This window comes from Vulpes lagopus, chromosome 7, assembly GCF_018345385.1.
Source record: "Vulpes lagopus strain Blue_001 chromosome 7, ASM1834538v1, whole genome shotgun sequence".
Taxonomy (NCBI): domain Eukaryota; kingdom Metazoa; phylum Chordata; class Mammalia; order Carnivora; family Canidae; genus Vulpes; species Vulpes lagopus.
Genome location: NC_054830.1, coordinates 65,344,631 through 65,594,295, shown reverse-complemented (window position 1 = coordinate 65,594,295; position 249,665 = coordinate 65,344,631). Strand labels below are relative to the sequence as shown.

Sequence of the window (249,665 nt, the reverse complement as noted above, 5' to 3'; positions counted from 1 at the left end):
AATTTTCACCCCTTTCAGGGATGGTATTGCCCCTTTTTGAGAATGCTGCGGATGTGGCTGCCCCCAAAGGGGGGCTCTCTTCTGAGACCCTCCCCTACCTGCCTGCATTGCTGTTCTTCTGAATCCCCCAAGGATGAGTTCAGCTGCATGTCATGGGGATCCCAACTCAACTGCCTGAGACCATAGGGGTATTTCCTTTCTTTTTTTCTTTCTTTCTTTCTTTTTACATTTGTTTTTATTGAAGTTCGATTTGCCAACATATAACACCCAGTGCTCATCCCCTCAAGTGCCTTCCTTGGTGCCTGTCACCCAGCTACCCCACCCCCCACTTCCCCTTTCGCAACCCTTTTGTTTGTTTCCCAGAGTTAGGGGTCTCTCATGGTTTGTCTCCCCCTCTAATTTTTCCTGAGTGGGAAAAATTGGGGATGTTTCCTTTCTACTGAAGAAGCCTGGAGTCAGGTGCGGGACTGAGCGGTGTCCGCGACACAGGGACGTCTCCACTCCTGGCCACAAGGTGGCTGTAGCAGCTGCAGGCAGGCCTCGAGCCTGCGTTCGCAGGGAGGGAGGAAGGGAACCGGGGCAGCCAGCAGGGAAGGGGGCCAGTGACCGGTAGCAAAGAATAGGCGCTGCCACCGCTCTCCTTTTCCCTCCGTCTGTCCCCGCTCCTTTACCTCTGGCTCTACTTGTTGCCCCAGCCCACGTGTGAAGCGCTGTGCCTCCAAATGGAAGGAAGCACTTCGCAGTAGGACTCGCTGATTGCCCTGGAACAGGTTGCTTAATATCTCTGGGCTTCAATTTCCTCATTTATGAAGCAAGGGACGTAGACCCATTGCCTTTAAAAAAAATTTTTTTTAATGTAAACTTTAACGAAGCCTAACATAAAGGCTCACTAATCATAAGTGCGTTGTGTGCACCAGCCCTCGGATCAAGAAACAATGTTATCAGTACTCCAGAAACCCCCACAAGATAGCACCATTCAGACTTCAAACACTGCAGTTGTGCCTGTTTCTGAACTTCAGACAGTTGGGAGTCATAAAGTAGATCCTCCCTCCCTCCCTCCCTCCCTCCCTTCCTTCCTCCCTCCCTTCCTCCCTTCCTTCCTTTCCTTCTTTCTAGGAGGCTCCAGGCCCCATGTGGGGCCCAACGCAGGGCTTGAACTCATGAGCCTGAGATTAAGACTTGAGCTGAGATCAACGGTTGGACACTGAACTGACGGAGCCACCCACGCGCCCCCAGTAGACACTCCTTTGTATCTGGCTTCTTTCATTCACCATTGTGCTTGTGAGGGGTGACTGGCTGGCTCCATCAGTAGAGCATGTGACTCCTGATCTCAGGATCATGAGTTTGAGCTGCCCCCTTAGGCACAGGGATTACTTTTTAAAAACTGTGTGTGTGAGATCCACTCCTCATGTTGTTCCTTCGCTGTCATTGCTGTAGAACATTCCCTTGGGTGGCTATACCGCTGTTGACAGTTACGTAAATTGTTTTTAGCTTTGGCTATGACAAATAGTGCTGCCGTGGAGATTCTCCAATCCATCTTTTGATGAATATACACATGCATTTCTGCTGTGTTCTGGGAGTGGAACCACTGGGTCATAGGATGTCTGGGTGTTTACCTCCTAGATGCCTTTTAAGGATCATTCTTAGTGATGAAACCCAAAATTATCATGTAGCACACAGCCAGGAAACAGGTTTTCCTTCCTTTCACTGCTAATAAGACTCAATGCCAGGGCTATTCCAGGACTTGTCAGCTCTGTATCTTCTCCAGCTCACCCTCTCTAATGGGTTGCCTCCACAAAAGAATACATACACACTCCTGCCCCCCAGAGCCTGCTTGGGAAGCAAGCGCAGTAGTAGGTATTCCTTGTGAAGGTGGTGAATGACATCTCTATGGCCAGACGAAGCCCAGTTACTAGGAGCTTGCAGGGCCACCCAAAGAACTTTTTTGGGCTCTGAGAAATACCCACTCCGTTGTGAGGCATTTCACGAGCACAGCTATGAAATGAATCTGTCAACAGATAGTTTAGTTCATCTGTGCTCTTCTCCCAAATTTTAAGCACCTGGTAGATGCTCCATAAAAATAACCATAAACAGTTTAGGGCAGAAGGTCCCTGTCATAGGAAATTTTGTAAGAGAAATCTGTCTTTTAGGAAACTTTTCAGCAAACAGGAAATTTCTCCAAAGTAAGCACTTAAAAACGCTATTTACAAAAAGTGGTTTGGAATGTCATCTTACGGTTAGAGAAGTGAGTGGAGCTCAGAAAGTGTTTCTCAGAGTATAGTTTATAGATCGGTATCAGCATCACCTGAGTGGGGGGGGGGGGTTGAAAGACGTCAGTTCCAGGCCCACCCCAGAATCAGAATCTCTTGGGTGGGGTCTAAAAACTTGCAATTTATCAAATTCACGGGGGGATCTGGGGCGAAACTCCATGGTCTGTGTTGCATTATTCACTGCCAGACGGTCTCTTTGCTTCTGGGGGCCATGAGCTTCGACATGGAAATATAAAGTCATCCTATCATTTACCCACAAGCCTCTCTGCTGGTCCTGGGGCAAGGTCCAATTTCATGTTTGCAAAACTCTTCAGATCCTGGCCTCAAGTGGACCTGCTGGGTTTTGCTTTTTCCTGGAACCTCGTTGGCTGAATCAAATTGTCCACACAGTTTTGCCTGTGTCGGGGATAGTGTCTTCTCAGTGGTGCTTGTGTGAGATGCCTTCTGTGGCTTTCTACATGTCACCCTGAACGCTCTTTGAAAACCTTCTTTGTCCTCATCAGCCGTCCACTTCAGAAGTGGTGGTGTTATTCTGAGGCAGGGCTTGGGATGCCATATAAAATAAAGCTACGATTGTATTGAAAACCAGGAGAGGATAAGCAGCTAACACAAACATGAATAAGGCCTAAGCACATGCTGTACCAGGGAAGAGAAAGAGAGAATGCTTTGTTGTGACTCTGCTTTGTTTCTGAGGTCTGAAGTCTGGGTGCTCGTGGAAAAGCCCTGATAGACTTGCTAGTGAGGTTTGCAGGGTTCCAGTTTGGCAAACTTAGTGAATTCCGGGGTCCAAGGCCCTGTCTCCTGAAAGGTGCCAGCCTCAGTGCCTAACATTCCGTATGGATGGTGGAAGGCCCCATCCTGTGTTCTTGGGTCTGGTGGCATCACCCCATGTCCCCAGGCACATAACACCCAGTGCATTCTTCTTCACAACTCAGCCCTAGAGATCCAAGCTTCCCTCCATACATTCCAACAAACACTACAACCTTGTGTTCAGATATAAAAACTTCACATTTCTTCCTTCCCACCGTGTTGCTCTGAAAACTTTCAGTAGAAGCATAGTCACATAGGACACTTCATGTTATTTCAGGGACAATTTCCCACCACAAGGAACACCGAAATACAACAGGAAGTGGTGAGTATGAATAGGCAGTCCTGGGCTAAATTTGAATGGTGGAAACTTTATACCAAAATGTTTTTCATAGAAGCTCACTTTCTTTAGTTTTGATGACTACTCACCGGATCATTGTGGCCAGATGCCACTGACCAACCAGGAAACTGGAAAAATAAGTGAATAAACTCTTTCATATGGCCTTTTAGGAACTCTGGTTTTCTCTGGGGGTGGTGGTGGTGGTGGGTTGTTTGTTTTTGGAAGGAGCACAGAAAAATGGTACTCTGACCCAACTAAGCAAATAGAGGAGTTTGGAATGCAGCATGTTGTCATGAAAACTCTATGATCAATGTTTGTAACAGTAGTAAAGAAAACGTCTCCACTCTCCACAGTAGTAAAGAAAACCTGATGGAGAGGAAGGGAATGTTTCTTCCACACCAGCATTCTGCTGGGAATGGTACATCCCAAATATGCTATTCTACAACTACCACCAGGGTGAGTATTATTACCTGCCCCTTCCTTCTTTCTAGGTTAGGTAACTTGCTCATGGTCACCCCCACTTGTAGTGACTAAGCAGGAATCCAAACGTGACAATCTTTTCACTCTTCCCTGGTGACCTGAGGAGAAAGCTGAGTCCAGTCCTCATAAAATAAGATCTCTATTACGTTAAGATGGCCTGGTTGTTAAAATAAATTAACACTATTCGGTAAGAAACATCTATGTTATCCATCTACCAAACACTCATTTCTAGCTCTATCCATGCTATTTATTTTGATACTAATAAGAACAGTTAGTAGAGTCTGTAGCAGTTGTAAGCAGCCCTTGAATGTAAAATTATTCATTTGACCCCACCTCTAGGACCACCGGGCATTGGCCTTCTTGTGAGGTAGACAGGTGCAGCATTTAAAATTGTTCACAGGGCAGCCCTGGTGGTACAGTGGTTTAGCGCCGCTTGCAGCCCAGGGTGTGACCCTGGAGACCCAGGATCGAGTCCCACGTCAGGCTCTCTGAATGGAGCCTGCTTCTCCCTCTGCCTGTGTCTCTGCTTCTCTCTCTCTGCATTTCTCTGAATAAATAAAATCTTAAAAAAAATAAAATTGTTCACAGTGCCCTCTGAATCCTGTCTTCACCAACCAAGGCAGACCTGTGTCCAGGAGGGAAAAGTTGATAACTTGAGGGCTGAGGCCCAGCGAATGACACCAGGAAAGATACAGGAAGGTCTTTGAAGTCTCTGAGTGATCTTTTGTGCCGGATTCTCCTGCTGAAGCATTACTTGTTTCTCAAAGGTGTGGAGAACACAGTGAATTCCAACTGCAAAGTTTGTCAGGTGAAACTGGAAACCTAAAGAGGTTGAAATCTTCAGGAAAAAGTACTATCTTCCTTCCCCATGAGCCACTTTACCTATTACTTTGCTAGAAGCCATCTGTTCTGTTTTTTTTTTTTTTTTTAAGATTTTATTATTTGAGAGAATGTGAGCGCACCAACTTGGGGGCGGGGAGCAGTAGAGGGGGAGGTAGAAGCAGGCTCCCCCTGGGCAGGGAGCCCCACATGGGGCTGGAGCCCAGGACCCTGGGGTCAGGACCTGAGCAAGGCAGATGCTTAAGGGACTGAGCCACCCAGGCGTCCCTAGAAGCCACCTGTTCCTGTGCAGACTGGTGCCTTCTACTGACCTGGTCTTGAGAAAAGAAGCTGCAGAGACAGGTAAGGTGGGGTAGGAGGTGAGCTTCGACCTCCGACCTCCGTGACTACTTTGCTAACAGCAGCTCAGCCAAAGGCCTGGAAAGGAGGCAGGAGCGCATGAAAAAGCCGGTTGGGTCAAGGTGTAAGTTTGAACCGTGCCTCACTGGAGGCAGCCCTGCCTTTCCACGCTCCCTCCTCCGAGGTGCGGCCTGGCCCGGGTGGGCTACAGGCCTGGGGGGGGCTCCCACGGCCTCCCGCGTGCCCGTCTCCGTGCCCCACGCGGGCGCTCCCGCTCCTCCGCGCCTCGGGGCCTTTGGTGCGGTTCTGCGATTACGCGGCGTAATTCCTTCCATTTCGGGCGTCTTCGAGGCCAGGAGACCCCGACTCCCGCGCCCCGCCCCCGCGGCTGCCGCGGGCGCCCCGGTCCGCGCGGGTGCAATGGGTCGGGAGGCTCCAACGTCTTTCTCCACCGCTGATTTCCGTTAAACCTTCGTCCGCGGACGGCGCGCAGCCTCCCCCCGGCGGCCTCTCGGAGGCCAGGGTGGCCCCGCGGAGCGCAGCGGCGGGCTCGGGGCGCGCTTCCTGCGGGCGGGGGCGGGGCTCCGGGCGCGCCTCCTCGGCCCCCTCCCCTGCCTCCGTCCTCCCCCTCCGTCCTCCCGCCGTCCTCCCTCCTCCTCCTCCCTCCCTCTTCCCCCTCTCCCTCCTTCCTCCTCCCTCCGTCCTCCCTCCTTCCTCCTCCCTCCGTCCTCCCTCCTCCTCCCTCTCCCTCCTCCCTCTCCCTCCTCCTTCTCCTCCCCCTCCCCCTCTTCCTCCCTCTCCCTCTCCCTCCCTCTCCCTCCTCCCTCTCCCTCCCTCTCCCTCCTCCCTCTCCCTCCCTCTCCCTCCCCCCTCTCCCTCCTCCCTCTCCCTCCCTCTCCCTCCCTCTCCCTCCTCCCTCTCCCTCCTCCCTCTCCCTCCCTCTCCCTCCCTCTCCCTCCTCCCTCTCCCTCCTCCTTCTCCTCCCCCTCCCCCTCTCCCTCCCTCTTCCTCCTCCCTCTCCCTCCTCCCTCCTCCCTCCCCCTCCCTCTTCCCTCCTCCCCCCTCCCTCCCCCCCCTCCTAAGGCAGCCGAGGCGCGGCGGGGGCGGGGCCGCGGGCGGGCTGTGGGCGGGCTGTGGGCGGGCTGTGGGCGGGCTGTGGGCGGCGTGGCGGGGCGGGCTGGGCGCCCCCGGCCGAGGTGCGAGCGAGCGGCGGCGGGCTCGGGCTCGGGCTCGGGCTCGGGCTCGGGCGCGGAGCGGGGCCTCGGGCGCGCAGCGGGGGCGCGCGGTGCGGAGCGGAGCGGGGCAGCCCAGCCCAGCCCAGCCCAGCCCAGCCCAGCCCAGCCCAGTCAGCCCAGCCCAGCCGGGCCCGCGCGGGCAGACACGAGCCGGCGGCGGCGGCTCCCGGCCGGGCGGGCGCAGGGCCTCGGACCTTGCGCGGCCGAGCGGGGCGCCGGAGCCGGGGCGCGGCGGGCGCGGGAGGAAGCGGCGGCGGCGGCGGCGGCGCGCGCCATGTCGGGCGGCCCCCCCCGGGCCCTGCCGTCCACCGGGCCGCACTCCCTGCTCGACATGCCGCACCCGCTGGCCGGCTCCAGCAGCGAGGAGGCCGTGGGCGGCGACAGCACGCCCAGCCCGGACCTGCTGACGGCTCGCAGCTTCGGCGACAAGGTGGGGCGCGCGCGGGGGCGGGGGCGGGCGGGCGGGCGGGCTCCCTCCGGACCCCGGGCCGCGCCCCGCGCCCCGCGCCCCGCGCCCCCCTGCGCCCTGCCCGGCGGCCGTGCCCGCGGCCCCGAGCCCTCGCGGAGGCGCTGGCTGCGGGCCGGGCCGGGGCGGTGGCGAGCGCCGGTGACGGCGGGGCCGGGGGGCGCGAGTGGCGGGCGCGGTCCCGAGCCCCGCCAGGTGCGGCCCCGAAGGCCGGCGGCCCGCTCACTTGTGGCTTCCCCCGCTTCCCCGGGACCGCGGGGCGGCGGGAGTCCCGGGCTTTGGGTGCCGGCAGGACTGGCAGCCGCGGCCCTCCCAGGCGCACTGCCCGCGCCCGGCCTGCGGGGAGCCCTGCTGAGGTCTGCTGTGCGCCCGGGAGTCGCCTGGCTCGGACCCCGGCGGACCCCAGCCGAGGGGACGGGCTCGCTGTGGCTCCTGTCTGGGGCCTCCGCACTGGTCAGCTTCGCCAGAGGCCCGGTTTGTGGTTGATGGAAAGAGAGCCGCCGCCCTTTGACCTTCTTTGTGCAGAAGGAGGCTCCTGATTTCCTTAGAGGAGCCTGATCCTGGTGCCGCTTGGAGAGACAACAGGACCCCCCTGCCCCTCCACCTCCGCTGCGTGGCCACCTGCCCGCTCATTGCAGACGTTAGAATTGTTCTTAACGCCTGTGATCCGGATCCCCTCCCCCTAGTGAATTCTCCCTTGGCCCAATGCTCCTTGGGATCAGAGGACCTAATTCTTACCCCCGTAGATGGGGGGGCGTGTGGTAGGAGAAAAATGAGTGTCAGTGCATGGAGCACTCAAAATAGCCATGGAGGGGAACTTGATGTACCTTCGTGAAAGAGTTTATGAAAGCCGGGAGTGAGGAGTAGAGCATTAGGAACAAAAAGATTTAAAAAGCTAATGAAACCGATGGATTGAGCAGCTTGAGGTAGGTGTGTGGGGAGGGGGGAGGAGGACGGAGAGGGCTGTTGGTGATTTTTTTCTCTCTTTATTTTATAGATGATAAACTATATACGAAGGGTGATGTTGCTTGGAAATACCCGGTGCATATTTGACATTCAATAAGCAGTTGTTGAGTGATTGAATGAATAATTGGTGGCTTTCTTACAAACGGAGACATTGTTCCTACACTACACGTTGTAGGATAGAGACCCAAGTTAAACCTTCTGATTTTCCTTCTCAGGGTGGTGAATTATCGATTTCTGTGTAACAGATTACTCCGAAATTTAGCACCTGAAAATAGTGTGTGTGGGTCAGTAGTGTCAGCTAGGAGCAGCTTAGCCAGGTGGTTCTGACCTCAGGTTTCTTTTGAGGGTAGTGGTCGAGGTGTTGACCAGGGCTGGGTCATCTGAAGGCTCCGTTGCGGGAGGATCAGCTCCCAAGCTCACTCACTGGGCTGTTGGCAGGCCTTAGATCCTCCTCATAGGGCTCCTTGACCTGGCAGCCGGTTTCCCCCCAGAACAAGTGTTCTAAGAGAGCAAGAGATCCCAGGACTCAAGCTACACTCCTGTAAAATCTGGTCTTGGAAGTGACATAATCCTGCCATATTCTCTTTGTCACACAAACCAGTGCTTGTACAAAGTGGGAAGAGGGAATAAATACCGGGAGGTGGGGATTATTGGAACCGTCTTGAATGCTGCGGCCACTGGTGGCTATTTTATTTATTTTTAAAATGTTTGTATTTATTATTATTACTGTTATAATTTTTAGTAATCGTTACCCACCCAGTGTGGGGCTTAAACTCATGGCCCTGCAATCCAGAGTCGCATGTTCTTCTGACTGAGCCAGCCAGGTGCTCCCACGGGTTTAAACAATTGCTTAATGATCCTCTCCTGGAGGATACCTGCCTCAGAAATATGGACATTTTACTAAATACTGGGAGGACAGACGCCTTGTACCACTAAGGTCTTGTTGGTGGGCGGGAAGTCAGGCCCAAGTCTCCTTCCCGCTGGCTTCTTTTACAGGGGCAGTTCTGTGAGAAAGACAATTTTGAAGCTGTTCTTATTAATTATTGAATATTTAATAAGTCTCCTTACAGCTGTAAGAAGCATCAAAATGACATCACTCCCAAGGGCCTGATTTATAGTAAGCCACTTTTCCTTAGAGGTTAAGTAACGCAATTCTTCTCCTTGACTGGAAGTAACATTTTCCTTGAATCTTGGCATGCACGTGTGTTCTAGCAACTGTGAAGAAATTTCTGTAGAGAGAAGCTAGCGTGCAACAGAGGTGAGTCAGGATCGGTGGAAGGAAGCCTTCTCTTTACCCTCTTTCTCTTGCCCAGGCAGCCTGGGGGTCACGGGAGGACAGGTAGGAAAGCTGAGTGCTCTGATCCGTCTTTGAAAAGAAACCTGTTTTCTCGCCTTTTTTGGACAATGGAGTTGTGATCCTGGATGTTGGTTCAGAATCAGTTCTGGGCTTGGAGAACGAGGGTTTGACAGGCTGCTCATGGCACAGGGTTATTATATTATGCAGAGGGGGGTTACTTTCTGTGGACCCAGGATGTCGCCAAGAACAGGTAAGCCTTGTGTCTTGGTCCGGCGGATGCTTCTGAGCGGTGTCTGTGATGCTTGCTCAAGAAGCAAATGACAAAAAAAAAAAAAAAAAAAAAAAGCAAATGACAACCAAATACGAGGGCTTTTTCATCCACCAACTTCTAAGAATCCTTCCTATCTTCCAAGGATTGCTCGGACTAATTCTTTTCGTGCCAGATGAACTCACAGACCTTCTATTACTACCTCCTTCATCTCCACCTAATGTAAATAAACCACTTGGCCTGCCTCGTTCTTACTTTCATCTGCAAACCACTCTGAGCTGCTTCTCCCCTGACTCAGCCTCCAGCTTTTATGTCTCCCCAAACTTACACACCAAGCCCACTCAAGCCCCAACTGGTTAACACCCCTTCCCACATCCTCAGCCTCTTCACTGAACTCTTCCCCCTACTTCTTGCCCTCTTAGGTTACAGCTTCTCCAAAAGTCTTGGAAATGAGGTTTCTTTTCTTCCTACACTCCACTTATATCAGGATCAAGAGATGGGGTTCAGTGTCCTTTCTCTCCACTGCCTTTTTACAAACTAAGCTCTTCTCCCTGGAAGCCCATGTCATTTTATTTGTTCATTCACGTATTTGAGGGCCTACTACAGGATAGGCACCGTTCCAGGAACTTGAGATGAGTCAACCAGTGGAAGACTCCTGCCCTCATTGGGTACGTTTTAGTGAGCACATACTATATTATATAATAAATGCTATGGAAGGGAGAAAGAGTAGGTTGGTGGGGGGAGGTTCAGGATCACCAGCTGTGGGAGGAGGATTTGGATAGGCCTTCCGAGAATTTGAGATTTAGAGGAGGTGAGGGGGGGAGTCAGTGAGCGGATGTCTGGAGGTATGTCCAGGTGGAAGGAACAGCTAAAGCAGAGGCTTGAAGCATCTGGCTGGCGTAGTATGGAATAGCCTCGAGGCCACTGTGCCTGGGGCAGAGTGAACAATAGAGAGTTGTTGACTAATAGCTGAGAGCGAAGGATCCAGATTCTGTAGGGCATCATAGGCCACCTGAGAACGGTGGCCTTTACTCTGAGTGCCACTGCAGGGTCTCCAGCAGGAGAGCACAATTTGACTTATGTGTTGAAAAGGATCACACGGGCTGTTGAATTGAGAATCCTTTATTTGGCTATTCTAGTGAATTATGGAATTTCTAGTTAAAAGGACATAAACCAAATGCAAACTGGCAAAGAAAAACAAAATCTAGTGGTTTATGCTTTGAAAAGCCCCAGGTAAGGGCACCTGAGAGGCCCAGTTGGTTGGACATCTGCCTTCAGCTCAGGTCACAATCCTCGGGGCCTGGGGCTCGAGCCCTGCGTTGGGCTCCCAGCTCCCGGGGGGGGGGGGAAGCCCATTCTCCCTCCCCCTCTGTCTGCAGCTCCCCTTGCTTGTGTTTTCTCTCTCTCAATCTCTGTCAAATAAATAAATAAAATCTTAAAAAGAAAAGCCCCAGGTAATTCGGCTTCAGGAGGGGCTGGAACTAGGTATTCAAATGATATTGGAAATCTGTCACTCTCTGTCTCTAGGCTCTGCTTTCTTCTATGTTAGTTTTATTCTCAAGCTAGCGAAGGGATATGTTCTACAAATAAGCCTCACAACTTCAGCAGAAAGAGAGCACCTCTTTCCTAATAGCTCCAGCCAAAGCCCTGGGCTGGTGTCTCATGGGCCTGAATTGGGTCAGGCACCGAAATCAAGCTTTGTTAACTCTCACTGCCCGGACCTGCACCAGGTCCTTATCTTCGGAGAGTGGAGAAAGGAAGTTTTTGCAGGTCTGTTTGTTTGAACTGTGAAATGTACGTATAAAGCATATAAAATGTTTAAAGACTAAAATATAACTACACAATTGAAAGAACAGTAAACACTCATGTTCCTACTCCCCAGGTTAAGAGAATATTACTAGTATTTCAGAAGCCCCCTGTGTGCCTGGGGAGGACAGAGGGCTCCCGCAGCCGGATCAGGATGCTGCTAATAGGAGGAGGAACGAAGGAATGTGGAGCGAGCACAAACATCCATCACAGGACTTCCATGACTTTCTGTTCCCTGTCATTTCTAAGTCCCCTGCTTCTCATTCATTAAAATCTCAAGGCCCTAACTCACTGTCTTCTCAAATTATGCCCTCCCCTTCAGGGACTCTGTTAAAACCTTCAAAACTATCAGCTTCTTGACTTTATCTCCACACACCTTGACCTCTTTTTCAATTCAGCTGCCCTCTCCCTGGCTACACCCGTACTCAGAAAGGTTCCAGCTTTGACATAATTCCGTGGGATAGCATCGTCTCTCGCCTTCCCCTCTTCCCAGTCAGGACTGACTGCACCTGTTCCCTGACCGCTTTTACTCACACCCCTCCTTCAGGCTGCACCGCTAGTCTCATCAGTTCCTCCCGCCACTTCCTTTCCTCTATTCCCTTGCTCTCCTTTTACACCCCGCCTGGATCATTCCATTGGCTCAGGTCCTTTGCCTACACTTAGGATGCAAATGCACCCAGAGAATTGCTGCCAGTGTAGGTTCATGGGTACCAACCACAGCTGGGGCCTCAGTGGTGCTGGGCGCTCCTTTCTTTACACAGAGGCTCCCAGGGTGCACCCTGGCCCATCTGAAGCTTCTCTCTGTTCTCACGCCTTCTGTCCCTCTGCTCCTCCCTCCTGTTTTGCTGATGGGAAGACGGAAGCCACCATAAAGGAACTTCTTTTTCCAGACTACGAAATGACCTCAATCCGTAACCATCATTTCTTGGTTGCCCCCAGGTACCAGAGTGGGGCTTCTGAGCCGCTCCTGGACTATGTGGCCTGCCCGTCTGGCCTCTCAGAGACCTTGCTCTGTTCATCATCCTCATTCGTGCCTGTGTCTTCACACTCCCTCTTGGCTGGCTCATTCCATCAGTACTTAAACATGCCCAGTCACCCTGGCCTTGAAAACAGACCAGGAGTCAAGAAAACCCTGCTGTGATGCCTGCTTCTTCCCCATCTCATGACCTGTTTAGTGACTCTTTACAGCCAAACTTTTTGAAAGAATGGCCTGCCCCTGTTGTCTTATTTGCTAACTCCTTACCCTACTGCTGTCTACTTTTTTTTTTTTTTTAAGATTTTATTTATTAGAGAGAGTGGGTGAGAGAGAAGAGAGTACAGCCGGGGAGGGGCCGAGGGAGAGGGAGGAGCAGATTCCCCACTGAGCAGGGAGCCCGATGTGGGACTTGATCCCAGGACCCTGGCATCGAGGCCTGAGCCGAAAGCAGACACTTAACCCACTGAGCCACCCAGGCGTCCCTGCTCTCAGATTTCTGACTTTACTCATGACTTCTTGCAAAATCCAGGAGCCACTTCACCGTCCTTGTCTATCCTGACCTTCGCCTTCCACGTAGCACTTGATGCTGTTGAGTACCCTCCTACTGGAAACACTCTCTACTTGGCATTCCAGAGCCTGGCTGGATGTTTGAACCCCAGCTCTGCCTACCCACAGTCTTTGTAAGAGCAAATTATTTAACCTCTCTGAGCCTCAGTTTCCTCATTGTTAAGGAGGGGCTAACAGAAACACCTATGTCCCAGGGCTGATGGGAGGATCTGGGGAGTTCATCCTTAGAGTCGTGTCTGCTACATAGTGGGCCTTCAATAAACGTGAGGTGGAGAGGGTGGTTCTTGCTAGGTGGTGTACTCTCCGTATTTTCTTTTGCATTCCTGCCTGGTGTTCATCAGTGTCTGCATCAGCTGTGGCCCAGTCAGGGTGAAAAACCGCTCTAGGTATCTCAGACTGAGAGGCTCTAACACAAGGGGGTTAGTTACGTAGGTGATGGGAGACATGAGAGGTCCAGCAGAAGGCAGTGAGATGAGTAGAGTGGCAACAGCAGGAAAGTGCTATCACCCCCAGGGCTAGAGGGTCAGTGGGAGGAGGTGATGTTAAAATCCAGGAGCTTCCGAAAGGAACTAGAACTGTGGTGGGGGGTGGAGGGGGTGCTCAACAAGAGTAGGGGCCACTGAGGAAGGAGGCCTAGAGAGGAAGCAGCTGCTGGGAGGGATGCTGTGTGAAGCAAGGCGGAAGGCTCTGGGCTGGGGGAGGAACACCCTGAAAGACCTTTTGGGTCTTTGGTCAGTATCTTCCATTGGCCAAAATATCTTCCGTGGTGAACACGTGCCTTTCGGAGAGCCAGGCAGTCTTTCTTGAGATTTGTTCAGGTGGATGCCAGGGTTATGATTATGAACCCTTGTTTGCTGCCATGTGGAGAGAGGCTACTGAGGCCGGAGAGGAGCATAGGGCTGGGAGGGAAGCAGGGGACGGGCCCGGAGGTCACTTGGATCCTGGATCCACCTGGGCCAGCTATGCCTGAAGCTAGCGCTGCTGCTTGCTTACAGTAGGATGTCGTGAGTTCCCTTTTATTGACACTGTCTTCAGTTGAGTTTGTCACTTGACACGAAAAAAAATTGTTAGATACATTGACCTTAAAATGTGAAATAAAAATAGAATTTTCCTTTGGGAGTATTGGGAAGGGGTGCTTAGTTCCTATTGGCCAGCCCCATTGTCGGGGTTTATGTCTGCAAGTCAGCTACGGTGCGGAGGTGGTGTTTTCTCCGGGCCTTTGAAGTTTGGGGAGCCCTTTGGGTATGGGGTGGGGAGAGCATCACGGGCTGAGGGAGTCGCCTGAGCAAAGCTCCTGAGATGGGAAAGACCTGTGGCCGCTGCAACTGGATGGAGTCGAGGGATGTGTCGGGATGGGTTTTGAGGGTCCAGAGGTGGGGGGTGGTGAGCGAGGAGGTGGGGACACAGGTCAGCAGACCCAGGACTGCATTGCATGCTGTGCTGTGGAGGTGAGCTTTTATCCTGAGGGCAGGAGGCAACCCTAGAGGGTTTTTGAGCAGAGGACTGTGTGATGGGTGCTTGGGACGGGGAGTGGCTGGCAGTGAAAGAGGGAGTAGGGAGGCGTTAATGGGGTTTTGGTGGGAGCTGTTCCTGCAAGAAGACAGATTAGAAAATGTAAAGACCACTCGTGTTGGTATAGTGGGCATGACAGGCGCCCTCCCAGAGAGGGGGTGCAGACTGGGAGGCAAGTGCGAGCAGGAAGTGTAAAGGTGATTGGGGTGCAGTTTGAGGCAGGAGTCAGGACGGAGGTTGTCTGAACCCCACCCTTGGAAGCCTACTCGGAGTTCAGGGCTAAGCGCAGATGCTGCTTCCAGGAAGCTCCTCCATATCATATAGATGCGTAACCCCTAAAAATCCAAATAAAAATGGCTGTGGAGGGGGCACGAAGGTGGCTCAGCGGTTGAGCGTCTGCCTTCGGCTCAGGGTGCGATCCCGGGGTCCCGGGGTCCCGGGATCGAGTCCCCCGTTGGGGCCCGCTTCTCCCCCTGCCTGTGTCTGTCTCTCTGTGTCTCTCAAGAATAAATAAGTAACATCTTTAAAAAAATGGCCATGGAAGATGTGGAAGTTGAGGTGGACACTGAGTCTTTCGGAAGGGGGGTGCTGTGGCACGTTGGGGGTAAGAAGGGTGGTGGCTTGGGGTAAATGCGGGTGGAGGGGAGACGCTGAGGGCAGGAGAGACGGGAGCTCTTGCTAAAGGTTCGGGGCGAAGTCAGAGGTTTTGTATCAAGACGCAGGAACGACTTGGCCAAGGGGCCCGAAGTGGCGTGGGGGCGTCGGGTTCGCTGGGGAGATGTGCCAGGGGTCGCCGGCTGGCCGTCCTCACTCGGCTGCCCCGTGGTCAGCCTCCCGGGGTGCAGGCTCGCCAGCCGCGTGTCGGGGTAGCAGAGGGCGGGCACTAACCCAAGCAGAAACCTTTAGGTTTTGAGCTCGCGCCTCCGCCAGGCTCTGCTGGACGATGGGGCCGCGAGAGAGAACGAACAGGACCCCCCTCCAGGGCTCTCGGTCCCGGGGACAGGAGCTGGCTATAGGATTGGAAGGCGCCGAAGATACCGGCTCTGCGGCCTCGGGCGAGTTGCTCAACCTCGTGGGCCTCGGTGTCCCCCCGTCCGAATGTTGGGTTGTTTTATGGGGGTGCGTGTTTGGGATAGTGTCCAGCCCGAGCAGATACGTGCAAACGCCAGGTGTCTGCACGGCCTTGGGAAGCGGACCCCGGGGGAGCGGAACCGCCAGCTGTTTGGTGGACAGGTGGCCGACTGAGCAGGGGCAGGTGCCAGAAGTGGTAGGTTCCCCAGGTGTCCCCCCCGCAACCTGCCCAGAGCTCGCACCTCGGCCCCCCACGCCTGGGGGAGGCTGGTTCCCAGGCACTGGCGGCTGCTCTCTGGGGGGCATGTGTGGGCGCTTAACCCCCAGGCATGTGGCAGTCTGCCCCGGGGGTGGGCAGGGTAGGGGAAGCAGGCAGGCCCAGGAGTGCAGACGCCGGCAGCTGAGCTGGTCAGGGTCGGGGGATGTGGGCACCGACAGGCTTGTTTGTTTGTTTTTTGTTTTTTTAAGATTTTATCTATGTATGTATGTATGTATGTATGTATGTATGTATGTATTTAGGAGAGCACAAGCAGGGAAGGGGAAGGGGCAGAGGAGGAGGGGCAAGGCAGAGGGAGAAGCCGCCGCCCCGCTGAGCAGGGAGCCCGGCCTGGGGCTCGATCCCAGGACCCTGAGATCATGATATGAGTTAAAGGCAGACACGTAACTGAACCACCTGTGCACCCCACTGACAGTCCCCACTGTGGTCATGGTGAGAGTAAGGTACAGGCTGGAAAGAGGGAGTGATGGTGCTGTGGAAAACGGTGGCTCTCCCAGAGGAGATGACGTTGGAGGTGGCGAGTGGAGACGTAGGTGTCTGAGCAGTGGCCAGAGCAAGGAGCAGTGACGGGCGCAGAAAGCCCGCAGGTGCCCAAGCGCGGCAGCGTGTGGTCGCCTGACTGGCCCCAGAGACGGCCGCTGGGTTGGGCGCTGGAGAGTGGGCAGGGGGCAGACTGCGTCTCTAATGGCAGACAGTGAGGGCCTTACCCCGGGTGATCGGGAGGCCAGTACTCTAAGCGGGGAAGGCGCAGGGCCGTGCTTGGTAGGTCACCGTGGCTGGGGTGGGTTGGGGTGAGTCAAGAGGTGGGGGGTCCAGGGAGAGGATTGTTGGAGCAGAAGCCTGGTGGGGGGAGCAGTCTCAGTGGAGTTTTAACTCACTGATTCCAGGGAGCTTATTGCTCAGTTTTGTTTGCACACCAGCCTCTAACCTACGCAAAAGGCAAACCTATTGGCAGGCTCACTCGAAGCACAGGAGTGAGCAGGAATTGGGGTCTGAATGTTCTCGAGGGCCAGTCTCCTGCTCCCAGACCAGCTTTATCCGTGAGGGAGGGAAATGGGGCGACTGATAGCTTCCATCCCTCATATTTTCTAGCCATGCCTCCTGAGAGGGAGTGAATCTCTTACATGGGGAAAATCTCCGGGAGACACAGGTCGGGTCTTATACCTTGCCTGAGACCAGAGGTGCAACCATGGCTGGGGCCGGAGCTGAAAGAGTAAGTCAGCCCCCGTTCCAGCTGTGGGTTCCAGAGCAGCTGTGAGATGTGTGTGCCAGGCAGACAGTAAAAAGATTTCTTCCAGGGGAGATTCTTGAGTCACAAGTTTTAGTGACTGGCTGAGTCATCATGGCAAGAATAAAATAAACTTTGGGAGAAACAGGTCAAAAATTAAACTATAGATTTTCTAAGACATAGATGCTTTTTATTTTTTATTTTATTGTTACTTTAAAAAATTTATTTTAGAGAGCACGCGCACACAAGCAGAAAGAGGGGCAGAGGGAGAGAGAGAGAGAGAATCTCAAGCAGACTCCCCGCTGAGCGTGGAGCAGGCGCAGGGCCTGATCTCACGACCCTGAGATCACGACCTGAGCTAAAACCAAGAGTTTGTCACTTAGCTCACTGTGCCCAGTCTGGTGCCCCAGGTATAGATACTTCTTAAAATAAAAATTGAGATATAAATCACATAGCATAAAATCCACTTTTTAAAAGTATATAGTGTGGTGGGTTTTAGTATATTCACAGGTTGCACAACTCTCTCCAGTGTCCAATTTCAGAATGTTCATCACCCCAAAGATACCTCATCCTACCCATTAGCAGACACTCCTATTCCCCTCCCTCCCAGCTCCTGGTAACCACTTTTCTATTTTCTGTCTTTGTAAATATGATGCTTTTCCTTTAGATACCTTATATAAATAGAATCATGCAGTATTTATCATTTTGTGACTGGTTCATTTCCTTAGAATAATATCCTCAAGGTTCATCCATGTTACAGCATATGACAGGATTTTCTTCTTTTTATTTAATTTATTTTTTAAGATTTTATTTATCCATTTGAGAGAAGACAGATAGTGACAGAGAGCATGAGTGGGGAAGAGGGGGAAGCAGACTCCCTGCTGAGTGAATGTACCATTTTACAGTCCTACCAAAAGTACACAAGGGTTTCAGTTTCTTCACAGTCTCACTAACACTTGATATTTTCTGTTCTTTTTTTAAAAGCTTTTTATTTTTTAAAAGCTTTTTATTTATTTTTTTTTTAGAGAGGGAGGAGGGGTGGTGGGGCAGAAAGAGAGAGAGAATCTTAAGCAGGCTCTGTGCCCAGCTCGGAGTCCAAGGCAGGGCTCAATCTCACAGCTCTATGATCATGACCTGAGCCGAAATTAAGAGTCAGACACTTAACCAACTGAGCTACCCAGGTGCCCTGATATTTTCTATTCTTTTGACAAAAGTGGCCATCCTAATGGACGTGAAGTTTGATTTGTATTTCTCTGATGATTAGTGCTGTTGAGTGCCTTTTCACTTTCTGGCCATTTGTATATCTTCTTTAGAGAAATATGTGTTCAAGTCCGTTGCTCATTTTTATATCAGATTATTTGATTTTTTTATTGTTGATTTGTAGTTCTTTTTATATTCTAGATATTAACCCCAATCAGATATATGATTTATAGATCTTCTCTCCCATTCCATAGGTTGCCTTTGTGTCTTTTGCAAAATTTTTAGAAGTTTGCTCTAGTCCTATTTGTCTGTTGTTGCCTGTGTTTTTAGTGTCCTATCCAAGAAATCATAGCTAAGTCCAATGTCATGAACATTTTCTCCTATGTTTCTTCAGGAGTTTTATAGTTTGGGGTCTTAGGTTTGGGTCTTTAATCCATTTTGATTTTTGCACATGGTCTGAGACAAGCATCCCACTTCATTCTTTTACATGTGGATTTCTAGTTTTTCCCAGCATACCATTTGTTGAAAAGACGTCCTTTCCCCGTTGAGGATATATATGTGTATATATGTATATGTGTATATATTTATATATGTATATATATACACACACACTCTTAAAGCTAATTTCTTACTAAAATCAATAAATCATATTAGTAGTTGAAGTGCTAAGATGAATATATTCTACAAATGTTTGAGTGACTTCTCTGTACTATGTGCTGCATAAGGCATGTTCCTGGTAGTCAAGATATCTAAATTCTGGAAATGACAGTAGCCTGGGACAGGTCCATAATTAGAATAGACGTGCTTATAGAAGAGCTGTTCTGTTGCAAAAATGGAAGCCCAGACCTTCTTCAGGGCTATTTAATTAGGGCAGAGGTGTGCTCTAAAGGAACTGGGCTTGTTGTCATCATGCTGGCATCAGCATTTATGCTGCAAAAATGCAATATAGCAGCCTTTCTCTGTGCTGTCCAGTCAGGCAAATCTTGTTTATTTCATGACTTGCATCAGCAATTGTGAAGGGCACTTGGACTTTTTGTTCATTTTTCTCAAAGATTTATACAAAGCTTTGGCCTATTGTGTGCCATACCTTGCAGATACCTTAGATGAACAAGATGACCTTACTTTTAGGGAGTCAAGGCTGGGAAAGGAGACAGAGGAGGTTCAAGTGAAGTATTGCAACTAAAGATGATGAAAGGAGAATGCCATGAGGGTAGTCAGAATGATTTCTTTGAGTTAAAGAAATTCTTGAGTGTAAAGCATGTTTGGAGGAGGCATTGGGTTACCTATTGCAAGTTTTGTCCTTTAAATTAATGCTCAGTGTTGGGATTTCAGTGAGAATTTGAATAATTGTTTTCTGGTCTGACAATAATGGGAAATTCTTGACTGTCTTCCAGCCCTTAGGTTTTATTATGCATATGTTAATCCAGTGAGTGTTCTTTAGCAGTGTATCCAAGATTGGCTATGTAATTTGCAGGACCCGGTGCGAAATTAAAATGCTTGTCCCCTTGTTAAAATTTTATCAAGAATCTCAAGATGATGACAGAGCATTAAGCCCAGTGGGGAACCCTTGTGAGCATAGAATCCCGTGTGAGCGCACACCCATGGAGCTGGCCCCCAGTATATCCTTTACAGGTACTGGTTGCCAGGTCCTGTTACAGTCACCTTGTAGCCATCTTGCTGTTCTAGGTCAGGACTGTTGGATTCCTTGGGTGTGTTTACTTATTTATTTATTTATTTATTATTTTTTATTTATTTTTTAATAATAAATTTATTTTTTATTGGTGTTCAATTTACCAACATACAGAATAACACCCAGTGCTCATCCCGTCAAGTGCCCCCCTCAGTGCCCATCACCCATTCACCCCCATCCCCCGCCCTCCTCCCCTTCCATCACCCCTAGTTCGTTTCCCAGAGTTAGGAGTCTTTATGTTCTGTCTCCCTTTCTGATATTTCTCACACATTTCTTCTCCCTTCCCTTATATTCCCTTTCACTATTATTTATATTCCCCAAATGAATGAGAACATACAATGTTTGTCCTCCGATTGACTTACTTCACTCAGCATAATACCTTCCAGTTCCTTGGGTGTGTTTAGGAGTCCAGGCTTCTCTCATCTGGATTGATTGTGGCACTTGCTCCTCCATCACCTGTCAACATTCTAGCATATCCTCTTTCTAGAAGTACTTAATGTAATCTCCCCTCATGACCAGCCTTTCATGTTTATGTGTGCTTGGGACTGCATTTCATTCCCCCAACCAGTTGCTTCTGTTTTCTTTCCCCTTTGTTCTGGTCTCTTCCCCGGAGAGGGTGCTCAGCATAAATGCTCCCTCAGTTATCCTTGCCTTCACTCAGAGATCATGGCAGGCTATGCTTATAATCACTGCTAGCATTTACAGGGCTCTAACTTTGCTCGGGAGCCTTGCTGGATCATCTTCCGTGCACTCCCCTATGATGTAGTTGCTGTCTTGTTCCCCTCTGATAGTGGAGGTGGGGGGTGTGTGCAGGGGAGTGGGGGGAGGGAAGTAGGCTCTGGGAGCAGTAACTTGTTCCAAGGCAGAAAGCTAGAGGAGAATGGGGCTGATGTGAACTTGGGTCTACCTGGCTTCAGAGCCCCTCTTCCTACCCACCACCACTGCTGTGGGATTGGCAGCCTGCCCCAAGCCCCCTCCCCTATTTCTGAGCACCTGCACACATTAGTCACCATAAGTAGGTTGCATTCCCTCTAGGACAGTCTGTGCACAGAAGGGGAATGAAAGCAATCTCTCCTGTGTCTCAGCTCATGGCTCTTCTCCTGGGTCACCTTCTAGCTCCTCTCAGCTTTTGTCCTCACCATCCACACCTCTCTTGTTTTTTGTTTTTTGTTTTTTTTTTAATTTTAAATTTTTATTTTTTTAATGTATTTTTTTATTGGAGTTCAATTTGCCAACATATAGCATAACACCCAGTGCTCATCCAATCAAGTGTCCCCCTCAGTGCCCGTCACCCAGTCACCCCCACCCCCTGCCCACTCCCTTTCTACCACCGCTAGTTCATTTCCCAGAGTTAGGAGTCTCTCATGTTCTGTCTCCCTTTCTGATATTTCCCACTCATTTTTTTCTCCTTTCCCCTTTATTCCCTTTCACTAATTTTTAAATTCCCCAAATGAATGAGACCATATAATGTTTGTCCTTCTCCGATTGACTTATTTCACTCAGCACCTGCCTTGTTAGGGCAGCTTCTCTCTCCCCATCACCGCCAGGCTCCCGGATGAGTGGCTTTGTGCAGGGCTTCCATCTGCCTGGCCATCTGCTCCCCTTGCCTGGGCGGCAGAGTCCGGTCCGGGTCTGCACCCACCGCTCACCCCCTGCACAGCCCAGCAGAGGCCTCAGAGGGCATCCATCCCCAGACACCCCCCCCCGCCTGCCCCACTCCGGCTTGAAGCTGTGGCTCTGCCAGAGAAGCAGCAACTTGTCAGACCAGGTCACCCCCTTAGCTCCTGGCAGACCTGAGCTTAGGACCCGAGTTCCAGACTGCAGCATTCAGTTCCCGTTTTCTGTGATTCATGATGTTAACTGGCCTCCCCTCAACAACCCCCGCCCCCCGTCTCATTCTGTCCACTGCTCCCTAGCCCAGTGCCTGGGCTGGTGCATAGCAGAGGCTTAATAAATAGGTACTGAATGAATGGATTCTGTCCTCTGTTGGTCATGCCCTGGGCTGCCCCTGCCTCTCCGATCGGCTTCTGTTTCCTTCAGGCCCTAACTGTGGGTCCGGCCAGCCACGTCCCTCGCCTTTGGCCGGTTCCTTACATCCCACCTCTGGACGGACTTCACATAGCTGCATCAAGGTTTAGGATTCCCCGACCTGCGGGGTCTCGCTTCAAATGCATCTTCCCAGGCGTTTCTCTGATCCTTGTCTTCAGCGTCCTTAAGGTCGTTCTCTGGTGAGGGTGTTTAAAATCATACCTCTCCTGGCCCTCCTTTCAAGTATCTCATTCCTCCTGCAAGCAGCATCACTGTTTCAATCTCTTCATTTCCGTGGTCCTAGTCAACATCCTAATTAAGATGTATGGTTACCTGTCCTGTGTTCCTGCTTTCACTCAGTCTGCTCTCTTCTGCCACGGTCAGCCGATGCTCACCTCCCTAAGAACACTGCCCTGTGTGTGTCATTCCCGTCGTGGGAGACCTGCAGCGGCCTCCCAAAGCTTTCGCCATGGCCGTGCAAGCCTCTGCCTTCTGTGTTCAGGTCCCTATTTGCCTCTCTGATCCTCTCCTAGGGAGTTCGGGATATCCCTGCCAAATGATTTTACTCTAGAGCTGCCTGGCATGCCATGTGAATTTTCGCTTGCCCACCTTTTCTGTGTTTGTGTTTCCAGCTGCCTCCCACTAGGGCTTTGGAACCTTGCTACTCAGTGTGTTCCCTGGACCAGTGGCATTGACATCACCTGGGAGCTCGTTGCAAATGCAGACCCTCAGGCAGAGTTCTGGGCCTACTGAATCAGAATCTGCATTTTGACATTATTCCTAAATTATTTGCATGCACATTAAAAATCGAGGAACGCTGTCTTCAAAAAAAGTTTATCAGGCTCAGCTAAGCATTCACGTCATCGGGGGACTCGTCAAATGATACTGATGCCAGGGGCCCACCTCAGGAAATTTGGATCTAATGATTCTAGGATGGCCCGGAGACTAGTGCTTAAAAAAAAAAAAAAAAAAAAAAAAGGTTTCTGTAGCTAGTTCTGACATGCAGCCAAGGTTGAAATCACTTGCCTTAGAAGAATTCTCTGACTGACCCAGTGGGATTTTGCTGTCACACGTCTGTCTCCTAGACTGTGCTGTAAGCTCCTCGAGAGCAGAGGCTCCGTCTGGTTTGCTTACTGCTATAATTTCAGGCATGAACATAGCTTAGGATGGGGTGGGTACTCAGATATTTGTTGACTCAATAAATGGACATGTGCTAAATGAGGAGTATATATGAGTATTTATGAGTATTTGTTGTGATATTGTTTCTAATAACAATAGATGAGAAAGAGCCCAAATATTCATCAATAGGGAGCTCGTTGTAAACTATGGTAATTTACAAAATGCGTGTTCAGGGGATAGGCAGCCTTATATACCCTGATATGCAACATGGCAGACTGTTTTAAGGAAAAAGTAAAAAAACGTATATACCAGCTGTGTGTAGCCTATCATTTTGTGTTTTTAAGAGTATAGGTGTAAATGTGTACACTAGCCTTGGAAGGATGCACCTTTACCCCTCAGGAGATCACTTTCTGACCCTTTCAGAATGTAATCTTCCACCCCTGGAGGTTATTTGACCAAATGAGAAAGAACCCTCCAACTCTCTTCCTAATTTAGTTAATAATAGTTGATACTGATTAAAAAGGAAACATTTGCCTAACCAGCTCCCGACTACCCCTGATTGTATTTCAAACAAACATAAAAAATGAGGCTCTCACTCATAGTTCTGTTGAGTAGATGGGTATGTTGTCCTCTGCTTGAAAACTGAGTCATAACTGTTCACAACCTGAAAGGGACAAGGCCAGGCTGTTAACTGAGAGGATAAGAGAGATAATGTTCTTCTGGTAGTTTTTTTTTTTTATTATTAAAGATTTTATTTATTTATTCATGAGAGACAGAGAGAGAGAGAGAGAGAGAGAGAGAGAGAGAGAGGCAGAGACACAGGCAGAGAGAGAAGCAGGTTCCATGCAAGGAGCCTGATGTGGGACTTGATCCCGGGACTCCAGGATCATGCCCTGGGCCAAAGGCAGGTGCCAAACTGCTGAGCCACCCAGGGATCCCCTCTTCTGGTAGTTTTTAATCTGTTGTGATCAAATACAGGTGAATATTGGCTCAGAGTGATCTTTTAACCTTTTCTCCTGGTGTCAAATTTTTTGGAACTATCTTTTTTTTTTTTTTTTTCCTGGGTTAAGGAAGTCTTCTCTTTCCTGGTCCAAGTCAACTGTTGTTTCATTGATTGTCCAGACTTTCTGGGACTCCCATTTTATGCTTCTGCCTTTGTCCTTCCTGGCAAATGGGCCGCCCTGGACAGTGCCTATCATGGTAAAAGAGGAGGGGATGCTTTTAGTCCAGTGACATTTGCTCTTTTCCTTCCCAGTTTCCATGATCACAGCCTTTATCCTGGTGAATGGTTACCCAGGCTTCCTTGTAGCTTCTTAGAGAGGGGGATGGCCAACTCTGAAACAAATGGAAATGGAGGAAATGATACTGGGAGGTGGTTCTGTTAGTGATGACACTGACCCCTCTTGGGAAGACAATGCAGTTGAGTTGACTTGATTCTTTTGGTGTAACAGATTGTCTTCGGGAGGCTTGGCATATTACTTTAGGTATCTTTGAGCAACCTAGAAAGTATCTTGTTTAGTTGATAGACTATGTATTTTTAGATAGAACAAGACGCAAATTCGAGGCTAACATGGATATCTGCAGATTTCTAAGCATGTCTCAGGTACCACGGTTTGAGCAAAATGGTCACATCTCTACTTTCAGCTGATTCTGAAGGACAAAAGTAGACACTGTTCTATGCTGTTATTGTTGTTTTGTTTTTCTTAAATAATTTTTATTCTCTAGGACTTTGCCGTGTCCAATGCTGAGTGTGAGTGGAAAGGGTCATATTTATTAAAGACGTATTAGGGTGTTCCAAGATTATAAATTATAGAAGTAATGTTTACATTTTACAACTTTTTTTTTACGATGAGGTTGACAGAAAAGTCTTGCTGTTGATTTATATACATGAATCAAGGAAACATCTATATGTCAGTTTATGATTTTGTAATAAATGGGTAAAGAGGATCTGTTAATCGTGAGAAACAGTGTTACCAGCAGCTGAGTGAATAAAATTCATTTGCTACCTCTGCTTCCAAAGCAAGGAGGTACACTACATAAAGAAATTTAGAATTTCCATTGGAGTGGTTAGAGTAATGTAGGTTCAAAGCAGCTGAGTAGAAAGAATGGAGCCTTTGGAGTCCATCAAGGGAATCCTTATAGTCGCTTACTGCTGGAAAATTATTTATCTGCCTTGAACCTCTGTTAACCCTATCAATAAATGGGAGTAATAATAGTACCAACTTTGTAAGGTTGTTCTGATAACTTAATGAGATTATGCATAGTAGGCTTCAAAAGCTATTCTCATAGCTGATTTTTATAAATGAGATGGGCAGCATGTTACTGCATGATGACTGCAAAGAATATTCTTTGCCTATAATTGTTAGATACAGTAAGGATAGGTGCATCTCGTGGTATAAAAATTCAGAAAGTAAAAGATGGAAGAGAAGAAAAATGCTGGTTTCTAAAACAGCAAGGTTGTATGATGAAGGATTTTTATAAAACGACAGAAAAAATGGAAGAGAAAATCGACCCAGTTCTTCAGAAGAGTATATTATTGTGCTAAAGAAAATCTTGAGTCCTTTCTAGGATTATTTCCTGTAAGTATGACTTCAAGGTCAAATCATATACCTTTAACAAATAACCCACAATAAACATTCAAATTTCACAATTAGGTTATATTTACATTACCATTGATCTGATTATTACCATGAACTGACTGTGGCAGACATTTTCGTTTCATCTTTTTATTTGATTTTCATTTTGTTTGACCTAAGTGAATTACTCTTGGCTCATTCAACATGAAGCACAAGAGGAATCTTTTTGATATGTGTGCTATATACCTTGAGAAGAAAGGTTTATTTCAGCTGGTAAGAAAACAGAATTCCCTCCCAAAGGAAATAGATGAGAGGAACCAGACTTAATCAGGAAGTTCATATTCCATTCACTTATTCATCAAATATTTATCTAGTGCTTGGCATCATTCTTGGTGCCTGGAGCCAAATCCTCCTCGGACAGCCTAATGCATTTCGGGGCTTTTCAGGTTCCTGTTTCTCTTCCCCTACCCCAAGATTAAAAGATTAAGGTCTAAAATAAAAATTATTGCCGTTATCTTATAGCTTATTTATATCACATAGGAAAGCTATTAATTTTTGTAATTTTATCTTGCGTCTAGCCACCTTACTGAATTCCTAACACATTTCAATTTTTTTAAAAAGATTTTATTTATTCATTTATGAGAGACAGAAGGAGAGAGGCAGAGACTTAGGCAGAGGGAGAAGCAGGCTCCCTGCAGGGAGCCGGATGTGGGACTTGATCCCGAAACTCCAGGATCATGCCCTGATCCAAAGGCAGTCGTTCAACCGCTGAGCCACCCAGGCATCCCTCAAATTATTTTTCAGTTCATTGTCTCCTTAGGAAAAAACAAGGGATTAATATATTTTTCAATTCAGTGCTTCCTTTCAAAAAAGTTTTTTTTTTTTTCATTTTATTGCATTGGTCAGGACCAACGGATATTCTTAAATAGTGAGGGCATGCTTATGTTGTTACTTGTTGAGGGGAATGTATTGACTATTTTCTTACTAGATATAGTGTTTGCTGTTGGTTTATCAAATTAAGAAAAAATTTTAAAGTAATAGCTTACTAAAAAAATCAGGAATGGAATTTGAACTTAATAATGTGCTTTCTTAGCATTTATGGAAACGATTATTTGATTTTTCTGCATTCATTAATATAATTAGTTGATTCTTAATGCTGAACCATATTTATGTTTATATTTAGGATAAATTCTACTTGGTTTGGGATTTAGTTTGCTAATGTTTTATATAGAATTTTAGATTTATTATTTTCTGTTTATTATATCCTTTTTCTCCTCCTTCTCCATTTCTTGACTTGGTTAGATTGATCAAGAGTGCTTTGTTCAATTTTATTTTCCTCCCAAGTTCTCTTTCCTGTTTCTATTTGACTAATGTTTATATTTTTGTACCATAGGCAAGATTTCATTAGTAACTGTAATTTTCTCTAGAACAAGGAAACACTTTGGGCTTGCTTTTATCTCCCCTTCTAGGTTTTATTGAAATTATCCTGAATTTGAGTTCTTGATTATAATCATTTTAAAAAAATTAACGCCTCTTCTATCTTATAAATTCTTTTCTTAATGGCACTGAACCTCACAGTAACATCAGCTTTCCATTAAACGTCTTCTTTGTTGAACAAAGCTTTATCCTGATTTATTTTTCAGTGTTCTGCATTATGTCTGCGAGTAACCAGTTAAAAAGGAAACCCTGGATGGTGTAAATTACATATAAAAACACCTAAGTGGTATACATTATTCTTTTCTGATTGGCAATTTGCCTGAGGTTTTCCCCTTTATACCTATATAGAAGTTGTTCCATTGCCTTCTTTTTACTATAAAAACATTTAAAAAGGTTAAGGCAAAAAAAAAAAAAAAAAAAGGTTAAGGCATTTTTTGGAGTGCCTCAGTGACTCAGTGGGTTAAATGGCTGCCTTCGGCTCAGGTCATGATCTCAGGGTCCTGGGATCTGTAGGGCTCCCTGCTCAGTGGGGAGTCAGCCTCTCCCTCTGCTCCTCCCCTCCCCACTCTGCTCGTGTGTGTGTGTGTGTGTGTGTGTGTGTGTGTGTGTGTGTTCACTCTCTCCCTCAAATAAGTGAATAAAATCTTTTAAAGAAAGGTAGATTAACTTTTGGGGTGTAATTTATATAAGATAACTGTCACTTAAGTGTGTGATTCACTGGATTTGGCAGTTGTATGCCCCTGTGAAGCCACTGTCACAGTCAAGATACAGAACATCATCTACACAGGTTTTGTTCTGGCCCCTTACAGGTCATCCCTTCCTCCACTCTTGGACCTAGGTGACCACTGATATGCTTTCTGTCAATATATTAGTTTTCATTTTCTAGAATTTTGTATAATTGGAAGCGAAAAATACATGCTCTTTTGTGTCTGGCTTCTTTCACTCAACATAGTGATCTTCATGGTATTGTTATATCTGTAGCTTTTTTTTTTTTTTTCATTACTGGTTAGTATTCCACTGAATGAAAATACCACAATTTGTTTCTTCCTTCAGCAGACATGTAGGTTGTTTCTAGTTTGGAGCCCTTAACAAATTAAGTTGCTACACTGGAAAAAGAAGAGCAAACTAAACTTGAAGTAAACAGAGGAAGGGAATAACAAAGATTAGAGTAGAAATCGATGGAGTGACTAGAGGATGGAAAAACAATAGGGAAAACTAAGGGAACCAAAATATTGGTTCTTTGGGAAAAAAATAAAAAACTGATAGACCTTCAGCTGGGTCGACCAAGAAAAAGAGAAGATTCAAATTACTAAAATCAGAAATGAAAGAGTAGATATTACTACTGAACTGACAAAGAAGGATTACAAAGGAATGCTGTGAATGATTCTGTGCCCATAAATTATATAACTTAGATGGAGTGGACTCAAGACACAAATAAAGTGGCTGTGAACATTCACGTACAAGTCTTTGGTTGGTGGCATGTTTTCATTTCTGTTGGATAGATACCAAATAGCGGAGTTATGGTGTTCAGGAGCTCCACATCTTTGTCAGGAGTTAGTATTGTCAGCTTTTTACTCAGACCATTTCCAGTCAATGTGTAGAGTGTCTCACTGTGGTTCTAATCTGTTTCTACATAATTACTAATAATGTTGAGCCTCTTTTCCCATGCTTAATTGGCCACTTACATATCTTTTGCGAAATATCTCCAAATTTTATGCCTATTTTTACAGGGCTGTTTTCTTTATTATGGAGATTATACACATGCACAGAGAATTATTGACATAGTCTTAAAAATCACTTTGTAGAGGTATGATTCGCATACAAAAAGCTGGACATATTGAATATATTACAACCTGTTGAGTTTAGAGTTAAATATACACCTGTGAAACCATCATCACAATCTGTGCCATAGGCCTATCCATTACCTCCAAGTTTCCTCCCACCCCCTTTTTATTACTGTTACTATTATTATTAATGATAAGAACACTTGACATAAGATCTACCCTCTTAGCAAATTTTTAAGAATACTATATAGTATTGTTAACTATAGGCAACTATGCTGTACTTTATCTTTTTTTTTTTTTTTTTTTTTTTAGATTTTATTTATGAGGGAGAGAGAGCATTTGGGCCGGGAGTAGGTAGGGGAGAGAAGCAGAGGGAGAGGGACAAGCAGACTCTGCTGAGTGCAGAGCCTGTTGGTGGGGCTCGATCTCAAGACTCTGAGATCATGACCTGAGTCAAAATCAAGAGTTGGAGGCATAACTGACTGAGCTACCCAGCCCCCCCAGATCTCTAGAATGTATTTACCCTGCATAATTGTAGATTTTCACCCTTTGACTCATACCTCCTGATAATCCCCTCTCCCATCCCCTGGCAGTCTCCATTTCACTCTTTGCTTCTATGAGATGGACTATTTATTTATTTAATTATTTATTTATTTTTTCGACCCTGCCTCTCCCCCCCCGCCCCCCGAGATGGACTATTTTAAATTTCTCATATAAGTGGGATCATGTAGTATTTGTCCTTCTGTGGTAGGCTTAATTCACTTAGACTAATGTTCTCCATGTTTATTCATGTTGTTGCACATGGCAGGATTTCCATTTTTAAAGCAAATGTATATACACACATACACACAGCATATATATTCTTACTGAGCTCTTGATATATTTCTGGATACAAGTCCTTGTTAGATAACATGTATTACATTTTCTTCCATCCTGTGGCTTGTTTTTTTTTTTTTTTTACTTTAAATTTATGTGTGTGTGAGAGAGAGAGAGCAAGAGAGAGAGATTGAGGTTGAGATTTTTCTGTGTGTGTGTAGGCAGTGTATTCAAATGGCAGAAAATTCAGAAGATACAAAATATATCTGATGATAAAGTCTTTTTTTAAAAATTTTTATTTATTTATGATAGTCACAGAGAGAGAGAGAGAGAGAGGGGCAGAGACATAGGCAGAGGGAGAAGCAGGCTCCATGCACCAGGAGCCCGACGTGGGATTCAATCCCGGGTCTCCAGGATCGCGCCCTGGGCCAAAGGCAGGCGCTAAACCACTACACCACCCAGGGATCCCTGATGATAAGTCTTTTGCGCATCATTTTCCTCCCTCTGACAGCAGGTTTCCCTCCCTAGAGGCAACTGATGTTACCAGTTTCTGGTGAACTTTCTGGAGGTCCGTATTATGCATAAATTGAAAATGCACACACCTCATTGTTTTTTTTTTATAAGATCTATCTATCTATCTATCTATCTATCTATCTATCTATCTATGATAGACATAGAGAGGCAGAGACACAGGAGGAGGGAGAAGCAGGCTCCATGCCGGGAGCCTGACGTGGGACTCGATCCAAGGACTCCAGGATCGCGCCCTGGGCCAAAGGCAGGCGCTAAACCGCTGAGCCACCCAGGGATCCCCTACCTCATCGTTTTTGAAAACTCACATGGTAGCGTACCGTACCAGTGCTTTGTACCTTGCTTTACACTTATCCATAGATTTTGGAGGTTGTTCCATTTTGGGACATAAATTTCTTTCTCCCCTTCTCGCTCCCCTTTTAATGATTGTATAGTGTTCCGTGTTTCAGTGAGTTTAGCACTTATACTCTCAGACAAGAGGTCTGTGCTGGTGATTCTTTTTTTCCTAATCTTCCACATGTTTCTAGATTTTTCTTCTTCAATTCAGAAATTTCAACAGCCTGCTGGAGTTTAGAGGTGTATTTTTCTTAGCTGTTGCCCCTCCAAGGCCTTGCAATTTTATTGCTTTGTCTGTATGCTTTTCTTTCTTCATTCCCCCTTTTAGGGGAAAGGACTCTTTGAGGCTTCACTTTTTCTGGGCTCATTCTATCACATATTTTCACTCTGATGGGAGAATTCTCTGATTGAATCTTCTGAATGATGGATTTATTTTTTTCTTTCATTCCATTCCAATATTTCTACTTGTCTATTTAACGTACATTTAATCTCGCTTCTGTTTGTGCTAGTACTGGTTTCTGAACCTGCCCTGAGAATGTGGTGTCTACGATGATGATGCTGACTGAGGGCGGGAACTGGCCTCCTGTGGACTCGAGTGTGCTGTGTGCTGAGTTTCTAGTCTGCACAGGTGGGGCCCTGTTGCTTCTACCATCTGGGAGAGGCACATGCTGTTGCTCAAACAAGGAGACTCGTACTTGATGCCACCACCAGGGTGTGTGTGTGTGTGTGTGATCATACAGGTGTGTCTGTGGGTGTATGTATAAATACGTACATATGCGTGCCCAGGCAGTGCACAGAGACTCCGTTGTTTATCCCCACTGGGACAAAGAGATGGAGTGGAGTCGGGACAGAATGGAGAAGAGATGCTTGGAATTACTCTTGTGGGCTTCCTGTCAGGGTGTGTGGCTGATATAGGACAATAGGCTGGATGGACTGTTCTTAATTGAGGAAGTGGGAACAGAGTTGCCCTACAGATGGAGAATTTCACAGCTGATCCCAAAATACGCTTCCTCATTTCTTTATTCAAGTTGCAGTTAATCATCATAACCGTCTCAGGGCCTGCTTCTGCTCTCAGTACTGTCATTTCTGGATTGGGTTTTCCTCCCCAGGCCCAATGTAGCTTGTCCCATCTCCTACCACATCCACCGTTGCCCATTGTGGCCCACTTTGGTTTTAGTTTCTCAACTCTGGCTAAATTTGATTTTTTTAATGTAGACTTGATCCTGTCTGCTGTACCTCTTCCAGAAATTTCTCAAAATTTGTTTGACCGATGGCATCCATCCCTGTTTTATGGCTTGTTACATGGGTTTATTCTCATGTTTACGTTTCTTTTGTCATTTTCATGTGATTTGAGTGACAAGGGCATCAAATACGGGGCTTGGCTCTCCACCATTGTGGACTTAGTGCTCCTCATTACTTTTCCCTGGCAGGGATCTAATAGCCTCTTTAACGAGTTTCTCTCCTTGTTTGTTCTCCATCCACAAAATTTTAATAATAGCAGCAGCTACTAGATTGTTTGCTGGGTGCCATGTATTGCGTCAGAGTGAATTTAATTGTGGTTTTGTTTTTGTTTTTGTACAAATTCAAGCCCCAGGAAAGCAGTCCTCAAAATCACCCAGTGATTTTGTGTACCAGGCAGGTATCATTCTGGTTATGCACTGCTGCTTAACAAACCACCCCAAAATGAAGTAGGTCAAAACACAAATTCATTCCTAGCTCTTGCTGTTCTGTGAGTTGCCTGTCCTCAGCTATGTGGTTCTTGCTTGAAGTCTCTCATGTGGTCATCTGAGGGTTCAACCAGGCTGGGCCCCTAAGATAACACATTTGTGGCCGGCAGTTGGCTAGAGTGGCACCTGTCTGTGGCTTGGGCTGCTCAAAGCACGGTTGATGGGTTCCTGGAGGACACGTTCCCAAGAACAGATATTCTGAGACAGGAAATGTCGCATCACTTCTGCACTGTTCTTTTGGTCAGAGAAGCAACAGAGAACCACCTTGATTCAACAGGGTGGATTGATAGACTCCAGCTCTTGATGAGGAAGCAGCCAAGTTACGTTGCAGATAAGCCTGTGGGATATGATTGCCCCAGGCCCAGTGCTGAGGTACAAAGATAGCTGATACCATAGTTCCTTACCCCTTACGGTGCAGGGGCAGAAGCAGATAGGTAAGTAGGCAGTGATAATGCAAACGATAAGTGTCATGAAAGGGCCACATACGGGGCCCCAATGACAGCATTGTGGGGGAAGCTAACCCATCCTGGGCATGTGCTGCTGGGCTGGGGATGGAGAGGTTGGTTGAGAAAGAAGGCATCTTACCAGGGGTATTTTTGGATCTGAGTCTCGAGGCACATGCGGGCATTGGCTAGATGAACAAGAAGGAGGAAGGCATCCCAGGGCGTGTCTACACCACGTCTCTGTCTGAGATGTGCACAGAATTAAAACTATTTTTTACACTTTTCAGCATGGCATTTGGCTGACTGCTGTTTGTGTCCTTTGCTTCCTTGGGTGATTTTGAGGACTGCTTTCCTGGGGCTTGAATTTCATAGTGAGCTGAAATTCACCGGCTATAAAGATTACCATCTGCCCAGGCTCACAACTGCCGGAGGAAAAGCACTTGGGTCACTGAAGACCAATGGACGTGGGTGGTGTCTCCTGCATTTTTATTCCTGGCACGGGCATCAGTGACACTTAGGGATGGCTGAAGATTAAAGGAGGAGACATCGGTTCTGTTGTCAACATTTTCTCTTCAGCTGAGGTAGTTCAGCTGGTCACAAAATCCTCTAAACAGGATTGTCATCCAGCCCATATTCTCTCGTCTTATTTACAAAGTCCTTCCTTGTTTTTTTGACTCCGAACAGAGCTTTGAAAAGACATTTTATTTTGTAGTTGGCCTAAGTAGTTTTTAGTGTAGTACAGGAGAAACAGTGTGGCTTTAGAGGATATATATGTATGTATATATGCTATTGTACACACACACACACACACACACACACACACACGTGTTTTACTGAAAGTTTATACATTATGCTCTGCTCACCACAAGCGTAGTAGCTACCATGTGTCACCACACAACACCATTACAGTACCGTTGACTATATTTCCTACACTGACCCTTCCTCCCCCTGGCTTACTCATCCCTTAACTGGAAGCCTGTACCTCCCAATCCCTTTCACTCATTTTGCCTGTCTCCCACCCCTCCCCTCTGGTAACTATCAATTTGTTCTCTGTATTTCTGGATCTGTTTCTGCTTTTTGTTTAGTTTTGCTTTTCAGATTCCACATATAAGTGAGATCAGATGGTATTTGTCTTTGCCTGACTTGTCACACTTAGCATAATAATCTCTAGGTCCACCCACGTTGTCACAAACAGCAAGATCTCATCCTTTTCTATGGCTGAGTAATATTCCTCTGTGTGTGTGTGTGTGTGTGTGTGTGTGTGTGTGTGTACCACATCTTCTTTATCCATTCATCTATGGATGGGCATTTGGGTTGCTTTTATATCTCGGCTATTGTAAATGATGTTGCAATAAACATAGGGGTGCATGTATCTTTTTGAATTAGTGTTTTCGTATTCTTTTTTTTTTTTTTATTTTTTTATTTTTTTTTTATATATTTTTTTTAATTTTTTAATTTTTATTTATTTATGATAGTCACAGAGAGAGAGAGAGAGGCAGAGACACAGGCGGAGGAAGAAGCAGGCTCCATGCACCGGGAGCCTGATGTGGGATTCGATCCCGGGTCTCCAAGATCGCGCCCTGGGCCAAAGGCAGGCGCCAAACCGCTGCGCCACCCAGGGATCCCAGTGTTTTCGTATTCTTTGAGTAAATACCCAGTCATGAAATTACTGGATCATATGGTATTTCTATTTTCAATTGTTCAAGGAACCTCCACAGTGTTTTGTACAGAGGCTGCACCAATTCACATTCCCTCCCACAATACCTAAGGGTTCCTTTTTTGCTACATCCCTGCCAGCACTTGTTACTGTCTTTTTGTTTCTAGCCATTCTGACATCTGTAAGATGATATCTCATTGTGGTTTTGATTTTCATTTTCCTGATGATGAGTGACTTTGAGCATCTTTTCATGTGTCTGTGGGCCATCTGTATGTCTTCTTTGGAAAAATGTCAATTTAGGTCTTCTGTCCATTTTTTAATCAGATTACTTGTTTTTTTTCCAGAGGTAAACATTTTTTAATCTTTGCCAATCTGATGGGAAGAATACCTTGTTTTCATTTTCATTTTGTTTGCTGTTGATATGGAACAATTGCTGTTACTGGGTATATTTACATCCTTTGTCCATTTTTGTATCAGGCTGTTTTAAAAAGTTGATTCTTAAAACCCTTAATATACTAAAGCAAACAACTTACGGTCATTTATGTTCAAAATATTTTTCCAGTTTGCTGTTATGTTTTCATTTTTACTAATTGTGTGTTTTTGGCATATAGAAAAAAAATGTGAAATCTTTTAGTCTTTTCCTTTATGGACTCTGCTTTGGTTTTGGGTTTAGAAAGCTCTTCCCAAGTACAGGATTATATGTACTCTTCATGTAAATCAGGAATCCTCAAACCAAGGCCAAGAGGTAAAATCTGACCAGCTACCTGTTTTTGTACAGTCCATGAACTAAGATTTTTTTTTTTACTTTTTATTTTGAAGTAATTATAGACTCATGGAAAATTACTAAAAATGCGTAAGGAGGTCCCAGGTGCCCTTTACCCAGTTTCCTCCAATGGTATAATATCTTAGCAATACCAGGAAATTGAAATTGATGTAACCCACAGAACTCATTCAGATTTCATCACTTTTACATGCACTCGTTTGTGTGTGGGTGCCTGTGGGCATTTAGTTCTGTGCACTTCTATCACATGTGTAGATATTTTTTTTTTTTTACTGGCGTTCAATTTGCCAACATATAGCATAACACCCAGTGCTCATCCCATCGAGTGCCCCCCTCAGTGCCCGTCACCCAGTCACCCCCCCGCCCACCTCCCTTTCTACCACCCCTTGTTCATTTCCCAGAGTTAAGAGTCTCTCCTGTTCTGTCTCCCTCTCTGATATTTCCCACTCATTTTCTCTCCTTTCCCCTTTATTCCCTTTCACTATTTTTTATATTCCCCAAATGAATGAGACCATATAATGTTTGTCCTTTTCTGATTGACTTATTTCACTCAGCATAATACCATCCAGTTCCATCCACATCGAAGCAAATGGTGGGTATTTGTCATTTCTAATGGCTGAGGAATATTCCATTGTATACATAGACCACATCTTCTTTATCCATTCATCTTTCGATGGACACCGAGGCTCCTTCCACAGTTTGGCTATTGTGGACGTTGCTGCTATAAATATCGGGGTGCAGGTGTCCTGGAGTTTCAGCACTGCCACAGTCAGGATACAGACTGGTTCATTACTAGGAGGCTCCGCCCTGCTCTCCTTTTATAGCCACGCCCACCCTCCCTCTCCCCCCCAACTCTCACCCCTGACACCAGTGGTCTTAAAAGTTGTTTTTACATTTTTTTAAAAATTAAAAAAATTTTTTTTTATTTATGATAGTCACACAGAGAGAGAGGCAGAGACACAGGCAGAGGGAGAAGCAGGCTCCATGCACCGGGAGCCCGATGTGGGATTCGATCCCAGGTCTCCAGGATTGCACCCTGGGCCAAAGGCAGGCGCCATACTGCTGCGCCACCCAGGGATCCCTGTTTTTACATTTTAAATAAAGATTTTACTTATTTATTTGAGGGGGGAGGGGCAGAAGGAGAGCAAGAAGCAGACACCTGCTGAGCAGGGAGCCCAGTGTGGGGCTTGATCCCTGGGATCATGACCTGAGCCAAAAGAAGATGCTTAACTGACTAAGCCACACAGGCACCCCTGTTTTTACATTTTTAAATGGCTGGGGGGAAAGAGAAGATTTATATATTTCATGAGACCTGAAAACTCCTGAAATTCAAATTTCCGCATCCAAATAAAATTTTACCAGGATGTAGCTCCTGCCTATGGCTGCTTCTGCACTGCAATAGCAGACTCGAGAGACAGCAACAGAGACTATGGCTTGCAAAGCTGGAAATATTTACTCTCTTGTCCTTTATAAAAAAATATTTTCTGAGGCTGATATAAATTGTCCTGTATTATTGCTTTTTTGATATTTATTCTTGATATTTATTTTTGCAGGTGGTATGAGCGAAGGACATAACTTAATTGTTTCTACATGGTTAACTAACTTCTCCACCAGCATTAATTGAACAGCCTGTGTTCTGTAGTTGCCGTGTGTTAAGCCAGATCTGTTCGGTCAGTTTCAGGAATGACGGTGAATCATCAAGCCGTTTGGGCAGGATATGTGTTCCCCGGGAGTTCTCTGGGGATGAGAAGCCCTTTCTCTCTGCATTAGCACTCAGTGTTCAAGCCAGACGTGCCCGTGCACAATGGTATCTAATCGCCCAGGTCTAGTTCTAAGTGCAGACACTATGGTAGGGTCCTGTTTTATTTTTCTGGAGCCCGTGGGGATTGCTGACAGCCAAATGGAGCTGTTTGTTAATGGGCTTTGGTCCTTTATGTTGGATCTCTCTGGAGCTGGCTGGCTCTTAAAATCCTTTGAGAGAAGTGGCTTCATTTGTTTCTCTGACACTGGTGGATCAGGAATTATATTTTTAAGAAACACTTCTGAAGGATAGCTTACCGCCCGGTGCTGGTACAGATGCAGAGATGTGTGTGGTGGTAGTGGGGGTCTCTGGTCCCGGAGGTGCCTGTTGAATGAAATCTGTGACGAGGGGGCAGGTAGTGGAGGGCTGTTAGCCTCTGCTCTGGACTCTTGCGGGGGCTGTACCTCTGCTTGTTCCTGGCTGAGTGACCTTGGGCCCACCCTCTAACCTCCCTGGGCCTGTTCTCTTAGTAGGAAAAAAGGGTTAGTAAAGCTCACCTCCCTCTCCTTCCGCCTCATCCTTGAGTTATTTTAGGGGCTAAATAAGATATAATGTCTAAAGCTTGCAGAGTGTCTGGTGGAGAGTATGAGCTTAAGACATTTCATTTCTTTACCTTCCCTCCCCTTGACTTACAGGTGTATGTGAGGATGGCTGAGAAGAGTATGGATTTTGTTTCCAAGTCCTGGAATCTTTCTTAGCCCTAAGAACTGGGTTTCTGTTTGGGGGTTGTGTTATGTTTCTGAGTCACCTCCCAGCCTAGGCTTGCAGGGGGCTCAACTGGCCATCTTTTGCTCTTTGCCTAGAGTGGGTTCAGGTGACTCAAGAAGCACCCTCTGGCCAGGTGTCTGAGCCAGGCAATGACGACAGCTTGTGGGCTATTTGTCCTTCTGGCCTCCTTAAGTGGACTGTGGTATAAGGTTCCCTGCAGTGAGAGGTGCTGGCTTGTGACAGAGGCAAACGGCCTTGGGTCTGGTATCACTGAAGGTGACCTGGGTGGGAATCCACCTAGGGAAGCAGCTCCCACATGGGTAAGAATGTCAGGTACCTGGTGACCTTGGTCGAAGTCTTTGCTGAACACAGTCGTTTGGATGGGGCCTGCCTTCTTGTCCTAAGGATGGGCTCTGTGGACTTAAGGGCAGCGCATGGGGCTGTTGAACTTGGGTTTACTTGATTTTGCTAGAATTGCAGCAATTTCTGATCTTCTGTAATTTCGCTGTGTTTGAAACATGACCCGGTGTGGCCACATTGTTTCTTCTGCCTGGGAAACACATCCCTCAGAGTGTCTCAGGCCATCTGACCTTGGTGTTAGTTGACACTCCTCCCCTGTCCTTCCCTTCCCTTTCCTTGGCATCTGCCGCCTGCTTCAGGTGCGATTCAGAAGGGAGTGTGTCTGGACAATGACTGTAGCCCCTGAACTCCTGACCTGTTAATTCTTTCCCTTCTTGTCTGCCCTGTGTGCTTTTTCTGAGGTTTTTTTTTTTTTTAAAAAAAAACATTCAGTGGCCCACTTTCCTGCTGAAGAGCTGGGCCTCAGCCTACAGCGCACACAAGTGCTTAAGCCTGTTACTTAAGAGCCCTCAGAGTCCAGACCCCCTGCCTCGCAGGCCCCATTTCCTGCGGTCTGCCCCCACCCCCCACGGCTCCCATTGTCCCCGCCCCTCCTGGCGGTGGCCCCAGCTGTGTGTCTGTGCAGCGCACCCGTGCAGTGTCGCCGGTGCAGCGCTCCAGCCAGGGCAGCTGCTCTCCCACCAAGGGGCTCCCCCTGCAGCTGCCCGGGCACACACGCTCCCACCTGCACGGGGCGTTGTCCCACTTGGCCAAGTGTGGCTGAAGTAGAGCGGTTTTCTGCGGCCGCAGAGCCCTTGGGAGAGTGGGGCTGGGGGGGGCGGCAACTGTCCCCTCCCACGCTCTCCAGGCGCTGCATCCCCTGTGCCCCTTGCCCCTGTGCCCCTTGCCCCTGTGCCCCTCGCCCCTGTCCCCCTCGCCCCTGTCCCCCTCGCCCCTGTGCCCCTCGCCCCTGTCCCCCTCGCCCCTGTGCCCCTCGCCCCTGTGCCCCTCGCTTCTGTCCCCTCGCCACTGTGCCCCTCGCTCCTGTGCCCCTCGCTGCTGTCCCCTCGCCGCTGTGCCCCTCGCCCCTGTCCCCCTCGCCCCTGTCCCCCTCGCCCCTGTGCCCCTCGCCGCTGTCCCCTTGCCTCTGTCCCCTCGCCACTGTGACCCTCGCCTCTGTCCCCATCGCCCCTGTGCCCCTCGCCCCTGTGCCCCTGGCTCCCTCACCCCTGTCCCCCTCACCCTGTGCCCCTTGCCGCTGTCCCCCTCACCCCTATGCCCCTCACCCGTGTCCCCATCGCCCCTGTCCCCCTCTCCCCTGGCCCCCTCGCCCCTGTCCCCCTTGCCCCTGTCCCCCTCGCCCCTGGCCCCATCGCCCCTGTGCCCCTCGCCCCTGTGCCCCTGGTCCCCTCACCCCTGTCCCCCTCGCCCTGTGCCCCTCGCCGCTGTCCCTTGCCCCTGGCCCCCTCACCCCTGGCCCCTGGGGCCGACCGTCCTGGTCCCTGCGCACCCCGACTCCGCATGTGAATCCCTTGCCCCCCCCCCGCCCCCAGAGGAGCCCCTGGCGCCCGCGAGGCCCCTGGGTGTTGGGCCAGATGCATGAATGAGCGGCTTTTCTTCCCGCGCCTCTAATTCGCGGTTTGGAGGAGTCGAGCACCCTGGTAATTAGGCTACTTCACTCGGCCCTGTGTTGGAAAACATCTCTCTTTTGGTCGATAGAATAAATAGAAAGTAATAATTATTTTGTCCCATTCCCTCCACCGTCTGTCTCATAGAGACAATCACTTTTTTGTTTTTGTTTTTTACCACTTGAAGATGCTTAAAACATTTAATTATGTATGTGAGAGGAATATAGTCTTTAGCTAGGTTTTGTCAAACAGCAGCTCTACCTACTTCGAAGATAGCTCTCCCTTACCCCATCGGCTTCCCCGGCCAGCAGTCTTAACAACAACAACAACAACAACAACAACAACAACAACAACAACAACATAATAATCTTCACTTTGGACAGTTGATGTTCTTCTCTAGCATCTGTGAAGGGTAAATAAAGACATCTTGAGAAATCCTTGCTGTTTATCGATCTCTTGTATGTAGGCTTCATGACAAGCCTCGGATCCTTCCCACAGGTGGGTATCCCATAGCCACTGCCACGCTGCCGCGGGGAGCCACCTCCTAGTTTATAGGCGGATAAGGTTGTAAGATTTTTTTTTTTTCATTCCTTGACTTTTTTCCCTTCCTCTGTTTCTGTCCCTCTGCTGCCTGGGTCTGGTCTGAAATCCTTCCACTTGCCTGTGTTCGCAGGGCTTATTTCTGCCTCTGCGCTCAGAATGTCCCGAGGGCCAGACTGACCAGGGTTAGAGCCCCTTTCTTGTGTGTCCCTCCTTCTTGTCTTTTTTTCTACTTTCCTTGTCTGGCTACTTAGTTGCAAAAACTCGTTTGGGCTGTTTTGCTTTAGAATGTCCTATTCCTGCTGCTTCTTTTACTGTTTGGACTATGGTCAGACTCTTGGTCGTCAGCTGCCTTTGTCTTTGCCAGTGAATCAGTTAGCCTTGAGAATAAAAAGAAATCCCCCACATCCAGTCTGAGTCACGTCTGTAGGAATGTGGGAATTAGATCTGGAGCAACCAGGTAGCCAGGCGTATCTCAAGCCTGGAAATGCATTTGCGCTTTGGGGTGGGAGCCGGGCATACTTCAGGCTTCTCACAAGGACGCTGTGGGGGAAGCTTTGTCTCAGGCTTTGGAGAGTTCCACAGAAAATTTTCTTTTTGGGGGGCAGGGAGGAGGAAAAACATTTTTTAGCTCCTTTGTGGTAAGATGCAGATTCTTGAATCAACACAACAGTGCTTAATGCGAGCAAGAGTGCTATTGGGAGAACACTGTGTATGCATCTGTACAAGGAGAAAAAAAAATATAAAAACTTTTTTTCACCAAGTATGACCTATTTGAATATAGTCACATATTTCTTCCTAATTCAACAAATTCTCATCTCCGGTTGGTTTTAGTTTTGGGTTCGAGGTTTAAGAACATTCTTCCCTTCACAGGTAGGGTGTATATGTCACAGGACCCTGTAAGAGGGCAGTTTGAACTCAGGGAGCTCATAGAAGTGGAAATGTACTTCTGTTTCCTCTTTTTAATTTAGAGAGTTTAGAACCTACAGTGTTTCACTTATTTCCCCATGGGTATTTTGGGGACTCTAAAAATGGTAGTTTCTCTCTGAAGGAAGATTCAAATCCTCACATGCACACACAAAATTTGCACATAATTTTTGGCATGAGGGGCTTCTGGATTCCTGCAAAAGAGTCCCTGCTATAGAGGAATGGTGAACTTTAATTTTTAAGGCAAGGACACTTATAGTCTTACTAAATGTGTAAGGCGTTTTTTAAAAAGATTTTATTTTAATTGTTTATTTTTTAGAGAGGGAGAGAGGGAGTGGGGCGGAGGAAGGGAGAGGGAAACGAGACTCTTAAGCAGGCTCCATGCTCAGGGTGGAGCTCCATGCCCAGTATGGGGCTTGATCTCACAACCCTTGAGGTTATGACCTGAGCCAAAATCAAGAGTTGGATGCTTAACTGATGAGGTACCCCTAAGGATTGTATTTTCTAAGTAATCTCTACACCCGATGTGGAGCTTGAACCCACAACCCCAAGATCAAGAGTTGCATGTTCCATCAACTGAGCCAGCCAGGTGCCCCAAGGTGCAAGGTTTTCTAAGCATAGCCAAGTGATGTAGGCCTTAGGCCTGGACTCCACAGTAGCCCCTTGGCACTTGCTATTGGTAGTTGAGTCCTGCCTTATTCTTTTCTCATTTGAATGATTGTTGCCCTTGAAAATATTTGGTCTGAGATGATGATTAATCAACAAGTCACTTAGTACATATTCCACTTTGTATAGTATACTGTTTCATCCAGGTCCTTGTTCTGAAAACCAGAAATGCCCCTTCTTTAAACTTGTTTTTATTGAATATGGAGGTACATTCCATATACTTAGTACTGTGTCAGATGATAGCACAAAAACATGAAATTTAGAACCTATTTTTTTTAAGATTTTATTTTTAAGTAATCTCTACATACAGTGTGGGACTTGAACCCAGAACCTTGAGAATCAAGAGTCACAATGCTCCACTGACTGAGCCAGCCGGGTGCCCCAGAACCAGGCTTTGTAAGATGAATGAATGGTACAGTTACGAGGTATTAGGTGAAGGGTGGGAAAGAACTAACATTTATTAAGGGATTCTACTAGGCACATTATGTGTTTTATTTAATCCGTATACCTTCCGTGTCCTAGATGGAAAAATGGGGGCTCAGAGAAGATTGGGTGCCCTACCCTAGGCCCAGCGAGGGGCAAAGCCAGACTTCAAGCCCAGGCACTTGGACTCTTAAGCCTGCATCTCCCTTCTTTGCTTCTTTTGTTACAGATCAGAGTGGATGGAGTGGGTTAGGGTAGGGTAGGAAGAGCATAGAGAGGAGGACCTTAGATGGAGTGTCCACACTAGGTTAACTTTCTGATCTTTATGAAACTTCACTTATCCTCTGTTGATTACCAATCATGGTGTAAGATTTTCTCAATTGGTCTGTTTTCTGCTTGTCTTCTACATCACTCACCTCCGTGGAGGAGCATGGAAGTAATGTAGCGCAGCTTTAGAATAGAGACCAAAGACCTGAGTTCCTCACATTTCTGCTCGACTTATGCATGTCACTTCTAAGCCTTCTTTCTGACACAGACCACTTGGGTGGTCTCTGAGGGGCTTTAATGCCCCAGACCCTTGTGTGATTTTCGTGTAAAAATGTCAGTGGAGGCATGCCATCACTTAGCTTTCCATTGACAGGTGGGGGGAAAAGAAAGCAGTTTTTTTTTTTTTTTTTTTTTTTAAGGTAGAGTCACATTTTCTTTGAGTATGCACTCTTTGAGGGAGGTTTAATCTGTGTTTTTGGAAAGCTGTCTGCCTGGGCTTCCGAGTCCTCCAGATGGCCTGCACACACCTGACCAGTCTTGGGGCAGAGTCTCTGTGCCATGAGTCTTAATGATCATTAGTTAGGGACGAGCTTCTGTAAGTACCTCTCCTTATAATTTCTCAGGCTGGAACGTCCATGCCAAGCTCTCCCACAGCCTTGTTTTTCCCATTGGCAGATTCAGTCGTTGTTCCCAAGTTGTCCCAGCATCCTTTACTCCCTTCCTTCACTTTGCGTGGAGCTCCATCACAACCCATATTGCATTGCATTGTAGAGGTTTTTACGCCTATATGCCCAGCGAGGTTGCCTTCCTTGAACACTGTTTTAAAGCAATTGGTAGCACTTTGGTTTGGTAGCTCTTTTGTTTCTGTTTGGTAGCTCCCAGTAGCATCTGGGCTAATGTGTATTAGGTGCTCAGTATGTGGCTGAAGCAGAGAATATCCTCCTTAAGAAGGAAGGAAAAGAGATCATGTTTAAATTCATCTGAGAACGGGAGGAAAAATCTTTGCTCCCAAGAATCACAAGAATGTCTGGTGAAGGGGCTGCTAGTCTGGAGATTCTTAGGAAAAGCCAGTAACAGACATTGGAATCTTAGCCAAAGAATGTAGACTTAGGCCCCTTCATTTTGACTTGGTTTGTGCTCTTGTGAGGTCTTCTTTTGCATCAAGCCAGTAGGTGGATTTTACTCGAAGGACAGGTTTTCCAAGAGAAAATAGGGAAATAGTTTCAGTTTCTAAACAACTTTATTAGACTACAAGTAAAACTTTGAAACAAGTGGGTTCTTAACTCATGTCAAAGAAGAGTCTACCTCATAAGAAATGGTCCAGAATCCAAAGTACGAGAAGGTAAGATGTTCAGGGAAGATACTAACCTAGAAACCACAGGCTGGTGGGTCCTGGGGACATGGAGATACTCGTGCAAGCACCCTTGGAGGCTTTGGAGAATATTTGTGATAGGGTTTCCAGGGCAGAAGTAGGAAAGAAGGAGGATTGAGCTTCCTACTAATAAGCAGGTAGAGTCCTGAACCTAGGAAATATAGTTAAGATGCATTTGAATAACTCTACCAGAAAAAAAAAAAAGATAAATTTCTCTAGCTTAAAGTTTCGTATTGTTTATATCACTGTTTCCTATCTAAATTTAAAAAAATATATAGGTATTTTAATAATTATATGTATTAGCCAGCCTTGCTGTGGTAATAACTCCAAAAAATTCAAAGGTTTGAAGCAAACATTAATTTCTAGGTCACGGTGTGTGTCAGCGGCTATGAGTCAGTCGCTATGGCTCGTGTCCACAAGTACTCCATTCTGAAGGAGCAGCCCCCGTTGGGACGTGCCAGTTTCCAGGCAGAGGAGCGAGAGAACAAGAGAGCTGGTGAAAACCTGCAGTGGTTCTAACACTGTCTGCTCCATCTGGTGTGTGTGTCACATTCGCTCATGTGCCACTGGCCAGAGCAAGTCACATGGCCAAGCCAAAAGGCAGGGGATGTGAGGGGAATGTGCCCTTCAGTGGGGAGTCACTTGGCAGTGATGAGAATGTATAATCCTCTTGAAGGAAGTTAATAACTGCAGATGACAATGCTGTCCTCCATGTAGTTTGTGTCCTTTGTCACTGAACATTATTTAGTTAAGTACTTTACATCAATTCAGATTGACCATTTTAAAATGTTTTAAATATGTTTTCTCCCTATGATGTGTATTATTACAATTTGAGATAATCTTGGGGGGGTGGGGATGGACCTCTTGCCGGGGAGTGATGTGGGTCACTGCATGGCTTCCAGTATTCTTCTTGACTCCCCAGTGCATGGAGCTCTACTGTAAGTACATCATTGCATTAGCTAGAATCTTCCGGAACAATTTGGATAAGGGGGTGATATTAGGTATCAGGATCTTGTTTCTGAGTTTGGTAGACAGGCCTTTAATGTTTCACATTGCTGCTTTAAAAAAAAAAAATTGAGATCTAATCACAAATCCTAAAATTACCATTTGAAAGGAGACAGTTGAGTGGTTTTTAGTATGTTCACAGCACTGTGCACATATCATTACTGTCCAATTCCAGAATGTTTTTGTCACTCCCCAAAAGAAGCCCCACATTCCATAAGCATTCACTCCCTGTTCTCCCTCCCCTCAAGCCCCTGGCAACCAAAAATCTGTTTTCTGTCTCTATAAATTTGCCTGTTCTGGACATTTCCTATGATTGGAGTGATACATGTGGCCTTTGATGTCTGGCTTCTTACACATAATGTTTTCAAGGTTCATGGTTGGTGTTTTCTGATATAAACTCTAAAATATTTCATTTCCCTGATGATGAGTGATGTTGAACATCTTTTCAGGTGTCTGTTGGCCATCTGGATGTCTTCTCTGGAGCTATGTCTGTTCATGTCTTCTGCCTATTTTTAAATTGGATTATTGCTGTCATTATTATTTTTGGTGTTGATTTGTATAGGTTTGTTGTATATTTTGGATATTAACACCTTATCCGATATATCATTTCCAAATATCTTCTCCCATTTGGTGGATTGTCTTTTTCTTTTCTTGATGGTGTCTTTTGCTGTGCAAAAGTTTTTTATTTTGGTGTAGTCCCAATAGTTTAATTTCACTTTTGGTTCCCTTGACAAAGGAGACATATCTAGAAAAATGGTTCTATGACTGATGTCAAAGAGAATACTGCCTGTTTTCTTCTAGGAAATTTATGGTTTGGGGTCTCAAATTAAACCACTTTGAGTTTATTTTCATGTATGGTGTAAGAAAGTGGTCCAGTTTTGTTCTTTTTGCATGTAGCTGTCCAGTTTTTCCAACACCATTTGTTGAAGAGACTTTTTCCCCATTGCATATTCTTGCCTCCTTTGTTGTAGATAAATTGACTATATAATTGTGGGTTTATTTCTGGGTTCTTTATTCTGATCCATTGATGCGTATATTTTTGTTACCAGTACCATACTGTTTTGATGACTATGGCTTTGTTATACATCTTGAAATTTGGGATTATTATACCTCCAGTTTTGTTCTTCTTTGAGAATGATTTGACTATTTGGGGTCTTTGTAGTTCCATGCAAATTTCAGGATTATTCATTCTAGTCCGAAAATACTGCTGGTATTTTGATAGGAATTGTATTAAATCTGTAGGTTGCTTTGGATAGTATGGGCATTTTGACAATATTTGTTCTCCTGATCCGTGAGCATAGAATATTTTTCCATTTGTGTCATCTTCAATTTCTTTCATCAATGTTTTATAGTTTTCAGAGTACAAATCTTTTTTGCCTCCTTGATTAAGTTTATTCCTAGGTTATTTTATTATTTTTGGTGCAATTGTAAATGGGATTGTTTCCTTAGTTTTTTCTTTCTGCTACTGCATTATCAGTGTATAGAAATGCAACTGCAAAGAAGTTTTACTTCTTAGGAACTTTATTCTTTTTTTAAGATTTAAAAAAATTAATTTATTTGAAAAAAGGAGAGGGAGAGGCAGGGGAAGAGGGAGAGATTCTCAGGCAGATGCTGTGCTGGGAGTGGAACCTGACACAGGGCTCAATCTCATGACCCTGAGATCATGACCTGAGTCAAAACCAAGAGTCGGATGCTCAACCAATTGAGCCACCCAGGCGCCCCTTAGGAACTTCACTTTTATTTCTTAATTTTACTTAGAGATTTTAATGGAATGGCTGATAATAATTCATTACCAATGAATACCAAGCATTTTGGTATTGTACATGACATGATTATATCCAACAATAATTATATAGTCAGTTAATGTAATGAATTGTTAATACATTTCCTAATATTAAATTATTCTTGATTTCCTTGAACATATTTGACTTGATCCTGGTATATTCTTCTTTTTAAAAATTCGTTTAATGTACCACTTGATGTTAATTTATTGACAGTGTTTATGCTTATATCTAATTTCCTTTTCTGTCCTAATATTTTGATATCAGATATAGTTAATACCTATACTTGGCTTAAAAGGTTTCTCCATTTTTTAAAAGTATATGTCTTAGAGTATTTGAATAAAACAGAACTTCATCCTTGAGATTCAGTGGAACTCAGCTGTACAACCATGGGGCTTAGCTTACCTTTCAGTAAAAGTTCTCTGACAACAGTTCTGTGGTTATTTATTTAGATTTTCCACCCCAACTAAATTTCACTTTGGCTGTGTATTTTCCTAGAAAGGCATTCATCTCATACAGACTTACAAGTTTAATGCATATTCATAGCATATCCTTATAATTCATAATCATGTATAGAAGTAAGATTTAAATATTTATTACCTACTCTCCTTTCCCTCCATCCCCTTCTGTATTGATCAGGTTTCCTAAGTTTTGCTTTATCTGATACATCTTTTAGAAGAAATATATTCTGGTTTGGCTTGTAATTTTTACTCTTTTCCATTTTCAGTTTATACTTTAACTTTTGTATTCCCTCTTGCAGTTTTGACATTTTCTTTTTAAAACGGAGCACAAAGTAGATGTGGCCTAAAGTGTTCTATTTCATGGAATAAATGTTTTTCAAATATATTTATCTGCTCTTGAGGACTGTGCTACTTTCTTCGTGTTTTGGTCTTCTTGAATCTGAATGAAGAGGCTAACATAGGCTAGGTATATTTTAGGTGTTCTTGTGTCTGATGACATAATGCAGGCCTGCCATTTGCCTCCGATCAGAACAAGTGAATTATTGGATCCCCTCTGTTTCTCCATGATGTTAGAATTGTCTTCTTGGATCTTAATTGAATAATCAGTTGATAGATGAGTTGAGTGATCTGTCAGTGGGAAGAAGAGTCAGAAGGAAGAAATCCAGGGTCCTGGTTAGTTGCTCAGGAAAACTTGGCCTCATTTCTCTCTGGTAGTTGGCTTTCTCTCAGCATAGCCTGGCTTCCTTCTTGTTTTGGGCTTTCTCCCCATCTCAGTAGAGCCTAGCTCCTTCAGTTTGCTGTCTTGCCTGCCTTGTGCTCAGTGGACCTTCCCAGGGTAGCTGACCAGTTGCCTTCAGGTTCCTTTGACCTACCTCTTGCTTTTGCATCTCTACCCTTCATGGCGAGAGGAGGCCATGTGGGCAGATCCCCCCTCTACTGGTGATCCTCACATGGCCTATATGTCTGTGCATGGCCTCCCTTTGCCCACAGCACCCAGCCACTCTAATGGTCCTTCTTTGCCCTTCACTCCCTCATCTTCCCAGAAGATTTCACTCTTATATTAGAGTATACATGAGGGCTTCGGGGCCTTTCCTACTTCTTTGGTAACCTTGATAACCTCAAGTGACCTCAGGGACATGGGTTAAAGGTACCTCCTAGTTCTTTCCTCACTTGTGTCCCAATTATATCCAGTAGAAAACTTTTGGAAGTTTTGGGTGTTGGCATTTGGATGGCATTCTTGCCTGATTTCCAATCTGGTCTGATTCCGGTCACTGCTTGGCTTTTTCTTTTTTTCCCCATTGCTCTTTCTTTTCCATTCTCTAGGTTGTTAAATTAGTATTTGAGAATGGAAAGAAGGAGAAAGCAAAGGTGCGTGTGCCCAGCTCATGGAGTTTATCTAGGAGTCTAGATTTGTAATGTTTAAATGAGTGTGTAACATTCCTATTACTGTAAACATGATCATTTCCTGGTTATTGAGCCCTTGGGATTTTTCCAGGGTTCACTCTGCGTTCTTTGCTCTGTTATGAAGCATCTTTGAACAGAACATTTTTGGGATTTTCCCTTTGAATGTGTTCTCTAAAGTAGGCTTAAATTCAACCTTACAACAAAGTCAGCAATCAAGAGTGTTCTGTTCAGTTTGTGTAGGGCATAGTCATTCTTCATGCATCTCCCGTGTGCTTGGCAGGAGGGAGGTAAATGGACACAAGTCAGGTACATATGTGCCTCCTCCCCTTCAGTATAAGGATGCCTTATGTCAAGCTCTTTTGGAACTAGATCATCATGTTGCCCATATTCCTCTTACTTCTTTTTTTAAAAATTTCATTTATTTATTCATGAGAGACACACACACACACACAGAGAGAGAGAGAGAGAGAGAGAGGCAGAGACACAGGCAGAGGGAGAAGCAGGCTCCATGCAGGGTGCCTGACGTGGGACCTGATCCTGGGTCTCCAGGAACATGACCTGGGCCGAACGCGATGCTAAACTGCTGAGCCACCCGGGCTGCCCCTATATTCCTCTAATAGTATCGAAAAGAGAAGTTAGGGCATTTAAGCATGACCTTTTTTTTTTCTTTTAAGTTTTTATTTTAGTCACCCAGTGCTCATCATAAGTGCCTTCCTTAATCCTCATCATCTATTTCTCCCATCCCCCCACTCCCCTCCCCTCTGCTGAGCATCAGTTTGTTCTCTATAGTTGAGAGTCTGTTTCTTGATTTGTCTTTTTTTTCCCCTAAGCATGACTTAAAAAATTAAATCCATATTGCCTCCTAATGTATATCACTTTCTTTTCATAAACCTTATGTATAATGTAATACAGAGTTTCACCAGTGACTTATGTTAATTTAATAATCTATCTCGTGGCTGGTTGACTACAATGGTAGGTCTTATAACTGAAATTCTTTGAACCAGAGGGGTTTCTGAAGCAGCTTATGTATGTGTTTCTATTCCTAAGTAAAAAGGCGTGGGGGTGGGGATAGAGAAGAAATTCACTTATAACTGAAGCCTGCATAAGTGAGAATTGATATTTTGAAACAATGAGGAGTTTTCATTTATTTATTAACTGTGTAGTTGTAATTTTCCCAAGGGGCACTGTAGCCACAGTAAAATCATTAAGGCAAGTGTATTTGAAGCACCAGACTATGACTCTTAATACAGTTTTTATCTTCAGCAGCATATATTAAGTATCTGCTGTGAACCCAGCCCCATCATAGTCTCTAGGGGGATGCAAGAATAGTTGCAGATGAGTTGATTTCACCTTTTTTTTTTTTTGAGTCTGTTAATAGTGGTGTAGCACCCACTCTATTCCAGGCACTGTTCCAATTGCTTCCATATACTAATTCAATCCCATTATACCCATTTTATAAATAAGGAAACGAGGGTGTGGAGAGATTAAGAAACTTGCTGAAGTCACACTGCTTGTAAATAGTGAAACTCGGCTTTAGAACTGCCCAGTCATTGCTAGGCTCAGTTTCCTTGTCATTCAACAGACATTTATTGAGTAACTTCTATTGGCAAGGGGTTGAGTTGGATCATTTTCTAAGACTCATTAATTTATCATCTACTTATTGAATACCTACTATGTGCCAGAGGATAGAGGAGTGAATAAGATACAGTCTCTGCTCTTGCCAATCAGTCAATACATAATACATTTTCACATAGTGACAGTCTGTGACTAAAATAAAGCCAGGGAAGGGGCTGGAAAGTGATAGAGGGGTGCAGGGATATTTTTAGATTTTGTGGGCTGAGGAGGTCTTTCTGAGTAGGAGTCATTTGAGCAGAAACCCATTTGAAGAGAGGAGCCAGCCACATGGGCATGTGAGGGATGAGGAGTGACCCAGGTGGAGTGGGCAGCAAGTACGGAAGCCCTAAGGTCTAAGTGAGCCAAGACCTGTGCATCTGGAGCAGGATGAGCTAGCAGGCAAATGTCAAAGATGAGGTCAGGGAGAATGATGAAGTCACCCTGGCCCTTATGGGTTATGGGATTTCATTGTGAACACTATTGGAGGTCTTTGAGAGTTTTGAGCAAGAGTGGCATCCTTTGATTTTTGGCCAGATAATGGAGATACAGGGCATTGTTGGGTTGGGAAAGGTCACACAAAAGGTACTCGATAAGAACCTTGAACTCCGAATTTGAAACCTGGATTGAGCTCTTAGCATTGCAATGATTAGCTTCATTTGCTCCTGACACCTGACCTTTTGGAGTCTGCCTCCTGCTCGGTAGAGACAGCATCTGTCCTGCTGACCTCACAAAGCTGCCCTGAGCTGTGATGAAGTAAGAATGTGGAAGCGTTGCGTACCCATGTGCCGTGGAAAGCCGAGCAGGCGGGGCCCAGATTTAGGAAATTATAGACATTTGCAGATCATTGGCTATTTGTGCTTACAGAACACCCTGTGAAACGCCTGATAGTAAGGGTGCGAGTGTTTCCCTGGTCACAAAGTCCAGGAGGATCTTTGGGGAGATAAGAGCTGATTGACTCTCCCCTCCCCTCCCCTGCTGCCATGAACTGACTTGAGAACAAGTTAACTTCCTCCTGTCTGGCCAGGACATCTCAGACCTCTGTGTGGGCTGTTTTTGGAGGGTTGTTGGCAGAGATCCCCAGAGCAAAGGTCAGGTGAGTTGGCTTGGAGTTATTGGGAGACCTGCAAACACATGCGTGCGCGCGCACGCACACACACACAGAGATACACACATAGACACACACAGGTGAATAAGGCACAGTCATAGTTGTCAGGGACTTGCAGTGTTTGTAGATGTTACATATATAAATCAATGATTAAAACTGTGAAAACTGCTTCCGTGGAAGTATCTTCATTTTTTTTTCTTTCATGGAAGTATCTTCAAAATATGGAGAAAAGATGGACTAATTCTGTCAAGGGGCCGATCAAGGAAGGATTCACATAGGAGGGGGCATTTGAGCAAATTCCAGTAAGATGCTTGGAGAGGTGGCTTTGCAAGCAAAGGTGAGGGGTTACGAACCAGCATGGTGGGTTCTGGAACTGATGCCATGAGAAACAGGGCTGGTAAGATCCTTCTAGGCCAGATGGTGGAAAGCTGCTGTCAGAGCCCGTGTTGGCTTATCTGCCTAAAGATTCTGAGTTCATTCTTTCTCTTGTGCAGTGTTTAGCCATCGGTTGAGCCTCTCTGAGGCCCAGTGTGCCAGTGTTGCTGAAATGTCAGTGAGGGTGGGTCCCTGCAATGCCTAGCGCGGTGTCTTGCCTGAGGTCAGTGTTTAAACAGTCACCGAAATGAGGGAGACACGATGGTTGTCACAGAGCTCCAGAGATGTCCTTTCAGCTGCGCAGCCACCGGGCTAGGACACTGCACCGCCTGTGGTGTCTGCGTGCTGACAGAGCAGGCGGGTGGGCCGGCTGCCGGCGTGTCCACACGAGGAGCTGCCGTGGGGTTTGCCTCCCAGCTGAGCCCTGGGCTGAGGAGAAGTGGGGGGGGGGGGGGGAATCTGTGCCCACGAGTATCTTCTGCAAAAACAGCATTTGTTCAGTAATTACAAAAATATTTGTAAACTTCTGCCATAGCAGAAGTGCTATGCCATTGCATGAACATGCTATGGGATTAAATTATCTGCAGTCAGTAGAAAAGACGAAGGAAGGTGCCCTGTTTATTTTCCATCATCCCGAGGTGACACGGCCCTTGACTGCAGGTCATACTCGCCTCTGCCTGGTCGCACCCCTCTTCCCAGATGTCCCGGGATGCGACTTCCCAGCTCACGGATGCGACTGCTAGGTTGACCCCTCGCTTCCTCCGCATTCTCTTCTCCGGGGGCGAAGTCAAATCCAGCCCATACACAAGAAGAGAGGATTCAGGGAAAGCATCTCCACGCTCCTGGCCTGTGATCCGATGACTCACGGGTCGAGAATGTTTCCAGGGCCTTTCCCGTGATGCCCTGTCGCTTTCTTGCCGTACCCCTGTGTTTGCCTCCTGATGAATCCCGGGTGATATTCAGATGCCTTCACATCTCCTGCAGGGCAAGGGCTTTGCCTGTTACTACGCCTAAAAAAACCAAAAAAGTTAAGACTGCATTGGATATTGCAGGATATTGTAGGAACATAATCAACTGACTTCCTCTTAAGGCCTAAAGAGGAAGGGGTCCATCATTTTAAAAGTTTCCCTTCTCTTCCTTTTCTGGCATTTGCACCCCTCCCTCACTTTTATAATTTGTATATTATGGACAGATTTACAGATACACACACCAAAAAGGGAACTGTATAATGAACCTGCAAGTACCGGCTTCAACAGTTATCAACTTTGGGGCATATCTTGTCTCGTCTATATCCCCGTCTACCCATCCTTAATTATTTTGAAGCAGATACCACACATCCTATCATTTCATCCATGAATGTTTTAGCGTATATTCCTAAGAGATGAAGACTTTGTAAAATCATAATACTTACATTATCTTGCCTAATAATGCCTTAATATCGTCAAATAACTGATCAATATTCACATTTCTCTGAATATCACAAAATCTGTTAACACTTTGTTTTAATCAAGGATCCGCTGCAGTTGTTGATAGGTTTATCAGTTAGCTTTGCATCTCTGGGCTCTCCTTCCATCTTTTTTTTTTTTTTTTCCTCGCAGGTTATTTATTGATGAAACTGGGTCTTTGGTTCTCTTTAATTTCACACAGTGTGGGTTCTGTCAGTTGCATCCTTAGAGCATGGTTGAGCATCTCCCTCACGCCTCTATTTCCTATAAATTGGTGTCGTGTCTAGAGATTTGTTCAGGATTCAGATCCAGTTTTTTTGGCAAACATATTTTCTAGGCAGCTGGTGTGAACTTCTTTCAGGAGGCACAAGTAATGTTTACTTGTCTCTTTGTGATGGTTGATTGGGTTTCTAAATATACCAAGTATTTAAGAGGGTTCAGTCTGTTAATGTTTACCTGGGCCCAGGTAGTGGTCTTAGAAAGGCCACGAGAGAGAGGGAGGGAGAGAGAGGGAGAGAGAGGGAGAGAGAGAGAGAGAGAGAGAGAGAGAGAATGCTCTTGTGGTGTCCTCATGGCATTCTTTGTCCAAGTCTGACGGTGGTGGGGGCTGTTAGGTTCTCTGTCCCTGAACTGTTTGCTTCTGGGCATTTCTCCCATGCTTGCTGCAAGAGGAGTCAGCACGAATTGGTGTAGAGCACTTGCCATAGTTTGTGTCTTTTGGTCCCAGGAGACCTGTTCACTTAAGCAGCTCTTAGTAGGGAGAAGCTCGGTTCCTTTGAATGGTACCTTTGTATTCAGCAGTGTTTCTTGGTTTGGCTACACAAGCAATTTCTGCGGATGTTTCCAGATAATATGTTTTCATCCAATTTGTAAGGTGACTCTTTTCTTCTTTCAGGATCTCATTTTGCCCAACGGTGGCACTCCAGCGGGTACTTCGAGTCCAGCTTCTTCATCTTCCCTTCTCAACAGACTCCAGCTTGATGATGACATTGACGGGGAGACCAGAGATCTCTTCGTCACAGTTGATGATCCCAAGAAGCATGTGTGTACGATGGAGACCTACATTACCTATAGGATCACCACCAAAGTAGGTCCCTTCATTGTTTTCTGTCCCCATAGAAGGGTCTTGATGAATTAGAGACCTGCCATCATGATTCCCACCTTGCTTTCTCCCAACCCTTTGTAGGACTCCTCACCTTCATCCGAAAGGCGTGTGTGGCTTTTTGAGAGAGTAAATGTATTCACAGCAAAAGGATTCTCTGTGAATTTGTTTGACTTTAAAATGAAGGAGAAATTATAACTATAGTCTTTGAAATGAAACCTTTAATCCCTCTATTTTCACTTATTTTGGGTCATGATACTGTTTGGCATGTTAATATCACCTTACTCTTGAAATTTATGAATCATTGTATCATCCCGAAGCTCTGGATGAGCTCTGGTAAGACCATGGTTATAATTTGGCATAATTGGAACAGATCATAGCGGAGGGGAGTAAGAGGAGGCTGGGAATGAAGATTTATTGCCTTTCTGCTTGCTATGTGCCACGAGGGTAGTGGGCAGGGTGCTCACAGTGACCCTCAAAGGTAGATCTTCTAGTTAAAATGTTAGTGATAAGAAAACTGAAACAGAAACTTTAAGTAACTCACTCATGGTTACAAAGTTGGTAATCACGAATCTAACTTGAATGTTTAGGACTGTTAACTTCACATTTTAATTTTCAAACCCATATTCTTTAACCTAATTCTACTTATAAAAGAATAATGTGTTATTTTTTACTTTTGAAAATTATTTTTTCAATATTTTAAATAGCACTACAGTTTTCTTATTTATTTATTTATTTATTTATTTATTTATTTATTTATGTATGTATGTATGATAGTCACAGAGAGAGAGAGAGAGAGGCAGAGACACAGGCAGAGGGAGAAGCAGGCTCCATGCACCGGGAGCCCGACGTGGGATTCGATCCCGGGTCTCCAGGATCGCGCCCTGGGCCAAAGGCAGGCGCCAAACCGCTGCGCCACCCAGGGATCCCAATAGCACTACAGTTTTAAGCAGGGTTTCTCATCTATGGCAGGATTGACTTTTTGGACTGAATAATTCTTTTATGGGGGGAGTGGTCCTATGCATTGTAGGATGTTTCCCAGCACCTTTGGTCTCTACCCATTAGATGCCAGTAGTACCTTTCCCCAACCGTCAATGGAGACAACCAAAAATGTCTCCAGAAATTGCCAAATATTTCCTGGGGGACAACATTATTCCTGGTTGAGAATCACTGATTCAGAAGAAGAGTAACAATATTTACACTCTTAGGAGAAAATACACATGATTACTTTATATATATATATTGGTGTGTGTGTGTGTGTATATATATATATATATATACACACACACATATATACACATATGTATACTTCTAACTTGTGTTACTTGATTCTGAATTTATTATAAAAAGACATGTTAAAAAAGAGGCCCAAAATGGAGTCATTTGCCTCCTACTATAGCAAGCCATGACTGAATTATACTTTCAACCTATCCTAGGAGTCATCACTTTATATTTTTGAATAGAGAAAGTGTTTTATTCAGGAAACCATCCTGTTTGTTGGCATTCCCCCCTCCATCACAGGCCACATGATAAAGAAGGATTTACATATTTTTAGAAGTTTTAATAGAGTTGAGGGCACCTTTGTGGATGGCATTAAGAGAAGCATTTATGAACATCTCTCTCGTCTACTGTGCCTTTTCTCTTTTCCATTGTAGAAGATAAATTAATTTTTTACTGTCAAAGTTTAGTGGGTTCTATACTTGTCTAAATTCTTTGAGGGAGATGGGCAGAGAATAAAATACACTCAAATTTTGTTTCTTCATCTTTTGTTGGATGACAATGCTATATTTTAAAAATTATGCAAGTATTATAAATACTTTATTGTGAATAAGGAAATGATGATGAAGATCAAATACAAATCTTCCTTAGCCCTACACACTTACTTGCCAAAAGCAACCATTGCTAAAAATTTGATATATATCCTTTCCACTCTTTTTTTTTTTTAAAGATTTTATTTATTTATTCAAAAGAGACACAGAGAAAGATGCAGAGACATAGGCAGAGGGAGAAGCAGGCTCTCTGCAGGGAGCCTAATGTGGGACTTGATCCCAGGACTCTAGGATCACGCCGTGGGCTGAAGGTAGGTGCTCAACCACTGAGCCACCTAGGCATCCCCCATTCTTTTGTGTGTGTGTGTTTACACATGCACATATAGAGTTAAAATATATATAATTCAGATTTCACTGTAATAGTTTTCTAACCCTCTTCTCTACAGTATTTTTTTTTTAACGATTTTATTTATTCATGAGAGACAGACACAGAGAGAAAGGCAGAGACATAGGCAGAGGGAGAAGCAGGCTCCTCGTAAGGAGCCTGATGCAGGACTCGATCCCAAGACCCCGGGATCATGAACTGAGCTGAAGGTAGACGCTCAACCACTGAGTCCCCCAGGTATACCCCCCCCATAGTATTTTTGAAGACCTTTCCGTGTTTGTATATTTATACAGAGAGTTTAGTTTTTCAATCTCTGCCTAAATTTTTATGCAATGATTATACACTATCTTTTCTCTATGGACATTTAAGTCCTTCTCAGATATTTCTCTGGTTTTCTTGCCCTGTCATTTCTGTACCTGGTTCACATTTGAGAACTTGTCTGTGAATATGTGCACACCTACATGCATGCACACAATCTTCCCCAATCCTCAGAGGTTCTAGGTTGATAAATGTATTCCCATGAATTATTTCCACCTCTGCCCCCTCCCACCCCCAGGGTCAACTTATTTTTTACCCTGTAGTCAGCAAAATGCAAAACCTGTTTTTCTTGAATTTATGCTCTAAACAGCAGAAGGACAAGGTGACTGCCTTGCTGGCACAGCAGTGCTTGCCTTCCTTCACATTCGGCCACCCTGCTTGGTTCCTCTGCCGTACTGTCGACCTCCTGCAGTTTTGTTTATTTATTTATTTTAAATATTTTTTTATTGAAGTTCAATTTGCCAACATAGAGTGTAACACCCAGTGCTCATCCCATCAAGTGCCCCCCTCAGTGCCCCTCACCCAGTCACCCTGTGCCCCCGCCTGCATCCCCTTCCACTACCTTTTGTTCGTTTCCCGAGTTAGGAGTCTCTCATGTTTTGTCTCCCTCTCTAAAGACCTCCCGCAGTTTTAAACCTACAGGACCTCCGTTACCCAAGTCATAAGCCACCTCGCTCTCCCGTGCTCCTTCTCTTTCCTTCCCTCCTCTTTTTCCTTGGTGTTCTTATCTCTCTGTCTTCTCTCTGGGGTTGATATCCTAGAAGTCAGAATTTTTCCACATTCCCTTTCCATATTTTCTCTTTTCTTTCTTTCTTGATTTTATTTATTCATGAGAGACAGAGCGAGAGAGAGAGAGAGAGAGAGAGAGGCAGAGACACAGGCAGAGGGAGAAGCAGGCTCCATGCAGGGAGCCTGATGTGGGACTCGATTCCGGGACCCCAGGATTACACCCTGAGCCAAAGGCGGATGCTAGACCACTCAGCCACCCAGGTGCCCCCCATTCCACATTTTCACCTGGCTGTGATGCCGCAGGATTGGTGAACCCCGTTGCGGGGTTCGTCTCATTTCTTACTCTCCATTCTATCTCAAAGCTGAGTCCTTTGCTCTTCCCTGTGTAGGTGGTGACACACCTACAGGTGTGTAGGTGGTGTAGGTGACAAGGTTTAATATCTTGGTGGTGCACGTGGAACCTTCTTGCCAAACATCGCATTAAAGCATGTCTACACACCCCCATGTAGCCCCACACCCTGTGGTGTGCAGGGCTGAGGGGAAGAGGACAAGCAGGAGCACAGGGCCTCACACACTGATCTTGCCCTGGGACCCCCACTCTTCTGTGGTTCGCTAGCAGAGTTAATGATCACAGGACGAGGTTGTACAATTACTTACTTCATTACTTTGAGCTTTGACTCTCCTCCCCTGATTCAGATTCATGATGACCAAAGCCGGACAAAGTACAGAGCTGCTTTTGCCTGAGCTAAAATGAGCCTAGGGCTGAGAGCCAGCCTAGACAAAGCACTGTCTAATCTAAGCACCCAAATCTAAGTCATGGGTGCCTTTCTTTTCTGGGGAGCCAGCCTGGCCTTCTGAGGGCAGGCGGATCCTGGGTCTTTTCTCTGCAAGCTCCTAGAAAGTGTCATCATCATAATAGCCAATTACTGAGCACTTACTGTGTGCTGTACTTTTTGGTCATAGAAACCTTTTATTTTATAGAAGTGTGCTTATCGTAGAGAAACTAGAAAACTCAAGGAAGCTGAAACAATGAAAGAACACCTATAAGCTCACCAGCCAGAAATACTCATTTCTAAATTTCTGAACTGTTTGTCTCTAGCCATTGACAAAAATGAGTATTTTGCATGCTGCCCATTCATTTCACGTGTTGGGTATCTTTCTGTGCTAGTAAATGCCAGTTAGCACACCTTATGCTATCATTTCCTTCCTTCCTTCCTTCCTTCCTTCCATCCATCCATCCATCCATCCATCCATCGATTTGAGAGGGAGTTGAGGGGAGGGTGGGGAGAGGCAAGGGGAAAGAGAGAACCTCAAACAGACACCCCACTGAGGGCAAAGCCTGACTGTTTGATCATTTCTAAGACTGTGTGTTCCGCTATCTGGAGGAGCCATCGTTTATTTTGTGCTACGTGCCCTAAATATATTGTCAGCTAATCCTCACACTCAATGAGGCAGGTACTGGCGGTATTTTTCCTTTGTGGATGAGGAAACTGAGACACAGACATATTAAGAAAGTTACTCGAAGACCTGCAACTGATAGTGGTGGAGCTCGGGCTGGAATCTAGATCCGTCTGTGCTGTGCTTCCACAGGCACGATTTTCAAGAGAGGGACAGCTCTGCCCCCCTCCCAGCACTGTGCGTGGCCTGCTGCCCTCCTCTAGGAGCCATCCTCCTCTGTCTCTCACCCATCTCCTTAGTAATCCTAAGTCTTGCACCCAACTAGCTCCTTGTTTTAGAAGCCTCCGTGGTCGACAGAGGCATCTAAATAGCACTCAGAGGTCAAGGACACAAGGATTACAAAGCCAAGTTAGATTTGGTGACAAGAGGGTTCCTGATGACTCTGGGGGCTGCGCTGCCCCTGGGCGGGAGGTGGGCCAGCAGCGGCCAGCACGCATGCCCTGGGTTTGAGTGAGCGAGAAGAGAGTGTTGGTGATTTGGCAGTGAAGTGAGAACAGGGGCTAGAGGGAGTGTGAGTTTGGGTGGACGGGGCCACTTCTTGTGTCTAAGGATGGACAGGACTTGTGTGAGTGCCAGGGGCCAGCGTGGCGAGAGAAGGGAGCATTAAGGTGAGCCAGGAGGGGAGGGTGGAAGCCGCTGAGCGGGGATGGACAGAAGCCTGAGCTGACGTGGAGGGAGCAAGTGGCCTCCGATGGGGGATCCGATGGGGGAGGTCTACTCTTTCCCTTGTTTCTAGAGGAAGAAGGGAAGTTTCCGTTTTGCTTTGTTTTGTTTTGTTTTGTGGCAGGAAGTTGAGGGTTCTTTGCTTCTAGCTGCAGTTTTCGTTAGGAAAAGTGATGATCTTCTTAAGAGTGAGCGGGAGGGAAGGCTGGGAAGTTTTCAAAACTTCTGTGGGCTTTGCATAAACCGACGTGGAGAACAAGGGAGAGAGTTGACCTTGGAAGTGTGAAAGGGCCACCTGGCAGCGTCGAGGGTCCGGTGGTAGATTTTATCGTGTCCGTTCGCGTGTCCGTTCGCGTGTCGGCCTGCTGTGATCTTTCCTCCAGGAGTGTGCTCACACCCCGGGTGTCGCAGAGCAGGAAGGGCGTGGTTGCATTTTGGCCAGAGTTGTGAATGGACAGTAGGGGAAGGGACGTTTAGGATGGTGGCAAATAAGAGAAGTGACAGGTTATGGAGTTGATGCTGAATAAGGAAGTCAAGATAGAATTGGACAGAATGCCAAGGGACTGTAGGTCCCAAGATGCTGAAACACTAGGGGTCTTGGGAAACGAAGAGTCTGAAATCCAGGAGGTGCTGGTTAGAGAGAGGGGGGTCTGAATTTATGCCAGATGACAAAGTCTGCGGGGAAGCCGGGGAGTGGAAGGAGGAGATGTCATTGGCTCAAAGGTGGGTGTTGTGTGTGCAAAACACCTGGATCTCCAGGGCACCCCCGGTTGTGTAGGGGCTTTGGAGAGGAAGCCCCTTTGGCACTAGAATCCTCTGGGAATCAGGAGAATTGATAGAGTGTCAGTAGATGACAGGTGTGAGGGGGACAGAGATGTAGATATCTTGATGGCATGAGCCTCAAGAGGGTTTTCACGGGGCCGTGGAGCAGTGGAGGTGAGGAGCAGTGTGGAATGAGGGGGTTATCAATAGCAACTGTTGGTCTTGGGGGGTGAGGGCAGAGTTTGTGAGATGTGAGAAAACAAGCGACTTTCCACCTGCTGGGACAGCAGGGAGGCTGTGGTCTCCAGGGAGAGCTAGCTTTCCAAATCTAAATAGGTGGAAGAACCAAGGAAATTTATTATGGAAGGGGTGTTCTAGAAGGCTTGGTGTAAAGCTCTGAGAAATGAAGCTCCATGGAGCATGAGGAGACCAGAAGCCTGTCTGGTCATCATTCTCAGGTGTTCTGTTAGGGTAGCAGTGTTTTGAAGCAGAAAGAGATTAGCTGGCTAATATTTGACAAGGGAAGAGGTCCCTTTGCGGGAAGGGGGACGGTCACTCAGACTTCACAGGTTTCAGTTGTGGCCTGAACAAATGGCATTTCTGATGAAGACCAAATCTCTCTAGAGTGAACTGGTTGTAAATTTTAGATTGAATGGAAATTCTTTGGAAGGGCTCCAAGCCACAGTAGTTAGGCACATCAGCTCCTGGGGAGTAAGAGTTCTTCTGTGGTTAAGGTGAGGCTCAATGCACAGGTGCCCTGCCAGGTGATTGATTGCCCTGTGGCTTTGTGCGAGGTCTTCTAAAGTATTGAATTTTCAATCGATCAATAAAATAAAATAAAAAATTAAAATTCTGTGATGTGTCTAGAGATACTCATATGGAATGATGGCAAAAATTAATATTCTTCGTTACAACTCTTGTGCTCAGTTACCTGTTTGTGAATCTGACTTTAGGTGTGTACCCATGACTATGTGACCTCATGGGACATTCTAGATTATGGATCATGGTGTGGAAGGACCCAGAACAAAACAGTGTAGTGGTTGTCTCTGAGTATGGAACTGTAGGTGTGCACTTTTCTCTTTTTGTTGTTACTAGAAAAATAGAACCAAACTCTTTTTACTTTGTTTTCCTAAGTTAGATCTTGAATTTCACAGAGGAAAAATTTGCTACAGACTCATAGTTGGGGTTTTATAGGCCTGCATATTTTTATGAGTACTATGAGTCTTACAGCTGACTGGGTTTCTCTTCAGAAATTCATAGTACTGTCTCTGGCCCAGTTGTAGCAAGTGAGCAGAATTCCATAGTGAGTGTATTTTACTAGCCTCATTCCTGGCTCTACTTTTTCTCTCTGTCCTTGTTCTTTCTTGATCTTTCTCCTACTTCTAATTAATGTCATTTAATCATATTTCGTATGTATCTCCCTGTCTTTTCTAGAACAAATTGTGGTAAAAGTAAGTAAAACAAATATTCAGTCAGAGAGTGTGAGCATCCTTCTGCTTTAGGATGATTTTTTTTTTACCTTATTGCTTTCCAAAGCATGAAACAAATTTTTATTTAATCTATATGTTCATAAAGAAGCTTTTAAAAAATAAACAATTATTTTGGTGTGACTATCAAAGAATTATATGAGAATGGTAGAGAATTTGAAAATAAGGATGAGTATAAAGAGGACAGCTGTCATTATGAGTTCTAGATTTTTTCTAACCATTTATATCCACATTTTTAACACTAATGAAATCGTAACGTATGTACAATTAATTTTGAATCTTGCTGTTTTCTCATAAAAGCATATTGAAGCGTATTTGTTATTAAAGATGTCTTATAACATGGTTACTGATAACCATAGAATAAATATGCCATAATTTAACTGTATTTATTGTTAAGCATTTAGATTGCTTTGATTCCTTTGCTATTTTAAATAGTATTGCAGTGAACATCATTATACAAATATCTTTGCTGGTTTTTTTTTTTAATTTTTATTTATTTATGATAGTCACACAGAGAGAGAGAGAGGCAGAGAGAGAAGCAGGCTCCATGCACCGGGAGCCCGACGTGGGATTTGATCCCGGGTCTCCAGGATCACGCCCTGGGCCAGAGGCAGGGCTGCGCCACCCAGGGATCCCTCTTTGCTGGTTTAAAAAGTATTTTCTAATGGCTGATCCCTAGAAGTAGAATAGCAGTAATTAAAGATAGAAACAAACAAATGATAAATAAAAGAGAGAATACAGATGAATTTTTAAAAAGTTTGCAATGAGGGATGCCTGGGTGGCTCAGCAGTTGAGCGTCTGCCTTTGGCTCGGGTTTTGATCCCAGGGTCCTGGGATAGAGTTCCGCATTGGGCTCTCCACAGGGAGCCCATTTCTCCCTCTGCTTATGTCTCTACCTCTCTTTGTGTCTCATGAATAAATAAATAAGATATTTTTTAAAAAAAATAGCAACCATAAAGGGAAAAAGTGACTGAATTTAGAAATTCTGTATTAGGGGGGAATCCCTGGGTGGCTCAGCGGTTTGGTGCCTGCCTTTGGCCCAGGGCGCAATTCTGGAGTCCCGGGATCAAGTCCCAAGTTAGGCTCCCGGCATGGAGCCTGCTTCTCCCTCTGCCTGTGTCTCTGCCTCTCTCTCTCTCTGTGTGTGTATCATAAATAAATAAATAAATATTAAAAAAAGAAATTCTGTATTAGAAAAATCCTTTGGAAATTATGATAGATAAATGGCTATGAAGAACTTCCACAAATGAAAAAGACTTAAAGACATTGAAATGACAATTTATAAGAGATCCCTCACAAAAGAAAAATCTATAGCCAACAAATATTTCAATGGATGTTCAACTCCAGTAGTCATTAAGGAAACAAAACAAAGATGACATATTATTTTTCAGTTATAAGTCCATCAAAGATAACCACTGGTGATGAGAAAAATGTGGTAAGACTATAAGTTGTTATATTTCTTGAAGCAAATTAAGTTAAATGTTAATTTAATTAAAAATACACCTGGGTGGCTCAGTCGGTTAAACATCCAACCTTTTTTTGCTTTTTTTAAAAAAAGATTTTATTTATTTGTTCATGAGAGAGAGAGAGGCAGGCAGAGACAGAGGCAGAGGGAGAAGCAGGCTCCATGCAGGGAGCCTGACGTGGGACCCGATCCCGGGACCCCAGGGTCAGGCCCTGGGCTGAAGGTGGCGCTAAACCGCTGAGCCACCCGGGCTGCCCAAGCATCCAACTTTTGATTTTAGCGAGGGTCATGATCTCAGAATCATGGGTTAGAGCCCCAACCTATTGAGTTCTATGCTGGGCATGGAGCCTTCTTGGGATTCTCTCTCTCTCTCTCCCTCGTCCCCTCCCCTACAATCCTCCTCCCAATCCACACTCATGTACATGTACTTTCTCTCTCAGGAAAAAAGAAAACCACTAATTTTAAAGATTGGGCATTTTGCAGGGCACTTAAATGGTTCAGTCAATTAAGCACCTGCCTTTGGCTCAGGTCATGATTCCAGAGTCCTGGAATCGAGCCCCCATTGGGCACCCTGCTCAGTGGAGAGGCTGCTTCTCCCTCTCCCTTTGCCCCTCCTCCCTACTTCTCTTCTTGCTTGCTCTGCTCTCTCTCAAATAAATAAATATTTGAAATTAAAAAAAAAAAAGATTGGGCATTTTATAAAATACATATACACTCTCTCCTATCCAGTAATTCTATCTTAAGGAATTTGAGCCTTAACAAGCAGATGCCTGATGACGTTTACTACAGCATTGTTTATTGACTGAAAGATTGGCAACAACTTAAGTGAGGATTTGGTTTTGTTGTGGTATATCTGTCCAGTGGAGTGCTACATATGTGTTAAAAATGATCATGTAGATTTGAACTGACAGAAGGATACTTAAGAGCTATTAGAGATTTAGAAAATGAGTGAATGAATGGATATGCCTAGAAAAAATACAGAAAGATATAAACCATAATAATGTTTTTCTCTATTTAGAGGGATTATGAACTGATCTTTATTTTTTTAATCCATTATTTTTCCTGAAGCTTTCAATTTATTTTTTTAAAGATTTTATTTATTTATCCATGAGAGACACACAGAGAGAGAGAGAGAGAGAGAGAGATTGAGAGAGGCAGAGACATAGGCAGAGGGAGAAGCAGTCTCCATGCAGGGAGCCCAATGCGGGACTCCATCCCCAGACCCGGGATCACACCCTGAACTGCTGAGCCACCTGGGCATACCCCCTGAAGCTGTGTTTTAAAAAAAGATTTTATTTATTTATTTATTTATTTATTTATTTATTTATTTGAGAGAGAGAAAGAGAGCTCACACACATGCATGCACTGGTGGGAGGGAGGGGAATAGGGAGGGGGAGAGGGAGAATCCCAAGCCGACTCTGCACTACACATGGAGCCCCATGCAGGGCTTGATCCCACGACCCTGAGAGCATGACCTTGAGATCATGACCTGAGCTGAAACCAAGAGTCAGACGCTTAACTGACTGAGCCCCCCAGGTCCCCCTTTCCTGAAGTTTTAAAATAAGTATGTCTAGCCTGAATACGTAGAAGGGAAAAAGAAAAAAGTCAATTCCGCCAAAACTAGAATTGTTTACAGCAGAAACGAAGCAGATGCTAGGACTGCTCATGCACAGGCTTCTCCTCGCCCAGCCTCTGGAGGAGTGTCAGGCTCCCTGCCCTTTGAATTTCCATCACCCTTATGCATGAAAATTCATCAGCAGTGATTTGTTCTTTGAATTTAGGCATTCTTCCCCCCACCCCCTATTCTATAATGCTAATTCTAATAGGGTCTTCTTTATTAGGAGTCTTCTAATAAACCATAAATACTTAGGTTGAGTGAATCTCCTCACCTCTTCCCACTGATTATCCTCCATCACAGGGAAAGGCTGTGCATGGGACTTTGAAAAGGAAAAGAGATGCAGAAAGAGTTAATTGAGGTTCAGTCCAAGACCAAGTCCTTTGACTTCAAAATTCTGCGTAGACTGTGTGTGAGCACAGGTTCTGGGGAGGATGAAATCGTAATTCTCAATGCCAAAGCTGTTCACAGCTTTTTCTTTGTTGGATGATTCTTGTTCATATGTTTTTAAGATTTTCTTGGTGTCTTGGATTAAAACAGACTTCTGGCCTGAAAGAGTAAATTCATAAAATGTAACTTGGACCATTTTTAAAATTTTGATCTTTCATTTCCAAGAGCTATAATTTTCATATAGTCTGTGCCCTTATAGGGAAAAAAATGGGTTAGCTGAGACACAGTTTTAGTTTGGGCAAATTAATGTGTAAAAATCTTGCTTTGCCATGAATTAATTTTTTGTTCAGTACTGGTTTTCATATCAAAGTGCTGCAATCACATTTCAGAAGACTTCAAGAAAAGCGATGGCTGATGTAAAACATTAAATGCCTGAAAAATGGCGGGGGTGGGGTGGGGGAGAAAAGGGATGAGATTTAGGTTTTTCTCCAGTACAATGACATTTTGTTATTTCCTTCTAGATTTTTTTTTTTAATCACCTAAAATACAGTCTGGTTCCAAGGTTATGCTTCTGGAGGAAAATGGAAGATGAGGCAAAACTTTTTCTGTTTTCATCCAGTCCAGCTCCTAATAATAATATAGATAATAATAGAGCAAATGCTCTATTAGGTCTTTTCATTTGTCTCTCACCTGCCTTAGGTAAAACCTGTCAGCATATGTAGCAGGAGGTGGAGACTTAATTTCTTTTAAAGGATCAGTAGCAATATCCTCCGTGGAATTATTCTGCTAAAAGAAATCCTCCAAGTTAAGCCTGGAGGAAATGAATCAAATGTTTCTAAACACATTCTGCGGGACAGTTGAGAGTTCCACTTCCTAAGGCTAGAGAAAACAAAACCAAACAAAACCTCAACATTTCCATTTTAGATCCTTGACTTTTGAGCTGGATCCTGGGGGCCTGGACTCGTCACCTTTTGGCTGGTCCTTCCGTGGAAAGTGTGTTCGTGCTCAGCTTGGTTACTCAAAGAGAGCTTTCCCCCTCCTTTCTGCCAAGATGTGCTACTGTTCCCTCACGTGTATTTTGTTCCGTTCTTCTCCTTTGCAGAGTACACGGGTGGAGTTTGACCTGCCAGAGTATTCGGTCCGTCGGAGGTACCAGGATTTTGACTGGCTGAGGAACAAGCTGGAAGAGTCCCAGCCCACTCATCTCATTCCCGTAGGTACTAAGTCCTTACAGCTTGTTTCTCTCCATCCTGCATTGTGTTTCCTGGGGGTGTTTGCTCAGCTCTAACCCCTTACGTTGGGGGCGAATTCTGCGATCGTTTTATGCCACATTTCCCCATCAGATGTAAAACATTCTCATGGGTACTGTCCAATGTATTTCACCCTTGGGGTGTGGGTTCCTGGTTTGCTGTTATCCTGCTGGTTTCTTGAGTGGCGTGGGGTAGATTTGCACTTTCATTATAACCGTTTTTATGAGATGTGGAGAGTCCTAATTCTTATTTGCTGCCTCTTAAGACTGTCTGTTTCACCCTTCTAGACACTGTTCTTGAGGTTTGGGTGGCTGCCAGCAGGTGAAGAATGACACCTTGGATTATAGCTGGCTGGGCTTTCTTTAGACATGAGTAATTTGGGGAGCAGGAATCTAGCACATGAGCCACTCAACCCCAGTTTTTCTTTTTCTTTTTTTTTTTTTTTTTAAGATTTTTATTTATTTATTCATGAGAGACACAGAGACAGAGGCAGAGACACAGGCAGGGGGAGAAGCAGGCTCCCCACAGGGAGCCCGATGTGGGACTTGATCCCAGGACCCCTGGATAATGCCCTGAGCCCAAGGCAGACGCTCAACCACTGAGCCACCCAGGTGCCCCTCAACCCATTTTTCATTTAAAAAACCAAAAGCTACCTACCTCCATTTATTGAAGCAGCATAATATTTCTCTATTGCTCCTGTGTGTTTTAAAAATAAAATTTATTTATTTATTTTATTTATTTATTTAATTTATTTTTTTAAAGATTTTATTTATTTATTGAGACAGAGAGAGAGAGAGAGAGGCAGAGACACAGGCAGAAGGAGAAGCAGGCTCCACACAGGGAGCCAGACGTGGGACTCGATCCCGGATCTCCAGGATCACACCCCGAGCTGCAGGCAGCACCAAACCACTGCGCCACCGGGGCTGCCCTAAAAATAAAATTTAAAAGACTCCTTAAACCAATGTATATATTGAGTGCTTTTCTGACTACTTTTTTTCCCCCTGGTGGAAATAATAAACATTTAAGACCCCAGATGTTTCTTTGAGCTGTGGGGGCATTGGTGCAGTTTGGATCATAAACCATTTTTGAAGGGCTTTATCTTTCAGTAAAAACCTTGGTTGAATAACTTCTTAGCACTGCCAGTCTTCATGTTAAGAATACATCTTCCAGTGCTTTTCTTCCTTAGAAGAAGCTGAATATGCTGTGGCAGAAATGATGGGACTTGCCTGGGACTACATTCTTTCCTGGGGGAAGAAATTCATCTTTAAACAGTTGGAACTATTTAGAATCCCAGTTTGGTGAAATTGGCAGCTAATGAATTATTATTTTTTTAAATAGACTTTTTACTTGAGAACAGTTTTAGATTTCTAGAGTTACTGTGAAGATAGTGCAGTGAATTCTCATCTACCCCACACTTGGTTTTGCCTAACATTTTACATGGGTGTGGCCCACTTGTCACACTTAATGATTATTATTGACTGAAAGTCCCTTACTCAGATTTCCTCAGTTTTGCCTAAGGTCCTTTTTCTGTTCCAGAGTCCCATCCTGGACACCACCACCCATGTCTCCTTAGGCTCTTCTTGATTGCGATTCCTTGTTTTCGATGACTGTTGGCTGTTCTGAGGAGTACTCGTTGAGGCATTTTATAGAATGTCCCTCAGTTGAGATTTTTTTTTTTTTTTTTTAGTTCTGACGTTTTTCTTCATGATTAAACTGGGGTAATATCTTTTGGGAGGAAAGGTGCCATTCTCATCACATCATATGAAAGACATTCCTATCAACAATATTTATCACTGTTGATGTTAACCTTGATCACCTGATTTGACATAGTGCTGGTGGGGTTTTTCCACTATACAATTACTCTTTTTTCTCTCCTGTTCCATGTTGTACTGCTCCGAAGGAAGTTCTTTATGCTTTTAGCCCACACTGTGCATAAAGGGGAGCTATGCTCCACTTGCTGGCAGCTAGCATATTTGAAGTTTGGTTAGACAGCGACACCTGCTGGTTGTACTCACGCATGGACACTGAGGCGAGACCCGAATGAGGCTGGATGTCTTCAGAACATTGGGGAATGACCCAGAACATCTCTAAGTATGGTTTCCTCTGGTCAGGGTAGAACCAGTGAGTAGAAAGGTGCTCTACAGGCAAGTGGAGACGTAACTTTATTCAAATTCTTGCTACATGTCTGGGGTGGAGAGAGACAATATAGGAGAGCATCTCTAACTCAAGCATGAAAGTCATACTGGAAACAAACTCTTTTTTCCCTTTCAGAAGTTATTCTATGGCAACTTGGCTGGGCAGTGTCTCTCTGCTATTAAGCATTGACTTTGTGTTAGTCTTTTTATTAGGACTGATGAATATTGTCAGGGAGGTCAGGGGTTATAGGATGGACAAGGGACCCCTGCCTGGGAAGTTTATTGTCAGATGGAGACCTAGTAGACGTGTAACATAATTATTGTTTACATTTTCATTTCTTTATTTAAAAAACAGCTTTATTAAAGATATAATTCGTTCACCATACCATTTACCTATTTAAGATATACAAGTCAAGGGCTTTTTAGTAATTTAGTATCAATATTTAGTATATTAGTATATATGATTCAGTATGTATATTTAGTATATAAATATTTTATTTAGTAGATAGAGTTGTGCAGCCATCAGCACAATCAATCTTAGAATCTTTTCTCATCCCCAAAAGGAAGCTCCCACTCCCTGCTTGTCGCTTCCAAACCTTCTATCTTTTCCAGCCCCTGGCAACCACTAACCTTTCTGTCTTTATAAAATTTGCCTATTTGGTCTTTTGTGTCTGGATTTTTTTCGCTTGGCATAATGTTTTCAGGGTTAATCCGTGTTGTAGCATGTGTCAGCACTTTCATTTCTTTTTCTTGTCAAGTAATATTACATCGTATGGGTGTACCACCTTTAGGTGTATCTGCTCACATTTAATGGACGGTTGAGTTGTTTTCACCTATTGGCTGTTACGAGCAATGTGACTGTAAACATCCATGTGCAAATTTTTGTGTGGTCCTATGTTCTCATTTTTCTTGGGTTATACTATACCTAGGAGCATCACTGACAAATCATATATATATTTATGATATATTTATGATATATAATCATTTATATATATTTATAATCATATATATATGATTTATGTGTATGAATACACACACACTCTGTATATTTAACCTTGTGAGAAAGTGCCAGGCTGTTTTCCAAAGTGGCTGCATCATTTTACATTCTCATTAGCAGTGCGTGAGGATTCCAGTCTCTCCACGTCCTCATCAACACTGTTATTATCCGCCTCTTTGATTATAACTATCCTTGTGGGTGTGGAGTGGGTATCTCATCGTGGTTGCGATTTGCATTTCCCTGACAGCTAATGATATTGAACTTTTTTTTTTATGTGCTTGTTGGCCATCTGTCATCTTCCTTGGAGAAATATCTCTTCATATCCTTTCCCCTGGGTTGCCTTTTTGTTATTAGTTCCTTATATAATCTAAACGCAAATCCCTTGTTAGAGATCCGACTTGCAAAAAATGCGCTCCTGGTTAATGAGTTGTCTCTCTTGATGGCAGCTCTTGGAAGTACAAAGGTTTTCAGTTTTGATGAAGTCCATACGTTGTTTTTTCTTTCACTGCTTGTTCTTAAAGATGTCTTATCTAAGAAATCATCACCTGTCAAGATTTACACCTGTGTTTTCTTCTGAAAAAAAAATTTTTTTAAAAGATTTTATTTTCAAATAATTTCTGCACCCGATGTGAGGCTTAAACTCACAACCTCAAGATCAAGAGTTGCTTGCTTCACTTACTGAGCCAGCTAGGTGCCCCTCTTCTAAAATTCTTGTACGGTTTTAGCCCACACATTCTGGTCTTTCATCCATTTTGAGTTCATATTTGTACAGTGAATTTTCCTTTCCTTAACCCGTGAGGCTGAATACCTTCCCCTGACCTTATTGGACATTGGCATTTCTTTTATGACTTACCTCTTCATTTTCTCTTGTTTTTGTTTTTTTGTTTGTAAAACTCCGTATCTGTAAAAGAAGTTGACTTCTATCTTTTATATTTATTGATTTATTTAAGATTTTATTTATTTATTCATGAGAGACACAGAGAGGCAGAAACACAGGCAGAGGGATAAGCAGGTTCTCTGTGGGGAGACTGATGTGGGACTCCATCCCAGGACCGTGGGATCACCACCTAAGCCGAAGGCAGATGTTCAACCACTGAGCCACCCAGGCGTCTCTATCTTTCATATTTAAATCTAGCATTTGTTTTGATGTGAGATGGGAGGACCATACTTTTTTCAGGTGGTAAACTGTTGATGTTCCAGAACCACTTAAAAGTCATCAATCATCTTAATCATCATTTGTGCATCAGACTGAAAAAATCATGCATTAGACTTGAGTATTTGTGGACTACTTCCGAACCTTTGGCTCATCACTCTTTCTGGTCTGGTGCCCTCCTTCACTATTTGAATTACTGTAACTTTACAGAACATTTTAACATCTGGTCACACAGGTCCCCTTCTCTGTCTCCACCTGTCAATATGCTCTGTTTTCACAGCATCTCTAGCTGTTGGCACGTTTCATTTTTCAAAATGAACTTTAGAGTCTTCTGAATTTGTTGGGAAGTTTGGAAGAATGAGTTCCTATTTTGTTTTGTTTTGTTTGTTCGTTGCCAACTTAAGTCAGGTGTGGTTAAAAATGTGTGAGCATTCCTGAGCTTTCAGATTCTGCTGCTTGTGTTAGGAACGTGGAGATTAAGTGCCCCGTTGACCTGGGCTGCTTTGCAACCCTGTGAAGTTGTAGGTGAACAGCCAGCCAGCCTGTGGTTCCGGGAAGGGACCAAGGTTCTCTCATTTTCCGCTCCCCATTGGCTGTCCTGGGGCCTGTTTCCAGTCCCTGTGGCTCTGAACTTGGCCGCTTCTGGGGCTGTATTCGGGAAATCAGCCCTTTACTTCCTAGGCCAACCTTTCCTTTGCCTGGATAGAATCACCAGATGGTCAATATGGCTTGGCTTTACTCTCAGTTCAGTCTTTTCTGCTTTGTGTCTTTAACAGATTTTGGCCTGTTAATAGTACTTTGATATTCCCTGATGCTCAGCATATATATTTTTCTTTTTATATTGCTCTATTACTCTGTAATTTGAAAAGCAGAACTACTCGTATATTCTTAAAATGCCATCTTACAACGAGAAGTGTGCTGGATGTGTTTATTTGTCATCTCATAGTGACAACTCACTTTATCATCTAATAGTTGGAGCCACAAGAAAGTCTTCATTATGACATTGTTCTTGTTTTTTATTTTTTTGCCCAGAGGTCAGTTTTAACATGACTTCTTTTACTGGGGTATGCCTACTTACAAAATATATATGTTTCATGATTTGATGGGCACAGATAGATTTTGGAGATAAAGTAAATACATTTGTTAAACTCTTGTAGTATTTGATTACACTTGGAAAATTACAGTTTGCTTCAATTTTTGTGAAGGAAGCTTTGTTGGAAGGATGCATTTGTATTGTTATATACCCAGTTTGTTTTGGATAGTGGTAAACTCATAGGAATTAATAAAGTCGTAATGCAACAGCTGTTTTTACTAATATAAAATAATCAGTAAAAAAATCTAACTTCACTTTCTAGTTGGTTCCTCTTTTTTTTTTTTTGTACTGTTAAAAAAAGCTTATCTCATGGGTAAGTTAATAAGTGGTTGAACATTGGTTGAACTTTCAAAGTACTTTGAATTAAACTGGGCTTGATGGTGGTTTTATGGAGAGAGGGTTTTTTTTTTTTTAGATTTATTTATTTATTTATGATAGACACACACACACACAAAGAGAGAGAGAGAGGTAGAGACACAGGAGGAGGGAGAAGCAGGCTCCATGCCAGGAGCCCAATGCGGGACTCGATCCCAGGACTCCAGGATCGCGCCCTGGGCCAAAGGCAGGCACTAAACCGCTGAGCCACCCAGGGATCCCCCAGAGAGAGGGTTTTTAATCTTAATGCTCTTTAGTTATTTTTCTGTAGGAGCAACATTTTCTGTTTGTTTGATAAGGAGAGGAAAAATAGTTTTCTGTCATGTAGTGGGTGTGTTGCTGGATATTTGTTTAATTGTAATTTGTGGTTAATATTTGTTGAAGCAATTTAAATACGGACAAGAGGAAGTTGGATCATTCCAAGATTGAGCAATTGGAATCTTTGTGCAGATTTTGCACTCCGGAATAATAGCTTTCTATGACAACCTACAAGAAGTATGCTTTTGTTCCACAGATTATAAGATATTTTCTTAGAAACAATTGTGAAATGGAATACATATGAAAGTGCTTTACCAAAGTATCAAGTGCTATACAAAAGTAAATGTTTTATAAGGTTAAACCTTAAAATATTTCATGGGTTATTGTAATGCTATGCAAATAGGATTTTTGTAGGTTCCAACATATACATGCATGTATGGTTTTTAAAAAACGTTTTCATCATGGAAAATGTCAAATATACTAAAGTAGAGTGATTCAGTGCAATGAACCCTCATGTACTCACCTCCCAGTTTCAACACTTATCCCCAGTGGCCTGTCTTATTTCATCTCTATCCTTATCATTCCCTCACCCCCGTTCCAGGTGAATGTTTTTTGTTTGTTTGTTTTTTAGAAAGTGATTTAAACAACACACTTTTACCTTATAGTTCAGGAGGTCAAAAGTCCAGAATTGGTGTCAGTGGATTAATATCAAGGTGGCAGGGCTGCATTCCTTATAGAAGCTGCAGGGAGAAGTTGGTTCCTTGACTTTTACAGCTTCTAGAGGATGCCCATATCCCTTGGCTCATGGCCCCTTTGCCATCTTCAAAGCCAGCAACACAGCGTCTCCTCTCGTCTCTGGCATTTGCTTCCATCACCACAGTTTTTTTTTTTTTAATTGAGGTAAAATTTGTATAACATAAAATTCACCATTTTAAGAAGTGTACAGCTCAGTGGCTTTTAGTGGATTTACAGTGTTTTACAATCACCACAACTATGTAATTCCAGAATATTTTCATTCTCCACAGAAGAATCACATACCCATTAAGCAGTCACTTCTCATTCCCCTTTTCCCCAACCCAACTATTATAAATAATGCTACTTGAGCATTGATTGTACAAGTTTTTGTTTGAACACTTGCTTTCAATTATTTGGGCTGCATCCCAAGGAATGAAATCCTGGATCACATTCTAATTTTACATTTAATTTTTTGAGGAGCCGCCAAGCTGTTTTCCACAGAGGCCGCACCATTTTACATTCTCGGCAGCCGTGTATAAGGGTTCCAATTTCTCCAAATACTTGCTTCCTTTTTTTTTTTTTTTTTTCTTTTATAGCTGTCCTAGTGGTTGTGAAATGGTATTTATTCCAGAGGGTTTTTAAAAAACATTTTGGCCTAAACGATGTATGGAAATTCTAGCCTTTGGTCCACTCCCCTGTTGCCTTCTGTTCCCAGTGTTTACAAGGTAATAAAAATGGCACGTATGTGACATCCACCATGTGCTTGGAGCTGTGTTGATCTCTTCACTTGCAGTAGCTCAGTTACAGTCCAAAGAGGCACTTGATTTTATCAGCAACCCAGATTCCTCTGCATAAAGAAACCAGAAGGCAATTATAAAGGTGACGCTGGCAGTAGGTGTGTCCCCTTTAAGGCTTGGAATAGGAAGAAACAAATTTCTGAAGCCATGTACATTTGGGAATAATAATGCTTAGAAGGAAATTCTGTTTGCAGAAAGATTCACTCCAGGGTTCCTTTAAATAGCAAGCTTCCCTGATTCATTAAACGTAAAGTTCAATGTACTAAACCTGAAGAATGCATAACTATTGCAGGAGATTATCTGTTATGTTAAATGAGGCATACCTAGTCACTTATTTGCTCATTAGGCTTTCCTCCCAAGTCCTATTCAGCATAAGCAAACCAGAGCATGCTCACCAGGACTTGTGAAATAAGAACAAGAAAATATCCACTGGATCTGGTCATTAGGAAGTCATCGATCATCCTTAAAAGAGTGGTCTGTACTGGGCATGGATAAGGCGGAGAAATGCAGCACTGAAGGCAGAACTGAAGACAACTTTATTTTGGGGTGGAGGAAGGTTGGGGGTTGAGAAGTCAGTGGAAGGAATGGAAGTTAAGATCAATGATTCTTTCAAAAAGATTGAATGAGCCCCAGAGGAGAGTGGAGAAGATGTAAGATCAAGGGACAGTTGGGTTTATTATTTTAGGGTAGAAAGAGAACCAACCGTATTTTTGCAGACTCAGGAAGAGAGAGCCAGGTGAGGAAGAAATATTGAAGTTACAGAGAAGAGAAGGTATAATTGATGGCAAAACATGCATCACAGTAAACTCAGGGGTCAAAGACACCTGGATAGTCAGCTTTCTGGTATGTTGGGGAGGTATGTTGTCCACTGGAGCCTGAGAAGGGGAAGGGAGATGGATTTCTGTGGAGGGAGCAAAATGGTTAGGAAATACTAATGTGATGCCCTAACACCTGGTTCCTACTTCAGAGAGATGGTAATCTGCTTGGCATGAAAGGTGGGGGTTTGAGTGTAGGGTTATAGAAGAATGGCTGCCTAAGGGAACGGGAGAAGAACTGATCGGAATAAAGAAGTTATCCCAAAGAACAACCATACCCTATTAAGATAGATTCCCTGGTTCTTTTGACTGGGCTGGAACATTGGCCTGGATGGCCCTATGCATCTGACCCAGTCCTGCATTTCCAATATTCCACCTAGACATAAGCTCCATCGGGCATCTAAGTTGGACGTTTTATCTCCGTGTGCCTCTATAATTTTATTCCTGACTCTGCTCCCCTCTCTTTCTGCATTTCCAAGCCCTTCCACCATGCCCTCTAGAATTCCTGATCTGGTGAAAACAAAACAAAAACCCATCAGCTCTTCGCCTCTTCTCTGCACACTACCACCATTTCAACATTTAACCAAACGTGGCTTTCCCTGAAGCTGCTGCCCCTCCTACAACAAAGAACCCCCCAGACTTTTGTTGGTTCTTACTCTGTGGCAGGAATCGTGTGAAGCACATTCAGCCTAGTAGCTAATTTAATCCTCGTAACAACCCTATGGGGCTGGCACTATTGTTACCTATTTTTTTTACTCATGAAGAAACTGTGGCACCAGGAGATTTTAGAACTTGACCAAAGTAGACAGCTTGGCAGAAGTGGAAGATAAACCCTGGAGGCATGGAGCCATGGTCTCTATTCTGGAGATGGAAAATATACCGACTTTCCAAAGCTCTTCCAAGTGCTTCATTCCAGGGCTGTTGATATTGCCACTTTCCAAGCCTTTGAAAGGGCTCAAAGTTGGGATTGCTTCTTGATTTCCCCACTCGAGACACCTTAGGATTCCACTTCTTGGGGTTGGCGAAGTCCTTGTGTCTGTTTTTTTGTGTGCATGCATGCTCTTGAGGGTTTAAAATTTAAAGGAATTAAACCTCATTATTACCCGAGTATGGGGCCAAAGGAAGTTGTAGACTTAAATGTTTATTCCGGTTTTTTCACATCATCACCACTACTTGTTCTTTTCTTTGTTTTCCTTTTTTTTTTTTTTTCCTTCCTCCCTTATTATGACCATCCTCTTGGGCACGAAGTGGTATCTCATGTGGTTTTGGTTTGTATTTCCTTTCACATGCTTGTTGGCCACTTGTAGATCTTCTTTAGAAAAATATCTACCAGTCATTTGCCCAATTTTTAATGTAAATGTTCTTTTAATATTTCATAACTCAAACATTTCAAATTATGCTCTATAGCAGATACTCTCTCTGTGTGTGGTGGTAGTTACAAGGAAGGCCTTTTAATCAAGCATTTAATCAAGCTACTGCAGAAATAGATCAAAGCTCAAAGATCCCTTAGCAGCCAGGTAGTTTTAAATTGCCCACAATATTGGCTTGAAGCAAATATTACAGAGAAATTTGTTTGAGTAAGAGGAGCAAAGGAAATTACATTTTTAAAGAACTTTTGAGTGTAAACCTACACAAAAGGTTGGCTTGGTAAAGGTTTTTTGTTTTTTTTGTTTTTTTTAGATACATGGATTTGCCTAATGTATTTTTGTCTACATTCATCAGGTCCTTTTACTCCTGGAATCAGGGGTAGAATATGAATAAATAAATTTTTGTTGGTCGATGTTGTCTGCCTTCTATCCTTAGACTGTCTTTCTGGTCCTGACTTCCTCGATATACCACCTACGCATTAAGAATGTACAGATAGCTATACTGTTGGATATACTATTGGATTGACCATCATTTTATGCAGGGGTCATGCTGTTGTTCCAGTTTTAGTATATGTGCTGCCAAAGGGATCAGTGTTGGATTTACTAGATAAATATTGATTGATTATTTTCTGTATCCAGGGGCTAGTCTCTAGCATTTTATTTCTTGCATTATAAAACTAAGAAACATATAGACAGATTTAAATGGAGTAAATCCATCTATATGTTTCAGAAAGGCATATACTGATGACTATGTAAAGACCCAACCGAGCAAGGAGTATGTTCTTGGGCACATGAGTCATAGCAATTATTTGCTAACCTGTGGTTTTTCTTTCCACTATCTTATCAATTACTCTGAATATTTTTTCTTCCTGTCTTCATAGCCGCTTCCTGAGAAGTTTGTGGTGAAAGGTGTTGTGGATCGGTTTTCAGAAGAGTTTGTGGAGACCAGAAGAAAAGCTTTGGATAAATTCCTAAAAAGAATTACAGATCATCCTGTGCTCTCTTTCAATGAACACTTTAATGTTTTCCTTACTGCTAAGGTAAGAACAGAATTTTTCTTCTCCCTCCCCCAAATTAGCATTCTTTGGGCTGGCTCGCTCTTTTCTTTTTCTTTTCTTTTCTTTTCTTTTCTTTTCTTTTCTTTTCTTTTCTTTTCTTTTCTTTTCTTCTTTTCTTTTCTTTCTTTTCTTTTCTTTTTTTTCCCTTTCCTTTCCTTTCCTTTCCTTTTTTTCTTTTCTTTTTTTCTCTTCTTTTCTTTCTTTTTTTTTTTTAAGATTTTTTATTTTTTATTTATTCATGAGAGACACACAGAGAGAGAGAGAGAGGCAGAGACACAGGCAGAGGGAGAAGCAGGCTCTATGCAGGGAACCCAATGTGGGACTTGATCCTGGGACTCCAGGATCACACCCTGGGCTGAAAGTGGCACTAAACTGCTGAGCCACCCAGGCTGTCCCTCTTTCTTTCATTTTTTAAAAAATATCTATTTATTCATGAGAGAAACAGAAAGAGAGGCAGAGACATAGGAAGAGGGAGAAGCAGGCTCTATGCAGGGAGCCCAATGTGGGACTCTATCCTAGGACCCCAGGATCACACCCTGAGCGGAAAGCAGACACTCAACCACTGAGCCACCCAGGCGTCCCCTTTGGGCTCTTTCTTAAAAGCTGCTTTGGGGCAGCTTGGGTGGCTCAGCAGTTTAGCACTGCCTTCAGCCCAGGGTGTGATCCTGGAAACCTGGGATCGAGTTCCACATTGGGCTCCCTGTATGGAGCCTGCTTCTCCCTCTGCCTGTGTCTCTGCCCACCCCCCCCCCCCCACCCCGTGTGTCCCTCATGAAGAAATAAATAAAATCTTTTAAAAAAAAAAAGCTGCTTTGATCTCTCACGAACTACCTTCATGAATGGCCTGATATAGTGGATGTCATCAAATTGCTCTATTTTTTTGGTGTCCATTTGCATCAGCATGATTTCCATGTTAGAATTCAGGAGAAACACCCCTTGCAGCTATGTACCTTGCAACTAATGTACCTATGTACATTACACCAAGTTCTTTTACTTCCTGGAACTGGGAGTAGAATGTGAAGACATAGCATATTATTACTAGGTGAGGCCATTTTGACCTACAATGGGCCCAGAGCAGAGGAACATCTGGTGAGTGTTTGGTAAGGATGCTCTTCGCAAGAGCCCTGTGAGGGATTACTCATAACCTCATTTTACAGATGAGGAAACTGAAGTTCAAGGAGTTGGTATGTATTCAAGTGGCATCACTAAGATTTGAGGTTGGGTCTCTCTGGCTCTGGAGGCCACACGTCCCCCTCTGTATCAGACTGCCTGACCATGACTAGTTCAGCGTTACTTGCCCACAGCCACATTCCTATTGGGTGGGCATTTTCCAAGCATTTGCTAGGGAAATATTTGGCCCCACTTGCCAGATTCTGTGTGCTCACACCTAGGCTGGTCATTCACTGGCTTCTGCGTGCACTTCCCTTTTGGCAGAACTGGCAGGAAGTCTGAGGCACTCTCTCCTAAATGCAGAAATGGGATCTCAGACTCTCATGCCAGTTCCTTGTAGCCATGTCTGTTTACCTTTGTGAATCACTTTCCATACTCAGGCCACAGGTGGTTGGTTCTATGTTGGCAAGGGTGGTAAGGCTCAGGGACTTCCCAGTTTTCTTTTTCAAAATGGCATAATTGAAAAATATTTCAGATAACATCAATTGACGTTAAAGATTTTAGAAAGGTGCCATTCTCTACACAATGGAAATCTCATGGCAAAGTCCTTTAGTATTTTTTTTTTTTAACCACCATTGGCATGTTTTTTAGCCCCTTTGAGGACATTCCCATTCATCTTCTTTTTTTCCTGGTGGCCCGTCCCCCCACACATCAGATTCCTATTCTGTTTCAAAATAAGTATTTGCTGGGGAACAGATCCTCAGATACAGTTCTTAAGCAGAGTGAAATCTGTCCGATTCTCCAGCTGTGCAACTCACTGCCTCACACACTTTTCTGGTTGTTGTCCTGGCGTGGCTCTATCTGGGTATTCCTCACTGAGCAGAGAGACACAGGGAGAGAACATGTGAGCCCTTGGTCATAAAGAATCTATGGAGATTGGCCACAGCAACTTCTTGCAAGATACATCTATGAAGGCAAGGGAAACAAAAGGAATCTATGGAGACATTAAAAAGGAAAAGTGTGTGCATGGGGGTGGATATTTATATGTGGGCCAGATAAATGATTTAAAAAAAAAAAAGTCCTTCAGTGTCTTAACCACAATCCAACTTCACGTGAGTGAGTGCTGGGGTGTTGACTCTAAAACAGAATAAATTCTAGCCCTACTTCACTCTTCCTTGCGGAGCTAAATGTGCTAAATGACCCTGTCTTTTTCTTTTTCTTTAGATTATGGCAAAATACACAGAAAATTTACCATCTTAACCATTTTAAGACATACATTTCAGTAGCATCAAGTATATTCACAACTAATCTCCCGAACTTTTTCATTTCGTGTGCTGTGTGATACCACAAGAACTCCCTATCTCCCCCCACCTTATTCCCCCTCTTTTAACACACCTTGAGTAATTTGGTTTTGTTCTTAAGTGAGCCCTTTATGTGTTCTATCACACTGAAGGCAGAAGCATTCCTCTTTCTCGTGATAGTCTGATCTTATCACCAACCAGGAGTGTCTTTAAGAAGAAGCCAGTAATGCTGGGAGAGGTGGGGGGACGCTTAGTATCACCTGTGTTCAGATCAATATTTTTTAGCTTTGGCACAATGCAGTGCAGCAGTCAGATAGGCACTACTAAATAACCTCATTCGGTACATTGACTTGGTTAACTGGGGGTTGTCTTCTGAGCCTCTACTTGAAATAGATTCCCTGCAATCCAACGAGCCCATTTGGATCTAGCCCTACTCCAAAAAATGTCTGTGGAAGCAATGCCAAGAATGGCAAGGTTCCGGTTACCATCCTGTGAAAGCCAGGTGTCTGCTGGGATGTTTTTTATCTAGGGTATATGAGGCTAGAAGGGAATATGGAATCTTCAGAACATTCTCTCAGGTAGTCTGATTTTGAAAGGAAGTAGAGAAACAGAGGAGCAGAGCTGGAGGAAATTGCTCCTCTTCTGGAGGTGGGCGAGCATTACACACTGAAGGATTAGAAGTTGAAGATACAGACAGGAGAGGGAATGGTTAATGGGGCTAGGGCCTTGCTTGGAAGCGAGGTGTAGCCAGGAAAGAGTGGAACCAAGAGCCAAAGTGAAGGGACGTGTGGGTGGCTCAGGGGTTGAGCATCTGCCTTCAGCTCAGGTTGTGATCCTGGGGTCCTGGGATCGAGCCCTGCATCGTGGCTCCCCACGTGGAGCCTGCTTCTCTCTCTGCCTGTGTCTCTGCCTCTCTCTCTCTCTCTCTGTTTCTCTCTCTCTCTCTTTCATGAGTAAATAAAATCTTTTTTTTTAAAAAAAAGAGAGAGCCAAAGTGAAGGCCTTGGATGCAGAAACAAGAAGGAAGTGAAATCAGGAACAGTCTACACTTCAGACGCTGTGGAGAACGGAGCCAGTGATTATGGTTGTCAAATGGGAGGGGGCTGTCGACTTCCATGTTAGGTATGGGTCCTGTTCTCTGCTCCATCCCTAAATCAGACAAGGTGACCAGGAGGCAGTGGCCTTGTGCCGTGTACCCTTATGTCTCTGTAGACATGCACTACTAGGACCAGGAGTTAGTATTCTGTTTGTATTGAGGGTGGATAGAAGGAGCAGACACTCGATCTTCTGTAGAACCACTTTTGAAGGCACCATTCAAGTAGGTGACATAAGACAACCTGAAGATACTGTAGATTCCTCTTAGAGTTTAATGACAAGAAGTTTATTTGACTGGCAGACTAATGTGCATTTTAAATTTAGGTACAATGGATTCTGTAGCTCAAAATATTTCCCATGTATGCCCTGACCAAGAAATTCAGGATGAAGTGTTTTGTTGTTTACCACATCTATCGTTGGCTTGGGTTTTCTTGCACTGCTGTCACTGTTTCCTGCTTCCCACCCTCTTCTCCCTCCTTTCTTTATATGGCTTTGGTTGGGATATAAATAAATGAATGGAATGAATTTCAACTCTAGAATTTTGCTCCTAAAGATAACTTAGGGTATTTTGTATGAGAGAAAGGGACTTTTTTTTTTTTCTTTTTCTCAGAGACATCAAGAAATCATGTTAGAAATAGTGTTGGGTTTGAAGGAGAGGGTGCTCAGGTGAGTGAACTTGATTAGAAAGTAGGAGTCCAGCTCTGGTGAAAGGGGTCTGGGCCATAAACACACAGGTGGGTGTGTTTGGTGTTTCTGATGGCAAGGGGAGGGGACTGTTGTGTAGGTGGTCAGTCCTCTAACTCAGCACCTTGTTTTTGGAGTCTTCTACTTGAAAGAGGAAACCACCCAAAGGAGTTGGCTTACCGAGTCCTGGCTGTGGGAGCGAGTGACCCCTTGAGTTTGCTTGTTCATGTGTCACCCTTTAGGACCTGAACGCCTACAAGAAGCAAGGGATGGCGCTGCTGACCAGAGTGGGCGAGTCTGTCAAGCATGTCACCGGAGGCTACAAGCTGAGGAGTCGACCTCTTGAGTTTGCAGCCATAGGCGACTACTTAGATACGTTTGCACTCAAGCTGGGAACCATTGATCGAATAGCCCAGCGGATCATCAAAGAAGAAATAGGTGAGCCCTTTGTCGAGATCTTGATCTTGCCCAGGGACCAGTGTGCAGAAATGACATTCGTGTGTGCTCAGGAGAACCAAACTGCAGAAATACGGGCGTGACAGAATGAAACCATACTTAAAACACTAATAAATAAATACAAGGAGGGGAGGAGGTCATTGTGACCAGAGTATAATTTTGTGCTCCTTCTTTTGCCCTGCTCCTCGGCCCTTCTGTTTGCTTCCCCCAGGCAAACAGCCACTTCTCAGCCCCGATGCTTTGCCACTTCTCTCTCTCTCTCTCAACGTTAGCTTTAAAAATGAAGACACTGATTCAACTTCCTTTCATTCATAGGAATGATAATTTAAAAAAGCAAATTTTGGTAAAATGGCAACATTTTATTGTAATAGCAAGAATCCTGGTGACAAATGGTGGGCTAGATTTTCTTTCAAAGGGAAATAAATCAACACTTGCCCTTGTTCCCTGTGCTTTCATTCTCCTCTACCCACTGATGGTATTATATGGGGCCTGCAGGTGCTAGAGATAGCTTTCAGTACCATCCACATCTAAGGAACATGTGGAATAAATTCAGATGACACCAAGGTGCTGGGGGTGACCTCTGAATGGGAGTGATTCTGCCCACGTAAGACCATATCCATATCAAAATATTTCCTAAAATTCTGTGATTTTTCTTTTGCAACTGAATTTTTTCTTTCCCTTAAAAAGATCCCCCTAAACTTATGTGAAACTCTACCTCCCGCTGCTGCTAAAATACTGCCTTTTTTCCCCATTTGTTTTTACTTAAGTTCGATTTGCCAACATATAGTATAACACGCAGTGCTCATCCCATCAAGTGCCCTCCTCAGTGCCCGTCACCCAGCTACCCCATCCCCCCACCCACCTCCCCTTCCACAACCCTTTGTTTGTTCCCCAGAGTTAGGAGTCTCTCATGGTTTGTCTCCCTCTCTAATTTTTCTCACTCAGTTCCCCTCCTTTCCCTTATAGTCCCTTCTACTATTTCTTACATTCCCTGTATGAGTGAAACTGTATGATGATTGTCCTTCTCCGACTGACTTATTTCACTCAGCATAATACCCTCCAGTTCCATCCACGTCGAAGCAAATGGTGGGTATTCGTCCTTTCTGATCTAAAATACTGCTTCACTGTATGAGCAGGCGAGGGGTTATTTCTGAAGATATTTGGTGGATGTAGCTCCGCCCACTTCCCCCAGAGGCATGGCGGTCCCGTCATCCAGAAGCATGGCATCCCCATTATGGGGTGAAGTCTGGTGACGTTATGATGTCAGCTATAAAATGAGTTTTTAGAGATTTTTTAAAAATCATACACAATGTTGTGTTTAAAGGAGAGCATGCCTTGGTGGGTGAATGGCCAAGGAAACACATCTTACTGCAGAGAGCTCTTGGCTACAGTTATTACTGAGTCTGTAATACCAGTGGTGGTCTTAATTATCCACCAAGTCTTAACTAGTGTGTCTTCTCCCTTTAGAGTACCTCGTGGAGCTGAGAGAGTATGGGCCTGTGTACTCCACGTGGAGCGCGTTGGAGGGGGAGCTCTCGGAGCCCCTGGAGGGCGTGTCCGCTTGCATTGGCAACTGCTCAACAGCCTTGGAGGAGCTAACAGATGACATGACAGAAGACTTCCTACCTGTGCTCAGGGAATATATTTTATACTCCGACTCTATGAAGGTGAGCTGGCTCACTTCATACGCTTGAGTACGTTCCTTGTTTCAATCACTTTCAGAAAGTAACTTACTATTTCTTCCTGGGTGGGCAGGATCACATAGACAGACTGACACATAGGCATGTAAATAGAACACATGGCAAATCAGGTGTGTGAACTGAATGAAGGAAAACAGCGTAGAACAAACTCTTAATGTTCTCTGAGATTTCACGGATATGACATCTACTCAACAAGAACAACATGCTGTGGGAGAAGAACAATTGGTTAATTAGAGCTCCTGGGAGTTAAAATCCGATTTGCTGAGATGAAAATTGAAGAGTAAAATTGAAAGATGGGGTTGAGGAAATCTTGGGAAGTAAAAGAAGGAAACCAAGTAGTTGGAAAGTAGAACAAAAAAGCAAAAATACTGAGAATGTGAAAGAATGATAGGAGACAGCGAGGATTACTCTCAAAGGTTCAGCATCTGTCTGATAAGAGTTCCTAACCGAGAGAACAAAGACTGATGGCAGGAACTTACAAAAATAATACAAGAAAATCTTCCAAAGCTGATGATGTGAGTTTTCAGATTAAAAGGATATGCTGATTGCCCAAGGAATGAAGAAGAGAGATCCAACCCACAGCATAGCACTGTAAAATTTTAGAACAAACTTATAGGATTTTTGAAAGCTTTTAAAGAAAGAGGGGGAGGGAGGTGATGTGCAAATGGGATAAGAATCAGAATGACTTTGGTTTAGCAGCAACGGACGAGAAAAGACAAGAGCCGTGAGGACCAATGATTTCCAACCTCAAATTTTAAATGCAGAATAAGGATGGGGTCAGATGCTTTAATGCCCACACTATAAACTACCCTAGCCTACACTTAGACCAGTTTGAGAGCACAGCTATAGAGGCTCTTATGATGTGATACCAGCTAGAGAAAAGTCAGGCTTCCCAAGGTAGCTCCTCTTCCTGCTTCCCAAAGGAGACCTCTGGTTTATTGATCTGTTTTTGGGGGCAGATCTAGGGCACCCTTTTAAGAAAGATCTCGGTAAGAATTGACAGGAACCTCTTGAGAGAAACTCATCAGATAACTTTGGATTGTACACATGGAAAACCAGAAAAATCATAGCAATTTGAAAACATTCTACACCTTAAGAAGGGAAGTAAAAAGTAATGAATCAACTAGTTATAAAAACTTAAAAAGAAACCCTTATGGAAAACTTCAAGCATACAATAGAAGCAAAGAGAATAGTATGACAAACTTCTGTATACCCATTACCTGTGTTCCATTTTGTTTTACCGGGTATGAACCTTTTAAGGCTCTTGATACGTATTAATTTGTGGACAATGGAAAATGTTCCTGCTAGAATGAATCAGTGTCTGATGTGTACTCTATGAAGCTGATAATAAAACACTTTCAAAGACAGGACTGGGTCTGGATCTCACAGTGGGCAGGGAGATGGTATGAATTTCCTTATCTGTAAGGTGAAAATGATGGTAGTGATGGTGAAGATAAGGATAAAACTCAGGTGTGAGATCAGTAGCCTGAGGCAGTTTTGTTGGTAATTACTGGAACTGAGGCTGAAAACCATGGTTCCTGATTCCATAAATCTCTCACTCATTTTCCTCTATTACATTGTTTTTTTGTTTTGTTTTTTAATGAGACGTACACATGGCATATTTAATTCTGTGGCTGAAACAAATGTAGAAAGACATTTTGGCGTTGGTGGTGGGTGGAATGGGTGAGGATAGTCAAAAGGTACAAATGTCCAGTTATAAGTAATAAGTCATGGGATATCACGCACAGCATGGTGACTATAGGTAATACTGTATTGTATATTTGAAAGTTGATAATAGAGTAGAGCTTAAGTTCTTTTTTAAAAATTTTTATTTATATGTTTTTCAAAAATTTTTTGTATTTTTTTTTATTGGAGTTCGATTTGCCAACATATAGCATAACACCCAGTGCTCATCCTGCCAAGCGCCCCCCCTCAGTGCCTGTCACCCAGTCACTCTGTCCCCCCGCCCACCTCCCCTTCCACTACCCCTTGTTTGTTTCCCAGAGTTAGGAGTCTATCATGTTCTGTCTCCCTCACTGATATTTCCCATTCATTTTCTTTCCTTTCCCTTTTATTCCCTTCCACTATTTTTTATATTCCCCAAATGAATGAGACCATATATTGTTTGTCCTTGTCCTATTGACTTACCTCGCTCAGCATAATACCCTCCAGTTCTATCCATGTTGAAGTAAATGGTGGGTATTTGTCGTATCTAATGGCTGAGTAATATTCCATTGTACACATAGACCACATCTTCTTTATCCATAAGTTTAAAGTTCTTATCAAAGAAAAATTTATAGCCATGTGTGGTGATGGATGTTAACTAATCTTACCATGGTGATCATGTCACAATAGATACAAATATCAAATCATCGTGTTGTATACCTGAAACTAATATAATGTATGTCAGTTATATCTCAAAAACAAACACCCCAAGATTTCTAGAACTCATACAGCAATTTGGTAGCATGGCAGGATACAAAATCAATGCCCAGAAGTCAGTGGCATTTCTATACACTAACAATGAGACTGAAGAAAGAGAAATTAAGGAGTCAATCCCATTTACAATTGCCCCCAAAAGCATAAGATACCTAGGAATAAACCTAACCAAAGAGGTAAAGGATCTATACTCTAAAATCCATGCTCATGGATTGGCAGAATTAATATTGTGAAAATGTCAATGTTACCCAGGGCAATTTACAAGTTTAATGCAATCCCTATCAAAATGCCATGGACTTTCTTCAGAGAGTTAGAACAAATTATTTTAAGATTTGTGTGGAATCAGAAAAGACCCCGAATAGCCAGGGGAATTTTAAAAAAGAAAACCATATCTGGGGGCATCACAATGCCAGATTTCAGGTTGTACTACAAAGCTGTGGTCATCAAGACAGTGTGGTACTGGCACAAAAACAGACACATAGATCAGTGGAACAGAATAGAGAACCCAGAAGTGGACCCTGAACTAATATTCGATAAAGGGGGAAAGACTATCCATTGGAAGAAATCCGGTCTCTTCAATAAATGGTGCTGGGAAAATTGGACATCCACATGCAGAAGAATGAAACTGGACCACTCTCTTTCACCATACACAAAGATAAACTCAAAATGGATGAGAGATCTAAATGTGAGACAAGAGTCCATCAAAATCCTAGAGAACAGAGGCAACAACCTTTTTGAACTTGGCCACAGTAACTTCTTGCAAGATACATCCATGAAGGCAAAAGAAACAAAAGCAAAAATGAACTATTGGGACTTCATCAAGATAAGAAGCTTTTGCACAGCAAAGGATACAGTCAACAAAACTAAAAGACAACCTACAGAATGGGAGAAGATATTTGCAAATGACCTATCAGATAAAGGGCTAGTTTCCAAGATCTATAAAGAACTTATTAAACTCAACAGCAAAGAAACAAACAATCCAATCATGAAATGGGCAAAAGACATGAACAGAAATCTCACAGAGGAAGACATAGACATGGCCAACACGCACATGAGAAAATGCTCTGCATCACTTGCCATCAGGGAAATACAAATCAAAACCACAATGAGATCCCACCTCACACCAGTGAGAATGGGGAAAATTAACAAGGCAGGAAACCGCAAATGTTGGAGAGGATGTGGAGAAAAGGGAACCCTCTTACACTGTTGGTGGGAATGTGAACTGGTGCAGCCACTCTGGAAAACTGTGTGGAGGTTCCTCAAAGAGTTAAAAATAGACCTGCCCTACGACCCAGCAATTGCACTGTTGGGGATTTACCCCAAAGATGCAGATGCAATGAAACGCCAGGACACCTGCACCCCAGTGTTTCTAGCAGCAATGTCCACAATAGCCAAACTGTGTAAGGAGCCTCGGTGTCCATCGAAAGATGAATGGATAAAGAAGATGTGGTCTATGTATACAATGGAATATACTGTTTGTGGTTTATGTATACTGAATGGAATATTACTCAGCCATTAGAAATGACAAATACCCACCATTTGCTTCAACATGGATGGAACTGGAGGGTATTATGCTGAATGAAATAAGTCAATCGGAGAAGGACAAACATTATATGTTCTCATTCATTTGGGGAATATAAATAATAGTGAAAGGGAATATAAAGGAAGGGAGAAGAAATGTGTGGGAAATATCAGTGAGGGAGACAGAACATAAAGACTCCTAACTCTGGGAAACGAACTAGGGGTGGTGGAAGGGGAGGAGGGCAGGGGGTGGGGGTGAATGGGTGACGGGCACTGAGGGGAGCACTTGACGGGATGAGCACTGGGTGTTATTCTGTATGTTGGCAAATTGAACACCAATAAAAAATAAATTTATTACAAAAAAAAAATAAAAGCCTGTTTCCACCGAAAAAAACAAACAAAAAACCAAAAGGCACCCTGACTTGCTTAAAATGAGCCAGAATATTTTGCTTTACTTATAAAGATAATAGCCTCTGTTTTTGTAAACAAAAGTAAATTTCTACAATCCCTGGGTAGTCTTTGAATTTGTCTCTTAAATAGACACAACCTTCATCCAAAGTGCTCCCTTCACCTTGCCAGACAGAAAATCTGATGCATACACAGTCCTGGGATATTACAATACACATTACTTTGTTCTTGCATGTGGCAGGTATATTAGTACTTAATATATTTGTGTACTCGGAGCAGGATTTTAAATTGTCATTTAGCTCAGGTTTATCTGGCATCTTTATTAAAATATTATTAGACAGTGAGACATAAGCTTATGTGAGTAATTGAAGTTCTACATCAAAGAAACACTTGTTTGCTTGCTTTCTTCACCCCCTGTGTGAGGCATATAGAGTTTCTCATTCACTAAGCCTCAATAAACATTAATCAGGTTAATTAGGCTGGGAGAATGGGAGTGTATGAGGTGTTTTCTGGAAAGGGCATAGGAAGGAGGAAGTGTTGACTGGTGGTCTCTGAAACCCTAGCTCTGCCTCATTGGTGAGCTGAGCTAAGCCTGGTTAGAAGGAAATACCATCTACCCACTCCCATGCTTTCCAACAGGAAAATGTCTCTGCAGAGCAGTCTGGGTAAGACAGAGTGACTTGATGACAGAGCCACGACTACGTGGGTCCATGATCTCCAGCATTTTCTCCATGCAAGACTAGACTGACGTTCGACTATTTCAAATTCCTAATGTTTGCCAAGGTCTGTGTGACCAGGTCTAAAGACACCGGGAGAGGGGGATAGATGTCTTAAGTGGCTCCCCTGCCTTTGCCTTGTAGATATTGCTGCTCTCTAAGAATTCTTAGCTGAAATTTACTCCTCTGAGAGAGTCATACAGTCCCATTTCAAAAATAACTTTCTGATTTGTGGGATAAGTGTGATAGACTTTGCTCTTCAGCACGAAAACTCAACATAGAGTTGAGAGCTTGTCGAAGGCCTGGTTGTGTCACGTTCAGTATCCACTACCATATGGTCTTCAGGCCCGAGCCAGTCCTTCCAGTTTTGTTTTGGTGGGGAGGTCTTATGATGGCCCCGAGTGGACCAAAGTGAGTATACATCCTCATCATTTGGAATGAGAGGCCTGTGACATAGGAGTTTGAAGTAGTTGTGGGTCTAAGCTGAGTCCTGCATGGAGAAAATGCTGGAGATCATTGAAGCCCTCTCCCATTAGGGGCTAAGGTTGGGGTTCCTCTCGGAGTTTGAAAAGGTCTCTCGAGTGACTTCATGTCCTAGATTTAGATCATCTTGTCTATCTGTCTCATTTGCTAGATGAGGAGATAGAGCCCCATCGGCAAATCTTTTCTTTATTCCATGGCCACAGTTCTAATGAGAAGTCACCTTGTATCTGTGTCTTTACTCTTGGCCAAGAAGCAAACCAGATCATTTCCTGTTTTTTGAGGCTGAGTCTCACTCAAATTGTGTCTTGTTGAAATGCACTTGTGGCTGGATACATTCTGTTCCCTTTGAAGGTAGAAAGAAAGGACAGAAAAAGTAGGATTGTTATCAGGCACGTGGAACACATGGACAATGTTCAGTGAACAACGAGGACAGCTTGTCCTAAAAAGATGGCTGAGGTCATGTATTTCAAGGATGCCAAGGAGAGATAATGAACAGTGTGTGAGAGGGAGGGGTACCAAAGTGACCCTCAGGCCTGGGACTCAAGTTAAACACTCCGAAGACATGTGCAGGTAAGCCCTTAAATGGGATTTTACATCCTATAGACTATGTGTGGGGAAAACATAATTATTAAGATAGTGATGGGCTGGGAGAGAACTTCCTAGAGTCCTTACAAATTTTAGGCAGTGCCTTTTGAGTATTGGTATCCTTATGACCAGGACACAAGTAGGAGAAGCTTTAAGAAGGTTGGAGTAGAACCATCTTATTTCCCATACAGCCTTATTCATAGAAGGTGGTTAGCAGCTGTTTAATTGAATGTGACATTGTGGTCAATTAGAAACATTAACAGATATGTAACTACTGCATGACCTGTATCTTGTTATTTTTAAGAGATGGGTTTACCTACAAGTCAAGGAGCATGCTTATCTTGCTGAATGACTAGGGTGGATTGAGAGCCAGAAGAGGTTGGTGAGGAAAAGCCACACAGAAGAGGTGGCTTTGGCTGGAGACTCGAATAACATGTAGGAGTTGTCTGTGCAAGGATCAGAGGATTGGGCATTATAGGCAAAACGAATAGCTGGTGCAAAGGTTCTAAAGCAGAAATGCACTTTTTTTGGTTTCTTTGCAGATTAGAAAGGCAGATGTGAGAGGAATCCAACAAGCAAGGGAGCAAGTAGAAAGAGGTGAACTCAAAGAGATAGAGACCAGGACATGCATAGTAGTAGCATCTTAAAGGCCATGGTTGGTAAGAGTCTGGATTTTAGTCTTAGGAACAAAAGGGAAGGTATTCGGGTTAATGTGGGGGATTGACCGGATACAGTTTTCACTTTAAGAAGACACCTAGTGCTACAACAATGTGGAAAGTGGGTTGAAGGAAATGAGAGTGGAGTCAGGGAGACATTTAGGAAAATTGTCACAGGGAGCCATGCGGCCAGTAACTATGGTGGTAGAGCTTGGGCTACAGTGCTGGATTTGGGTAGGTTTTGGATGAAAAGCCAACCAGACTTGCTGCTGTATTAATGTGAAGTCAGAAAAGGGAGGGGATTCCTGGGCTTTTGGACTGTGGTTACGGTTCATTAGGATGGGGAGGTTCAGGGTAGAACAAGATTGGGCAGTTGGGAATCAAATTGAGTTCAAAAATGCCTAATAGTCATTAGAGATGTCATGGCAATTGATTATGAGTTTAGTTCAGAGTGGAAATAGAAATTTGGGAGTTGTTTGCATATAGGCATTTAACTCCATGGGAGGGCAGTAGACCGTCTAGTGAGATGAGATCCAGGTTACTAACTAGTCTGGGCCTGACTCTGAGGCATGACAGTATTTAGTGGCCTAGTACCTAATTAGGAGGAGGAACAAGTAGAAAAGGAGACTCAGAAGGATTGGTAATGTAGTAGGAGGAAAAAGTAGAGGAAGTCAAGAGAAATGCTTTTAGAAGGAGCATGATCCACAGTAACCATTATATTTAATAATACGGAGGTCATTGGCGATTGTGGTTAGAGATGTGAGATGTGGATGCAGACGTTTGGTTTTAAAGACATAGTTTGTCTTTGAATTGGACATACTGGGGATCCCTGGGTGGCTCAGTGGTTTAGCGCTGCCTTCTGCCCAGGGTGTGATCCTGGAGTCCTGGGATCAAGTCCCACGTTGGGCTCCCTGTGTGGGGCCTGCTTCTCCCTCTGCCTGTGTCTCTGCCTCTCTCTCTCTCTCTCTCTCTCTCTCTGTGTGTGTATGTGTCTCATGAATAAATAAATAAAACCTTTAAAAATATATCTGAATTGGAGATACTTTGAACAATGTTCTGGAATAGATAGCTTTTTCCAAATGTGAGTTTTTTCATTGTGTTTTTTTCCAGCTTGCCCACCTTTTCCAGTACGAGCCACAAGGTGGGGCTAATGAGTCTAGCAACTAGGCTTCAGGTTGGCCACTTCCACTGCCTTTGAAACCAAAACCAGACATTTTGGAAGATTTGGGCGGGGAGTTCCTTTTTCCTAGACAAAAATAATTATGTATCGAAGGCATGATTTCTTGAAAAAAAATGAAGGAAAAGGATATAGAAATGTACATGATCTCAAATGTTTTAAAAAGATGGAAAAATATATAAAAATGAACAATCAGAACAATCTCTGGATCCAGGGATCCCAAGCACAGTTGAGATTGGGGCTTAAAATCCTAAAATCAAGATGTAAAGTAAAATATTACAAAATGTTGACTCTTAGTCTTCTTCCTGTGCTTGGCTTTTAGCGTTCTATCTTCCCTGCAGGGATTAGAAGAGCCTTTTCTATAAAAATCCAAACAGGCCAAGAAGAGATTTGAAGATACTGGTAATGGGGAAGGATCCACAATGAAATGACCCAGCAGAGTCCCTGTAGAGAATTGTCAACAAGCCCTCTATGTGCAGAGAGCTTTCAGTTTTATAGTGTCTCCCGCTTGGATGAGTGGGCAGAGAAGGTCCCTGAATATTTAAGAGAAGATTCTAATATGTATATGAAATAAAAAGAAAGAAAAAAATGTATATTCCCTGAAACATCATTGAAGGAACAGAAAATTTCCAGGAAAAAAACTCATTAATATCTTCAAAAAGAGATGTCACAAGCATAAAACAAGACTTTTTTTTCTTAGTATCTAGTGAACAAAGAAATGAGTATTAAAATCATGATAGAAATGGGAAAAAAATAGAAGAGTTAGGAGAAAAAGTAAAATCACATGTAAAGGGAAACAGAGAATTTGAGAGGGGAAAAAAATAGGAAAATTGGAGGACCAGGCCTCAGTATCCAATAAAATTAACAGACTGCCAGGAAGAGAAAACACAGAAATGGGAGACATCAAAGAAGTCATTCTAGGGAAAAAACTAGAAGTAAAGACATGAGGTGTTACTGGCTGTGCCTAGGAGATGAGATTTTCCCCCTCTTGTATGTTTTTATTTTCCAAATTTTTTGTAACAAGTATCTTTCAAAACTAGAGGGAAATGTGTGATTTTAATATTACCCACCTTGCCCTAGAAAATTTAACTCATAGGTGGTCCATTTGCGATAGAATGAATATGTAAAAAGAGCATGTCAAAAGGGGCAACCTAAGTTCATCCAATCAGAAGTTCTGTCACCAGGACCAGGGTTAGACTCATGTTCTCGTCTGCAGGAAAATACTGTCCTAGAGGGACACCCCAACACAAACCGCAGTGCTGTGTTGGGTATTTGATCTTTTATTCCCATTTGAGCATATTTCTTTATTACTGAACACTCATTATTCTGCACGAATCCCCCTTGGGTCTCCTCAGCCCCTGGCATCCCAGAATATGAACCATTCTGTTCTGTAGTTCTCCGCGCGTGGCTGAGCTGTTCCTGCTGCTTTTATCTGCTTCCCCAACCCTGCATCCTAATGTCACTCTTACAATGAAGTTTGAATTGCTTAAAAACCTTTGGGACTCCAGGTGGCTTTTTGGTAGCTTGCTGGCCTTTTGCACTGGAGGCTCTTTTGGTGCTACCTCTTCCTCATCCTCTAAGTTTGTGAGCCCACCATCTCACTGGCGGAAGACGTGAGCATGAGCTCTGGGAGTGGAGAGGGAATGTTGAACCTTCCAGTTGATGCTGACCGTTGTGGTATTTTCTTGGAAAAGAATCCAGTACAGAAATTGGAAGCCAAACAAACCACAGACTGAATCTGTGCTTTAACTTCCAAACACTGTTGTCATTGTAGTTCAGGGGTTATTATTAGCTTGTTATTAACAGTTTGGATGATTGGTAGTATGTTTCCATTGTTTTAACTCTTTTATTATGGAAAAATTGAGACGTCCAAAAGTAGAAGGAGGGGAAGGATAACAAACCTCCCGTACCCATTAGCCCTACCCATTAGCCGACAGCCAGCTAAGCAGTCGCGCATTCATGATCCACGGTGTTCTAACTCTGCTACCACCTGCCACCCCCTTCAGCCCCCACCCCAGATTATTTTAAAGCAAATCCCAGGCATCAGATTGCTTTGTACAAAAATGTTTAGTACTTATCTCTAAAATGCAAGTGTTCTTTTTTTAAAAAGAAGAATCACATTATTATCACACCTGAAGTTTTGCTCTTAAGATTTCCTCAAATTTCCAGTTGGCATCTCTTTCCTCAGTTGTCTCAGACGCTGTTTCTGTAGATGTTTTTCGAGATCATGATCCAAATAAAATCCATACTTTGCTCAATCTGTTCCTTAAGTATTTAAAAAAAAAATCCCTCCCCATCTCTTGTTCCTTGCCAAGAGGAACTTGTTATTTGTTAAAGAAAAGGAGTCATTTTCCCTCTCTACATTTGAAAAGCAGGGTGGTGAAGGACCAGATTACTAGGGCCATCTCAAAATCATGATGAAATGTCCTACCTTAAAAAAAAAAAAAAGCAACCACAGCATATGAGAAAAATATATCTCATGTCTAATTAAAAGGCAACTTCTCACTGAGGCCCTTCCTGGCTACTCTGTGTACAACTCCACCATTCCCCGGACCCTTGGCACCTCGTATCCTCCTGTCCTATTTTCTTTTTTTTCCCTCCACTCAGCACTACCGTATCCACTGTCTATTAATATCTTTTACTGTGCGATCTACCTCCTTTCTAGAATGTAAGCTTCATGGAGGCAAGCCGTATCCCCAGCACCTGAATCATGAATGAAGACACATAAAGGCAGGGCCGAAACTGGGTGAGGAGGGCGGGATGGGGGAAGGGGCAGAGGGACGCAAGGCAGCAAGGAAGGTATCCCCATGCAGGTCACCTTTTGATTCACATTATCCACCAGCATCAAAGACCCTGACAGAGTTCTGTGAGCAGCTCAGGTGATGACTAGCTTTTGCTTGTCTCTTAGTGACGGAGGGGCCTCTCCATGGCTGCTGTCTGGACGGACCCCTTTGTAGTCTCAAGCTCAGGCCCTGTCAACCATGGGCTGGTTTGACCAACTCTATCAAAATAGCCTGTGGTGTTTGGGGGTGCAAGGCTGGTCCTCTCAGATAATCACCAGCTGTGTGCAAAGATGCTTTTAACAAGGACGGTAGTCTCAGCTTAGCTCATTCAAACACATTTCCCAACCTGTAGCGTGGTTGGGCTCACGGTCACACTGGGAAATTACAGGCTGCCCTGGAATGCGACGAGCAATGCCCTGAGTCACCACTGTGCTGTTAGCAGCGTGGCCACAGCCAGATCCCTTCGCTCTACCTTGGTGTTCTTGTCTATAAAATGGAGATAATATCCTTTCGCTTGTGCAGGCTCATTGTGAGTCTTTTCTGCTATCCAGTGACGTGGGGGGTGTTAGTGCAAATCCTCCAGCCGTGTGCACGAGGAGGCGGCATTCTGGTCACTTGGGGTGATGGAGGGGCTGAGGAGTCAGAGGCTGACCTCCCCTCCCCTGGGCCAGAGAGGGCCCTGGCTAACTAGGGGAGGGAGTATGGCTGGATCTTGGGGGCCCCCTCACTGGCTTTAGAGGGGATGCATTTTCTCTGTGCTAGCTGTGTGGAGCTCCTGCCATCCCTCCCCTCCTAGGGATGCAGAACACAGAGAGTTCTCAAGCAGAACGAGGGACAGAAGGCCCGCACTGTACTGACTGGGTTCCGAGGCATTGCTTTGACAGCATTTCTACCTTTGGTTGGGGGTTCTTGCCACACTGACTGAGCGTGTATCACTGCAACAGCCCAGCCCACTCCTAGTCTGTGCTTTTTCCAGTAAGATATGAAGTGTCCCATGGTGGGAGTCCACAGCAGTGGTGAGGATTCCAGTCAGCCCCTCCCCGTTGGCTCCGTTGTGTCCTAGAGAAACCACATTTGTGTCTCCATGGATAGCATTGTGTGTTTGGGTAGAGATGATGATTTCATGATCTACTAGTACCAGGCTAGGAGATTTGGAATATTTTCTGGGTTCTCTGAAATCCACAAAGGACCCCTAACTTTTTTGTTTTCACTTTATCTATCTACGTGCTGTCCGATGGGGCAGCCACTAGCCATAGGTAGCTATTAAAGCTTAAATTGAAATTAGCGAACCACAGTCCTGAATCCAGCTCCTCAGTCGCACCAGCCAATTTCAAGAGTTCAAAGAGCACGTGGAGCTCATGGTCACTGCATCGAAGTGCAGATTATGGGAAGTTACCCCTGGGGCAGAGAGTTCTGTGGAACAGCAAACGTCCCTTCTCACAGCTTGATGAGCCCAGAGAGGGAACTTCAGAGCATTCAGGAAAGAGAAGAGTGGCCAACAAAAGATAGGCTATTGCAGATCTTTTCCTCATGTTCTCCACAAGGTAAAACACCTCTCAAAGGAAATACTTACTTCAGGGGAAGAGGTTCCCCGTGTTGATGCATTCCGTTAGAAGGTTTCCCCCCAAAGCGCACTCAACTCTTCAAGCACTCCTCACATTTTAGCACATTATCAGGGACCCACGGTGCCCACTGTGTAGCCAAGGAAGGCTCCTTCCTGCCCGACTCTGTACTCTGCTGGAAGGTGCTTATGGGAAAAGCATGAGACTAGAAACTTTCACAGCACTTTGTGACTTCTGAGTTAGTGGGAAAGAAAAGAAAATTCCTATTGCTCTTGATTTGCCTTCCAGGCCCCTTATACAAAAAAAAAAAAAAAAAGAGAGAGAGAGAAAAGAAGCCCTTGGATGAGACAAATGCTTTCCTATCTAGACTGTGGCTCGCATTCTTTTCCGTCCTACCTAGTAGGGTCCTTGTGGCAGAGCCAGAACCAGGCAGGGCAAGGGAGGCACTCATGTTCAGGTGCTGAGCTTGTACTTACAGGGGCCCAACAGCGATTGTCTCCTCAAATGATGGGTCCTGGGCACCTGGCTTGCTTCGGCCCTCTGTAGGCTGGCTCTGTTCCAGCTCATTTCCCACTCACCCTGGCGGCCTCACTGTGTGGTTGTAGGGATTCTGGACTTGTATGTAGATGCGGCTTTGTACTATGTCTGCACCTCTTCCCTACCTGGAACCCCTCAGGTAGGGGCTGTTATCTCTTTGCTCTTTGTATGCCTGGTCCAGACTGGGGGACACGTGAGCAGCTAATGGATCCGTGAGCAAGTCAGTCCACCAGGAATCAACTGGATTCAGTCAAGCACTGTCCTGACTTAGACTTTTCCAGGAACAGTTCAGAGAACATCCTGCATTGTCACCTGCCATGCTCCACATTTCAGCACAGCTGAGTCGTCTCGTCAGTGTGGCTGAGGATGGGCACTGTTGCCCCTACTTGTCCTTGCCCAGAGCTCCTGTCACCTTCAGGATCAGCTCTGAGAGTTGTTCCAGCCCTCTTCCACCCCTGCTTCCTGCAGAGTCCATATCACGTGCCACACCGCAGCCAGCCTGTCCTGGGAACATGTGGCTGGGCCTGGGTGTGCCATGACTTGGGGAGGAATGGGGTAAAGAAGCAACTGTCTGGGGCTTGGAGGCTCCTTTGTGAACTCCGTGTTACATGCTTCTCCTCTCTCCTCCCACAGAGCGTTCTGAAGAAGAGGGACCAAGTGCAAGCAGAGTACGAAGCCAAACTGGAAGCTGTGGCTCTGAGAAAGGAAGACCGCCCCAAGGTCAGAGAAGCCACCCCGGGAGGGATGGGCTCCTCAGGGCGGCAGCCGGGGCTGCCCTGTTGTGCTAACTGAAGTCTTGTCCCTAGATCCATACATCTGTGGTGATCAGCCCCAGCTGGACTCTTCATGCTGTTATTTTCCTCTATTTGCTGCCTTCCATATCTTATTTCTGGAAATTCCCAACATGCTCATGGGGTTGAGTTTACTGCTGTTTCCTGAGCGTTCTTTTTTTTTTTTTTTTTTTTTTTAAAGACTCTCAGCTTTGCCACTCAAGGGCGGTTTTTCTCTCTTTGTAAAATGGAATTGAGTGGGAAAGCGGGAAGAACAGTCTAGGTCAGCGTTCTCAAAAGTATGGCTTGCTAACTCATCCACAAGCTGTTGCCAGTCCATGACAAGAAAGGTGTAGAAGCAGAGAATCAGCAGTTTTATAGCAATCTGATATTTGCTGAGCAGTCGACAGGCCTGCTGTCCAGCTAGCTCCCACAGAGCACCCTGCGGACTAGTTACACATAGTAGGTCTGCGACTTTGTCGCCCTGAGGAAAACACCCAACGTTGCCACAAAGTTTGAGAAGCACTGATTGAGCTTATTTATGAGCTCTGGGTCTAGACAGAGGATCATAGTGTAAACATGCTTCTGTTGTATTGCCCACTGCCATTTGTTGCCTTTTTCTCCCCAGGCTGAAACGTGATAAAAAAAAAAAAAAAAAAAACAAGATTAACAGTGTGCTAAGCTCTTTACAATGTCTTGTGGAGTCCCTGCAACAGTTGTGTGGTTTGGGTACCATTACTGTTCCCATTTGAGGGATGAGCAAACCAAGGCCCAGGATCTGAAAGCTAGCAAATGTTACTGCCTCTGACTTTAGAACCTTGCCAGTCACCACTGTGCACCTGTGCTCCTTTTTGTCTGTAGTTGGGTGGTCTGTTTTCAAAACAAGGGGTAGGGGTAGGGAATGTTATTCAAAAGATAAATCTCAGGGGCCCAAGTTTTGGGGAAGTCGTTTGATATCGGAACCGTTCGTCTCCCTCTGCCTTGGTTCTTGCTGCTGCTGCAGCCGAGCCGAGATGCCGCTGGAAAGGAACCAGCTTTGGAAATTGGAAACCCACACCTCAGAAATGGCACGCCTTGACTCCATATGGAACTTTTTTTTTTCTTTCTTTTTATGAATTGCCTCACATGATCACCACAGCAGTCATCTGAGGCCCAGGGGGAAGGCATTGTTCTTTCCCTGTTTCACGGGTGAGGAATGAGCCACAAAGCAGCGCGATGAATTGCCTAGCTCTGCGGCTGCCTGGTGTCCCAGTGTGCGGGATGCAGCAGGTGCACAATACACGTTTTGGCCTTGCTCCCTGTGTCACCCATAGGGATCTATAAAGACTGAAGGTTGCATATATCTGATGGAAAGCCAGGAGATAAGGATGGGGACTCTTGTCATCGGCCCCATGTGTGCAGCTGGGACGTGGCCAGGATGCTAGACACCTCTCTTCCATTCCTCCGGCCACAGGCCTGCTTCTGTCCTGTGTGTCACCAGGGGGACCGTGATGGGAATGCAGCTCTGTGCACAGAGCCCTCTGCTTCTAGCTACCTGTTCCCTTGACTAGTTCCTAGCCATATTCTGGAGCATGGTGCCATTTAAAGGAGTGACATGAAATATTGTGTTCTTTTTTCTTTCTTTTTCTTTCTTTTTTTTTTTTTTTTTTTTTTTTTTTTCAGGTAGGCTCCACGCTGGGCTTGAACTCCCAACCCTAAGTTCAAGACCAGGGCTGAGATCAAGAGTCAGATGCTTAACTGACTGAGCCAGCCAGGCACCCCTCGAAATGTCACTCTAACAACTTAGCTTTCCAGTATAAACCTAGAAGTCACTTTTCCTGGCTAAGGAGGGAGAGACTGGCAGCAAGTTCTGCTGCTGCCCTAGTTTGGAAGCTCGAAGATCCCGTATCTAAAAGACTATCTGTCAGCATTCGTCTCCACTCAGCACTGAATACGAACTTTCTCGGAGGCTGCTTTGTCATTTGATACATGTTCAGCTCTGTAGGGAACCATTCCTTTGTACAGACAGGAGCCAAAGGTCGCGAATAGTGCGCCACATTGAACGCTGGCTGTGCCCTGGCCTGCCGGCTGCCCAAAGGTCCCGCTGCCTTGCGGCAGATGGAGCCAAGGACTTTCTTCTTGCTGCTGCTGTCCCTTCTGGGAGCATCCGCCATAGGGCTCATTCTCTTGACCCGCAGGAGTTCCCAGAAGGGGGGGAAGGGTTTCTTTCCAGCCAGTGAGAGTAACTAGTGGCTCTGAACGTGCTGCCTTCTCTGAGCACACGTGGGTAGGCAGCCTGGTCTTCCCTCTTTCTGGTGGGATATGAGCCATGCCAACATTAATATTGTCCCTTACTTAACAATTGTGGCAATTAACAAATTGTGGTAGTTCACAAAACAGGCCCTATCGTGATGGTGGCGTACCAGTGAGTGTGATCTCACAGCAGAAATTGTGCCACCGGTTTTGAATCTGGGGCAGCAGCTCCTTTGGTGGACAGCAGAGGGCTCCATTGGTGGCCTCCCCATTCGGATAGGCTTTGGTCCAAAGAGCACAGGATTTAGACTCCGATGGCTCTAGATTCAAATCCCCGCTCTGTCCTCCACTTGGATTGGTTTGCTCAGTAGCCCTTGTGGACTTCATACATGTGATTGTTACGAAGGTCACCACAGTGTGTGCAGGAACAGACTAGCTTCCCATAAAAAAAAAAAAAAAAAGAAAAAGAAAAAGACTAGCTTCACTCGCCTCCAGGAGGAATGTCGACTGCAAACTTTGTTTTCCTGGTTTGTTGCCCTTGTGGCTTTTTTTTTTTTTTTAAATTTTGCTTTATTAATTAATTTTTTTGGACTGCACGGTTTTGGGCATGGTTACCTTGTGTCGTAAAGTCTCCCCTGCATTCCCAGCCCTCCCAAATGCCTGTCCTCCCTAACAGCCCTTTCACAGGTAGAGAGACGTCCCTCTCAGACGTCTGAGTAGCTGAACATTTTGCTGTGTCTTGTTTTGTGTGGTTTCCCAGAGCTGCTGGTGGTGAGAGGAAGCCATGATGTCAAGAAGTGGGTCAGGGCAGATTCTTACCCCCAGGACCCTGTGGACTGTGCTATCTGTGACTAGAGCAGGAGCAAGATTGTTCACAGGTTGGTCATGGGGATGCCAAGGAGGAGAGGATTCTTGCCCAAAGACAGGCAATTTTCACAGGGGCCTGGGTATGTTAACAGCATCTGAGAGACTCAGCGAGCCTGGGGACTTAGCCTTGTTTTGAGGTTGAAATCTTGAAGTTTCTCTAAAGAGAGAGGGAAATTTGATTTTTTGTGAAGCCATGAAGTGGTACCAGCAGCTGACCACTTCTCCAAAACCCAGAAGAAAGAAATGGCCTCGTGGGTCTCCATGGCCCTCACTGCGAATTTCACACTGGAGCAGCTGTGTGAGGAGGAAGGAGAGGCTTGGCGGTGTGCAGGGATGAGGTCTAGAGCTGAGGGCAAATGTTAGTATCACAGAATTGAGAGTTTTGCTTTGTTTTTAGGGTTGAGAAAACTCAACAGACCCCGAGGTGGTTTCTTCTCTGGCAAGTGGACCTTTGGATTGTGTAGACTTGGCTTCCTCATTTGAACTTTGAGGCCAGAGAAATTATGGGCACTTGGTGGGCTGCCTTCTGATGTACTTGTTAGGACGGCAGACTTGCGTACATCTTCAACTGTAATCCTCTCTAGAAGCCAGAAGGGAGTATCAAAGCTGTTACTAGACACAAAGAGAAGCCAAGGAGAATTGCTTTAGAAACTGAACAGGAGGCTCACATACTAGCGTGAACAATAGGCGTAAACCATGGAGGGACGTGCGTGTACTACTCCATTCTGCGATGGACTCTTTTCAATGCTGATCTATTCATGTGATTCCAAAAAAGAACAAAGGAGGGACGCAAGAGAGAATGCTTTATAAAAATCTAACAGTTATCTTCAAAAGATTAAAAAAAAAAAGATAGGGGTTGGTGGATACAGAGAAGAATGCTATTGTAAGCCCTGCCCCACAAGTGGCCTCATAGTGGGTCCGGGGGCAGGTGAAGAAGCTGCTGGAAACAGGTAGGTCTTGGAGATGAGAAGGTTAACACTATGGGGAGGTGAGCAGGAGCAGAGAAGAGGGTGTACTGAGCTGTTGCTTCTCAGGGTGAGCAGAAGTAGAGAAGGGAAGTGGAGCTCGGGATCACTTGGCCAAACCTCTTAAAGACCACAAGCCTTTCAGAGCTTTCAGAACCCCTAGCATGGCGAGCGTCCTGGGCTATGCACCGAGGTGGGGAGCAAGAGCTCTAGTTCCACAGCAAGATGGGGGCAAGGAGACTTGTTCCCGTGGAGCTTGTACAGACCTGAGAGTTTTGCAAGAGCATCTGTCGTCTTCAGACGCTTCGGATGAGCGAGAAGAGACATGCCTGGTGTCTCCCCATCCTCTCCACGGAGGCTGCGATCCCAGCCTGGCTTAGAAAGCCGGAGGCACCGTCAGCCAAGGAAGGGGAGGATGGGGGACACCTGGGTGGCTCAGTGGTTGGGCGTCTGCCTTCAGTTCAGGGCGTGATCCGGGGTCCCGGGGTGGAGTCCTGCATCAGGCTCCTCACAGGGAGCCTGCTTCTCCCTCTGCTCTCTCTGTGTTTCTCAGGAGTAAATAAAAAATAAAAAGAAAGGCAGGACTCGGTCCCCTTCCTATGTGATTCCTACAACACGTCCTATAATACGGTTGTTCCCATTGTACAGATGAGGAACCAGGGCTTGGGGAATTACATCATATACTACGCACCGAAGCTAATGAGGGGCGGGCCTAGAATTGGCCCTCAGATGTGTGTGGCTCCAGAGCTGGAGGCCTCTACCCCCTCTTGGGGGCTTCCAGCAAGCCTTGGTCCCCTGAGGTAGAGGTTGCACGTGTAGGTGCACAGTAGCGGGGCTGGGAGAGGGATTATAGACCTTCTCTTGGGTCTTCACCTCTGGGCCTGGGAGTTCCTTCCAGTCCTCATGCAGGTGAGCTCAGGGCTCCTGTTGCCGGTGCACCTGCTCTCTACCCCATCTTGGGCACTCACTTCTTCCGCCTTACTGGTCGCTCTCTGAAATTTGTGTGTGTGTGTGTGTGTGTGTGTGTGTGTGTGTGTGTGTGTTTAAAGCATTCTTTCAGGGCACCGGTGACTTCCTCTTTGCCCAGTTCAGTAGTAGCCTCTTACCGATCTTAACCCCATCTCAGTGTTTTCTCAACTTTGTTTCATCTCTGACTCATGTAGAAAATGAAAATATTTGTATAGTGCACTGGGACAAACAGTCCAGGTTGCTTGAAATGAGGTGACCAGCCTGGGACTCTGGCTTCCCAGGGGGCTGGGGGATCAATACTGCTAATTTCACACAGCACCAATGAGGAAGCTCCGCCCCACCTTTACTCAGCAGCGTGTGGCCGAGAAACTGCCGTCTTGAGTTGGTTCCATCATTGGTCCTGGGACGTGTCCCGAAGCAGCCATGAAGCCTCTCTCCCCTAAGTCTTGGGATTGTGTCTGCCTTATATAATCTTTAGGGACTTTACTAACCTACTGTCATCAAGGGAGTAGATAACCTGACATCTGCAGCCTCATTCCGAGGAGGAAACTTATTAGAGATTTATATTATAGGGCCTGGAAATGCCTGGTACCTGGGAGAGCTCATTGTTTAAATGAGTGTTGAGTGAATTTGTCCCCCCCCCCTGACCCCCCAACACACAAAAAATGCTTAAGCTCATCCCACATTTCCCTTCTCCCATTGCTCCACCTACGCTTATTCTGTACTGGAAATTCTCCTGTGAGAGAAGGGAACCATTGTGAAAATGGAGCCTTGTCTCTATTTAGAAGCGTTGTCTTTTGAGGTCTTACCTGGTCATTTCTCTTCTTGTTGGTGTCTTGTGATAAGCGATAGCCAACCAGTAGCATTGCATAGTTCTGTCTCAACATCCTTCAGACACAGGGTAGCACAACTCTAACGGCACCTCAGTCGAAAAATGAAAACATGGAGATAAGCGATGCGAGATGTTCCTGGTCAGTGGACTGATTGTCACGAGAACACCACCTAGAGAGAGACAAAGTGAGGAGAACGCCAGCTGCCTTCGTCTCCATCAAGTTGGGCACCTTCAGCTGGTCTCCTCGACAGTTCATCCCAATTCCCACTTCCTCATAGTCTCCTCTCTTCTGCCCTTCCTCCCTCTCCTCCTCCTCCTCACCCCTCCATCCTTGTGCCTCTATGGCTCTGCCCACCGTGACTCACTTTCTGCTTCTCTGCTCATCTTTCTTAGTAATCCTGGCTGATCCCCTGTACTAACCCTGCACATTCTTAGGCTTCCCCATGAATTCTATCCTTCAACCACTGCCCCCAACCTCGTCTTTGATTTCCCCATATATTAAAAACTTTTGAATCATGGCAAAACACACACCACCAAAAATACCATCTGAACCATTTTTAAGTGTGCAATTCAGCAGTGTTTAGTAAATCCAGTGTTGTGTAATGGATCTCCAAAACTCTTGTCATTTTGGGGGAACTGGAACTCTCCCCATTAAATCGTCCGTTTCCCCTCCCCCTGGCCACCACTGTTGTCTCTGCTGTCTCTGTGACATTGACTACTCAGCACCTCTTGTAAGTAGAATCGTACACTCTTTGTTTTTTGCTAACTGACTTATTCCACTTAGCATGATGTCCTCAGGGTTCATCCGTGTTGTAGCAAGCGTCAGAATTTCCTTTCTCTTTAAGGCTGACTAGCGCTCCACTCCATGCACACCTACCCCTTTTGGCTTATCCATCCATCTCTAGGCAGGCACTCGGTGTCTCTACCTTTGTCTGTTGGGAATAATGCTGCGGTGAGTGTGAGTGCGCAGATACCTCTGTGAGACTCTGCTTCCAGTCCTGTGGGCATACCCCCAGAATGGAGTTGCTGGGTTGTAGGGCAATTCTTTTTTTCTTTTTCTTTTTCTTTTTCTTCTTCTTTTTTTCCCCCCCTTTTCTTTATTTTTGAGGAAGTGCCATACTGTTTTACACATGTGCGGGGGTTCCAGTTTTCTCCATCCTGGCCAACAGTTGTTATTTTGTCGTTGTTGTTAGTAGCCGTCTTAATGGATGTGAGATGGTCCTCACTGAGGTTTTGGTTTGCATTTCCCTACTGACTGGGGCCGTGGAGCACCCTTTCCTATGCCCGTTGGTCACTGGTAGATCTTCTCTGCATAAATGTCTATTTAAGTCCTTAGCTCATATTAAAATCAGGTTATTGTTGTTGCTGTTGTTGAGTTGTCTCAGCCCCTCCTGTGGAGGAGGTACACTGCCTCCTTTCCGTGGTCTGTGTACCTGCCCTTTATCCCAAGCCCTATGCTGCTCTGCTGCCACCCTTGTCACCCAGGCTATGAGCTGCTGGCTCCCTCCTGACTTCCGGTATCTTATTTCTCACGTGCAGTTGGTTGCCACATGTGTCGTTCTGTCTCTGCCAGGTTGGCCTCATTTGTCCTCTCCCTTGTGGTGGTAGAGCCACCACCCTGGTTCCAGGGCACCCAGGATGATCTCATGCCAACGTATTTTGGTGTTGACTCATCCCTGATCTCTGGCGAAACCTCGAGGTGAGGTGGTACAGGTGAAGGGTGGTGTAGGGTTTGAAAGAACGTATTTACTAATATTTATTTTTGGGAAACAGAAAAACCTTTTCATATGACATCCATTCTCAGTCGGGGGGCTATGCACAGGGCAGATTATCTTCTTATGAACAATTTTACAACACGGACACCAATCAGAGCTACAAAGTGTTTGTGGAGCATTTAATCTATGCCAGGCACCAAGTATTTTACGCACATTATCTTGTTTAACCTTCTAGGAACCTTAGAGGGTGGTTTGGTATTATCCAGAAACAGAAGCTGAGGTCTGGAGAGGCCCCACGTCACCCATGTAGGAAGTGGTAGACATGCTATTCCAACTCCGGAAGTCTGGTTCTAGAACTTTCTGCATAGTTAGAGGAAGCACAGGCTTTGCTGTTTTCTAAAAAGGGGGCACGTGTGAAGTGAAACTGAGAAAACCTGGACTCGGGAACCCAGGCTTCTCATCTCCTTACTGCCCTCCACCGTCTTGCCAGCTGGAGTTCTCTCTCTGTGCCATTTGTGGGTGCCGTGGCCTGTGAGCGATTCCTGAGGCGGGTCCAGATACAGTCTACCCACTCACTTGCATTTCCTGTCACTACCTTCTTCCTACTGTTGCCTCAGTCATTTTTCTCTTCTCTTCTCGAAGATTTATTTATCAGGGTGCTTGGGTGGCTCAGTCTGCCTTCAGCTCAGGTCACGATCCCAGCATCCTGGGATTGAGCCTACATCAGGCTCCCTGCTCCACGGGGAGTCAGCTTCTCCTTCTCCCTCTCCCTCTCCCTCCGCCTCTCCCCTGGGTTGTGCTCTCTCTTACTCATGCTCCCTCTCTCTCTCTCTCAAATAAATAATAAAAAATATTTATTTATTTATTTATTTATTTATTTATTTATTTATTTATTTGAGAGACAGAGCGCGCACACTAGCATGGGGAGGGGCAGAGGGAGAGGGGAGAGAGAAATTCAAGCAGACTCTGCGCTGAGCATGGAGCCCGAAGCCAGGCTCCATCTCCGGATCCTGAGGTCACGACCTGAGCTGAATTGGAGTCAGGTGCCCAACGACCGAGCCACCCAGGCGCCCGGCCTCAGGCCTCAGCGGCCCTTCTTCAAGGAGGCCTGACCCTCCTCCGCGCCGGGCTCGCTCTCCAGCTCCTCCGTGGCTCAGAGGCAAGTGCCGGCTGCGGTGCCCTCCCCTAGTGCCCAGGCACGCTCCTGGCCTTCCCCGCCGGCCTGGGGCATCTGGACAAGACCTGCCGACCGCCGCCAGGTACTTCCCGAACGAGGCCCAGGCCGTCGTCAGGCCCAGAGCCGTGGTGCGACTCCTGAGTTTCGCGGGTCTTCAGGACGGCCGGGAGCGCCCTGGGGGAGCTCCTCTGGGGCAGGCCCGGTCTCCCTCTCTTCCCACAGCTTCGCTTGCCCCACCCGCCACGGCTACTGGAACTTTCTCGGGCCGGGCGGAGGGGAGCGGCCGGGCAGGAGGAAGGGCCCGGCCTGGGCCTGGGGGGGGGGGGAGACCCACAGGTTTGTGGAGGAGGCTCCAGAGGGACGGCGGGGGGGGCGGTGTGCCCGTTCCTCAGTTTCCCCGAGCTGGGCAACCGTGATGGGCGACGCCGTGGAGAAAGACAAAAGTGACTTCGCTCATGGCGTGAGGAAAAAAGTCGAGTCCTTTGTCTTCCTTCTTCTAGGGGCTTCGCACTTTGTAAAGGCTTCGCTCCCGCTTTGAAGAAAAGCTCCTTCCTTCTAAATCGCCCAGGCGGCCTCCCGCTGCCTTCGCTCCGACTCCTCCCGCGCCCCCGCGTCGGCTCCCGGGCCCGCCCGTGTGAACCCGCCGCCCTGCCCCGAATGTGGCCTGCTCCCTCGGCCTTGGCCCTCCCTTTATTGGTTTCTCTGGGTCCTTTCCTTGCCCACTGGGCCTGGGTAGAAAACTGCCCTGTGGGGTAGAGATTGACCCCTGATGGCCACCCGTGGCTCGGAGAGTTTTGGGGATCACAGCCCCCGACATTCAACGCACAGGACCTCGTTTGCTGTCGCAGAGCATCTGGCAGGTGGGCCGCCTGGGCGACCCCAGGGCCCCGTGGGGCTCTTGCGTGAGGAGGGGAGCCAGCTCTGTGCTCTGGGGACCTGGGTAGCCACGAGGCTCTCCAACTGTTCCATTTCGAGAAGGCCTTCTAGACTTCTTTGAGAAAAACTTGAACCAGCCTGCTGTACATTTCTTCTTCATGTTTCAGATTCTTTTGACACACATAAATGATTTTCCTCCCATTTCCTCAGAATTCCCTAACTGAAACTCATCATTTTTGATTATCTGCTATTTTGGGGGCGGGACGGGGGGAAGCATAGACAGGTCTCTAGTTTTCCTGGGGCTCGGAGGAAGAAGTGGGCCGATAGTCTTGTGATTGCAGTTAATTGTGTGGTGAATGAGGGTAGGCGTTGTCAGACGTCACAGGTAATGGAATAGTTCCTGTGGTTACGGGGAAGCCTCTCCCTGTTTCACTTATAGGACTGCGGAGAGTAGCGGGGCAGCGCCAAATGCTGCTGGATATTTGTGAAACCTGCACACAGTTTTACGTTAAGATGTTTATAAAAAAAAAAAAAAAAAAGCAACAGCCAAAGATCTAGGACTCTGAATTGCAGCGTTTCTTCTTCCTGTTTGTAAAGAGCGGGTATTTCCCCCAAGAGTCCCTGTGGTGCTTGGTTGGGTTTGAAGATTGGGGTCAGGAGTGAGCTTTTCAGAATTCCTTCTTAGACCTGAAAACCCAAGGCTCTGCCGTCAAATACATGCCCCCCCGAGGAGGGGGTGTGTTCGTGGTGGGGAGCCCAGGGCACGGAGTCCCCAGTTGCGCGTGCCGAATACCCATGTATACATCCCCCTCCAGGTGCCCGCAGACGTTGAGAAATGTCAGGATCGGATGGAGTGTTTCAACGCGGATCTGAAAGCCGACATGGAAAGGTGGCAGAGCAATAAGAGGCAGGACTTCCGGCAGCTGCTCATGGGAATGGCTGACAAGAACATCCAATATTACGAGAAGGTAACGGGTGCACCGGCGAGACCCCAGTCCTCTCGTTAGGGGAGCACTTGGAACAGCCAGAGCCTTTTGGGAGGCCCAGCCAGACACCCAGGAGCTGAGAGCCTGGCAGCCCCACCTCCCCCTTCCTCTGTGTCTGGTCTTGGTGGACCTGCATGGGATGAGGCTCTGGGACGGGGAGCAGGGCCCATCCGGGTACACACAGGCCGTGCCCCAGGGCCTGGCGGTCAGCTGCGCCCCCAAGTCTGAAGGCCTGGAGTGCGGGCCTGGTCCAGGGAGGGGAGGCTTTGGGGGTGGTCTGAGCTGCTTCGTGGTTCTGCACGCAAGGGTTCTTCACTTTCACGGTGCCGTAGACCCCTTTAGCCGTTTCCTGAATCCTTATCAAGATACTGTTTGTAAATAATCCTCCAAAAAAGGATTACAAAGGAAAACTATTAAGAACGGTCTTTTTCACGAATCCCCTTGATGTGGACTCTGCACCCTTCTCCCTCTCTCTCTCTCTCTCTCTCTCTCTCTCACACGCACAGACACACACAGACACACACACACACACGCAGGGCTCTCATCAAGCTACAGCAAAGTCTCCTCAGTCAAAGTTTGCTCCTGGCATGTCTAAACCCAGATCATTTCTGCTAAGAAATGCTGATGTTCCATGAAAGCTTAGAATCAGCAACGAAGAATGGCCCAATCACAATTCCACAAGCACCCGTAACCCTGAAATCAGGTGGGACAAGCGTTAACTCGGTCATTCCCAGCACAATTCTGGAAACATGTCCTCACCCCAGTCTAGAAGGATCCATGTCAAGTCAGGGCTTCATTCCTCTGCTGGCTGTGCCTTAGGCGGGGTGCCGCTCTGTGCCTGTCTCTTCACCTGTAAAATGGGACAATTGTGAAGGCACGGTGAAATAACGCATACCTCAGTGCCTAGAACATACCAGTAAGTGGTACCGCCTTCCCTCATTCCCTCACCATCCCTCTGCTGCCACGTACATTTAACGGACGCCTGCCACGTCCTTGCCATGCGCCAGGGACTGGGGATATGTTGTTGCTGAATGAAACAGCAGGCCTCCTGCCTGCTTGGAACTCCTTCCCAGATGATTCAGCACAAAGTCCCCCTTCACCCCGAGCTGCTCCTGAGGAAGGCCTTGTGTGGTTCTTCTGGACTCTGTGCAGGAGATGCTTAAAGGGAAGATCATTTCACCAAGTCGGGTGCTCCTACAGGAGAGTGTCCCTCTAAGTCCACGGACTACAGCCCATTGCAAGGATCTAGAACGAAAGGGGATTAGTGTGGTATAAAGAATATCTGTTTGGGCCTTTTACTAGCTCTGCTGCTTACTAGCTGTGTGTCTTGGGCAAGTTAACCTCTCTGGGGCTCGTTTTTCTCCATCTATGAAGTCGTGCATGTGTGTGTGTGTGTGTGTGTGTGTGTGTGTGTGTGTGTGTAATAATTCTACTTCATAGAATTATAAGGGATGAGCAATAGTGAATGTAAAATACATGACGGTAGTTGGCCCGACGACACTCAATAAATAGAGTTCCCTCCCTCCCCACCCTTTAGGGAGGGCCAAGAGTGGCCCATCCAAGCAAATCTGGGGTCCGCGGGGTTTCCGTCCCCTCTGAGTCAGGTGGCTGGCCAATGCCAATATGATTTGCATCCTTAGCACATCATACCCATACCTAGAATGGTGTCTTCAACCTGCCTGAGGAGGTGGGGCTGTTGAGGGCTCGTGGCCTACTATCTTTTCAGCTTTTTGATGGGAAATAATTTCTTTCAGTGAATACATTTCCACTCACCAGCTATGAGCTCTAGGGACAGTGCACTTAGAGACCCTGCTGTCTTTCTCGTGGAGACGGGGATGATGTATTCAAAGCAGAACACCTGTTACCTCCCCCATGTCTAAGAGCAACAGATAATACGGGTAGACATTGGACATGACGTACGTGCATTACATAGATGGCAAATAAGACAGAGTAACCCGGGGATTGACAATGAGAGGGTAGATCAGAGAAGAATTAAGAGCCTGCTCCTGAAACCTGATGTTGATCCTGTGTGTGTGTGTGTATGTGTGTGTGTTGTCATTTCAGTGCCTCATGGCGTGGGAGTCGATTATTCCACTACTGCAAGAGAAACAAGAGGCCAAGTAAGTTCCTTCTTGGGACAGAGACTCTTCTACCGACACAGGGCATGGCACCCCATACCAGAACGTTCCCTGTAGTGCCAGAGAGGTGGCACCGAGAAAACAGCCACAGAAGCATCTCTCCTTGGTGTATTTCTTTCCCCTCCCACCCCTCCACCCCACCCCGTGTCTGACAGTGGTTTTCCATGAGTATTTATTCCTTGGTGGAGTCTGTATGGCTATAATCATCTCTCAGCGAAAGAAGCATACCTCCGTGGTGTGAAGGAACCTCTTCAATGGAACACTAAAGAGATTTGCAGCTGAGGAACGAGACAACTCAGCTGACATCCTGACATCTCATTACAGTTTCCTGTTTGGGGGATAACAGAGTTGCCTGTGGCGGAAGAGAGCCCAGGTCTTGCCTTTCAAGGGCGTGAATCGAAGGCAGCTCTTATTTTCCATGGACACATGGTGACTCTGGAATTGACCTCTGTGGGCATTGACTCATCTCAGCCTAGGAGGAGGCGTCAGCACCTCCGTGAAAAGTCCTTAATGTACAGTGGCCTATAGCCGTGAGTGTGGCCTGCTGCCTGCTTGTGATGAGTGGCACCTGTTTTGTGGCTTCTGGTTCGTTCAGGACCATTTCTGTCTGCGTCTGTAGGCATCTGTGCTAGAAGGAGAGCACCAGCGTCCTTGTCCTCACGCGATACCTCGGGAAGCCGAGGGGGGCAGTGCTCCCCAGACTCGTTTCTGACACTAGAATGCAGTAGATTGGAAACTGTTTTTGCGTAAAATGGAAAAAAAAAAAAGGTGCATTTTTTTCTCTGTGAAGTTCTTCAGTGTTTTGTCTTTTGCTAGTTAAACGCCGTCAGAGTAGAGATTAGGCCTCGCGTGGAGAATCTGTGTTGTCTCGGAGTCAGAGTAGCTCTCCAGGGGCTGGGTTCGGTGGGCATCATGCACCAAGCCCCATCTCCACATTTGCTCTGTGCAGCTTGCCTTTACCTCACCCCAAACTCCTAATTTAATGTCTCTTACCATGTCCACCGAATGTTTGGGCAAAACTTTCGGTGAGAGGCTGGTATGCTGTTGTGACACAGTCGAGATTTTGTAAACTCAACGCGAATGTTCTATATGAAGTGCTTTAACCCTCGGTATTCCCCGGTCAGGAAGAAAAGTCAGTAACTGGCTGGGCCTCGAAGATGACAGGTGTAACAGAGAACTTCTTTGCTTCTAGATAAGCTAAAATCTCCTCAGTCTGCAGCCAGATTCCTGGGGACTGCTGGCTGCATCCCAAGTCTTCAAACTCTGACCAAGCTTGCTCTTCAAATCAACACGAAACAGACAAAGAGGATCTATCTTGCAACTCGTTTTGTTTCCTCCTGAAATGAAGCTACCTATGTCACAATGTGTTCTTTCATCTATGGCTCATCCCTCTAAAATTATAAATCTGAGCCTCAAAGAGGCGGGAGTATTTTTGTAGCAAAGCAGCTGTGCCAAAACGCTGCTGCATACACACGTCAACCCGCAGATACCGGGCAACATGCAGCGTGTCGAAATCGCTCCATCCCACTTCCACCTGCAGAGTTGACCTTGGGCAGCCACTGCTGTGATGTCAGTGGCACGGCAGGAGGACAGCCCAGAGCCACTGGGTTCTGTTTCATCTTGTTTGAATGAGTCACAATTGAAATTTGAATTTTTTTTTTTTTTTAAATTTGGTACTTGGCCCACGCCGTCAGACCCACTCATGCCATTCTAAATTCCTGCCATGCGATTTTTCAGTTTGGTACACTTAGAAATGATCCACTGAAGCAGAAGGGTAAAGACGGCCCATCTACCCTGAGTGGTGAGTCAGTGTTTCATGCTACCTCTAAACCATCACGTTGGTGCGGGTCTGGATGTCTGGGTCCGGCCCGACAGTTTGCTGGTAGAACAGGGTTGTATATCTAATAATGGGTCGATGGCCCTCTTGATATTTCGTGGAAGGCACTAGACTGGCCTCGCAGCAAGTGCCCATCTGCAGGAACGTGCGAAGCCTTGCCTGGTGGAATGTGTGCTTTAAAAATGTTGTCCAGTGTAATGAGTGCTTGGAAAGAACCATGGAGAGAGTTACAGGAAGACCAGAACCTCATCCACTGCTAGTTGCCAAAGCCCGAGAGCGTTCCTGTGTAGAGGTTAGTTGGGAAAGAGGCAACCCTTCCAAAAAGCCATGGGGTTCCTCTTTGGGATGGTCAGAAAGGGAGTGTGTGTGGGAGGGATGCAGTCATTCTTTATGTTATTGGAGGCAGAAGACAAGCTCAGAGGGGGTTCAGGCATCTTGGGGTTTGTCTTTGCCTATTTTGGGATGTTTCTGGAGCATGGAGAGCGGAGCTGGGAGAGCCAGTGATGGTGTATCCCAAGAAGGGACCCTTGCCCCTTTAACTCTTCAGGCTGGCGGCCCAGAAAGAAGGGATGGCAGGCGGACAGTGAGGCTGGCTCCCTCAGCCCCGAGGGCCACCAGTCCTGGGCATTTGCCCCTTCACCTCGGTGGGCACAGAGGTGATCGCCCTGTGAGAAGTGACTCGGAGACTTCTGTGCCAAAGACGGCCTCGTAGGGCTTCCTCACCCTGCCCTCCTTGGCCCCACAAAGTCAGGATCGCTGCCTGCTCTCTGGGATTTATAGCCCGGGCACGTTGGCTTGAGGACACGCTTGACCTGAGGCACACCGACTCAGATGGGTTTTGAGTCCTGGGCTCGTGGCCATGGAACAGAAAGTGATCTCCTGTCAACTGTCCCTCGGGTAGGGGTAGGGGTGAAAGGTTCATTCCCCCGGATTAAAAACCCAGGCGGAGGCAGAAGAAAGAATTCCTTAGAAACCCAGCTGGTTTTAGAGATGCCGATGCTAAAGAGAGCAGTCGATAGGGACACTGCTTTTCTTCTCATGTGCTGGAACCGCCAGAAGATTCTAGGCTCCTCTGCCCAAAGCGAAGAACCACTGTCCTTCCTGAACAAGGAGGGAACACGTTATGCAGCCAGGTTTGGGGTTGGCCTTTGTCCTTTAATAAGACTTAATACTGACTCCTGGTGACCTCAGATAAGTGCAATTATGGAGGTGATGGGCTCGTGTTTCACTGTGCTGCTCGCTGAACTCCCCAGACTCCTGCCTTTAGGTGAAATAACAATAACGAACACGACTCCGGGGACCGTGGTGAATGTAAGTTTGTCTTCAGGCCGCATTTCAGCCACAGCTGGAGCGTCTCCTGCGTGTCGCTGAACTCCGTGTTCTGTGGGTCCCCATCCGCACGGGGGGGTTAAATGCCCTTGTGGGGCCACCTTCGTTTTGAACCAACAGGGCGGCCCGCTTCCGAGGGGCCCTGTCCTCTCCCGGGACGGGGTGGGAGCCGGGGACACACCTGGGGTCCCCACGCCTTGGCCTGCCAGCCGCGGCCCCAAGATCCCGGGCTTTGGTTTGACACCATCCGTTGGACCGAGAGTCATTGTTCTTTCTGCTCCATCCCGAGAGCGCAGGAGTGCGATCCGCCACCAGCCCCAGGTGTGTTTGGGTCTCGGGGAGGGTCCGAAGCCCTTTGCCCTCTGGCTGCCCCCGTTAGAAGGCTTCGGCACAGAAGGCCTGCACCCCGCCGCCCGGACGCCCACGGTGGAAACCGAGGCTTCGAACTGTTGGGCTGCAGGAGCACTTGCTTTGGCGATGCCTGTTCACGAGACGTTTTTGGGAATTTGGGTTTGCCTTCTCGCTCTCCGGAGCCTTCAAGATGCGGCAGATTGGACGTGCCCCCTTAGGTTTTCTCCGTTCAGATGGCAGGTGGCATTTACCAGTAAATTTCAGGAAGCTGCCATCTCCTGGGCCCAACTGGCACGCCGAGCCGGGCGTGTGGGACTTGTTCTCTGCTTCCTCGTGGTTTTGTGATTTAGCGAATAAACCAGAAGCCTGATTTTTCTCAGGAGTCCATCCAAGTGGGGGTTAGCTTTCTGTTGGTACGGATGGCTGGCTCCCCCACAGTGGCCCAGACGAGAGCATGCGCAGGGCTGTCTGCATTAGAGAAGGCGGAGGAGGGGGCCTTTGTCACAGGGAGCTCGACTGTTCCTCGGTCACACGTGTTTGAAATGCATTCCGGGCATGGCTGTCTAGCCCTTCCTGTGCGGCAGCAAAAATACGTTTTCCAGGTAGTTTTTACTACTCTAGGTAGCCTGTAAATAAGTGCTTTGGGAAAAAAAAAGAATTTTAACAAAACCAATAAACCAACCAATATATCCGTGTCATATAGAAACACTCTGTGTATTTAGCACTTGAAGATCCACAAACCCAGACTTTTAAAAATGCCACAAGACTTTTGAAAGCCTAACTCTGCTTTTTGAGCATTGTCAACACCTATTCATATGCCTTATTCTTCAACTAGTGTGTTTTAGATTCTGGATAGAAAGAGTTTTTAGAAATGTAATTGGTCGTTCAGCCTAATAATACTAGAGGTCTAACATCGTCAGCCTTCTTAAGGAAACAGGAAAGTGAGGTTCATAACTAGGGCTGCCTTTTGGGAGGAGAAAGCTAAGTGTTGCTATTGCCAAATGATATTTTTGATAACGTAAGGAAACACAGGGACCACTAAGCCGTTTTTGTTCGTTTATTTGTTTGTTTGTTTGTTTTAAAGTGTAAAAGATTAACTTCAGTGCCTTTCGGCACACTCTTGATTGTAGAGGATATGTGGTTATCAGCATCGACAAATCATAGAGATACAAAGAACTCCAGATTATGACAGTATTCATGGTTTACCCTGATTCTGCAGAATAGCTTTTTTTTAAAAAAGTCACCGGTGCACGGGCGGGTGGGGGGAGGCCGTCAGAGCAGCATGTTTCAGATAGAAATTCTCCATAGGTCGAAATGCCAAAAACCTGAAACCTATTGTGTTGCCTCACATCCATCAGTCCGTTCTGACAGAGCTTTTCCTATCAAAGCCAGTGAGCCTGCTTGACAGGTTGTTCGTAGTCTCAGACCAGCCCTGCAGTCCCAACGGTACTGGAAGAAGAAAAGGGAAGATGGCTTTTTCCCCAGCGTGGAAACAGGGAGGGGCAAGTAGGTTGCAAACAAAACGTGAATCGGTGTGATAAAATGACAGCTGTGTCAGCTGGGCCTTCGTGGAACCACAAACCAGCAGCTCCTAACAGCCAGCACCATTCACCTGGACACTCCTGAGATTGTGGTCCGGTCCCGTAGACGCCCTGTCCGTTGTACGTCCGTGTGCCTGACGCCTTGGTGTCTGTGCGTTGGGAATGCACTGAGAGATGATGTACCTCTGATTTCTTCCTATCAAATAAACTGCCAGCAAACTTTCTAACTTGTATTTTAACTGTTGAAAAAGAGATTCAGAACTTTTGCTTAGGTTATGTCCAAAGCATGGACTGTACTTCTTATTTTTAGAAACCATTCTTTACATCTAAAATTTTAACAGAAGAATCTTCCCCCACCCCTCAACTCTGAGGTATTGATAAAGTCCTCCGTGTAGATGTGTTCTCTTCTCTCCATGCTGCCAATAAGCCAAATTAAAAGCTGTGAAAAAAAAATTAAAATGTGCTCAAGAATGTCTGTAGACAAAAAAAGGGATTTATTTCCAGGTCAAAGTCTCTGTTTCATGAAGCTACCAAACTTTAAAAAAAAGAATGTCACTTTTTCTTTTTCTTTGTTACGGAACCCAGAGATTGTAAAAAGAAAAAAAAAGTTTTTGTTGCATTTTTGATGCTGGCACGAGGTTTTTGTCCACTTTTTTTCGTATATCTGTGTATTAAAGAATTCTGTCCATTGTTTACTATGAAATTAGTATTACATTTTGAGGTAAACAAAAGAATTTGTATTGCTTGACAAACTGTTAGCTTGTAAATTTAAAAGGTTTCTTTTCCTCAATTAACTTAAAGTAATGGACCAATAAACCTATGAAAGATGCTTTCTTTACCTCGAGTCCTGTTGTCATTTGTACCACTTTATATGACAGGAAAACGTGCGTGCCTTGTACTGTGTTTTCGTGTTTTCTCAGAGGAGGTATGAGTGTGCCTGCAGGAATCAGGGTACACTAGGAAAAAAATATCATTGAACAATTTTTATTCTTCTTCACTTCTCTGTAGATTTATCCTCAGTTTACTTTCTCCTACATCTTACCGGCTGGCACCAATTTGGGGAGATGAAGAAACCACCTAGTGTCTGTATGTAACCATCGTGATTGGCGGGCAGGCCCGCAGGGCTGGCTCAATCCCGTGACCTGAGCCGAAATCAAGAGTCACATGTTTAGGGGCACCTGGGTGGCTCAGTGGTTGAGCATCTGCCTTCAGCTCAGGTCATGATCCCAGGTCCTGGGATCGAGTCCTGCCTTGGGCTCCCCACAGCGAGCCTGCTTCTCCCTCTGCTATGTCCTATGTCTCTGCCTCTCTCTCTGTCTCTCTCACAAATAAATAAAATTTTTTTTTAAAGTCACACGTTTAATCTACTGAGCAACCCAGGCACCCCTGCCATGATGTTTTTTTAAAAATCTGCAGGGCAAGAAGAAATGTCTATGGCTTATTAATGTTAGAGTGTGTTTTGAATAGAGACCAGGATGCCCAGTTAAGCTTGCATTTAATGACCACAGTGCACCAGAGATGGACTTGAACTTACTGACAGTAGACATCGCTAATACAAGCCTACAGTTATACAAGATGAGGCAGCAAGGTGGGATAAAGAGAGATTTGGGTCAGATCTCTCAGCTTTCCCGCTTGCTGGCTCTGTGGCTTTAGGCAAGTCCCATCTCTCTGAACTTCAGTATTTTGATCTTTGAAATGAGGACATGCTTTCCCAAAAGGGTTGCCGAGAGGACTAGCAATAAAGTCTACAAGGCACTGAAGTGTCTGCCGGCACTTACTATGTGATAGCTCTTAACGAAGACCCTTCTGCTACTTGTGTAAATACAGCCAACTGAAATATCAAGTACTCCCATAACAATCCTTCCCATTCGCTTTGTCAATCAGAGATTAGAAGGGGGGATATGTTTCTTGTAATTGCTTTAAGAAGGTGACAGAGATAGCATGCTGGAGGACTGTGGTCCGACTGAAGCCCTGAGGAACAGATGGGGATAGGTCATAAAAGTCATGGCAAGAGGTGATAGGAGTGGAGGTGGATTTAATGGATTTCTGTGGTGAGAGGAAGGGGGTCAGAGATGACATGGAAGCTTCCAGCCTGGGAGCTGGGAGGTGATGCCATTCACTGACGTGTGAAAACAATCAGGAGAAAAATATAAAGGTTGGAGTAGGCTTAGGTGGTGGAGTAGGAGAAGAATTTGGTTTGGAGTTTTGTTTGAGAAAATCCGATTGGTGGAGGTGTTGGTCAGATTGTTGGCAAGAGCGTCCTGGGATCCCTGGGGGTAGATAGCTTACTTGGGGAGAGTACCAAGGACAGGGCTCTCTGGGCCTCAGGAATTAGGGAGAGGAGAGGGGAGAGGAGGAGGGGGACGGGGGAGATAGCTCTTAAGGAGGAAGAGGCCCAGAGATAACATGGGTTCCTAAGCTTGAGGGCTTGTGAAAACACCAGTTGTTCGGCCCCACCTCTAGAGTTTGACTTGGGTAGACCCGAAGATTTTTGCATCTCTAACAGGTTCCTTGGGGATGCTGTTGCTGCCGGTCCAGAAACCACACTTTGAGAGCATCAAAGGGGTTAGAACATGGTTAGAAGCATTGGGGAGCTGAGGCCAGTGTCACGACTGCTGCCCTGGTGACAGGCACGGGGTCAGAAAGGAGCCAGTGCTGGGCCTTTGAGAGCCCAGCTCAGGTTAAAACCCATGAGCTCATGGCAGGGTGAGTGTGGGCAAGAAGGGAATGTTCCTGGACGTTGCAAGGAGCAGGAATGGAGCAGCCAAGGAGAAGATTCCTGCAGGTTGGGGAGCCCATCAGGGGCAGGGGCAGCAGGCAAGGAGTCAGGAGGAAGGAGCGTACCTGCCGAGAGTCTAGGGCGGTGAGCATGGCCTTGAACTCTTCCCATCCTCGCTCCTCCGTCCACGTGGCCTGTCTCTGTGAGGGGCTGTGCCTTCTTCCGAGTTGCCTGCACCCCAAATCTGAGCATTCTTGCCCCTCTCTGCCTCACCCTCTGCCGTTCACTTGTCCCCGACTCCCACTGACCGCCAACTGCCAAGGATTTCTCTAGGTCGGTCCCTCTGCTTTTCTCTGGCCTTGTAGCTACTTATCCAACGTCAGTCCTCCGTCATCTGTCACCTGGATTGCTGCAAGAGCCTCTGCTCTTGTCTCCTTTCTGCAAGTGTCGCTTGCTCCCTCTGCGCCTTCCTCCCCCCGTCGGTTCTCAGGGATGCGAGTGCATTCCGTGCTCCTGCCCCAAATCTTCCACCAGCTATCCCCATTACTTTAGAGAAAAACTTTTCTTAAGGCTCTATTTGTATGTCGTTCCTCCTTTCCGGTCTCGTGTCTTGATCCTGTCCCTTTGATACCTGCCCCTCCCCTTATGTTAAATTCCTCTATCTTGAGATATTTTCACTTTTGGGCCTTCCAGCTTGTTATTCCTTCTGCCTGGACTGTCCCTTAACTTCTGGCCTTCGTCGCTCCTTCCAGTCTTACCCTGTGCCACTCCTTCTGAGAAGCCTTCCCTCTCCCCTAAGCCTGGATGGCATGGTCCCTTATCAGAGGATACATGGTTGCCGGCTCCACCTGCTACACAGTGCACCCTGTCATGGCAGGAGCAGTCACATTCTTGCTGTATCTCAGCACCTGGGACCTTGGGAGACCGGCCAGGAAGTTTTGTTCATCAAGGGATGGGAGATGCAGACTCTCTGAGCCTGAATCCTTGGAGCTCTAAATGCATTCTGTAGGGCAGCCTGGTGGCTCAGCGGTTTAGCACCGCCTTCAGCCCTTGGCCTGATCCTGGAGACCCGGGATCGAGTCCCAAGTCGGGCTCCCTGCATGGAGCCTGCTTCTCCCTCTGCCTGTGTCTCTGCCTCTCCCTCTCTCTCTCTCTCTCTCTCTGTCCCTCATGAATGAATGAATAAAATCTTTTTTTTAAAAATGTGTAGCTTTAAGTTTTACCCCAACATAAGAACGCCATGCCCTGCCCGTAGTGACAGAGGGAGTCTGACAGGTGAAGAATGATTCACACACATACGATAACTGTCGATTTTATTCGGAAGTGAGTCTGCTTTTCTAGATGTAAGTAAAATAGGCTATAAAAATAGGGACCTCCAAATAAAATGGCTCTTGGCATATCTCCTCTCTCCTTTCACACCACCCACTTTGAAAGTATCATTGGCTGAAAATACTCAATATTCTATTCCACTGAAGAAAGTCTTTTGATATTTGCTTCTTATAAGCAACAGTAACAAGAGCAATAAAAGTACCCTGAATCCAAGAGCCCGAGCCCCAAAATCTTCCAAAACATTGGGAGTTCTTATAAAACACCCCGTTGGGTTCCCCTTAGGCTGTTGAAAATGTGTGCTTTGGTTTGAGTTTTCATTATGGGGCTCCCAGCGCAGCACCCAGCTGACTAGTCGTGTCTTGGAGCCCTGGGGACAACTCCCGCAAGAAAGGGGGCTGCCGTCTGAAGCCCTTTGTGTGTCTGGCATGACTGTGCATGCAGCCGGCATATAACCCCTGAAAGGCCACACTTTACTGTCCCCAGAACCCAACCTCTGTCTAGCAGGGACATCCAAAAGCTGAGAAAATTCTTCTATCACCAAGAAAGTGCTGTTCCCCACCCACCAGGGAGCCCTGAGCCAGAGCAGGTCATTCCGAGGCCAACTCTGGCTGGAACTTGGGGCTTCAGGGGGCCGTGGGTGGCTCCGGTCGCCAGCACCCAGTCCCTTCCTTTGCCTTCAAAGGGGCTCCCCCGTTGCTGGTGTTCGCAGCTCCTGTAGGCCAGAACCTTCACGTCTCCCTGATGTCTCCGTATTGCAACCACGAGGCTCGTTTGTAGGCCACGATGCTGTAAGAATTTACAATACAGGATTATGAGACGGCAGTTGGGATGGGGCAAGGGGGTGCCTTTCCCTTCTCACCAGCAGCCCCCTCTGGACCACCTGCAGACTGAGACGCTCTGTCCGTTAGGCCCAGAACTCTGTTCTGAGTGGAGAGATGGCCCGAGGGAACTTCTCCCACTGCAGCCCAGGCCAGTCCTATAACATCTCAAGCCCTTTGTGTCTACATTTTCCTTTTCCCCGGAATCGCTCTCCATCTCACTTCGGCCTGATGATGACCTCCCACGTGCATTTCAAGATCAAGACTGGCTAATCCCAAGCAGAATTAGCTGCTTCATCTTCTCTTTTATCTCTTCCATACATCCTCCTCACATTGGTTTCAAATATTTGTAGATAAGGGGATGCATAGAAATTAGGAGCTCCGAGCTGAAGTCTTGGATCTGTGTGCCCTCTGTCATGTGCTTCTACCTCCAGGGTCCTTGGTTTTCTCATGCTTGAGCTCTGGGAACCTCAGTTTCTAAGCTCGTGTGCAGCTCTTCCTGGCTGATGGCCAATTTCTGGAGCTAGTGGATGGGGTCCAAGCTTAAATCCAGACCTAAGGGAAAGCTTTGTGAGAATTTACAAAAACCCTGACTTCCCATCTCCCATTAGCCCCAGGGCTCTACGGGGAGAAGCACTTACTGTACTTGAAAGAAAACTCATTGTATTACAAAGCTGGCAGGAAAGCCAGGCGAGGTGGTGATGGGCAGCCCGGCCTTCAGGGTGAGCCAACAGGCAGCTCTGGGCTGTGGAGGGCCAGCAGTGCTGGCGGTAGGTGCCACGCCTTTCTAACAGGTCGTTCATTAAATACTTTTTGAGTACTTCTTACATGCCAGGCTCTCTGCTGGACACAGAGGATACGTGCTGAGCCAAGAAGCCATGGTTCCTGCCCTCGGGGAGCCTACAGTCTGGTGGGCAGGCACATGGAAAAATAATCCCTATCAACTGTTGTGTTGTGAAGGAGAGTATAGGAAGCTCTGGGAGCACATGAGAGAAGGAAAATCCTTTTCGAGAAAATCATGTTTAAGACCATAACTAGGGGGCACCAGGGTGGCTCAGTGGTTAAGCATCTGCCTTTGGCTCAGGCCATGATCCCAGGGTCCTGGCATCAGGTCCTGCATCAGGCTCCCCTACAGGGAGCCTGCTTCTCCCTCTGCCTGTGTCTCTGCCTCTCTCTCTGTGTCTCTCGTGAATAAATAAAATCTTTAAAAAAAATAAAAAAGACCATAACTAGTTGGTTAAGAAGGAGGCCTGAGTGTGGAAAGGGGAAAAGCACAAGGGCGACTCCTGGGGTTGACAGAGTCGGGGAGGGTGGTTACAGCAGAGATGAGCAATAGGGAGGTTGGGAAGCCCAGACTACCAAGGCCCGGGTGGTCCAAGGGAAGACATTCGGGTTGTATCCTAAGAGCTATGAAAGCTCAGTACAGAGCTTTGAGCAGGAGACGACATGATCTGTTTAAGCACTTGAGGGAGATTGCTCTGGGCACCTGTGGAGGGAGGGGGATGGGAGGGGAGCAAGGGTGGACAGGAGGGGAATGGTTCAGAGGCTAATCCAGTCGGTCAAGTGCTCTGGCCTCGGGCTGGTAGCAGTAGCAATAAAAAGAAAGGTATGTGGGACGCCTGGATGGCTCAGTGGTTGAGCATTTGCCTTTGGCTCAGGTCATGATCTTGGGGTCCTGGGATCGAGTCCCGCATCAGGCTGCCCCTGGGGGGAGCCTGCTTCTCCTTCTGCCTGTGTCTCTGCCTCTCTCTCGGTGTCTCTCATGAATAAAAAAAATCTTAAAAAAAAATTTTTTTTTTAAAGTATGAAATCAAGGGCGGTTTAGCAGATAGGAACAATGAGGCCTGAGGGACTGGAGATAAGGGGAGATGGAGAAGAAGGAGAACATTGGTGACTCAGATTTCTCTCCTAAGTGACTGGTGGTGCCATTTAGTGAGGTGGGCACAGACTGGAGAGGGGGAAGGCGTAGGAGGGCACCCAATTTTGGAGACCTAGATGGTAATTTGAAGTTTTGAAAGTATATTAGGTTGCTTAGATAATGCGAAGTGAGAACCCCGAGCAGGGCCCCAGACAAATCTTCCATTTGGAGGTTTGTAGAGAAGAAGCAATGAGGTGCTGAGAAAGCACAGTGACGGCGAAGAGTGACCACTGGCGTGGGGGACAAGAAATCCTGTGGAATGAGGACTGTAGGGAGTCCACTGGATTCAGCCCTGAAGAGTGGTTAGTGGCCTCAGTGAGAAGAGCTCTGAGGTTGAGGGGGGACTTCCGACGGGGGTGGGGAGGGGAGTGAGTGGAAGGTGAGGACGCAGGCAGCAGGTGCACACCAGCCTTCGTAGAAGGGGATGTGAGGTTGAGGGGAGAGAAGGTGGTAGGCCACGTGTCAGCTCAGTAAGCATTCAGGAGAGAGCTGGGAGCTTGTGCAGTGAGCTCTCTGGGGATGGGACAGGTGGCACCCAGACACCTGGTGGCCCTTCTAAGAAGCATGGGAGTGGGTCGGACACTGCCTGCATTCACATCTTGTCTCGGCCACTTACTGGCTGGGGAAACTTTGGCAAGTTACATAATACCGTAGAGTCTTCATTTCCTTATTTGCAAAATTATAATAGGAATTATGTCAGAGGACTTTTGGGAAAGATTAAATTCATTTATATATATATATATATATATATATATACTATATTTTAAGTAGTAGCTGGCATGTGATGAGGGCTTTTTACATGTTTGTTCTTATTATTTTTAAAGAGGTGGGGAGGGAGGAGGAGAATAGAGTGGCAGGTAGGTTGTGGATGGGCAGGGCCAGTTATTCCTTCAGCTTCTCCCAGTTGCAGGTAAGAAGGGTAAGCAGGAGACGGCAGGTCCTCACAGTAACGTGAAGTTGGCCTCCCTTCCACACCAGGAAGGGCTGGGGGCACAGTCCCTTCTTGCCAACAGGCTGTTGGCAGCTCTGGCCCAGGGGCCTCTCCTCCCAGCCTCCTGCCCTCCACTGCCCCTTCCATTCCCTGCCCTGACGTGCCTTCCTGAGCTAGTATGCTGTTGGAATGTAGCTTTTCTTTCTGCGGTTGGAAAGCTCTGCTAGTTTTCCCTGTTGCTCTCACTTGATTGACGGTACAGCTTTGGGCTCTTCTAGCTGTAAGAATTTTTCTGGATCTTGTTCACGTAGTGATTTCCCGGAAGGGAAAGGTAATGGAAACACTCCCGGTATCCCAGAGTTCTCAGTCTTGGTTGTATATTCCAATCATCTGGAGCGCTCTTTAAAGTCCTGTGCCCAGGCTGCACTCCAGGTCAACTGATCCAGACTCTCTGGGGGTGGGATCCAGACCTTGGTGATTCTTAAATCTTTCTAGGTGACTGCAGCATACAGTGAACGAGGCTTTATTTGCACATGTGTCTCTTTACCACTAAATGGCTACAAGACAGAAATCATTATCAACTGCTGCAGGGCCTCATTCACATAAGCACTCAAGTCCTTACTTGATTGATTCAAGATTCTGTCCCTGCATCTGTGAAGATCACCAAGACCCGGAAGGACCTAAGTAAGACTCTGTGCATGGCACGTATGACCAAATCCAAGCGCATGTTACACCATGCACTGGGGTGAGACGTCCAGAGCGGCCCACCTCCTTCGGGTGCCCTACAGCCTCTTAACAAGTCCTCCGGGGTGCTCACATGGTCCACACGGCATGTGAGAGTGGGGGGCACCAAGCAGAGGCTGCCAGGTGTCAAGGCCTTGGAGGCCCTGGCAAGAGTACTCAGAAGCGAGGCAGGATGGTTCTCATCTAAAAGGACCAAAACAAAAGAGGTGGAAGTGGCTCCAGAGGGCTTCTCATCCCAGCCTCCAATTATAAGGAAGTGTATGACGCTCTTAGAAACAAATTGTATTGCAAAACTGCCAGGAAGTATGCCAGCTGGTGGTGGCCCTCTGTTCATTATTTATGACTTTGGGGGTTTCCGGTATTGCTAGATTATTAGCTTGGTGGGGGGGAACAGGAGGACTTTTTCTTTGTGGGAGAGCCTGCTCAGAAGGTTCTGCATAAATGCTGCAAGTCAATAATTCTTTATGCTCACAGGCTGGAGGTGGTCCAACAGGCCCTGACGTATGGCCTGGGCCCCAGCCCCAACCACAGACCCTGCTCCTGTCTTACCCAATCGGAATGATTGCCAGGAAGGAGAGGAAGGAGGAGAGAGCAAAACAGGTGCCAATGAACTTTTCCATGGTGACCTGATAGATCTTGTTGTACACCGTGGATGTCACCACCCCCGTCAGAGTCAGGGACAGCTGCAGGATGACGAACACCTTTCCTGTAGAAGGGACAGGGGTTACCAAGATGTGCTGCTGTCCCTTCCACTAGTTGAGTCTCCAGGGAGCTCTCAGGAGGCTCTGCGTCCTTCCCAGCACTCTCTGCCACCCGGTCTTGGCTCACTCCACTGGGGACTCCTGCCTCTATCCAGCTGGGTCTTCCTGTGGCCTGTGGATCATACCATCCTCCCCTGACTGTGGCTTTTCAGGGACTGACTTTCTGAGTCTTTCCCACCTTCCTCTTTTCACCCCCTCTGCCCTAGATGGACACCAGAGCATTCCCAGTATATTCAAAGCTGCTTCTGGAACTCTCTCCTGTGCCTTCTGCAAGTCCGAACCCTAGGCCACAAGCCAAGCAGCTCTAAAACGGGCCCGGCAGAGAACTTCAGAGAGATTTCTTTTACTTACCATAAGAGGAGCCCTTTATGAGTTTGGACATTGCTGACCGGATGGTTGTGATAGGGATGAGAGCGAACAGCATGACGGCTCGAGCTGGAAGGAAATCACAAAAGGACACCCCTCAGTGTGCCCAGCCCTGGCCAAGGAGGAAAGCAGACAAAAAGCAAAAGCCTCGCCAGGAACCTCCCTCTCCCCACAACCCTCATGGGCTTGCTCTGAAAGCGGTTGCTCTGTGGGCAGCCTAACGCCCTCCCTGGGACAGGCTGAGTCCCTGAGCTCTGATGGTGCCACAGATGCCACAGAGCCATCTGCACGGTGGCGGGGCACAGCTGGCATGGTGATGGAAACTGAAGGGCGTCTTCTCTGGCAGAGGTAAGTGGCATTTAGGGAAGTGGAGCTGATGTCACTGAAGTGACTCAAGCCTCTTCTCCTTGTTGCTGGGACAGAGGTGTCTTCTGTCACCATCCACGAACCCCTCCGGGAGGCAGTGCCAGGAGCCTTGGCAAACTGCATCCAGGAATGTGTGCCACACACACCCTCCCTTCCCTCAAGCCTTATTCATAATCCCAATGTGGGGTGTGTTTAAGCGTGTGTGTGTGTGTGTGTGTGTGTGTGTGTGTGGAGAGAGAGAGAGAGAGAGAGAGTAGCGACAGAGGTGGTAGGATGGGGAGGGGGTACCTTGGCCTTTGCACGTGGCCTAACTGGGAATTGGCCAAACCTAAGTTGCCACTCTGTCAGGTGTTTTCTGAGATGTGTGACCTCAGCCAAGGGACAGCCTCTGGCATCTGGCCAGTGATATATATATATATATATATTTTATGATATGTTAGCCATTAGCCACATGTGACTATTTAAATTAATTAAAATCAAATCAAATAAAGAAATTCTGTCCTTTGGGTGTACTGGCCACTTTTCAAGTGCTCAACAGCCACACCTGGCTAGTGGCTACTGTGTTGGACCGCACAGATTTAGAACCTTTCTATCATTGTAGGAGTTCTGTTGGAGCCTTGGTCTAGAGCTCTCTGCTCGTGGTTGTCCGGCCTGTGTCCTCAGATGGAAACTCCATTCTATGTCCTTGGGAGAATGTATTACATTGGTTGTGGAAGGCATTTAAGGAGGGTTTGTATGCATTTTTAGATAGTGCATGCTTGGCCCGAAATGATTTTAATTAAGGGACCTTTTCAGCTCGATTACCTTAATGCTTTATCCCTTTAAAATCGGAGAGAAGAAATCCAACCTCTTCTCCCAAGGCCAACCTGAAACCTTCCCTACTGACTGCAGGCACCACTGACCAACCCTCCCCTGACCTCCTAGAGCCATGGGCACCACTCCGAGAACATTTCAGGGGCAACACAGGTTCAATAGACAGGTTGAACACAGGTTCAATATTGTGTTCAATAGACAGTGCAACCCAGGTGAGCTCAGCCGCACATAATCCTGTCTCTCTTGTACTTCCTAGGCAGTAGGTACAATCCCCGGTGCTGAGCTGGGACACCTAGAGCACACCATGCCTGATGTCAGCCCCATGACTCTAGGGGCCAGCAGTGTCCTCGTCCTGCCTCCCCAAGGATGCCAGACTCACCAATGTAGAACATGTATGTCTCTTTCACAAAAGCCAAGAGGAGGGCTCCTGACCCAAAAGAGACCATACCGATCATGATCATGGTGGTGTCCTGGAAGCAGCGGGAGAAGACCAGGACGCCCAGGAAGCTGGTGATGAAGATGGTGTACCCTGCAGCCATGCCATAGCCCACCTGCACTTGGTTCCAACTGAGAGGCTCCCTTAGCACGAAAAGGGGCATCACGTCCACTGTGCCCACTACTGCCAGGTCATATACGATGGCACCCAGAAAGAGCAGGGCGATGATCGTTCTCCGGGGCTTGGCTTTCCCGGGAGATGGGGGGTGCAGCCCCTGCACGCTCTGCTTGTCTGAGTGGTCAGGATCCAGGGTACGATAGGTGCCAACCGTGCCGGCCACCGAGTCGCCTGCAGAGAGCGCCTGGCCGGAGCCGGCCGCCGCCTCTGGGACCTTCAGGACCAAGAGGCTGTAGAGGAGCGCGAAAGTGGCACAGCTGACGCTGCAGGCCGTGAGCACCAGGCCCTGGCCCGAGTGCCCAGCCACCTGCTTGAAGAGGTGCCCCGAGGCCATGCTCCCGCAGAAGCCCGCCAGGCCCAGGATCAGGTCGATGAGGACCAGGCGCACGGAGCGGCGGCCCTCGGACGAGCCCAGGGAGCCCAGGGCCATGACGCCGGCCCAGAAGGCCGAGAAGCCGCCGCACAGCCCGTTCAGCGCCGCCGCCCCGTACAGCACCTCCACGGGCCAGTCCAGCAGCACCTTGAGCAGCAGCCCGACGCGCGACAGCAGGAAGCCCAGCAGGGCCACGCAGATGGCGACCTTGCGGTGGCGCCGGTCGCTGAGCCAGCCCAGCGCGTAGGCCGACAGCAGCGGCGTCAGGCCCACCACCAGGTTGTAGACGATGTAGAAGTTGGAGATGGCCCGCTGCTGCTGGTCCTCCGGGGCGCCCCGCGGCGGGCCGGCGCTGTGGTTGGAGGCCGCGCCGGCCGCGAAGGACGCCTTCACCACGAGGAGCAGCCCCGCCTCGTACAGGGAGGAGGCCACCTGCGTGGCGGCCACCACGGGCTCGATCCAGGTCCTCACCTGCAGGCGAGGCGCGGCGCCCCTCCCCGGGCCGGCGGCCTCGGGGCCCATGGGGGGTGGCGGGCCGGGACTCGGTCCCGGAGCGCGAGTGTGCGCCGTGCGCCGCGGTGCGCGCGGGGACGGGGCGACCCGGGGCTCGGGGCGCGCGTGGCGGCGGCGGGCGCAGCGGGCTGGTGGCCCCCGGGCCCGGCCCCTCCTCCGGCCTTAAAGGACCTCGCCACGCCCCCGCCACGCCCCCGCCACGCCCCGCTCGCGAAGCCCCGCCCTCGCTCCGCCCTCGCCACGCCCGCCCCGCCTCGGGCCACGCCCCCGCCACGCCCCCGCCACGCCCCGCTCCGGGCCCCCGCGTCGCCACCCTCGGTCGCCGCGTCACGCTGCTCCGGCTAGCGCGGCCGCCTGACCACGGCCCGCGGGCCCCCAGCTCGTACTGGCCCGGCCACCCCCGCCCCGTCCCCCCGCAGGGAGCCCGATTCCATTATCCGTGGGGGGCAGGTCCGCGCGGGGGGCGGGGCGGTGGCGCGGGGAGGGCGCAGAGCCCAGGGTGGGGCCTGGGGTGGGCGCCGCCGTGGTTGAACAGGGAGCCAGGCGCTGCTGCGGGGAGCTGAGAGGCAGAGGCTCGGAGAGCAGTGCTAAGGGCTCCTCAGACGTCGATCCAGCAGGGGGGTCGCTGGAGGGGACCCCTAGTTGGGATTTCTTGAGGAACGTCCTGTACGGTTTTCCACGGACGCTGCCCCGTGTTGCATTCCCACCATCAGTGCACCCGGGGCTCCGATTTCTCGCACCCACACCCACACTTGTTATCTTTGCTATCTCTTTCTTTTCGACTCATCGGACAGCCATCCGGACAGGTGTCAGTGACAGTGTGGTTCTGGCCTGCATTTCTCTGATGACAGGTGACGTTGAGCATCTTTTCAGGCGTGTGGGCCACCTGTAGGTCTTTGGAGAAATAGCTCTTCACGTCTTCAGCCCATTTTCCAATCGGGCTTGTGCGTGTTTGTGGTTTTTGTCCTTAGGACTAAGTTGTAGGAGATCCTTATATATTTTGGAGATTAACCCCTTATCAGATGCAGGGTGTGCACTAGTTTCTCCTATTTTGTAAGTTGCTCTTTCACTCTGTTGTTTCCTTCGCCATGAAGAAGCTTTATAGTTTGATGCAGTCCCCACTTATTTGTTCTCAGGGTCTTGACGACAGGTCAGTGCTCCTATGTTCACTGCAGTATTAGTCACAATAGCCAAGATGTGGAAATACCCCAAATGCCCATTGATACGTGAATGGAGAAACAATGATATATATACATACGGTTGAATACTATTCAGCCTTTAAAAAGAAGGAAATCCTACAACTGGTGACAACATGGACGAACCTGGAGGACATTATGCTAAGTGAAATAAGCAAGTCATAGACAAATACTGCGTGATTCACTTATATGAAGTATCTAAAATAGTCAAGTTCATAGAATCCAAGAGTGGAATGGTGGTTGCCAGAGGCTGAGGAATCACTGATCAATGGCATAAAGTTTCAGTTAAGCAAACAAGCTCCAGAGGTCTTCTGCACAACCTTGTACGATAATAATATGTTGCATACTTAAAACTTTGTTAAAACTCTCATGTTAGGTGTTCTTACCACAATTAACAAACAAAAAATCCAAACAAAACCTCAGGAGAAGCTAGGCTCAACCCTTTCACCAAGAGTCCAGCTTTGAGCACCTGCCCTGGTGGGCCTGGAGCTAGTATGAGCCCCGGGGGGGGCCCAGCCTGCGAGGTCCAGCCTCAAACCCCAGGACCGAGGGGGAGACAGGGAGGCCCTGCAGCCCTAGATGTCCCTCCAGAAGATAAAACTGGCAGGGGGCAGATCCCACCAGAAACAAGACGGTCACCAGGTCATTTGCTTCTGAGTAAAGTCCCCAGGGCCCTTTCTGTTTCTTTGTGATTGTTCTTCCGTCTCATGGGTTCACTGTCCCGGATTGGCCTGAGCCCTCAGCTACACTGGCTGCCTGGCTTCCTCATTTAAGTACACACTTCTGCAAAGAGGACCAGGCTGATGGGTGGTGCAGGAACCAAGAAGAAAGCCTTTTTTTTTCGGGGTCGCCCCCAGGGATGGAGAGTCAAAACACACCACCTCTCTTCCTTGTCAGCTCAACCCCAACATAGCCATGGCAGCATGGATGAGCAGGACCCTGAAGCCACACAAGGGAGACTCACCTGCACCAGAAGAATTTATAAAGCCAAACAGATAATGTGTTCATGGGAGGAGGGACTAAACTCGCAGTGACTTTGTGTAGATATGTGCCCTTTAGGTGAGCTGTAATCTTCTGTCCCCCTCCCTGTCACTGCTCAGCCCCGTGGTCCAACACAGACACCTCTGCCTTCTGCAGAGAGAAAGACCCACCTGGTTTCTCCCTTTAAGATGTGCCCTGTGGAACTGGCCTGGTCGTCCCCTCCAAACTCCCCCGCTTCCTTCTTCCTCCCTCTCACCTAGGCCCACCTTGGGAGGGATTAGTTTCACTCTGCCCATGCCTGGCTCTCCCACTCCATTCTTAACCCTGTTTTTTCAGAGGCTGGAACAAGGCAGTTCAACCAGTCTGTTCTTGTGAGGTGCAGAGGCTCCAGGGTATGGGTAGGTCTGGGGGGGAAGATGGGATTCGGTGATCAGATGTGGCCATGAGAATGACAGCCTGAACTTTATGGACCATCTGGGCCATTTAATTCAGGGGGTCTGTTTATTCTTGGAGTTGCAGACACTAGAGGGGTGACTTTATCCGCCCTGGGAGTGGCTATGTGGGCTCAGTTCTTCCCATCCTCTTGTGAAACGAGAAATTTGAGGAGCCTCTCTGAGATTCCCATGAGATCTAGGACAGGTCTAGTGGGATCTGGGTCATCATGACGCTAGCCAGCTCTGGGACCCTCCGGCCTAGGACCCGAATCCTCTGGCCCAGAAATGAACTAGACCCAGGGCGCTTGGAATCTCTCCCACTGATTCTTGGGGCCTACTCTGCCTTGGATGGATTTTCCTCATGTTCCTGCCCCCGCCCCCCCACCCTCCAGCTCTGTAGGCTCTAGCCCAGTTAGTGCCTGGTCAGCCTCTTGGCCTTGGCCACCGGCAGGGGATGTCCTTGAGCAAAATCGACCCCAACCCTGCCACTTTAGTGTCTAGCTCAAGGTTGGCTTTGTTAAAGTGCAAAAGTTAAACTCGCTTGTCTTTTACATTGACAAAGTCATACTATTTGAGGAGAGGACTTTAAAAAAGAAAAAGGAGCAGCTCACATTCCTTAGTGCTTTATAGGAATGAATGTATGCAGTCCTCCCAAGAGGTCCATCAGCTAGTCTCTCACCCCATTTTATGGTTGGAGGAACTGGGCCCAGAGAGGTTAGGTGATTTGCACAAGACCACACAGCTACACAGCCAGTAAGTTGGGGGCGGGGGGGCGGGGGCGGGACAGTATTTGGCACTGATCTTTGCAAGTCTGTGGCTACGGGGAAAATGCCAGCAACAGGGAGTGTTTTTGAGGGCGCCCTCTCAACCAGCACAGGAATGTTGAGAGGCCTGGAGACGCTCTGATCACGATGTAATTATTGTTGACCAACAGTGTCTTACACAAGGGGAGAGCAACAAAGGACGGGGTGGAAGTTTCTTTACCGGGTGTATATCCCAGGCCCTTTACAATCAAGTAGGAAATACTTTTATTTTCTTAACGGATGGCTCCAAAATTCATTTGAGAGAGGAACAGTGTTTGTGGGGAAAATACCTTGGGTCAGTTAGAAGGTGAGATCCCTAGACCTGGGTTTCAGCTGTGGGGGAGGCTCCAGGGAGGGGTGGAAGCTGTGTGAGTGAGTCAAGGAGAGGAACTTGTATGACACTTGCTCTGCTCTCTCTCTCTCTCTCTCTCAGGACAGGAGAGAAGTGGGCGGGGGAGAGAAGGGGGGTGTGAGACTGGGATTGGTGGTGGGCTGGGCCAGGCCAAGACCCCATCCCCATGTCAGGGTGGGCAGAGGGACTTTAGAAGAATAGGAATGTCTAATAAGGGTTTTAAGCAGCTCGCTGTCCCCTGTGTCGTATGTGAAGCCTTCCTGAGATGGCTTCCTGCCTCCTCAGTTCTTTAGAAAAGTCTCCTTGTGAGTGTTTTGTGTGGGTGCAATTTTTTTCATGGAAATTGGTAAAGAAGCTGTGATTCGCATCTGGGGTTGACACAAAGCTGAGCAGGAGTCAGGAGTAAACCGGAGGAGGAGGAGACCACAAGAACACACCCCTCCCAGGGATCTGCTTTGATGGGCCATGGACCAGGGGAGTTAAGCCATCGACCCAGACCTTGAGGGCCAGAGAGACCCTCGCAGCCACCCTGCAGGCTGCGCTGAGGGGGGAGGTGTTATTCTCTTTGCTGTTAATAATATTTCAGGGGCTGAGTGCAGTCTTTCCCCCAAGACATTGCAAATCAGGGAATTGAGATGTCCTCAGAGACATCAGTCTGCAACGCAACAAAGGGAAGCTCTACAGACTCATCCCAGGAGGCAGAGCTAAGCCTTGCCGGTGACCATCCAAGCCCTGTCCGTGAACGGCTTCCCGGTGGCTAGGCCATCACTACCACCAAGAGGCAGCCCCAGGCCTCTTGCACGACCACAAACAATCTTCTAGTTATGATTTTACAAATATAGCTGCGTGCAGGGAGAAAAATGTGCTAATTATTTGAATAATTACTCCAAATAATTTCTTTTTAAAAAAGATTTTACTTATTTACTTGAGAGAGAGAAAGAGAGAGTGTGTGTGCATGAGCCAGGAGGACGAGCAGAGAGACAAGGTGACTCCTCACTGAGCAGGGAGCCCAATGCTGGGCTTGATCCCAGGACCCCCAGACCATGACCCGAGCCGAAGTCAAACACTTAACTGACTGAGCCACCCAGACGCCCCTCCTCCAAATCATCATTTCTTATGGTAAATTCACGCACTGGCATTCCGGCTAATCTGTCTGCCTTTCTAAGGTGGTTCCTGTGGGCCTCTATCTGGAAGTGGCTTCTTCTCCATGTGCGGAGGAAATGGAGTTTTTTATACCGCCAGGCTGAGCGCTAGGCCCTGTCTATAACCAGTGTTCCCATATAATGAGTGCCACCTCTTGGGAGACTGTCTCATTGGCCTCCCCGCCCCTCCCAGAGACGGTCTGTCATGCTGCTCAACTTTATAGATGAGAAAATGGAGAGCAGGGGTGGCGCAGAGCCAGGATTCACACCTGGGGCTGTGTGACCTCAGGGTCCATGTTATTCTCACAGTGCTCCACTCCTGACATAATTGAATAGAAGAGAGACATTTTCAAAATGCATTTCTTCGCTGGACACTTGCCGTCAAATACCGTGAGCCTATTCCCGTGGAAGACCTTTTCAAACTCACTGCTTCATTTGTTCATTCATTATCCGTGCATCCATCCATCCGTTTATTTACAAGCATTGTTTTGGGTATCAAGCCCACTAAGTAGGTACCAGGGTTGCAAAACCCTTCGCCCTCAAGGATGTTTCAGTCTGAAGTCACCAAAAGGCACTTGTACTAACACTCCAGGGTCTGTTTCACGTGTGAAGTCACCGATGCCTGCCCAGGCCTCCTCTGTCATCACAGACTCTGGCTTCCTAGGATTCCTCTCCACCCCAAGCTCTGCTACCCACCTGAACTGCCTCTTGAACAACCTGCCTGACACCGTAGAAGAAGAAAGGCATCTGCTGGTTTTGCTGGTCAGGATACCCTTGACTCTTCTTCTGGTAACACCACCCCATGGAACCACTCTCCAGGTGGACAGGAGCCTCAGCTCTGGCCAAGCACAGCACGTGCTTTGGGATCACAGCGACTGGTTCAGAGATGGACATGCGACCCAAATGGAGACCAATAAGAACGAGGCCCAGGACTCTCTCTGCCTTAAATATTTAGGGAAGAGCCGATTATTCCCTTCTGCTGGTCTTGGACTGGTGAGGGTGAAAGCGTGGTGTGGCAGCTGTTTTGCTACCACTAGAGAAGAGCTCGCCTGAGGTGGGAACCCCTGCGGAGGGGTCAGATCCTGAGGACATCACATGTGCCATGTCTGGGGCTAAACTAGCCCTTGGCTTGTTGCTTAACAAGCTTCTGCATTCCCCCTTTTAATTGCCAGTTTGATTCGGGTTTTCTGTCAAGCCCAAATGAAGGAGGTTTGCTGGAGTCAAACCCACAGCGTCTCATCTCTAGTGAGAGGAAGCTTCCCCCTTCTTCAGCCACAAACTCCCCTAGATTCTGGATCTGCTCATCCGCTGTAGCTGTGCCACCTCCAAAGTCATCTGTTCAAATGTCCCACTCTGACCACAGCCTCCTCTTCTCCCGTGTTGCTGGGTCAACTACTTCCACTTCCATGATTCTTTGATTGAGTCAGGACCCATGAGCCCCCCTACTAATGTATGTTTTCCAAACCATAGCCTTTCCTTTCTCTCCCCTTCCCCTACTACTTAACTTCAATTTCCTGGGACGTTATTTTTCAACGACACCCTTCATAATAGGCCAGGCTCTCTGGTGCTTATGTCTTTCCATTGCACACCAACCCTGGACAAACCCAGCTGATGCTCAAGTAACTGAGGATCATCAGGGAAAGTGTCACCATAGGGCGGATTTTCAACGAGACATTTACCAACTCCAAACTCAAGCCCTCAGAACCAGCCCGCCGCAGTCCTGCGTGGTGTCTCCACCCAACTCTCAGCCTTTCATTCTCCAAAATAACACGTTCAGATCTTTGCTGTTCTCTTCAAACTTTCAAGCCCTTCTACCATGTTCTCTTTTATTCCCAGCTCTGTCATGCGAGGCAATGGATTTTCTGAGGTCATCAGTGATGCCGTGTCATCCATCCTACTTGACTGTGAGCAGCCTTTGAGCATTTCGACCTCTTTCCTAAACCTTTGAGTGTAATCCCTTGTTCAGGTAACACAACACCCCCCCCCCTTTGCATATCTCTATCCCCTCTCCCTCTCACCACTCTTCTCTTTGGAGACTCTCAAACTGGAACCAGCCTTTAAAAATAGAATTCCTCAGGCCTGTGTCATGGGCTTTCCCATCAGTCTCTCCTCTAAACAATCTTGTCCACACATGTAGCTTTAGCTACCATTCATATGTAGATGACATGAAGTGGTCTCCAGTCCAAACACACCAACTACCAACTGCGTGTCTTTTCAATGTGAGACCAAACTCATAGTCTCCTCCCGGCCTCCTTACAGTTTCCCCATCACTATGATAGCACCCACCATCCATCCAGATGTATAAGCTTTAAGATGAAAGGTATCTTTGGAGTCTTTCTCCCTCTGGTCTACTTGATGCCATCCCTTACCAAAGCGTGTTGATTTAGCCTCTTAAATATGTCTGGAATCCATCCACTTCTTTCCATTTTCAGAGCAGCACCCCACTTTGAAGTATCATCTCCTGCTTTGTCCACATGATAAACTACTAGTTGGTTTATCTGTATCCATTTCTCCACTACCAAAACGAGATTTCTCTCCCACGCACCCCCCCCCAAAAAAAACCACACTTCTTCTAAAGCCAAATTCCCTCACCGTGGTCTGCCACCCTTGCAATGCGGTGGTCATTACCTGCTTTTCCCCATTCATCCTGTACCATGCTCTCTTCTCATTGCTCCCTTTCTACTCCAGCCATATTGGCTTTTTATTTCTCAAATATTCTTTGTTCCTCCTATCACAGGCCTTTGCACATGCTGTTCCTTCGATCTAGGGCCTGCTAATGTCCTGTTTTTGCCTAGTTAACATCTAGTTATCCTTTGGGTCTCAGCTCAAGTCCCACTTCCTTGGGAAAGCATTCCCAGACTCTTCTAGGTAAGTCATTCCACTCCTCCCCCGTTTGAGTCCCTTAACACCATATAACTCCTCTTCTTATCACAGTTGTGATTTTTACAGCTGTCTTGGTGATAAATTTGATTCATGTATTTGGTGCCATTGGACTGTCAAATCAGTGAGGGCTAGGTCCATCAAAGCCCTGGGTCCATCAGAGCCCAACACACTGGCACCTAGAAACATGCAATCAGTGTTCGTTAAATAGGTGAATAAATATCAGACTACGTTGATCCTTGTTGTCTGGGGAACCCATGGGTTCAGACTTTTAGAGAGAAGAATTAAATGTTGATTATTACTTTCGACTGGCCTCCTGAAGAAGCTGAGGCCCAAAGTCCTCGGTTAGTAGAAGAGTGGTCTCTAAGTTCTATGTCTCACACCTCCCATTGCACTATCTCCCTCCCACCCAGCAGCGATGCTGGGTCCGTTAAACTAAACCCTTTGGCATCTTCGAGTGTGTCTGCAGCACAGTAGCATGGGACCATGGGGGAAACTTAATATCCATTGGCATGAGACCCTTAGCCTCATCAGCACTATGCTTTGGACAGATCATCACCACTATGTAAAATCTACAAAAGTCAGCTCAGAATCCTGCTAGTTTTCCAAGCCCTGATTTTTTTAAAGCTTTGCAATGGGGCTGGAGTTACGGTCAGGAGCCACAGTCCATATTTCCACATTTCCTGTCTCTACTTTCTGGCAGCTCCACATATAATACACTAAAAACATCTTTCTGGTGAAGGAGGCTTTGGAATCATATTAATCTCAGCTGAACAGCTCCTGTTGGTTCTTCCTGGTCGGAATAGAACAACTCTTAGCATACACACATCTGTGCGTCTCAGTGTCTCAGCCAAAAGTTTACCCCACCATTCCCTCTGCTCGGGCTCGTTACCGCAGGGATTCACTAGGGTGAAGATCCCCGCCTCCCTTTTGGGTGCTGATGGATACTCAAAGTTCCCTAATTTAGGGAGTAGGTCTCTGAGCTACACTCCACACCCAAGACATGATCAGCTACCTCGAAGTGAAAATCCTCAGAATGTTAAAAAAAAAAAATTAAGAAATGAGAATAAAATTTCTGTTCCTAAGTACTCAAGCCTTGTCTCAAAAATCAGGCTGTGTAATTTAGGGAAGTTAGAAACAAGGGGGAAAAAAAGCAGCATTCCTGCTATTTTAAAACTGAAACGAGTGTATGAGTCGCCCTGACTCAGTATTTGCTTGCTTGCACTATCATTTAATCAGTCAGATTTTGCTTTGTGAAACAGAAAAAGTAGATCGTGGGGAGACATGGACCTTGGAGAGGCCTGGAAACACCGCTGTAATGAGCTGAATTGACTTAGGCACACGATCACTTTCTAATTTCAGGGAGTGAAAGTGTCAGGAAAACACAAACCCTGTGGGAAAGGCTGAAACTAGTCCAGAGGAAGAGATGAAATAGTTAAGGGCATTTCCCACATGTAGATATTGTGAAACTTGCAGAATCACAGGAGGGGCAAGAAGAAAATAATATGCATCTGTTTCCCCTTCCAGAAATCAAGTTAATGTTTTGAACATTTAGGTTGAGTCATCGTATATTGAAGTGAGAGTTTACATGACTTCCCTTTAATGAGAGAGGAGAGCAGTGCGGTTGGCTTGCATTTGGGGACTTCTCCGTTTCATAGATTTTGCCTTCCATCTGATTCTATCTCCTTAGCATTTTCCAGATGTTCCTTGATCATTCTGGTTCACTGATGGCATCTATCCTGCTTGCCTTTGACTCAGTGGAGTTATTCTTATCTTCCCTCTGCATTCAATAATATTTTGCAAGGAAGGAGAGGTAATGCATATATTCATCCACCACCTGAAGGTAAAAGCCATATTATATCTTGAAGTGTCCAGGCTCTTATAGAATAAAGATAATTTGTGGCTCATTGGACTCAATGTTTATGATTCTATCATTAAAAAACCTTAATTTAAGAAATGAAATTGAAGAATGTGCTTTGTAAGTTAATTTTTAAAACTCATTGAGATATAAGTCATCCACTGTAAAATTCATGCATTCTAATGGTACAATGTAGTGGATTTTAATATTTTCACAAGATTCTGCAACCACCGCCACTAATTCCAAAGCATTTCATCACCCAAAGAAGAAACCACATGCCCATCAGTACCCTTTCTATTTCCATTTTCCCATAGCCCCTGGCAACCAAAAATCTACTCTCTGACTCTACGCTTTTGCCTAATCCAGATATTGCATAATGATGTTCCAATGATTTATGTAACATAATTTTATATTAATATTTATTCTAATTTTAGGCATAATCTCACTGTGAGACTATGCTTGAACTTTTAAATCATTGAAAGGTTTTAAAAATAGTTTCCTATTGTGTAAATTTCAGTAAAATAATATAATAGAAGAGTCACTTACAGTCTGGCTTTTCACTAAGAAACTAGAAACTTCTCTGGAATCAGTTTCTTAAATAATTATAGTACCTTTGGTTTATGATTAGGCCCACATTTTTGTGATGATTATATCAGTAATGACATTGCTCACTAAAAAGTCCCACAAGGATAGGAATCCTGTATGTTTCGACTCTCCAACACCATCCAGTGTGTGTGTCTTGGAGCAGATATTCAATAAATGTCTGTGAAAAATGAGTAGGTCATTAGTTGAAAGAGCCAGAATTTCAAAACCTTCTCCAAAGCCATTTGATACCTCCTCAGCGATGATAAAAGATACCAATACGGAAGTGAGGTAAGATGGAGAGAAATATAAAATTAAGTCAATTTCCTCAAAGTGATCCTTTCTCTGTTTTGGAAATTTGTCTTTTTTTTTTTTAAGATTTTATTTAATTATTCAAGACAGACACAGAAATAGAGAGAGGCAGAGACACAGGTAGAGGGAGAAGCAGGCTCCATGCAGGGAGCCCGACGTGGGACTCGATCCTGGGTCTCCAGGATCATAACCCGGGCTGAAGGCGGCACCAAACCACTGGGCCATCGGGGCTGCCCAGAAAATTTGTCTTTTTTAATTCCTTGAGTATCTCTAGCCATCTTCCAATATTTCTTAAATATAACTGTTATTTTGGGTTTATATCTGATTCTCAGTATTTAAAACTATTTTTCATCTGGGCTTTAGATTAGAAATTAATCAAATAACTCTGAATTCTCTAGTTCTCTTTGTCTTTAAGCCATTTCAGGGTTTTTTTATGGTGAAAAAATTTATATTTATATTTATAGCCAACTGGACTCAGTTTAGATGATCCCAGTTTTGTTGGCAACACCCAAAGCATCATAGTCAGGAGCCAGTCGAACATATGCTTTCTTCTCTCCATCAGGCCGGATCAAGGTGTTGACCTTGGCCACATCAGTGTCATAGAGCTTCTTCACAGCCTGTTTGATCTGGTGCTTATTGGCCTTGACATCCACAATGAACACAAGTGTGTTGTTGTCTTCTATTTTCTTCGTGGCTGACTCAGTAGTCAGGGGGAACTTGATGATGGCAGAGTGATCAAGCTTGTTTCTCCTGGGGGTGCCTTCGAGGATATTTGGGCTGCCTTTGGAGACGCAGGGTCTTGGGTCGTCGGAATGTAGGTGACGTATGTATGGATCTTTTTTTTTTTGTGACTGCACGCCTTTCAGCACTGCTTTCTTAGCTTTCAAAGCCTTTGCTTTGACTTTGGCTTTGGGAGGGCCAGGGGCTTCCTTCTTCACTTCAGTGCCATCTTCGTGAAAGGGCCCATTTCAGGTTTTAATTCCCTTTTTATCAAGTTTGTTTTTCCCTTCCTAGTTCAAAGATAATTTTCCTTGCCTAGGAAGGCAAATTAGTGTGGTGGCTCAGAGCGCAGGCCCTGAAGTCAGGCTAGTCCTTGAATCCTGGCTCTGATGCTTACTGGCCATGTGCTTTTAGTCTCTCATACCTTATTTTTCTCATCCGTAAAATAGGAATAAAATTAGGACCTAACCTAAGGGTTGTCATGAGGACTAAATGAGTTAACGCATGTAATATGTTTAACGTAGCCTCAATAACTGTTAATTTCTATTATTGTCAATCTGATAGAGAAGCCAAATGTTAATTTATAATTTTCTAGCCGCCAAGTGTAGGTTTAGCTCTTTCTTGTTTGTTTTCGTACTGTAATCAGGGCTTGCTAAGTCAGTCCCATCTTTGTGTTCATAATAATCTCCAGAAGCTTTGGCTCATTCAGAAGATTTGGTCTTTACTGGCCAACAGAGACGATTATTCCAAAAGGGGCAGTGAGTATGGTGAGTTATTATTCAGGACACGTGAGGACCTGTTAGAAGAATCCTGCTTTTTAAACAGGAAGACAGGAAGACGAAGTGATAAGGGCAAGATGGCGTAGAGTGAAAAGGAGGCGGCACAGAGCATCCCTTAACCTACTTAAAGGACTGCCATGTTGTTGGGGAGTGATCCCAGAAGAAAGAGCTGGGGCCACTGGAGATGAGGTTCACTTTGATCTAAGGCAACATTCCTAATAGAGCTTTCCAAACCTACCTCAGTCCAAGCCACCAGCTTCTCTCTCCCACTCTACTACATAATCTTGTAAATTATTTCCCACATCACTGAGACCCCTCCAGAACACCAGCCACACTGCAGCCGAAGTTCTTTTTTTTTTTTTTTTAAGATTTTATTTATTTATTCATTAGAGACACAGAGAGTGAGGCAGAGACACAGGCAGAGAGAGAGGCAGGCTCCATGCAGGGAGCCCAATGTGGGCCTCGATCCCGGGTCTCTCCAGTATTACACCCTGGGCCAAAGGCAGGCGCCAAACTGCTGAGCCCCCCAAGCATCCCCGAAGTTCTTTTTATGACACACAGACATGATTAAATAATTTCCCTGCTTATTACCTTTCAATGGTTTCCAATTATTCTTGGAATTAAGACCCCAATCTGTGTCACGGCCTGGAAGGCTTACTGGGTCTGGCCCTCCAGCCTCTCCTGTGCAACCCACCCCCTCCCTCAACACTCTCCTCCACTCACAGTGGTCCACCCAAACTGGTCTTCATCTGCTTCCTCAAACTCCCCACAGGGCCTTGAACATACTTTTATCTCTGCTTATGACATTCTACTTCCATTTTATCTCATCAGTGCCTACTCTCCCTTCAGATGTTAACTCAGCCATCCATTCTCAAGGAAGCCTCCCTTGAACATCCTGTCTCGGGTTATTAGATGTTCTCGTGGCATCATGTACCTCTCACCTGCATGCAGTTCTTTCCACTGTTCCAATTTAATGGTATTTGTATAAATTTTTGATTAATGCCTTCAAGGTCTGTGAGTGCAGAGTTCATGCTTTTTTCTTTCTATCCTCACCTGAATTCTCACCATGAAGCAACTCTCCTGATGGAGAGTAGGTGCTCAGTAAATGCTTCTTGAATGAATGTGTGAACAAATGACCCAACAGCTGAAGAGCTGTTAGCAGGAATTAGACTGCCTCTACTGGAGATGTTTAAAGCTGAGGATATGCAAACTCAAATCTTTTTTTTTTTTTTTTTTTTTTAAGAATCTGAGTTTATACTCCCAGGACCCTTGAAATAGAGGTTTACTTGACTAAAAAAGTGGTAATAATCTGACCCAATTGCTGTGGTCAATCCCTGAACGGTTGTCAACATCATGCTTGAACACTGCCTGAGCGCCACCTAGTGAGCAGAGGAAAGGTCCTTTCCCCCAACCTCTGTCCCCTCACATTTATTCATTCTACTGTGTGCCTTGCTCAACTCCAGGAGGCGCCATTCATGTAGACCATCATGTCAGTGGTGCCTTGTGCAGTTCTGCAACATGATGTCCCTGGCCTTCAAGCATGGTCATTGAGGAGGGTGTGGGACCGAGGGAAGAGAGCCTTTGGAAAGGATCTGGTTGAAGAATTAGGATAGTGAGGGGGAACAAATAATAGATCAAGATTCTACAGGAAAGAGGAAGCACTGGAGACACTGGCTTCTCTGACCTGGAGAAGGCCACAGGGAAAAAGGTAGGATGGACCAGATGTAGATGAGGTATTGTGTGGGAAGAATGCATCCTAGGGGAGAACATCCTGTGTTCTGGACAGTTTTGAGTTTTTAAACTACTCAGAAACACTTTTTCAAATGAACATGTCTTGAGAAAATACTATATGAGGTAAGTTTTCTCAAACTTACCACATTTCACCAAGAATATGAGACCTGCTCTGTTTTCTGAAATCAGAGATTCTTGACTCTGCCCCCCTGTCATCTAGGAGACCAGCAAGTGCAGGCCTAGATTTTCATGGGGTTTGGGCTCAGAGGACAAGTTCCTTTCCATTTCCCTCCATGTAGGAATTCTCTCCTGATTCCCTGTTAGCACATGGTCCCTGTTTGTCCAGAACCCCAGACTTATACAGCCCTATTTTGGTATCTTTGGACCTCAACCTTTTTTTAGCTGAGGGCTCAGTTTCTCTTTAGAAGTAGGAAGGTAGGGCCCCATCTCTTACCACCTTACTACCTCTGGCAACCAAGACATCAGAGCACCCATTTTGTTTTTAAAGAAGGAATCAGACACTGGAGCCTCCAGTTTAGGAGTTGGCAAATGACCCCATTTGAGGCCCACAATCTCTTCCATATCATATTTTAGCTCAGAAGAGCAAGATGGAGCAGGAAGGTGAAGACAGTCCCATTATAAAGGATAAGAGAGGAGCAATAATTTCTGAGGATGAGGGAGAGCTAGCCAGGAAGGACACCCATATGCCACTGTCAAGGCCAGGAAAAGTGGTGTTTGTGAGTGTGTGTGTGTGTGTGTGTGTGTTGAATCTGGCATTGGAAGAGGATTACATGTGAGTCTAAGGCTAAGGACCAGGACTCTGGGGCCCTGTATTTTGGGGACTGAGAGGTAGTTGAGGCTACAAGTAGGTTCACAGTACATGTCAACAGACTAAAATCTGTCCCATTGTACGGCGGTCATTTGTACTACTCCTTCCATAGGAGTTGCCAAGAATGAGACCCATCTAAAGCTCGGAGAAAGCACATGCTGTGTGAGTACAATTTTTTCCTTCACATCTTGCACAGCGTTTGTTACAAGAGCATCATGGGGTGTTCCATCAGCACCTTCTCACCAGGCCACTCATCCAATGTCTCAAATGATCTGATTTAGAATTGACTCTCCTCAGCTGAAACCAGTTCCTGGAAGGGACTCAGCTGCCAGCTACCAGCCATCAACCCTCTTAGCATCTAAGGGGATTACTGTCTTAGTCTTGAAAGAAGGAACTGGATAGTGCATCACAGCTTCTACTACAATGAGCAAATGACAAGAAGAGACAATTCAGATAGGAAGAAGTCATTTTCACCTTCAGAATGTCAAGCATATGTCCAGCCTCATTAGCAGTGTCAAGTGCAAAATCAAACAATATAGCACTTGTAGGCTATCAGATTTGTTATTTCATAAAATAAAATCAGTCATGAATAAAGGAGTTATAACCGGCGTACTTTTAGACCCTAGAGTGGTGATGATGATGGATCTAAGATTTGGCATACTGGTGATAGAAGCCATGGGAATAAATGTGATTATTCAGAAAGAGTATATGTAAAGAACCCAGAAATCTTACCAACTCAGAGGAAAATTAATATGATATATAGTATAACATATTTAAGGAATGCTCACTACCATTCCGCCTGGAGGGGAATTTACAGAACATACTTAACGCACAGTCCTCAAGTCCACAGGAGGGCCAAAGACATTCTGGTGAAAATTCCTAACTACAGGGGAGGGCAATTTGGCTGTATCACTAGTCACTCCTGACTAGTGAGGAGAAGCTTAGAGGTGGAATAGTAGTGGCAAAGTAACTGTGAGCATAAAATACACAATGACCAACTATCAACGACAAAAAAGAAGAAAGAAAAGAAAGAAAGAAAGAAAGAAAGAAAGAAAGAAAGAAAGAAAGAAAGAAAGAAAGAAAGAAAGAAAGAAGAAAAGAAAGAAAGAAAGAAAAAGAAAGAAAGAAAGAAAGAAAGAAAGAAAGAAAGAAAGACAAAGAAAGAAAAAAGCAAGAAAGCAAGAAAGAAAAGGAAAAATATTTCTGACTTCTGGGGTTAAAATGTAACCCAGGCCGGAGAGAGAAATACAATTAAACTCCCCAAATTCCAAATGCCATGAAGGAGAATAGTAGTGAATATTGTACTTACTGGAGAAAGGCTACGCCCCCTGTAGCAGAGAACTATGCACCATCCAGAAAGCAGTTTCTGGTGTCTTATTAGGCCCTGGTAGAGATGGGGCATCTGATCAAGAGACATCAGATGATCACACAACCAGAACCACCCATCATGAACTATTTTCTTTCAGACTAGCGAACTGTAAGTTTGGGTGGGCTCAGAGCAATTGGTCACAAGATGGAAGTGGCGCATTGGGATAGGGCATAAGTAAGCCAGAGGACATGAGCAAGCTTCACGAGCAGGTGGCCCAGATCCCACCTCATCCAGTGCCTCTCTCAGCACCAGCTGCATGAGGGATTTCTTATGACAGTTGATGGAGGGGGAAAGAAAGTTGCGCTTGGTTCAAAGTGTGTTGATTTAATATCTCCATGCAAGCCAAAGGTCTGCTGCTGCACTGGTGCCTTTCCCAGGTGTGGTACTACAAGAAAGCAGTGAGGGAGTCCTCCCAGTGGAAAATCCCTGGGAGCTATCGCTGGCCATCGAAGTATTCCAGGGTAGGAATGTTGCTTCTGTTGCTTCTGTTGAAAGTCCAGCCTGTCAGCACCAGAGACCAACCCCAAGCAGCTGATAGAGCATTAACCTCCAGGGAACTAACTTGATGACAACTTGACAGCAATGTGTCCCTTACACATTAGAAGGGGCAGCTATCACCTTGACCAGGATCAATACATATTCTTTATGTGGGTTTATTTTCCCTGACGTGGGGTCTCAGGCAGCACCACTGAAACCTTATAGACCGTTTGATATTATTAGCAAGGGATCAAAGCTAAGAGTCCCACTTTACAGCAAAAGAAGCATGGTAGTTGGTGCATGGTCATGGGATCCACTAATTCTATCATATTTTTCGGCACCTAGGTGATAGAGCAGTAGAACAGCCTTAATAAGACCAGCCAAGATCTCAATTTGGAGTTAACACCCTATAAGGATGAGATACCATATCCACACCCTAAATCAACGACCATTATATGGTGCTATTCCCTGTCCCTCGAAAGCAGAATACATGGGTCTGGAAACTAAAAGATGGAAATAGAAATGACCCCATGTGCCACCACTCCAAGGGACCCTCTTGGGGGAATTTGTGTTTCCCATGCCTGTAGCTTTAGCTCTGCAGCTCAGGAAGGGACCATTTCCATCAGGGAACATAGGAAAAACTCCATTGAACTTTAAGCTATGATGCTTGGTCAGGCACTTCCAGCCCCATGTGTCAAGAGAACATCAGGCAAAAAAGGAAATTCAGGAGTAATTAGGGCTGCTACTACCCAGTGGGGCAGGGAAGAATGTGTTTGGTGCTCAAAAGATCCATGGAGGGCCTCTTGGTGTTCCCTACCCAGTGTTTTTGTTGTTGTTGTTGGGATTTTGTTGTGTTTTATTCATGAGAGACACAGACATAGGCAGAGGGAGAAGCAGGCTCCCCGGAGGGAGCTCAATGTGGGACTTGATCCCAGGATCCCAGGATCCCAGGATCCCTGGATTATAGCCCAAGCCAAAGGCAGATGCTCAACCACTGAGCTACCCACATGTCCCTCCCATACCCAGTTTTAATAGTAAATGGTCAAGGGCAGTAGCCACAGCCCAAGAAAGAAATAGTCAATTTAGGCACAGATACCTTAGGGATGGTGGTCCGGGTCACCTCGCCAGGTAAGTCATGCAGACCAGCAGGGGTGGTGAGGGGAACGTGTAATGGGAGGTGGAGATGGGGTGATGAGGGTCATTTATGCCCTCAGTTTAGCTGTGGCAGTGGAGGGGTCTGTAGTTTGTCCCGCCAGCCCTTATAAGTTTCCCAGCAAACCAAGCCAACCAGAATTATGGAGGAGCCATTCCTAGATGCATCTGAGACGTGAGGAGGTGAGCTGGGTGGATAGCGTAGAATTTACTCAGATCCCCTCTTCAGGGCCAATGCACCTACTCCCGAGCTGCTGGAAATATCAGACACTGCCGGCCCACACTGTGTGTCTCCCTGGTGATTGCACTTGGCACAATGCACTGTTCTGCCCCCAATTTCCACATCATTCCCGGGAAACACAGCTCCAGAGCTATGGTATCAGTTGCAATCCCACTGCTTCTGCCCAACCCTGCCTTCATGATTTCCTCATGGGGGTACTTCTAAGTACACTCCTCGACAGACCTTCTACTACTGTCTCAGAGTCTGTCTCCAGGGAACCCAGCACAGAGCCCAGTATAAAACAGTGTCCATTTCCATGAATGAATGGTCTGCAGGGATAATCACTGATTGGTCGATTGAACCCAGTAGTGCCCAAAATGTTCCTTATAAAATGAATTTAAGACCCTTTAATTGCCTACACAGGATTCTTTTCAGGGAGAGAACTGTCTTTTGTTTAGGAAAATGTCTTGATTGGTGGAGAATGAGACTCAGGATGATTAAATTGCTCTGTTGCAAGAAAGAATGAAACGCGTTGGGACAAGTTGGAGAAGAAAGGATGGAGAGAGATGGTAGGATGAGATGGGGGCATTTTGTGCGGTTGGTAATTTAAAGGATATTTTTGAGAATGGTGATGTGTTCAAGGTCAGTGTGAGGTGGTTTCCATCACTGAACTTGCTCCACATTTTGGAGGAAACCAAAAATATTAAAAATTGTTTGTGAACATGGGAATTCTGTGAAAATTGGAGAAGCAGCTGAACAGAGAAATACAAGGAGGCCAGAAGCCGAGTGGACTTGAGGACATACCCCCCTGGGGACTTGTAGGGAATGTTGAGGAAGCTTTGGACTTCTGCAGACTGTAGGAGGAGGTGCAAGCCGGTGTTCTCTAGAACTTCAAGGGCTAGAAGGCAGCACCCAATACATGAATGAGGAAAGGACACACTGGGAAGTTTGAAGGTGGAAGATGACTTAAACTTCTGGGACTGAAGTGAGAATTCTTGGAAAGAGTATGGGAATCGGAAGTAAAATATTGCATTGTCTGAGGAGATCTGATCAAAAGCATATCACTCAACTGGGGACCTGAGAGTTGAAAGGGCTGTGATCCTAGGTCTTGGATAATGCGATTTCTGAGGCCAGGATTGCCTCCTGGAAGAACTCAGATAGACCATCTCGAAGCTGATAGGCATCAGGAATACGATGCTCTTTGCTCCATGTCTGGGCCTTCTTACCACACGAACGGACGCTCTGTTCTCTCATATGATCCTATGGCTACTGCCTCACAGCTGTTCACTCTTGGACACATGGTGGGAGGACATGGCAGCCCTGAAATGTCTGTGGCAAGTAACCTGTCCCTGAGGTCCAAGGTGCTAAAGGAGACAGAGAGGACCTTTCCTGGCGTCCCCAAAGGAAGGAGAGCAGGGAGGAAGCCCTCAAAGTTACATCTCTGGGCTTGATCCTTCTCTGAGGTCACAAATAACATGGTCTCACCCTGACAGGGGACCTCGTTTTGTCCACGGGCAAGCAGTTTTATGCTCCCGAGATTTTTTGGAGTGGTCGTTCCTGACTGTGAAGTGTTTGCCAAGCATGGATGGAGGGTTTGCCTCTCCTGTGGCCAGATGCCCCCTGGGTGTCCACACTGGAGTAGCTTTGGAGGAAGGTACACCTCCCTTCCAGGCCAGCCTCAAAGCCTGCCTGTGGTCTGTAAAGAGTTTTCTATTCTTTTTTAAGATTTTATTTTATTTATTCATGAGAGACACACACAGAGAGGCAGAGACACAGGCAGAGGGAGAAGCAGGCTCCTCAAGGGGAGCCCGATGCAGGACTCGATCCCAGGACCCCGGGGTCATGACCTGAGCCGAAGGCAGACGCTCAACTACTGAGCCACCCAGGGGTCCCTGTAGAGTTTTCTTTTTTTTTTTTTTTTTTTTTTTTTTCCTGTAGAGTTTTCTAACGTTGCTCTTATTCCCCTCTTCAGGCAGAAAACTGCTTGGCATTTGGATTTTGAAGTAGTGTGGCAATTGAATTATATTTAAGATGTGACCAGAAAAGTCCAAGTGTACTTTGGAAGAAAACCCACAGCATTAAGAAGTCTAATTTTGTCATGCAAGTCCTGTGAACACCAAACTTTATCGTGCCGTATTTGAGAAAACACTACCCTGAGGTAAGTGGCATGGCTTCCTCTGCGGGTACTTATAAATTCCTTCATTTTTTCCCATTATTCAAAAAACCGTTTGGAACAGCTGCCTGTGCAAGAAATTTGCGGTATAAGGGAGACCACCTGCAAGACCCTCACTTTTGACACGGATGAGGAGTTTGGGGAGTTCCCAAGATGACTCGCAGGTTGGCTAACTCATAAGACTTCCAGAATCCGATGAAAGCTGCTATCCTCACAGTTATACTTTATTACAGCAGAAGGATACAGATTACAATCATCCAAGGGAAATAGGGCAGGGCCTGCACTCGTCCTCTCCCAGTGGAGCCACGGGTGGCACTAAGGTGTGACAATATGCATGGAGCATTGCCAACCAGAGCAGCTCACCTGAGCCTTGGTGTTCAGAGTTTTTATTAGAGCTTCATCGTGCAGACGTGGTCGGGAGCCTGTGTGGCCGACCTTTCGTCTCCAGCCCCTCTGGAGGTCGAGCTGATGCTGTGTGGCCCAAAACCCCCATCATAAATCGCACCGTTAGACTATCCGGTGTGGCCCAAGGCTCCTAGGACACAAAGGCACCCCTATCAGGTGGGATATTCTAAGGGCTTAGCGATCACCTCTCAGTAACTGAGGGCAAAGGTCTCCTTCAGGGATGGAAGAGGGTCCATCTGATGGATCTGAACACTTGTTCTCTGCCCTCGGGGACCCACAGAACCAGTTTCTGACTCATAGCTGAAAAAGCCAAAGTGGCCATGGGGCACAGTGGAGCGTGCACTGGCCTAGTTGCATTGGCAGGGCAAAGCCCACAGATTCTCAGAAATGGTTGCAGAAAATATAGGCCAGGATTAACGAGAACCCTGCCCAAGAGGACGGCCTTCCAGGGAAGATTCTGGGACATATTATAGGAAGATGCTGGGTGGGGACAGCTTGGGGGGTGAGGTATAGACAGGAAGAAGCAGGTCAAAGGAGCACTGGCTACAGCATGGGGTGGTATCCAGGTCAACCTCTCGGGGGAACCCGCACCAGGAAGGGTCAGCTCTAACCTCCTGCCAAGCCCGGAGAACCCAAAGCCATCTTATGTAGGATCAGCCAAGCTTCTCACTTCTCCCTCCGTGCACCCCAGCCTCACAGAGGCCAGGAGGCGCTCTTAGGGATCTGCAGGAGGAAAAGAGAGAGAAAGGCATTTGGCTGAGTCTGCAGTTGGCCAGAGCTGGGGAGAGAGGTAAGACCTGTCCTTGCAATGAACATCAGAATGTTGGCGAATATATTGAAGCGGACATTCTAATTTCAGACTTAAGACTGGCCTAACGTAACCCCTGGTGTATAAAGGTGTGTTTTATGAAGTGCTCCCTCATCGATGAGGACACCGTGTACAAACAGGAGAGGGTTAGAGACACGGTGCTGCCTCTGGCTCCTTGCACGACGTTCCGATCTTGTCTTCCTGGGCCTGCAGCCACCCCCGGCCTCTCACATGCCTTGCACATCTCGGGCCAGCGGGCTCAGCCCAATGAGCCAGGGGCGTCCTGCAAGCATTGTCTGCTTTCAGCTTCGGACACCGTCCCACGAGAATCACCCACTTTATTTGGGGACGGTGGCGGGGCGGTATGCAGAGAACGCATGTTGATTCACATTCGAGCTCCCCCTGTATGAGGCCATGTACAGATCCCCCAGAGTTTTGATCAGTCTAGATGTTGTCCACATGGTTAAAATGGCATATAATTCAGCATCTCAAACAAACAAACAAAAATAATTCAGCATCTCACCATGTATTCCTTGTGCACCATGAATAATTCTGATCAGTAGAAGTGCTCACTCTCCAACCCGGTATTTGAAACAGAACAGTGTCTCTCTTCGCATTATAACAGGCTAATGAGTATGAAAGTCTTGATTTAAAAACATGATCCGAGAATCCACAGCAAAGGCCTCGCGTTTGGTTTTTCTGCTCAAGGATTCCTTATCTTTCTTGTTTGCTCACATCTGATCAAAACCTTTAAAGATCCTGGCATTTGAGAAATAAAGGCCAGAGACGCATTAGTTTAGCTGCTGAATCCAAGTATCACACAACACTACTGTGTAACCGATAATCCTCTCAAAGCAGTTGTTTTATAATCTGTACCCCGTGTGCCCCCCCCCCCCAAACAGCGGCTGCCGGTGGAGGCTCGTTCGGTAGATGGAGGGGAGAGATGCTATTGAGAGCAGCTGCTTCCTAGGGCGCCTGGCGGGCTCAGTCGGGGGAGCGTGTGACTCTTGACCTCAGGGCTGTGAGTTCAGGCCCCAGGTTGGGTGTGAAGCTTACTTAAAGAAAAAAGAGAGAGAATGAATATCTGTGTCCGTTGGAGGAAAACATGAAATGGCTTAGTGGAAACTTAGGGAAATCTCAGAACAAAAAAGCATTTCAAGTCAATAACATTAGATAGTTTTTTGTTTTGTTTTGTGTTTAAATAAAATGGGGAGTCAGCCCAGGTTGACCGTGGTAGCAGCAGCAGCAACACTGGGCCCCTGGGTGAAACGCACGTACACGTGGTGCTTGAACTTGATTTCCAAGCTGTGCTGTGAGCGCCTTTTTTTTTTTAAGGTTGTGTGCTGGGTCACCCCAAAACGTGGTCTGATGCTTGAGTGAAGGCACCTTTAGAATATTGCATCTAAGTGAAGTGAACTCCCATGTGTACACACCAGTTTGAAAAACTGTTAGCAAACTGATTAAATTGAGGGATCATATAATAAACTGTTTCTACGGAGATATCTAACGGGGACAGAAAGATCCAAGTATGTACCTAAATAAACATTTTAAGGGGGAATATTTAGCAGGTTTTAAGCAACCTTCTTGCCACGGTCTCTCTTGAAATTCCGGCAAAGTGCAGCATGTGGCTGGATCCCCAGCTCTTGAAAATCTGTCGTCACCCTTTCTCACCTGGACTCTTGGGTGAGGTGGTCCTAGGTCTCCCTGGTCCTAGAGCTTCCTCTACAGGCCTCACGGAAGTTCTGATCACACCACTCCCTTGCCTGAGGCTCTTCTTGGCTCCCTGTTTCCTGCCAGAGAAAAGCCCCATTAGCCACCTGTTGTGGCTTACCCTCTGTTCATCTCTCTATCCTTACTGCCCCTTCCCCACCAGACCTCCTCACTCTCCAGGCTCAGAGAGAGAGAGAGAGAGAGAGAGAGAGAGAGCGCACACCCTATTGAAGATCACATTCAGAGCAAAGTTTTGCGGGGCCTGAACCTTATATACTTCGAGGGACCTTCTTAACAAAATTCAAAATTACTCAAGCAAAATTAGACACCGAAATGAGTACTCACTGAGAGTGAGAAAATAAATCACAATGAATCGCGAATTTTACAAAGCTAAAATATACCTCGAACATCACAAAATGCAGAAAAGTAAAGTATTTGTATTAATTAACTGCCTGACACATCTCTGTAATACTTTTTTTCCTCCTTGAGGTTGGTTGCACACGCTCTGATCACTTTTTGATGTGACAATAATTTTTTTTAAAATTTTTTGTTAACTTTTATTTATTTATGATAGTCACAGAGAGAGACAGAGAGAGGCAGAGACACAGGCAGAGGGAGAAGCAGGCTCCATGCACTGGGAGCCCGACGTGGGATTCGATCCCGGGTCTCCAGGATCGCGTCCTGGGCCAAAGGCAGGCGCTAAACCGCTGCGCCACCCAGGGATCCCATGTGACAATAATTTTATAATTGATAGTTTAGAAAAGTTTCTTTCAACTCCGAACTCATGGGTAATGTCCTGTAGCTTTCTGGGATTTTGTCAGATGTAGGCACCAGGCAGTTCTTCACCTCATCTACCAAAAAAATGCAACCGTATTGGCTATAGTGAGCCATTATCAGAAACTTCGAGTAACAAATCCATGATCACTAGTATCATGGGAGCTATCCTCCTGCTATTTTTTCCTACATCTTTGATTTCTGCACACACACACCCTCTCCCCCATGATACTAACTTTTTTAAGAGAACGGGCCAGGTTTTTTTTTTTTTTTTTTTTTTTTAATACTCTACCTTCTGGAATTTTGTTTCCCTGTAGTGCTTACTAACCTGTTCTTGTAGCCTATTGCTGGGAACTAGGGCTGAAGGCTTGACTAACATCAAGTTAAACATTTTCTCCAAGAATTTGTCGCAGGCAATGCAGTTTACTTCATATTGCATCACAGAAGGAGACACATCATCTCAGATTCTGTACCGCTATTGGTGATGCTTCATTTAGTCATTTGGTTAAGATGGTGGCCACTAGATGTCGCCATTGTAACACCTTTCATTCTGGAAGGAGCAAGTGACCGGTGTGGGGTCACTTGAAAAATATTCTCATTGACAAATATTCTTTTTTTAAAAATAAATTTATTTTTTATTGGTGTTCAATTTGCCAACATATAGAATAACACCCAGTGCTCATCCCATCAAGTGCCCCCCTCAGTGCCCGTCATTGACAAATATTCTTGACCACCTTGCCATACTCTAGTGGATTTGGGGCTCTCTTTGTCATCTTGACGCACTGCTCTGTAATCCATCTGTAAGTGACTCCAAAAAAGTCCAGGAAAAATTAGTGAGAAGACCTAGATACTTTATCTCCAGTGACTTAAAGGAGATGAGAAAAGAAAAATGTCAAACGCTTTCTACTGCTTGTTTCGACTTCAAAGACAAAGAACATCTGCTGCTTTTTCTGATGTTTGCAACAGGTGGGGCTGTGATCCTGCTGGCCAGTTCATGTGACTCACCAGGGAAAGCGCCCCCCTTTCCCCGACCACCACTGATGGTTTTTGGGAGCACCTGTCTGCCTCCTGCCTCACCAGCAGAGCAGATTGTCACACTGGGGAGTTTTTGCCAATTGGATGGGTAAGAAGTTGTATCTCGGGATAATTTTCACTTGCATTTCTCCTCTGAGTGAGCATTTCTTCATATTTAAAGGTCATTTGCATTTATTCTTCTGTGATCTTCCTACTTCTTCCCCATTTTCCCCTATCCTGTTTTCAAATTTTCTTTTCGAATTTTAAAAGTTTCTCTTTTTTAACATTTTATTTATTTATTCACGAGACACACAGAGAGAGGCAGAGACACAGGCAGAGGGAGAAGCAGGCTCCCTGCGGGGAGTCCTGGGGATCCCAGGACCCCGGGATCACGCCCTGAGCCAAAGGCAGATGCTCAACCGCTGAGCCCCCCAGGTGCCCCGAGTTTTAAAAGCTTCTAAGAGCATTAGGGATATTCACACTTTGTGATATACTGCCAACATTTTTTCTCAGTTTGTCGGGTTTGGTTTTTCATATCGCATATTTTGTCATGCAAAAGTTTTCTGATTTTTTTTGGTGCAATCAATTTTATCAATATTTTCCTTTATTGTTTCTAGCTCTTCTGGTTTTCTCCACTTACATATGACTCTCTGATCCATTTGGAGCTTATCCTAGTGTTCTCTTTTCTCATGGGCCGTATCAGTCATGGCAACCTCCTTTATTAAAAGTCTACCCTTCCCCAGTGCCTGGATATATTGTCTTATTTTTATATGAAATTCCCTTATGTCCTTGGCTACATATCTGAATTTTCTGTTTTGTTTTTTCTCCACTGCCTTTCTATTTAGTGATTCACCTGTTTTTTGGTTAATGCTTGATTAGTTCAACTGAACAGACTGCATTCCTTTAAACAATTAGTCCCATTGATGAACAGAAAGGTCGCATCCCATGAGGAGCAGGAAGTCTGCAGTTGGTTCTAGCTTACAGACATTTGGATAAGCAGGCTTTCAACACGCCCCTCCTGAGCCCTGTCATTTATGGGGACAGTCATCTCTGAGCAGGATGTGCATAGGACGTGTTAAGCACCAGGAAGTCTCCCTGAACTCCTAATTCTCAAAATACTTGTATGGACAAGGCTATAATGTCTCAAGGTTTCCCATTTAATACCACTGTGACTTAACACCTAGAGCTTAGAAAGTTTTTTTTAAAAGATTAAATCAAAGTTTTCAGTTTCTTAATATTCTATAATCACAGAATTAATGAATCATTTCCTTGTGGTCTAAAACATGACCACAGGGATCCCTGGGTGGCACAGCGGTTTGGCACCTGCCTTTGGCCCAGGGCGCGATCCTGGAGACCCAGGATCGAATCCCACGTCGGGCTCCCTGCATGGAGCCTGCTTCTCCCTCTGCCTCTCTCTGTGTGACTATCATAAATAAATAAAAAATTTAAAACATGACCACAGGTATTTGTACCCCCAGAATAGTGAATATATGCTATTTTCATAGTTCTCTCTCTCTACTATGCTTGGATTAGGAGTAATGATTATTTAAATTTTCCTTATATAAAAATATCCTTGTATTTCGTTATTTAATCTGTAATTTTCTGAGTTAAAATAGTCTATACTGATGAACACAGAGTTTTAGTATTGTCAGCTGAAAGACACCTGCAGATGGATAGTAGTGATGACTGTACAACATCGCGAACTGTATTTAATACCACTAAACAGTACACTTGAAAATAGCTGCGGTGGTAAACTTCATGTTACGTGTATTTTACCAGGATATATAAAGGAAAATTCCAGTATGATGATGACTTTACCCATTTCTATTTATTCTAGTTTTACAGCCAGGGATATGAATGGGAAAAAGCACTTGCAGAAGGAAAAGCACAGCATGACAGGCACCATTGACATAAAGTTTTAATTCATGCAAAACACACTATTTTTCAAGGACTCATATATATGCAGCCAAAGGCATAACATATGAATGGGACATATTTTCCTTTAAAATGAAAAAAAAAAATCAGAACTTTTTCACTTTTTCATGCTTCCAATTTAAGCCCAGGTGCACCTGTACCCTACAGAGAGAAGCAGAATCCCTCTGCCTCGGAGACGGCTTCTAGAAGGCTCCTGAGCCAATCAGCCACACTCAGGGGTCCGCACCTGGGGTCCGCACAGCCGGGGTCAATTGCTGCACCTGTAGCCTGTAGTCAAGGCGCCAGGCAGGGCGCATCTGGAGGCAGGTACTTAAGCACAGGAGCCTGGGCCTTGGGAACCCTGCAAGTCAAGCAGCGGGGGGTATGAGCTCCAGGCTGCTGGCAACGAGATTCCCGACTTCCGACGGGTGAGCTTTGTCTGGAAGCTCAGCAGCTCTGCTCTCCTCTCTGCACGCACCTGGGTGGGATCAGTCTGGCACTGGGCCGCCCTGCAGCGCACAGGACAGAGCGGGCCTGCACACCCGGCTCACTTGGGCTGCAGGAGCTTGGCCTTACTTGTTCTCAAAACATCTCGATTTTTGTCTCCAGGTTCCTGGTTTTTCTCAGAAGAGTATGAAGCTCTCCAGGCTCCTAACACAACCGCTTGCCATGGTCAGCAGCAGGACCCCTGGGTGTCAGCGTGTGGTGCAGGTGGCGTCCCCACCCCATCTGTGTCCTTCTCCTCTACCTCTTACCACCACATCATAAACGCATGAGCAGCTGTTTCACCCCCCTGGGGCCTTCCAATTATGGAGCTCAGAAAGATTGGAAGCCAAAGCATGACCCCTTGTTTTGGACTCTGGACCGTCCCAGGGGCCCTCGTCCAGGTCGTGTTGCTTTACTAACACAGGACGTGGGAAAAGCTGCTCCTAACCCCAAAGGCAGGCCTGAGTTGGGCTGAGAACTGGGAGAGCATTCTAAGCGCATTCTATGTGGGTGAGTGTTCCTGGGTGACCCGGAGCTTCTTCCTTCGGCTGCCACCCCCACCCTGGTGCTGAGGAGTCGGGTCCCAACAAAAGCCCCAGACAAGCTTCGGTGGGAGGGGTGGGGCGCAGAGAACCAAGGGGACTTGTCCGTAACCTCTATGATCCTGGGCTAGGAAAGTGCCCCAGCTAGCAGGGCTGGTGGCAGGGCTCAGGAAGGTGGAGAGAAGCTTGGTGGACCCCCTTTCTCCCCCGTGGCCCCCGGGCTCTGGAGTGTTGGGGAGCAGGAGACCCCTCCTCACGGCTTCAGAAGGGCAACCCTCCAGTAAGGGAGGGTTGCACCTGGACTGGCCCCCGTTGTTAGGAAGCGCAGCTGAAAAAAAAAAAAAAAAAAAGGAAGCGCAGCTGAGCAGAGACCAGTGACTTCGTCGGAAGCCAGAGGACAAGGGGGTGGCAAGGCCTTCAGCACTGAAGCCAGTGGGGGTGGGTCAGGTGAACCGAGGCCAGCAGAGGCGCACCCCACTGAGAGTCCACATGAGTGGGCCCTGATGATGGTTGCCCAGATACCACTGAGGCCCCCCAGGAATCTTCTTCAGGGAGTAATCAAAAACAAGGGAAAAATCCTGAGAGCATGGGCTAATAATCCAAAAGAGCTACAATCCCAAATGGAAAGTGTCAAGTTCTAAAAAAAAAAAAAAGTGTCAAGTTCTATTTTGAATCAGGAAGGCAGTTTTCTGCTAGAGGCAGCAATTGGAGTGTCAGTTTTTTTTTTTTTTTAATCTACATCTTTAAGCCTAATACGAGATGCTATTTAAACTCCACGCACCTGTATGAAGAGTCTGGATGAGGGTTCTGTGCCTTAAACACCCATCCGCCTACCTTTTTCATGGTTCCTCCTCAGCACCACTGGTATTCGGGGCTGGATCACTCTGCTGTGGGACCTGTTCTGTGCACTAAGGACGCTTAGCAGCGTCTCCGGTCTCTACCCACTAGATGTCAGTGGCATTCCGCTCCTAGTTGTAGTAACAGCCCTGTCTTGGGTCACTGCCCAATGTCCCTTGGGAGCAGAAATCCCCTGCCACTGAGAACTGTTCTCCTTCCATTTGTAGGGTCTTTGGGCATAAAGTCAAACACATGGGGCTGACCCTCAAGGTTTGGCTGCTAAGTGACTCCAGGTGCTTCCAATTCTGTCCCATTTGAGAAGACTCCCAAGGAGCAGGAGGCTTGACTAGACACAACTGGCTTTGCCCCTGAACCCAAGGGGACATGGCTGGAGGGAATCTGCGTGCCCAGCAGCTTGGGGGGGGGGGGGGGGAAGGGCTTTCCAGGTAAGTGTGAAACTATGAGGCGTGACTGTCCACTGGCACTTGGTTTCACCTGTTGGCTTCCGGGGGGGCGGGGTTTCTGTGCTTTTTGAGAGACCGAGCTTAGAGTCCCAGGTGGGAGACTTGACGCTTGTAGTGGGTCTGTCCTTTCATGGTGTAACTGAACTTCAGTCCTTCAATAGTTTATGCAATTTTCATTTCCTGCTCAGGAAAAACCCTCTTGGAGTAATGATGGCACTTAAATTGGACCTTAAATTATGGTGATAAAAATCTGTTTTTTCTCCTTCACTCTCCCAACTGGCTTCAAATCCTCGTTTCTTAGGACAACCTTAATCCTCGGAGAGCTTCTCAAGACCAATGTGGGGAAACTGAGGCCTGAGTCTAGACTTAAGTGAGAACCTGGAGGAGTGAGCTGCTTTTGCACATCCTCCCCCCTCAACCCTTCTCTGCCAGTCAAGATACCAGGCCCGTGTGACCTCGTTTCCTCTGCTCTCCCACCAAACCAGCAGACGTTCCTGACAGACCCCAGACTCTAAGGGCCTCGATCCTGGACTTTGAGGAAATTTAGTGGGGACCAGGACCCTGAAGACCGAAAGAACCCCTCATTTGGGAGGGAGGGGGGAAGGAGCAATTGCCAGGACAAGGTAGGTCCCTTGGCTCTTCCCACTGGAGGCTGGCGAGGGAGAACCTCCCCTGGGAAAGGGGAAGGTCTGTTACCTCGCTCGTGATGTACCCTTGCTTCCGCAGGTTCCACCCACAGCACTGAGCAAGCCAAGGCACCAAACCCTCAAAGAAAACCTGGAATTTCCTGCACAAGGAGGCCATCTTTCAGAACCCTACCACAAAGCTGGTAGAAAACAGAGGGCTCTGGGTTTTAGCTGGACCAACTCGAAGGTTGGCGTTTGAGATTACAGCAAGATGTGGGAGGGGAGAACAGTGGGAAAAGGTAGACTGTGGTCCCTTTACTGTCAAAGACCCTCATCTTGCCAGGATCTTCACTTTAAAGGCCCTGAAAACTAAGATCCCTCCCGAATGCTCTTGAGGAAATGCTATTCTGATAAGTGGCTAAAATCAGACCTCTCCTTAGCCCCTTTAAATTAGTGGGGTTTCCTAGGATTAGGGTTCTCCAGCTGCAACAGCCACTCTGTGTCCAGCCTAAGCCTGTTCCACATGGCTGCCAGGGGACTCGGGGGGCAAAGGGGACCCACGCAACTGAAGCTCCTGCTGGGGGGAGCACGTGGAACGTGGCAGGTCTACTTGTTCACTGGCAAGTAAGGTAAAGTCTCCAGACCTCCCACAGTCCTTGACAGTTTTGGTAAGGAGAGTGGGATGCTAAGACCTAGCTTTTCTGGAAAAGCAAGGATTGATCCCTTGTAGGCTGGGTTAGGGGGTAGGAGAAGCAAATATCCTGGGACTTGGTGGCAGGTGCTGTCGCCTTCTGCTGGTGGGTGAAGAGTCTCTCCGTGTTCTACCTGTGAATGCGACTATGTGGTGGGAGGTAGGATGTAAACACGAAGCCCCAATAGTTCTTTGGGTGGTTGCTCACCCTTCCAGTGGGAGATGCTATGAGCAGTTGATGGGCTGCTGGAAACGGAGCACATGGGCTTAGCTTACTAGTAAGAGCTGGTGTCTCCCCTTCAGTTTTCCCCGTGGATCCCTCCCAATGGCCACTTTAAGGAAAAAGCCATGTATGCTGTGGAGCCGTGGGTGGGAGCAGGATGGTGGCTCTGTTGGCTATAGGCACCGGTGTCCCCATCCTACTCGGTCATGGGCAGGAAAGGATGCCTGGATGGGGTTTCAAGGTCACAGGGAAACCAATGTGGTCTTGTGTACGGGGCCCTATGGGCGGACCCAGTATGCTTTTCATTGTGTCTACACCTGAATGTAAGAATTGTGGGCGGTTTCCACATCTTGGCTGTTGTAAATGTTGCAATAAACATAGAGACACATTATATCCCTTTTGATTCAGTGTCTTTGTATTCTTTGGGTAAATGCCCCATAGTGGGATTACTGGATCATAGAGTAGTTCTACTTTTAAACTTTTAAGGAAACTCCATACAATTTTTCAGTGACTGCACCACTTTGCACTCCTAACGGTGCGAGAGGATTCCATTTTCTCCACATCCTCACCAACATGTTTGTGTACATGTGTTTTTGCTCTTTGAGAGTGTGCATGTGCACATGTGATGGCGGGGGGAGGGGTGGTGGGAAGGGATGTAGGGGAGGGGCAGAGCGAAATGGGAAGAGGGGAATCTCCAGCACCACACTCAGTGTAGAGCCCAACTGGGGGGCTCGATCCCATGACCTGAGCCGAAATGGAGTCAGATGCTTAACCCACTGAGCCACCGAGGTGCCTCTATTTCTTGGGGTTTTGATTTTTAGACATTCTGACAGGTGTGAGGTGAGCTCATTGTGGTTTTGCGTTGCAGTTTCCTGATGTTGAGCATCTATGTCTGTTGACCATCTATAGATCTTTAGAGAAACGTCTGTTCGTGTATTTTTTTTTTTTTAAGATTTTATTCATGAGCGGCAGAGGGAGAAGCAGGTTCCCTGCAGGGAGCCTGATGCAGGACTCGATCCCAGAACCCCGGGATCATGAGCCAAAGGCAGACGCTCAACCATTGAGCCACCCAGCTGTTCTTGTTCGTGTATTTTTGCTTGTCGTTTAACGATGATTTCTTGGGTCTTGTATCAGCTCCTTATATATCTTAGATCCTATCCCTTTATCAGGTCACTTGCCAATACCTTCTCCCATCCCGTTGCTGTGTAAAACTTTATTTTGATGTATTCCTAATAGCTTATTTTGCTTGTCTCAGACCTAGAAAAAGGTTGCTATGGCTGAGGTCAGAAACTATTGCCTGTGCTTAGTTTTGGTAGGTTTCTAGGAATTTATCCACTTAAGTTTTCCAATGTGTTGGCCTATAGGTTTTCGTAACATTCTTAAAATTGTCTTGCTGGTGGTTTTTCCTCTTTCATTAAGGACTTTGAGTTTGTGTTTTGTTTTGTTTTTTTGTTTTGTTTTGAGTCTAGCTAGAGGTTTATCCACTTCTGTTGATCATCTCAACCAGCTCCTGGTTTCATTGATCTACTGGGTTTTTTAGTTTGTCATTTCTGCTCTAGTTTCTATTTCCTTTGCTGGGTTTGGGTTTTGTTTAGCTCCTTTTAGAGCTTTTCTAGCTCCTTTAGATGTGAGGCTAGGTTGTTTCTTTGAGGCCTCTCTCCTTGGGGTAGGCCTGTGTTGCCATAAATCCCTCCACTTCGAACCACTCTTGCTGCATCCTCTAAGGATTGTTAGGCTTGTCCTTGCCCATCCCAGAGAGGATTAGCCTGATAGGGAAAGAGCTCTATATAAGGAAGGCCGGTGGGACCACCTCCGCTGCCAGAAGGTGGGTCAGAATTCGGCAGGAGAGCCTCTACTCTCTGATGGCCGAAGTTTTTACCACGTCGATGCCCTGTCGGTTCAGCAGTCAGAAGCCTCGGTCTCCATGGCCCTGACACATGTTGCACACTTCTGGCAGCAGGTACGGCTGACAAACCTGAAAAAATTCTGGGGGGCTTGATGCCAAGTAGTTTCTTAGGTCTATACAGGTGGGTGCAGGACATTAAATCTCTGGCACTCCAAGGGCAGAGGTAGCATTCCCCACCCCCAACTTCTACCCCTTACCTCCATCAAAAGGAGCCCTGACACCTTTGATTCCTTCACATTGGAGAGAAGTCTGACTCTGCAAACCAGAGCCTCTAACAAAGAGACACGCTTTTACCTAGAGTTGCCATTGGTTTGGGACTTGTGGCCACATCAGCTGAGATGCCTCCAACTAGACCCATTTTGGAAAGTTGCTCTCAGCCTGCTGAGCTTATAGGGAGTTGGAATAACTGACCCATGAAGGCCTGGAGATGCTCAGTCCCCAAATCGCCATTTTGGGGTTGGTCAAGTTGGACTCAGACTAATAAAAGAGCCCCAAATAGACTTGATCTATTCAAGAACACAGCTGTCCTGACCTCAGCAGCATCTTGTCTTTACTTGGGGGAGAAGCACACATTTTCCTATGGAAACTTAACTTCCCTCCCCCTTGGTCCCCACCTGGAGCCGAAGATACTGGCCCAGTGGTGCCCTCTGTGTTTGCCTGGCTCAGGCTTGATGAGGTTTTAGGTAAAGAGAAACCTGACAGGGTCTGAGCTGGTATAGGTGCTCACCCTCAGTCTCCTCGGTGGAGCTGGAAGTGGATGTCCCCCCACTCACTGGATGGAACTCAGGTTCGTGGGCTGTTGCCAAGGGCCTAGCTGTCTGATGGTTCCACTTGGGAAAAGTGCAGACTGCCCAAAGATGTACCTTAAGCCATGGAAACAGCGGGCTTGCCTATTGAACTGTCTGGGTCAGTCACTTAAATGTCTGTTGGCAAAAACTGGTTCTGAGACCTAGTGGGGATCAGCTCCTGACCAAAACTCTGCTCTTGACGTGGAGGCTACTGTTGTGTGCCAGCCTTGTAACTTCGGCTGTAAGCTGACCTGCCCATTCCACATTAGGGGTGGCCACATTCAAGGGGGGCTTCCCCTTCCTCTGCCTTACAGATCAACTTCATCAGAACTTTGGCACCCCCCCCCCCACCCTGTGGCTGTCAAGGGCCACCTCCCCACAGATCCTACTTTTGGTTACTGATCAGCTTCCTCTAGCCCTGAAAGGGAGGCCTGGGGGATTCCAATTCTTAAGATTTATCAAAATGTCCATGTCTCTTCCCTTGATTCTCCCAGGTGAAATGTTGGGGCATGAGTAAGAGATGACTGGATAAAAGGTGGTTTTGGCCACTGGCATGGGACGGGAGATTTGGGGAGGGGTGGTGAAGGAAGAGCAAGGGGGAGGATGGGCATTAATGACCTTTCAGAACTGCCCTCAGCCGTACTACAGGGGGAAAGCATGGGGTAGGTCTCCCAAACTGGTGAAAGAAACTCAACTGGTGAGTCTGCCTGCCTCCGCCAGACAGCTCTGACCATTCTATGAAGTGGATATTGTGACCCAGCTTGCACTGGGGACAAACTAGACCCTCTCCAGACCTTCCAAGTGGACTGAACTGGAGACTCAAAGGCACAGCAGTTGGCTAGGAGGCCATGTGGGAGCTACTGTGAACCTGTCCTTTCTGACTGGTAGAGATCCCAGTTCACAGGGCCTCCCCGAACCAAACTCTTTCCAGGGACACTATATTCTCTTTTGGGATTGTACTACTACGGTCAGCTTCCCTCTCTCCTAAAACACAATGGTTTACACCCTAACAGGTGACCTGAAGTATTTAAGGAAACCCCATCCTGGTCCTGGCAGGCACCCAGGTCAGCCTTAGTTCTTGGGCCTGGGTTGTTATGGATGAGAGAATCACCCTAGACTTCCTCTTTGGGGGCCAAGGTAATCTTTGCAATTGTTCATACATCCTTCTCCTTGTGGACTAATGCTTTATGTTGATATAGAAACCTGGGAAGAAAGCCACTTGTCTAAGATGGACACTGGTGGCCTCATGGGCTTGGTTCAGCTGGAATCCTGGGGGCGTAGCTGAGGACGATATCGCAGATACTGATTCTGTTGCTTATAGTACAAATTGAATGGATCTGACCTTGTTTCTTGTTGGCTTAATTAAGCCAGGCAGTGAACCATTTTGATTATTCATAGGAAAACTTGCCCGAAGCCAAGACCGTATAGAAATGAAGGTGGATCTTGCTTGGAGAGGGAGCAGGCAATCCTCAATGGCACGTCTATGTATCTCATGACCACTTATATGCTAGACTGTCTTCTCACGAGTCTAGGTGGCAAACAGACTGGGAAGACAGAAGCGTGGAGGCATGTTTCTTGACCACTGATAACAGTTCACCGTTGCCACTTGGATGTCCAATAGGCACCTCAAACTTAACATGTCTACGTACGAACTCCTAGTCTCTCCTAAGCCTGTAGCTCCTGGGGTCTTTTTTTTTTCCCCTCCAACTGATGTCAACTCCTTTTATTGCTTGGGCAAAAACCTAAGATGTCATTCTTCTTTGTGTCCCATCCATCAGGAAATCCTGTTGGCTCTCTTTCAAAGTAGATCTAGAAACTTGCTAATTCTCGCTGCCTGTACCAGTTGGGACTGTCCCTTCTCTTGGCTTGCCACCGAGGTGATGCTAAGGGCACTGCAGATCTCTTGTTTCACATGTTCCTTTTGCCTCTGGCTGGAGCCGTTCCGGAGTCCTGTGTAGGGAATCTAGTTTCTTCTTCTTGGCTTTCCCTCCCCTAGGAGATGCTGCATTCCAGCTTTCTCTGGCTTGCTAAGACAGCCTTTGTAGTTCCGCTCACCAACTCCCAAATCTGTGCTGCTGCTTTTATCTTTTTTTTTTTCCCCAAGGGATTCTGCTGCCACTTCCCCTCCTTTAAACATTTAAATCCACTGTAGTGGGGTTTCAGGAGGGAGCACAGGCCATCATATGCCCACCACCGAGTTTAACTGGGAGTCCTAGTAGTAATCTTGTAAATAGAAGCAGCCTTACAGGCCACGTACCTAATTGTGCTAGTTCTTTAACACATTTTCCAAATACTTTATAGATATATTTATAATCTATGCCTTGAAGCACTAAGAATCTAGCTGGAACATTAAGCTAAAACCTATGTTAAATACATCTAGAGAATGACCTTAGAAGGTTGAAGTATCTTGAAGACAGGAGATAAAAGGTTTCTAAAGCAGGTAATATCTAAGGATCATCTGGATCTAGAACTCTACCAGTAAATTTGTGCTTTTTTTTTCCTGTTTGTACCCGCCCTTTCTGATAACAGCATGGCTCTCAACTATGTACTTTTATTCTACAAATATTAGTGCATGTGTATCACATTCTTGGTGTTCAGGAGGACTTCATACTGTGTGTGGTAGACTGGATTGACCTGAACAAAATGGGGTTTTCTTCCCCCCTGGAATTCCATTTGAATCAAGTTCAGCATGTATGTAATAGTTAATCTCTTCCGAATAGCTCCTTGTACTTTGTAGAGGATTATTCAAGTTCTAGGACAGCAAATGCAGGAAAGAGCAATTGAGATTGTGTTGAACAATAACGCTTCCTAGAACTGAAGACTGTCGAACTTTTAATAGGAAAAAGAACAATGTGATCAGACCAACCAAAAACCAAATAAACAGTTAAAAAAAAAAAAAGACTACAGTCTGAAATGGGAGCCGGATGAGTTCTATGTCTAAATGTGCTGTCAGCATGAATTAAAAAGCACAGCTATGTGGGGCGCCTGGGTGGCACAGTTGGTTAAGTGTCTACCGCTTGGTTTCAGCGCAGGACATGATCTCAGGGTAGTGAGATCAAGCCCCACGTCGGGCTCTGCTGGGGCCTGAAGCCGACTTGAGACACTCGCCCTCTGCCCCTTCCCCCACCTCTAAAATAAGTATTTTAAAAATTAGAAAGCACAACTGTGACTCTCTAGAGTGATTTAATGAAAGGCAAAGAAATGAAAGAAACACAGGTGGGGCAATGCATGCTGTTGGACAAACTTGTCCTTAAGGAAGGTTGAAATATTTAAAAGCTGTTTGTCTTGTTAATGCTTTAATAATTCTCTTAACCTCCTCTATCTAAATCACCTATTCCCTGTCCCCTCCCAACCTCCCCTCTGGCCGCCATCAGTTTTCTACATTTAAGTCTGGTTTTCTTCCTCCCTCTTTGCTATTTGATTCTTCAAATTCCCATGAGTGGAATCCTATGGTATTTGTTTCTCTGACTTGTTTCACTTAGCCTTGTGCCTTCTAGGTCCATCCATGTTGTTGCAGATAGCAAGATTCACTTTTTTTCTAACTAATATTCCATTGGATGTGTGTACCACACCTTTATCCATCCATCTGTGGGTGGACACTTGGGCTGCTTCCATATCTTGACTATCGTGTAACTACTGCTGCAATAAACGTAGGGGTGCAGATCTTTTTGAAATAGCATTTTTGTTTTCTTTAGGTAAATGCCCAGTAGTGGCATTACTATATCATATGATAATACTATTAGGTTTTTTTTTTTTTAAGAAACTTCACATAATTTTCTACAGTGGCTGCACCAATTTATATTCTCACCAGCAGCACACAAGGGTTCCTTTTTCTGCACATCCTTGCCAATACTTGTTCCTGAAAGTTTTGATTCTAGCCATTCTGATGGCTGTGACAGCTCATTGTGGTTTTGATTTGCATTTTCCTGATGATTAGTGAGTGGCGTTGAATGTCTTTTCAAGTTTCTCGGCTATCTGTAGGTTTTCAGAAAAATGTCTAATCCGGTCCTCTGCCCATTTTTAGAATCTCTTGTTTGGTGCTGAATTATACAAATTCTTCATCTATTTTGTATATTAATCCCTAATTGGATATATCATTTGCAGGTACCTTCTTCCACTCAGTAAGTTGCCTTATTTTGTTGGTTTTTTTGCTATGCAAAAATTTATTTTGGTGTAGTTCCGATGGTTTAATTTTGCTTCCTTTTGCTTGCCTGTAGGGACCTACCTAGAAAAATGTTTCTACTGCTGATGTCAAATAAATTACTATGTTTTCTTCTAGGAGTTTTATGGGTTTAGGGTCTCACAATATGTCTTTAACCCATTTTGAGTTTATCTGTGTATAGTGTAACAAATGGTCTAGTTTCTTTTGCATGTAGCTGTCCAGTTTTCCCAGCATCATTTGTTGAAGAGACTATCTTTTCTCTGGAGTACATTCTTGCCTTCTTTGTCCTATTTTGACTATAGAAGGGTGGATTTATTTCTGGGTTTTCTATTCTGATCCACGGATGTAGGCATTTTTTGTGTCGATACCACACTGTTTTGATGACTACAGCTTTGTAGCATTCCTTAAAATCTATAATTGTGATACCTCCAGCATTGACTACGTGGGTCTTTTGTGGTTCCATAGTATAACTGATTCTAGTTCTATGAAAAATGTTGGTATTTTGATAGAGATTACATTAACTCTGTAGATTGCTTTGGGTAGTATGAACATCTTAACAATTTTGGTTCTTCTGATCCATGAGCATGGCATATGTTTTCATTTGTGTTCTCTTCAATTTCTCTGATCAGTGTTTTATAGTTTTTCGAGTATAGGGCTTTTACCTTCTTGGTCAAGTTTGTTTTTAGGTATTTTTGGTGAATTATAAATGGAATTGCCTTAATTTCCTGTTCACTATTAATGCACAGAAATGCAACAGATTTCTACATATTTTGTATCCTGCAACTTTATTGAATTCACTTCAGTTCTAATAGTTTTTTTGGTAGAGTTGTTTGGATTTTATATAGTATCATGTCACCTGCAAATAGTGAAAGTTTTACTTCTTCCTTGCCAACTTGGATGCCTTTTATTTCTATTTCTTGTCTAATAGCTGTGACTAGGACTTTGAGTACTATGTTGAATAAAAGTAAGAATAGATATCCTTGCCTTGCTCCTAATCCTAAAGGAAAAGCTCTGTTTATCCCAATTGAGTATGATGTTTAGCTATGGGTTTTTCATGTATGGCCTATATTATGTCAAGGTATGTTCCCTCTAAACCTACTTTGAGAATTTTTATCATGAATGGATGTTGAATTTTGTCAAATGCTTCTTCTGTATCTAATGAGGTGACTATGGTTTTTATTCTTTCTCTTGTTAATGTGCTATATCTTGTTGATTTGCAAGCTGTGAACCACTCTTGCATCCCTTGAAAAAATCCCACTTGATTGTGGTGAATGACTTAAAATTATTGGATTTGGTTTGCTAACATTTTGTTGAAGATTTTTACATCTATGTTTATCAGAGCTATAGGTCTGTAGTTCTCTCTCTCTCTCTCTTTTTTTTTTTTTTGGAGTATCTTTATCTGGTTTTGATATCAGGGTAATGCTGGCCTCTTACGATGTATTTGGAAGCCTTCCTTCCTCTTTTTTTCTTTAGTATTTTGAAAATAGATATTAACTCCTCAAATATTTGGTAGAATTCACCTGTGAAGACATCTGGTCCTAGACTTCTGAGATTTGGTTATTCAATTTCATTGCCAATCATTGGCCTGTTCAAATTTCCTATTTCTTCCTGATACAGTTTTGGAAGGTTATATTTCTAGGAATTTCTAGGTTGTCCATTTTATTGACCCATGCTTTTTCATAAGATTCTTAGAATTCTCTATTTGTCAGTTACTTTTCCTCTATTTCTGACTGAGTCCTCTTAAGGAGTCTGGCTAACGATTTGTCAATTTTTTCTCAACAAGCTCCCAGTTTCACTTTTTAAAAAAGTCTTTCTGCTCTGATCTCTATTATTTTCTTCCTTTTACTGACTTTGGGCTTTGGTATTTTTCTAGCTCCTTTAGATGTATAGTTAGATTGTTTTGAGTTTTTGTTTTTGTTGCTTAAGGTAGGCTTGTATTGCTATAAACTTCTTCATTGCCTAGTTGCAGGGGTTTCAGCCCATTTGTGTATTTGTGTTCTTTCCAGATTTTTTTGTCTTGTGATTGACTTCTAGTTTCATAGTATTCTAACTGGAAAGGATACATGATAGGATTTCAATCTTGAATTTATTAAGATTTATTTTGTGGCCTAACCTGTGTTCTATTCTGGAGAATGTTCCATGTGCACTTGGATGTGTATTCCACTGTTTTTTGGATGGAATATTCTGAATGTCAGATCTATCTGATGTCATTCAAAGCCACTGTCTTGTTAACTTTCTGGATGATCTGTCTGTAGACATAAGTGGGGGGTTAAAGTCCTCTACTACTGTGAATTTCTTTGTTAATAGTTTCTTTATGTATTTAGTGTTCCCATACTGGGTGCATAGTTATTTATAACCTTTTGTCTTTTTGGATTGCTCCCTTTATCATTACGTAGTATCCTTCTTGGTCTATTGTTATGGTCTTTGTTTTTTAAAGTCCATTTTGTCTAATATAAATATTGCTCCTCCACCTTTCTTCTTCCTTTTGCTTTGTAAATGCTTTTACATCCCTTTTCTTTCAACCTCCATGTGTCTTTAGGTCTGAAGTAAGTCTCATATAGGCAGCATGTAGATGGGTCTTGCTTTTTTTCCATTCAGTCACCCTATGTACTATCTATTTATTTTAGAGAGAGTGGGCAGCGGGGAGGGGAAGAGGGAGAGAGAATCTCAAGCAGTCTCTGCACTGAGCACAGAGTCCAACTCAGGGCTAGAGATCAGGACCTGAGCAGAAATCCAGAGTTGGATGCTTGATTGATTGTGTCACCCGGGTGCTGCACATCCTATGTCTTTAAATGTAAATGGACTAAATGCTCTAAAGTAATTTTTGATGTGTATTTATACCCACTTTATTACTACTTAAGATTTGTTTTTTCTTTTTTTTTTTTTTAGTGTGCCTACAAGCAGCAGGAGGGGGAAGAAAGGGAGGGTGGGGGGAGAGAATCCTCAAGCAAACTCCCTGCTGAGCATGGAGCCCAATGTGGGGCTCTCTCCCAGGACCCCAAAGTCATGACCTGAACCAAAACCAAGAGTCAGTCACTTAGCTGACTGAGCCACCTAGGCACCCCCATTTTATGATTGTTTTTGTGGTTCTTTGTTCCTTTTCTTGCTCTCTTTGTGGTTTGATGGCTTTCTTTAGGGTTATGCTCGGATTCTCCAAGTTCTCTCTACCCTGGAGTAGGAGGATCCTGAGCTCACCCCATCCCATGGACACACCCAGGTAACAGCTACATCAGTGAAACAAACTCTGAAAACCACCAGAAGACACGCAGAACAGACTTTCCAGCGTAATAGTAGAGAGGAGAAGCTCCAGTGAAAAGGCTGGGAGGTGTAGAGATGCACTTAGGAACCAAACCCCTGGCAAAACTAACCACAAGTGGAAGAGAGACACCTGGAGAAGGAAGAGGACCAGTCCCCAACCCAGCATCTCAGGTGTGTGGGGGGCTGCACTAGGAAGAGGTCTTCTAACATTGGGCTTTGCAGACCCATGGGGCTTAACTTCAGAGTTTCTACAAGCAGCAGGGCATAATTTCAGGTACTTAAAAAATCTGCAGGCTTAAAACCGGGTGGTGCAAGCCCCCACAACCCACCCCCCACGTTTAAGATCTATGGTTCTTAGCTCCCCCTTACCAGAGTCACATAGCCCTTAGCTACTGTTAAAACTGGAAAATTGCCTCAGGAAATAAAGTTGCCTTTGGAAGAGTCTGTGGGATGCCATTCTACCGGAGATCCACATAATGTGCCATGTCTGTGAGGGGGGAAAAACAATTTGCAGCTTAGCAGTAGTCACAGAACTAGAACTTCCATCTGTGCTCTAGAGATGACATCACTAATGTAACCTGCTGAGAACGTTTTGCAGTGCCAGGGCCCTGAGGCCAAACAATCACGTCTCTACAGTCACACCAAAGCCCAGATGTCACCAGAAGGGACAAGATGATCAAGAAAAGAAGTATTACAGGTATCTTAATCCCTAATCAGCATGATCCAAGACCCTGAGATCCTTACCCTGACTTTTTGCCCCTTAAAAACCCTGCTGTGGGGCACGTGGGACGCTGTTGGTTAAGTTTCTGACTCTTGATTTCAGCTCAGGTCATGATCTCAGGGTGGTGAAATGGAGTCTCAAGCTGGGTTCCACCCTGGGTGTCAAGCCTGCTTAAGATTCATGCTTTCTCTCTCTCCAAAAACTTAAAAATCCTGCTTATAAGCCAGTAGGGAGTTTGGGATTTCGAGCAGTAACTCCCCATTTTCCTCAGTGGCATCACCCCAATAAACAGCCTGTTTTTCATCACTGCAAAAGCTCTTTGTCAGTTTTTATTGGCTGGCTGTGCAACAGGTGGAAAAACTCTGGTTTCGTTACACATTTGGCAACCACAAATGGATTTTGTCCCTATTAGGCACTTCCACTCATGGTTTGTCGTCTCCAGACCTAGTGCAAAATGCTGAAATGCTGACCCAATTGCTTCAGAGGCAAAGCTGAGGCATTCACCCTTGATTGGTGTCCATGATCTGTGGTGCTTCTGGTTTGCTGTGGAAGAAACAAGGCACTAGGCTGCTTTTGTCCAGGAAGACCTCTTCTGGTGAGTAACCTCCTCTGTGAAGACATAAACTTTCCCTTTGTCATAAACCCCTTCTGGGATTTTTGGTTTGCGGGAACTTCTGATTGTGTAAGAGACTAGCCTTTTGAGCGGTTGCTCTGGCTTCCAATTTTGTTTTGTCACCTGTTAAAAAATTGGGAACTCATTCCATCGTCCCTTGCAGTCCTTTGAATTGCACGCCACAAGACTGGGCTACATCTAGCTATGAACCCATGAAAAGGAAAAATTATCTTACAGCAGAGCATTGCCACAGTGTGGTCTAGAATCAGGGGACCACTGGCCAGAAAAATCCATAAATTATAATACCACCTTACTGTTAGATTTGTTTTATAAAAGGGGATATTTTATCTCATTTTTCTTTTCTATGTTCGGTCTTTTAATTCCCCGTTGAATTCAATTTAGTTAACATGTACCGTATTAGTTTCAGGGGTGGAATTTAGTAATTCATCAGTTGCATAGAACACCCACGGCTTATCCCATCAAGTACCCTCCTTAATGTCCATCACCCAGTTACCCCATCTCCCCACTCACCTCCCCTCCAGTACCCCTCAGCTTGTTTCCTAGAGTTGAGTGTCTCTTATGGTTTGCCTCCCTCTATTTTCATCTCCTATTTCCTTCCCTTCCCCTGTATACACCTGTTTTTGTTTCTTAAATTCCACATATGAGTGAGATGATAGGTCTTTCTCTGACTTATTTCACTTAGCATAAAACCCTCTAGTTCCATCCACGTATTTGCAAATGGCAAGACTTCATTCCTTATCTCTTATGCTCCTAAAAAGTATTAAAATATGCCAGCTCAGAAAAAAAAATGTAAAACTTATTCCAATAGTATGGAGATACTAAAAAACCTGTTACCACCTCCTCTGCCCCCTTTTTGGGATCAGGTATCTGGAAACTGGGACTTTAATCTCCTCTCCACAAATATTAGTGAAGCAAAAGCTAAGTTTTGTTTGTATCTGGTTTGTGCGTATCCATGTATGTTATGAGATTTTTCTCTACTTCCAGAGGGTATTACCAAAATTTATAAAAGAGCTCTGTTAATTGGTTTAAAGGCAAGTGTATGTAAGAATTGAGCATTCCATAACTCAGAGATAAAAGCTCATTTTTCAGGTCCATGTGATCTGGAGAAATATTCAATATTAAAGCTAATTCAACGTTGGTTTAATTAAAATGCACGTGTCTTTAGAATTATCAGCCTTAAAATTCAAACTTATTCTACTTATGCTTGCTGAAGTGAAATAAGTTAATCCAGTATATCAGTTTCAGAGGTAGAGATTAGTGATTCACTAATCTTAGAGAATATCCAATGCTCATTACATCACATGCCCTCCTTAATGCCCATCACCCAGCTACCCCATCCCCCCGCCTCATCCCCTCCAGCAACCCCGTTTGTTTCCTGTTATTAAGAGTCTCTTATGGTTTGTCTTTGATTTTATTTTTCCCTCCCTTTCCTTATGACCCTCTATTTTACTACTTAAACTCCACATGAGTGAGATCATAGAATTGTCTTTCTCTGATTTTTTAAAAAATATATATCTTGAGAAGAAAAACCAATGTAAACATCTTATGGATCATCTAAGCATAGTTACAAGCAAGTAAAGTAAGTAGATGTAAATAAGGAAAAAATTTTCAGATAGCTACCAAAGATTTTACAAGCTAAAACTACAGTTTTGCTAGTGATAAACCAGGTTAAATTCGTTGAAACTCTAGCATTTTTTAATCAATACTGAGTCAACTACTAAATATAAATTTATCTGCTTTTGGTTTCCTATTACAGGGAAACTAAGATATTTGGGTCTGTTAGTAAACCTATTTTGTGCTTTATTAAGATACTATAAAAAACCCATTTCTAGGAATTGGCAAGTGTGTTTCATAATCTAGATTCTAATATAATAGTTCATAATTCGTAGTAAATTTTTGCTAGAAACTAAAGTTGCTAAGAATTCAGAATCCTGACAAATAAAATCAGGATTCCTGGAAATAAGGGAAGCAACTCTGTATGCAAAGAAGTAAGATGTAGCCTTGGAAAGAAAGGTATGAGGAATGGAAATATACTTTTGTTAAGGGAAAGGTAATTTTGACTTAAAAGGATACTGGTTAAAGAAATTTAGGACAAAATCTAAATGTAAAAAAGTTATGGGAAGTTTTTGAGAAAGGCAGGCTTTAGAAAAGAATTGAGTCATCCAGAAGATTGAACTGAATGAATTTTAATTCATTCTATTTCTACAATAGTTAGAAAACTAGAATTTGGTTATTCTGTTAAAACAACAAAGTTCTTATCAACAAAGGTTTTTAAGTGCTCAGAAAAAGTTCCTATGTTTTGTCTTTATAGGTCTTGGATTACTTAAATTGAATCTTATATTTGACAAACTTCTCAAAATTCAACTTTGAAATGAAGTCTTAAGTAATTAGGCTTATTTGGTATGTCAAATTCCATGGGAGGCATTGTCAAATAAGCGATAATAAACCTTCTTAGGTTAGGTTATATGGTGAATGCTAGAACTGTTCCAGAAATTATATAAAATCCCTAAAGTTTTGACAGGTCCTGGTCTAAGATCCTCAGCTGTAATTCTAATTGAAGTGCCTTAGGTCACAGAAATAACATTTCCTTGTCAACTGCATTTTGAACCCTCCCTGGTGCTTGAACCATGACCAGCTGAGCCTTCTGTATAGTCACTGTTTTACTGATCCTCTCACAACTATGTTTCAGCTTCAAGGAGATTCCTGGAAAGGACTTTTGACACATACAGGTTTCTGATACCTTTTAAGATCCTAAAACTAAGAATTTCCAGAACTACTGGGAAAACTGCAGTTAAACAGAACAAGAATGAGCATGGAGCTGAACAAGTTGAGGAAGATGATAGGTTTTAGGACTCTGGTTTAAAACCTTACTCTTTCTATTGTTTGCTCTTCTAGATTTAAGGAAGCTTTTTCTCAAGCTCTCTAGGACTTACACAAATTTGGTAAAATAATCCTTTGTAAACAAATATGAAATCTTTCTCCCTATCTGATCCCTCCAGAATTGGGAAACTCTCACTGAGTGTTCTTTCAGGGCAATTAGTTATTTGCACAAATTCAATAAGAATCTGTTCTCACAACAGGGCACCATTGGAAACATTGGTTATTTTACCAAGGCTTTGACTGGAAGGTCATCTTTGAGAGAGACAGGCATAGACTCAGATGTGACCAGACAGCTTTAGGGAACCAATGAAGCTCCTTGGAAATAAATATCAGCCTGCCACCTTGCTTATAGGGCTCCTGGGAGTCTAACCATGTGAATAAAAAGTCCTTTCTTCAGGCTCAGAACCCTCAGGAATCTTGGGAGACCTTGAGAAGAGACAAAATAACCCAGATCTATAGAGATTATAGGTAAAAGCTGAGGGGCAAGTATTTGGCTTGGCCTCTGCTCTTGAGAGGCTAATAAAAATTCAGTCCAAAATTCCTTGCAAAAAGTTCCAGCAAAGCAGACTTTAAAAAGCTTATATGGTCGGGGATCCCTGGGTGGCCCAGTGGTTTTAGCACCTGCCTTTGGCCCAGGGTGTGATCCTGGAGTCCCAGGATTGAGTCCCACATTGATCCTAGGATCGAGTCCCACATCGGGCTCCCGGTGCATGGAGCCTGCTTCTCCCTCTGCCTGTGTCTCTGCCTCTCTCTCTCTCTCTCTCTCTCTCTCTCTCTCTCTCTCTCTTTCTCTCTGTGACTATCATAAAAAAAAAAACTCATATGGTCAATTCATTATTCCTACTGCAGCTTAATTAGGCCAAATTTGTTAAAACTGGACTTATTGCGCCAGCAAATTAGTCTTCATTTGGCTATCTTAGCAAATGAGGGTAACTTTATAAATCCTATTTTAATAACCTATCTTTGTGGATGTTAAGTCCTAATTCTGATTGCCTTTGAAGGTGTGCCTATAAACCTGGGCGGGATCCTGAATTCTTCTGGTTTCCTTGAGCATTTGCTTGTGACTCTCCAAACTACAGCTTCTCATTTTCTCCCATTCTTTTACTTGGATTAACCCTGCTCTTTTCCCTGAAACACTGCAAACTGAAACTGGAAGGTTTCAGGTAAACTTCAGAGAGCTTGCCACAGCAGCCCATGTTTGGACAGTCTTCGGGCCTGTTGCTGTTGGGGCCACTCAGACCACCAGGTGCATCCACACTCTCAGAGGACCACCATCTGCCCTCATTCCATCTGAAGATGCTGCAAGCCTGACATCTAGAGCTCTTCTCACTGTCAGCACTTGGAACTCAGACGCTGGCTTTATAATCTGGTCCAACCATTCGCATGTATTTTGTTTCCATAGAAATGCCTCTTATTACCTGACTGCATGTACAATGCAGGCCTAACTGTGAGAGCCCACCCACGGGACCACCTCCTGACAGGAAATGCTGACTTATTCTCCAGACTGGTTCATGAGAAAGGAAACAGACTTCTTATAGTAGAGTCCAGAACAATTAAACTCTGGCCGTGAGGGAATAATGTTGATCTGTCATGTTGTCTGAGGGGGGAAAAAAAAATCTTGGTCAGAATATAGGTGCTTCCTATCACTTCTAGCCAAAGCCTGGGCTTATTCAGGTCTTAAGAATTGAAAAATAAGAGGGATCTGCTTATTAGGGAATTTGGTTACCTTTCTTTCAGATCCAGTGAAACTAAGAGTCTGGTGACTAAACTTAGTGAACTACAAGGGAATCTATACCAGATGGGGATCACTTGTCTAGTTAAGAGGATAAATTTAGATAGTCCTTTGGGAGAACATTTTTACCCTGGTGGGGAATAAGGGCCCATGAACACATGATCAAAAAAAAAATCTTTTTATCACCTTAGGGACTCTGGCCAATGGAATTGCTCGGTAGCAGCTCAACAAAAACCACTGGACTCCTTGGCCTGGGTAGCACTGGACAATAGAATGACCTTGGGTTCTATCTTGGCAGAACAAGGCCTATGCAAGATAATTAACTCTTCCTGCTGCATGTACATGAACTCTTCAGCTGAAGTGGATACACGCCCCGCGCCCCCCCATCCTCCCCAAGACAAGAGTAGAGAAGCCATTTGCTGCAACAAATTCCTGCTGAGGTCCCTGGAGCAAAAGGGGACTGGTGTTCTAGTTGTCTTGGATTCCTTGAGGAATTCCATCAGTACTCTGGGAATCAAACAAATTTAGCTTATCTGTCTTGGCTATTCTTTTTGTGGTTTACCTACTCATGAAATTCGGAGAAAGCAGGAATAAGCACTGAAGTTAGGCCAGATCCCACATGGGCTTACCGTCAGGAGCAAAACCATCTCTTTCAGCCAATCCCGACCTTCGCCCCTCTTCAACAGAAAGGAGCTAGACTGGTCCTTAGCCCTTACCCCTCCCTACTGAGGAATGATCAGACAAGGGGCTGGGTAACGAAACCAGGATGCAAACCCTATGTGGACCCCACAATGGAGACCTAGGGCTCCTAGCTGCCTGTGACCAAAGTCAGTAGCCCTTACTTCCTGAGGCCATTTTAGGGCTTTAATAGTAATAAAGTTGCCTCCCAAATAGGCTGTGGGATGCTGTTCTGCCTAAGAACTGTGATGTGCTGTGTTTACAAGAAAAAGCTTTGCAGCTTAGTCACAGGATGTAGAACTTCTGCCATTGTAGGCTGGAGGGGACCTTACTCCTGCAGTCGGCTGAGAATGTCGTATGGTACCAGGCCCCTGGAGCCGAATGACCACCTGACTCCGACCACACCAAAGCCAGATGGGACTGAAATTGCCAGAAGAGACAAGATGATCAAGAAAAGAACCAGCCTGACTCCAGCCCTTGAGACCCCTATGTTGAATTTTCACCCTTTAAAAGCCTCCTGTTTGTAAGCCAGGGGGTGGAGTTTGGGACTTTGAGCTTTAACTTCCCATCCTCCTGGGTGGTGCCGCACCAATAAAAAGCCTATCTTCACTGTAAACAGTGTCCATTTTTCTTGCCTTGTTGTACATCAGGTGGACAGCCTCATTTGGTTTACAGGCTTAGCTCTGGGAGAACCAGAGGGCAAGATGAAACCGAGTCTTCCCCTTTAAAGAGCCAGAATAATCCAGCAGAGACAGAGCAATGCAGCAGTTTAAAGAGCATCTGGTGTATAGGGGAAGGAGCTTTGCTAATCTAACACTGGTGGGGCTGGGAGACCTCCTTAAGGCTAAAAGAGCTGGTGGGGACCATTTTTCCCACCCCCAACCGCCAGGCTAGATAAGCTGACACCTGTGGGAACCACTGCAAACAGTTGACACCACGTACCCCACTCACTTTCTCCTGAGGATGGGCCCCATCATCCAACCCAACCCACCTCACCCCACGCTGTAGGGGTCCCTCCAAAGTAGCTCCTGCACCAACACATCCTGCAAGCAGCCCCAGCAGGGACAGCCGTCACTCCAAAATGAGTTCTCCCCTGGGCAGAAGAGAAGAGGACCCCATACACCATGCACCTACATCCCCCCAAGGCACACCTTACAGCTGGCAGCAGAGCATCACTACCTTTCTGGCAGAGTGACGGCAGAGGGCAGGTGGGCATCTGGGCTGACTGCCGGCCTGCCCCCCAGAGGGCAGCACAAGGAGAGGGAGCTGCAATTCAAGGAGTTTTATAATTACTTGCATTTTAGGAAATACTGCAGCCAACCTACACTTAGTCACCTGTAAAAGCAAAACAAAAAAACCCGCCAAAACACAAATGAAAATTTTAGCATGATTGCTGAAAATAGGTATTACCAAGGGGCAAAAATAAAACTTGCAGCAATATAACAGCACTGTAGTAATGTACACAGGACATGCATCTTGTGGAGCATGTGAAACAGGACATTGGGCTGCTAAAACTTCAAGGTTCTTTTCTGATCTATTGGAAACAGAAGAAAAGTTACTAATTGAGTTTATCTTGACTTCCCATTTGATCCAGATATTTAATGTAAGTAAAAGTAATCTACAAAAATGGAATTTTATACAAAAAAAAAAAAACCCATAACGTGACACAAATTGGAGAGCATAGGTTAGGTTTAAGTGTCTTTTATATTTTCAGGACCAAAAAGAAACATTATAGTGAACCAAATGTTAATTTCAGTATTTGGGGAAGAACAAAAATAATACCATTGAACATATACAAGCATTGGGCACTGTTTTACACGCGTTAATCCTTACAAAAACCAGCTGAGGTAGGTACTTACTTACCTATTTGACAAATGAGGAAAGGAGCCGAGAAAGGATAAAAAAAAACTTGTTCAAGGTCACACACGTAGACTTTGATGAGGAATTCAAACCTAGGCCGTCTGGTTCTGAGTTCATGACATTAACTGTCATGCTTGACCTTTCCCTTCATATAAAATTTGAAATTAACGGACTAGAAAAAGTTGAACAAAACAAGAAACTGGTTCTTTAAAAAGGCCAGTAAAGTATATCAATCCCTGGTAAGGTCTGATAAAAGAAAATTTCCCCGTTTAGCATTTATGGGCTCTTCCTCTGGGCTCCCAGGGAAGCTATAACTTTTTACCAAGGTCAAGATGAGTCTGCAAAACCTCAAGGCAAGGACTCTGTTTCTTCCCTGAGGACACACTGTACATCTGCTTTGTTAAAAATAACCAAAGGAGCGTTCTACACTAACACAAAACAAAACAAAAACCTCCCTGTTCCTGTAAGATTAAAATCATACGGGCTTACATATTACTAAAAACAGAAGTTAAAGCCTGTAACTTTCTGGAATGTTCTTGGTAGTGATCCTTTGTGACTCTTCATGTAAAAAGCATGTATAACCCTCCACCAAGTGTCCTTTCCCTGGAGCATTCTCTTCTTTGTGATTGTGTATCCTGGGCAGCCATCCTACCTTGGGCTCAAATAAAACTCTTTTCCTTTCTCTTTAAAAATTTTAAAAAAGATTTGTTCATTTTGCATCAACATTTCTTGGCATAGTCCACAGGATCTCAGGGCCACCTGCCTGAGAGCACCTGGGGTCGTCTGGAACTCAGCAGTCAGGCCCCCTTGATGCCCCTCCAACTTCTCAGTGCCTCACAGGTATACCTGGTGAGTTCTCCTGATCTCCAGACCTCCTCAATTTGAGTTGACAATCCTTTTATTTGAGTTGTTGAGGGTTACCAGTAATATTGTCTAGGTGGGAATAACCTAGAGGGGTTGGAATTGATTGAGGGGTTGGTTGTTTTAATTTGGCATTATACTAATTGATATCAATATAAAGCTTGAGTAAATTTTTAGCTAGAAATAGAAGACTGAGCCATTTGGCTCCAAAGAGAAGAGACACTTGCTCCTTCTGGCCAACTTAGAAATTTGATAAAACATTCCTTTGTTAAAAAAAAAAATCCCAAAAACCAAAACCATTTCTTTATAAAGAAATATTTATCTTTTCTCCCTACCTGACCCTTCAGAGTTCAGAAATTCTCAGTGAGTATTCTTTCTTTTGTGACAATTATACATTATTTACCTAAGTTCAATGAAAATTTGTTCTCCTTGTAATAGGACACCATTGGAAACACTGGCTCTATTACCAAGGCTTTGACTGGAAAGTCACCTTGAGAAACATATGTAGACTCAGATGTAACCAGACAGCTTTAAGGAACTACGGTTGACTTTATGGAGCCAATGAAGCTCCGTGGAAATATCAGCCTGCTACCTTGCCTACAGGGTTCCTGGGAGCCTTACCGGGTAGGTAAGGAGGTCACTTCCTGGCAGGTGTGAGAACATAAGGATGTTTTGGCACCTCGAGAAGAGAGGATTCCACCCAAATCTATAGGTACCACAGACAAATCTGATGTCAAGTTATTTGCTTTATCTTCTGTCCTTGATTAAAAGGACAATTAAAGGCTCGATCTGAAATTACCTATAAAAAGTTCCAGCAAAGCAGATTTTTTTAAAAAAGGAAAAAACCCTATATGGTCAATCATTATTCTTGTTGTGCTTATAGAAATAATTAGGCCAACTTTTTTCAAGTGGACTTGTTTTTCAAACAAATCAGTCTTAATTTGGCTGTCTTTGACAGGAATGAAGGTGACTTTAGAGAGAAGGATTATATTTCAATAATACACTTTTGTGGAGGTTAGATTCTAGTTCTGATGAACTGCCTTTTAGTGTTTGTTTGCCTACAAAACTGGGCTGGATCCTGAATTCTTCTGGCCCCTTTGAATATCTAGCTAAGACTCTCCAAACTGAGGATTCCAATCTTCTCCCATTCTCTCATTTTAAAATCATTAAGAACTAAACCTACTACAAAAGAACTAAACCTTTTTCCTGAAGCTCTGCAAGCAGAAGCTGGACAATTTGAGATAAACTTCAGAGAAATTGCCACACTAGCTCATGTAGAGACAATCTCTGTGCCTATTGCTCTAGGGCCACTCAAAAGCATCACCAGAGACCTTTGAACTCCAAACCAGAAAAATCCATCAGGTTGCCTCTGCCTGCTCCCACTCCATCTGGGGATGCTTTGAGCCTGACATCTGGAGACCTTCTCACTTGCAGCTCTGGAGACTCAGACACAGGGCTTATAATCTGCTCCAATGATTAATATGTTTTGTTCCCATAGAAATGCCTCTTAGTAATTAGCTGATCGCTTGCTAAACAAGGCAGAGTCTACACAATGGCTAACACCACTTACCGCACCTATATTAACTCCTCCTTGGAAATAAGAACCCATACCCTCGACCACCACACCCCTTTTCCTTTCAAGGTGGCTGAGACTAATCTACTGATCTATTCTTAGATATCTACCAGCATCACGTTAATTTTAGGGAAAATGGCAAAATTGGGCTTGACCATACTGTTGCTGCTATTCCTTAGAATATACTTGGGGATAAAGTTAACGATGTCCTATAGTGCCAAGCTGTGAAGAAAAATATCCAAATTCTCAGATAAGGAACCACCTCTGACAACCCCCCCACCATAGCACAAGGGACCAAAACTTATATCCTACACCCTGTCAAATCCTTCCATTCCAAAGCCCCTACTGTGCCCTAAATCAGCTTATAGCGGTTACAGAAGATTGACCTCCACCCATGTTCCATAGAAATAGAATGAAGGATTGACAATGGGGAAGTATAATGGGAAAAAACTTAGCATGTTGGGTTCCATGTTCCTTCTATTTCCTTTGCTGCTGCGGCCCAAGATTAGAAACTTCTGCTTAGCCCTGCATGTAGGCATGTTATAGCTAAGATTTACAAAAACTGCTCTTTACCCCAAACCTACCTCGCCTAAGGAGATGAAGAATAGCCGAAATTGTTATCATCTCAATTCCTCAAGCTTGAGGAATGAGCATAACTCAGTGCCGTGGCGGGGGGGGGGGGGGGCTGTTACTGAAATCGTGACCCACAGAGTTAATAAAGTTAGAACTGGCAGGAAATTTAAAGGTGGTTCTCTGAAAAACGATTTCTCCCTAATTAACTATTGTATTTTTTCAGAGCCCCTAACAAACTCTCTAGCTGTCTCTGCAGAAGCCTAGACTCAAGGTCAATGGACTGGGTTCCAGCCTGGGAATAAGCAAGACCCTGCATTCCTTCCTCGATATAAGGAGCCCAAGACCCCTTCCAGATTATACCAGCTTTCAGAGCATGCCCATAGCCCCTTCTTGTCCTAAAATAATCTCCTGACATCAGAGACTGAATCGTTGCCTCCTTCTGATGTTAAATTTCCACCCCAAAAGTAAACGCGGAAATGTATGTTATATATGTTTGCTCAGTGTGCATGCTCCATCTTTCCTCATGAATAATCATAAATTTCCCTGCCCTTTTGTCAAGGATTCTTTGAGTTTTACTCATCTGTTCCAATTTGTTCCAGTGTTGCACTGGTTCCTTCAGGAGGACTGGAATTATTTTACTGTCCACGTAACTTTTACAAATGCCCCATCAAATGCAAAAACAGACAACCTATGCCAAGCACACATACTATGTTTGTTCATCAACTGGACTTAATAGAGAACATATATCACTTTTAAGCTTTCCACCATTTATATTACAATAAGTTACCCCAAAGAGGAACCCTAGGTAAAAACAAAACAAAACAAAAACAAAAACAAACAAACAAAAAAAAAACAACCAAAAAAACCCCAGCAAACTTAGTAACATACCTAGCAACAGGGGCTTAATGGATCCCAGAAAGACGACCAAGTCACCCTGGCACTGAGGGACATAAAAACAAAGTTGACATCAGTGCTGAGGGAAGATTACTGATCAAAAGAGGGAAATGACAAAGGAAAATTTCACCTTTGAACATTTGTGGGCCTCACTCCTGGGCTCCCAGGGAAGCTATACCAAGGTCAAAATGACTGCAAAACCCCACAGCAAGGGCTCTATTTCTGTCCTGAGCACCCATTATACATCTGTTTGGTTAAAAAAATAATATTAACCAAAAAGGACTATTCTAAGCAAAAAAATAAACAAAAGAAAAATCATAAGATTGAAGTCATACAGCCTTGCACATACCAAAAACATAAGCTAAATCCTGTAACTTCCTGGAATGTGCTTTGTCACGATGATTTGTAACTCTTTATGTAAAAAAGATCTAAAGCCCTATACCAAATGTCCCTTCCCTGGAGCCTTCTCTTTGTAAAGATTGTGTATCCTGGGAAGCTGTTTAGGCTTGACTAAAACGCCTCCTTTCTTTTTAAATTTTAAGAGAAAAAAAAAAAAGATTTGTTCATTGTACATTGATTCAGACAACATTGGAGTAAAAATGAGAAGAAGAAAGGCAACCTATCTAATAACATAATTAGATAAGATTATAAGATACATGAGAACATGAGGTATAACTCTATGGCAATATACTTGAAAACCTATAGGAATTTTGCTTTCCTACCAAAGCCTGAATGTCCAAAATGGACTCCATGTACTCCATGACAACCTTCAAATTTCAGTATCTCAACACCATAAGATTTCTTTCTCGGGGCACCTGAGTGGCTCAGTGGTTGAGCACCTGCCTTCAGCCCAGGGCGTGACCCAGGGATCCTGGGATCGAGTCCCGTATCAGACTCCCCACAGGGAGCCTGCTTCTCCCTCTGCCTGTGTCTCTGCCTCTCTGTGTGTCTCTCATGAATAAATAAAATCTTTTAAAAATTTTTCTTTGTCAAACTAAACCACCCATCACAAGTTGGGGACCTTGTGCCTTGGGTCACCATCCTCTGGGACCAGGTAACCATTGGATACTGGCAACATGGCAAAGGAAGAGGAAGATAAAATGCTTGTTGGCTCTCAAAACTCCTGCCAGAGAATGACACACGTTATTTCCATTATTAGCCAAACGAGCCACATGGTCACACCCAACTCCAAGATATGTGAGGGGGCAGGAGTGCCTGGGTGGTACAGTCAGAGGGCTCACTCTTGTTTTTGGCTCAGGTTGTGATCTGAGGGTCACAATATTGAGCCTCACATTGGGCTCCACACTTAGTGCAGAGTCTGCTTGAGATTCTCTCGCCTTCTCCCTCTGCCCATCCCATTCATGCTTGCTCTAAAATAAACATTAAAAAAAAAAAAAACTTCTGTGGGACAGGGGTGGGTGGGTGAGTGGAGAGAGTGAGCCCACTATGTGCCTCGGGGGAAAACCAGAAATAAAGGCATAGCCTTTGGAATGCTCCCAGTCTTTTAGTTTGTAATACCCAAATCTTCATGGAATATATCAAAATAACAGGTTTGGGGCAGATGTTCAGGGAAAACTTATATTTTAAGAATGCCACATTTTTAATCTGTGGAAAAGCTTGAATTATATCCCAAATACAATTGGTAGAACTTCAGAATCATCAACAAAAGGGAGACGCATCTTTGATATTCTAAGAAAAGCATCACAGTCTTACTGAACACCAAGCAATTATGTTCATTTTCGGTGATGAAGCAGCAATGTTTTAAGCTGTTTACATCCCAATATTACAGTTTACAGTTTTTTTGTAATTGAACCCAAGTTCATTTGCCCTACATGCAGCAAAGCTAATCCAAGACATCAAGTGTGCAGCGAGGAAGAGGTTTATTCTAGAGGCAGCCCAACTAGGAGTCCGGAGAACAAAGCCTCCAACCCACCTCCCTGAAGGAGGGTAGTCAGGGATATTTAAAGACAAAACAAATAAGGTCTAGGTCAAAGGTTGCCACAACTCCTAGCCCTGTTAATCCCTTGGTGACTGATTTCAATCCCCACTGTCTTTTGATCATTCCTCCTCCTTGAGGGAGTTGGACCGGTGACCAGTCTTGTCACTTCCTGCTGAGATGGGGCAAAGATTGAGGGCAGAAGAATGGCATCTTTCTGCACTCATTCAGAAATATTCTTCAATCTCTTGTGACCAGCTCTCCTGAATAGTAGCTTCAGGTCTGTCAGAGACTTGCCAGTCCAAGCTGAGTTCTTTCCTACGGATTCTGTGGAACCAGCTTAATTCCCTTTAGTTTCCCTGGAGTGGGTAGCCAATAGGTCCTCATACGATCCTGTCCACAGAGACTGGAGTTAGTCCTGCAGGATGCTTTTCCAGATCTTTAATAACAAACACCAAGTCCCCAGGATTCAGGCAGTGTAAGGGCACATCTGAGGGGAATATCAACGTGCAGTTAAAATCTATCCACCAGTTGGGGCCCCTGGGTGGCTTGGTTGGCAGAGGGTGCAATTCTTGATCTTGGGGTTGTAAATTCAACCTCCATGTTGGATGTAGAGATTACTTAAAAAATAAAATCTAAAAAAAAAAAAAAAACCCCAAAAAACAAAACTACCAGTCTTGAGCTTCAGTTTGAAATTGTATACCTTTGAAGAATGGTAGAGACCCAGTCTGATTTTTAGTACAAATGTCACAATTGTTGGACTATTTGTTGAGTAGTTCTCTGAAGATCATGACCTACAATATATTTCTGGACCCATTGAAGAGTGGCATCTCACCGATAATAGAGGCTTTGGGGGAATATGGCAAATTATTTCTTCCATAAGATTTTCTGTGATAAGGATTATACTTTGTAATACTTACAGTTTTACAGCTGTAATATTTTTAGCTGGCTTTAGTGCCAGTATGAAGTCCAAATCCCTACTCCTTAGTTTGTAGCTCTTCTGAGGAATATTTGGGATGATATTCAGATCTAGGTCTGGTACTGAAGCCATTATAGAGGATTTTGGAGTCTCTGTAAGCTTCATTCTGCAGAGCTTCAGGGGAAAGAGGAGTTTTAGTTCAAGGATTCCAAGTTAACAAAATGGGAGAAGTCTGGATACCGTAGTTTGGAGAGTCATAGCCAGATATTTAAGGAAACAAGAAGAATTCAGGATCCAGCCCAAGTTCATAGGCAAACAACAAACTCAATACAGTTTATCAGAACTATGGTCTAACATCCAGAAAGATATGCAACTGAAACATGATTTCTCTAAAAATCACCCTCATATCCACCAAAGGCAGCCAAATTAAGATTAGGTTAAAAAGAAAAAAGAAAAAAGGAGAAGTCCAGTTCTAACAAACTTGGCCTATTTTTCTAAGTGCAGGGAGAATAGTGATTGGCCACATGGATTTGTTTTTTTTTTTTAACCTGCTTGGCTGGAATTTTTCATAAGGGATTTCAGACTGAACTTTTACAGCCTCTCCAGGCTAATAAGCCAAGCCAAATACTTGTCATCAGACTTCACTTGCAATATCTATAGATTTGGACGATTCCTCTCTCAGGTTCTTATACCTGCCAGGAAGAAGCCAAATTAACTCAACTGGTAAGGCTGCTGGGAACCCTGTAAGCAAGATCAGCTTTCCCAATTTTCCCAAATAAGGTCAACCTTAAAAAATAAATAAATAAATAAGGTCAACCTTAGTTTCTTAAAGTTGTCTGGTCATATTTGAGTCTATGCAAGTCTCCCTCAAATAGGACATTCCAGCCAAAGCCCTGGTAATATAACCAATATTTCTAAGTATATCCTGTCATAAGAGGAACAGATTCTTATTTAACTTATGCAAATAAATACACTGCCATGAAAATATAATAATATTCACTGAGAGTTTCTGAAATCTGAGAGCAGACAGGGAGAAAAAGACAAATGTTTCATATTTGTTTACAAAGCAATTTTTTCCAGGTTTCTATAACTACTTAATATGGAAAACAAATAACAGAGAAGCAACAATATCATTTGCCTCAATACATTCAGCCCCAGGTTAATTCTTGTTCTGTTTGAATGCAATTTTCCCATTAATTCTGAAAATTCTTTTTTTTTAATTCTGAAAATTCTTAATTTTGGGATCTTAAAGGTATCAGAAACCTGTATGTGTCAAAAGTCTTTTCTATGAATCTCCTTGAAGTTGAAACAATTGCAGGAGCACCAGAGTAAATGACTATAAATAAATGACAAGAGACGCAGAAATGGCCATGGTTGGAGATCTGATGAAAATTCATTTTAACGCAGTTGACAGGAAATTTAGTTATTTCTGTGACACACAACCTCTCAATAATTAAAATTACAAATGATCACACTATCAGGATATCAAAATATTAGGGATTTTATATGATTTCTGGAGCAGTTGTAGCCATTCACCCACACCACATAATGTAAGAAGGTTTATCATCACTTATTTGACAATGCTTCCCATGTAACTTGACATACCAAGTAAACAAGCCCAACTGGTTTAAAAGATTTCCTTTAGAAGCTGAATTTTGGGAAGTTTGTCAGAATTAACAGAAAGTTGTTGGGTTTTTTTGTTTTTTTGTTTTTAAGATTTACTTATTAATGAGAGACATAGGCAGAGGGAGAAGTAGGCTTCCTGCAAGGAGACCAAGGTAGGACTCGATCCCAGAACCCTGGGTTCATGACCTGAGCTGAAGGCAGATGCTCAACCACTGAGCCATCTAGGTGTCTCTTATCAGAAGGTTTTAAAACACATAGGATTAAATAGGATTACAGATCTTTACAAAACTTTCCAACTTAATTATCTATTTAGCCAAGAAGGCAATAAGAGATTCTAAAGGCAATTTCAGAGGGGTTGCATCACTGTTAGCAAAACCTAGCTTTTTAAATATAAGATTCAACTTTAAGTTATCCAAGACCTGATAAAGACAACACACAGAAACTATTTTCCCAGGTAGATTAAAGATAAAGAAAGACTTTGTTTACAGTTTCTTACTACAACTAGACCAATGAGCTAAGAAAGCTCAATCATTTTAACAGAGAAAAACCAAATTCCCATCTTATACCGGTGTACTACTGAAGTTAAAATTTCATTCCAAAAAGATGAATTTTTTATTTTAGTTTTTTTAAAGATTTATTTTAAGGAGCTGCCTGGGCTCAGGGCGTGATCCTGGAGTTCCGGATGGAGTCCTGCCTCGGGCTCCCCGGATCAGGTTCAGCGAGGAGCCTGCTTCTCCCTCTGTCTCTGTCTCTGCCTCTGCCGCTCCCCTCTGCTCCTGGGCGCTCTCTCACTGTCTCACGCGCTCTCTCAAATAAGTAAAATCCTTTAAAAAATGCTGACAGATCCAAAGACATGTCCATTTTAATTAAACCAAAGTTCTTTGCACATTTTTCTAAATTACATGAACTTGAAAAACATTTGGGTTAGTTCTATCTTTCAGTTTTAGAATGTCTAATTCTTGCAAGCACTCGCCTTTAATCCAAGTACCTAGAGCTCTTTTACAAACTAACTTTAGCAATAACACCCAAGGTTAGAGAGGATATCCCACATTTACAACGTACATGGACCACACACAAATACACAAATAAGGTGCAAACAAAACCTTAAAGGCCCAATTTCCAAATATCTCCCTTTCAGCAAATAAAACTAATGCAAAGGTAGTATAATTTATGGATCCATTATAGGCTATTTTCCTCCAGAATCTAATGAATATTATTATCAAGCAGTTGGGGGTGGGGGGAGATTGCCCAGTCCTGGAGGACTCAGCCAAAGAGCTGCATGCGGACACTGAGTTGTCATTTCCCTTTTTTCAACTAGAGCGTGGCTGGTTTTATGCAAAGATCTCAAAAGGTAGAGCAACAACCAAAGGAGCTCAGAGTACCTCTGTGAGCACGAATTCATTCTTCCCTGAAAGTCGGGTCTTCACCAATTGAACCAAATGGCTTCTAATTAACCTCTTCTCTTATTTTTCTTTTAAAGATTTTTTAAATTTTATTTTTTTAAAGATTTATTTATTTATTCATGAGAGACAGAGAGAGAGAGGCAGAGACACAGGCAGAGGGAGAAGCAGGCTCCATGCAGGGAGCCCAACGTGGGACTCGATCCAGGGTCTCCAGGATCACGCCCCAGGCTGCAGGCGGTGCTAAACTGCTGTGCCACCAGGGCTGCCCTTAACTTTTATTTTAAAGAAAGAAAGCGACGTGAGGGACAGGGGAAAGAGCACCTCAAGCAAACTCTGCCTCCCAGGAGGGGGACAGTCAGGGATATTTAAGGGCAGAGGAAAGAGTTTGGTAAAAAGTTGCAGCTGTGCTTAGTATTCCCACTAACCCTCTGGTTGGCTACTGGTTCCATTTCCACGGGCACTTGAGTGTTTTGCCTGGATGCTGGAGAACTAACTGTTGGGGAGCTTGGGGTTCTGTGCAACACATTATAATTCTTCCTATTTAAAATGCGAAGTGTTGGTGAGGACCCGGAGGAAGTGTAAGTCTTACCCACTGCGGGTGGAAGCGCAAAATGATGCGGCCCCTCTGGAAAAGTCTATCCACTTCTTTAAAAATTAAACATAGGGGATCCCTGGGTGGCGCAGCGGTTTGGCGCCTGCCTTTGGCCCAGGGCGCGATCCTGGAGACCCGGGATCGAATCCCACATCGGGCTTCCGGTGCATGGAGCCTGCTTCTCCCTCTGCCTGTGTCTCTGCCTCTCTCTCTCTCTGTATGACTATCATAAATAAATAATAATAAAAAAAAATTAAACATAGGCCACGGCCTACGCTCGGGGTGCAGCCCAAAAGGAGGGTGTCCATGAACAGACTCGCACATGAATGTTCATCACGAGTTATCTGTAATAGCCAAGTGCCTGCCAACGGCCGAGTGGGTGAGACTGTGTGGTATGCTCGTCCCATAGAGACACTATTCAGGAAAAGGGACTGGACTGTCCACGAGCACAACGTGAACGGGCTTCATCGGAATGGGGCCAGCTGCCAGCAGCCAGAACAAGAAAAGAGTACACACTGATGACAGCATCCATAGAACTCTCTAGAAAATGCCAACTCTGGAGACAGACCTTGGCTCCGTGGTTGCGCGGGACCCAGGGCATCTAGGGCACCTGTGGGACCTGGGGCACCTGTGGGCACCTGTGGGCGGGAGAGATTGCAAGAGCTCTCCGGGGCTGAGGGCATGTACCCCCTACCCTGCTTTTGGAGGCCGTTTCACGGGCACAGCTGCGTAAAACCACCAGATGTTACACTTGAAATCCTGCAGTCGATTGACAATCACACCTGGAGACAACTTCTATTAAAAATAGGAAATAACTTCTGGGCATTTTCACGTAGAAACCTCGGATGGTATGAACGTGATCTTCACTTCCAACGTGCAGCGGGAAATGCCCGCGAGTGGAAGCCAGAGCTGGTGCCCTGGCCGCGCGCGGGGTGCACAGGCCCGAGTGTGTGGGGGGGGGCGCGGCCCTGGGCACCAACGGGCGGCACCCCCTCAGCTCCTAAAGGCGCTGGACTCAGCTGGCTGGAAGTGAAGACTGCAAACTAATCCACTCATTCCAGCCAGATCCTGGTCCTGGGGTCCGCATTCTAGGCTTAGCTAGATGGGTTGCGGAAGGCCCCTGGTTCCCCCCAAAACCTGGGGGGCTACTCTAACAAACGTGCGGGCGGCGGAGAACCAATCCCCCCTGGCTGCATGTTCTCCCAGCACAGGGCCCCCGCAGGTGCTCATTCTGAACTCTGCGACTCCTGCAAGTGCCAAGAGGCCAGAAGGGTCTGGGGGCTTCCTGACGCCCCGGTTCTAAACAGCATCAGTACCAGGCTCCCCTCTTAGGCCTTCTGTAGCCTCACGCCTCCTGGCGTCTCCGGCCCGCAGAGAATCTGAGCAAGCCCCCGCGGGCCCCAGCCCATCTGCAAGAGGCCTCCCAAAGTGGCCATGGCCTCTGCGCCCCGACTCGGCAGCGCCCCCACCCCCACCCCTCCCCTCCCGGGACGCGCGCGGTTCCCGAGTCACGCCCGGGCGGCGGCGGCGGCGGCTGCGATGCGCACGGTCGGCCACCAGATGGCGCCCGCGGCGGCCTCCGAGCTCCCCGCGCCGGTGCACCTGCCGCCCCCAGGTGCATCTCTCACCGCGCGGGGAGACCGGTCTGAGCCCCGGCGCCGCGAGGCCGCCCGGGAGGGGCCCGAAGCCGTCCTCCGGTTCCGCTGGGCGCCGGAGCCGATCTGCAAGGGCCAATCTGCGCGCTCTCCTCCCACCGCGGACTCCCGGCGACTGCAAAGCCCGGGTTCGGGGCCGCTGCGGGCATCCCCTCTCCGCAGGGACCGATCTAGAGATTCTAGTTTAAACATTTGTGAGGAAACCAACTCGTTCCTCCCTTATTTGCATAAATGTTTTCCACTTTGGCTGTTCTTGTGAATCCCCTGGAGGGCTTGAAAAATCCCGATAGCTCGGGAGTCCTGGAACTTCCCTCCCCCTTCGCTGATCAAAGCAAGTCACAGAGCCACATGGAACTTCAGCGTGCCCGGGAGGAACAGAAATCTTTGGTGGCCAATGCAAACTTCACAGCCCTCAAGGTGCCTGGGACGCTCCGTCGGTTAAGCTTCTGCCTTCAGCCCAGGTCATGATCCCGGAGTCCTGGGACGGAGGCCGACCTGGGCTCCCGGCTCAGGGGGGGTCTGCTTCTCCCTCTCCCTCTCCCTGTCACTCCCCCTCCCCTTGCTGTGCTCTTTCTTGCTCAGGTAAATAAAATCTAACACACACACACACAAATATCACAGCCCAAGAGAAACAGAAAACTAACAAAAAAGAAAAGGAACCAAAGATGATGGCACAATGATTTTATAGATAAATTCTCTTTAATTTAAATGATACTGTCTAAAGACCAGATTATCCTAAATTATTTTCTTTTTTCCCTAAATTATTTTCAAGTGCAACCTCCCTTATCTCTCTCTTGAAGTTAGCATTATCTTAAAATCTGATTAAGAATCAGGGATCCCTGGGTGGCGCAGCGGTTTGGCGCCTGCCTTTGGCCCAGGGCGCGATCCTGGAGACCCGGGATCGAATCCCACGTCGGGCTCCCCGTGCATGGAGCCTGCTTCTCCCTCTGCCTGTGTCTCTGCCTCTCTCTCTCTCCGTATGACTATCATAAATAAATAATAATAATAAAAAAAATTAAAAAATCTGATTAAGAATCATAGAATAAAATTACATTATGCATGAAGCTCAAACGTGCAGGTGCGTGTAAGAACTGCAGTGAAGTTATTAGCAAACTGACTCTAGAAATGTAGTAAAGGAGTAATAACAGCAAACACTTTTGATAGTACTTACTGTCAGGCACTGTTCTAAACACTTTGCAATATTCACTAATCTTTACAGCAACCTACTATTTAGGTGTTACTATTCCTAGTCCACTTTTATAGATGAAGAAATACATGGATTCTTGTTATATTCCTTGCATTAGAGCTGAGATGACAAAAGTACAGAGAAGGTGAATGGAGAATGGCACCTCAGAGGTGAGACAGCTTCCTGCACGTCTTGTCCTGGCCTTCAGGGAATGTGGACATGTGGGCACCGCTGTCAGTTTGAGGAAGAGGCATAGCAATATGTGTATCGCACGAGATAACCACTAATGTAGTAATCTCTTTGTGTTCGTTGAGCCGAGGTTCATATATTTAGGTACTGCTAGAGTCTGAGTCACACCAGCCAAGCTGATTTGAGGGAACAGGAGACTGTACGGCACAGGTAAAGGCTGCCCCTAAGCTCCGCATGTACTCAGTCCCACCTTTTCTTCTGAACCCTGCAAAGCTGCTCTTAGATTTTTGTCTGTAGATACAGAGACCTCTGGTGCCCTCAGACTCTGAAGACTGGATCACATTTCAGAAACATCCATCTCCTTCCATCTGGCCAAGTCTGTGCCTACCATGTCACTAATTTCTTGAATCTTAACTTATTTCAAGCCCCCCGCCTCCCCCAGGAGGCTGGACAGAAATGACAGTGAGGTAGCACTGGGGCCAGAGTTGTAGGAGGTGGGGAGGCGGGTCATGAATCGATTTCCTTGTTCTTCTCTCAGGGGTTGATTGCTAGGCCTGCTCTTCTTAGGTGTGTGAGGGACAGCCAAGCCCTGTTCCAAGAGCCCAATGTTTTATGAAGAGATTTGTTTTTGTTTTTAAGACTTTGTTTATTTGTTTGTTTGTTTATTTATTTATTTATTTATTTGACAGAGAGAGCACAAGCAGGGGGAGCAGCAGACTGAAGGAGAAGGAGAAGCAGGCTCCCCATTGAGCAAGAAGCCCAATGTGGGATTTGATCCCAGGACCCTGAGATCCCAGGACCTGAGCCCACAGCAGATGCTTAACCGACTGAGCCACCCAAGCATCCCTGAAGAGGTTTTATGAAGCAATCTCTCTCCCATCTCTCTGATTCCCTCAATGGGCAAGATTCTGAAGGTCCCACATTCTTCAGTCTGAGCTGAGACCCTCTCCTGAAAATATTAGGACAAGACAAAGGAGAAAGAAGATGGGTTCTCCAATCCTTCCTGTGAAGGTCAGGGAAGCCCACTTATTAAGGCAATAACCCGAGGTACCTGTGACATGCTAAGCACTCTTTAAGGTGTTGGTTAATGTGGTGAACAAAATATGTTCCTTGACTTCATTGTACTTACATTCTTGAGGGAATGGGTCCAGGCAATAAACAAATACATAGGAGAGGCCCGTCAAAGAAGGTGGAGCAAGAGCACTGCTTGATACTTGGGGTTTGGAGGAGTCCTCTGGAGGGATGACACACAGGTGCCAGAAGGTGGTAGGGGAGTGGGCCATGCAGATATCTGGGGCATGAGTATTTCAGACAAAGGGAACAGCAAGGACAAGAGTCCAGAGATGGATTGCTCATGGGGTGTTTGAAGGAAATTGTACGCATAACTAATTCAGGCTTAACAGAAACACGGAACATGAAGGTAGTGGTGTCAGGCTGTGGGAATCCTGGCGGCTGGATAATCGTCGTCTGTGCTGCTGACTAGATCTTCTTTCCCAGGCCAGGCTCTCCTGAACAACCTGGCACCCCAGTTCTCCGTCTTTACCAAGAGGTTAGCCAGTAATTGTCTATTATTCCAATAACCTAAATAGATCCATCATAAATTTTTTGAAACCAACAGAACAGTGTTTCTGAAATGCTAATTTTTAAGAACAACAGCTAGTATCTCGATGGGCTTGCTTCCAGGAGCATGGTTTGCACAGAAGTTCTGTCCTGGGACGAGAGAATCAGATGACAAAGTCCTCTGAGCCAAGAGAAGAGATTTGGAATCTTCAACCTTGTCCTTGAAACCCCAAAATAACCTCAGGGTGTCCTGGTTTGATATTTACTCTGGAAGTTTATTTGACATTTATCTAAATTTCCTCCTTTCATGCTCAAGTTGTCATGATATTTGAAGGACAGCAGTAACAGGACAGCTTGAAAATATCTCCTTAATCCCACAATCATGTGATCAAATGCCCATTTTACTGAAGGCACTCAGCAGGGTTCAGTTAGACAAACTTGTTTATTTGGGGGAAAGGCAGTACAAATAACTATAGTAAATAACAGGGGAGAGGCCATGTATAGAAAAAGGGGCTGGGAAACTGCTTTTCTTAAGAATCAGATGATAAATATTTTAGGCTTTGCAGGCCAAGAGGCAAAATCGAAGACATTATGTAAGTACTAATATAATAATACAGAAGGTACATGTTCACATTTTTGGATGAAATAGAAAAATCTATGGAGTACAATTTATTTTTTAATATAGGTCTATTAGAAGAATGGAATGGGGGGCAGATAACATTTTGCTTAATTGAGGTTGAAATTTAGTGTTCTTAATATATTCTTGGCTCATGGGCTATACAAAAAATAGGCAGCAGGAAGGATTTGGCCTTATGGGCCATGGTTTGCCAACCACTGGTATAGAAAGTATGGTTTCAGTGTTTAAAGTAGTTCTGAGGTTCTGGCTAACATTATACAGAAGGAAGAGAGAAAAAAAGGGAGAGAGAGCAAGAGATATGTTAGGATTTGTAAAAATACATTGACATTATTTGCAGATAATATGACCATACACCTATAAAACCAACAGAATCCATAAAGTATTAGAAGTGACTTTATTGTAACTAATAAAAATGTCCTCAAGGTTGTTAAAGAGATCAGTATTCAAAAGTCAGTAACATTACTCTATAACCATAAAAACTCGTGATAATAACTAATGGTTACAAAAAAAAAAAAAAACAGACAGCCAAAGTATTCAGAATCAACAGCCAAGAATACACAAGAAGATTACTAAGGAGAAGACTTTAAAACTCTAAGAAAGGACGTAGAAGATGATCTGAATAAATTTACAGACTTGGGGCTCACTTTGTTTTGGCCCACTGGGCCGTGTCAGTCCTCTGACCTTCAAAATTTGCGTTGTTTTAAGCCACTTAACCTATGGTGATTTGTTACAGCAAAACAGAAAATCAATCCGGGACCCCTTTCTCCTGTCCAACTGGAAGACAAAATAGAGTTTCCTCACTGTATTTTGATGCACAGAGTTTCCTTGCATATATTTTTAACTCCTGGAAGGAAACGTGGCACAGATGATCTACTGAGTAACCCTGATTTGTACTTGTCTGCATTTATATTGTTCTCTGGGCTCTTTGCAGCAGATTTATTTCTCCTCCTTAATTCAATTTGTTTTCAGACCCTAAGAAGGTGTTAAATGGGCAGTGAGATGATAGTAGGCTCATAAGAAACTAATAAAAAACAACTTAGAATTTAAATATCATGGTGGAGAATCCCTGGAGGGACATAGCTGTGAGCTTGGCCCTCCAGTTCCTGAACAAAGTTACCAAGAAGCAGTAGCGTCGCTTCTGGTGGTGGTGGATTCCACCCTCTTTCATATATGATTCCTGATTCCATTAGATATTCTAGAAAATTTTTAAATAGGTTTGAAAACTTGATGTCTTTCTCTCTGTGTGTCTTTTCGGTGAAGTAATCTGGGTCGACATCAGCAAGATGATGGACTAGGCGGTCCGAGCCCTCATACCCTAACAAAAACACCTATTTTAGCAACCACTCATGGGCAAGAATATGTTCATGGGAATTGGGAACTACAACCGGGAGGTTCCAGCACGCAGGTGGAGCAAAATAATCCATGACTAGAAGCCCTGAAGAAATTAAAATGAATAGTTTCACTTCACCTGTCTCATCCCTCACCCCACATGGCACAGCACTGGCATCTCTAGGAGCTCATTAGAAAGCAGAATCTCAGTGACGGTCACTGTCTCTTTACCTCAAAGTGAAGTGGTTGTAAGTGGCGGCTGTAAAGTGGAAGTATAGTCTCAGGAGGACATAACGCTGTGCTGTAAAAGGTTGCAAGCCGGCTGGCAAAGAAGAAGGCTTTAAGAGCCCACTCCAAACAAGCAAATCCATTGTTTCAGATTGGCTCAAATCAGCCTTCTTTAAATTAAAAAAAGGAGATAGGGCGGGCCACACATAAGTGCCAGTCAGGAAAATCCCAGCGTTTCCAGGCTTAAATCTATGCCTAAATAAGATTTTGGGGATCTGGTTATCTATGCAGGAGAAGTCAAGAGCCAAATACAACAGAAGCCTACTAAGTCTTTGAAGAATTTGCATTGCCAAAAAAAAAAAAAATTTAATCTGGCCTGTAGCAAAAGCATGTGACTCTTTAATCCTCAAATAATTTCTCCAAGCTTTCACAAGCAGAACGTGGATATGGCTGGGGGTACAGTAGACAAGAAAGAACCTTCCAGAGCCAGGGGCCACAGAGGACAGTGGGCATAAGACCATGTTTCATTCTCTTTGCTTTTACTTATCATAACTCAGCTTAACCACACGGATAAGGACGATGTCCTAGGGCTGAAGACACAAGTTAGGAAGAACAGAATTGCCAGCCAACTTGGAATGCTCACTTCAGATTGTTCATGGGAGAACAAAATTAATTCTGTCTTCATTAAACCATACTGGATTATGGTATGGTCTTTTTTTTTTTTTAACAGTAGGCAAGCTGAATAAACTAATGAAATGTCCCTACCTGAGATATTTATCCTTCCCCACTGCATTGGTTCCTCCAGCAGACTGGAGAAAATGGCAATTCCATCCTCCTAGTTGCTCAAGCCAAACTCTTTGGAAGCATCCTGTGTCCTAGTCCCTAAGGAGGCACAGCATTAAACCAGACCCTGCATTTGTGATTTATCTTGGTGCCTCCCAGAATTCCAGCAGCACATGCACGGAGTGGGTCTGGGTTCTAATCCTAAAATAGGGTTATGCTCTTCAACCAAAGATCACCAGGAACATACTTGGAGTTGAACAACCTAGGTTTATTATTGCAGGGAGGAAGAACATGTGCCATGGGGAACCATGAGTGTCTCAGCAAGAGTGTTAGGAAGAGCCCACTACAGGATTTGGGAGGATCTGGGGAAGCTCTAGATTGGATACTGTCAGAAAGTAGGGGCAAGACTGATAGCTTATCTTAGTAAATCTTATCTATAAGGAGTGGAGATGAGAATGAGGATAAAGGAGTAGAATTCACTCATTTTAGCAGAGAGAGGGGCACGTTTGCAGATTGCTCAATGACCTTGTTTTTATGATCTCGGAGTGACCTTGTCTGATGTTGATGTTTTATGAGATTGTTTATGTCTAACATAACCATCGTGGTCTAGCTGTGAGGATCAGGCCAGCCTGTGACAAAATTGAAGCCTAGTGGTGGGAGTCAGGCTGGTTCCAGAATAGCAGGGGCTGTCGTTTGTTGTGTGGGTTTTTTTTTTTTTTTCCGTCTCAAATGGATGATGGTATCTCCTTTGCAGGCCTCAAGCAGACAGCTTCTCCCTGTGACCCCATTGGCCACTGTGACCCTTGCTCCCAACCCTATGTGAGTGACCCAGCTCTGTACTCAGAATCCAGAGGAAAGGGCTGCTCTGGCCTATTTGCCTACATTGTTCCTTTCTTTCCCTTTCCTTCCTTTCCCTTCATTTTCCTTCCCTTTCCAGAAAGACTGCTCTGCTTCTGATCTACAGGCATCTTCACTCCTTGATTTCCAGTATTCTTAACATTTATTGATTCATTGGCATAAACTGTCTGGGTTGGAGGGTAGGTTCCAGTGGGAGCTCAAGCTGCCATCTTGACCTGAGAACAGCAGAGTGTTTTTTTGTGCCTCCCTCTTGGCTGACATATGGCACTACCCAGCCATCTCCCGTAATCATTGTGGCGCTCCTTGCATTGTTATTATTGGCAATGTCTTAAGCATTCTGAAGGGTACGTTAAGCCATGCCCATCTGGGTGTCAGCTGTTCTATCCCTGACAGTGCTAACATTTAAAAGTGAGAGGTCCTAGATTTTCCTTGAGTTCTGGCATCAGGGAGATGGCTACTCCATTTTGGTAGATTTGTTGAATCGCTGTGTTGTACACCTGAAACTAATGTAACATTGTCAACTATACTTCAATTTTTTAAAAAATATAGCATGACTGGTTGACATTCTACATACCCTTTTGTCATATTTCAGGCAACCAGACCAGGTGCTTAAGGCTGAGCAATAAGTCTGAACCTAACTTATTTTTCTGACCCGGAGGCAGAGTAAGATGTGGGGAGTTGAATCACATGCCTATAAGGCCTTCCCTCATTAATCTTATGTCCATAATGATGGAGTCATTCTTTTTGTAGGATAACCCAACACTCATATGTAACTTGAACACTCTTGTAAAAGGATTGTAAGTGGAGGAAGATCTTTCATTTTCTTTTCCCCAAAGCCAGTAAGCTCCCCAAAGAAGAAGGTAATAGTATTTGCCTCCTTGATGCCTCCTGACTGTACTAAGTACAGATTGCTCATACTTAATGGAATTTTACTCATTATGTTCGCAGTGGATAACAGCAGTGATTGAAGAATCTCCCCTAAGTGTATGGAAGGACACTGACCATCTCACAGGATGAATGACATAAAAGAGCTGAAATATGGGGACGTGTCCTGAAACACGCTGAGCTGGTACCAGGCTCAGCAGCACCTCTCAGCACTCCATTGAAAAAGAGAATTCTAGGATGGGGCAAACTATGGGCAGGTCACTAAGAACCAGGCAAATCAAAGGGCAAGCAGCACTCACAGGGACAGGGAATTACTATAGAGGAGGGAGAAACTCAGGGACAATTCTGAGAAGCTAAAGAAGGATTATGGGTTCAGAGCCAAGGAGGTCCCCCCTTATTCCTTAACTTGTTGGGGGCTCCATATCTCTCATATACACAAAGACAAACCACAGGACTGCAGGGCTAATCATTTATTGACCAGGTAGAGGAAAATCTTATTCATGGTGGGGTTCTCCTGCGTTATGACAAGGAGAATCAAAAATTTGTAGAAAATCTTTCATTCTTGGTTGGTTGATGAGTTTTCCTAGACAATTAGGAAAGATCCTGAAGATGCAGAAGGAGATAATGTTTTCATAAGTGATAATGATGGAAGTCAGGTAAGAACTGTTACTGGATGGCGCGGGGCCATGGAAGGGAAGATCCTGGAGCCCAAACGAGGAAGCATTCACTTAGCACTAAATAAGCGGTTGAAAAAGAGAACACAGAAACATATTAAGCACTTCTTGGATTGAATTGAGGGCAAAAAGAATTTCTATTTCAGAGACAAATGTGAAGAAGGAGGTGTCAACCTGTCTTTTAACCTACGTTACTTGCCAAAATAGCAGAGGGAGGGCAATGAGTAAATGCTTTTTCTCCTGTTGCTGATCTCATCTTAATCTTCCCCAACCTGAATCTATGGGAAAAAAAGAAAAGAAGCAAGGAAGGATCCTAGGCGTGATTCTACCATCTTCAGCACAAGAAGTTTGGAAGAGTTTTTGATAAATTGAGAGAGAATGGCAAAGCCAGAGCTACCTTTTATTCAATGCTTAGTTTATGGAAGCCACATTATCTGAACGATGCTCCACAATAAATCTAAGGTAGGAAACCAATAAGAAAATTCAGCATATTTTCCAGTTTAGAAGACAGTGGAAGTTTAGACAGCTCTATTCTCAGGTGAGAAGTTAAGGATGTGCAGAGATCAAAGGAAGAAATGTTTGTCATAAACTGGAGCATAAGATGGCCTCCTGGGCTTGGAGGATAGACCACAAACACAGAAATAGGTGTGAGTTTCATACTCATGCCCTATTACTCTTTCCCCATTTCAAATTTTAAGTCTTTTAAAAATTTATTTATTTATTTGAGAGAGAGAGAGAGAGAACAAGTGGGAGGAGGGGCAGAGGGAGAGAGAGAGAGAGAGGCAGACTCCCTGCTGAGCACAGAGCCTGACACAGGGCTTGATCCCAGGACTCTAAGATTATGACCTGAACCGAAGGCAGAGGCTTAACCACCCAGTGCCCCTCATATTTTAAGTCTTAATGATTTCTAGCACATTATCAATTACTAAGGCCTCTCACCAGCATTATGTCCACACAGTAACTCTGTAGGGTAAACATCATTGTTCCGCTTGTAATTGCTTAAGTTGTTTGTTCAAAAGCTCATAGTAGGGGCCCTTAGGTGGCTCAGTCAGTTAAGCGTCTGCCTTCAGCTCAGGTTATGATCTCAGGGTCCTGGGATTGAGCCCCATGTTGGACTCTCTGCTCAACAGGGAGCCTGCTTCTCCCTCTCCTTCTGTCTGTCACTCTGCTTACTTGTGCTCTCTCTCTGTCAAATAAATAAGTAAAATCTTTAAAACAACAACAACAACAACAAAGCTCATGATAGGAATGAGTCCTACACCTAGTACCTCCAACTCCACATCTCATGTTCTCCCCACAAGTTTCCTCACCAAATTATTTTTATTGCCATCTTTGGACACAAATCCCTAATGCTTTTGGAAGTCATGGATCCCTGGGCCACCCTCTTCACCAGAGATCACCAACCTGGAGACCTGGGCTGCTTCGCTCTGTCGGGCCTGGAGACAGCGATCTGTGGAGGCAGAGCACATGCAGACACTGACCCCGGTTTATTTTCCAGAGAGAAACCAAATGATTTTTCAGGGTAAAACAAAGGGGACTGATTGGGGGTATTGCCTTCTCTTGACTTTTTTACCTCAGTAAATGTAGGAATTTAGGAAGGGAAAACCAGAAAGAGCTAAACTTACCAACTTGGGTCAGGTCAAGTATGTTTTCCTTAGGAATTTCCATTCCTTGGCAATATCTCACAAACTTTTCCTTGACTTTTGGACTCACATCTGGTTTTCGGGCTGTGGGAAGAGCAACAGGAACTGCTGTGTCTTGTGTATGTCACTGAGGCTCATGAGGGGTGGCTCCAGATGGATGGGAAAATGGACAGCACTGGTTGGGTGCTTAGGCAGAAGTCTTGGGGATGGATTATAACCTGTCTTGAATTTGACATCTTGAAGCTAGGCTATAGCTTATGGGACAATGAGAGATGTTATCATTTTCCCATCACCAAGCCTGGGGGATTACCAAAAGTGAACATCTGTCTTCAGGGGAGGAGAGACATTCCAGGATAAAATTGGGAGAACTGCTTGCCTTCCTTCCTCTCCCTCCCTACCCCGCGATGAGTGTCAGCATGAAAATACTCTACCATAGAGCTCCATCAGTTGGAAGTTCTGTTTCAGGTTGATATTATTAAGATGAAATATAATATAGTGCTCATAGGCTGTTTCAATTATTCTAAATAAATTGTATCCATCATCTGTGAAGGAAACAGAACACAACTCAGCTTGCTTGGTCCACAAGAAGCAGAGGAAACCCTTTACCTATTCTCACTCACAAAACAAATTCAAGTGTATATCATGGAAGAGATAGAGAGTGATATCTAATGCCTTCATTTACATCTCCCAGGGCTTCATGGAGCAACATCCAAGGGATACTGGTACAATGACTACTGGTGGTAGAAAAATTTAGCTATAGTAGCAATTTATGCTCTATCATCCTCTCTGAGACCATCTCTGCCAATTATGTGTCTCTGTCCTCTCTATAAACCCCACTGGCATTACATACCCAGTGCTATACTCTAAGCAATGTGCTATGTCAATGGCCACTAGACATCATCAGAAAGTGGGCAGGGAACAAGAAGCTGTCTCGTCATTTGTCTTTTGTTTGTCTATTTTCTTTCCTTGCTGGAGGTACATATAATCAAACTGCCTTCTTTATCTGATGGTATGATGTGCCAGGCTTTGGCTTTTATGCCCAAGATTCTTCCAGATTCAGGATATTATCTATTACATGGCCCCCATTATATCATGTGAGTAAACATTGATCAGAAATTGGTCAAGATCCTGAAGATATTGGGGTTTAGTAAATTCTTGAAGTTGGAAGTAGAATTTAGAAAGACTTTTTAAATATACTTACACACAACATCATATTCACCATCCTTTTCTGTTTTGTTACAAATCAGAGAAATTTTAGTACACTTTCCATTCACTCTGTAAAACAGAATAAGCTGATGTCCAAGAGATATTGATGGGCTAGCTCCTTCACCCTCTACCCCTGAGTTTCTGATTCCACTTAACTGTTGAACATTTTGGAGGATTTCCAAAGAGCTTTTATTTACATTATTTCACTTTATATGATACTTTAAGAAGGGGCCAACTGCTTCTATTACTGTTATTCTGCTACTACTTCCCACTATTACTATTACTACAACTACCTGTCTAGATAATTAGCTGAGTGCTCACATGTTCCAGCCTCTCACATAAGTGCTCTACAAACATTACCTCACAGGGTCCTTGCAAAACAAAATAAAACAAAACAAAACAAAACAAAAACATGAGGGAATTAGTATAATTCTCTTTACCCAAGGGAAAATTGAGGTGGAAACAGATGAAATTTCTTGGTCACACAGCTAGTAAGAGAGGGATTAAAGAGAGAGGCTATCAATTCCAAATCCAGTGCTCCGAATTTATGCTGTACTGCCATACTACCTACGATTCTGATACCTTCTACTTACCTCCTCTACTCCTATTTTAATTTATTTCTGTCATGATTCTTATCTCTGAATCTGGAAGAGGCCTGGGTTCTCCACGTCCAATCAGTATCAGATAGTGGACTCTGATTTTGAATAGAGACCCAGAATGTATGGGTACACCCTTACGTGTGTGCACACATGCTCATACACGCAGAGTTCCAACACGATATTCAGACTCTCGTGTCTCCTTTCCCAAGTGAAGAAGGCCATACTTACTTTGTATGCATTGTAAAGATCAGAGAAGAGTTGCTCAGGACTTCAATGTCTTTCACAAAAACCCTCATGCTGCCATTTTCTTCTATCTTTTCCTTGATATCTGAGGCCAAAAGAATGGAATACCAATCTCCCGAAATCTGCGATAAATCAGCAAAATAATTGGGTAAGAAAAGAAGAGAGAGAACACCACAGGATCACTTGTCTCCTTGAACTTTGCCCTGTGGGTGATCTCATAATGGTGACGTGAACATAGAATTAGAACTCAGGTCAATTGGTACCACATTTAGGGCTCTTTCCACTATCCCTCCAGGGAGAATAGAGGTCCCCAAATGTTGTCATCTTTTAACATGGTACAATTGCTCTTAGTTAAGAGTCTGAAACCACCCTTTTTGTCTAATATGTCAAGGGACTCCTGCTCTCCAGTAGGGCCATGTTGCTTCAGAATCCTCCAAGCCATCCCCAAGGTCTGAAGTTATTACACCATGCCAACTCTACCTTTGAAATATCGAAGTTTCCTTTCACAACATCGTTTTCTTCCTCGTGGGCATGGACTAGAATCAGCCCCAGACACAGCAACAGCAGCTTCATGTTGGCAGGAGATAGCTAGCACCGTTGGCCCCACAGCTACTGGGAGCAAGCCTCTCCCTGACAGTGGCTCCACTCCCCAGCTCCTGTTTTTATATCTGTTCTGGGTCTAGTTTTTTTTTTTCTTTTTTGCATGGGACACCACTTTTACTCCTCCCATTCCATTAAACAGTTTGTCATTCATTGGTGTGAGGCCAAGGATTGTTCCTGCCCTTTTGAAACTTGGCAATCTCATCTCTCTTTAGATCTACTTAGTGGCCTTAAATTTCCCAAAACATATACTCAAGAAAAATAGTGGGAAAAAAACAGCTGCCTTTTGGAACCAGATTTAACTGAGGGTCTGGCTTGGGATCAGAAAGCCAATTATGCATGGTAGGAATGGACTATCACTGGGAAGTGGAATGTGTAGGGAATCTATGTTCCACTACTCACACAGTGTGCAGAATTGGGCATGCCACTCCATTGTTATTAATTTCTGAAACAAAAGAAACTCTCTACCAAGGTGACAGTACCTTTCACAAAACATTAAAATAGAGTCGGTCAAAATAGGGTGAATAAAATAATGAAGTATGGTTTCTGGTATTCAGTATATTTTCATTTTTTTCCTTATTCTCTGAACTTGACCAGTGTGGTTTCCCCCTCCCCACGATGAACAGACAGTGTTGAGTCACAGTGTATACCCCACTATACCAGAGGCCCCATAAGACAGGTGGAGAGGTACAAGATGTCATCTCTTCCATCAAGTAACCTTCAAAGGAGTTGGGGAAATGCTGCATCTACTCATTTCATATGACTCTACAAGCATATGAAATAACCCAACTGAGTCGGACTAAGTTCAAACCACTGTAGGTCAGAAAAGGAGAGATGCTGGGGAGATGGTATCACAGAGAAAGCGCTTAAGAACATGACTTTGGAGTTATGTAGATATGAGCTTCCTTCCTATCTCTGCCATTTTGAAGCCATGGGGACAGATTTAACTTCTCTGAGCCTTAGTTTCCTTTAAAGAGGGATAATTATATGTGCATGATAGATTACTGTAGAGATTCGATTAGATGATGTGTGTAGAACCCTCAGCATAATGTCTGGCACATATTGGTCAGAGAATTATTCCTGGATAAAGTGGGACTTGGCCTAGGTCTTGAAAGTCAGGGAGGGTATGCAGATGTGGAGGGCATGTGGGAAGAGCATTCAGGTGAGTAGGATCACATGCCCCCAGCTGGAGCTTGTTAAAAGCTATAGTTCATTTCTGCCTTGTGCCTTGTCCCCTTCTGCATCACTCCCAAAACAGAAAGAGGTTGGTGACATGGAAGGAGCTGAGCATAAGGCAGTGAACCTAGGAATTGTGGCATTCTACCTATGGCTTGATTTAGAAAAGTCATCCCAAGAGCGCCTGGGTGGCATAGTTGGTAAAATGTCTTACTCTTGGTTTCTCAGATTATGATCTCAGGGTCCTGAGATTGAGCCCTGCATCAGGCTCTGCGCTCAGCTCAGAGTCTGCTTGAAATTCTCTCTCCCTCTCCCTCTACCCCTTCTGCTGTTCTCTCTCTCTCAAACAAATAAATATTTAAAAAAAAAAAAAGCCACTTCAGCCCCTGTGACCATTCCTAATTTATGCTCAACCAATATCCAGGCACTGGTATTTTGAGATCTATATAACTTTAGTCATTATGGGCTGGCTATGGGTTTTCTTGTTCCTGAGATGGAAGAACTGACGTTGAATTGGTGACAAAGGCTGTGTACTTTCTCCTTTCCATTTAATTAACCACAATCAATATCCCAGTAGGCACTTCTCGCTAGAAATTGGAAAATAGATTTTTAAACTTATATGAAAATGCGAAGAGTCTAGAATAGCCAAAACAAATCTGAAAATGATGAACATGTTGGAAAATTAACATTATTTTATTTCAAGATTTTTTTATAAAGCTACCATAGTAAAGACCATGTTGTATTAGCATGATCAGTACATATGTGAATGACTGATCTTTGACAAAGGATATGATATTTTCAACAAATGGTGCTAGAACAAACAGCTATCCATGCAGTGAGATGAATTTAAATCCTTATATCATATACAAAAATTAACTCAAAATGGATCATAGACATAAATCTGAAAACCTAAAACCACAAAACTTTGCAAAGAAAACAGATGAGAAAATCTCTGTGACCCTACATTTGACAAAGATTTTCTAGATACAATACCAAAGGCATGAGTCATAAAATGGCAATTTCAAAAATAAGATATCATCAAAATTACAGTTGTGTTCTTCAAAAGTCACAAAAGAATGCAAAACAAACCACAGATTGGTAGAAAATACTTGCAGGGGGAAGAAAGAAAAAAATATATATATGAAAACAGAAACCAATAGTAATGAAGATGAATAAAAGGAGAAAATACGTGATTTGATTCAATTAAAGACTGACCACGGGGATCCCTGGGTGGCGCAGCGGTTTAGCACCTGCCTTTGGCCCAGGGCGCCATCCTGGAGACCCAGGATGGAATCCCATGTCGGGCTTCCGGTGCATGGAGCCTGCTTCTCCCTCTGCCTGTGTCTCTGCCTCTCTCTCTCTCTCTCTCTGTGAATATCATAAATAAATAAAAAATTTTTAAAAAACCTGACTGACCACTTGGGACACCTGGGTGGCTCAGCAGTTGAGCATCTGCCTTCAGCTCAGAGTGTGATCCCTGGGGTCCTGGGATAAAGTCCCACATTGGGCTTCCCACAGGGAGCCCGCTTCTCCCTCTGCCTGTGTCTCTGCCACTCTCTGTGTGTGTCTCTCATGAATAAATAAAATCTTTTTTAAAAGAGAAGATCCTCAATGCAAATGGACATTGAAAAAAAAATACTTAATTCTAGGGGATCCCTGGGTGGCACAGCGGTTTAGCGCCTGCCTTTGGCCCAGGGCGCGATCCTGGAGACCCAGGATTGAGTCCCATGTCGGGTTCCCGGTGCATGGAGCCTGCTTCTTCCTCTGCCTGTGCCTGTGTCTCTGCCTCTCTCTCTCTCTCTCTCTCTCTGTGACTATCATAAATAAATAAATAAATAAATTTTTTAAAAAATACTTAATTCTAGGTACAGTGCCAGAATATTTTCCCTCCAGATAAGTGGAGTTTTACCTAAAGAATGCAAGCTTTAATAGACTTCAGTCGTCTCTCAGTCCAGTGGAGAGGGAAAGAGACAGTCCCTGGGAAATAAAGGCTTTATGGGGAAAGAGCTGAGAATTGACTTGTCTGCCAGCCTACGGGCCCCAAGGAAATGGACCCCTTCCTTTCTGCTTAGGGGGCAAATAGCACCTCTGAGGAGCCTCTCTGAGTCAGCACAACAGCAGCAGACAGGCTACGTGTACACCCTGGCCTCTGCTGCTGTACTGGGGAGCTAGCTTTTGCACCTTCTCTTTTATGGGGCCAGCTGAGTACAGTCCTGATTCTAAGGGTATCCAGTCATTCCAGGGCTGAACTGCCAAGGCCCCAAATACCCAATGTACCAATCTTTTAAGACCAGAGAGCTAATATTTAATCATACGGCCACATTTCAAACATGACATCTGGATCCAAACTGCTCTATTACAGTCAGGTTGCTTGAGCAACTTTTATATTTAAGGCTTTTAGACGTCATCAAACTTAGGAACAATCTGGTAAGCAAAGAAAGAAGGTCTTGTTCAGTTACATTTGTTCAAGGATGGGATTGTGTCAGAATCCATTTACCAAGGCAAATGGTTATAATGAGGATGTGGCAGTACAAATATCATCTGTCCAAAGGCTTGATACATAAAAATAATATTTTAATGTTGGAAATAGAGTAAGAACTCAGTATTAGAGAAGTGCTTTACAAATATTCTTTCATATAATCTTCATAATAGCTCTATATGAGAGGTATAGAGAGGTGTGAACAGAGGTGTGAACTAAGATTCAGAGAGCTTAAGTAAATGGACCCAGATCACACAGCCAGTCTGTGGGAGAATCTGTATTTGAACCCCAAGACTGTCTGACCCTGGGGCCCCTGCTTCCATGGCTTCACTTGTTAAAGATGGAAGCTTGATGTTTCTGACATGGAAGACAAATAGAACAGGAACGAGCAATGCTTTAGACCCTCAGGGGTGCCTGCCTGGTAGTTCCTACTGAAGAAGCTGCATGCAGGTTTCTCAGAAATGTGGCACTGTGGGTGTAGCTGCCAAGAGCCTGGCCAAGCGGAGGGCGAGTAGCAACGCTTTTCAGTAAACCAAAAACTTGATAGTCAAATGGGTGGATGGATGATTTGGAAAGACTGTTCTTCTCATAAGGAATTAGGAGACACTTCCATGCCAAAAAGGAAAACTATCCCCTTCCGTTCGTGGCTTCAAGTTAAGAACTGGTCACCAACCACATTAGGCCTTCCTCACTCAACACCAAATATAGGGCATTTTTTAAGTAACCCAAGAGAAGGGTGACAGTCTACCAGGTGGTTGAGAAGTGATAGGCCTACATTATGACTCAGTGTGTGGGTAAGAGGCTTATGGCATCCATATATGAATGGATAACAGTCCGCTTATGGCCAGGCAACTTGACTGAAACTAATTGGCTGGCTGGAAATAGATTTAGTGACCTTGTCTTCATCATACTCTTAATTACTTGAACAGGTCACTCATTGAGAAAGCCTGTGGGAACATTCAAGCCATGTTATATAATACCAAGACAATTGGCAATTATCAGTGCCAAGAAGAATAGGAAGAAACACAAGCTGATTTAATTCGTGTGGCAGACTGGGAAGTATTTCTTGGTCCCTGGCACCCAGGGTGGTTATACATTCTGCTGGTACCAACCCAAATCCAGTTCTAAAATATCCATTCCCTTTACGGATGAAAGGTCTCTTGGACCTAACAACATACCATCTGTGTCAGCTGAGTCCTCTGGAAAGCAGATACTGAGACAGATACAGGGGTGTGGAAGGCTTATCAGGGAGTAACATTTGTGAAAGGAAAAAGGAGGAGGCAGGATTACAGGAGGATTAGGAAAAGATGATGTAGATCTGACAAAGTCTCTGTCAGCCCAGTGGGGAGGTCTGAAGGATGTTAAAAGAATCCCGCGTCAGGCAGAAATGAAGGGGATCTGGGGACACCTGGGTGGCTCAGGGGTTGAGCGTTTGCCATCGGCCCAGGGCATGACTTCGGGGTCCCGGGATCGAGTCCCGCATTGGGCTTCCCGCAGGGAGCCTGCTTTTCCCTCTGCCTGAGTCTCTGCCCCTCTCTCTCTCTGGGTCTCTCATGGCTAAATAAATAAAATCTTTAAAAGAAAAAAAAGAAAAAGAAAGTAATAGGATCTTGTACCACATGGTGAGTCATCGACTGGGGTCACTCCAAGGAAACCAGGACCTCAGTTCAAGATCGGAGGCAAATCTGATCAGTGGAGGCTGTCAGCTAACCACACTCCTGCCATGAGCCCTTTCTCGGAGGGGGAATCTGAGCAGTTCATGTCTACGTCTGGCATACGATCCTAATATCCAGAAATAAGTAGCCTCCTCAAAAGAGATCCATAGCTCTCTCAGCATCTGGGTGCTGGAACCTACGAGGTGCCTTGGCATCACCTCGTCTGACTACGGTGACCTCCAGAGAGTAATGGCCATTGCCTGACTTGTGCCTTCCAAATTTTAATGCATACTCTTCTTTTAGCCAACTCTCACTGGAACTATACAGGGAAAGCACCGGTAGGAAACACAGTTCTTCAGTCTAACCCAGCTGACACAACACAACCACTATGTGGTCAAGGAGACCATTCTTAGGAGCTGAGTCCTGAGCTGAGACCTGAAGGATGGGACTGTGCCAACCACAGGAAGCATCTATGCAGAAGCGCCTGGCAGGTTCCAGTTTGTACTTGACCTCCTGGCCCTCACCTGGCCACATCTGGCTCTTCTTTCCCCAACCTGCCCTGCATCATTGGGTCACAGCCTGCAGGCTCACCCTGCAGCAAGGTTGAGGGAGGCAAAAATCCGCCCTCACTTAGGCACATGGAAGCTGAGGCTTGTGAAATAGGAAACCTAGAGGGATCCTGAGTGCTCCCCCACCCCCCACCCTGCCAACACACACTGGGGCAAGGTGTCCATGATGGTTCCCAGTCAGGGGAGAGAAGACTGGATACCCAGAAATTATCCAATCTCAATCATCTGGGGGAGAGTGTATTAATAATCTTTCTGTTATTTTCAATATGTAAGTATCTGAGGTCTTTGATTGGCTGTTTTCCTCTTTTAAGTTGGTAAAATATTCTACTGAGAGGATGCTAAAAGATTCCTAAAAGCAAAAGCTCTGTCTCTCCAGTTCCCTGAACGGACTCATTTTGTCACTGGTGTGATTTAGTCTAATTACGTATCTCCAGAATCAAGATGGAAGTAGATCTTGTCTTATTCTCATAGTGCTTTTGGCTTGTTTTTAGAAATTAAACGAAGAAACAAAAACACTCTGGCATGAACTGTCCAAAGCTGGATTTTTGCCATGCCACATAGCCAGTGTCTTACCATTCCTTTATTCTTTATTTGTCACATTTAGCTCCTGCTTTGTGCTAGGTGCTGACCTGGGCATTACGACACAGCAGGGAACCAGCAGAAAAAACCCCTATCCTAATGAACACATAATTGCCCTCTAAAAACCCTGCACAGGTTTACACTTTCAGCAACAATATATGAAAGTCTGGTTTCCAAATTCGTCAACCAAAAAAGGATATTACTACCCTCTTTGGCAGAAGAGAGAAGGTGGATCTAAATGATGTTTTGATATTTTGGTTGTTGATTTATATTTTAAAATCAAAGCTACCGTGACATATTTCCAGATACCAACGCAAATGGCAAGAACAAAAAACAAACCAAACATCTGACAACGACAAACACTGGAGGAATTGTCATATGCTGTTGGTGGTGTAAAATGATACAATGGACGTATAGGACGGTGAACGACAAGATGCAAAATTAAGGAACATCACACTTAAATCTGAGAACACGGGAAGAAGAAAAAAGGGAACCTAAGAGTCACACACACACACACACACACACACACGAAGTGTCACACGCAAAATCAGATGGCATTCTTAAACAGAAATGCTAGAAGCTCAAAAATGATGGCAAAATCACTTCACACTGATGAAAGTGATTTTTAACCCAGAGTTTACAAAATCCAGCCAAACTATCAGTCAAATGTAGGAATAGGATAAACACCGTCTCATATAGGAGAAGTCAGCCTGGGTTCCAAATTAAAAAGAGAAAAAATCTCCTTTATTGGGGGGAACCGATCAACCGGGGCAGAAAGGGCAGGGCCCGGGCGGTTGCCGTTGAGGCTGGTGGCCGCCAGGCGGAGACCAAGCACGCGGGAGCGCGGCCCGGCCCCCCGCGGCCCTGCCCCCCGCGGCCTGCGGAGCGAGGGCAGCAGCCGCCCGCACCTCTCCGTCCCTCTGCCCGCGGGCCCTCGCCGAGCCCGGGAATCCTCTGCGGGAGCCGGAGGAAAATGCGGATCCAGAAAGGAGCGCGGGGCGCACGGCGTGGCGAACCTGCCCAGCCCCGGGGAGACTGACCCCCGCTGGGCGGGGCCGCAGCACGGCCTGGTGGGAGCGCGCGTGCGTGGGAATGCGCCTGCATGGGAGCGGGAGTGCGTGGGAGCGGGAGTGCGTGGGAGCGCGCGTGCGTGGGAGCGGGAGTGCGTGGGAGCGCGCGCGCGTGGGAACCCCGCCTGGCGGGCGCGCACCTGCCTGGGAGCGCGTGTTCACCTGCGGGGCCCTCCGTCCGAGGCCGAGCCCACGGGGACGGTTTCACGGCTTCACGGCCTCACTGGCTTAAGTGAAGCGCTCCAGGGCCTGGCCCAGGTGCCCACGGAGCGGGGAAGAAGCTAGAGCCCGGGTCAAAGAGGAAATCACAAGAAAATCAGAAAATGTTCGGGTCAGGGAAATGACAATGAAGATGCGTTCCATGGAGATCTGTGGGATGCAGCTAATGCGGGGTTTAGAAGAAAATTTGTAGTTTTAAATACTTTTCTTTTTAAAAAAGAAGCCTAAGAATCCGTGACCTACCGTTTCGCTGTGTGAGCTTGTAGAAGAGCAAACTAGGGCAGCCCCGGTGGCGCAGCGGTGTGGCGCGGCCTGCAGCCTGGGGCGTGATCCTGGACACCTGGGATCGAGTCCCACGTCGGGCTCCCTGCATGGAGCCTGCTTCTCCCTCTGCCTGGGTCTGTGCCTCTCTCTCTGTGTGTGTCTATGAATAAATAAATAAGATCTTTTTAAAAAATTATGTAGAAGAGCAAAGTAAACTGGAAATAAATTAGAGGAGGCGGTGCGGCCTGCAGCGCTCCCCTGCCCCCTTCTTCGGCCCCCTGGTGCCCCGCAGTGTTAGTGCGTGGGCCTCGGCACCTCCTCCCCGGAGGGAGGCCGGGGTGGGTGGGCGCGTGGCAAGCTGGTGGGTTAGAGGGCACCTGCCTGGGTGCACTGCGATGGTTCAGTTAAAGCCCCAGCCCCACAGCGTGGGGTTTCTACCAAAATGGCTCTTTTCCACGGGCTGTTTTCACTGTGAGGGAAGGAGTAGGATTGAGGAAGCACCCGAAGGAACTCCTGAACCCCCCTAGCCCAGCCCTTCTTTGCTAATTTCTCCTACTGTTGTTAAAAACTGATTTAAAAAGACGACTTAGGTGAGACACACAAGCTTTAACACTTCATCAAGTAGCCAGTCTCCTTTTGGAGAACTGCAAAAAGAGGCAAAAAGCAAAAAGCTTTTACAGACTAAAGAACAAGCAAGAGACTAATAAAAATATGATTGGCTGGGGCTGCACAGACAAACTTGTTTGGGGTAAGAAGGCCCAGAGGTGGCTCAGCCTTCGGGGACTGGCTGACCGAATATACTGCACTTCTGTCAAGTGGAGCATTTACAGGGACACCAACATTATCTAAATTTTGGTTTGCTAAAAAAAATAAATAAATTTTGGTTTGCTGAGGAGCCCCCAGGAGCAGCTCCGTGCTGGATCTAGAGAGTTATTTCCACAGTGCTCCAAAGGAGAATGCTGAAGGGAAGGTTCTCGGGGCACACCGCTCTGATTCAGATACAACTGAAAATAACAGAAGACCATAGTGTTCCACAAACTCTAGAAAATGAAAAGCAAGAATATCATATTTCAAGAATCAAACAGGAATACCTTATATTGATTTATCTTCTGCTGGTGACCATGTCTCCTCAAATCGCACCAGCACAGTTAAGAGACAAAATTCACACACAGTGGTTATAGTTTCAGAGTCACCTAGAGACAAAGGGTGCCAGTGCCCTCCTACCAGAGCAAGTAGAAATTATTTTTCAGGATTGGAAGTTCAGTGTTTGATGAAATGGGGAAATTCCTCCAAAAAGACAACCTGGCAAGTCTTTCACAGTATTAAACAAAAAAACCTGAATTTGAATGATCTATTAAAGTGACCATGGGTGAATCAGATAACTTTAGCCTCTTAATTTCTTATACTGTTTCATTGAGCAACCCAGAAATGTTTGCTCTCCTCCCTGTGAATCTAATCTAAAAAGGGACCTTCACTGCTATAATAGTTACACTTAATCCTGTTACTATGTTTTAGGTTTATTCTCTTACAATCCTTTTTTCTTTTTTTCAAAACTCTTCTTAAATTTGTGTTTACCCAATTGTGGTCATGGAAGGATCTGAAGAAAACTTCAGACTTGTGTGCCCGGGTCCTGTCTCATGGAAAAAGAAACTACCGCAAAATGGTATTCACTTACTCCCTTCTGGGATTAAATGTTGTGTATGCCATGAGGTAATTATTTCCCCAGATAAAGAGCCAATCATCCCAATATCATTTAACAACTAGTGCATTCTTTATCTACCGTTTGGGGATGCTACTGTAATCACAAACTAAATTCTCATATATACCTATTTTTCTGTTTTCTATTCTGCAGATCCAGTGGTTTCATCTGTGGTATACTAAGTATTTTGTTTCCTACAGACCACTGTTTGAATTGCTTGGAGCGCAAGCCCCATTTGTTGTTCCTAATTTTTAACACTATTTTAGTTATTCAAATATATTTAGTGTGCTAAATTTACTTTTAAAATCCCAATGAATGACAAAGATGCTGAGACAGTTAAATGTGGGAAATAGTCTTTTCAACAAAGATGCTGGGATAATTGAATATCCACATGCAGAAGAATGATGTTGGATCCCTACCCCACACCATATACAAAAAAGTTAATACAAAATGGATCATAGACCTAACAGTAAGCACTAAAACTATTAAATTCCTAGAAGAAAATATATGTCTTCAACTTTGGGCTACAACAAAGGGACAAACAATAAAAGAAAAAAGGTAAGCTGGGGGCACCTGGGTGATTCAGTTGGTTAAGCATCTGCCTTTGGCTCCAGCTGTGATCACAGGGTCCTGGGATGGAGCCTCGAGTCAGGTTCCCTGCTCAGCAAGGAATCTGCTTCTCCTTCTGCCCCCCCCCCACTTGCTCATGCTTTCTCTTTCACTTGTTCTCTCTCCCTCTCTCAAATTAAGAAATCTTTTTTAAAATAGATAAGCTGGACTACATAAAAATTAAGACCTTTTCTGCTTCAAAGAACATCATCAAGAAAACCCACAGAATGGGAAAAATATTTGCAAATTATATATAGAATATATAAAGAATATCTTGCAACTCAACAATAAAAAGTCTAATTTAAAACAGGCAAAGGTGGGTGGCGCAGCGGTTTGGCGCCTGCCTTTGGCCCAGGGCGTGATCCGGAAGACCCGAGATCGAATCCCACGTCAGGCTCCCGGTGCATGGCGCCTGCTTCTCCCTCTGCCTGTGTCTCTGCCTCTCTCTCTCTCTCTCTGTGACTATCATAAATAAATAAAAAAAATTTAAAAAAAAAAATAAAAAAAAATAAAACAGGCAAAGGATCTGAACAGACATTTCTCCAAAGAAATACACATGTATGTGTACTTATAAAAATACTTCTGAAAATATACATGTATCTTTTACAGAGAAAACAAGTGTTGAGGAGGATGTGGAAAAATAAGAACCTTCACATTTGCTGGTGGGCTTGTAAATGGTGCAACTGCTTTAAAATAAAACCTGGCATTTCCTCAAAAAGATAAACAGAGTTAATTTCTGACTCAACAGTTACACTCCCAGGTATATACCCAAGAGAAATGAAAACATGTCCACACAAAAATTTACACACGAGTGTTCCCAGCAGCATTATTCACAATAACCAAAAAGTTGAAACAACTGAAATATCCATTAACTGATGAATGGAAAAAAATATGGTAGATCCATACAATAGAATTTTATTTAACCAAAAAGAAAAATGAAATATTGATACTTGTTACAACATGGATGGAACCTTGAAAATATGCTAAGTGAAAGAAGCTAGCCATAAAAGGCCACATAATCTGTTATTTCACTGATATGAAAAGGCCAGAGCAGATAAATCCACATAAAGAGATAGTAGAAGAGTGGTCATCGGAGGCTAGAGGGAGAAGGGCTATAGGGAATTATTGCTGATGGGTATGGGTATGGGGTTATAAATATATATATATTTATATATATATAAATAAAACATTATATATATAAATGAAAAAATATGTTTTTATATTAACATATAAAACAAAAAGCATTCCATGAGTACTGGAAAATAATGCATATTTCTCTGTGGGGGAAAGCATTCTCTTATATGGCTATTAGACAAATTTGTTAATTTAAAAAACTCAAACTCGCTATAAATGTGTTTCTTTAACATTGAAAAATAACATGAGGACTACTAAAGGGATAAATGATATATAAACAATTTTCATGATCCCACTAAAATTTTTGTGTATCTGAATAGGCTTCTATTATAAATAAATATATATATTTGTAGTAAATTATTTCTAAAAATAATTTTCTGTTTTTAAAAACAAACCAGTTTAGGGATAATTCCATTATAAGTTTTTATCTCAATGATAACACATTTTCAGGATTAACGGCAAGAACACTGTTTTTTCTCAGTACAAACAAAATGAGCATTTTGCCCAAACCTTTTCTTGCATAATAATCCTAGAGTTTCTTACCACTGAGTGTTTAGGTATAGCAGGCTTCCCCACATTCATTACTCTGATAGGAATCCATTTCTAAAATGAGTTCTTTGATGTTGGATTAAAGATGTACTATGATAGAAAGCATCACTACATTTACTACATCGATAAGGTTTCTCCCCTGTGTGTGTTTGCTTATGTTTAGTAAGGGTGGAGCTTAAGCTGAAAGATTTCCCACATTCATTACATTGGTAGGGTTTCTCTCCTGTATGAGTTCTCTGATGTCGAATTAGTGATGTTCTATAGCAATAGTTTTTGACATAGATTACATTGATAAGGTTTCTCACCAGAATGAATTTTTAGATGTTCAGTAAGGTGTGTGCTCCGGCTGAAGGTTTTCCCACATTCCTTACAAACATATGGTTTTTCTCCAGTATGAGTTCTCTGGTGTTCAGTAAGATGTGCACTCCGATTGAAGGCCTTTCCACATTCATTACATTCATAGGGTTTCTCTCCAGTATGAATTCTCTGATGTTGAATGAAGGCTGGGTATGACTGAAGGCTTTTCCACATTCATTACATTTATAGGGTTTTTCTCTGGTATGAGTTCTCTGATGTCAGATCAGTGATGTGCTATGGGAAAAAACTTTCCGACATTCCTTACACTGGTAGGACTTCTCCCCAGAATGAATTCCCTGATGTTCAATAAGATGTGTGCTCCGGCTGAAGGTTTTCCCACATTCAATACATGCATATGGTTTCTTTCCAGTATGAATTCTGTGATGTTGAGTAAGGGCTGAAATATGGCTGAAAGCCCTCCCACATTCATTACAAGGATAGGGTTTTTCTCCAGTATGAATTCACTCATGATTTCTAAGGGATGACCTACAACTAAAGGTTTTTTCACATTCATTACATTCATAAGGTTTCTCCCCCATATTGACTCTTTGATGTTGAATAAAATTAGTGCTCTGACTAAAAACTTTTCCACATTCATTACATCCATAAGGTTTCTCCCCAGTATGTATTCTTTGATGCTGAATAAGATTAGTGTTCCAGCTGAAGGATTTACCACATAGTTTACATTCCTGCTTCTCTCTCATACCAATTTTCTCAGGTTCCATTAGTACTGAACTATGGCTTTGTATTTAAATTGTTTCCAGAATAAGTAAGGTTTTAGATAAAAAATGCTTCCTTTCTTATATGTAATAAATTATTTTCCACTTATGAGCTGCCTTTTAAAAAAATCAACTGACACAGAACTATGCTTTAAGCCTCCATCATTTATGTCATAATTGTCTTTAGAAACTGCTGTTTAAAAAGAATTGAGCTCAGGTTAAACACTTCCTCAAAATTATTAATGATCTTCTTCTTTAATTGAGTGTCCTTGTAATTCAGTTTTAGTAGCATTCTCAAGCTTGTTATCAAATTCCAATTCTTCTAATGCAAAGTTTTAGGAATCGTCATTTAGAAAAATGTCTAACATCAAGCCATGACATTATCCTTTTTCAGAAGATTTCTGTTTTGGAGTTGATGTTTTGATTTTGGATATAGTATCCAGGATTAAGGAGAAGACAATATCTCTTCCCTCTGGAATATAAAAGGAAAAAAACAAAACCCGTTCATCAATTACAGAGAAAAAATATAATAAAAATAAAAATGAACCAGTGTTATAATGAAACAAAAGATAATACAGTATAGGTCCTGATTAATATGGAAGTTTAAAGAAGGGAAGAATTAATACAAATAGGCAGAGTAAAAGAAATGGAAGCATTGAGACAAAATGCATAGCATAATAAAAAAAATAAAGGCACAGAAAAGTACATGACATGACAAAAAGTCAATGACATTAACAATCTCTGGAACTAGAGGTAAAATAAAATAAAGGAAAAGTGAAATGTGATTGTTAATAAAAACTCTGACAAACATATTCAATGCCATATAGTAGGAGATAGGAAAACTAAAGGTTTCTGTCATAGCAATAACATGATGAATATGAAACATTTTAGATGAAGATGCTTGTTAATTTCATCTACAGTGGAAAATGAAAGAATAAGGCTATTGAATTCAGCAAAAAGTTTAATATTAATGATATGAGTCTGGACTAGGATAAGGTAATAATTTAATGTATGAGCAAACCTAAAACATAAAAAGGAAGAAAGAAATTTTTAAAAATACTGACACTGATTATGGGGAGTTTTTCAAAATGAAGTTGATAAAGATACAATAATTTCTAGCCAATAAGTTTGGAATTAACAGTCTTACTTATGGTCCTATTAACAGAGGAAATAATAGCACCCTAATAGTGTTACTAATTCTAGAAATATGGAAGGAAAAGGAGGCACCTTAGGGAAAGTTGGTGATTTCATTTTTCACCATATTGAGTTTAAAGTGAAGTGGGACATCTAAGTGGAGACAGGCTCCAAGCAGGAGAGACTAAGGGGACAGAACACAAGTGAAATATCTAGACTGACAGAGACGTTTCAGGGAGTTAATGACCTAAGGGGACTATGAAGATATTAGAATGCACGGATTCTTTAAGATAAAAATAAATAAGTAGAAAATAAACCTTAAAAAGTAGAAAATAAACCTTAAAAGCACATGCATTTGTGTTAGGGCAAAAGTGAAGCTAATTAAAAAGCATTTGGAAAGGGATTAGAACAAAAAGATCTACTGATGCCACAAAAACAAAGAAAAAACATCAAACACAGCAGAAAGTCTGACTACAGAAAGGACTAAGAACAGGGTGCTATCAAGAAGGAATCCAGGATTCAGGAGTGTCTTCCAAATGACGTTAGTATAAAAATAGAAGAATCTACTTCAAAGACTACCACAGAAGGGAAACTGAGGCTGTTAGCTACTATTATGGCAGGTCTGGTAATTAAAGGAGAGAAGAAAATTGAAAGGTGGATAAAAATTAAACTATGTTATGCAAGAATTCTTTTAAGAGAAAAACTTTTGGCTGAAGTTAGAACTGGGAATGACTGAATCGTTAATTAGTAAACCAAGGTATTAAAACCTTGATGAGTGGAAAAGAATGGAGTCTGGGGATAGATGGAGAGATTAATTAGCAATAGAAGAGTGCTCCTTCTCTGAGATCACAGAGTTAATGTGAGAATATGGATAAAGACATGTAGAAATGAAGCGGATGTTCACTCAGATTAACTCAGTTTTTGACACAGATAAAAGGGCTCTGTGCAGTGGGCACTAACCAACATTTCCAAATCTGCCTCCTCCTAGTACCAATATTGTTACTACCACCACCACAATAGACAGACGGACTGGTACTTACAAGGATTTCTAGTTATTCAGTTGCTACTTAGCTATCTGATTTTTTTCTTAAGTAATTTGTGACATTTCTCCTTTTTTTCCTGTTATTTGTAAATACAGACCTACTACTTGAAAGATAACATCCTTAAAGAGCTGATATCCCATTCTTGGTTTAGGATATAGGCTTGGTGTTTAGGATGGATCTCATAAGTGTGTCCTACGTTGTCTTTGGGAACTCTGAGATATAGAAATGTTGATGCTGCTAAGGTGGCACAATAAGCTATCCATTTGCAATGTGTTGAAGAAAAGACATATCACATGTTTAGTAGGAAAAGAAATATCTCTGCGCACAAATAAAATTTAAAAAAATCTCTGGTCCCAAAACAAGCCTAGTCTTGGATAAGCACTTATAAAATATATTTGGACATTTTGGGGGAAAGTCACTGTAATCTGTAGTAATTACAAAGCTTTACATATCCAAGGTCAAAAGGTTCCTACAATTATCATCACCTCCCTTACAGTGTCTGATGGTGACCTGGTTCTTTTCATTCCTACAAGATAAAGTCCATTGGCACATCCTCCAGTGCCACTGGTTCCTAACACATCAAATACGTACTCACTAGGGGACCACTTATGCAACCAGTGCTGAAAGAAAAAGTAAAGCTAAGATCTGAAGATAACAAAGTGGAGGGCTAGCAAGTTGTTCAAAGAGGATCCAGGGTGGAGGACCTGGGCGGCTCAGTGGTTGATCGTCTGCCTTCAGCTCAGGGTGCGATCCTGGGGTCCTGGGATCAAGTCCTACATCAGGCTCCCTGCAGGGATCCTCCTTCTCCCTCTGCCTATGTCTCTGCCTCTCTGTGTCTCTCATGAATAAACAAATAAAATCTTAAAAGAAAAAAAAGAGGATCCAGGGTTCTAAGTTAAAGAGTGATTTAAAGTACATTATTTGGCATCACTCTGTATCCATTGAGAGTACAGAGAAGTAAAACAAGAGAAGAGAATGAGAACATTGAATTATGTGAAGGAATAAGGACAGATTTTTCCAACTGATAACTCTTATATTCAAGAAGTTGCGAGCCACTGGCAAGCTAAATACAAAGAAAAGCATGTCCAAAGATCTCATAGTCAAACTTCTGAAAATCAGGGCCAAATAGAACAATCCCATAAACAGTGTAAGAAACAGGCACAGCAACTTCAAAACAGCAATACTCTACTCACCTCTCAGCAGCTAAAGACAACTGAAAATGCATGTTTCTGGATGAAAACACTCAATATTTTAAAGATGCCAGTTCTCTAAGTTGAAGGAACCACCCCCACCTCCAACCTGCCAAATATGTGAAGGTCTTGACCCCCAGTACCTCAGAATGTGACCTCACTTGGAAAGAGTCAATGCAGATATATAGATGAGGTCACGCTAGAGTAGGGTAAGCCTCTAATCCAGTATGACTGGTGTCTTTGTAAGAAGATGGTCATGTGAAGACACAGACACGTGGGGAGTACACCACATGACAATGAAAGCAAAGATTACAGCTATGCAGCTGTGAGCCAGAAATGCCAAAGACAGCAAGCCAGCAGAAGCTAGGAAGGATTCCCCTACAGGTTTCAGAGGCAGCATGGCCCTGCTGTCACCTGGATTTTGGACTTCCAGCTTCCAGAACTATAAGAGAATAAATTTCTCTTGTCTTAAGCCACTCAGTTTGTGGTACTTTGTCATAGAAGCCCCACAAAACTAATAGGCATCCCAATTTTACTTACAGAATATGTATTTTTGAAAAACAAAATGAGGCTGAAGGGGGATTTGTCCATATTACACAGCAAAACATTTGTCCATATTACACAGCAAAACATACAGCTATGTTCATTAAAACAGGGCAGTACTGACATAAGAACAGAATAAAGAACCTAGAAATAGGCCCATTCTTTTTTAGGGATTTAATACATGGATAAATGTGGCATTTCAAATATTTGGGGGAAGATGAAGATTCAATAGGGTCTTGAGATAAGTGGCCTACTATCCATTTAGGGAAAAAATAAACTTAACACTATTGCCTTATATAAAAATAAATTATTGGTGAACCAGGGTGAAACATTACAAATAAAACTATAAAATAACTAGAAAACATCCAATAAGTATTTACTGAATAAGTGAAGAATTCTCTTGATTCCCAATCCAGTGGTCTTTGAACTACAGCATCCTGCCAGTTAAACCTACTACCTTAAGTGTAATTTAAGACACTATTTTTCTCTACATCTCAACAGTCAATCAAAGTGTACAGGATGTATTATGACCCTACCGTAAACAATTCAGAATTGAACAGGATTAGGATCCTAAAATATCATCTAATCTGTCTCCCTTCTTCTATGCAGACCTACCTACAGCTTAACCATTACTAATTACGTTTTTCAATCCAGCATTTATGGAACATCGTCTAACTGCAAAGGAAGTTTAGAGTTAATGTTTTTGTGGTCAGCTTTCATATTTGTAAGCAAGGACCATAATCACCAATTTTTTTAAAGCCCCATGTACTTGGTAGGGTGTGCCTTGCATTTTAGAGGTTTCAATAAGTACTTGGTTGCTTTTCTACAAACTGATATTTTTCCTTTGTCATCTTAGTTTCTGGAAGCCTGCAGCTCACAATTCTAAACTATACCTCTGATGTTGTTGCTGACTCTGTGAGATTTCTCGATCTTGGTAGCCAGACAGAACCACGACAACCCCTCAAAAATGTCATCATAGATCCTGTCTTTCTTACTTCCTAGTACAGTGGTGACCTGACATCTGTCATTAAAACCCCTGGTGGTTACTATTCTCTCATCTTAGAACCATCCCCACAATCAGCCAGGCAAAGATGTGTGACTGTCCTAATATTTGCCATGTTCCTCAGACCATCTAACTGTGAATTCTGTTTGTTTGTTTTTTTTTTTTTTTCAGGGCTGACTGATGTTATTAGAGCTGTAAAAACAAGAAGATGAACACAAGGACCAGATGCAAAAGGCTTTTCTTTCTAAACCTCACAAATGATCATGATGTCAGGCATTTGAGCTAAAAAGTGGCTCAGGAAACCTGAAGACTAATTCCCTAGTTTGCCCAAGACACAATTCAAGCCAGCAGGAATTAAGTCACTTGTCTAAGGTCACACAGTTAGCCCCTGGCAGGGCTAGCATTATAGCCTCTCTCCTATTCTCAACTTCAGTAGTATTTCCCTCCACTTAAAAATAGTCCACACACTATTTATGAAAAGAAAATGACAAGTATGATGAAAAAAATATTTTGAATTATCCAATTCATAGAGATAAAATTTTTTAAAAATCAGTGGTTTAGAAGTGTAGCGATGGCTATTCAAGTTTCTCGGAGTCTTTCTAAAGACACAAATACATTATAAATTGTTTAAATGATGATCATAACAATGTATCCATTTTTTTTCAATGTATCCATTTTTAATCAAATAGGTAGATAGCTGTAAACATTTTAAATGGACAGCCTCCTGTTTGACACTGAATGCCTGTAAAGCATATTCTCCTTTCACGAATGCACACAACTGAAATGAAATCAATATGCATTTCAATGGTCTAAGCCCAAGCTGAATATAAGGATAGCAAAGCTTTGAGAATTGGCTAAGATCTTTTCTATTTGAAATAAACTAAACTAAAAATGAGACACACTTGGAAGAGAAGGAAATCCTATGCATTTAGTTCTGTTCCAATATGACTATAGTTAAACTCTTCAAACGGAAGTCCCTTGTAAATCAAGAATGGCAGAAGCAGCATGAAATAACTATAGCGATTTCTTCCAGGGCATATCAGTGTTGATGAATATTATATTATTTATAATTTTTTTAATCTGCATTTGAATTTTCAGAAAAAATTACTGTTGTCAATATATCCAAATACAAAAATATACATGAACAACAAAACTATCAGCAATTTTGCCCAGTGATTACCCAGACCCTGGCCTAGGTACACGAGAGGAAGTGGCATCTAACGTACCAGTAGAGGGGTTGGCCATAAATTAGAGCACAGACCTTTTCTCTATAGTAACAAAGGACAGACTACATGGGAATACTTCCAGAAAGGTTGGTAGATGTGAGGGTGAGACCCTTTGGAAGTTCTTTTCTGGTTGTTTTCAGTGAAATAGGAAGCAGGATCATCAGTCGAAGGTGAACATGGGCTAGGAGCTGGAGTAACATGTCACATGGCTGGTAGGAATGGGAGAGTAAAGAAAACAGGGGAATCATCTTTCATGGGGATCACTACCTTAGTTCCTAACTAAATGCCCTATATCTCCTCTTACTCCCATACAGTCTATTCTCCACAGAGCACCCAAATGGGTTCCTTTAAGAATAAGTCAAATCATGTCCTTCTCAAAATCCTCCTATAAAAATCGTTAAATTTCATGTAAATTATACCTCAACAGAGCTGATTAAACAATAACTACCACAGCCACCTTCGTATGGCTTCTCTTCTCACTCTGGATAAAAGCCAAACTCCTACACAGCCCTGTGTGATCTGGACCCTCTTAGCTCTCTCATCTCAACATCTGCTATGCTGTTACGCACTCTTCTGTCCACAATGGCCTCCTCCATACAGGCTCGGCACATTTGAGCCTCTGGACCTTTGCATTTGCTATTGCCTCTGCCTAGGAACTCCCCACCCCAACCTCAGATATGTGCAAGGCTTACCCCATTTCCTTCAAGTCTCTACTCAACATCACACTACATGAAATAACAGCTGTCCCAGGCCCTCCCTAAGCCCGTGTCTCTAATGCAGTTTCTTCCGCTAGTCACTATCTGACATATTTACTTGTTTATTGCCTGAGCGCCCACCCTAGCCCATCAGTTCCGTCTACGCAGAGACTTGGTTTTGTTCACCTGCTGTATCCCCAATGCCTCAAACATTATTGGGCAAAAAAAAAAAAAAAAAAAAAAGCAGGCCCTCAACAATGTATTCAGTGAATGAAAGAAAGATCTTTCCTCCTTCTGGGCACAGAGATGATATTTCAGGAAAGAAAAAGTAAAACCGAGTTGCATTACAGACTCACCTGCACCTGCACGTTTTGTGTGTACAGAGTTGCCAATTAGGCTCAAGAAAGTATACGGCTAGGAGTGAAGTGTGAGATGGAAGATTCTGCATTTCCTCAGTTTCGTTTCTCACATGCCTCTCACAAGTGAGCATCTTGCCATGCTAGGAATTATTTCAACGTGTAAAGAACATATGTACATATGTAAAGAACACTTGTACATATATTGCTGCATAACTGCATACATATAAAGTACATTTAAGTTATGAGCAATCTAAGAAAATTTCAAAGGATATTTACACGTGATTTTTCAAACTTCAGATGGGAACTTTAGAAATTAAAACCAGCTGAAGGTATAAATTGGCATTGAAAAATTTTGCTCACTGGGGACGCCTGGGTGGCTCAGGAGGTCGAGCATCTGCCTTTGGCTCAGGGCGTGATCCTGGGGTCCCAGGATCGAGTCCCGCATGGGGCTCCCTGCGAGGAAGCACTCTGCCTGTGTCTGTCTCGAATGAATGAATAAACAAATAAAATCTTAAAAAAAAAAAGAAAGAAAAGAAAAATTTTGCTCACCAAAGACAATGTAGTCAGGTCTTCCTTCTTAATGCCATCTTGAGAAGGCAGAGCTGAAAGACAGGGGCCCTGAGGAGTCAAGACGGTCTTTATGGGAACCCTGTCTGACCAGCTGGAGGTGCTCTTCAGAGCCCACAGGACGTCGGGAACCAACTGCACAGCTCCTTAGAGAACACGCTTCAGAAAACGTACCTGCAAAATAAAAAAGCCTCTGGGGAAACTGCATTTCAGAGGAGAGAGCAAGCAAAGAAGTGGATGTCAGGAGACCTACATTCCAGAGCGGGGTGGGGGTGGGGAAGGGGTGCGGGGTGCGGGGAAGTTCCTGGAGCGGCCGTTCCCTCCCGGTGGAGGGTCTGACCCCACCACAGCCGCACGCTCCAACTCCCAACCCACAAGTGGGAGCCCAAACCCTGCCCCTTAAGCCTGGGGTGCCCGCCCAGCCAGGGCTCTCCCTCCCCCTTAACCCAGAGACACCGCCGTAGTCCCGCTAAAACCCGAGGCGGCCTCCCGCCCACGGCTTCGCGCAGAGCTCGGACGCGAACCCCCGCCGCCAAGTCTCCGCCTTCTCCCTCGGCCCCTCGGCCCCGCCCCATCCCCGGGTCACGAGGAGTCCAGCGCGGAGGTCCCTCCCGGTCCACCTCCTGGCGCGAGAGGCTGGGAAAGAACTGGCTCGGGGATCCCTGGCTGGCTCAGCGGATCAGCGCCTGCCTTTGCGCCGGGGCGTGGTCCTGGGGTCCTGGGTTCGAGTCCCGCATCGGGCTCCTGGCATGGCGCTTGCTTCTCCCAATGCCTGTGTCTCTGCCTCTATCTTCCTCTTTCTCTATCATGAATAAATTTTTTCAAAATCTTAAAAAAAAAAAAAAAAAAGAACTGGCTCACTACCCGATCCAAGGAGAAACCAACACCCTCCGGCTTTCCCGAGCCTCCGCCTCTGCCTCCCCCTCGCAAGCCAGGAAGTGCGCCTGCGCATGTGGCCGCCTGGAACTACATTTCCCAGCATGCTTGGCAAAGGCCAGGCGCCCGCCGGCAGCGTCCCCTACCGGCTGCAGAGTTACCTTTCCACCTCCAGGCGACTTTGCTGGTGGGGGCGCTGGCTTTCTTTCGTTATTCGAATAAAAAGGAAAAAGGGACGAAGAAAAGCTTTTCCTTTCTCAATAGGCAAATATGAATCCGAAGGGATGCAGGTTTTTCGTTAACCTTTACAGAAAAGGAACAGCTTTTTCATTATATTAGTAGATGAATATAACCTTTTATTCAACAAGGTTAGGGAAAAAGGGCGGGAAAAAACCGAACCCCAAACTAGATGGAATTCCTTAACAAAGAGATACTTACTGTTTAACACTGTAGGATAGATAGATAGGTAGGTAGGTAGGTAGAATTCAAAAAATAAGTCACAGCCACATTCTTCCTGTGTGGGGAAGGGGTCTGTGAAAGAAGGAATTGATTCCAACCAAGAAGGAAGTAAAACTAACTTTTGAGGGTAGCATTTTTTTTCTAGTGTTTTTTTTTTTGTCTTCCTGTTATGTATTCAGGTTATGTTCACCTTAATGCCACCCAAAACAGTGCTTTGATGAATCCTTGTAAATTGTGCCCTCCTCCACATCTCTTCTTGAGCCCAATAAATGCATTTCATTAAAAGGGAATGTACATACCTTATCTTTTTTTTCTATACAAAGAATATTAGGTGGATTGTAGAGAATAAAGAAAAACAACAAAATTAAAACAAAAGCCCATTCTAAGATACCCACTATTATATCAATATTATAGGCTATTTCTCTATGTGTGTGCATCTATATGGTTAAATATGTAGTTATTTATACTTCTGAAATTAAAAAGAGAACAGTGTTGGGGCACCTGGGTGGCTTAGTCAGTTAAGCCTTCAACTCTTGGATTTCAGCTCGGGTCCTGATCTTAGGGTCCAGAGTTCAAGTCCCTTGTTGAGGGCCAAGCTGGCTGTGGAGTCTAACTTTAAAAAAAAAAACAGGGGTGCCAGGGTTGTTCATTAGATGGGCGTCAGACTCTTGGTTTCACCTCAAGTCTGATCTCCGGGTTGTGAGATGGAGACACCACCCCCCCCCAACCCTCCCCCGAATCTCTCTTTAAAATAAATGAATTTTTTTAATCTAAATTTTTTTTAAATATAGCCATGCAATAAGACTACTTACTTGTGACTCTGCAGGCTATTATCTGAGGCATGCACATGAGGGAGGAGCTAGTGTCGATTCAAGTTCCTAAACCACACAGAATGGAGGACAAGGAGGCACTTTATGGAGTAATTTAGCTAACCTATCAATAGTCACAGGCCAGAGGAGACAAAAGAGACACAATGACTAAATCCTATGTGATGTCCTGCATTGAATTCTGGAACAAAAAAGAATAGTGGAATCCAAATAAAGCCTGGAATATGATTAATATTAACGTTTATGTGTTAGTTTTCTAGTTTTCACAAGTGTACGATGGTAATGTAAGAAGTGAAATCTCAGAAGAAACCAGATGATGGGCTTATGGGAACCCTCTCTATCTTTGTAACTTTTGTAAATCTAAAATTATTTTCAAACAAAAAATTTACTTAAAAAGTCAATTGATTATGTGTATTTGTATGTTTCTGGACACTCTCGTCTTTCTATTCTGTTGATTTAGGTTTATGCTCAGCCAATATCACACTTTCTTTATACTTACCCTTAGGACAATACCTACACTGACTTGAAATCAGATAGTGTAAGTCCTCCAATGTTAACTTTCCAAATTATTTTGGTTCTTGTACTTCCATAGAGTTTCCATGTAATTTCTTTAAAAAAAAAAAAAAAAAAAAAAGGCCTGTTGGGCTTTTGATTGAGTAGATCAATGTGGGGACAAATGACATATTAACATCACTGAGTATTCCAATCCATGGAAGATGATCAGCCTCTCCATTTACTTAGTTTTAAAGTTTCTGTCAGCAATATTTTGGAATCTTCAATGCCTAGCTTTGGTTGATTTATTCCTACTTTATGGTTTATGATGTTATGGTAAATGGATTCTTAAACTTTATTTTTCTATATTTGATTGTTAATATGTACAAATACAATTATTTTTTGCATATTGGTCTTTTATCCTAAGAACTTCTGAAATTCACTTATAAGATTTAATCTTTGGGGTGCCTGGATGGCTCAGTTGTTAAGCATCTAACTTTGGCTCAGGTCATGATCTCAGGGTCCTGGGATAGAGCCCCATGTCTGGCTCTGCACACAGCAGGGAATCTGTTTGTCCCTCTGACCCTCCCCCTACTCATGTTCTCTCTCCTTCTCAAATAAAATCTTAAAAAAAAAAGATTTAATCTTTGTAGATTCCTTAGGATTTTAAATGTGTAAGATCATGTTATGAATAAAGATTTACTTCATCCTTCCCAATTTGTATGCATTTTTTTTCTTTTACTAAACTGGCCAGGACTTCTATCACATTGCTGAATAAAAATGAGGGGGCACCTGAGCAGCTCAGTCAAGCATCTGACTCTTGATTTCATCTCAGGTCATGATCTGAGGGTCCTGGAATCAAGCCCCATGGGGGCTCCACATTCAGTATAGCGTCTGCTTGTCTCTCTCCCTTTGCTCCTTTCCTCCCCAACCCCACCTCGCTCTTTCTCTCTGGAATATCTTTTTTAAAAAATGAGGACAGACATTTTTGCTTTATTTCTAATCTTATGAGGAAAGAAATAACCATAAAACTGGTTGAGGTAGTTACCATCTGTTGTTTATTTGTTGAGAGTTTTCATCACTAATGTTGAATTTTGTCAAATGCTTTTTCTGCATCTATGGAGATGTATTTTCACTCATTAAAAAAAAATTCTGTTGGTGGGGTGCCCAGGTGGCTCAGTTGGTTAAGCGTCTACCTTTGGCTCAAGTCATGGTCCTGGAGTCCTGGGATCCAGCCCCACATTGGCCTCCCTGCTCAGGAGGGGGTCTGCTTCTCCTTCTTCTGCTGCTCCTCAATTGTGCTCACTCTCTCAAATAAATATCTTTTTTAAAAATTTGTGAATTACATGGATAGATACATTTCACTTATTATTTATTGTTGTATTCAAAATATTTTTTTAAAAGTAGGCTCCACCCTGGGCATGAACTCACTACCTGAGGCCTGAACACAAGACCCTGAGATCAAGACCTGAGCTGAGATCAAGAGTTGGATTTTAAGAGTTGGATTTTTAACTGAGCCACCCAGGTGGCCCTCAAAATATTAACTTTAAAAGAATTTTCACGTTTACAGTTATCAGGGATATCAGCTTATAATTTCCTTTATTATGTCTTCAACAGGCTTTGGTTTCAGGGTAATACTGATCCAATACAATGGGTTGGAGAATGTTAATCCTCCACTATTTTCTAAAGTTTTTGTAGAATTAGTATTATTTCATCCTTAAATATTGATAGAATGCCCCAGTGAAGCCTCTAGACCTGGAGTTTTCTTTTAGGGAACATTTTAAATTACAAATTCAATATCTTTAATCAGTACAGGCCTATTTCAGTATTCTAATTCTTCTTCACTCAGTTTTGGTAATTTAACATTATTTCAAGAAAATATTCCATTATACCTAAGTTGTCAAATTTCTGAAATAAATTCATTAATAACTATCAACTTTTCAACTCTGAAATAGTGGTGTCACCTCCTTTATTCCTATTGGTAATTTTTTCTTCTCTTTCTCTTAAATCTATTCAAGATTTATGAATTGTATTATTTCAACGAACCACTTTCTGTTCTCATCGATTTTTCTGTTTGCATACACTCCAGTTTAGGGATTGAACATTTTCTATAAAGGGCCAGATAGGAGATATTTTAGGTTTTGTGGTTTCTGCTGTGTAGTCTTTTATTTTTTTTCTTTTTGTTTAGTGTTTTTTTTTTAATTTATTCATGAGAGACACACACAGAGAAAGACAGAGAGAGAGAGGGAGAGAGAGAGAGAGGCAGAGACATAGGCAGAGGGAGAAGCAGGCTCCCTGCAGGGAGCCTGATGTGAGACTCAATCCCAGATCCCGGGACCATACCCTGAGCCGAAGGCAGATGCTCAAACTGAGCCACCCAGGAGCCCCTAGTTGGTGTGTTTTAAAACTTGTTAAAATATGAAAACGATTCTTACTTTAAGGGCTATATAAAACATGCCACTAACTAGATTTGGCATGTAGTCTGATCCCCTGTTCTAGGTCATTGATTTGTGCTCTTCCATTTATTACTTTCATCTTCCTACTTATTTGGGGTGTCATTTTTTCATATCTTTCTATCTTCATAAGATGGAATTTTAAAAAATTTATTTTACATATTTCTTCTTTTCTAATAAAACACTTAAAATTATAGATTTTATTTTAAGTTCTGGTCTAGTGACATCCCTGATACTTTGACATATTTTATTTTCATTTCAATATTATCTAAACATTTTCTAATTTTTCTTGTGCCTCATCTCTACCTAAGCTAACAAGTGGAAATTGAGTTTTTTTCCGCCTTTTCAGAAAAAAGTCATGGTGTGCTTCCCTCCCATCCTATCCACACACATACTCACATACTGCCATTTTGTTCTGTTATACTCTAAGAATGTCTGAAACTGTGAAGTGCGTAACTGTGATGACAACCTGAAGTTGAAATAAACATAATACCATCAGCTTGTAAAACTTCAAGTGAACATTAGCATCTTGATGACAAGCATATTAACATTGTAATTATTTAATTCCCAAACCATTTAAAACCATATTTTCAGCATTATTAGGGTAATTCCATTTGTTTCAACTTTTAACTCTGCCTGAAAACTCTGAAATACCTGTGAGTTTATGTACACTGTAATGTTTCACAGTCCCTAGGTATGAGTCATGGTGTCTTGTGTAATCTCTTAAATTCCAGTTGTTTAAGGAGACTAGTACCTAATTCATTGTGCCCCCAGAAATATCTATTAGTAATACTACTGAAGTAGAAAGGAAGTAGTATGAAATATCCTTTTAAAGAGAATACAAGTACATACACTTAGGTGACAACATATTAGGAAGCAAGTTGAAACACACACACTGGGAGCACCTGTGTGGCTCAGTCAGCTTAACAACTGACTCTTGATTTTGGCTCAGGAAGTGATCTCAGGGCCATGGGATCAAGCCCAGTGTCGGGCTTCACACTCAGTGTAGAGTCTGCTTGTCCCTCTCCCCTGCTCCTCCCCCCATCCATCCCCCTACTCATGCTCTTTTTCAAAATAAATAAATAAAACCTTTTTAAAAAACAATACTGGAAGAATTTCCTACCTATTTTAATTCATGGCAATATTAGCTATGTATAGGAAACCATTAAATAGAAGACAAAACATTGAATATTGAGATGTTGAATATCCTAAAGGACCTGAGACTTGAAATGACTACAGAAGGGGCATGAGCTTTCTTCTTGCTTAAGTCATGCACAGAATTAATAGAATGATAGGAAGTATAAAGGGCTAGAAAAACAATGAATTCTAATGATGGAAGGCTCTCTGAAAATATTACATAGTCTTATATGAGGCCTGACAGGCAAGCTGGATCTGAAAGAACTTCTAAGAGACAGGAGTTCCACAAATTATTGGCTGCACAAGTGGCATTATCATATAGTTTCCAAGATGACAACACTGAAGGGCAAGATACACATGAGTAGTTTGGTTTCTGACATGTTCGTTTAGAAATCAATCTCAGGGATCCCTGGGTGGCGCAGCGGTTTGGCGCCTGCCTTTGGCACAGGGCGCGATCCTGGAGACCCGGGATCGAATCCCACATCGGGCTCCCGGTGCATGGAGCCTGCTTCTCCCTCTGCCTGTGTCTCTACTTCTCTCTCTCTCTCTCTCTCTCTCTCTCTCTGTGACTATCATAAATAAATAAAAAAAATAAAATAAAATAAAAAGAAATCAATCTCATACATTTACATCCCAGCTCAATATTTATCTTCAAAAGTGACTAAAAAAAATTACCAATAAAAGAATTACATGACTGCAATTCAATATTTAGTTTAAAATCATCATTTTTGGGGCACCTGGGTGGCTCAGACAGTTAAGTGTCCAACTTTTTTGATTTTGGCTTGGATCATGATCTCAGGGTCATGAGATTAAGCCCCAAGTTGGGCTCCATCCTCAGCACAGTTTGCTTGAGATTCTCTCCTTTCCTCTTCCTTTGTCCCTTCTCCAGCCCACACTCTTTTTCTCTATCAATAAAATCTTTAAAAAATAATTATTTGAAAGTTAAAATTTACAGTAAAAATCATGGCTGGTGTTAACCATTTTCAATTTTAAAATGTTATTTGTAATTTAAAATCTAAGAAAAAATATTTGATTCAAAATTTAAGATCCAGCTCATTATGATGTATCAGCTTCACCTTTTATTTCAAGGGAAGGCTAAAAAGGTTTTTTGACATCAATCACTCTTTTCATAATATTACCTGACAATTAATATTTACAACTTATATAAGGTTAGGTTATTGTGCTTGAAAAGTAAAGGATGCCTTGGATAACAGAATTTGTATGAAAAATTATTTGTGGGGATGCCTGGGTGGCTCAGTGGTTGAGTGTCTGCCTTCAGCTTACGGGATCCGGGATCAAGTCCCACATTGGGCTCCTTGCTGGAAGGCTGCTTTTCCCCTCTGCCTGTGTCTCTGCCTCTCTCTCTCTCATGAATAATAAAATCTAAAAATAAAAAAAAATGATTATTTGTGATGATACAATGACTGCTCTACAAAACAAAGCTTAATTTTTTCAAACAAATCATAAAATAACAGTTTAACTTCTATGTTCAAACTGATCACAAGAAAATTTATAGGGCAGCAAAACAGGTATCCCTGAACCAATAACTCAAAAAATATATCTCCAAGAGCTTCTGCATGTGAGAAACTAAAGTTTAGGGATCCCTGGGTGGCGCAGTGGTTTGGCGCCTGCCTTTGGCCCAGGGAGCGATCCTGGAGACCCAGGATCGAATCCCACATCGGGCTCCCAGTGCATGGAGCCTGCTTCTCCCTCTGCCTGTGTCTCTGCCTCTCTCTCTCTCTCTCTCTGTGACTATCAGAAATAAATAAAAAAATTAAAAAAAGAAAAGAAACTAAAGTTTAATACCTCCTTTTAGAATGCATGTTTCTTCTTGTTTAACATAATGTATGGACATGATACAGAATACTATATGATGTCCAGTCAAATTCAATTCAATTCTGTCTGGAGCTGAAGTGACATTACACCCATTCTTTGTCTTCAGTAGGACAGAATCCTGTGGAGGCTAAGAGACTGATCTGAATCTCAACCCTCCACTTACTAGGCACATGAATTTAGCCAGATCAGAGAACCTCTCTGGGCTCCACTTGCCTCATCTATAAAATGGTAATAATTTTAGTTTCATACATTTGCTGTAAGGATTAAATAAGAAAGTACTCTGTCAAATGTGGTGGCAGGAATATCCAATAAAGGGAGCTTTAAAAAAATTCAGTTCTGATAATCACAAGGATATAAAGATCCCAAGCTATGCCTAACAGTAATCACGTAAGTGCTATGAGTTGAAACAGGATGATGAACAGGAATTTCTTTGTGAAGAACTATTTTTGTTACATGTTGAATATGCCAACATTGTCTACAGCTGCATTACCACCTATTTTGCCTATTGTTTGATGTCTCTCTTAACTCTGTATGCTTTACATCAAGCAATATTTTTAAAAGTCTACTACTTTCTTTAAAATTTATTGAGAGGGAGGGAGATAGTGCATAAAAGTGAGGGGCAAAGGGAGATAGAATCTCAAATATACTCCCTGCTGGGCATGGATTCCAGCATGTGGCTGGATCCCACGACTCTGAGATCATGACCTGAGCTGAAATCAAGAGTCAGACACTTCACCTACTGAGCCGCCCAGGTTCTCCCTACCACTAACTTTTGATGTCTCTATAAATGCATTGGCTTCATCTTCTCTTGATTCTATACAACTCAAGAAAGAATGGGGAATAGTTATTTGTAATTTGGTTATAATTTATCCTTTTATATTTTTTAAGATGTGGGGGGAAATGGTGTCATTTAGTGTGGAAAGGCAGGTGTAAAAAAAAAAAAGAAAGGCAGGTGTAAATATCCATATTCAATTCCAAATGACAGATAATTTGGGTTATGAATGTCATTCCTACATCACTTGTAGAATGATCACCTATAATTGTCATTTTGTTGTCCTGAATAATCAATTTGCAATTCATCTTTGAACAACACAGGTTTCAACTGTGCAGGTCCATGGATTTTTTAAAAAATAAATAAGTACAATACTGTAAATGTATTTTCTCTTCCTTATGACATTCTTAAAAACATCTTTTCTCTACCTTACTTAATTGTAAGAATACAGTATGTAATACATATAACATAAAAATGTGTTGTTTATATTACCAATAAGGCTTCCAGTCAATAATAGGCTATTAGTAGGTAACCTTTTGAATAGTTAAAAGTTATTTATGAATTTTCAAGTGCACAAGGGGACCTTCACCTATGTTGTCCAAGGGTCAACTGTACTCATTTTAAAAAAATCTATACCACACAGTGATCAAGCCAATCACAGGCAGTTGAGATTTTTCTGTTATACCATAAAAAAAACTTTTACTATCAGGCCTGAACCAAGATGTCCAATGTAATTTTTTTTGAAACATGATTTTTCAAAATTGCTTCTCAGTATGAATTTTCTGGTGCTTAATAGTTTGGGAGCTATTTTTGAAAGCTTCTCATTCATAGAGTTTCTAGATTTTATGAATTCTATGATGTGTGATGAAATTTTGATCACTGAATTAAAGTTTCCTCATTCCATTAAAAAGGTTTATGTTCCATATGAATTCTCTGATGAACAATGAGAGTAGATTTCTTACTGAAAGCTTTTCTACAATTACTACATTCATAGGGTTTTTCTCCAGTATGTATTCTATGATGTACAGTGAGGTGTGACTTCTTACTAAAGGCTTTTCCACACTCAATGCATTCATACGGCTTCATTCCAGTATGGATTCTTTGATGCACAATGAGTTGTGATTTCTGGATAAAAGCTTTTCTGCATTCACTGCATTCATAGGGCTTCTCCCCAGTATGAATTCTCTGATGTTCAATGAACTGTGAGCTCCGGATAAAGGCTTTCCCACACTCACAACATTTATACCTTTTGTCCCCACTGTGAGTTCTTTGATGTACAATGAGATCTGACTTTTGAATGAAGGCTTTTTTACATTCATTACACTCAAAAGGTTTCTCCCCAGTGTGAATTCTGTGATGTACACTGAGTTCTGACTTCCTGTTGAAGGCTTTTCCACATTCATTACATCCATGAGGTTTCTCCCCAGTATGAATCCTCTGATGTATAATTAGCTGTGACCACCAGATGAAGGCTTTCCCACAGTCACTGCATTCATATGGTTTCTCCCCAATATGAGCTCTTTGATGAACACTAAGTGTTGACTTCTTGATGAAAGCTTTTCCACATTCATTGCATTCATAAGGTTTTTCCCCTGTGTGAATCCTCTGATGAATAATGAGGTTTGACTTCTGGGTGAATGCTTTCCCACATTCACTACATTCATAGGGTTTCTCTCCTGTATGAGTTCTCTGATGCACAGTGAGTTGTGACTTCTGAATAAAGGCTTTTTCACATTCATTACATTTGTATGGTTTCTCCCCAGTATGAATTCTCTCATGTACAATGAGTCCTGACTTTCCACTGAAGGCTTTCCCACACTGAATACATTTAAATGATTTCATACTGGTTAGAATTTTCGGTTGTATAAAGGGGTGTGACTTCTCCATGAAGGCTCTGATGTATTCATCAGATGTTCTGTTCAGATGAATTATTTTTCCCAGCACATCGTTATATTCATGATCTATCTCCTCAGTCAGTGGCTTATTGTTAATGAATGCAATGTGGTTCAAAAACTTGTCTTGGTTTTCCTGGTGATTTATCTCATCTCCAAGTCTCCAGTCTTCAAAACTTGAGTATACAATCATGTTATGGAGTATCACTTGTTCAGAAATGCTCCTCCATGGTGTTAATTCTTTCATCATGGTTATAATATCAAAGTTTGAAAAAAGCCCAAATGTAAATGATGTTACTTCACTCTTGAGCTCTGAAGAGTACAAAAATTAATTAATTAATTAACTAAAAATAAATAAAGCTCTTAATTTTCACATAGATAGAAATCTGATAATGAGTGTAGTCAGCTTTAAAATGGAAGAATATGACCTTAAAACCCAAAGATAGAAGAAGAAAGATATAAAAGAAAAAGAAGGGAATAATGGAAAGAGAAGTCAATGAACTCACTGTCGCAGTTCCACAGGGCACCACTGTCAAGTAGATCCAAGCAGAAGTAGATCAAAAATCATTTCAGAAAAGACAAAGTAAAGATGCTAGCAAAGGAGACTGAAGGTGAATTGAAGTGACCAGCAGAAAGACTAAATCCACACTAAATATAAAAATATTCAAAAATAGGGATCCCTGGGTGGCGCAGCGGTTTGGCGCCTGCCTTTGGCCCAGGGTGCGATCCTGGAGACCCGGGATCGAATCCCACGTCAGGCTCCCGGTGCATGGAGCCTGCTTCTCCCTCTGCCTGTGTCTCTGCCTCTCTCTCTCTCTGTGACTATCATAAATAAATAGAAATTTAAAAAAAAATTCAAAAATATTTTTTAGGTAACCAGACAGAAGCACAACTACAGGGTAGAGATTTCCAAGTATATGCATCTTCAAGAGTCAGATGACACAAAAAGCATGGGATAGCAGAGGTTTTATTTAAAAGGGGGAAATTCTGAGTTAGAAGAACAGGCATTTTTAGGGGGAGAAAAAAAGGCAAAAAAGGAAGAAATACCTACTCATAACTGGGTGGTGGTAATGGGGAAAGAAGAAAAAAGGAAACTCAGAGTCCTAGAAGACAAAGAGAACCACAAAACCAGAAAAGCCAAAATTCCTCTTCAATCCCAAAAGAAAGAGGGGAAAAGGCTTTGCTATATTAATAAGTACTCCATAGTATTTAAAAATCTTATTAAAACACTGTAGAGTAATAAAAGTGAACAAAAAAAAATACAGTCCATAGAGTACTACAGAAAATCAGGAAATGGGGCAGCCCAGGTGGCTCAGCAGTTTAGCCTTCTGCCCAGGGCCTGATGCTGGAGACCCGGGATAGAGTCCCATGTCAGGCTCCCTGCATGGAGCCTGCTTCTCCCTCTGCCTGGGCCTCTGCCTCTTTCTCTCTATGTGTCTCTCATGAATAAATAAATAAAATCTTTTTTAAAAATCAGGAAATGAATTTGTGCAGATATCAATAGAGGAAATTATCCCTTGCAAAAAGCAAAAGCAAAACCAAAAACAACAATGACAAAAACACTAGCCATAAAGCAGAAGAAAATTTTGTCTAAACTCCAAACAGAATCAAATATACTCAAACAAGCATTTGAGGACATGGAAGACACCCATGAATCAGAACTTACTAAAAAGAAGAAGAAGAAATAAGTAAACAAAAAAATGAAGAGATGAAAAAGAATTGGTTAAACTCGAGGGAAAAATGAAAGATTAAATTACAAGGTGTGGGCAGGGGTATAAGGAGAATATAATAAGCAGCACTGAAAAACACAGGAAAATAACCAAGTCAATAAAAATAACATAAAGAAGCCAGTAAAAACTGTCACAGAGAAAGGAGAAAAAGAAGGCAAAGACAGGCAAAGAAGGAATATTTGTATTATTGGAGTAAATGAAAAACTTAAAAACACAAAAGATTGTACCTCAAGACATATTACACTGAAAGGAAGGTGAGAAAAACAAGATAATTAGAAAGGATATGAATATCATTCAGTAAGTTACTTTGGTAGAGGGTATATCTAAGACTGGGTGAATACATTAAGAAAGGAGTACAAGCCCATTTTGGAAGAATAGGTGCTGAAGATATTAGCCAAAGGGAGGTTAACTAATTAAGAAATGTCCTAAACGACTTGGGCATGAATAAGATCCAAGATACAGATAAGGAGGTTACCTTTCTCTCTAAAATTTAAGCAAAGAAAATGGATTACATGGCTGTTAGATATGTAGCAATGTTATTTAGGTATCTGACAATCCCACACTGTCATCAGCCCCTTCTAGACATCTATGGCCTTAAAGAAGATTTCCTAAAACAATATTTCAAAGATAAATGTCTCATTAATCAATATTAATCTTACATCCCTGTCTCCCATATGCCAGGTTCTCACTTACCTGAATAGGCCCAACTTGAGATTTCTTCCTCCTCCATCCATGGTTCTCCTTGGTTCAGTAACATTACATCTGATTTCAGATACTGACACCCTGTTTATGGGAATGACACAGGACTTGGGCATTAGCGGACATCCAACCATCCTAAAACTCAAGCCCACTACATATGCACCAGAATAGCTAAAATAAAAAGACTAACATTACCAGATGTTGATGGAACTCTCATATGTTGCTAGTAGGAAATAAATCAGTATAATCTCTAAGAAAAACTGTCTGGTAAAATGACAAAAAGACAAAAACAAAGAACAACAAGATTAAAAAAAAAAAAAAGAATGTTCAGAACAGCTTTATTCAATGACCCAAATCTGAAACAAGTCAAATAATTGTCAACAGTAGAATGGGTAAGTTGATGAATTACCCTATACTCATTAAACAGAACATGATGCAACAATAAGGAGAAACTAATATTGTCATGCGCAACAACATGGGTGAATTTTATAGACACTATGTTAAATGAAAGCTGCCAGACAATTATAGTGATTACACTTACATGAAGTTCAAGAACAGACAAAACTAATCTATGGTGATAGAAGCCACAGGTTGTTATCTCTGAGGAGATAAATGGCAAGGGGTCATAGGGGGCCTACTAGGGTGCTTGAAATGTTCTATGCCTTGATCTGGGCAGTTAAATAACAGGAAAAAGACTCATCAATCCGTATATGTAAGATTTGAGCACTTTACTATATACATTCTATTTCAATTAATCTATAAAAACTAAGAACTTGGACATAGCCCATCGTCTTTAACCCTCAAAGAATGAGCAGGATGCAGCACCCATTTTCTTTTCATCAAAGTCCACTGGACAAAGTTATGATCATCAATACAGTATGGTACTGGCACAAAAACAGACACATAGATCAATGGAACAGAATAGAGAATCCAGAAATGGGCTTTCAACTCTATGGTCAACTAATATTCGAAAGAGCAGGAAAGACTATCCACTGGAAAAAGGACAGGATCTTCAATAAATGGTGCTGGGAAAATTAGACAGACAGCCACGTGCAGAAGAATGAAACTAGACCATTCTCTTACACCTAACACAAAGATAAACTCAAAAGGGATGAAAGATCTAAATGTGAGACAAGAATCCATCAAAAAAAAAAAAAAAAAAAAGAATCCATCAAAATCCTAGAGGAGAACACAGGCAACTTCTTTCAAGATACATCTATGAAGGCAAGGGAAACAAAAGCAAAAATGAATTATTGGGACTTCATCAAGATGAAAAGCTTCTGCACAGCAAGAGAAACAGTCAACAAAACTAAAAGACAACCTACAGAATGGGAGAAGATATTTGCAAATGACCTATCAGATAAAGGGCTAATATCCAAGATCTATAAAGAACTTCTTAAACTCAACAGCAAAGAAACAAACAATCCAATCATAAAATGGACAAAAGACATGAACAGAAATCTCACAGAGGAAGACATAGACATGGCCACCAAGCACATGAGAAAATGCTCCACATCACTTGCCATCAGGGAAACACAAATCAAAACCACAATGAGATGCCACCTCACACCAGTGAGAATGGGGAAAATTAACAGGACAGGAAACCACAAATGTTGGAGAGGATGTGGAGAAAGGGGAACCCTCTTGCACTGTTGGTGGGAATGTGAACTGGTGCAGCCACTCTGGAAAACTGTGTGGAGGTTCCTCAAAGAGTTAAAAATAGACCTGCCCTAGGACCCAGCAATTGCACTGCTGGGGATCTACCCCAAAGATACAGATGCAGTGAAATGGCAGGACACCTGCACCCCAATGTTTATAGCAGCAATGTCCACAATAGCCAAACTGTGGAAGGAGCCTCCGTGTCCAACCCAGGATAAAGAAGATGTGGCATATACATATACAATGGGATGTTCCTCAGCCATTAGAAATGACAAATACCCACCATTTGCTTCGACATGGATGGAACTGGAGGGTATTATGCTGAGTGAAGTAAGTCAATTGGAGAAGGACAAACATTATATGGTCTCATTCATTTGGGGAATATAAATAATGGTGAAAGGGATTAAAGGGGAAAGGAGAGAAAATGAGCGGGAAATATCAGTGAGAGAGACAGAACATGAGAGACTCCTAACTCTGGGAAATGAACAAGGGGTGGTGGAAAGGGAGGTGGGCGGGGGGAGGGGGTGAATGGGTGACGGGCACTGAGGGGGGCACTTGATGGGATGAGCACTGGATGATATGCTATATGTTGGCAGATTGAACTCGCATTAAAAAAAAAGTCCAGGGCAGCCCCGGTGGCGCAGTGGTTTAGCGCCGCCTGCAGCCGAGGGCGTGATCCTGGAGACTGGGGATCGAGTCCCACGTCAGGCTCTCTGTATGGTGCCTGCTTTTCCCTCTGCCTGTGTCTCTGCCTCTCTCTCTCTGTCTCTATGAATAAATAAATAAAATCTTAAAAACAAAACAAACAAACAAACAAAAGTCCACTGGAGTATCTGGTACTCAGAATCAATATTGTTTTGACCTTTGTAGCTTGAAAGAAGCTCATTACATATTCAGAGACCCAGAAGCTTTTAATAAATAAAAAAGGAAAGGCATTCAATTGGGTACTACGGTGGACTTAATATACGTTCCTAAATTCTTTGGCACTCTTTCCTTCAAGAGGTTCTCTCCTCCCCTTACTCATGGGCTGGGCTTAGTAAGGATTTCTAATAAACACAAGGTAGAGGTGATGGTATGTGATTTCAGAGACCTGGTCAAAAAGGCACTGTGACTTCCTCCTGGCTCTCTTGGATCACTCTATCTGGAGAAGTCTGTCATGTCATGAGAACAGGCCTCTAGGGCAGTCCGGGTGCCTCAGCGGTTTATCACCGCCTTCCGCCCAGGACCTGATCCTGGAGACCCAGGATCGAGTCCCACGTTGGGCATCCTGCATGGAGCCTGCTTCTTCCTCTGCCTGTGTCTCTGCCTCTCTCTCTCTCTCTTTTTGCGTGTGTCTCATAAATAATAAATAAATAAATAAATAAATAAATAAATAAATAAATAATTTTATTTATTTTTTTAAAAAAAAGGAACAGGCTTCTATGTTGAGGAATTGAGATCTCTTGCCAATGGACAGCAAGGAGCTGAAGGCTCCTGTCAACAGCCATGTGAGTGAGTTGTTATCTTAGAAATGGATCCCCCACTCTCAGTCAAGCCTTCAGATGACCGCAGCCCCTGCTAACATCTGATTACAACCACACGAGAGACCACAAGCCAGAACCACCGAGCTAAGGCCTTCCAAACTCCTGACCTATGGAAATTGTTAGTTAAAAATGTTTGCTTTAAGCCACTAAATTTTGAAGTGCTCATTATGCAGCAGCAAATAACTAATAGCTTGTACCCTCTGAGAGAAGTTCTTACCCACTGAAACAAGGTTGCTATAGTTCTCCAGCATCACGTCCCTGTACAGGTTTCTTTGAGCACAGTCCAGCTGCTGCCACTCTTCCCAAGTGAAGTCCACAGTCACATCCTTGAATGACACAAATCCCTGTAACAGGACATTCTTGTTCAATCTAAAGTGAAAAACACTGGGTAATGTGTAAAAGATGTATGAGAAATTATTGCTGTTTTAATCATGCAGAGTTATCATAATAAGTTAAAGAACATGTTTACTACAAGGCCAGTTTTACTATGTGGGAGAAACAGAACTCCTATCTGAAAAACTTTCCATCAATAAAACACATATTAGGCCACAACACAACCAGCATTATTTGATGCTCAGAATACAAATATGAATAAAACACAGGAAGTTTATGGAGTGGTAGATGGAGACAAACAAGTAAATATATAAATGCTATGGGGTGTTAAATAGGTTATAATAGAAATAGGAAAGAAGAAATAATTCTATTTTGGGAGGGTGAGTTGGGTTTTGTAGAGGATGCATAGTTATGAATAACGAAAAATGTAAAAATATGTTTTAAAAGTAAAATAACTTTTTTTGAAATGTTAAAAATGAATAGTGTAAACTCCAGTAAGTTATGGAGGAGGGGATAAGATCATTATAGATGGAGGAAGGAGTAAGAAAAAAGCCATGGAGACATGAAAAGGAACATGGAAAATTCAAGGAACTTTTCATACCTTTGGAATAATGCTCAGACATTATTTATTCATCTACCATTTCTACAATTTTTTACATATCTGCATGTCATTCACACTATTTTTGACTTAACAATTTTAATAAGTCTTATTTAAATAAATGATTTTAAAAGGAAACCACTAAAGGGAAAGCCAGTATCAATTCCTGAAATGAAGATAGCAAAAATCTGCAAAACAAGCATATACTGATGAAATGTCATGTATAAGGTTTACTTTAAAATACTCTAGAGACTCCTAACTCTAAGGAAATGAACAAGAGGTAGTGGAAAAGGAGGTGGGGGGGATGGTTGACGGGCACTGAGCGGGGCACTTGATGGGATGAGCACTGGGTATTATGCTATATGTTGGCAAATTGAACTCCAATAAAAAATATATACAAAAAAAAATACTCTAGATAACAGGGGCACCTGGGTGGCTCAGTTGGTTAAGCATCTGACTCTTGATCTCATCTCGGGTCTTGATCTTAGGATCCACACAGTGTGGAGCCTACATAAAAATAAAAACATATAAACCAAAAAGATCTAGAGAACGAATAAAGGAAGAAAGAGGGGAAAGATGTAAGATTGGAAAAAACATTGATAATTGTTGAAAATATATGAAGAAGTATAGGAGTTTATTAAACTGTTCTCTAAATTTTTGTGTGTTTGCATTTTCCATTAAAGAACTTATAAAAATTAAATACAACAAAACCATTGTTTTTAAAGTTTAAGTGAAAATAAAAACAATAACATAAGAGCAATATTTAATTTAATATTTAATTTAATTTATTATATTTAATAAATAATATTTAATTTATTTTTTAAATGCCTATTTAGAAACAATGAGAAGAATAGAATAATTTATGATTAGTTAGTAGTAAAGTACTACTTTGTTTTTACTTATTTTTCAAACCATGATAAGGTTCCACCTCAATAAGAGAATTAAATTTTTTTTTTAATTTTTATTTATTCACTTATGATAGTCACACACACAGAGAGAGAGAGGGGCAGAGACACAGGCAGAGGGAGAAGCAGGCTCCATGCACCGGGAGCCCGATGTGGGATTCGATCCCAGGTCTCCAGGATCGCGCCCTGGGCCAAAGGCAGGCGCCAAACCGCTGCGCCACCCAGGGATCCCGAGAATTAAATTTTTAAATTTGATGTTAATCAAATCCAACCAAGATATATCTGAAAGACAGTAGGAAGATGAGGGAAGGAGAGCAGTCAACTAAACGTGCTTGGGTTTTGGGCTAAGCAACTTGCATCTCACTAAAGTCCAGAAAGCAAGGAAGAGCAGGTTTGGGTGGAAGGGAGAGGTAGAATCAAGAATTCTATTTGTCCAACAATAAAGGATAAATGATTCAGTTTAAAAATGGGCAAAGGACTTCAATAAACATTTCTCCAAAGAAGATATGCAAACGGAAATAAGCACATGTAAAGATGCTCAACCTTATTAGTCATGCGGGAAATGCAAGTCAAAAACCACAATGATACAACTTTACACCTAAGAGGATGGTCATAATCAACAAAATAGAAAATACAAGAGTTAGCGAGGATGTGGAGAAATTGGAACCCTCATACATTCCTGGTGGGAATGTAAAATGGTACAGCTGCTGTACAAAACACTGGGGCAGTTCCTCCAAAAGTTAAATGTAGAATTACCATATAACCCAGAAATTCCACTACTAGGTGAGAACAAAAGACCCCAATAATTAGAGAGCACGAGCTGAAAGATAAGACGGATTCCCTCATGTCAAGGGAGAGAAACTATCCTTTCAACCAGCCCAAATAACCATGGGAATCAAAACTAGTTAGTGTAGCCTGAAGTGACAAACCTGTACAAAAGTCAACAATAATCACAAAACCCCTTGCAAAACATCTGATCATGTTCTCCAGTGGCTGGCCCACCCTGAAGCTACCACCAGCTACAGCGAGCTGTATCCTGTCTGGCATTCTGCTCCTGAAGTTACACTTAGGACCTGAGTCTAACCAACTGAACTTGCAGGTTTTTCCTACCTTCCCCTTCCAAGCACATTAGGTGTATCTATCTTGTAGCTGAAGGCTGCCATCCCCCAGTTGACACACTGTATGACAATCAAGCTTTCTCTTGCCTGATTAAATCTTTCATTCCAGGAATTTTGGTTGACATAGGTATATACCCAAGATTTGAAAACAGATACTCAGAAAGATACTTGTGTGCCAGTACTCATAGCGGCTTTACTTACATAAAGCCAAAAGGTAGAGATAACCCAAGTGTCCATCAGTAGATGAATGGATACACAAAATGTGTTTATATGAAAGAATATTACTCAGCCCTAAAAAGGAAGGAAGTTCTGATACATGCTACAGCATAGATAAACCTTGAAAACATGTTAAGTGAAATAAGTTAGATACAAAAGCACAAATTTCATATGATTTCACCTCTGTGAAATATCTAGAATAAGCAAATTCATAGAGGCCAGAAAGCAAGTTATGAGATTACCAAGGGCTGTTGGGAGAATTGGGGGTTATGGCTCAGTGGGCATGGTTTCTGCTTCATGTGATAAAAAAAAAGTCTACAAAACAGACAGTGGGATGGATTCACAAATTGTGAACATAATTAATACCATTGAACCGCACACTTAAAAATGGTTCAGATGGCAAATTTTGTTATAGTTTACCACAAAAATTCTATTGGCAAACAATTTTATTTATTTACTCATGAGAGATACAGAAAGAGAGGCAGAGACACAGGCAGAGGGAGAAGCAGGCTCCATGCAGGGAGACTGACCCGGGACTCGATCCTAGGAATCCAGGATCAGGCCCTGAGCCAAAGGCAGATGCTCCACTGCTGAGCCACCCAGGTGTCCCTCTATTGGTCCAAATTAACTTTGTTTCCCTTGTGAGATAACTGCCCCTGGCGTAGTTTCTATCTGTGACTCGACAAGGAGTAAACTTACATAGTTCCGTTATCGACAGTACTGATAATATGATTTATAATAAACATATATATATATATATATATATATTTGGTCTTTGTAGTTCCTAGCACTGAGCTCCTAAAACCCTTGGAATTTTCAATGATGAAAGGGATGATGGTGTCTTTTGTTAGGTTAATGAGGTGGCTTCTGGAAAGCACCTAAGGTGGGAAGGCTGGTCACCAGGGGAACCAAAAGAGAATAGACAGTTGGAACTTTCTGTCCCATTCCTGATTTGGGGGGAGGGAGGGAGGGCTGGAGGTTCAATCCATCAACAATGGCAAATAATTTAATCAATCATGCCCACATAATGAAGCCTCCAAAAAGACGCTAGAGAGTTCAGAATGCTTCCAAGTGCCAGATGCCAAGCCTTGAATTCCACGCTTCTTTGTTCAGAACATTGTCTTACGAATCTCTTCATCTGATTGTTGATTTGTATCTTCTAATATCCTTTGCAATAAACTGGTAATCTAGTGGGTAGATTGGTTTCCTGACTCCTATGAGCCACCCTAGCAAATTAATAGAACCGAAGGAGGCGGTTGTGGGAACCTCTGATTCATAATTAGTCAGTCAGAAGCATAGGGCTTGTGACTGGCATCTAAAGTGAAGGACAGAGTACTTGACCTATAGGATCTGACATTATCTCTAGGTGAGTAGTGTCAAAATTGAGCTGAATTGTAGGACAGACAGCTGATGTCAGAGATTGCCTGGTGGTATAAGGAAGAAACCCCACAAGTTGGAATTGGTGCAGAATTATAGGTACATAACCCAGTATTCCCTGAACTTTTAAAATCAGAGACTGGATATTGTGATATGACAAGAAACATATTTTGGTCTTCATCCCTGGCTCCTAGTCAGAATTTTTAAAACCTTTGTAATTTCCTAAGCAATAAAGGTGTGAGGAGCATCTTTTGTTCTAATATTTGTCTCTGACCCTGGTTCCTAAACCTAGAACTCCTCTAAAATCCTTAGAATTTCCTAGATGACAAGAGTGTCTTTTGTTCTAATGAGAACACACACACACTAATATGTAACTTAAAAAAAACATAAATTATATATAAACACCTCAATCAATCCTGAGATATTATGGCCATTAAAAAGATATGTACGTAAGAGTGCCTGAATGGCTCAGTCAGTGGAGCATCCAACTCTTGATTTCAGCTCAGGTCATGATCTCAGGGTTGTGGGATCAAGCCTTGCGCCAGGCTCTGTGCTTAGCATGGAGTTTGTTTGAGATTCTTTCTTCCTCACCCTCTGCCCCTCCTCCCAGTCACGTTCTCTCTCTTGTCTAGCTCTAAAATTAAAAAAAAAAAAAAAAAGATATGTAGGTGGTTCTCATCTATTCTCCCCATACCCCAGGGGATCACCTTGCACATTCCCTAAGGAATGGATGCTCCCCACTTTGAAGACAACTATACTGAAACTGTGTGCTACACAGTGGGTATAACCAAAGGAACATTATAGACAAAAATTAGACATATACCTTCAAATAAAAACATCTAAAACCATAAGACAATCACAACCATTAAGACGTTTGCTAGCAGCATTCAGCTAAGTGATAAACCAAAAGAAATGAGCAAATTCACTTCATTCCCACTATCCATGAAGCATACTCACTTGATATACACTTTAAGTCCCTCAACCTATTGCATTTTAAAGGAAAAATATTTGATTATTTATTGGTTAAAAACTGCAAATTAAAATTGATACTATTATAACCTTTACTAATATTAACTCCTTGGAATAATTTCACAAACTTTTATTCATGGATCAAGGCAGACTTTTTTTTGACAGCTATGTACTTAGGCCCCATGATTTTACCACCTAGAAATTGAATTCTGCTTTGACATTATGCCCTATGGTTATTTGGAGAAGTGGTTTAAGAAACAGCTATGGAGAAGCCTCCTATGGAATTTATCATGGGTTGGTAAATGTAAAGGACACTGCCTACTATATTATATGTATGCATCAAGAGAATAATTTCAAACCTAAATGCCAAAAATTCTTTACTTCCCTCAAGAAAATATCACATTTACTATAAATCCTATCATTGCAGATGATATGCTCAACTTCAATGAACTATGAAAGATCCTATAACTTATATGACTATTTCACATTTCCTTGGTCTAGATCATCTATTTTATTTTCCCTGATCTCTATTTACATTTTTTTCATTTAATCAAATTAATTATTTTAAACTGCCTCAAATACAATTAAAAGTAATATGGGGTATAAATAACTCACTTACCTGAGACTTAGTCATTTTCTGTTGCTCTTCAGAAGGCCCAGATATCTGTGAAGACAGAGCCGGGATGAGCCGGGATGAGCCGGGATGAGCAGGGAGGGGACTCAAGGCCCACCTTGAGTCTGGGCCTGCCCTGTGATTCTCAGAATCATGAGCCTAGAAATTCCTATAACCAACTACATAGAGGACTCCTCTTCAGAGAATTCCCCTTTCAAAGGTTCCTTTGAGAGACCACAAAAGATTATGCTGTGATAACATCAACTTACTTACAGTTCTGAAAGGGTCAGGCCATGGTATGTTTTACTTTTGTGGATGTGTATCCCATTATATATTTAAGAAGTTCCTCCTCCTTTGACCCCAAAATTCTATAATTAGATATTTATCCTAAAAAAAAATAAACATGGATGTACATAAAGATATATCTGCAGGGATATTCATCACGATGCTGCTTGATTACTTAAAAAGTAGAAAAAACCCCTAGGTGTTCAACAACAGGGGCTGGTTAAATCGGTCATCGAAGGTTAGAATTCTAGTCATTAAAATATCTTAGAAAAATATTTACAGATTTGGAAAAATCTTCTTGTTGTATTACAAAGCAAGAAAAATAGGTTATAAAACACTAAATATGTTGAAATGTATTTGAAAGACCAAACAAGCATCTGAAAGGACATACATCAAAATGTCCCACTGACCTCTCAACCCAAATTCATACCAAGGAAGTTCTAAAGGATACAATTCACTAGCTCAATACATTCAATGAGCTCTAACAGTCACCCTCATCCATCTAAAATGTACAGGATCAGTTCACATGTCATCCCCTCTAGAGAGCCTTTCCAAACGCCTCCTGGACAGACTCAGTCATTCCTTCCTCGGACTTTCCCACAGTGCCCAACACTCTACAGGATACAGAGGGTTTTCCTGATGGAGGCTCAAGGCAAGGGATGACGAAGCCTGATCTAAGACTGTGGCAGTGGGAATGGGGAGGACAAACTGCAGTGATGCCGGGGAGGCAAAATCACCGGGATCAGAAGATTGTTGGGACGTGGGGAGAAAACCACCTGGCACCAGGATGTGTACTATGGCCATCTGGAGGAAGAGTGATGAGAAGGTGAATTATGGAGAAGGAAGATGATGTACTACTCTATTTCCACCCTGTTAAGACTGAAGTTCTGTGAGCAAACGAGATGTGTCCGGACGGTGGGCTACGTGAATCTGGAGCTTGTTAGAAATGTCTAACAATGTGGTGCCGTAGATTGGCAGGTCATGGCTTAAAAGGAGGAAGCTGACACAGTGAGCGGGCTTGAAGTTGTGCGGGGATTGAAAGGCAGGCAAGGGTTTTTTGAGAGGCTCTGGCTTCAAGTACTTAGCTGGCTACAAGACAGTAGTGGAGAATGGAAACTGCCTGAAGCCCATTCACCAGATAGGTGCAAGGATGGAGACCCCTGGGGAAGGACGGGATCTGTCCCCCTGACCCCACATCCTTACAGGCACAAACCCCGTACGAGAAAACCCAGCACACAGTATGTGTGCAGTGCAGCCCGCGTGCAAACTGCCACGCTTCGGGGCTGGGGCGCCCACCACTGGTCTCGAGCCATCTGCTCCCCCAAGCTACCCCCCAGGCTGCCAGCAGTTGCCCACTGCAGCCCCACACGCTGACCCCAAAAGAGCTCTAGAAACCGACATCGGGCTTCAGGGCCCAGGACCCAAGCAGGGGCTCTGAGGGCCTCCGAATCACCGACACGCCCAGGTGTCAGTCCCACCGACTCCCACCCGGTCGCTGACCCTCCTCGGAGCCCAGTCCCAGCAGCGCCACCTAACACCGACCTCCAGCGGGCGGCGATCGCTCTCTGGACCGAGCCTGCATCACCACGGACCGCTAGAGATGCTCACTCGCGGATCAAACATGATGCCCTGACTCCCAGCACCGCAGCCAGCCACTGACACTTCCCTTTAAGAGAACCGAACCCCTCAACTCCCAGCCTCGCCTGCAGGGCCCCCCGCAGAGCGTTAGCCGCGTCCCCGCCCGGTCCCCATCCCGCTGCGGGGGCTGCGGACTCTCCGGCATTAACCGCGGAACCAGGCTCAGCCCGCGACCTGCTTCTATCGCGAGACTTTCCGAGTGTCCAGGCGGTCTGAGCCCCGAGATTAATATGGCGGCGCCCAGTGAGCGGAACGTGTAACGGAGTGGGAGCCGCCATATTCTCAGTAGGTGTTGGTGCCGTACAGGAGAGAATCCTTAATGCTAGGGAAGGTAGAACTGGGATACGGAAGCCACGGAAAAGATGTACTGGGACAATGTGGGAGCAAAACCATAAAGTAGGCGGCAGCCTGGGTGGCTCAGCGGTTTAGCGCCTGCCTTCGGCCCAGGGCGTGATCCTGTGGTCGCGGGATCCAGTCCCGCGTCGGGCTCCCTGCGTGGAGCCTGCTTCTCCCTCTGCCTGGGTCTCTGCCTCTCTCCATGTGTCTCTCATGAATAAATAAATAAAATCTTAAAAAAAAAAAAAAAAAAACGTAAAGTAGGAAAGCATCCCAGGTCTCTGAGGATGGAGTCCGGGAACCTCCGGCTAGAAAGCAGCGCAAGGTGCAAGTGAAGATGGAGCAGGAGGCTGGGGACACGGGGGAGGCCACTCCCGTTACTGTGAGCCCCCGCCCAAGTCCGTTGACCTACAACACATTGCCTCGCTTTCCCCAATATCGGGTATATTAATGATAATAGCCTGCTTACCGCGGTAGGTTATTTAATTTCGGCTCTGAGGTGGATGTCAAGAGGGAGCAGTCAGAACGCTTTCACCCGGTGACCTGCAGCCAGTCATCCTGGAAAGTGATACTCAAGTGTCCTTTCCTGGGAACACTTTCCCAGATTGGGACGGGGAGACCCTGCTAAAGACGCCTCAGATGGCGCAGAGGGGGGGGTGTTTGAGGGTAAACTCTGTAGGATAAAGCTACGTCTGCTTCTCAACCTGGTCTTGAACTTGCTCTGTGGCTTCGGTTCTCCCACTGTGAGCAGGAGAAGTTTGTGAAATACTCATTTGGGTATTTCAGTGTTTGCCCACATAAGGCAGAACGTTTCAGTGTCAGTGTCAATGAGAAGCACTTCGGAATCCATGCAGTTTTTTTAAAAAATAATAATAATAAATACCATACAATAGTGTTATTACTGTTAAGTTAAATGAGGAGGCTACTAGACTGAGGTGGTTCTAATGCCTTAGCAACCCTGGTAAGCAAACCCAAACCTAAGGGTATAAATGCCTCAAGGTTAAGAAATCAAAACCTAAAGACAACCAATCACAAATGAGGCTTTCCCAAATCAGACAACTGCCTAAACTATAAAGCAATCAAATAATTTCCTTGCTTTGCTTCTGGGTCTTATCTGTAAAAGTCTTGCCTCTAGCTCTTCTCCACGGAGCACTTCTAACCAGCTTGCGGTTTGGTGCTGCCCAATTTGAGTCAGTTACTACTGTTCAAACTTAAAAATTTTAATATGTCTCAGTTTATCTTTGAACTTTACTACAAAATATCCCACCTTAACTGATGCTGAAAGACACTATGCAATAATTCTCCGGGTTCACTCAGCTCTTTAAGTCAGATACGGTGGATGTCATGCTTCTGGAATGTCCTCCACAACCTTATGTTAGGAAAAGTTCTATTTGTGCTTCAAAACTGGGCTCCAATATCCTGTTCTAAGTTTTTTTTTTTTTTCCCCATAGCTTCCTGGCATCTGTGCCTTTTTACGGGCACAGCTGCTTATGCCTTCCTCTATCACGGTCATCACTGCCTGGCACTGGGATTTGCAGTGTTTGTCTTTTCTCCCCTGTGGTCTGATAGCTACTCAGGGCAAGAGTGTCAGAATCAGCTTAGTTTCCCTTTTTTTGTTGTTGTTTAATACATATTCAAGTCTACTGAGTCTTCCATCATAATGTATGGGCTCATTCATTGCATCACTCACACACATTTATTATTTTCATGCGTGGTAATGCAAGGAAGGAGCTTAGAATTTGAGAGTGACAATGTAATGTGGTCAGTGGCCAGACAGGCATGACTGGTGTTGTGGGGGCACAGTAGGAGGTAACTACCTTGGTCAGGGACTGGGTGGTAATGGTGGGGGTGTGGGAAGGGGCTCTCAGAAAGGCAAAGGACATGATTTTAAAACCCGAGTCTGGGAAGGGGAGCAGTTTTCAGGAAAACAAGGTGAAGAAGGGATGTCTCAACAGAAAAACAGCAGGTATATACCACTTCTCACATACCTGATAGCAGACTAATCCCAACTCTATGTTCAGGTGGTTCCCTCTGTTAGGAATTCCCACACACTCCTACTTTGGGGGATATTCCATGCCAAAACCAGGGGAGCCTCTTATGCTTTGTGAGGCCCCAAATTAGTGCCCTTTTACATGTATAATCTAATACAGAGGTCTGCAATCTACAGCCCTGAGGTAAATCTGGCCTGCTGTCCATTTTGTATTTTCATCTTACTCAAACAATGAAAACAATTCTTACTTTCCAAATACTCCAGGTTAATCACACTGTGTGTTTGTGGGGGGGATGTTCTGTTCAATATTCCACTCTACTCTCAGCTGGCTTATAAGGTGAAAGGAAACCTGGCCAGACAATCCATGGAAATGGCGTTAGGTACCGCAGGGGGAAAAAAAGGCATGGAATCTTACATGCAGCTGTGTGTAAATACGTGATAGCTGTGTGTAAATGTGTGTGTAAATATGTGATACCTACTTACTTTGATACAAATTTCTAATACAAATATTGCCTCCAGTCAATCAAATTATAATAAAAATGAATCTAAAACTAGTGGTTCATATAGATTATTATAGAAAGGAGATGCAATCAATCAGGGAAAGCATATACAATGGAAAAAAAAAAACAAGGGAAGACCCCTGGAAAATCTCAACTGGTGAGGGATAAAAGAAAAAGGAACTGATGATGGGAACAGAGGAGAGAGGGAGGGTGTCAGAGGATCAATGGTGAAATATTTCAAGGAAGAGGGAAGAATCAAACATCAGATGCAACCAAAACCCCACTAAGATAGGACACCTGGGTGGCTCAGCAGTTGAGCATCTGCCTTTCACTCAGGGCAGGGTCCCAGGGTCCCGGGGTCCTGGGGTCCTGAGATCGAGTCCCACATCAGGCTCCCTGCATGGAGCCTACTTCTCCCTCTGCCTGTGTTTCTGCCTCTCTCTCTCTCTGTCTCTCATGAATAAATAAACAAAATATTTTTTTAAAACCCACTAAGATAAGGACCCCCAAAAATGTCTCTTGGATTTGATAAGAGCAAGATGGTCTTTTTAGAGACTGTTTTAATAGTAATGGTAAAGACAGAGCCCTACCGCAAGTATAAACATGAACTGGGGAAGTAGAAACACCAAAGTAATACCAGTTTTCAAGAAGCTTGTACATTAAAGGAGAGAAAGATGAGGATTCAGATTATAAGCTGGTATTTGTAACATACAAGAGAATTTAAGCAGGTCAAAGACGGAATTGTTTCCTAAGAAACCACATGTCTTCAGACAGTTATGAAGACATGGATAAAAAATTCAATAGAAAAAAGGACAAGTACCTCAATAATAATTAAAGATATGTAAATTAAACAACGAACTTTTCCATATTGTT

The 249,665-nt window shown here is 44.5% G+C and overlaps 4 protein-coding genes and 2 long non-coding RNA genes across 8 annotated transcripts; 1 reads left to right on the top strand and 5 right to left on the bottom strand.

Moving 5' to 3' along the window:
• Nucleotides 1–6,424: 6,424 nt before the first annotated feature.
• Nucleotides 6,425–115,540, top strand: SNX30 (sorting nexin family member 30). Of its 2 annotated transcripts, none has more exons than XM_041761838.1 (9): nt 6,425–6,741; nt 53,624–53,815; nt 65,974–66,084; nt 76,728–76,886; nt 81,337–81,532; nt 83,018–83,217; nt 96,751–96,837; nt 107,336–107,488; nt 109,571–115,540. In XM_041761838.1, exons 1-9 carry the CDS (start codon nt 6,586–6,588, stop codon nt 109,628–109,630), a joined length of 1,314 nt encoding a protein of 437 aa, XP_041617772.1. In that variant the 5' UTR covers nt 6,425–6,585; the 3' UTR covers nt 109,631–115,540. The 2 variants fall into 2 exon arrangements, with proteins under 2 accessions (XP_041617772.1, XP_041617773.1); XM_041761839.1 differs by lacking the exon at nt 6,425–6,741 and adding an exon at nt 53,283–53,510.
• Nucleotides 49,753–57,603, bottom strand: LOC121494848. The gene is made up of 2 exons (XR_005988885.1): nt 57,317–57,603; nt 49,753–52,293 (listed from the first exon to the last, which is right to left on the bottom strand). It is a non-coding gene; the product is annotated as an uncharacterized LOC121494848 (long non-coding RNA).
• On the bottom strand, nt 99,072–109,558 carry LOC121494849. Its single transcript, XR_005988886.1, has 3 exons — nt 108,266–109,558; nt 102,730–102,922; nt 99,072–100,566 (listed from the first exon to the last, which is right to left on the bottom strand). It is a non-coding gene; the product is annotated as an uncharacterized LOC121494849 (long non-coding RNA).
• Nucleotides 115,541–118,717: 3,177 nt separating the features above from the next.
• On the bottom strand, nt 118,718–127,105 carry SLC46A2 (solute carrier family 46 member 2). 2 transcript variants are annotated; one of them, XM_041760358.1, is made up of 4 exons: nt 125,847–127,105; nt 124,274–124,357; nt 123,711–123,867; nt 118,718–119,536 (listed from the first exon to the last, which is right to left on the bottom strand). In XM_041760358.1, exons 1-4 carry the CDS (start codon nt 126,973–126,975, stop codon nt 119,479–119,481), a joined length of 1,428 nt encoding a protein of 475 aa, XP_041616292.1. In that variant the 5' UTR covers nt 126,976–127,105; the 3' UTR covers nt 118,718–119,478. The 2 variants fall into 2 exon arrangements, with proteins under 2 accessions (XP_041616292.1, XP_041616291.1); XM_041760357.1 differs by lacking the exon at nt 118,718–119,536 and adding an exon at nt 119,545–120,123.
• A 68,749-nt stretch (nt 127,106–195,854) lies between these two features.
• Nucleotides 195,855–208,867, bottom strand: LOC121496249 (lipocalin Can f 6.0101-like; the record flags this gene model as incomplete). Its single annotated transcript, XM_041764631.1, has 7 exons — nt 195,855–196,490; nt 197,835–197,880; nt 198,056–198,157; nt 198,505–198,615; nt 199,275–199,348; nt 200,107–200,243; nt 208,712–208,867. Coding segments are annotated over 7 exons (636 nt in total), but the record flags the coding sequence as incomplete, so codon positions are not given.
• A 3,109-nt stretch (nt 208,868–211,976) lies between these two features.
• LOC121496250 (zinc finger protein 420-like) lies at nt 211,977–246,062 on the bottom strand. Its single transcript, XM_041764632.1, is given in 9 exon segments — nt 211,977–212,993; nt 212,995–213,232; nt 213,235–213,718; nt 225,520–225,522; nt 231,354–232,615; nt 234,727–234,816; nt 238,132–238,258; nt 244,050–244,094; nt 245,871–246,062. Coding segments are annotated over 8 exon segments (2,457 nt in total). The 5' UTR covers nt 244,065–244,094; nt 245,871–246,062; the 3' UTR covers nt 211,977–212,755.
• Between the last annotated feature and the right edge of the window lie 3,603 nt (nt 246,063–249,665).

Coding starts and splice junctions, on each gene's coding strand:
- SLC46A2 (XM_041760357.1), bottom strand. CDS start 126,975: ATGGGCCCCGAGGCCGCCGGCCCGGGGAGGGGCGCCGCGCCTCGCCTG. Junction 124,358..125,846: donor GACATACATGTTCTACATTG/GTGAGTCTGGCA, acceptor ATTTCCTTCCAG/CTCGAGCCGTCATGCTGTTC. Junction 120,124..123,710: donor CTGGCAATCATTCCGATTGG/GTAAGACAGGAG, acceptor GCTTTCCCTTAG/GTCTGGATTTAAGCTTGGAC.
- SNX30 (XM_041761838.1), top strand. CDS start 6,586: ATGTCGGGCGGCCCCCCCCGGGCCCTGCCGTCCACCGGGCCGCACTCC. Junction 81,533..83,017: donor GATCATCAAAGAAGAAATAG/GTGAGCCCTTTG, acceptor TTCTCCCTTTAG/AGTACCTCGTGGAGCTGAGA. Junction 83,218..96,750: donor TATACTCCGACTCTATGAAG/GTGAGCTGGCTC, acceptor CTCCTCCCACAG/AGCGTTCTGAAGAAGAGGGA.